This window comes from Aptenodytes patagonicus, chromosome 19 (genome assembly GCF_965638725.1).
Source record: "Aptenodytes patagonicus chromosome 19, bAptPat1.pri.cur, whole genome shotgun sequence".
In the NCBI taxonomy this organism is placed as follows: domain Eukaryota; kingdom Metazoa; phylum Chordata; class Aves; order Sphenisciformes; family Spheniscidae; genus Aptenodytes; species Aptenodytes patagonicus.
The window spans coordinates 7,853,685-8,131,231 of NC_134967.1; the positions used below are offsets into that span (position 1 = coordinate 7,853,685).

At 39.3% G+C, this 277,547-nt stretch overlaps 9 protein-coding genes across 26 annotated transcripts; 4 read left to right on the top strand and 5 right to left on the bottom strand.

The window, feature by feature from the left end:
- Positions 1–1,302: 1,302 nt before the first annotated feature.
- Positions 1,303–56,883, bottom strand: MORN1 (MORN repeat containing 1). Of its 8 annotated transcripts, none has more exons than XR_012996848.1 (13): positions 55,605–55,826; positions 55,075–55,168; positions 54,331–54,441; positions 53,438–53,525; positions 44,966–45,062; positions 42,490–42,597; positions 41,548–41,669; positions 40,374–40,481; positions 20,142–20,250; positions 19,074–19,159; positions 5,204–5,277; positions 2,907–2,990; positions 1,303–1,865 (listed from the first exon to the last, which is right to left on the bottom strand). XR_012996848.1 is itself a non-coding variant. In XM_076356260.1 (13 exons), exons 10-13 carry the CDS (start codon positions 20,193–20,195, stop codon positions 1,681–1,683), a joined length of 399 nt encoding a protein of 132 aa, XP_076212375.1. In that variant the 5' UTR covers positions 20,196–20,250; positions 40,374–40,481; positions 41,548–41,669; positions 42,490–42,597; positions 44,966–45,062; positions 53,438–53,525; positions 54,331–54,441; positions 55,075–55,168; positions 55,605–55,703; positions 56,681–56,883; the 3' UTR covers positions 1,303–1,680. The 8 variants fall into 8 exon arrangements, 6 of the variants coding, with proteins under 6 accessions (XP_076212375.1, XP_076212376.1, XP_076212374.1 ...); XM_076356260.1 differs by lacking the exon at positions 2,907–2,990 and adding an exon at positions 56,681–56,883 and having other exon boundaries at positions 55,605–55,703; XM_076356261.1 differs by lacking the exon at positions 2,907–2,990 and adding an exon at positions 56,610–56,668 and having other exon boundaries at positions 55,605–55,703.
- A 581-nt stretch (positions 56,884–57,464) lies between these two features.
- On the top strand, positions 57,465–65,525 carry RER1 (retention in endoplasmic reticulum sorting receptor 1). 7 transcript variants are annotated; one of them, XM_076356171.1, is made up of 8 exons: positions 57,465–57,520; positions 60,361–60,440; positions 60,758–60,843; positions 61,397–61,501; positions 62,661–62,760; positions 63,241–63,319; positions 63,426–63,561; positions 64,434–65,525. In XM_076356171.1, the coding sequence occupies exons 3-8, from the start codon at positions 60,763–60,765 to the stop codon at positions 64,521–64,523; spliced, it is 591 nt and encodes a 196-aa protein (XP_076212286.1). In that variant the 5' UTR covers positions 57,465–57,520; positions 60,361–60,440; positions 60,758–60,762; the 3' UTR covers positions 64,524–65,525. The 7 variants fall into 7 exon arrangements, with proteins under 7 accessions (XP_076212286.1, XP_076212289.1, XP_076212291.1 ...); XM_076356172.1 differs by lacking the exon at positions 57,465–57,520 and adding an exon at positions 57,819–58,037; XM_076356174.1 differs by lacking the exon at positions 60,361–60,440.
- Positions 65,526–66,738: 1,213 nt separating this feature from the next.
- On the bottom strand, positions 66,739–74,513 carry PEX10 (peroxisomal biogenesis factor 10). Of its 3 annotated transcripts, none has more exons than XM_076356169.1 (6): positions 74,372–74,513; positions 73,973–74,053; positions 73,049–73,344; positions 72,083–72,258; positions 71,642–71,777; positions 66,739–68,155 (listed from the first exon to the last, which is right to left on the bottom strand). In XM_076356169.1, exons 1-6 carry the CDS (start codon positions 74,475–74,477, stop codon positions 68,084–68,086), a joined length of 867 nt encoding a protein of 288 aa, XP_076212284.1. In that variant the 5' UTR covers positions 74,478–74,513; the 3' UTR covers positions 66,739–68,083. The 3 variants fall into 3 exon arrangements, with proteins under 3 accessions (XP_076212284.1, XP_076212283.1, XP_076212282.1); XM_076356168.1 differs by having other exon boundaries at positions 66,739–68,151; positions 73,049–73,455; XM_076356167.1 differs by having other exon boundaries at positions 73,049–73,455.
- Positions 74,514–82,562: 8,049 nt separating this feature from the next.
- On the top strand, positions 82,563–199,415 carry PLCH2 (phospholipase C eta 2). Its single transcript, XM_076355999.1, has 24 exons — positions 82,563–82,617; positions 82,738–82,820; positions 94,577–95,058; positions 155,424–155,570; positions 155,925–156,168; positions 156,718–156,847; positions 160,297–160,467; positions 163,701–163,794; positions 167,489–167,692; positions 168,787–168,907; positions 170,879–171,050; positions 171,310–171,417; positions 174,000–174,158; positions 176,107–176,199; positions 176,672–176,772; positions 177,714–177,811; positions 178,634–178,816; positions 179,546–179,653; positions 179,837–179,961; positions 182,782–182,866; positions 183,396–183,542; positions 184,468–184,547; positions 191,609–192,668; positions 196,281–199,415. Exons 3-24 carry the CDS (start codon positions 94,947–94,949, stop codon positions 198,023–198,025), a joined length of 5,487 nt encoding a protein of 1,828 aa, XP_076212114.1. The 5' UTR covers positions 82,563–82,617; positions 82,738–82,820; positions 94,577–94,946; the 3' UTR covers positions 198,026–199,415.
- Positions 199,416–203,262: 3,847 nt separating this feature from the next.
- On the top strand, positions 203,263–219,828 carry LOC143169131 (putative glutamate receptor). Of its 3 annotated transcripts, none has more exons than XM_076356366.1 (11): positions 203,263–203,378; positions 205,582–205,692; positions 209,406–209,437; positions 211,868–211,927; positions 212,734–212,913; positions 213,798–214,024; positions 214,887–214,984; positions 215,537–215,754; positions 216,324–216,549; positions 217,175–217,422; positions 217,985–219,828. In XM_076356366.1, exons 2-11 carry the CDS (start codon positions 205,620–205,622, stop codon positions 218,084–218,086), a joined length of 1,464 nt encoding a protein of 487 aa, XP_076212481.1. In that variant the 5' UTR covers positions 203,263–203,378; positions 205,582–205,619; the 3' UTR covers positions 218,087–219,828. The 3 variants fall into 3 exon arrangements, with proteins under 3 accessions (XP_076212481.1, XP_076212479.1, XP_076212482.1); XM_076356364.1 differs by having other exon boundaries at positions 205,585–205,692; XM_076356367.1 differs by lacking the exon at positions 203,263–203,378 and adding an exon at positions 203,947–204,143 and having other exon boundaries at positions 205,585–205,692.
- PANK4 (pantothenate kinase 4 (inactive)) lies at positions 217,771–244,970 on the bottom strand. Its single transcript, XM_076356363.1, has 19 exons — positions 244,785–244,970; positions 241,233–241,315; positions 240,166–240,374; positions 237,833–238,016; positions 237,187–237,279; positions 235,519–235,672; positions 234,375–234,556; positions 232,780–232,861; positions 231,521–231,621; positions 229,443–229,598; positions 228,335–228,447; positions 227,642–227,729; positions 225,578–225,729; positions 224,054–224,109; positions 223,415–223,464; positions 221,900–222,007; positions 221,388–221,488; positions 220,814–220,882; positions 217,771–220,231 (listed from the first exon to the last, which is right to left on the bottom strand). The coding sequence occupies exons 1-19, from the start codon at positions 244,942–244,944 to the stop codon at positions 220,018–220,020; spliced, it is 2,355 nt and encodes a 784-aa protein (XP_076212478.1). The 5' UTR covers positions 244,945–244,970; the 3' UTR covers positions 217,771–220,017.
- A 1,942-nt stretch (positions 244,971–246,912) lies between these two features.
- LOC143168951 (transcription factor HES-5-like) lies at positions 246,913–247,637 on the bottom strand. Its single transcript, XM_076355980.1, has 3 exons — positions 247,558–247,637; positions 247,261–247,426; positions 246,913–247,166 (listed from the first exon to the last, which is right to left on the bottom strand). The coding sequence occupies exons 1-3, from the start codon at positions 247,609–247,611 to the stop codon at positions 246,913–246,915; spliced, it is 474 nt and encodes a 157-aa protein (XP_076212095.1). The 5' UTR covers positions 247,612–247,637.
- An 8,353-nt stretch (positions 247,638–255,990) lies between these two features.
- LOC143168949 (transcription factor HES-5-like) lies at positions 255,991–257,210 on the bottom strand. The gene is made up of 3 exons (XM_076355979.1): positions 257,104–257,210; positions 256,609–256,789; positions 255,991–256,376 (listed from the first exon to the last, which is right to left on the bottom strand). The coding sequence occupies exons 1-3, from the start codon at positions 257,167–257,169 to the stop codon at positions 256,111–256,113; spliced, it is 513 nt and encodes a 170-aa protein (XP_076212094.1). The 5' UTR covers positions 257,170–257,210; the 3' UTR covers positions 255,991–256,110.
- A 13,035-nt stretch (positions 257,211–270,245) lies between these two features.
- Positions 270,246–271,055, top strand: LOC143168993 (transcription factor HES-5-like). The gene is made up of 3 exons (XM_076356063.1): positions 270,246–270,323; positions 270,505–270,685; positions 270,813–271,055. Exons 1-3 carry the CDS (start codon positions 270,261–270,263, stop codon positions 271,052–271,054), a joined length of 486 nt encoding a protein of 161 aa, XP_076212178.1. The 5' UTR covers positions 270,246–270,260; the 3' UTR covers position 271,055.
- Positions 271,056–277,547: the final 6,492 nt, after the last annotated feature.

Genomic DNA, 277,547 nt, shown 5'->3' on the forward strand with positions numbered 1-277,547 from the left:
ACCCCTATGATACTAAGGAGCTCATACATTTACAATATTTGCAGCTAAATCACTTTTTTCATAGTGAGAGGTTTTTTCTTATAGTTAAAAAAAGGCATGCAATAATGCTCAATCAATGAAGAGCTCATGAAAATGAGATGTAAAATAACAGAACTATCATTCAGTTGCATTGCAGAGGACTACAAAAGTCAGGATTTCTGGGTTCTACTGCCAAGGTCTGTGATCCCTTGTATTTAACCAAGTTTCTGTTTCTCCATCTGTAGAACTACAAAACCATCCTTACAGGGAGATTAACAACTTCAGAGAGATAAGTTATCATGGGGTTATCAAGACCTTACTGGTTATCACCTCAGCTGATTCACAGTAATCACCCATGTATGCACTAAGCAGGTGGTAAAATGCTAGGTAATTCAACTGATCTCATTTATCCTTCCTTCAGTTCATTAGAGAAAGGCCTGAAAGAGCCACTGTGATAACTGGGTCACGTATAACGCAGCTGCATCAAACCTGGGATTTCATAGTGAACTAGTGGATCTTGGTGTGAAATTTTGGCTGTAACTTCAAGGAATAGAATGTCTGAGATTCTTTAATGAAGACTGAGGAAAAGTGCCAAATGCTGCTGTTATAAACTGCTAATACTATTCAAACAAAATTACTGCATTGTAAGAAAATGTGAAGGAAATAAAGTTCATCTCCAAAGGAGCAAAGAAGATGATGATCTTCAGATCAGACGTATTCTGAAGGTAAAATTCAAGATATTACAAGTTATGGAATGCCACGGGCATGCCTTGAAATGTTACATCTGCATCTCCAAAGCTGATTTCTACCCTAAGAGGCTCTTGAGGGAGTTCAGCTTAAGGTGCTTTATCTGCTTTTACTTTGAATTTTTCTATTCACTTCAACAACGGACATCTAAGATAAGGCCTAGTTATGGATTTTGATTCAGTGATGTGAATTAACTCTAGCCCTACCCTTTACAGATACCATCAACTTCTGATCCACATGCAAAGGCACTGGACTTAAGTTAGGAAGCTTTTAGAGGATTCCTACCTTATTCTTCAAGTGAAAATTTCTTCATGCAGTGAATACATGGACATTAACGTATATGAGCAGATAAGTACATCAGCGTAATTTTCCTAATGAAAATTTCTCTGTTGCTTGCAATCATTAGATAAATTTGCACAAAAAACAGTTAAGATTTTAAGTTGATAAATAATTATTTTGAAAACTGGTTGTTTGAAGCTGGTAGATTCTCTATCACTTTGACAAGAGTTACTTGGCTGTCCTCATGTAACAAAGGTACTTCGTGAACGAGAATTGCATGAAACAATCTCAAGATGTTATTAGAGATATGATTTAAATAATTTACTATATTATTTGGTCAAAATTCTTCAAAACAAACAGACCCCCAAACATACATTAAAAAACAGAACTGTTAAAAATTTTTAATCTGTATCTCAAATCTCTACAGAGAATATGTCTTTTCTTCTTCTAAAATGTTAATAGTAAGATGATGACCACGACATGGATCTCCAAGTCAATTATTTTCTTGGCTATTAGAAGACTATAATTTTCAAAACTGAAGCCCCATTCCTGCATGAAAAACCTTACAAGGGAGACTGGGATGCAAAGACTGAATCCAACCTTCCACTGCATTCAATGGGAAAAATTCCATTGACTTCAGTGCCTTGGATAAGAGCCCTGGCTGTGGGGTTTGATCCTTTTTACTTGCTGGTGACTTTGAAAGAATCTTTGTTCTTGGTTTTGGTTTTCTCTGGAAAAATTCAAGAGTTTGAAGGCAGGTGGGAGAGTCTGGCCCAAGAATAGGGGCATGGTCACTTCACGGACCATAAGCACATACTGGCCTGAAAAAGATAAGGGAAAGTTGGGAATTAAACATTTCAAATGGGGAAAGAATAAAGCAAAACCTCCCCCAAACAAAACAGTTTCAGTACACAAACAGGGAGAAGTGACAGGAAAAAATTTACAATCATAAGAAGTATTTAAAACAAAGTATGAAAAAAATTATACAATTCCAATGCCAAATGCTGTTATGTCTGCTAAATCACAAATAGAAGACAACTGTAATCATTGAGTAGCCAGCATGACAATTTGTGCTACCAATTAGGACTATCCTTTATTATCATATACAATAATCTCCCAAAACAACATACAGTTAAAATAGCAAAGACACCTCAATGGTAATTTAAACAGTGATTTATGATAATATAGGATTTTAATAATGGCTGGTGTATCTGTAGGATACTTTCTATCAAAAGCTCTCAGGTAATAAAATAAACAATAGGCCAAGTCCCATAAGCATGTATAAATGTACTCTCCTTTATGCATACAAACAGCATTAATAGCTCCTATGGGACTATTCATATATTTAAAATTGGATGAGTACCAATATATACACAACTCCCATGAAAAGCTGCCATGACTGTGCAAGACTAACACCAACAGGCCACCAATCCACTACAAGATTTGTAATAATAAGAAAAGTAGTGAATAGAGAAAGTTCAACTGAGGACTCTTATGAAAATGGCCCTAGAATCTGTAGTCTCCTTGCATACCAGATGTATGAGTTCAAAATCTTCTAGAAAATAATGACAGCCTTCAAAACACTGACAAATAGATGAGGAGACAATCATTGTTCTGCCTTAGCAGATGGAAGGCTAAACTCAAATAATAGAAATGCATGGTGGTTGTGTAGTGTAAAGAGCCATAGCTGGAAAGTCTGAAAATCAAAGTAGATATTACACAGTGGAAATAATTTTAAAGGAATACCGCTTTCCCCCACAGAATGAGACTGAAAAACAAGAAATAGTGCAACATGTCTGAAAGAAATATTTTTAAGATACTACATACATTGCACTGACACTAGAAAAAAAATCCTAACTTACAGATCGATCAATCTCTGACCTCTGTAAGTCTCTTCACATGCAAATCTTCAATGAGACTTCAGCTTGCAGCTTTTGGTGCTAGTTCTGAATTATGAACAGAAAAGGCATTTCTTATAGGAACCTATGAATCTGTAGGGTGCCAAATAAACAATCTAACATCTCCTAAAACTCAACATCTCCTGCCTGTATTATGTGTTTCTTTGCTTTACTCTGTGCATGTAAAAAGGATCAAAATATAGGGTATTTACCATGCACCTTATGGAAATATCTGCTAGCTGCTCTATTTCTGGTGTATTACATTATCCAGACAATAGCCTTTTAAAATATCTGTACGCTATGTACAGTATAGATCTTGAACTACCATATATTCTGTATATTCCAGAGAGATAAACAGAAGCGCAGATTGTTTTTTCTCCAGTAATTTTTTTAGAGATAACATAGTCATTTAACTTTTTAACCTGAACTGCTTCTAATTACAGGGTTGTTGGTTTTTTTTGTTTGCTTGTGTATGTGTTTATGGGGTTTTTTAAGAGTGTAAAAGCTCCTATAACTGGTAAGCAGACCAACAAAAAGAAACTAGGATTCTTCAGATTAGACAGAAACGTTTTAAACCCTTAAAGGAGTAAAACTGAGTGGAATTCACGAATTCATGACTATAGCTCCTTAGAGTAATCAATTCCAATCACTATTAATAATATAACTTTCCTTTCAAAGAATTACTTTCACCTTATAAAGTCAAAGCTTGTAACCTCCTTAATCTTTAATAGAGCCTGCAACAATTACTATAAGGCATAGAGGATCTACAAGTTGGAAGCCCTGTGTGATTATCTCTTTTTCCAACAGACTCTTTTGACGATCATAAATAACAGTACAATTACCATAAAAATTAACAGTACTACAGTTAAAGAAAATCATTATGTAAAGGTTTATGAATTTTGCAGCCACTAATAGACATAAGTTAATGAGCCATAGGCTTTCCAGAATATGATATCAGATATTTTTCCACCAATGAAACCTTCAGAGTTCCAAATCCTTCAGAGGTCACCAACTTCAAAAATAGAATAGAAAGTTACTGTTTAATACTAATGTGAGTAAAAATGAAAGCGAAGTGTTATAGCAAGTATCACGCATGGCAATTTGAACAGTCTAATAAAACAAGATAAGGAAATCTACCTTGTCAACAACTTGGAATGAAGAAAGACAAAACTAGAATATTGAAGATGAGCAAGATGCATTTTGAATACTCTGCATATTTTAAATTCACATGTACGCAGATTCATAGCTTTAAGCTAGAAGGGAAAGTTAGGATCAGGGCTTATAGACACCAAGTAATGGAGAGAAATTTATCATGCCCCTTGGAAATATGTTCCCAAAAAGGTTATTGTAAAGAATGTGCATTTTGACAACAGCAAATAAAGCTGATCTTCCATTCCATTACTCTTATGCTGTATGCCTGGGATGCTTCAAGCTCACAGTAACAAAAATATCAAGAAAGCATGGCTCCTACAATAACAATGGCCTTTGTTTTTGTCAGTCATGTTTTTAAAGAAATGGCAAATATCTGAGTTTTTAAAATGACTAATAAAACTCACTACAGCACAAGGAACAAGTATACATCATCCATTTTAAGGAAATAAAAGGGTTTTTTTTTAATCTTTTCCCTCCAGTCAGGAGATAATAATATTTCCCTTTGGACAGCAACAGCCAATTTCTTGACTTAAACAAGTAGGTACAACCTCACTAGCATAATTCAGTGACATCATTTGATGTGAACTGATGATCTGGACCCAGTGGATAGCACGTTGCACTGCTTCTCCTGTTCCTCTGTAGCCTTAAGAACATGCATTTATTCACACTTTCTCATGCTATTGCCACATATTTATTTTCAAAGTAAACTTCAATGAAAGCTTCCTTCCATATGTGACTTTGCTTTTTGGTGTCATAAGAGCAGAAGACTGAAGGCTCCCACAATCTTGTTTATAATCATGCACAAGATAAATATAATGGTTTTAGAGAATATCAGAAACAACAGAATACTAATTAAAAGTAGCACCCAAAATTGTCAAGATACATGACATATTAGACACTTAATCAAGACACTAAAGATAAATGTTTTGAAAGAAAAAGTTCTAGGAACATTTGACTGGTTTTCTTTACTAATCCTAGAAATAATTTAAGAATTGACATAATCTTCATGATCAATACGTTCAGTCCTGAAGTTATACTATAAACCAGCTTCTACAGCTTTTCAGTTGATTAATATGATAATACAGACAGGGGAAAAAAAAAATCTTTACCTTGTAATGTCTTCAAATTCTTTATGAGGTGCTGATCATTTTGTAGCTTGTATTCTTTGGATGTCATGTGAGATCTAAAGATTAGAATAAATATATTGTTACTACCAATAGTGATGCTTACTTACATGTTGATGAGAGCTTGTTGTTATAAGCTCATAAGACAGTTCAAGACTCTTCCTCCTGTAAGATGTTTTGTACTGTTCACTTTAATGTGAAATACTTGGCCCCTTTCAAAACAATATAATAACAAGCTTCAGATCCTTTAGGCTGGATTTTCAAAAGCATTCAGTATCCTGAAGCCATGTTGCCTTCTTTGCCAAAATAAGCTAAATATTACCAATTGATGTAACAGTTTAAAAGGTGTAAACGTATTTGTGAGATAAAAAAAATTATACTTTGAAAATTATAAAGGAAGCGCCTAACAAGTACTACCTGAGTCACAGTCGCAATCACGTTACACTATAGACTACAAAGCCACTTACATTAAAATAGTGTACAGATTATTCACATTTTATAGTATACATGTTGATACTTTAGTGTATGAAACTCCTTGTACATGAGAAAGCTTAAAATATATTGAAAAAAGCTAGTATTTAAATAGTTATCCTTGTATTTCGTAAAAATAAACACTTCTCACTACTGATGAGCAATGAAAATGAAAAAGGTTCTCTCTTCTTCTTCCATCATTTATTCACTTCTTTCCTACTTCAAAGTTATTAGGACATTCATAACAAAGCACACAACAACAAGATTATTAGGAAGATATTTAATTGTGTGCTTATGTCCCATGAAAAATAGACTGATCTAGTGACACTACAATTGTACTTTGTGGGAAGCTGGATTTAAAGGAGATTACGTGCTTTTTATTTTACCAGCACTTCAACATCATCTTTGAAAAACTCTTGGCAATTAAAAGATTTTGATCCGAGAGGAGAAAGCCTCAAGACTGTTCTATAACACGTGATATGAGATAGTATAGGAATGGTATTTTAAAAAAAACATAAATCAATTGGAGATCCACTATTGAATACAGGTGGTGAGTAAGAATCACATACAAGTAAACATAAAAAGGTTTCTACAGCCTAGTTACCTTAGAATTACAATTACAAAAAATCAGATACCGCATCTTAAACATACTTACATATTCAAATTTTACATGTACATTTTTTAAATGGTAAAACACTAAAGACAAAAGATAAAAATGGCTTCACTTTAAAGGGGCCGGGGGGGGGAGATGATACATCCCAAGAGTCAAGTTAAAGATTCAGAAGTCAGGGCTAGGAGGGAAAAGGAAGATAATTAATTTAGCATGAAGCATAACTAAAGCCTGTCAGTCTGCCAACTTTAAGAGAAATAAAAAGGTTTACAAGGATCCTGAGAGTTTTTACAGAACCTCTAGGGTTTTGAAAAAATAAATCCAGAACAAGAAAAGAGTTCTGAAGTACTCTGCATAAACAGATTTTAAAGACACTGATTAGACTGTGAGAATAATGGTATGGAAAGATTCCTCTAGTTCAAAATTAGACTGTTTTCTGGTGTTATGTTTGCCCTCCTTTATCATCACCGACTGCATCATCAGTAGAGCTGTCTTTTTTCACAGGTGCATCGCCCTGTCAGAAGCCGGGGAGGATGTGCTTATGGTCGACCCAAACATATCAGTACCATTTTGAATAATATGGATAAGCCTATGTTTGGCATTAAATGTACAGGCACTGCACAACACATACACAGTTATTCTTCTAAGATGAACCACATGTTCATGCTTAAATACCAATTTTGATTGCCTTTGAACTGAGTAATTTCTGTGTTTTGGAGTGTCAATATTCATGGCTTAATGTAAGACAACTAAGCAAATAAAAATCTTCGTAAGCCTTGGCCACTCTTTTTATGGGAGGGGGGGTAGCGCAGGGGGGAAGAAAGGGGTAGCTTCACATCATTTTCTTCTACTTTAATTTTTTTTCCTCGTATTGTTTTTTTGCAGTAAGAATATATAGCGAGGTCCTTTGAATTGCATAAAAACAGGAGTCAAACTGCAAAACCTGCACCTATGTGAAAAATTTTAATTCCATATCATCATCACTTTTTACTTCAAACTAAGATGTAACCTTGTACTTCATTGCTCAGACAATGTTAACTGTAGGAGAATCACAGAAAGGAACCAAGTTCATTTAAGACATAAAGCAATTTTGAATTGCATTGATTACAGTGATCAGTCTATCACTTTAATGTCATCTCAGCTGACATTTATTAAAAAGACATACATGTGACAACCCATTGATCCTTAACACTGTAGCTGAGATAAAAAGTCTATTTGCAAAGGAAAATTACTTCTTTAATTAGAAATGGAGTATCATTTTCTCTTTTCTTTGTTAGAACTTCAGCAGCCACGGATGAAATATATCATGGGAGGGGTTGTAGAATCTGCCATCTAGTTTGATTTAAAAGTCTTCATAGTTAATCATTCAAAGTTGTACAAATGAGCACTTGAGACGGGAAAGAAAACAGGTATATTCCACCTGTATGAAGGCATTCCAACTCACTACTGCTTAGGAAAGGTCTCAAAAGGGAGTGCTTTACTTCCTGGTGGACTCTGCCATAAGACTGAAGTTCAGGGGACAGGGTCACTACTGCTTAAAGTCCCTCTCTACACATGGAGTAAAGCAGCAAACAAAAATGGTTCCACAGACATTCTGTAAGATTTTCAATGAGTTAACTATGGCTAGGCATATACCTCTCCTAACGACAAACTACTGAATACAAGTATTTGCTGAAAAAGAATCCAGCAAATATTTGCCAAAGAATATACTGTAGAAATGACTGACTCTTGCCAGTCATTTAATGTATATGGAAAAAATAAATCTCTGTCTACCAAAAGATATTCCACAAGCAGATGAAATGATAAATGTGTCCGACACACTGTGAAGGACATGCTGTTCTATAAATTCCAGGAGGATTCCTTGTCGGTGAACAGAATTTTGAAGCCAAGTAATTTAATCTGTGGACCTATAAAATCCTATTTTTAACATTGTTTTCTCTTTGTACAAATCCAAAATTACGTATTTGGAAAACCTTACCTTTCATACACTGTCTCTTTTAGCTCTAGGGATAGCCAGTCTGATTCTCCATTAAGAGGTGAATCTCTCTATCAATTGAATTGCCTTTTTTTTTATAAACTGTATTAATGGTTTCCTATCAATCTCTCTCAGGAATGCAGGGGCATCTCCACACTCTACAGACATGCATTCTACCACTCCTTCTACTGTTCTGTCAGTATCATGACCTTTGGGAAACAAAGACAATGGTAAGTTTGCATGACTCATTACAAACTGCTATTCTGTTTTCAACTTTGGCAGCTATCTTAGTGCTGCACTACTAGTTTTATTTTGTACACTACTTGAAAAGCATGTAACTCAGCAGATACGGGTTTAATTTCTCTGAGTTTTCAGGATGAAAAATCATGAACTAATACTACGGTGGAGTACACAAGTAAATCTACACACTCTTGTGGAAGTAGACTTTTTACATCAAGTGGAATTAATTCTGGATAATTAACTCATATTCCATTTTCCCCATCAATTAAAATCAGAAAAATTCAATGCCCTGCTGATTTTTTAGCTGAATACCGAGTATATATGGTAAAAGATGTCCAGACTGAATGATTATTGACAACAAAGGTCTTCAGGACCTTGAATTATTTAGATTCTTTTGTGCAGTATGTAACATTCAGGATTTATTTAAATTGCTGCCTACCAATAAACTACCAGTAATTCTTCATCTACTCATAAAAACAACTTAATTGGACTGCTATTAGATATTTAATTGCCTTCACAATGTTTGTACAGTATTTGCCTATAAAGCTTTAGATAATATTGCCTTAATTCATCTGAGTAAACTATCAATTCCCTTACAACAATAGACAAAAATCTGCATTCCTGTTTTAACTTTCCCCAGGGCACGAATGAAAACTTTCAGGTGGCAGATCTTTATTTTGCTATAAACTCTCATTATGGCAAGGCAAGTTGTCACAGATGATGACTACTGAAACATTTAAGTGTGTATCTCCAGCCATTACACAGGGAACAGGAGCTGTGCAAAAATTCCCTGTACAAGCTCTGAAAATTTAGCTCTCAAACATCTAGAAATGCAGAATTGATTGGCTGTGATTATTCTTCATAGCAAATAATTTTCATCTTTAACTAGACTCAACTGGTGAAATACTCAGCTGTTATCAACCAGTAAAAGTAATTTCAGTATGACTATGGCTATTTTACAGAAGATACAAATTTGGCCCAAAGTTTGTAGTTCTCTTTGAAATAGCTCTGTATGAACACATACAAGTGTAAATTGATAATTTATCTGTTGCAGGGTAAGGAAAGGAACCAGCACATACAGAATTTGGGGTTTAATCTCTAAAACTGGGCAGGAAGATCTGAATTGGGATACTAGAATCACGATTATTCAGCTGAAGCAGAGAATCTGGGCTCCCAAGGTTAGGTTGAGATTAAGGAGAATTCCTGGTCTTAATATGTGTTACTGTTTAAGTGGTATTTTGACACAGAGCTATGTATTTACAAATATAAATAAAGAGCCTAAATTAGCAAATTCTATGTAAAGATATCACTTTATGTCTAGAACTTGATGAAATGATTCCAAATACTTTAGAAGTATGAAAAAGTTTCTATTCAGGATGGTGGAACGATTTGAGTTGAGTGATTTTTGTATTATTAGTTTACAAAAGGTAAATTATGTATAGGAGACTAGGACCATAGAATATAACAACAGAGACAGAGAGTCTCAGTATCCAGAACTACTGCTCTGAATACAGGATACAGTTGCTGTATAGAAAGAATGACTTATATGAAAAAAAATTAATGGATGGAATTCATATCTGCTCCAATTCCAGAATTTAGTGTAGGATGATGCTAATATCATCTAATAATATCAGGATCAAAGATGAGTGGAATAAAACTTCCAATTTTAGATGCTCTTTATCTGCAGGTGTGAATGTATAATGAATTCTCGCCACTGGCTCCCTATTATAAATCCAATGATTTTGTACTCTATGACAGCAGTTTCTACAATTTTCTTTTGGCACAACCTGCTTGGAATATATGACAAAACAGCAGGGTGCCAAAACGTTTTTCTAAATGATCTACTTTGCAAGACAGCTTCCAAGTGTGACCCTGATGAATCTTATCATTACTCTTGGAATAGAATAAACATGAAAGAAAGAACCCACATATCATTTACTTAAGCGGGCATTTCTTTGTTTCTTTTACATACTACTTCACATCCATGCCAAAGTATTCATTCCAACATACAAAGCATTTTAAACCCAGGTTAAATAAAAAAAACATTATTGGGTAGGATAGAATCGCACTATGCCTATTTTTGAATCCTGTTGTCTCAGACACGTGTAATGGATCATTTGATGTCATTTCAACTACCATGTTAGCTCTAGTCAACTGAATTGCTCTTCCTATCCATTCCTTGTATGGAACTCTCTAAATTAGGCGGCAGAGTTTTTCCAGTGGACAAACCCATCCTCTGGCAGACTACAAGGGTCAGGATTTGACAAGATTCAAGCTACAGGATAAGGCTGGATGACTCTATACTTTAATTGAATATCAGATCATTTTAATGGTACAGAGAAGCATTTCACTGCAATTTGTAGCGATGGTTCAGTATTTACTTTAATTGGGAAGAAGTGTTTATGTGCAAAAGCTACATCAAAAATGGGGAGGGGATCATTATACATCTTGAAAAATATAGCTCTGAATTAAGGTAGATTCCAGTTGCAACCCAAATTTCCAAAGGCTTCTAATTTTTTCATCTTAGCATGACATGCCTTGCTGCAAACACCAAGAAACAGACAATGAGGATTAGTAGAATGCATTAAGGAAGGTTGCTGAGGTATACATATGCAAGGAAGAGTGAGCATAAAGAGAGTTAACTGTAGTTTGTTCCCTCCTCCTTTCTCAGTCTAGGAACCCTTCCATATGCTGTGTTCTATTTATTATTTCTGCATTGCATCAGGAGGGAAATATTCACGCTGAGCCACAGGGATTAAAGACTGAAGCTCTAGAGAAGTCAGATCACATCCGTCATATCCAGCTGTTTTCAATTCCAACACCTCACACCTGCTTTTATTTATTATTCCTGGGCTAGACAAGACAGGGCTCATTTTTCAATCTTTAAAAGCTTTCTTAAGAAAGACACAAATCAATCTATTCCTTTCCCTTTGCCCCTGCAATAGCCCACCAAAACAACATGAAGACAAACTACTGACATGGTGAAGATCTGACCTAATGGGAAGCCACCCAAATCCTGAGGCTGGACAGCTCCCTCATATCTCCCAGCATGGTGACAACATTGCAAAATGGAACAGGAACACCATCAACTACAAAAATTTGCTGTTAGCATAGACTCTTAACCCCATTTACTCCCACAGATTTCAATTGCCTTGTTGTTAATTTACATTGGAAATGGACTCAAGAGGTTTGGGTGGCAATGAATTCACAAACTAATTCATGTACTATATGCAGCGGGATCTCCACTTTTACCTATTTCAAGCTACTGTTCCACAGAGCCTGTTCATTGGCAGTCCAGCTGAATTGCTTTCCCATTCTCTATTAGGAGATCACACTGCCTCAGCATTTGATAGTCCTTTTTTAATCAAGTAATTTTTCCAGACAGGGACTCATAAGTCATTCTTTTTGCAATCTTCTCTCATGTCACAGGCTAGTTTTACATTAGGATCTTCCTAATTAACTGCTCAACAGTAATTATTCAGTCACATTTAAAATGCAAACCAAATCTACCAGACCTCCTTGTACTTACTGCACAAACACTTTCCCATTTGCAGTTGTTCATCTCATATACCCAGCATACCAGGTTATTATTTGATGGAGCAAACTTGTATCTTGTTTGCAATTCATTCAGTTGTTATGGGGGGGACATTCTGCTTCTTCCCTTCTTTGCAACTTGATGATCAGGATATCCACAGTAGCTAGACTATCTGACTCACCAAGCATTATGCTTTAAATAAGCATGAGCTCCAGAAAACACAACGGAACATGGAGACATACAGGTGACAGTGGAAGCCAATGAGAAAACAGCTAGTTGCTTTTGAAAATTTTACCCTTGAATACATCTTGCTTTCTTGATAAGTGAAAATATGGATGGAACATGATGGAGGTGGCAGATGGAGTTGCAATACTGCTTAAACGTAAGCACAGAATACAGACATTTCTGTTCTACACTCCCGAATATAAACAAAACCTACTAAAATGATTTTCTGTATGTTTCCTGTACTACTGAAGATTTTCACTGCTCCCACCCTACCTCCCATAGGTCTGCTAAAGTCATACAAAGCAGTATTTTCAGGATCTAAGCTACTTTGTCTCTACAGCATGCCACCCCTGAAAATCTCACTTTAAGCAGATTTTCTTGCCACTTTGGAGACTGCCTCAGCAATTTGCATGACGCCACAGTGCCTGTCTGCATGAACTATAATGGTCAGTGAGCAGTCAGCCCGAATCCTGCAAAGGAACACTATGAAGATTCAACTGAAAGGAGGAACAAGGCAATTCCTTGTTGAGGACAAGAGTAGATCTATAAAATAAAGGATACTCCATAACAAGAACTACCATCAGTCTGAATTCAAAACCTAATTGATTCATTAAAATTTGGATAGCATGAAATAAAACATACCTATAGTTGCCATAATACTGATGTGCTGTAAATGCTATCCAGTTTTTGGAAGAGTAATGTACACTTACTAGACAGACATCAAGGCAATTGCCCATAATACAACGTTACAAAAAAATAGATTGTATGGTTTGCAGTAGCATCAAGTCTCTATTCAAGTGTAAAAAAATTAATTGACTCCATCTGTATTGGCCTAATGACTGATTAAATGACTAATCACGGAAGTCTTAATTAAAATCATTTTTCTGTACAGAAGAGGATGGAGGGAGGAAGGCAATCATTAATGTGTTATAATGTATGTCAGATTCCATTTGTGCCATTTACTAACAGCCATCAAATGAGTAATTATGCACAAGGTCATTCTGTAAACTTTCTGCATACATCAGACTGATTGGATTAGGGCTTGGTGCTTGGCTAGGTTCTGCATGTGCCTGCTTTTTTCCAATCACAAAACAGGTAATTAATATTGCTCAGAATAAATAATAAAGGAAGCTGACATTTCCTCTTCCATCTTCGTACCAGCCAACCCAGCCAAAGATTCATATACAACTTTCATACGTTGTTGGGTAAAGTCCCATACCTCATACATTAAATCAAGCCCATCCTCCTCAGCTATTCAATATTCTTCATGAATTGACAGGGATCTCCGTCACACAGTGAAATTCTGTAATATGCAAGGAATTTTTCCTGCATGAATAAAATGAGCAGGCAATTAAAAGAATCCTTTTCAAGTAAAGCAAGGTGGCAGTATAAAACTTAAAATAAGTTTTATTTGCCAGCCACCTGACTACCCAGATGCATGCATACCTTTGCTATGGAAAAATAACAAGCTGCTTCTACCTCAACAGCTGAGACTAATCTATTTAAAACAACGTATTAAAATGAGTAATGGAATAAAAAAGTGCATCTTGAGATTAGATAAACCAACTTTCCACTTGCATGTAATTCATATGTAGGACCTACACTTTTTGATGAAACGCATATAAAATGTTAAAGTGCAAAGTATAAATTGTAACACAGAAAATATTTTGTTTGCTGACTGCTGTCCTGAAGTTTCTAGAAAATCTTATTTGCAGCCACAGTAAGTCTGTCATATCACTAGCTGCAACAATCTTGCATATCCCAGATGACAATACACTATCTCATGTATAAAACAAAGTTTTTTATAAAACTAAAATTAAATATGTCTTAACAGGGAAAAAAAAGTTGGCATAGCCCTGTCACTATTATAAACAAACGTCCAATTCTGTAAACATTACTTTCCTTCAAAATCCTGAATTCAAATGTGCAGCACTGATGTGAGTTACAGTTGCAGAATTAGGTGCCAAGTAAGTTCCAGTTCTTCTAAAATAACTGAATCAACTTTTAGTACTGAATAAGTTTCTGCAATTACTGTTGCCTCTTTTTCCTAAACAGAAGTATTCTGACCAACAATCCTGATAAAAAAAGATCTCTGCAGTGACACTGAAAATGGACATCCTCCTGTGAACATACAATGTGTTGCTTTAAAGCATACCCAATTGATTAAAAATAGCACTCAGAATATGGACGGAGAAGCTAAAGGGACAAAAAAAAGATGAAAAGAATCTTAAGTCATGACTATGTAACGTCCAATTACACTTTTGGCATGATTAAGTACTATCCCATCTAAACCATTCAAAGTCATTCAAGTCACAGAAAAATACATGTAAAACTACATCAGCCAGCTTCATCCAGATTTCACGTAAATACAAATTTCAGTTAGTTTGAATTAATTATGACACAAACTTGACCCTACTTACCACATAACTGAAGAAAACAAAAATATGTGACAACAAATCTCTGCTTGCAATGTCAGTGTCACATATGAAAGAAGTTCATTTTACTAATAAAGGAAATTGAATTGACTGATAGATTTAAAATTAAATTCAGCTATTCTATAAATGTAATTCAGAGTTTTAAGATGGCTCTCAAGGCTTAAAACCAGCAACCACTCAAATGTGCCACTCTCTGGGCTTCTAGAGAATTAATGAATCTTAGTTTCATCTTCATTTGAAGACACATACCTTTAAAACAACCACAAAATCTATCACCACCAAACCAGAACACTCCAAAATAAACATACATATGGCACAGTGAAGCTTTCATAACCTGAAGATATTTTTATGGAATAATTCAACACAATCTGCACTATTCTGCTAATGCAAATGAAAACTTGCACAACTACCTAAATTACAGGGTGGTGTGCCACTCTTAATCTTCATAGAAATGTAGGAGTTCCTGTTTCAATCATTTCTATTGTTTGAAATACACCAGATAATAATGGAGTGGCTGCCACTGTAGGCAGAGACTGACTTCTAGGTGAAGCTAATTAATGACTCAATGTATGACTTACTGTAGGTTTGAAGGAATTACTAGACAGTGGTGAAGATCGATGTGCGAGACAGCTGCAAGTACATTAAGTGACCTGTCTGAAACTTCAGCACTGTCTTTCTTCTACATACATTGATTATATAGGTTATTCCTGATCTTTGATTGTATAAAACATTTAAGACAAAGTCAAGCATTTCAAGTACCTCTCAAGTACCTGAAAAGGTAAATCCCCTTCTCAGCACACAAGTACATACCCTTCACATCATAGTATAAAAGTCCAACTAAGCTTGATGGAAAGACAGCCTTCTCCCTCTTTTTTAGTTCAAGTGTTTTTAAAAAAATATTAAGGTATCTTATGCCCAAAGACAGACCACAGAAGAGAGATGGCGTCCTATGTGAAGGCACCTCCAGCTATTCTAGATCCAGAAATCTGGGAATTTGCAACTCTCTAGGCCACATAATAGGATAAAGCAAAATAGGTTCAGACTAAGGGGCTGGAATGCAGCCAAGCAAAGCCATTTAAGGAAAACCACAACAAAACAAAAAAATGCAACAGTCTACACTAAATTCCCTGGTCACACTGCAAAAATGAGGGAGACAGTTGCTGGACGTGGTAAATGAAGCATTTTTGAAAGTACCTGAAATAGTTAGGGATTTCTATTATTAGGCAGTGCACACTGTCCTGTCTATTTCGACATAAACGTGACTTCTCATATTGGTTAAAGATGAAAAAATACCTTGTCTGCTACAGAGAAGCAATTGCAAATCAATGGGACCAACCTGAATAGACACTGGAATCACTATGCCTGCTCCTGCCAGCAAGTCCCATTATAATTATTTTATGCTTTGCTATTAGCTGAACTAGTGAAAAATGTGGAGAATTAGTCACCATGGCAGATTTGCTCAAGTCAGTATTTTAAAAAGCCTGTAACCTATTGTACAGTAAATAAATTAAAGCAAACATGGAAAAGTTACCAATAAGCAGGCTGTAGTAAAAGTCACTTTCATCACAACCCAAATAACGGGAAAGTTAAACAATACCTTTCTCTTAACTGTTGCAACTGTCATCCGTCTCAGAGGATATCTCCATACTCATTTTGTCACTTAAGAAATGCAAATTAGATATCCCCATTCTTCTATTTGTTTTGTACAGTGAGCACAATTTCTGCATGAACGTCCAACTGTATTTCCATCCTCTTTGTGTCACAGAAACCTCATTTACCAGTCATTCTTCTCCATATGAAAAGATCTATAATGAGGAGTCTTTCTGTCATTGCCCTGCTCCTCTGAGTCAGGAATTTTCATTTCCCCCTAATACTTGCTGCTGTAGCTGCAATTTCATTTACTGTCATCTCATACCACAGCCTTAATGCAAGCACATCTGTGGCTGGATCATGGAAAAGATTCAGTATTGCTTTCAGAGTTGCATATCGATTAAATGGTTATGAGAAACCCGAGTTTTTATTTACTATGTTCTCATATGGTACTTATAAAAAGGAAGGTTTATTTACTGTACTTGAAATGACAGTTTATTCTTCCAGATAGTCACCTAGCAAAAATATGAGAATACTGAACATAAAAAGTAGGACTAGGAGGTCTACTTGCATATGCATTCCCTCAGAAAACAACTGAAAAGTCAAAGTTATCGAAAAGCTAAAAAAATATTTTTAATTCACATCTAAACAGTACCATGAAAGAAACCTATTACTTTTTCTTTTTTTGAACAGCATTATTTTCTCAAAACGTTTCTACTGTTCTCTTCTTTTTAACACACATACAAAGCAACTTACACAGGCTGAACCAAATTTAGCTTTGGTGTGACTCCAGAAATCAGTTGTATCAGGATAGATCACCTCAATGTAAGAAAGCAGTAGATGTCATATTCTCTTTGTTGAAAGCTAGGGTTTCTGTAAACCAGTATCCCAACATTTACAAGTTCTCTTGCTTTCCAGGCTATTCAAAGCTACCTTGACTTTTTAAAAAGCCTCTTACCTTTACTTTAGTTGCCTGCCTGCCACACCTTTGCATCAGCAAAATTACAAAACGAGCATCTTCTCTTTTTCCAATTGGAATTAAAGGAATGGGATTTGAAAGTTTGTGACAAATATCTAAAGCAGATAACAGCTAAATGAACCATCATTACTTTTAAGTGTTCTAGTATGATAAAGGAGACCTAACACTTTTCCCAAGTTGGGCTTCTGCAGATGCTTTATTCTTCCCTATAACAGGGTAAGAGGATTTAAAAGTTCACCTATACCTTGACATTGGGCAAGGAAAGCTTACTCCAGTTAAGATTTTACAGACTGCAGTTAAGTTTGAGTTGCAGAGTTGGAAATGGATTTGTAACTTCTATTTGCAGCATTAAAAATCATTAGTTTACACAGAATGTCCCGATTTAAAAAAAAAAAACAAAAAACCAACAACCCACAACCAAAAAAACCACCCAAAACTTTCCTATAGTCAGTGTACAAAGTCAGTACTATTGGGGGGTTGAAATAGGAAGCTACCTGAAAAATGTCACAAAAGTTTTTATGAAACAAATCACAAATGTTTCAACAGCTAATTTGAATTCCGATAGGTAAAAGTAGAACAATATCTAGGCAATCTGCAATTGCACTGATGGAAGTTAGAAATAACTTTTCTCTTTTTAACCGATAAGGATGCAACTTCAGGTAGGATTTTGGATTACATCCTAATTCCTTTTTATGATAATGATAATTCTTCCTGGTTCCTGCATGAAGCAGTTTGCCATTTGTCCATCCACAACTGAAGATACACGTTCAAAGAGAATTTTGGTATTTCCATTTTAATTAAATATTGAGTCTATGAATCTCAACATGGAACATAATACGAAACTATAGAGTGTATGCAAAATAAAATACCTATACCTTCCTGAGCCTGTAATTATGAAACAGTGCAAGATAATTCTTTCCTATCAAGCAGAAAAATGCAATGCCAGTGTCGTTGTTTTCAAACAGTAAAAGCACAGAAAGCATGCCAATCATGCACTGAAAAATCTACAGCTGGCATTTACTTCTGATACATTAACACCACAAAGGGTCATAATATACTACTTTCTTCGCCTAATTCCATTCTAGACTTTCAGTAAACTCAAACTAGTGTCTTTTGTGGTTTTTTTTCCCTAGAGCAGGGATTTTCTGCGCTTAAATAAACTATAATTTTTATGTTGCCACGGTTGTTCAAATCACCCTTGCAAAACTTGAGTAACCTAGTAAGCAGAGGAGAAGTTTTTCTTTTCTATGTAATTCTTTTCTTTTTAACTGTCTATCTACATCATACGTAATGCAATTATGGAGGTTCATTTAAACAAACCAGCAAGGTTAGATATAATTACTCAGTGTAATCACAGCAACACAGAAATCAGAACAGACCGCAAAACTTAGCTGAAAGCCCAGGTAGTAGATCTGATGGCAATTTTAAAGGTGTAGTGAAACCTCTCACACCTACTTCGTTTGAAGGAGGGGAAAAGCGCTCTAATAAAACAAGAAAAGTGGTTAAAAAAAAACCCCAAACACCCAAAAAACCCAACACCAAACACTCTCCAAAATGAAGGACTGAGAAACATTGTTTTTACAAGCACAAGCCTGGGTTATAAGGAAGTAAAAGATATATTGGCATAAAATGTGAAAGGCAGTATTATATTACAGTGGTCAGCTAAAAAAAAAGGCAGGGCCATTTATCCAAGAGAGTAACACCATTTAGAAGTGGTGTATTGCAAAGAGATAAAAACTGCTTTCAGCAGACAGCATTCTCCAGCTGAGCAGTAGGAATACTGATTCACACATACCTGCTGTCTTCCATTTTCTCCTGTGAGACTGTCATCTTCTCAGCTTTCTCAGCAGATATCCTGCCACTTGGCTTTTTGCCTCCTTTCTACAGAAAAAAGAAAAAAAGTATTTCTGTAGTGCTTAAGGAAAGTGCCAAAAATGGTGTAATTTATGATGTGCTAGTGTTTTCCTTTGCATTCATAAGTTAAGAACAAATGCAAAATCATCAGCACTTGAATATGGTGGATTTTGATTTACATCTATTAAGATTCTTTTGTGATTTCCTATGATTTATTTCTGCAAACAAAATTGGATCCTGGTCACTAAATTATTAGCATCCCCTAGAGTAGCTCGAGCCAAACCATGAAAAAGATAAAAGCCAAAATGCACAACAACAGTCAAAAGAATTTGAAACCAGAAGTTGTATCAAATTGTCTGATCTGAAATTCTTACCTGCTCTTCCTTTTTAGAACTGAAATCTTACTGGGAGTGAAGTAAGTAGTTATCTTATCTACACCTGAACTTTAAGAATGGGCACATCTCACTTTCTCAGTTCAAACAATAGTACCTAGGCTTTTCCCTAGAATTTTCTCAACAGTTTCAAGCCTTCAGTTAGTAGATCAAGTTATTTTCTGGACTATTTTGTGGAATTTTTAAATGCCTACACCATTGTTTTCTTCATTTTAGTGTACTGTATCCATGCAAATACAGTATTTTACATTAAGGTTGGCATAGACAGAAGTTTAATAGCTTTTACTTTTCTTCTTTTTCCGAAATATTCTTCAGGATCCCACTGTAAGAAGTACTGCAAAGCCTGAGAAATTATGTTAACAGCATTACACAAAATAAGTTTTTTTTCCTCTTTTCATTCAGGTGTAACAGAACTGATGCCATCTTGTATGGTTGTTGTCACAACCAACATAGCGAACAATTACATAATACTGCAATTACTCATGATAATGTTATACCAGCCCACCCCGAAGGAACTCAAATTTCACAATTAAATAACTTCTGTTCCCTGCAGAAAGGCTGTTTTGGTCACGTTCTTAAATGAGAGGAAACTTGAAGAAGCATTTCATAATACAAACCAGAAGACAGGAGAACCAGAAGACAGGAGAATGCTCTGGTAGGTAATTTCCCATCCTGGCAGGAATATTTTATGTTGGAAAGCTGTTGTTGAATAATTCAGGACAAAACCTAAAAATAGCAGTGTTTGTGTCAAATTCTGTGGGGTGAAGTGTGAAAGAAAGATAATATTCTAACTGTAATACTTTATCCTAGCTAGAATACCTTAAAGTAAGAAATTTCTAGTTGCGAATGCTGCAGTTATCTCCACAGTGCCGTAACTTTATCATTATATGGAAAGATAAAAGTTAAGTCTTTGCCTCTGCAAGGACATTAAATAACATCTTTCTCTCCATTAGCTTTTGCTGTAGTAGCAGTATTTATTCTCTGGGCAATGAATGAGAACCACACTGCTTACAGAATAACTCCAGGTTCTTAATGCACTAACAGTTTCAGAAAGGTTCCTGTGTCACTAAGTTTAACCTTTTTTATTATTATTATTATTAATTGATAGCTCTTGTGCCACACAGGTTCGAAGGAAATGTCTAACACTGAGAAGATACTTTTAGCAGTGCACTAGAGTCATGAGGCTAGTATAACTGTCATCAGGGATGGGAAATCAAGTTCAAAAAAAATAAGGGACCCCACTCAACATTTCTTCTTTAACAGTGCAGAGAAGGAACATCAGTGACCCTTTAGGGAAGAAAGAAGAGATGAACATTTCTAGTGCAAACGTTTTCCTGTTTGACACAAGCCTTCAAGAGGTTTGCCCATAATGTATTTATTCGCACAGTGAATGTCAAGATACTTACAGTAACAAGCAAAGACTACAGTCGCTACAGTCATGTGATCTGAGGAAGCACTAGAAACAAAGAACTCTTGAATTCAGACCCTGGTTCATTGTATGACCTCGAGCAAGTCGCCCTACACTGATGCACAGGGAAGTAACGCTACATACCTGGCTTACTAGGAATGGCAGAATTATTTAATTGTCATTAAGTCTACAGTTGTGAATAGTCTTTAAAAAGAGTGTCATAGGCTGTTAGGCCTACAGAAGACTTACTGCGTCACCTAATCCTTCTCTAATACAGTTGTAAGTATACAAAGCAAATAATTGAATACGCCTTTCATAGGAGACAGTGAACCCAATGCCCACCTTTATTTATAAAGTCTTCCCACCTTTTCCAAGAGAGTCACTTGCAGAATTTTGCTCCCTTGTTTATTTAGGAGCCTCTTAAACATCAGTGGAAGTCCTACATTTAGATAATCCATTTATGAAAAAAATTCTTCATGCCAATCTTTAGCTGAACTAATCTCAAAATAAGAAGCTGTTCAAAGCAAGGTGTTTTAAGATCAATGGTTTCAGGGTGCCTGACAAGATTTCACATTAGTTGTCTCAGAAACCTTACACATCTATAGTCATATTTCTGTTGTCCCACATTACTGGTAATATGGCACAAAGAAGGTTTAGACAGCAAATGAGATAGTATTGTGCTGGGCATTAAAAACATACTACCCAGACAACTACCTAATAAGGTTTATAAATTCCAGTTTCACATGCTTTCAAAGTGAAGCTAAAGCATCCAAATCAGAGAATGACTCCTTAAACACCCCCTTCACGTTAATTTTAATTACAACAACTATTACTATCAGCAAGACAAAGATCACGTGCCACCTTCGAGGGATAAGTGCCAGCAGGATGACTACTTTCATAACAACCATTCAAGACAGGGCAGCTTGACCTCTCTGGGAGTGAAATATCAATTAATTATCTTTTTACAGCCAATTCAATTACAGCACACTAATCACTTGTGTAGGACATCAAGCCAGAAGTTGAGGGCAGGGGGCGGTTGGGGAAAGGAAGGAAAAAATATTGGCAGTGAACAACCCTCAGTAAGGATGACAAGGCAGTAACCCTACAGTTGCAGACGCAATGTTTGTTAACATCATGCAAATAGTTATCTGTTTGTATCATACTAAATGCTGTAATATCATCCTCATTTAACTGAATTATTTTAAAAATAAAGAGTTATTGGTCCTAGGGGTAATAGACATTTCATTTAAAGGTGACCAGACACACTGCATTAGTCTTTAATGTTAAGAGTCAATTCACCAAAGAGCTTTGTTCATTAAGGAAAAAAAAAAAGGAAAGATGATCTATTCAGCAGAAACCAAAATATATTTAACTTCTGTTAAATAAACTAATATTAACTCAAGTCACTGAGGACTATTTCACTACTATACTGATCCCAAGGAAAATTATCAAGGGTGCAGGGGTCCGTATTGGGACCGGTACTGTTTAATATCTTCATCAATGACACAGACAGTGGGATCGAGTGCACCCTCAGCAAGTTTGCAGATGACACCAAGCTGAGTGGTGTGGTCGACACACCAGAGGGACAGGATGCCATCCAGGGGGACCTGGATAAGCTCGAGAAGTGGGCCTGTGTGAACCTCATGAGGTTGAACAAGGCCAAGTGCAAGGTCCTGCACCTGGGTAAGGGCAACCCCCAGTATCAACACAGGCTGGGGGATGAAGGGATGGAGAGCAGCCCTGCCGAGAAGGACTTGGGGGTACTGGGGGATGAAAAGCTGGACATGAGCCAGCAATGTGCGCTCGCAGCCCAGAAGGCCAACCGTATCCTGGGCTGCATCCAAAGCAGCGTGGCCAGCAGGTCGAGGGAGGGGATTCTGCCCCTCTGCTCTGCTCTGGTGAGACCCCACCTGGAGCACTGCGTCCAGCTCTGGAGCCCTCAGCATAAGACAGACACGGACCTGCTGGAGCGGGTCCAGAGGAGGCCATGAAAATTATCAGGGGGATGGAACACCCCTCCTATGAAGAAAGGGTGAGAGAGTTGGTGTTGTTCAGCCTGGAGAAGAGAAGGCTTCGGGGAGACCTTATTGCAGCCTATCAGTACTTAAAGGGGGCTTATAAAAAAAGATGGTGGCAAACTTTTTAGCAGGGCCTGTTGCGACAGGACAAGGGGGAATGGCCTTAAACTAAAAGGGGGGTAGATTTAGACTAGATAGAAGGAAGAAATTTTTTATGCTGAGGGTGGTGAAGCACTGGCCCAGGTTGCCCAGAGAGGTGGTGGATGCCCCATCCCTGGAAACATTCCAGGTCAGGTTGGACGGGGCTCTGAGCAACCTGATCTAGTTGAAGATGTCCCTGCCCACGGCAGGGGGGTTGGACTAGGTGACCTTCAGAGGTCCCTTCCAACCCAAACTATTCTATGATTCTATGATATATCTACAATAATGCACTCAGCAGAATATTAGTATATAGCAGAATATTAGTATATAAGCAAACATTAATTTATGATCACATTACTATTGCTACAGAGGCCAAACTTCAAAAAAGTATGAGTGCATGTATAAACACATTAGTATATGCAAAACGTGTATGCAAACAAAACCAAAATTTGAATCAATTTCATTTATAGCATTCATGAAATAAAACAGCAGAAAGGAGTACGTTAAAGGATCTCTTCTCACGTGAATTTCTGTTAAATGAGTCTTGCACCATTTAGTTCAGCACAGAGAACCTGAAAGAAAAAGTTATCTAGTCCATATCTGAAACAGCAAGGCAAGACTGCTCCTTTCAGCAGTCTTGATGGACAGAGTTTAAAGTATAAAAAAAATATTTTGACAACACAGTTGCAGAAGTTAAGCACTTAACAGTAGTTGTCATGCTAAAACTCTCACAGTATGGCCATAGTATAACTGACAACCTTAGCAAAAAACTTTAGTCTCCCTTGCTAGTATGGTAACAATAGCAGTGAAAAACTTGTGTGTAAGTTGAAAGAATTTAACAAGGAACACTGGCAGTTTATTAGCCTACTCTGATTCATCTTCATTACTACAATTTTTAATACAGCCTGATTAAGGCTAGAACACACACCTATGCTACAGTGACTCCTTCAATTTCTTTGTAGATAGCATACTGAACATCATTAGCACTTACATTCCTAAAAGAGAGCTCTGAAAATTCCATTACGGACTGCAGATTAACTTCTGTAACCAAAAAATACGATATACCATGCATCCAAGGAGCAGAACACAGAGTCTAATCTTTTAGGGGGTTAGGATCTCTTAGGATTTTAGGGCATTCATATTCAGGGTGTTCTGTATCACTCAAGAGTGCAAAGAAAGTTTCAAAGAGGCTAGGAATGCAACTCTTCTGAATCTTCCCAAGTGCTTTGCAAAGAGGAGGCTCATACAAAATAGATGTTAACTCTGCAAATTAAAAAAAAAAAAAAATACTACAGCAAAAAAGAGGAGCCAACGTGGATTTTCCCCCCTCCCTATTCTGTAACACTAACAGTGTGCTGTTTCTAAAGGGCAGGTTTGTCTTTGCTCAGTGTTCTTTAAAAAGTATTCTGAAAGAAAAGCACTGTTTGTTCCACCTGCTGACTCATAAATGCATGAAAGAACATGCTACTGGAATTTCTCTTCTAGTTTTGTCTATTCTATATAGGCTCTTACACCACAATCACTGTTGCAGTACCTAAAAACTCTTCCTTAGTATTCTAAGCAATGTAACTAACATCGGTCAAGTGTCTGTTCTGTGAGTGTCCCTGTTAAGAGACATTCTCCTATTTAAGACTTGTTTTGAGACAGGTTTGTACATTCTGTACTGCACCTCAGCCAGTTACTAGCACTTTCTATTCTAAAAGACTATTCTACACTTAATGTTTTTTTTCTGCTGCCTTAATAGAATACTGATGTTTGTGTCTATTTCTCATAGAGAGTTCTGGTACCAACTGAATTTCCTTGAGAAATGGGTTTTGCTGGCAAACCTCTTGAATCTGGTACACAGTAGGAATCAACATGAGAATAATACAAGTAGTATTATTTTGGAATCTAGTCAGAAGGAATATCTCCATAAACAAGTATCGGTGTCTTTAGCCACCCGAACATTACAAATCCAGGCTGGATTTTATGAAGCTTTAGCACTCTAAGTACTATGATTGCAAATGGAACCAACTGTTGCTATGGAACTAATCGTCGCTACAAAATCAAAGGTTAAAACCAAGAAAGATTATTAAATCGCATTACAGGATTATCAATACCTAAGGAGAACAACCAATTAACGTTGTCTTTTCCATGTGATATGACAAGAAAAGTTGACAGCCACCCTCACTTTCTATTACAGCTAAGGACAACTGAGTTCTCAGCACCTCGTATGACCTACTTTGAACCTTTCAAGGTGAGGCAGGGTAAGATACAGAAACTTCAGTTTAGATTGTCACACACCGCATGAGCATTACACAAAAGCAGGTATAGTCACATCTCTTTCATATGTATACTCTTCTATAAGGTATGTCCTCTGTCGGTCATTGGGAATACATGTATTGCCAGCCATTTTCAAAGAGGTAATTTAGCTCTGCTACCACGTTCCATTTATCAATGCTCAGCAAATGGACAAAACGCAGTAAAACTGAGGAACTATAAAACTGTATTTCCATAGTGAACATCATGACTGTTAGAATTAAGCAAATAATTTATTTTTTCCTCCTTCCAACAGAAGTAAGCATCAACTTGTGATAATATTGGCTTTAGGTCTTCTAATTCAGTTTCAAAACTTCTCTTTCCTCTGGGCTACATTTCAATAGGTCTTATGCTAAAAACTATATAACAACATATGCAGTAACATAATTATGTCATTATTGTTAATTACATAAAAATATGTTCATATTAATATTTTATACAAATTTTCCTTCTTAAACTAATGTTAAACAATGTCTGTGGCTACACCTGGCTGTTAACACACGAGAGGCTGTTGTCATTTGGGTTAAAACTTTTTTTAAAAGAATGCTACATTTTGCCAGTGTTTTGAAGACAAAATCCCAGTCACAGTTCAGCTGAAAATTACCTTTGGGACTGGTAACTGTTTGATACTTGGTGACCAAGTTTGTTAGTGTAACCTTTCAGAAGGACAAGTCTATTTCTAGACAACACTTTACATCAATCTAATATGATGCCACCAGAATAAAATTTACACCTGGCACACCTAGTGGCTACATCCCTGTCCATTTCTGTCATTTGAAAGGGCTCCATCAGGTGTAAATTGCACAGGTAGTATTATAACACAGTATAGTTGGTGAGATTCTATGCCTTGCCTGTTGATACTGCTTAAGTAGTTTTGTTATTTTTCATCATAAATCTGGTCTGGGAAGCTACTAACATTCCAAAACAGGTATTCTATTATATCAAACCCCCCATTTTTTAAACACACACATTGTAAAACAATTACTAGGCGAATTTATCTCTCAGTGCTGCTTTAAAAATACAGCCAATGTTAGAAAATGGTGTTCAAATTACCTATAATAAAAATAAACCACACACAGCTAGACTGCCAGTTTCCATCAGGAAAACACATTGCATGTTTCCAATAGCAAAACCCAAACTTCCCTAATGTAAAACACAGACAACATTTAACAAATAGTTTGCTTTCACTGCTGGTTGAAAAACATGAAACCATGAAGGCACCGAGACTGAAATCAACTGTTAACTGTTAATTCTGTTCCATTAGTATCTTGCAAAGCTAACTTCAATTAACAAAAAACCCCGACAGTATGTCAGAGCACGGGTTTAGGTTAATTTGACAAAACCCAAAGTATTTAAGAGCTAAGGATTCTATATTATTCTTAGTTTATGCTGTTGAGCCTGAGTTGTCTTGCCACAGGGTAAAGATCTTATTCAGCATACTCATGCATTGTAACACTTCAAGAAGGAAGAAAAAGAACTGTTACTAGCACCAGTATAATTGTAGTATAGGTAAACAGAATCCCCAAAATCCTGAACCGGGGAGGCTGAGTCAAAGAGAATTCCAAGTATGTAGCTCCAGTCAGGGTTTACTCCCCAAAACTATCTTCTTAATGGCTGCATTTAAGTTTTCATACACAGACAATGTGCATTAGAAGGGATTTAAAGTACCATATGAGTTAGAATGTACGTTTGTGTGAATAAAAGCTGCAACCATTTATCTCAACAGGCTCATACTATCTTAGTTACATGAGTAAGATAGTAAAGATAATAAACCTATCCACCAGAAGTACAAAAAAAGTCTCTGGTTCAGAAGACCCTCAGACTTTTGTTTAGTTTAATCATTTAAGAACAGATTTATTATATATGTGTTCAACAGGACCTGAAAAGGAGAATTAAATGGACAGTCTTCCAGTAGGAGCAGTAACTCCTAGGCAGAGCAGAAGCTCTCCTCAAATCAGCTATTCACCACAGAAGTTTTTAGCCAATTAAATCTGAATATTCACTAAGAGATGTGAAATATTATACTCTATGTAATTTAACCTCCACAGAATTTTTTCTTGTATTTGCAATATTAATTCATTTTGCTTCAAAATAAGCCAAATTAACTATTTCAGGGTGAAGCTAAAAGAAAAAAAGCGTCCAGATCCCTAGAACTTCAGTAACTAGGTCCAGACAAATAGCTATAAAGGGGAATGAGGAAACAGCAGTGAATCTTGCATTCTGCATCCTAATGCAAACCCACTGGAGTTAATCACTTTATTACCACAACTAGATGCTGCAACCGTTACTAACTACATCTCCACAGCAAAACTTCTACAGCAAGCGACAACAGAGCTAAAACCAGCCAGCCCAGCCTGAATCCTGAAACCTGTTCTGCTGCAAAAGCCACGCTCCCATTCAGGAACTTGGAACTCCAGCTTCCAGCAATGATTTTTCACTACTACTGGTCACTGCCTTTAAACTGTTAGAACACCTTTTTATTTCAATCTTTGGAAATTAATATTGAATTCAAGTGTTTTTAATTGGAAAAAAATAAAACATCCTACAGTGAAGACTACAAAAAGCTTCTATTTTTGACCCTAAATTTACCTTCTTTCTCTGTATAGTAATTTCAGTTAACCAAAGATTTTTCTTGTGAGAATGACTCTCATCCATATTAAAGCATTCTGTGGAAACAAAGACTTCACTCAGAGGGAGGGTTCATCAAACGCACTAAAATTATAATCATTTAATAAAAGTAATGACTACTCTGTATTTAAAATATTTTCCCAGGCAGCACTTTAGCATATTGTGTATTCCAAAACAAAGTGTTATTGCATAATCATTAACCCTGCACTATGTAGATCTTACGAAGAACATAATGAAGATTCTAGTAAAATAAAGAATATTAAGTTTTCTTTTGGACAGAAAACACATACATATATGCCCATTAAGATTACAGGACAGATTTTTGTTGGCTATAATGTACTTCAGATTAGACGCAATGTTTTGAGATGTTTAAAGGAAAAGCAATGCCATTATTTCATACTGAGAAAAGCAAGACTAGAAGGAAGTAATCTGTCCACTATCACTCAGATGATCTGGGCTCAGAAAACAAAACCTCTTTTTTCTTCCCATTCCCATGTCATATTAACTGGATTATGATGTTACACCAAACCACCATATTTTCAGAAACTACTAGACAAAAATTCTTATAAACATCTGTGCTGGTTTTGGCTGGGGTAGAGTTAATTTTCTTCCCAGTAGGTAGTATGGGGCTGTGTTTTGGATTTGTGCTGGAAACAGTGTTGATAACACAGGGATGTTTTCATTATTGCTGAGCAGTGCTGACACAGAGTCAAGGCCTTTTCTGCTCCTCACCCCACCCCACCAGCGAGCACGCTGGGGGGGGCACAAGACGCTGGGAGGGGACACAGCTGACCCCAACTGACCAAAGGGATGTCCCACACCATATGATGTCATGCTCGGCATATAAAGCTGGGGGAGAAGGAAGAAGGAGGGGGACGTTCAGAGTGATGGCGTTTGTCTTCCCAAGTCACCATTACGCATGATGGAGCCCTGCTGTCCTGGAGATGGCTGAACACCTGCCTGCCCATGGGAAGGAGTGAATGAATTCCTTGTTTTGCTTTGCCTGCGTGCACAACTTTTGCTTTGTTTATTAAACTGTCTTTATCTCAACCCATGAGTTTTCTCACTTTTACTCTTCTGATTCTCTCTCCCCACCGGGGGGGAGTAAGCAAGTGGCTGGGTGGTGCTTAGTTGCCAGCTGGAGTTAAACCACGACAACATCCAAAACCAAAGGGACTAACAGACATTTTAAAAACTACACAATAGCTGCTGAATCTTAGAATCTGCCACAGTGAAAACTGTTTTAAAACTGCAAGCATGTAAAACTGTCTTAGAAATGAGAGGAAAAACTTCCAATTTTTTTCGTTATTGTAAATATGATGTAGGGTTATCTTCAAATATGGGATTTTTTTTTTTGTGTTCTCAAATCCAATTTGAAAAGAATTGTTTGCGACATATATGCTGCAGCCAGTCAGACAATAACAGTTCTGCAATTATCAGCACCTGCATTACAATTCAATGGATTTAAATTACCAAGGGACCATGGCAGATACCCTACTGACAACAATTAGCATAAAAATGTTCTACAGTTTAAAGCTGTGGGTGGGAATTACAAAAGGTTAACAGACTAAATATAAAAATCTTTTTGAATATAAAATCAATGCGCTTTGTTACCAAAATCTGGGTACTGTAATTTAACCAAAATAGGGTTTAGAGTATCTGGCAATCTTCCATATGTGTGAGCTTAGCTTTTCTTTTAAGCAAAATGCCGAGCAGCCAATCTGAAAGTTTAAAACAAAACAAAGACCCAAAGAAAGGAAATCTTTTTACATTAATTTTTTTTTTTTAAATTTTCTTAAGTTTAGCACCAAAATGAACACCACTCTTATCAGGGCTCAAAATAATCCTTTTATATGGTTAGATTCAAAATCCCAAATTATTTTGTTGCATGATTTAGAAAGGGAAATATTTTAGTGGTCAAAATAAAGTATGCTAGAAGTTTCTGGACTCAACTGAACTCTAATAACAAACAGTTTTCTCAAAAGCTCATCACTACATCAGAAAACCTATATTTTCAGAAGTGGATTCTACTTCTGTGTAGCTACCAGGGGAAATTAAAAAAATAAAAAAATCTGTTTTTCATAATGCTTGGGACCACAGCTTTGTTTTGTTTAGACTGAAGACACAAGCAGAACAGATGAAAACAAAGAAATTCTGCTCATTAGAAGTACTACATCAAAATGTTGAATTTGATGGGAACATAGAAGTATAATAGACATCAGCAAGGAGCATCTTCAGTAAAAATACAAAGTTGATAAGTCTAAAATTTTACCTAGCTTGTCCTTCATGGTTTTTTTTGGTTTGGGTTTTTTTGTTGGGGGTTTTTTTTGGTGTTTTTTTTGTTTTGTTTTTTTTGTTGTTGTTGACAAGATAAATGGTCATACAGGAACTTTGGATCTAGACAAATCCAAAGTAAGAACTTTGACATGAAAGCTTAATTCCCTTCTACCACCCAATAATTTATATTTTTAAAAAAATAATTAACAAGTCTCAGAATAACGTAATTACCTGGGAAACACATCACAGGCTATAGAAGTAGCAGTAAAGCAAAGCAGATAAGAGACTTGTACAGTTAGATTCTAACTCCAAATTGATGCCTCATTAAATGGAGTTAACGTGGATGTGCTTGACACATGCTGGGACCCCTTTTATCACAATTAGCACAACATCTCCAGCACTCCTTGCAAGTCTAATAGAATCAGCATGTTTAGGACTAGCCCAAGGTTTCTAATTGCAAAATCAGCAAACATGTTAATCATCACTTTGTTGCCCCGTTGTTGTGAAATGAGATTACAGATGTGTATTAGAGATTATAGCGAGGACTCTAGCAAATTGATTTAGCTACTATTTCAACACAGTACTGTAAGATGCTTTTCATAATTCTTTTTAGATATGTTTCTGTAAGGCTACCAGTGTACTAACATTTGTCTAAAAGGTGAGCCAGGTTACCAACTTTTATACACATTCGAGTACAAATGTGTAAAAACAGGACGTCTCTTCCTTTTTTTTCCCCCACAAAGATTTCCTAATATTATAGGATACTTATTTTTAATTAATATTAATGAATATTTTAATTAATATTAAGATTACAAAAACCACAGATGAGAAGCGACCTCCTAACCGCAAAACCCTTAAGGAAAAAAGGGGGTTTTGGGGGAGAAGGTATGAGGGTAGCAGTGAACAACGCAATGGAAAGAAGTGCTAACTCTCTCAGTTCTGGAGCTGTCATTATCCAGACATTACCACCAATGTAAAAATGGTTAGAGATAAAAATAGTTTAGAGGTACTTCACAGTGATCGCTGAGTAGTTTCAGGGGTTACAGGGAAGGTTAACACACACTGAACCTTGAGCTTCCCTGTGTTCATGCAGAATGCCTCCATTCAACTACTGCATGCACTGGTTCTTCAGTGCTGAAAACCAAAAGACTATTAGGCAGGTATGTTTTACATGAGAGAGATTTAAATCCTACTTTCCTGCACAAGAGAAGGGGGATTTCTCTTGAATGAGGGTCAATTGCATTTTTGGTTCTTCTTCAATTTATAAACTGCCTCTGTAACTGCACAATGCAAGATGTTAGTTTTGCATTTTTCTTCAGTCAGCCCTAACTATAAAATCCCATCTGAAGTAACTCTGATGCTTTAGAAGAAACAAGCACTGCATACATATACACACATATGTATGTGTATATATGTTCATACATATGTATAGTGCATTGATTGGTCAATTACAGTACAGACAGAAGAAGGTAGACTCTGGGTATGGATGCACATATCCAGCTAGTCTCATTTGGGGAAAAAAAAAAGGGGGGAGGGGAAGAGAGATCATAATTGTTAATTATTTCGGAAGTTCAGATAAAAGAGAAGAATAAATCATCTACACAGACAGATGTTTACTAAAGGTGTTATTCACTCCAAATACAAGCTTAAGTAATACATTGCAAAAGTCTCAAAATACTTGGAATGAAGTAGCGGAAGATGCAAGATGGGAGTGACTGGAAGGAACACATTTAATTCCATCAATTAAAAGACAGTAACTTTCTGTTTTGTTTTAGATTCTCTGTATATGAAAGGCCTGAAATAATTCACAACCATTTCCATCAATAAAGTAAGCAGAAATATGCAAGTCCTACCCAAGGTCTGCACCATTTTTAGAGGAAGAATCCAAAAACATTGATACAAAAACCCTCAAAGGTATAATCTGCAAAATAATCACTTAACAACCGTTTTCCTTACTATTTTACCTCCAGCTAGGCTGCACCCTCCTCTATAAACGCTTTATAGTCTTCTTCAATATCCTCCCTATAGAAATACAAGGAAGTGAACTCCAGCTTAGCATATCCTTCCTTTTTTTTTTAAACATTCATTGCAATATAAACCTTGAGTAAAATACAATCTTGAGATTATTCATCCTCACAAGCTACCACATGCAGAATGTGTAAAAATATGCTTAAATCTCATTGTCTTTAAAACATCTTCAATGCTTTATGAAAGGCTTTGCTGAACTGAGATTGAGGCCAATACACCTGAGTTTGACTGCAATGGAACGCATTCCTCAAAAAGTACAATCCTTGCATAGAGAACTCTGTTTAATACCAGGAAATGCTGCAGGGGACAGTCCAGCAAAAGTCAGAAAGATGGTCCAGCAAGAAGAAAGGAAAATCTACAACAACATAAACTATCTTACGATACAATTTTGTGACTATGCATCTAACACTCAGTGAAAAAGCTCACCCTGTTGCACTGAAACAGCAACAGAAACGTACCTATCTTCCGGAGGACAATCTTTGAGATCAAATTTTATAAACCCACATTCACATGAATTATTGAAATCTTGAAATCATTTAATTCTGACAAAATTATTGTTCTAAAGTTTCACATGGGTTTAAAAAAATAAGAGTTTAGATGACCATGGCTTTGCTGTTTTGAACTGAATTTTTTCCCAAGGTATTGGTCAACTGAAGTTCCCAGCTTTAGTATTCTTTTTTCCCTTTCATCGTCTGTTAGGTCATTTGTCAACACAGCAGGTCCACTCGGTCTTTTTCCTCCTCAAAGCCAAACAATAATTACAGATAGTGGTGATAATTTTTATTTTATATCTATTCCTACTTTTAGGGACATAAAAAATAATTGTTTTAACATCTGGAAATGACATTTTTCCAGCAGAGGGAGAGGTCCATGAGAAGTGAAAAAAGAGAGCAAATAAAAGCTACAAAACATTCCCACATACATAAAAGGAAAGGATGATATTAGAGACCTGTATGGGGCTCACGAAACTTGGTTCTAGTCTCAGATTACGTACAGTTGTGCACAGCAAAGTCAGTGTACCCCTATACTTGCTCTTGTCAAGCGTGCAAGGTACTGCTCTAACTTTTCCCTTCTAATATTATTTTTTAAAAAATTCGCACACATTTTTGTTATGTAAAGTATCCCTCAAATTTGTGAAGATTATTGTGGATATACAGCAAATAGACTCAAAATAAACACAGTAATTTCTGTAGGTACCTATAACAGTGCTTCTGATGCCAATTTTTTTTTTAAATGTTCACATAAAACCCTGGCAATACAGCAAAGATCTGGGATGAGCATTAGTAATATTTTATTCCAGCTGCTACAGAGGCAGCTGAGGAAACATTCAACATCTTTCTTTTAGGTCCATTAAAATAATCTTTTAATTATTATTATAATATTAATATTAAATATTAATATTTAATTATCCTAAATTTATTTTAATTAATTAGTAGTAGATTTAAAATGCATGTAGATATTTAGAATGCAGATTTCCCCCATTACTTTTAAAATATTAAGACTGGTCAATCTGTGGACTTATAAACCTAAACAGTGTAATTTTAAGCAACATTAAAAGAAACTGCAGTGGAAAAGTCAGATGCTGCTATTCTGTTACCAGCATTACTTCAAAATCTCATGAGATGAACAGTGAAATACTACACAACCACACTTTGTTCCAGCGAGTACAAGAGAGATCTCTTGAGATACTACAGATAACTATGAGATAGTGTGCTTTGGCCATGTAATTATATTGTGTCTCTTATCCTGATGCTTGTCTCAAGGGAGTTAAACGTGTACGTTTAAATTCACAGAACTTATATACACTAAGACTAATTAGTTCTTTCAAGCAACCACCTTGTGGCACTGAGAAATCAATCGGAAGCAGTGATTCTCAGGAAGGGCTGCACATCAGTGAAATGCCTAACTGTGTGCTCTGACAGGTTCTCATTACTATACCCAAATAAGCGTCTTTTCAGACCTTTAAGAGAACTAAAAGAGAAACTGTTAAGAAAATAAAGTTATTGTAGCAGTTTAGATACTAAATTTACATATTGTTGCTAATGAAAAATTATTTCTCCCTAAATGACTAATTTACATGAGTCCAAAACCTAATATTTCTTCTTCCATGTCATATGTGGAGAAATCAGGCTTCTTTACTTTTGAAATATGGTAATTAGTACAGCAATGGGTTCACATAAAATTCCAGATAAAATGATCAGAATTACAATAAATATCTATCGGCTAAAAGAAGTAGAAACTGCTAGCTGAAATGCAGGCCAGATAGTAACAAAACTAAATAATAAAATAGAGGGGAAACCTAATTATAGCTGCAGTTTCCTCTTGCCCCCACCCAGGAGAACATATGAAATGCCAGTTTTAAAATAATCTAATTTCGCAGAAATTCTATATTTATCACTGCCTGCAGGAAAGAGGGGGTAGAGTCAAAACCTTTTTTTCAGCAGAATATTTGTCTGTAGTGGAAGTTACTAACAAGTCTTCAAAGAAGTCATTGATGATCCTCAGGCTACCACTGTTGATGATGTCAAGAGTTTTAGCACTATGGGCTTCAGTGGATAAGTAGGAAACATGGATGAGGAAGTGGGCTTTAAAGTTAGCTCAGAGAAGCTGACACAAAACATAAAATATATCATGTTAAAGCTTGATCATGCAAACACAGATGTCAAAGGTAAAACTACTGACTTCAAACATGAGCAGAATCAGGTCCTCAACAAAGAATCAAAAATATAAATAGATTGTTCTGAGTCTTCAAGATTGAAAAAAAAAATTAGTAAGGCAAAAAAAAAAAAGGGCACCCGATAGCGTTGTTATTCCATTGTTTAATACAGATTCTGTCTGGTCAGCTGTCCAGAGAGAGTATTCCCTAATATGATTAGAAATCAAGTATTCAGGGTTGAGAGTTTTTGTTTTTTTTTTTAAACATACTTAGTTGCTGCTGCTTCCAGTAATGGATATGATCATCTAAGAAGGATAATCTTATTTTTGATATCAAAACCTTACTTGAGTAAGACAAAAATAATTCTTGCCACCTGTGAAAAAACATTTCATGCTTTTTCACTGAAAACACTACTAACATGCATGTGACTGACCTATTACATTTTCTTTTAAGATAGTCTCTCTCTTGGAAATACAAGTGGTGAGTCAGTTGTTATGGTAACTATTTTTCTTTTTTTTTTTTAACTAACATATGACAGTCTGTGTGTCATCTGATGCTGTTCCTGAATTAAGTTACACATTCATTTTTGTCAAATAGTCTAAAAAGGACTTCTTGGATGAAGAAATAGCGGGGAGAAAGCAGGATATTTTTCCCAGGCACCCTGCTTTAGCAGGTATAAAATTGCTCCAAATCCTTACATTATAACATGTCCAACTACATATGAAAAGATGCAGGTTTAGCTTGGCCCTCCTGCATTCTCCAAAGATAAATCATCATATTTACCCCTTTTTTCGGTAAGTTTCAATGTATAAATTCCTGTAAAAGAATCTCTCTCACCATGTAAACTTTCTCACTATTGATGAATCTGAAACTTCAGTTAATCAAACTGAGTACTGCCAATTAAAGGACAACCCCAAAACATTTATGCTTAAGTTGTTTCTGTAACAGATTAATATGTATTATCCTGAATTATCGAGGCCATAAAGAAAACTTTAGCACTATTACAAACAAAACATTTTAAACATGGAGTGGCACAAAATAATTTTTTTCCACTCAGACTATTTAGTTACATGCACCATTTTAATCCATTAAAGCATTTATTATGTGATTAAATTTATGCATACAGTCAACTTTTTGTTAGCACGGAGCTATGACATTACGATGTAAAGAATAGCTCTTTTTTGTTACCTTTTTTGTTAAGCAAACTGCCTACAATTCCATGAGCTCCAATCCTGGAAATCCAATCCAACCTTGTTTGTCTCGTATCCTACTTAGCCAGTAATTTTAATGTAGGTCTATCTGAACTATGATCTTTCTGCTTAAATGAACAACTAAAATTATCAGTTATTACTGCACCTAACTGTGTTTTGTTCCTCATTCAAATCCAATGTTACCAGTTGAATACTCACAATGGTAAAATAAGAAGAGAATCCATTCATCCATAATGAGCCTTCAAAAAAGTATCTGATTTAGCTATACTATTAGTGGAGTCAGTGGGTGAAGGAAGAAAAAGTATCAAATAGTGATAAGCTTGAATTAGATGGCAGAATACTTAAGGCTAAGTACTTGCGACCTAAAAACAGTAGGAGGCAAAACTTGAACATTTTACAGCTCCAATCTTCTAAACAATGAACGATACGTTTGAGCCAGCTTAATACAAAAGCTCCATACATTTGTAGCCCTGGTTTCAACTGAAAGTTTGTTACTCAGTCTTGTAAATTCCCCTAAATTTAAGACATGTAGCACAATAACGTTCCTCAATCCAAAAATATGAAAAATATTCTAGCTGATGCAGCAGAAATGTGATGATATGAAGCAAATGTAAACCAGAGGGAATAAAACAATCTGGACAACTAGCAACATTATGTCACCGATACCAGTGCCTAGAAATGTCTGTCTTTATTACACTGTGATGTCTTTTAATAACATCAAGAATATGGAGGACAACATTCTTCAACATGCATGCATTGCTTCCATTGGTGTAGCAAACTGAAATAACCAAGATAACATCGATACTCTAAGTCCATTTAGTAATATATCTAATCCTACTTTAAGCAGTCATTATTGTCTTTTTAGAAAAGAGCCTTGGAAAATAATTAATACCGAAACAAAAAATGTTGTAAAAATACATCACTAGTAGTAAGAAAAAAAAAACCAAACCCGAAAAACTGCATTGATACTAAACTTACTAGCTTGGCCAACATCATGAAACTACTAGAAATTAATTTGTAAGCGTAAGATATGTTTTATGAGATAGCGACTAAAGAGACTTTCCAGTCAAATTACATCTAATATATCTTTCATGGGTGTGGATCTCATTACCTACTTGAAATATGGAAAAACATCCATATTTAAACAATAGCTACATATACAGTATTACTAAAAACCAAAACCTCTTGGAACTCTTTCACTGACAGTTCATCAATACTGGATAAAAACTGGATGATTCTCCATCATTGCATGATTATATCCATACTATAGGCAGTGATGCATGAAAGCCTCAAGGATCTCATCATTTACCCATCAGCAGAAATTATTCCCAAGGTATTTTGAGAGTTAGCCAACATTTCTCTCCAAAAGCAGAGATGAGAAGAATCAGAAGAAAAATCAGTAGAACAATGGCTAGAGAAAAGAATCTTTCAATAGGTCTTCAAGTGTTCTTCATTCTTCTCTTTCTTCCTTTTCTTTCTTCCCTCCTTCCTTTCTTCTAGTCTCCTAGGCATCTTTTCCCACTCTTTCTACCACCTCTGCCTCACTAACTTGCCTTTCAGTGCCAATTATTCCAATGTCCCTGACCAAACACACAATCCATTCACTGAAATAAATGTTTAGTTAACTCTGAGAAGTCCCACTATTTGTCTGCCATGAACACTCAGAAAGACAACGCTATCTTATGAAGAAATCACTCTGGACATGACTTCAACAGAACACTTAAAAGCTCAATTTAAAAATTTAAAAATAAAAGCCTAATTCTTCAAAACCCCAGCACCATACAAACACTGTACTACTAAATACAACTCAGACAATAGAGTAGTGGGGTCCCCATAGTCTGCTGCAGTTGACATTTTCTAATCACTGAACCCCAAGTACAGAAAACATTTGTGGTTGAGGGATATTTAAGAATAGACTAGAATTCTGTGGTCCAAGAAGTCCTGCTGAAGTAACGGTCACATTAAGGCACCATCACAAACAGGCATGCGTAGAGTAGCTTTGGGCAAACTTGATCCGTGAATAAGGAGAGTCTAAAAATGAAAAATACCATGTCCCAAAGGTCCACATTTACTTCATCTGACCTCACGTGTGATCAAAAGCATCTGAGCTTATAATACTTCTCCCTTCCATGGAAGACTGATTAAACACATAATTTTATGAAAGATTTCAAGTTTAAAAAGACACGGAAATTAATCTGCATTGTCTTAGCAGAGAATACAGAGTAATACTACTACTACTACTGTTCTCACTTAAAGTGCAACAGGAATGAAGCATCTACCTAATCTGGATTAGGATTTTTGTGGAAGGATGACATCTGGAAATACTGTGCCAGAACTCTACCTCCACTCTTTCTGTTTCAGTGTCCCACAAAGGGAAGAACATTATTTTTATGCGTGACCCCAAGATCTGGTAATGAAATGCCCTTGGCATAAGCAAAGAAAAGGAGGATGTATTTAATACTGGTAATTTTGGGGTATCTTTAATACTTCAGGTGTTAAGTGAGTGTTTTTCATTTATTTAGGTGAGTTAAAAAACAACTGAAAAAGGACAAAACAGAACTGCATGAACTAGTAATTTTTTGCAAATTATGCATGCCAGTGTGACAATCAAAATAAGGGCTGGACAGCGGGAGACAGAGGGATGGCTAGGATGAACCTGTGTGTGGCTGTTGCACAGTCACTTTGTTGTTCTGTCTTTTTACAGGACAGAAGAATGTTTCAAAATTATGGAAAACAAAGCAATCATTTGTACATATATTATCCCGTCCTACAGGGCACAGCAAAATGCATCAATTAGCACAAGTACATGTGCACATGCACACAAACGTGCATACCCAAGTAGTGACACTGTAAGACTAGAAAATATGGTTGACTGCCTGTAACAACAGGATGCCTTGAATTCCCAAAACTATCTTTAGCTCAGTGAACTACGTAAAAGAATTACCGGTTTTTGTTTTGAAGTCCTAATATTTAAAGCAAAACACATTTTCTATGTTTTCTCTGCAATGCCATCTTTCCAAAAAACACCGAAATGCCTCCTCTAAAAGCGCTCTTTTTCTGTTGCAACATACGGTATCCCATCCAGAGAGTCACAAGAGATTTTGTTCCTAATTGATTAAATTGCATGAGTCACAGACAGAATTTGCATATGGACTGCAAAAGCAACTGCTTGTTTTTCATGCATTTCACAAAGTAACACATTGCTAGGACAGTTACCTTTGCAGTCCCAGCTACCAAGTGGTCAACAAAAAGCCTCCTCAGAAGCATCAAATTTGAAACTTCAAATCAAAGTCACTGACTCTTGTGATTTTATTACATAGCCAGCAGTATTTTGTGTTTTTATTCTTAAACCTCTTTGTTGCAATTAGGGGATCAAGAGAAAGTGTTATGTCTTCTAGTGTTATGGATACAGAGTTAAGACTTTGTCAATTTCGCTGTTTCAAATCTCACAAACAAACAGAACCCAAATTCACCACCTTTAGAATCTTAATAAGCCAAATCAGGTTGTGGGTGTTTCTGAAGGAAAAGTGGTTTGTTTGATTCTCAACTCCTCACTGCTTGGACTGGCAGTACTAGAACTGGTTAACTGGTTACTCCAGCATCAAAGTTAATTCACAGGTTAAAGCTTGCTGGCTGTTCAATCACCAAGAATTACAAATCAGACATGACAGGAAACAGAAGAATATTAAGTCAGGAAAAAATTTTAAAATTCTGCCTGCAATGTCTGCTTGAATACGTTGTATCAATGTGAAATGGCTTTTGTGTGGACATAAAACTAGAAGTATGTGAAGTACCGGCAGTATTTCTGAACATGGGTGAAGGGTATAAAATCTGGACTCCAGATTCAAATTTTAGGCCCTATTTCATTCTTGGTAAATGAATTAAGACTGTAGAAATTATTACTTGAACTCTTTTTGATCTTACTGCACACCAGTATGTTTTGCCTGATTAAAATAACTGCAAAGAAACCCTAGGAGGGATAGATTTCTCTTATGAAATGGAATCAATGCCATAAAATTGTTTTGTTTCCATTTATTATGAGAAATTCAGCACTCTGCTAAAAAAAAGAAATAAATTAATCACTTAAGAATTACCTGTTTGTATTACTGCTATGCAAACGTACTTTTTCATTTTTCAGTTAACTAAAAAGCTGAGCAGTCAACTAATCCATTATCTTTACTTACCATGCTGGCTGCTCGAAGCATCTCCTGCTCCATATAGGGTGTCAGATCCAGATTCTGGCTCTATCTCCCTTAGGGACTGGTAAATCAGCCAGTGTAAATCCAGAATTGCTAATGACAGAAACAGTAGATTTCAGTTCCCAGATGCAACATATGTCAAAAGATAGCTTCTACACTCAAATCCAGTGAAAGAAAATAGTTTTGACATTTTTGTTTGTTTGCACTGATAGGTTTTAAAATCTTAATTAAGTCCAAATATCAGAATAAATTCACCATGACAGCCATTAGGTACTCAATACATTAAATTTACAGCTGGGTATACCACAGAAAACATACATTAAGCATATATTGAGAACTACCTCTCCAACAACTTAAGTCTATTAGATTTTGTCGGACTGGAGATACAGTTGACAAATGGGGATGTATCATTCATTTAGGTTACTCCTTGTGTTTTCCAAGTTCTGTTGAAGTGCTGCACAAACTTAAAGGAGTGACTTCCCTAATAAACAAAGAATCAAGTTTCACAGCTTCAAAGAAATATTTCACTGCAGATTCTATTTCATCTGGTACTGTACTTCAAATAATTATTGAGTATTTACAATTCTGACATAAGCTATTATCCTTGACAGGGGAAAAAAAGAAAATTGTTGCTATAAAAATATATAGAGAAACCAAATGCTGGGTAAGATTTTTGAAACAAATTTCAGTGAGAATTGAAAGTTCTTGGCTTCTTAGAAGTACCAACACATTCATCAGTTTCCAGGGACTTTAGTGGATTTATCAATACTTCAGAAATAAATTATTAATTTAGGATTGCAAATCAATATTTAGAAGGATGATTTTTATGGTCCTGTTTTTTGAAGACAGAGCTTACTATATTTCCTTGATTAGAGAATCCTTCCTTGAAAAGTCAGAAGCCACCAGTTGCGGGGGAGGACGGTAAACAACTTGCACTCTTTAAAGGCTGAATGTTACATTGCAAAAGTATATTTGACAACCACAAAAACACCTCAGCATATAAAAAAAGGTATTTGCTACTATTTTTTAGGGTATAACACTTGCACATTTGCTGTAAATTATGAAGTTGGCATACTAACTACCCAATTTTAGATTACTGCATACACATATTAATCAAGGGAAAGAGATAATAAATTTGGCTCTTCCCCACACTACGTACACAGGAGTTAACTGTTTTCCTCTCAGTTTCTTCAATTAACTCAAATAAGTTGGTTGCAGAACTTGATGGGATTTGGTGGTTTCTGATGCCAGCCCAGATCTCCAGACCACGACTATCCACAGCTGATCATCAAAAGAACAACAAATAAATAGTTAGTATGTCACAATTATGTATTAACTATCTCTCACTGTTACTGTGTCACAATGTTACAAGTTCAGGTAAAGTTTTTAAGTCAGAGTATAAAACACTTTTACTGTACTTCTTACTCAAAAAGGCAATAGAAGGCTCTATTTTGGCATTCTATTAAATAGGCTGATGACGATGACTAAGGTTAAAATTAAGAGGAATGTTAAAAATTACGACTCAGGTGAAAGAAAATCTCAACCCAATCAGAATCAATTGAATGGAATCATCCATTGCAGCTTTATTTGTTATACCTTTCATAACATTTGTGGTGGGTTGACCTTGGCTGGCTGCCAGATGCCCACCCAACTGTGCTCTCACTTCCTCTCCTCAACAGGACAGTGGGAAGAAAATAAGATGAAAAAGCTCGTGAGTCAAGATAAAGACAGGAAGATTGTTTACCGATTACCACCATGGGCAAAACAGACTCAGGGAAAATTATTTATTGCAAATTAAGATAGGCTTGGACAGTGAGAAACAAAGATAAATTAAAACATCTTCCCCCCATCTCGTGCCCTTTTTTCACAGGCTCAACTTCACTCCTTCATTCCCAACTCCTCTACCTCCCCCCTGAGTGGTGCAGAGGAATGAGGAATGGGGGGTTGCGGTCAGTCCATAACGGTCCCTCTCTGCTGCTCCTCCCTCCTCACATTTTTCCCCTGCTCCAGCACAGGTCCTCCACGAGCCACAGTTCCTGTCAGAAGAACGTGCTCCTGCGTAGGCTTTCCATGTGCTGCAGTTCCTTCAGGAAATACCCACCTGGCATGGAGTCCTCCATGGGCTGCAGTGTGTATATCTGTTCCGCTGTGGTCCTCTTCATGGGCTGCACAGAAACACCTGCTCCACCACGGTTTCTCCCCCTGCAGCCTGTGGAAGTTTTGGAAATACCTGGTTTGACACCTGGAGAACCTTCTCCCCCTTCCTCCTTCTCTCACCTCTGTCTCCACGGGACTGTTTTTCACACTTCCCCCCCCCCTCCCCCCCCCCCACTCCTCACTGTTGTGCAGTGGTTTACCCTTTGCTAAATATGTTTTCACAGAGGTGCCACTAGCTTTGCTGATGGGCACAGCTTTGGCCAGCAGCAGGTCTGTCGCAGAGCCAGCTGGAACCAGCTGTGTCCAGCACAGGGCAGCCCCTGGCCTCTTTGGACAGAGGCCACCCACGCAGCCCCCCCCATTATCAAAACCTTGCCACGTAAACGTAATACAGCATTAAAAGCTACTTCAGCTAAAGTATTATTCAGAGGGAAAAATCCACGAAGAGTAAAATTTTTTGCTCATAATTTTATCTTTATGTTGCTTATTTAAGAATGAACTCAGAACAGCAGGTCCTTGCATTAAGCACCTGTAAAATTTATTCTCTCACTATTGTTGTTTCAGGGAACAGGAGAAAGTGAAGGAAATAATTATGATCTCGACTCTCTCCTGACATAACTAGTGTAAAATTGAAAGCAATCATATGTTCAAGGTAAAGTAATACAAATGCAGCTCAACAACTAAACAGTTCACTTATATAGGTAAAAAAATCACTTGAAGCTTGGTATATAAATTTGTTGCAAAGTTCTAACAGAAAGCTAGCAAACATGTACAGGTAAAATGCTGCCCAAGACATCCAGAGTCTCCGAATCCTTGTGTCTCACAAAGACATTCACAAACAGTATCATCTGTACTTGGCCTGGACAATCAGACACTTGTCTTCCCAGAAGGATGGAATGAAGATGTACAATCATTTCTTTTAATGAAGGCAGTTTCTTCACAAAAGCCAAGCTATCGTTCTGCCTGAAATACTTATCTAGACATTTATTTTAAACTGAAGTCCTGTGAATAACCTTGACTTCCACAAAAATGCATTTAAAAAGATTTAAAAAACAATTAAGTTTTAGCAATAAACAGGAATACAGAATGTAAATGATTGCATTGCTGAGAAAAGGGAAAATTAAGTCTTCTAAATACCCAATGAACAGGAGTGGAACAAATTTTCTCTCTTCAAATATATCCTTATAGTAATCTGAAGAGAATACTTCCATGATTGTGTAGAGATTTCTTCAAGACCTATTCAATTCCTTATTGTTCAGCTTACAGTGCCAGAAAAAAAGGCCTGTTAAAGTTAACATCTGCTAACTAATCATGAAACAGACCATCACAACATTTTATAGGGTTTGAACATAGCTATGAATTTTGATTACTACCAACTTTGACTGGATTAAAGAAGCACTTTACTGTGAGACTTATGAAACCTACAAAAACCTATTCCTTTATAGGAAATGCTTCTAAAAATAAACGTTTTCGTTCTGGGTTCTGAAAATATGATCTAGCATTACAAGTATGTCTAACATTAAAGATATAAACAAGTCAATCAGGTGAATTACATTCTTCTGATTTTTTTATTAAATATCTCATTTTTGGAGTGTTAACATCCTACAGAGATTCTGACATGCAAATATTCTTAAGATGGGCTGCTGCACAGATCTGTTCTTCTGAGTTCCATTCCATATGTTTTGCTGCTTGACACAAAGAACACATGCATAGATGCTGTATTTCAAGTTTTTTGGATCATTTCCTTTGAGGTGATACATTCATATCTGAGTGAGGCAATACAAAGATTTACTTACGAGCATCTCTTGACCAGCTGCACTCAAGTTGGAACTACTATATTGTGTGTAAACAGTCTCCTCGTGCAGAAGTCAATTGGATTAGAAAAGCTTTCTATTAAGCCATTAAGTCTGTATCTTTCCATTATGATGGGATTCATTTCTGCTCCATGCTTAACAAATTATAACCTGCTGAGCAATTCTTTACTATTTCCAATGACATAATTTAAACTAACTGGGGTTACTCACTTACACACATGCATACCGTGCATGCACACACAGAGGTTGTTTCTTTTGCTATCTTTCCAACTTTTTAATTCCAAAATACTTTTACTTTTAAAATTAAAAATCCACATTATTAAAACCATAAAACTCATCGCAAGAATAAAAATCCATTACAAGAACATTCAATACCTCACTGTAATTCTGCATTCAATTTGAATGAACGGCTCCCTCCCTTTGGGAAACACCTCAGTCAAATAGCTATCCTATCCCCTTTGCTCCAGAGAACTATGCATTCTAGGAGAACTGAGTACTCAGAGGATGCTAAACACTATAGTCAGATCATATTAATCAAAAGAGGGACAACCAAAGCATTATGTCAAAGACTTGTTAATAACTGGAGAGCGTAATGAAAGTACGTACCAGCAGGGTAACCATTGATCCACAGTCCATCACAGATGTCACCAGAACAATTAACTATAGCACCCCGTTCATTGAATACGTCATTTCTCCACTGCCCCTTTAAACAGAAATACACAAGGATTTTAAATTTCAACACCACCACAGCTAAATTATAAAGAAGGGATTATTTCAGCCAATTTTCAATAGCAAAGTGGGTGGTCCTCAAGGCTTCTTATAAATACCCTTCCAACATTTGTGTGAAAAGTTGAATAGGAGACCACACAACCACCAAGGATTATGCGGCACTCCTCTAAAGGGGAAAGGAGGGAGAATCAAACATTTCTTGCCTAAGGTTTGTTACTGTGGGATACTATTATGTGAGGTCCTTCAGTTCATATACTACATCGCATTAAATTACATGGCAAGAATGAATAACTGCTTTGTCACATACAGAATCACACATTATTTTGCTTTTTAAAGATTGTGAAAAGTGAAATAGTGTACTAAACTCAATTCCAAATAGCCTTGGTTATTTAAATCTGGACTGCATTTGACCCAAGATATACCCTTTACATAAAATAAAAGTTTAAAGATTCCTAAGGCTGCAAAGCCAAATACCACAGAAGCATTGGTATGAGTCAATTAAAGTTTCCAGCAACGTTAAACTTGCACACGTAATCATGCAATTTAGTATTATGTCATGATGAACATGCAGTTTTTCTAGTGTACCCCTTCCTACTCAATATAGTATAATCTTGAGATGATTAGTTCACAGCCACAATTTTACTAACATTAACTGATAGCAGAATCAACCGATTCCTCTTTGTGGTCCCATATTAGGGAGGATACGAATATCTGTCAGACATTTCACTGCTATTTGCTGACAGGACAGGGAAGGTTACAATCAGGAATACTGGTTTCAGTTTCAGATGTAAAAAGAGAGTATAGTATTGCATATTGTAGTATGCACTTTTATTCCAAGTTACGTGTAAAACATCTTGAAGCGCAGAGCTGGCACTGCTCTATAAAGAAATAATCAGACAATGGTCAAAGTACAGTCAAAAGTCCAGGTATGGGCAGTAAAATAACTCAGTAACAAATGTCACTTGTTTTATGTGGTACTAAATCCCGTTTAGCTATCAGACAACATTCTTTCAATGTTAAAGTACATAAGAAACTAGAGAATAAGAATATTTAAGATCTAAAGTGATCATTCTTCTATTAAGTTGGATATCTGGCTTTTCGTGTGATAACAGCAGAAGTACCAAATAAAGTGCTACCATAATTCTAACGTGTGTGAACCCAGTTGAAACTCCAGATGGATTTAGCAGCTAAAATTCTAGCACTTTGTTTACACCTTTAGCAATTACAGATGTAAGCTAGAAGATAAAAACAAGACAAAGCAGTTCTTTGGAAATATGCTTCTGATACTACTTGCTTAGTCTATTCCTTCCATCACTTTAAAGCACATGATGCTATCTTCAGCAGTTATCCCAATGATAGCAGCACTGTTGGTAACTCTAATGTACCCAAGCTTCAAGCTCCACTGGCATTTTCACAGTCTTCTCTACCTAGTGGAAGATACCTTTAAAACAGTAGTCAGCTAGTTATACTCCTGAATGTACATAACAACTGGAAGAAGGTCTAGAAAAAAAACTCACTGTAACTGGAATTGTATCTGAACTACATACTGAAATCATCGGGGCCTTCATCTTGCATCACTGCATGTAAACATGCAATAGGATTCAGCTGTGTACTGCTTCCTCTAGGGAAGGAAAAAGGACGGGGGTATAAAATATGCAACCTTTCCCAGTGGTTCCTTATCGCTACCTGTAAAGGCATTGTGCTTGCTTTCAATCAATTCTGATGATTGCCTACTATTAATGTCACTCATTCTCTTAAGTAATTAAGCCACCTCTTTCTTAGATTTGCCTTTGTCTCTCTCTGGCACATTTCCTTGTCTAATCCTCTTTTCCAGATGGCATAAGGATGAGAGATAAGTGTTGCTAAAAGTTGCTTAGCAATGCAACACATGCAAGGTTTGGAAATGCTGACGTCCACATAAGCACTATCTATACATCACACATTTATGCAGGGAAACAAAGGCGTGAACAACCAGAGTGACATAGGGGCCTCCAGAAAAAGAGCTACCAGTTAGTACACAAACAAAAGGGAGCAGGAAACGGAGAAAAAGAAAAAGCTACAACCTTCCAGTGATGGGCTGTATTATACTGTGGGGTTTTTTGTTTGTATTTGGTTTTGTTTTTAAACTAGAACAGGAAATTCTGCTTTAAACAAAACAAAAACCTTGAGTTTTAGTAAGGTCCTGTATTTTCTCTGATTCGGAGACATACAATGCAGTAGACACAAAGACATTGCAATCTACTAATAGAGACCAAAACAGAAATAAAGTAGTTCATGAAGAACAGTAACTGATGAAGGCAAAGTTGTTTATCATCAGCTAGGTATCAACAACAGAAATCCTCCTATCCTAAGAATCAGTAATAAGGAATTTATTCTGGTAACTGCACAATGTAATTGTGGATTGTTTCTAAAACTCTAAAGTAAATGTGTTTATATGGAATTTATTTAAACCACAATTAAACGTTATGGGTAATATATAAGAACACTTAGTACACAAACAGTAACAATTTCACAAGGTCACGTTATCATATTAATTCATTTCTGCAACAGCCTACTTAAATAGGTTAGCATGACTCATTTTGTGTTTAAAAAAACTGAGATGTTAGGAATTTATTCATCATGGGTGACAACTTTGAAACAACTAGTTCTAAGAAAACAACTAAACAGTAGTAAATTAACTACAGAAATTGACATGTAGCTTTACTTGGGGTAGTCTCTTACTAAGAAAGATTTTCAAATACTAACTTTGATGGATATAAATTTTGGCAATTTTTATTCAGGAATTAACAACATTTTTAATGATAGTTACTCCCAACATCATGTGGCAGGGCAAGGTGTTCAAAGACATCTGTTTATGAGCATAGAAAAAGATGTTGTAAATGGGTGATAAGAGCTTACCACTTCTTTTTTATTTCAGGAAGCAATTTCCAGTTAATTGATGAGGTTTCCATTTTTCAGTTAGTGGCTATTATACTTTTTATTGCAATTAATTCTGTTTATTTCAGATACAAACTTGCCTGCCTCTACACTCAACTTGCCTGCCTCTAACAGTATATGATTTCCACATGCTCTAATTTGGGCTTTTATCGATCATTTTCATTATTCGTCTTCAAGCATTCATCAAACTTATTTGCATGGGCCTGATCTTAGATATCATGTTAAAATTGCTTAACAGATTTGAGTAATGACTGAACCATGCTTTCCTTTATAAAAAACTTTGGCATTATAGCATACAGCCTCAGCTGACATTAATTTAGACAAACACGTTATATTTAAATACACGGAGTTAGTCCAGTATATCCTGACTACTTATCTGGCTGAATATGTTCAGATAGTTCATGCTATATGGCCTGTTTTTAGAACTTGGGAGAAGCTATGTCTACTCCAAGAACTACAGTCTCAAATGTAAATCAGTTTGTGTCAAGACACACAAGGTTTTATTTCCCCCTCAAACTTCAAAGAGTTTCTGTACAATATTTCAGAAAGTTATTGACATTCGAATAGTTTTAATAAAAGAAAATATACTGGCTTAATATAGATAAAAGATGACAACAACTTTTCAATGCTTTTGATCCTTGAATAAGGAAATAAATATAAAGTATTAATATAATTTTAAATCAAAACATATTAGAGAATAATGTTTTGCTGGCATTTTTTATATAGGAATGTGTGTGATCTGACAGACCACCTTATTCTCAAATCAGCATGTGCTTCAGAGTAAGACCAAAACCTCAAATTCTGCAGGCACTTTAGCACCCATTTTAAACACAAATTTCCTCCCTGATTATAGTTTATTCATGGGTTTATTTCTGGTCTGATAATTCTTATCAAAACCTCACTTTATCCTTCTCTGAAGGCCTTTCACTATCTGTCTTCTAAAATGAAGGTAACAAGCAAAGCCCTGATGATTTCTGTGTTAGGCTGATTCAGGAAAGCATTCAACAATGTTTCTCTTTAGCAAGGCGGACTACCATAATACAAGATTTTCAACAAATCCTCAGTGTAAAGTGCTGTATATTACAGCAAAATCTAGATAAACTACAGAAATAGTAGTTTGGTGGAGTTTTGGTTTTGTTTTGCCTTTTTTTTTTTTTAAAATGCCCATTACTGGTCTTTATTCTAACAGGACAACTGCTAATTACATCTTCCCACTGTCTTCTTGTCACATCTTATTATCAAGCATCAGAACCATGTATCAGCTAAAGATCACTAAAAAACACTCAAAGAGGCAATTAAATATACAGATTATGCATTCAGAAACATGTTTAGCACACTTCCAGGCCACTACCAGGACACAGTAACTTCTAAAAATTACTAGAGCTATGAGTGATGCAGTAGTCAGTGGTCCTATCCACAAGCAATTAAAATAGGAGAGTTCAACATTTACTAGTGGGGAAGACTCATTCATGGTCTTTGTATCAGCAACAGCTTTATTTATATTTTTATATCATATATCATTATGTTGTAATTATAATCATAATCATGATTTGGAAAGATTTATTGTATCTTCAAATTTCATATTATCCACTAGTATGCAGTATAATCCTGAGCAATTGAAATTCCAGTAATTTAAATAATTTGCATCAGAACTGAAACTCTGACTCTTCCAAACAGGTAACTCAAATGGATTCTAGGGGGCGGGGGAACAAAAGCCTGCAGGTGAAAAAGCCCATAAGGCTTGCCACCTGTTTAGTGTGGTTAACAGGTGTATCAAACAGCAGGTCTTCCTCTGGGAAAGAAGACAAACTAAACGCTGCCAAAACACAGAAAGAAGTAGCAACAGGGACAGAATGGAACACAGCATCTGCTTACTGGGACTTACACAGCAGCCAGAAATGAGAAATCACAGAAAGGAAACACTTCCATGAAGAAAATGAGAGTTTACTTCATTAACCTCTGCAAACTTCATTTACATGTCATTGTTTTCTTTCATTCTCAAATGTGTGCACATACAAATGCACTAAAACCAGACACGCCACCACAGGTCACTGGGTTTTGGTTTGGTTTTTTTGGTTTTGTTTTGTTTTTAAATCAGCAGCTTTCAGGGGCTTTGTTTTGTTATATGTTCCCTAGTGTTCAGAGTTGTTTGCTATTACTGGACTCATCTGTTGATATAGTTATAATTATTGCTTGTTTACTGGACATTTAATCGACCTGAATCTCTGAGGGTTCACAGACTACAATATGCTATTAACTGACAGCATCTACTTACTAAAAATTTATCATTTGCAAAAGATTGATCTAAAAATCTAGCCCTGACATTATTATAGTTAAAACTGAAGAGGAAAAACGGGCAAATTCAACATTCATGCCATCATTCAATCTATTCTATACTACATAGAAGTAATGCTAGAAGAATACCCTAGAGCTCGAAATATTTGCCCATGTTCTTTTGGTTCTAGCAGATTACTTCAGTATGTCCAAGGTACTATTTCAGTACAGGAAAAAAAAAATCCAGATTTTTTCAAAATCCCTACAGTTACACACAGTTTACAAGCATAGAACTATTTGTACGAAGTATGGGTACACTAACTGATTAGCAATAAAGTTTGATATTCACCAAGATATCTGACCATACAAAACAAGCTTCAAAAGTCTCGTGTGCAAAAGTTTATGTCAACAAAGCAGGCAGCATTTCCAGATCCTTAACTTGAGTTTCTTAGTAACTTGCCCTTTTCTGGGCACTGAACCAAGTCTTACCATTTGTGTTATGATTGGGTTTGCGTCCCCTGCACTGCCCATACATAATTCCTCTAATTAGTTTTCACATATTTCCTGTTTACTTCCATATTACGTAGGCTCATGTTTTGCTGGAACTGTGCCTCGATTTTTGTTGGACTTCAGTGTATACTGATTACCATATCTGTCGGGAATGTACTGGTATAAACTTAATACATACTGTGCACACAAACCCAATGGTTAACCAAGCACATAGTTTTTGTCAATTTTTCATTGACAACAACAGATCTTTAAAGCAGGAGGTAGATTCTGCTTGTTACTTGTACTGTGTCAAAACTGGCTGCTGAAAAAACAAGCAGTATTGAAAATTTTATATCCATTAAGTTCATTATTATTATTCTCGAAGTATATTATTGTCAGCTTTCTAATCTGAAATGAATATAAATTTTGTCAGAGAATGACAGAGCCACAGAAGACTTAAGATCCGAGACAGTGTTCGGGGCAGAAAGACAGAAAGAAGAATAATACTTATGCTACCATCACTCAGGGGAATGGCTCTACAAGCAGCATGTTGAAAGAGATTAAAATTGCAGAAACACATGGCTAAATCATTCCCCTGTAAGGTGTAGGTCACAGGTATGTCTTAGACCCCTTCCAGAAGGCTGGTTAGCTCTTTCATAATTCTATGGTAACAGGTTAAAAAAAAGAACTTTAACCTATTATTTTACCTGAAAAAAAGTATTTATATGCTTTTATTGTTTTATGTTAAGTTATATAATTTGAAAGCAGTATATGCTGAGTGAACACTTGCATTAAGTGGTTGTCTTTTAGGTTTGTTTTCTGCATAATATAAATACAAAAATCAACCAACAAGATACTGTTGTCAGTACTGTCAGGATATTTTTTTTTTTTTTGGGCCCAAGTATCTTGTCCCTTTTGAGCACATATCCAGTGTAAACTTAAATATAGTACTAAATGCTTACAACCCTACAGAGACAGACCAGTTACCCAACAAGTGTAAGCCTGAAGAATTTACTAATTCGGTCTCAAAACAGATGCTAGAGAGACACCCAGTGGTACAAAACTGTGTGTGCACACATGCGCACACAAATATATATACATAAAATATCCTCTCTTCAGTGTCTCAAGAAGTGAGAAGCTATTGTAACAACACCATTTTTGTTTAATGGTGTTTAGGTTATAATGAAACAAATGCACAACAGCACTTGTACATATTTGTATGTCATCTGTTTCTTTATCTAACAAGTATTTATTATCTTGTCCTACTAATTCCCAACTTTCATATGTTCATGGAATAATACATAAAGATTTTTAAACTGTATTCAATAATTAAGTTTCGATTAACAGATTTAACTACAAACTTTTAATGTACATTTAAAAGAAATCTGGGGGTGTTGACAGGTGCAGAAAAGGAACCAAACCAAAAAACCAAACCCTTAACTGAAAAGCCAAGATATCTGCTTATGCATATACCAATAGCAGACCGAACTGCAAGATACCCAAGTGCTTTATGCTCTATCTTAACTACATCAACAGTATTCAGTAGAATTTTGGTTGTGATTTCACGTCCATACGAAAAAATGTCAGTTGGCTAGAAACATGTAGTAGTTATATTGAATAGCCTTCCCATAATTTTTAGCTTCTCCGAACACGTAGTACTCTGAATTTCCACTAAACCTAGGGAGACCCCTTCTTTTCAACAACAAAGAAAACTGAATGAGGATCAAAGTCAGAAAGAAAAAGAGTCTTAAACGATGAAATCGGTACTGGGTTTCTGAACTTCACTATAACTGGGTAATGAAATAGTTTATGAAGTGTCTGTTCCAAATCTGAATACGTATGAAACAATTAAAAGTTACTGGTTTTGAGTTCTAAAGTTACTACCAAAGTATAAAATGCTACTTCTTCAAAGAATCTCTCTCTCCAAACACTTACCACAGAAATGATGTCAAATTTAAAAAAAAATTCCCAAGACAAGCACAGATTTGATCTCATTTAGTTTCTCAAAATTTCAGTAATAAATTTCAGATTTTTTTTTTTTAAACCCTCAGACACTGTGATTGCAATGAAAGGATGCTATTCTTCATTTGTCATGCAGTAATTCATTTACACGCTACAACCACGTTTGGTCCTTAAGTCCCAGGCCTCAAGGTCATCTCACTGAATTACTAGAAAATAATCCACAGGACATCTTGTCCTGTTGTTTAGTTCACCCTGAAAATATATTCCCTGATCCTTCTACCTTGAAGTAGGTGTCAGCGAGTATGAGTATTCATATGTGCTTATACATACATTTCCTCCCACCCCCAAATCATTATGTTTACTCCTGTTTTAGAAATAAGGAATACTCCAAATAATAATCACAAGAAAACTTCCAAGTAGGCTACGTATCCAAGAAAAGTCAAGCTGAAATTGAATCTGAATTTCAACTATACAAAATACGGTTGGAATGTGTTAAAAAAAAAATCAAATTTGAAATCTTTTCATGCGTTACTCAATTAAAAATGGGGACTGAATTTGTTAAATGAACTAACAGTACTAGTTCTAAACATAGACCTTTTCTGTTTAACTGCCTGAAGCATCCTCTACCATGATCCTTTGAGCTTTTCCAAACAAATCAGTAGTTTCTCATAAGTCTTCTTCATATACCTCATATACTGTTCCAAGAGCACAAGGCAATATTCCATGACCTTGACACTTGTCTAGAATCCAGGCTCCTTCATAATTTTCCTCATTCCTAAAACAGTGAAAAACAAATAGGAAATTCTTAACGGAAAACAGATTTGATGACGCGATACACCAGACTATCAGAGAAAGTGAGCCAATAACAATAAGCAGCAGCAGTCAAATCTAGTCCACACTCTTATGATCCTTCCCCTGAACTTCAAGCAACCAGTGAAATGGCACAGTGAAATTCAGTAAACCAAGCTGTACCATCTCTGAATTTGGCCAAAGTATGAGTCTCCTAGAATTCACCTGTAACCTTTTTCATTTAAGCATATTTAAATATGTATTTAATTCCTAAATATGAAAAAGTGACTAGAAGTAAGAGAGCTGGACATAAAACTTTTCCTGATTAACAATTCATTGTGTTTGAAAACTAATCAATTGTACAGACGCAATTCATTTAAGGCAACAGTTCCATTTCCTGTGCTATGTTACTAAACTAGTTGTATAATTACGACAGTGCCAGTTGTTTTCTGAATCTTAACATCTTATCAGTACAGCCTTTTCCCTTCTAGATTAGAGCCAATAACAGCTTTTTTTCCACCTCTAAATTTTACTAAATATTACTATTTCTAAATACTTACTCAAATATTACTCAGCATTTTATAGCTTTTATTTTTGAAACAAAAAATAATTCTCACAGATTAAGTCAACATAAAGCGAGAACAAGAGCTTAGTTTCCTGGCTTTCAGTAGACCAAAGCCATCTTTGAAAAATGAAATCATTAAAAAATAGTATTTACACAGCATGAACAGGTCTGTTCAGTCTTGACAGAGTAAATTTTAAACAAAGGTTACTCAAAGAATATAACTTACCTTCTCTCATTCCATAGAAGAGCTCTCCTTCATATTTCCCACCATCTTTATATTGCAATACTTTGTGTCCATGGAGCTTTCCAAACACAAACTGACCAAAATAAGTGCTTCCTTGAATCAAATATATGAGAAAGTTAAATACAGAAAGAAACGGGTCTGTCAAACATGGTTTAATTTTTTTTATATATTTAGGGTTCGCCAGTAAGTGATATTTTACTTACAGAGCACAAATAGAAGACATTCTAAAAACCTAGAAGCTTATAATTAATGACTACTTTTTTTACTATTAATGCTGTCTAATGAAGACTATAAACATGCTCATTCAGTCTTTATTTTAAAACTAATGAGTCATAATCCTTCTGGTCTTTAAAACTGACAGTGATATGTTAAAAGGAAAAGATTCATAGTATGTTCTTTTATGGTTAAGGAATGTATAAAAGTAGTACTTGAATTTCATAGTCACCTTAACAGCTTTTTGACGGCATGTGCTCATTCAAATATTGTGTGTCAAAGCCTGAAAAATCATCTGCTTAGCACCAGAAGTACTGTACTGTGAATGTACGTCACATTTGTACGTGATGTATGTGTGATCTTAGAATGACAGATAACTATTTTTCTGTCAAGTATTTACCCAATTTACTTGTATAATACACTATTCCACGTGGTCACTCTTTATTTTCTTTCTGTCAGCCTTACAGATTGTTGACTAAAGGGGTTACGCAGGTGGAGAGGTCACTGACTTACCTGTACAGGAACAAACAAAAACAGGAGAAATTCTTTTCTGGAGCAACTTACTGGGACAGATCTTTAATCAACGAACTTCTTTCCGCTCAGGATGCTAGGAGATGAATTAATTGAAATGTTCCCTTGGTAAATCATGCATGAGATGTCCCTCCGTAAGGGATAGTTCATCCAAGTTCTTTAAATCCTTTAACATCTGTGGCCTGATCTGGTGGAGCACTTCATATGAGGACAAGTCTGCACGTGTGTGCATCTTTGAAGGACCAAGATTTATCAAAGATTGATGATACATGTTTCTGGTTTCTACCATTAACGCATTTGATTAACTTTCTGAGGTGACTGAAAGTTAACCCAGCCTAAATTGAGAGGCCAACAAGAAAACCTGAAAACCACAACTCTTCAATAAACACCATCGAAGACTGACAACTTGGACTAAATCCGTTTGGCTGCTTTTGATACATATTCATTTATCAGAATTTAATGGGATTGGGATTTTTTTTTTTTTAAAGGGTATGTAATGGTTACAGGCTCACCTGTCGATGCCCAGTATTGAAATCCATTCCCCATGATTTCTCCATTGACAAACTTGCCCTCACAGTAACTTCCATCTTCAAAGAACAGCTTGTCCTGACCTAGGAAATAAAACAATACTTCCAACCCCTTTTAACAGACAAATGTCCACCTGTTTTCAACTCAAGTCAAAAGTCGAAACTTTCTCATATTTTTCTCCTTTATATGATTAAATTTATATCTATGTATTGTTACCACCTTCACATGCTTTAGACTTGCTTAAGACTTACTATCTTAGCATCTAAACATTGACCCCCAATTGAAGGGATCTACAAAGCATATACAGGGCAGAAATCCTAAATCCATTAAATCAAATTTTTCCCTATTGGCCCTAATAAAACAGAATGGAATCACAGTTTTTAAACCTCTTGAAGTAAGGGATCTGATTTTCATAGCAGTCTGTAAGCTCTACAACTATGCTAGTTTTACAGGTAATGATCTACTGTATTGTGTAAAAGGGGGATCTGTTTGCCTTCTTATTCTGTCTTATAGCATGCAAAAGATTTAAAGACTACCAACGACCCTATTCTTCAAAAAAAAAAAAAAAGCAAACTAAAGGGATTGTTGCAAGCTCAATTCATTTATGCTCCTCAGGTCAGGGCCCCGAGTTCACCCAATAGGCCCCCAATTCCTCTGACAAGACCCACCCGAGGCCTCTCCACACACCCCTGCCCATCGTGTTAAAAGAGAAGACAACTGAAATTATTTAAACAATACAGAAAGACTAGGTTGAATGTTGAATAACCAGTAACACAAACGTAAACGCCCTAATTTTACTCAGGGATACCTATTTTAAAATTTCAGTATAAACAACATTTATGTGAAGATAAAGATATTACTTTGCTTACTATTTATATTTGCTTTACATTGTAATGGGAAACCCAGGCTCTTAAATATCTAAAGGTCATTGTAAGTGTTACAGACTACACAGAAACAGCCAGCAGCTAAAGCGTTAGCGACTACGCTACCTTTGGATAAAACAAGAACGCTAGCGTAGAAAATAAAGCAAACCCGTAAGAGGAAAAGCGTCTGTATTTACGTCAGCCTAAACGCGGGAGCGCGGGCTTAGCGTCTCTTCGTCTTAACGAGAGACCGGACTTGGCGGTCGTAGGAGACTCGTCCTCGCCCCTCCAGGCGAGGGGCCAGGCTGAGGCGGCACCGCGCGGGAGGCCAGCGCGGCGGGGTCTGCCCCGGGGAAGGCTCACTACCACAGGCACGCCGAGGCGGGGTGGGAAGGGGGGGTGGTAGCGGCCCGGACCCGGGCCTAGGCTCGCCGGGCCGGGCCGGGCCCCGCCCGCCACAACTCTCGCCCTCACCGCCCGCCGCCGTCCCGCCGTCTGTCCCGCGCAGGCCCCGGGCGTCGGCCCACGGCAACAGCCTCCTCGCGTTCATTGGCTGCGCGGGAGTGAGGGGCGGGGCGCGGCGCGGCGGGGCGGGGCGTCTCCTGAGGGCGGCAGAGCGGGCCCGCGCCTGCGCGGCCGCCACCGGGCACGGAACCCGCAGCGGTGTCGCCGCGCAGGGCATCCCCGCCCTCGGTCGCTGCTGGCTGCGTCCCGCCCACAGCGCGGCCTTGAGGGCACGCTTCTTCCGCCGGTAGCGCGGAGGCTGCCTGCAGCCGGGACCACAACGGCAACCGCCCCTCCCGCCCGCCCTGCTTCCCCAGACCGCCCGCGCCGCCACCCACCTCCCTCCGCACCGGTCGGCGCGGCGGCAACGCCCACTTCCCCCCGGGGGCCAATGGCGGGGCAGCACCGAGTCTTCGTCCCGCCCCCTCTTGCCCCGGCACCGGAAGTGGCCTTCTCCCCGCCAGCGACGCCATATTGGGTTTTGTGGGAGTGGGGGGAGGGGGAGCGGAAGGAAGAACCCGGCCCGGGCGTCTGTGAGTAGCCGGTGCCCCGCGTCGGCGCCCGGGGGCCCGGCCGCAGCCCAGGGCGGGAGGGGTGGGAGCTTGCGCCTCCGGGCCGGCGGGCGTGGAGGCGGTGCGGTGGCGGTGACGGCCCCCGGGCGGGAGGGCGCCTGGAGCGAGGGGCCCCTCCGAGAACGCGGGGGCTGCTTCGGGCTCGGCCGCCGCTGCCGCATCCGCGGCCTAGGCGCTGCTGCGGGCCGCGCCGCCGGTCGCTGCCTCTCGGCTGCGGGGGCCGCCGGGCCGCCGCTGGGCGCGCTGGGCCGGCTTCCCGGGGCCTGCCGGAGGGCTCGTTTTCCCTCTCGCCAAGCCGCTGTCTGTCCTAGTGCTGTTCCCGGGCCCTCCGCGCCTCAGCGGGCCCTGCTCCTGCCTCGAGGGCCTCTCCTTCTGGCATCTGTGCCAAAGCAGTGCCAACCTTCGTGCGCTTTGCCTTTTTCCACAGTGCCTTGTATTGCATTTGTCCCGCAGCGTTTGGTCTGAAATCGGGCGCGGGGTACGTGAAGTCCACGGTTCCGGGTAGGGGCAAGGAGCGCGGGTGCCGTGCAGCTCCTGCCGTCGAGACGGTAGCGAGCTGCTGGCGGACCGGCCTGCCGTTGTAATGGACGAAATTAAACGATGTCGTTTTTAGGATAAAAAACCAGTTTGCACAACCAATGGGTTATTTTCCTGTGATTCTCCATTCACCCTGTTATTAGTAAATCACTTTAGTGCGTTGCTCCTCAAAGATGTTTTCTCTATGAGATAAGGAAACTTGCATGAGCAGGAATGTGTTTTTGCTGGTTACATTCTTCATTTGTATTTTAAATTTAAGAAAAATCTATGTTACGATCAGAGAGTTGTCTGAAAATTCTGTAGCTCTCTGTGTGTGACAACGTGAGGTGTAAGTTAAATGTCTTTACTGCCCCAGGTCCTGTCATTTTTAAGAACTCAGCGATGCAGTGGTACTTGTAATGATATTACCATAACAATTGTGGTAAAAAGCATAGTTGTTGAAGGTCATGCATTCGCCTGCTGGGTATTTTTCAGCAGAGAAAAACGTTTTAGTATGGTTTAGTTTTAGTAGCAGTCTGTATTCTCCTAGCAGCAAACTATTTAATTGTTTGTTATATTAATCTTTGCATATCTTTCTGATTATTGGCTTTACTGAAATGGCTGAAAGGTTATCGTAACTCATTATGCTGAATGGTAAAGTCTTATGTTACATTATGAAAGGGAGATTCCTGCGGTTTAGATTGAATTATTCCCTTAAAACAGTGAGATCTGGCTTGTGTTCTTAACTGTAAACTGCCTTCAAAGCAATGCCAAAGATCACTTTTCTTGATAATCGTCTAATTGCAGATGTTCTTTCAGTAAAGTTTTAATGTGATAAGAAGCGTTAACTTAAATTTTAAACTACGTCATGTGATAGACTTCAGTCTATGCTACTTAAACTGAGCCAGCGAGAGGTTTCTTTTCAGTAAAACAGGCAGTATTAGCTAGTTGTATTTCTTGGTCTGCTATAGAAGAACTGTCTGTATGATAAACAATCATACATAATCACATATAATGTAATTTTTTACACCAAGCAAAATGCCTACTCCATTGTAAAGCCATCAGTAGCCTTACATATGTGATTCTTCACTTGATCTGCGTAGGTTACCATATACAAGATTGTAATGTTAGGTCTACTTATAGCCCATATTTGCTACGGATGTGTCTGTAAAATTAATTTGAGAACAGGAGAGTTTTTATGTTCGTGATCTTTGGAGAATTGCTATCTGATCAATAGATTGAATATCTTTTTGTTATGGCTTCATACTTCAGGACGTTAAAAAAAAAAACAAAATAAAGCACAAAATTATGCTCAGCTAGTAATGCTGAGTAACTTCTTTCTTCTGCAGTGCAGTGAATGGGGAGAATAATAATTACCTCCTTTTGCCTGTAATGAAAAAGTCTATAGTATATGAGTTTCTGTTTGATTTTTTTTCTTTTTAGCTATAGCTTGAATTAAAGTGGGCTGCAGCTCCTGAAGCCTCATAATGAATCCCCTTATCTTTTAAACTGTCAACAGGACTACTTTCTTCTACTTACTAATTATTCCATAGGATGTAGTTTTCAGATGTTTACAGAAAAAATATACAACTTTAAGGTTCTGTGCCTCCCCAGATTGTCCTTGGTCTCAAATTATTGTTTGCAGCAGTCACTGTATTGCAGCATCTAAGATAATTTAACTTTTTCTGATTCAGTCATGTTTCATGTATCTTTATTATCATCTGAGGCTCTTGAGATATTAGTATAGGGCTGAAAGTACTCCCGCTATCCCGGAGTTATGTAGTCCCACCCACAAATGAGGGCTCCAGGAAGTAATGTCAGGGATTGCTTTTGGTGATGTGGCAAAAATGTTTCTGTTTAGAATCCATTTTATTTTGTTTGTTTTATATCTTGAAGTGAACTGTAAAACTCAGTTGAGCTTAACTGAAAAGAAAAGTAAAGTTCTTAAATTGGTAGCAGAAGCATGTGCTAAAAAATAATTCCCTTGGTTAATTTTTTGCCTGAGTTCAGAATCCTGGCCCATTTACTATACAATTTTGTTCATGCATAAAACTCTTCTGTGACTGCTAAGCTCTTCCTGTTCAAGAGACAGATAAAGTCATTGAATAATTCCAGCAGTGGGCAGTGTTTTGGTTTAGGTACTTACGGTAGAGGTTTTTTTGTCTGTAACCACTCGTGTACAGTGTCCTGAACTTAAACTTCTTCGCTCTCTAGTTACTCAGTACTTAAAAATCCTAAGCAGCTTTTAAAAAAATACTTATTTTGGTTTTGTTCTTTGCCTTTAGAAACTGAGGTGACAGGAGGGTGGTGCTGCAGTTCATATCTCAATGCTTAGATGTTATAACTCAGCTCCCGCCTTATCAAGGTGAAGATATCTAACAAGGCTCATTCCTGCATTTCTGTATGGACTTGTTTTTTCGCTCCCTAAAATGGCTTGGATCCCGTCTTGCCTTTGTAAAATACCCCGTTCTTTGCTTTCTTGACAATTTCTTGTGGAAATTAATTTCTTTTGGAATAAATGTCCTCTCTTTAAGAATACTTCATTAAAAATAATTTGTTTCAAACAGGGCAATCCAAAAGAGTATCATATGTAAATGCTGGATCAGATAATGTATGTAAAGCTTCACTGAGCTTAGATTTTTGTTTTAAATGTTACCTATGTGTCATGTTTTGTTTCCACAGCAACCATGTCAGAAGGGGACAGTATTGGTGAGTCTGTTCATGGAAAGCCTTCTGTGGTCTATAGATTTTTCTCAAGACTTGGACAGGTTGGTTTTCTGTAGGGTTTTTCCAGCTCCATTAGAAGCAGATCTCAGTGCAGCTTCTTCAACTCATTACTTTTTGGATGGGTTGTTGAACTACTAAAGTCTGTACAAAAGATTTCCTTCAAAGCCTTTTAAAAATAGATAACAAATATTATAACACATAGCTTAGTGGACTATTTGATGTACGTATATGTGACATTGCACAGTGAATATATATGATGTCAAAAATGAGGAGTGACTTCAGACTTCATGTCAGATTCATCTTAAGGAAAGTAAACTTGCATAAAATATTGAAAATTTAAATTGCTTTACGATGCCCCAAGCATTAGGAAATTTTTTTTTTTGCCTTTGTAAAAATACAGAACTCTTCAAATGCTTGTAAGTACGTTTATGGTTAATTAAGTTTATTTGTAATAAAGAATACAAATGTTTCGTGTTACTCTCCTTCCCAAAATACTCTTAACAAATGCTTACTATTTCTAATTCTACCCTGTAATAAACATTATTCATTGTGCATCATGTATTTCACAGATGTACACTTTGTATTTCTTCCTAGATCTACCAATCCTGGTTAGACAAATCTACTCCTTATACTGCAGTGCGATGGATTGTAACTTTGGGTCTGAGTTTTATCTACATGATTAGAGTTTATCTACTGCAGGTAAGAAAACTGGGTTTACTGCTAAAGTAGTTTTAAATATCATTACTGTTCTATTTTTTGTGTTTAGAGAGTTTTTGAAGTATGGTATTACTTTGGAATTACATATGGTATCATTTAGCACACAGTAGAAGGTAAATTAGTCTGAAGAAAGAACACATCTTGTTGGTGTTAAACTTACTGCTTCAGAACGGAGAACGTGCAAATGCTTGAGAATATTAATCTGATGGCAACAGAAAGTGCAAATACTCCATTAGTTCTGATGAAATTACATAATAAGCCTCTGAAAACTCTGTTGCAATTAAGCTTTTACTTTTATTTAAGCTGTGTAAAAGCATGTTGAGGAGCCAGTGGTTACCTTCTGTCATGCAAACCATAAAGAAGTGCTCTTTCAGCATTTTTATCACTGCAGGCCAGCGGCAGACCATTTCTCCTCTAATCAGATGCCTCTAATTCATGCTAATCTGCAGTTCAATTAAGAACTTCATAATTGTTATTCCCAAAAACTGAAGATTACAGATTGACTGTGAAAGCTGTGCAGGTAGTAGTAATACGAAGATTTAAGAGACTGAAGCCCGGAAAGATGATTAAAAAAGTGATGGTTTTATGCTGTTTACTTCTTTTATGCTGCTTTTTATGATGTCTACATCTTGAACATAGAGACCGGATGCCTGAGAAAAGCTTTCATATTAAATCCGTCAATACCTGAGGGATTTGCACTACTCTCATGTTCTAAGGCTTGTTTTGATTAATATATTAGGTTTACAGTAGTATACCTTAGAAAACTTGTAGCTTAAAAAGGCTAATAGATTTTTTTTTTTTTTACCTTGTTTATTTGTATTGCAGTAAGTTTAGTCAGTGTTTAGGTAGCTTTAAATGAAAACTGTTACCTATGTTATCTGTCAGTACACAAACAAAAGAAATAGATCCATAAAGGTGATTTCATCTTTTCATAGAGTCAGAATGTTTATTTTATACAGTAAGACTTTTTAAAATATTTTTTTAGTAAGTCCAGAAAACTTTTCATGTTAATGTGAGGATGTAGAAAAGCACGTCTCAAGGAAGCAAAAAACCAGGTTGTTTAATCTTGTTGAAGAATCAGTATCTGAAAATGGTTTTCAGGAAGACTTTAATCTTAGCTCTTCTTTCCTCCCTGCTTCAGGGTTGGTACATTGTGACATATGCCTTGGGAATCTACCATCTAAATCTCTTCATAGCTTTCTTGTCGCCAAAGGTAGACCCCTCTTTAATGGAAGATTCAGGTATGATGAATAGTTCATTTTGCGATAATTTTGAACTTAGTCAAACTTCCAGCTCTTTTTGTCTGATACAATAGTGTAAAGATGTGCAATTTTAGCATGACATTGTATTTTTAGACTTGCAAAAAATCTATACAACTTAACATCAGGAGTTGCTATAAAATTTGTATTTTTTTTTTTCCCCCAAGACTTGAACATATTCCATATTGTATTAGTTTTCTATGTTTTGAAAGAAGTTTTATGTGACTTAAGTTCTCCCCATAACAGAAATGAGTGCCAGGTCACTTGAGTTATTATCTATTTTCTTTTGGGAAATCGATGTTAAGTTACATTAAAACAGCCACTGTAACTGGAATCTATGTGTAACTGAAAGTTTTTCTTAAAGATAAAAATTAAAAATCTGGAGTCTGAATAGTGTGGAAAATTAGTGTGAGGGGGTTTGTGGTTTTTTTTTTTTTTTGGTTTTTTTTCTGTTTTTTTCAGATGATGGTCCTTCCTTACCTACAAGGCAAAATGAAGAATTTCGGCCTTTCATTAGAAGGCTCCCAGAGTTTAAATTCTGGTGAGTGGATCCATCTGGCCATGCTCTGTTTTTGAAAAATATAAATATCTGCATCAAATTAGTGGTAGCTGGGGTTGAAGGGTTAATTGTTAATATTATTTTTAAGGCACTCTGCCACTAAAGGAATCCTGGTTGCTATGGCATGTACATTCTTCGAGGCTTTCAACGTTCCTGTTTTTTGGCCAATCCTTGTGATGTACTTCATTATGCTATTTTGTATCACTATGAAGAGGCAAATCAAGGTAACTTGCCAAGAATAGATAGTAGCATTTGCGATGTCAGAATTTACAGTATTGTTCCAAACTGTCCATCCAGTTGAGCACTTCAGAGGTATTAAATGTATTGCACACACTTCTTTACTAGAGGAACTTGAACAACTAACATTTGAACAGTAGTTGCAACTTTGAGCAAATATTGACAATGTGAAACAAAAATACTTTGTAAAAGAAGTCTTCATATGCTACATTACAAAATTTTATGCTTGCTTTCAAAAGGCTTTGATCTTAGAATTCAATATCTGTTTTTTATACAGGATGAGTCTTATAATTTCTTATCCACTTCCTTTCTTCAGTTAACTATTGCTATTTTTAATGAAGAGGTCTTGTAGGATCTCTGATGGGTGAAAAGGGAAGTTCTGACAAGTTGATGCAAGAAAGTAGATGGAGAGAAGGGGAATAAGAACATAGGCAAGTCATTCAGACCATTTTTTAACAAATTACTTTTAGTTTGTTGGCATTTTAAAAGGAAAACCAATTTTTTTCCCAGACATGCAGGATTTTAGATAGGTACTGTTATTCAAAGTTGTAAATTAAAGATTAAAGGGTAGTAAAGAATTAATACTTCTATGCTCTCTCCAGTTTCCTGTGATCCCCCAATCGGTAATCTTCACTGTGCTGTATAAGTTGTTGGGTATACCCAAATTTGAGATGTGTAAGATTGGGCTCATACCCCTATTTCGATGTAAACTGGTGTATGATTAGCTATTTCATTACTTTTACAATACTGAAGAACTGTCTTTCTAGAGGACTTTGTCGTTTACAATGTGTATTATAAAACATTTTTGTAAATATTAGGTAAGTTTCTTGCCTCAAAAATTGATCTTTTCTCTTTACAGCACATGATAAAGTACAGATATATACCCTTCACACATGGCAAGAGGAAATACAAAGGGAAAGAAGATGTGGGAAAGACCTTTGCTAGCTAGAAGATGCAATCAACCTGTTGATCAATTCTACTTCTAACTAAAGGAACGATTTTGAGCCATTGTAACAATGCCTTTTTTCTTCATAAAAAATGATTAACAGAGTGGTGACAAAGCAGTTGAATTTTCATTTTAAGAGGATCTTGCTATTTTTATCTGAAATACAGTTTCTTGAAGGAACTGGCATTCTAACCAAATTGCATTGAGTTTATTATCTTTTGTAAGAAGTTGGAGAAACTTTGGATAATCCCATGGATTTGGGATAATGTATTTCTTTCAAGGTCCACTGCACTGGAGAGATTAATGGCTTAGAGTTGGATATTTTTACATAGTTCTCCTGCTCTATATCACCCTGAAGTGCTGTGCACATATGTGGAGGAAAAATATAAGATGGCACACATGATGCTGTTTTCTGCCTCGTGGCCGTGTGCTATTTTCATAGAAAAACACAGTAGACCTAAATAGATGCAGAACTTAAGCCAGTTTCCTAAATGCATGGTATTACTGAGTTATAACCAAACAAATATAGATAGGAATAAGAAATCTACTAAATTATGGGTTTTACAGTAGGGAAAAAATACTCATATAGCTTCTAAAGTAACTCATTTGTGTTGGGTTTTAATGCCAGTTTCACCATTACATCTAGCAGATGCTAAAATCGGGCTCTTTCATGATGACTCAAAACTTTGTTCAAACTCTATCACAATTTCCTTTGAGGACCTGGAATTATAAATATATATATTTTAATTGTTATTAGTTGGAGTTTCTTTCATACTTAAGGGTTTTTTGATTAATTTAAGCTGACTTTATGCAGCCCCTTCAGAATATACCCAAACTGGCCAAAGCAGACAAACGGTGTGGCTTTTAACACAGCTTTTCATTTTCTATGGGGAAAAAAAAAGGAGATAAATGACCTGCATGTAAACTTTTTCATGTGATACAACTGCAGTTTTATTAAGTGACTTTTTAATTCCAAAATTTATTAAAAGACAGTGTCCCCCTTTACTTGTTCTCTATCTTTATATACATATATTGATCTAATAGTATTTATGGCTCCTTTTCAATAGTGGTTACCCTCAATTTATCTTCATGCAATGCCTTTTTCAACTCTTCAGGGAGCATTCACTTGCAGAAAGTAGGAAAAGATTAGCTCTTTGAAGATTCTGAATGGACAATAGTGGCAACTTCAACAGACACCTAATTGGAAAATGTATGTATTTCATCTGATTTTGTCAAATGAAGTCATTATGGAGCTCTGGAATCCAGCCTTCAGTAATCCTGGGAAAATGACAGGTAGTTTTAGTTCACATTGACCTGTTGTGTTTTGTTTGTTTGTGTGTGTTTGTTTTATTAGCAGTGTGGAAACTAGTAATGTCAAAATTTAAAATTATGGAAACAGTATCCAAAAAGGGCCTTATAAAAGTACCAGTTATGGATGCTTGCAGTTAGTTGCCTAAAAGTCTGAAAGCCCTGACTTGGAGAAGCTGTCTTCAGGTTTGCTGGAGTTTCTGAATAATATGGGGAAATCGGGGAGAAAAATATGTTTATTATGTTTATTAATGTTAAAATTAGCAACTGGGATGACTCCTACTAAACAACAGAGTGTTAACGACATCCATTGCAAATTAGACATTTTTACCTCCACTTAATTTCAAACTTTAGTGGCAGCTTTAGATTAATGCCTTCTCATTCTTAGGTAGGCATAGATGTTCTGCATTCAGTGCGATTAACTGTTTTCAAATATGGGTTGTAGATGATGTTGGGGCAATGGTATAGTTCCCTAGCTGACTCAGCATGCAACGGCCAGACAAGTTTGATGGCATTTTGTTAAGCATTGCTCTATTTTTATCACTTACAAGTGCTAAAAATAAATTACCCTTCCAGAATGCATGAAAAACTTGGCTTGACAACTTCACAGGTACTTCCCAGTCATTGATTGCTTCCTATTTGTTTTTATGTGCAACTACATGTTTTTCCTTACTATTTTCTTAATAAGGAGATCAGGCAGTGATTTCCTTAGGTAGTCGTGTTTTGATTCATGATACGGACCATCTTTCTTCCACAGTTGCCTTAACAGTTTTAAATAGGTGAGGGATGCCTGAAAGTTTTCTGGTGTAAGAAAGGGATGGTTTTGCAGCTCTGGAAATCACTTTTGTACAGTACTGATGAAGTGTTCGCAGTTAAGAGCAACTATTTTTAATTCCATTTATAGATATAATGAGAAGTTAAACTAATTTTATTGGAGTTTTTATGATAACACTTGGAGATTTAATTGTTAATTAGCTAACCAGGATCTCTGCAGTACAAATAACCATCTTAAAAGAAGTGCTCTTACTGTAGCATGCCTCCCCCTGCCACTCCCAAGTCCATATTCAGTGCCATTTGTGAAAGATTTATTGAAACTGTAACTCATGATCCACAGAGTGGATCATCTGGCTTTTTTTCCCCATCTGTATTTAAAGAATACAAATAAATTCATCTTGTACATTTTCTATCATGCAAGAATGACAAGATCTGTTAACAACTAACAATCTTTTTCCCTGCTGCTCCGAATACTTGTATAATGGAACTAATAATAACTTGAGGGAATAAACCTTGACGAGGTGATGCTGCTGAATCCCGCCTCCTTTATACTCTAAAATATTGGCTTAGCTGAAATAGCCCCAATTGCCCTAAAGAGGGGAGAGGGTCTCACGGCTGAAGTCAGCTTCTTCGCTATCTGTGTTAGACTGTAGAAAACACCACGCAGACAAAACTTTAGCTGTGTTAGAAAACTAACATTTTATAGTTGAGCTTAGTTTCTATTAGTATACGTACTAGAGCTTTTTTGAAACAACACTTGTTACATTGCTATAGTCTGTCTAGAATACTTGATGAAAAGTCTTGATATCTAATAGTGATAGAAAAGCTTTGAGTTTGGAAGCTGGATGTTAATTGATCAGGGTGCAGAGTAGCCTGCATTACTGTGGGTTTGCATTTGTTGCTTCTGTTGACCTAAGGGAAATTCACAGTTTGCCAAATCAAGGAAACCTGCTTTATTGCTAACCTTGTTACGAAAATGGAGTGGTACATGACATACACTTATCATCAGAACTTGAACTGCAGTTAAAGTAAGGATTTGTGTACAGCTTTTGTCCTTTTCCCCTGAAGTCTACAGCACGGACTCATTATGTTATAGGAGAAAGGGAGTCTTAGAAATTGTAGAATTTTACTAATACCTTAAGCATGCTATGAAAGGTTGGAAGACTCATTATCCACACTTACATTTAGAGAATGAGAATCAGATTTAACTTTTTCATTGCCCAACATGAAGAAAACTATTACATTTGTGTTAAGCACTTTTTAGAGAGACATATTTTTAATATGGTCAAGAACCATGTTAGAAGAAACAGAAGGGTAGAGGCAGAAATAGATTTGTTCTGTAAAACAGGAATGAAGTGCCTTGCACAGGCAGTTACCGGTTTTATAATAAAGTCTTTCTTGGACTAACTCAAGCTGTATGACAACTTTATAAAGGGTATGAGAGCCGAGGCCCTTGTTGTGAAACAGAAGAGATTTTTCCTTTACAGTTGATAGTGACGTAGGTAGATCAGTTTCTGAGGATGAAACTTCTCTCTGCACAGTGGACATTCTGTCTAGAAAAAGAAGAGAAATTAGATAGATGTACTGAATTGCTGTATTTAAAAGTTTAAAAAAAAATCCAAATGCAATTGTTTAGCTACTTCTAGGAAATAATCAGCATCCGTAATTAAACATTTTTTTCAGTCCAGTTTGTGATGCAAGCTTAACCATGTAAAGCATTCTAAGCTAGCCTAATTTAAAGAGCAACTTGAACTGACATGGGTGCATAAAATATGACCTTAAAACCATGGTCACTGTACACAGCATACAACACCTTCACCTGGAAGTAACTTCTTCGTCTTAGGTGCAAGTGACCTCTCAGAGGTCACTTCCTTTGCACCTTCAAGGAAGAAAGCCTGTCTAGCAAAATCGCTCAAATGGTCGCTGATGTTTTATTCAAATATTCTATTACCCTTGAATATTGCTAAGTAATGCTGCCATATACTAATTTCAGAGGTAATTTGTGGTTTATTTTCCTTCTTCATACTAAAAATAATTTCCTTTATTGTTACGTGCAGCTGAACTAGAATAGCAGACTGCTAGTCTCTTTATTGCCATCTTTACCCAAAATACCTAGTATTGCATTATGCATGCTTTTACTCAAGTGTATTACAGGCCAGTTTCATTGCAGAGTTCATTTGTCTTAGGGTTGCGGGCAGTTTTTCTCAGTTGCTTTGTCCTGAGTTTATCGTAAGCAGTTTCCCAACAAGGGCCATGCTTTTACCTGCTATTTAACAAGCATTTCCTGAAGCAGTAAGCCAAAACAAACTGGATGGATTCTTAACGGTTCTTTTGGTGTTTGTTTGATTTTTTTTTTTTAATCTAGGTGGCAATACTACTTCTTCAGTTAATTTTGCTAACAGGTGGAATCAAAAAAATACAGTTAGAGCCAGTATGAGGAAACTTTTGTTCATGTACACTAGAAGTAGTGTTTAAAGATACTGTGTGTTATAAGATACTCTTAGTTCTCTAAATCAGAGCTCTTAAATTTTTGTATCTTCACTTGGTGAATCCAGTAAGAGAGTCAAAGGATTTATTAGGTCAGCACATTCCAAAAGACTAAAAGTTACTAAAATGGTAACAATTGTTGTCAGCGTTAAGAAAAAATAAGCTTAAGTCTCTGTATCTGAAACAAAAAATCTTATGCCATGGATGTTGAACTGCTCTCCGAGTAGTAAATTAGTCACCGAGCATTTAGGGCAAAGAATAAGGTAAAGATGCAATTATGGTGAATGGATGTTTTCAGATCTGAAATATCACTGTGTAATACAATTTTAATACTGTCTACCTACAGATACATGCACCTGGGATAGCTTTAGAGTGGACAACAGTGCAAAAAAATGGCCCAAAATAAATGTCCTCTAACAGATATAGCTCTATTGTCAGCTAGTACTCACATCGCAAACTAACAACTGAAATTGTCTACACTTAGCCTTCTAAGTGTACTTCTGTTGGATTCAAATTTCTAATCCTTCCACATTAGTTGAAGATACTTCAAGCAGGGAGTCAGCAGGGCAATTTGTAATGCTAACTCATTTGAAGTTCTTCCTTAATTTTCCAGTCAGAGGTGTTACGGGAAGTGAGGACTAATCTTCATTCTAGATTACAAATACAACTTTTTTTAATTGATGCCCAACCACATAAGGGACCAAATAAACTTGAATAAGGCCACACTGCAAAAGGATCATTTACCTAACTTATTCTAATCAAACTTTGAAAATGTGTGTGAAAACTTTAGTTCATGATGCTTCAGCTTCCTACTGGAAACTATAAAAGCCCAAATAAAGTTTTGGGAGGTAGATACAAATGCATTTTGCATCTCCTTGCTAATTATCAGCTTTGAGTGATTTATCCCCCCCCACTTGATTTTAAAGTGGACTAAGTTTTTTGCTTTTTAATTTCAGATTGATAAGGCGGCAGTACTTGGGAGTTAATATTGTTGCATTAAGGATATTCAACAATCTTCCTTATGTTTTTCATCAAATATCATATTCTGAACACTGTGACAGGAAATCTGTGTACGGGAACTGTTCCTCTAATAACTCAGTTCTTCTGATAGCTATCTGGTTAAGAAAATGGTCTCGAACACTTTCTGTTACAGTCTAGCAGGATAGTTTCAGTTTAAGGGGCACTCTTTAGGTACCTGCTTCAGTTACACTCATTCCCAGCCTAGCGAGTTGGTTTTCTGAAGGGAGCCCCCACTAGCTTTCAGTTCTGTGTCACAGTAGTGAACTTGCACATCCAGCTGAAACTTGGTAACGTTTGCTGCCTCCCTTACGTTTCTCTTTCAGAAACAAACAGCTGATAAGCTGAAAAATGCGAACTGGAGGGGCGGGTAGTATGGTTTGTGTTAGGCAAACTGTATTTTTTTTTTTTAAAAGGATTAAATTAATCTAACTACCCCATGAGAAAAGCATCTGTTTTCACAACCTTGGAAAACACATCGAGTAATTCAGTAGATTACCACTCCTTCCCTGCAGCTAGATGGAAGTTTCTACCACAGCTTCCAACAGCATTCAGGCAAGACTGATGAACATTGGCTAGGTCTTTACAAGCAAATCTGAAGTGACTCTTGATGTTCCCTGATTTGTGTCAGGGTGGTGTTAGAAAGGCACTAGCTCATTGCATGTTGCATTCTAGTTTGTGTCTTCAAATGGTGTATCTATCGTAGAACTTAACAGCTTGCATAGGTATAACCTTGGTGCATTTAAATATAGGCCTTTGACTTGCTATACTGATTTTAGTGTCAAGATCAATTTTGGATCCTAAGGAAATTCTCTGAGAAGTTGTATTTGCTTGATTCTGTTACACCACAGCCATACTAGTATCGGCGTAGGAAAATTTAAGTAGATCACACCACTCATTTCTAAAACAGCTGCAGTAATACATCAGAGTTATAGCACGGACATAGCCTCTGTGGCAAAGATTTTATTTGTGAGTAACACTTGATGCCTTTTTTCTGGCAAGCAGTTTTCACTCTTTAGAGAAAATAAATGGACAACGTCTTATTCCACGATGTCTATAAAATCCTTAATGGATGAAAATTCTGTTGTATTTCATTAATCCAGAGCAAAATCCAAGTTTAAAATAACATGCATAAGAGCTAGCTCAGTTTGGTTGTAATTTATTTATTCCTTTTTACTGGAAATCAGGTGAAGAAGGCTTCAGAACATTATAACTTTTGGGGTTTTTTTGAAGTCAGAATTATACCCTAGGTCTGTAGATAAAGGGATTATCTTCATGTCTGACTTCCACGGTAGTCCAATTGCATTTCAATGGCTGGGACAGAAAACTGCTCTCCTTATTTACCTCGTCTATGTAATGCATAGTCATTCTATCCTAATAACACATATATAGGTCCTGGTAAACTCTCATGTGGAGATTTTGGGTACCTTAGTGAGAGAAAGGGTATTATTTCAACACCCAGGCTGACAGGTATTTTAAGTAGAAATTTCATCACGTTTACCCCTTCCAGCCTCCATTTGTCCTGCTTTACTTACCCTGGTGTTACACCACTCCGTGATGCATTCCCAGCAGAACAGGTGGCCACAAGGTGTGGCTGTTGTATGTCTCCGTTCTTCCAAACACAAAGTGCAGTGGGAGTGGCGCCCAGTAGTTTTTTCCTTGGTCGTATTTCTAGTTAACATAGTTACATATTACTTAATTTTATTTAGCCTGCTTGTAAGAAATATTTGGTAACACAATCCTAAAGTAAACCCCATCTTCAAGTATTAACCCATTTTGTGAAGATCTCAAAAACATGAAAGGAAAGCATGAGATCTAAGAGATGCTTAAAACAGTGAGGAATGCATCAAGTGTTACATTACATCAGGTTCTAACTTAAGTCAAAGTGTCACTCCAGTGTTCTCCCTGTTCATGAAAGCTATTACATTTCCCACCATTGCTTCCACCTCTTTACTAGTAAGTAAAAATCATCATACCTCTGATGAGCTAGGTTGCGGTGTAGTTTCCATTCCTGCCTTGCTCTCTGCTTCTGTTTGAAGCTGTACATCTGAACTCCAATTGTTAGAAGAAGATGGAAGAGTGAAATTATTCCAAGAAACTTGTAACTTGATCGAATACTCTGATCTTCTCCTTGTAGTCCTCCAAAATGCAGCTACATAATTCACAGAAATAGAGATGTTTTGTTGCTGCGGTTTTATGAAACTATGCCCCCCCGCCCCCATATCAATAAACTCTTGATTTGGGATTGTCATTTCTGTCCAAAAAATTGCCACGTTTCTAGGACTTATCAACCTGCTGTCTCAGGAGGTCTAATGTGTCCTGGATACATCTCATTCAGTCAGGCTATGCTTAACTGTTGTTTGTGCAAGGATCAGTTGTCTTGAGTTGTCTGTCTGTCCATCAAAACTGCTGCTTTAATCGGTTTGGTTTTATTATGTAGCTCTGAACAAATAGTCAAACACATCTTTTCCACATTGACATTGGGAATCATTGAGGAGTCTTCTGTCTATACACATTTCTGGGCCAGTGGCTGATGTTTTTTGGAAAGATACTTATTGAAAAGACCATGTGAAATTGAGCTCTTCATATAGAAAAATGCTATCTAAACATGTACTGATTTTTGTTCAAAACTGTAAGTATTTCCAATGGATTCATTAAGCCACTTCTCACTTTTCGTGTATTTCTAGGAGACAGACTGGACTAGTGTTCTGAAGTTACAACTTCTGACAGTGCATTCACGTTCATTAGCTGTAACCTTTCGACTGCAGGGACTCATAACCCCTCTACACAGTATGAAAGATTTCCCCCTCACCCAGTCTGCGCTGCCCATATTATAATCAGCTACAGCCAAATTCTATATCCCTTTTACACACATGGCATCCCAAAAGAGCCCAAAATACTGCAGTGGACACCATCTTCAAACAAGAAACACATCCACTTACATACGTGATTCCTGTGATTCTTTTAGACAGGTGATAAAAAGCGCCGCTTATGTAGAATACTGCCAGATGTAGTCGATGAAGCAAAGGTATGCATTGTTTAAGAACATACACAATTTGTAAGACTCTTTTCTTCTGCTGTTCTGTAAGCTCCCCAACTTCTTTCTGTATCCAGTTTCGTATTAAGGTCCGACTGGATAGGCCAAGTGCTGGGCTGCTCTGCGAGGTTCTGGACTCATCAGGTTCTATCTGCAACTCATGTTCCAGATGCAGCAATCCCTTTTCTAAGCAGTAGGGTACTACAGTATGAAGAGAAACGAAGATGGCCCGTCGAAGAAAAGAAGGTACCCTTTTCTTGGTTGAGTCAACTTGAACAATGTTAACATACTCTTCACCCAGAGTCTGATAACCTAAATAATGCGTGTAACAGAAAACATTCAGGGTAAGAAGGCAATTGCAGTAACATTCTCTGTGTGGTTGAGCAGTGGTGACAGGCGGCTCAGGTCAGAACACATCAGGTTTCAGAAATAGTTGCATTTTTTGTTGTTGAATGAGGTGAGCGTTATGTTTACATCAGCATCTGCAGCATCAGCATCTGCAATGGGTTTAGGCTTAAAGCAGAGATACTTTTTCATAGTGCCACGCGTCCCTTTTTAATAAAGAACTTTTGGTTTTAAAAGAACATTTATCTGGGTTGATAAACTGCTGCATTTGAACTCAAACTTCTGGCAATTTAGTGGTTTCATATTTAGTAAAAGGCATTTATAGAAAACCAAACCAAACAAACCAACCCCCCCCGTTACAGACAATCACTGTCAAGCAGTCTCCTTCCAGTTGGCGGTCGCCAATAGCAGCGGCCCAGGACAGACTGCTCGTTTTTCACACTGTTAGGAGAAATGCTAAATACGAGGTTACCAGGCACGTTACCTGACAAAGTGCTAAGGACGAAGTAGGCTACATCAGAAAGCAGTTCCATCTCTCTCCTCCATTCCAGCCACTTCTTGGCACCTAAGGGATCGGGATCGTTGCAGTTACTTGACGTGAAATGCATGCGGATCTAAGCCCTTCTCCCGGAATTTCTCCCAGGCGCTCCAACACTGGATTAACGCCCCCGCGATGGATCGGCCCGCCTCCATCACCCGATCCGAGAGCTGCGAGGTAGCACGGAGCCGGGGCGGGGGGGGGGTCCGCTGCTATCGGCGGAGTTCGGAGCACCGACGATGTCACTGCAGTCCCTCCCGCCCGCCCACCACAACGCCGAGCCCGGCGGCCAGGCCCCGCGGCAGGGCTCGGGGTGGAGAGAACCCCCCCCACGGGAGGCGTTACCCGCGAGCCCGTGCAGCGCGGCGCCGGCCCCGCTCCGCAGCCCGCTCCGGTACAGCTCGTCCTTCTGCCCGCAGCGCACCAGCTGCGCCGGCCCCGCCGCCGCCATCGCGCGCGGAGGGAGACGTAACTCTGCGCGGAGGCGGTGCGGTGCGCAGCTCGCGCGCCGGGAGGCGCAGGGATGTTGCGTCACTGCGGACCTCCCGCGAGGAGGGCGGGCGGCTGAGGAGGCGCCTCGTGAGGGGGCGGGAGCCCTTTTCCTCCGCCTCCTCAGCGCTGCGGCTGCTGCCCTGCGCGGCCGTACCGTTGGCGCCGCTCCGGCAGCCGTTGGCTGCGGTGCCCCCTCGCTCCCTGGGGGCGGCCTATCTGGCGGGCTCCCCTCGGGTGCCGCAGGGTGGGTGCCCAGCAGCCCAGCCAGCGCCTGGGCTCGGCTCGGCGCTGCCGCCGCCGAGCAGCGGCAGCTCCGCAGCCCTGGCTGCTTCCCACGGCGCGCTTTTTAATGCGGCCGCAGAGCGGGCTAGCCCGGGCTCGTCGCCTCCGCCCTGAGGGGCGGCTGCGGGGCGGCGGCCCAGAAACCCGGGCCGCGTCTGGCCGAGGTAAATGGTGCGGGCCAGGCGAAGGCGGGAGCCCGGGCTCCCCGGTAGCCGCTCTTGCGGGCCGCCGGGCGTGGCGGGGCTCCGCTCTGCTGGGTGCACGAGCCGCCGGGAAAGCTTGGGAGTTCTGGCGAGCGGTCCGTCAGCCCTCCCCAGCGCCCTCGCTGGAAGGTGCATCTTTGCGTAGGCTGAGGAGATCCAGCCCTTCGGAGCAGTGCGCTGCTTGCCCCTGAACGTCCTGCCACGGCGTGTCAGCCGGATGGTTTCCTTTTGTGGTTGGTTCAGTGGTAAAAGGTGGGATTTGGAGAGAGAAAGATGGATGAACATAAGAGTTAAGACCTTAGTCTACAGTGTTTCTGATAATTGCTCTTGACATTGTGTCTAGTTGCTAGTTTATTTAGGGAATTGAGCATGGATTCTTGTCTGGTGACTCCTGCTGTCGTAAGGCTTACTGGTCTCCTGATGAAGACAGTCAGAATCCCATTACCTACTATGAGGCTGTTGCAGGTGTGACTAGTGTTTAAAAATTAAATAAATTTTTTTTTGTATGCTCCCTACAAACAATGGCCTTTTTAACAAAGGTAGCAGCATTCTGAAAATGTTTACTACCTATATGCATCTTGAAGTCTGATACATTCTTTTTTGTCAAAACACAGTTTGGGGTTTTTTTAGCAGGATTTAATGTCATGTAGTTACAAACTCAGTTTTGCAACATGCTTAAGTGAAGGGGAAGTTAAATAGTTCTACAACACGATTTATTTGATAAAACTACTTTCACTTGGATTAAAATAGATGCTTTACAGAAAAGTTTACAGACTAATATTGCAGTAACTCACCTGAAAGTAATGTGAAAGAGTTAGAGTTTGTACTTGGGGCTTTTTTTTCTTCTCAGTGCTGAGAAGCAGAAAAAAAGGCTACCTACTGACAAACATAAACACAAGTAAACTGGATATTTGTAGTCCTTTAGTTCTCAGTAGTCTGGTATTAGCAACACAGCTTGTGAGATCAAAGTTCTAATTTAACTTACAGCTAAGTAATGTATTCCTGTCCCTTCCCTCCTTGTTCCAGGTGCAAATCAAATTTTTATTTGCTAGTGTGTGGAAGGGTGTATAATATAAATGAAATTGCAGATTGTTCAATCTGTAGCTATAAAATCAATGTGATTAAGGAAAAACATTAGAACATTTTATTTAGTAAAACAGTAGGGGGAGCACCTGCATAAGAAAATATCCCATGAGAAATGGGATATGGAATGTGAAATTTTCACATCTAGTGGGCACTTCCCACTTAAATCTTGACGTATCATGGTGATCTGATATGTCCCAAGTTAGGAAACTTGAAACTGCTACCCTAAATTATAGCTTTTTTTAAAATATGAAACTAAAACCAATTGACCAATCTTTGGATCATTTTGTTCAGAATTCTAATTCACCTTGTACTCCCGTACATTTTGATTTTTGTTTAAAGTGAGAGCTATGATTTCTATGCTATCTCATGTGTCCAACAGCTCAATTGTTTAGAAAAATACCAAACATGGGAAGACTCTGGTTAAAATTGGTAACTTGGTAACTTTCTCACCACAAAAAATACTGGTTGCTATTTCAACATTGCCCAGGCAGTGCAACAACTGTGGCCCTAACCATAGTTTAATCTTTCTACTGACTGTGATAGGTAATATTTCCTTTGTCTTGTGTCCTATGATTTCCTTCAGCAATCAAGAGGTTAATACCTCTTAAATCAGTTGCACCTGGGAAAATTGGAACAGAAGAAATCTAGTGGGAGTTAATAGCATGTGGTGATATTTTGTTAGAGCTACTAACTTCAGGGTGATAGCTGCTTGTTTGTGAACAACTGTTAGAGAAGTTGATTAGAGTGCTAGGTATGAGAAATATGTTTTACTAAGTATGCAGGGTAAACGTTTATTGAAGTGGGTAAACACGGTTTTCTTGTTTTATAGGTCAAGAAACCAAAGAAGAGCTCAAGAGACTTTTTTTGCAAAGCTGAAATGCTGGCTAATGAGCACTTAATTATTAGATTGGAAACCATTTATAAAGCTGAAGATAAGTTTAGGCTTCTGAAGGTCAGATTTTCATTCCTTAAAAATTTGTTATTTTTGGGGGATTGTGTGGTAAATAATACTCTTTCTTTTTAGTAGAGTTAGTTATTGTTAACAGCACAGTCAAAGTGCGTCTGGAAGCTGTAAGAAGGATGAGGTAATAAACTCTTATGGTCTGGTAGAAGTTTGTGTAACTGATTATGGGGTCTATTTCTACTTCTTGTGGTAGAAAACCCAAACTGACCTTAATAATAGCTGAAAATCTAAATTGTAAGCAGTTTTTAGTGCTGTATGGTAACTGCTTCAGTTTTGTGTGCATTGTCTGTTCTTTGCATCAATATTTTATGGAGTCAACTCATTAATTATTTACTGATGTTTTTGAATTCACACACTAACTGTTCCTTATCGCCTAAGGTTCCACGCTGCCAAGACTCCGTTTCCACAAATGTTAAAACACGTGTTTAACTTCTCTGTATGTGACCATTCTTGACAAATTAAATGGATTTTGTTATACTCTAGAAGTTAAGTTGGTTTGTGATATTTTGAAGGGTGGGGGTTTTGTCAAGTATGGCAATAAACATATGTTCTCTCAAAAGGAGGAGAGTTGTTCAAATCTAGAAAATAATTCAAAATATCTTTTTTGTTTTGAACTGAGGAGATGACATCATGCCAAATAACCTCTCCATTTTGGGTTGAGAACTTTCATGTGTATATACCATTGAGGAGAATTGATCTCTGTTTTAGTTAGCTGCTTGCTTGCAATGATAGTTGCAAGTAAGAGACGGATAGAACTTTCTTTCCACCTCTCATGTGTTGTAACTGATTATTGTAGTAATGAAACACATTCTTCATTTCTTGATTTCCAGCATTGTGAATTGTTTAGGCAGCTGCTGTGTTTCACATGAGAAGTTGCATTGGCATGTGTGGATAACAGTAATGATATTTCTAGACTTCTTTTTTTGTCACTAAAATACATAATAAATCAATGTCACTATCTCTTCTTAGAAGATCAGATAAATTGAGAAACAAAGGTGATATGACATCTAGAAACGAATGCGTTGGAAATACTTTTAATTCAGTGTTCTGTCTCCTGGAACAGGTCCATGCAGCATTGGGTTATATTTTTAAGTGCTCTGGAGTTTTTAAGTGTATATGTCAATATCTTGTTTATAAGAAAAACAAAGTACCTAAATATATTTATTTTTAAACATGACAAGCTCCTGAATGCTCTCAGGAAAAAGGAAATCGTTTGTATCCATGTTACAGCTACTCATATATGCTTTTGGACAGTTAGCTGTTACTGCAGGACAAGCCCTCGCTACTGATAAGAAGTTGCTTTTATGAATAGTTCTATAGTGGACAGACCTCTTTTTTCGGTAGTTCTTTATTAAGGCAATGTTTTGTATTCTATGATTTTGCTCTTTGTAAACAAGTAACAGTTCAGAAGTGTGAATATTCAGGGAAAAATACTAAACAGGTAAATTAAAACAACAAAAAAATTAAAAGCATTAGGTAGGACTGTTAGTTGAGAAGTAACACAGTGAAATAATTTAATATTAAACATTTAGTCCTGCAAACTCTTGGGCAATTTCAGGATACTTGGCTAGTGAAAGAGACATCTGTCTTCCACTTTTGCCTTATTTATTCTTCTCTCACTTTTTTTCCTCTTTGTTCTTCCTGTTAGTGCCTTGGCAGTTGTGCTGCCATATGTCATGTGATGAAATTTCTTCTCCTGAATCTAGACTTTGCAAGGGAATAAAAAACACTGCCTGTTGAGGGCCAGTGTTGTGCTGCAGGTGTCAGTCTAAACTCAAATGTGTGTTCATTCTGCATATTTCAGGTAATTTCTCTTCCTCTACGGAGGTTGCAGGAAACCAGTTGTCTTAGTCCAGCTCCACAAAATAAAAATTTATTAACCAACAGGACTATAAAGTGGTCCTTTGCACAGTGATTTGTGACTGCTGATTACAAGTGAGGTTGAAACTCATTGGTAGTGAATTCAAGTTCTGTACATACGCTAAAGATGATACTGTTCAGTGATCATGTGGAAGTGAGGAGCACTGGCCAATACCTCAAAGTGTGAGGGAGGAAACATGAATTGGCTAATGTCTTGCGATGTATGGAGTATTCAGTGAATTACGCCTTACTTCTCCTTCCTTCCATTTTCTCACTTCCATATGATTCTGCATACTTTCTTTTTGGAGAATAATTATTTTGAAAGAGCAGAGTTGTTCTATGAAAATGGATTTGTAAGTAATCCTTTCTTGATAGTCATACAAATGTGACATGAGATGGCTCCTGTTCCAGTGCTGTGCAGCGTTTTTATGTGTTAGTGTAGCTGGAGCTCACCTCTCCCTTGAAGGAAGTTTTATCAGTCTGTATTTGCAAATGTTGTTTTTTCCTTTGGTTTTATCTTTTCTTTTTTTATGTTTCTACTGTGTAGAAAGTTTAGATCTTCTGAATGTAGCCCTCTGTGTTGTTTTACACTGAGATTTTTCCCTGTTTGCTTCACAGAATTTGCTATGCATAGAATTTGGGCTAATGAACACTGCAACATTTATAGGCAATACTATTTTGTACAATGGGGAACATATAATCCGGCAAATAAGAATATGTATTCATTCCTGTGTGGGGACACACAACCCCCAGGCAAAACCTCCCAGCAAAATTACTGCTGGGAATGGGGAGCAGTAGAGGGAAATTCTACAATTAGAATTATTTACCACCACCACCCAAAAAAAAAAAAAAGGAAGGTATTTCATATGGTCTGGGATTATTCCTTGTAGATCCGGGCCAAACCTGCTTCTCCCATAGATTCCATCCTCTGGCAAAACCAAAATCATGAGTTAAAAGTTTTAGAATGAGAGAAGTGGCTGATCTGAATGCAGACTGTACAAGTAGTGTGTTCTTGTAAGGAGAAGAAATATGCAACATATTTACCAAAATAATAAGCCAGCACTTTTTTCCTAACCTAATACTAAGCAGTTAAGTGTATTAAGCTAAAAAACCACGATAGCCGTACCTTAAGGACCTGAGGCTCTAGCACCTTGCAAATGCTGCCTACTAACCTGATGAAAGTCTCTTGAATATACTGTATCATGAGAATTATTATATAGATTATTGGCCCACTATGATCCTTTACCAATGTGATGGTTCAACTGATACTGGAAGTGATGTGGTAAAACACCTGGGATTAACATGGCTAATTGTTCCCTTCATCACATATGGCAAGACCAGGCTAATGTTAGTTGTTGCACAATGATCTGCAAGAAAAATCTGCTTCTTCTACTTTGTAATCTGATTGATATTGGCAACTGCAGAAAACTGCCATATCTCTGAAAATTTAGCTGCTGTGTTTTACCTAAGCTTTTGCAAGACAAATTTCTGTGCAGACTTTATTTCCATTGCATGCTTCTCTACTTTTCTTTATAACAGACCTGATAAGGGAGTGAGTTGCTTCACTGACGTTAACATAAGGAAGTCCAAAATATAAAACAAACTCGGTGCACAGTAATGATTAACTTTTCCTCCCACATGTTGCTTCTCTGTGCAGTATTAAATATGGTTTTACCTCTGCAGACCTGTTAGTATAGAAGAGGTTTGGAGTGCAGCTTTCAAACACGGCAATAGGCAGATGTTTCAGTTTCCAACCTGAAGAACAGGTTCTGCAGATGTAACAGGAACGAAATGTCTGTTCAGGATTGTTACCATCCTCTGATTCCTTTTGCCTCCTCCTACTTTGAACTTGTTACCCTGGAGCTGAACTGTTTGAATAAGGACTGTAAGAGCTGCTTTGTGATCAGTGAGCTGAGAGCCCTTAACATGTAAAATGCAGGGGCGGAGCCTTCACTCTCAGACTTTGCCGTTGCCTCCCCCCTTTTTTTGTCACGCTTATGAAGGTTCCGATGCACCCTGCAAAGAAGCTAGGACAGATTGCCTGCACTGTCCAGAGAGAAGAGACAAAGGTGTGGGGGGGTTTTGTTTGTTTTTGTTTTATTTTAATTTGCTACTTTCAGGAAACATTTTAGTGTACTTTTAACACTTTTGCTTGCTCTTAGAAGTTAGCAACAAATTTTATGATATGCTACCGCAGGAATATATACAGCTTTATGATTGCAGCAGAGTTTGCTACTACTATTGCTTTTGTCTTTTTTAAGGAAGAGAGAGAATGGAAAGAGCATGGTGTCTAATGCTTGTTTTATTTTCGTAGTGCTTTCTCTTGTTCAGTGAAAATGTTCAGGAGCCTTGGAATTCTGTTAGTCCTAAGTTTTTAGATTCTCTGAGTTTGTAGGGATGAAGCAAACCGCATTTGTGATTTAAGTTTAGGCTTTTCTAACTGGACAACTGCTTTCTTCAACACAGGAGACTAGCGCATTCAGTCTGAAATGATAACCTGAGCCTTGAGCTTTCACAGGTATACTAAGCCAAAACTAAAACTGACTTGGATAAGAGAAGTTGAATGTAAAATAAACTTTAGATATTTAAATAAAATACCAGTTAAGTAATATAACCTGGCTGATTTTGTGACTGAACAGTTGCTAAGTCTTAACTTGGAAGGAAAGACACACATGACCCTTCGAAAAGGTATGCATTGTTTGGCTTTTTTTTTTTTGGTCGTCGCTTTGGGCTGTGGAGAAGGAATTTTCAGTTCTTTCCTGGCATAAAAATGTGGATTATGATTGCAGAGGTAATGGCAAATAATAAGGATGGCCAAATTGCTAGTGCTGTGTATGCTTCAAATGCCTCAGGGTCCAGAGTTTAGATGTAGGTCTTAAACATACCCTAAATCCTAAGGGTGATAATTTCTAGGATCATGTTTTGTTTCATGGTAGAGGTAGGTTCAACTGTTAAAAAATAAAATAGAAGTAGAGTAAGATTCACTGCTGACTGTAGTTAAGTTTAAGATAGGAAATTGATGGCATCTTCAGAATCTAGCTCAAAGTTAAGTTGTTTCTTTGTTGTTCAAAAGAAAGTGGTCAAAGCTTTGTCTATTAAGAGAGCTTTTTCTGTTCTTACTGAGGGGAAAAAATCTTCAGCTGGGGAGAATTCTTTCTTGCCTAGTAAGATTAGGTATGAAGGAACTGTTTAGTCCAAATGAAGGACAGAGGTTGTGAGGGAAGGTCAGTGACTACTGATGAAATGTACTAGTTATCTAAACGCGGGCAAGATTGCACGGTGTCATAGTTATTGCATTCTAATGACCTCAGTTCCAGTGTGTGAAGAACAGATGAATAAATGCTAACTTGTCTCTGAGCTCTTCAGTATCTTCAGTAGGTGGACTACTTGTTTTAGATTGTCTGCTTCTGGGCGCTGAGGGTTGACTATATATAGACTAGAGACCACGACCAGATATAGATACATTTGACGTGGCAGACCCAGTTAACAGTGGGATTTTTTATTTAATAAGCAGAATATTTTACCAGATCTACTTCTGTCATACATGCTTGTATAATGTAAGCCTCTATAACTGAATCTTGAAACACTAAGGCGTTGCCGATTCTTATATTTAATGACTATGTTGGGAAGATCAGCTCCTATAATGCATCATATTCTGATCCTTCTCAGCCCGAAGAATCTATCATTCTGATCACCTGCCTAAGGTATGGCTTCCTGTCTAAAGCCAGGAGAACTTTAATCTGAGTATTTTTTGCTAGTTTGTCTAATCCTTACGTTGGTGTTGAAAAGTTTTGTTTTTTTTTTTTCTCTGACTATCCTTGCAGCTCATGGAGATTCTCATCTTAACCCACAAGTCTTCTAGAGCCACAGATACATGGATTGTTTGTTAACTCATGCCTTGTCATTGGTAAGTAAATGAAACTTTTCAGTGGAATGTCTTGCCTGTAAATTTGAGTGAAACCTATTAAATTCATGCCCTAGAGACCACTGCAAAATTTTCAGTCATTCCTTGCTTTTGGTCGGTTTTTGTTCTGGCTTTGCAAAAATGATGATAACTTTCTAGTTTATGGCCAAGTTCCTTTTACATTATCTGAAAAGGCTTTTGTTTTCTTCTTATGTGGCATTCATCATTTCTGTAATTTATGCTGAATTAAAAGCTACTCCATACTTACCCTAAATTGTCTGAGACCATCTAAGTGAATGTTGCTGCAGGAAGTCCTTCCCACTGTGAGAGCTTGTTGATAACATTCACGTATTTTAAAAAGCTGTAGAGGTGCAAGACTGAAATTCTTTTGTAAAAAGAGTCTTTATTCTTGATTAGGAATAAAAGATCTAGAGTGTATGGTTCTTCTAAAGTTCTGTATTCACGGTTTCAGAACACCACAACCTTACTTTGGTTTTAAAATAAAACGTACAGAGCACTCGGTTCCTAAATATAATTCAAAGGGGCCAACTTAGTTGTGAATATCACTGGAATTTGTTCTTGTTCATCCTGTTAATTTGTCCAGAGCTGAGAAAATGAACGTATAAATAAATTTGAGTGGGTAATAGGATGAGGCTGAAGAGATTTTTCAGTAAAGACAGTCTCTCAGTTACTAAGGATCATCTGAATTTACTGCAATACATTTGTCACGCACCAGAATATCTCAGTTCTGCATTAGTTATCTATAAAATGACCCGCTGCTTCCCATGGTAGACTTAAATTAATCTGATCTTACTATTGAAATATATCCTCCAGCGTTATGCCTGAATTTTCTTTCACTTACTTCCACTGTTTGGAGTTAACCTCTGCTCCCATTGATACCGCCAGCCTAGCTAAATGATAGCAAACCTTCCTGTTTATCACTTACTGTGAATAATTCTTAATGGCATACGTGAAATGAGTAGTAGGTATAGACCATGCATTCAGGATCAGATGATAGTGAAGAAAAGGCCTGTATAACATGAGCCAAGTCCTTTTCCAAAGGAACAGCTATTCTCCCTCCCTGGCCCCTGAACTAAGTATAACACAGATGGCCACTTTGTAGAACATCTCAGCCTAGTATTTGCTGCAAGTCATTATTAAGTTCTGGACTTCCACATTACGGCTTAGAGCACAGACTCTAAATCTGTAGGGAATTTCCAAACCTTTTATTCATTGTTTAATCTGCCTCCTTTTTGTGGGGGTGGAGCACTTGCCTTCAGCACAGGTAAGTACACAGTAAAGTCATTGGATAGGTACCTGTAAAACTGCAGGCTGTGACAAATCTTTACACATGCTTAGGCAAAGTTCTGACTTTCCTTCCTGTTGTTTTTCTGTACATTACTATCTGGCAGACTGCACATGAGTCTGCATTATTGATAGAAATTTTGAGTGTGGACATCAAAACAAGCAGGTCTAATGCTTCAGTATTTTGAGAATCTTGGTTTCTGTTGTTCTGCAGGAGGCATAATGGCTAACAAAGGAACAGTGGTAGCTGGAGTTGACACTTGAAAAATTCTTTGATTTTCAAGTAGGAATTGAACCAAAATCCTGAAGTGTTCACTTAAGAGATGAGAAAATGAAGGGGATAGGGTCCTGGATGCGGAGATGGTTTCAGGCAATGTGTCATGAACAACTTCCTCAGGTGCAAAATGGCCACAATAAAATATATTCCTTGAGTCAAGTGCATAGGGCTCTATTGATGAGAAGAGCTATGTAAGAATTTTGTTGCTAAGCCTCTAGCTGCTTGAAGCTAGCCAGCAGGCCTTTGGATCTCATTTGTTAGAGCTCACTGATCCATCTGAGGTTGGATTTCAAGTAAGCATGAGGTAAATGTTAAAATAAGCACTGAAATAATTTTTAGAAGTGCAGTTTCCTCATATCCATGGACCTGAAAGCATTAGCTGAGTGAGGTTTTTGGATCGATTTGAGTCAGGAATATAGCATGCAACTTGAGAGATTGAATTTTTTTTTTTGTATACCTGGTTCTGATCTGGCCCTGCATTTTTTATTGTTTATCACAGCCTCACTTGTCTCCATTTAATTAAGGAATGGCTCCTGGAGAATCTTCTGACATCTTAATAGTTGTCAGGGAGCTCTGGATTGCCTCAGAAATTAAGAGGGAAATCAGGTGGGAAGGTGGAGGAGCTTTACATGTTAACATTACTGGGAGAGATTGAAAGTGTTGCAAAAACTATGCAGTTCCCATCCCCTCCAGGTGTTGTTTGCCAAAGGCTGTTATGCAGAAACTTGCAATACCACTTTTTGTGTTGAACCTGATGTTAAGAGGATGTCTCTTCGTAACTCTCCTTGCAGGACTAGTTACTATAAAATAACTTAAAAGAAGCTCCTCCCTGCCTCTTCTCCCCTTCAACGTGTGTTGTCCCCCCTCCCAGCTTGTTATTGCAGATTTCCTAGTGCCCTTAGATGCTGGAACATATTTTCTGGAAGTTTTCTCTACCTTTAACTGAAAACATGCAATTTGTGTTCTATTTGTTTTAAAAAAAAAAAAAAAAGAGCAAGGGATAGAGCCTGAGGAAACCACAGAAGCATGCAATTGAGGTGCCTAGAAGCAGCTATATAGGCTGCAGAGGAGAAAGTGAAAAACAGAACTTTGGGATGTGTTGTGTGCTAGTATTGTTTAGTGGGACTGCTGCAAGAACCAAGTGAAATATATTCTACTTGATTTGGTGTGTCAAGGATGTGACCACATTGGATTGTACAGAGGTAGCTGGCTGTGAGTGGAGCTGAAGGTAGGTTGTCAGATGGCTGAAATTGCCAGAAAGACTTGCATAAACTCCACTGGCTTTGGAGTGAGTCTTTGGTAAAGATGGGGTTTACCAATTGTTGTAATGCCCACTTAGAGCTGGCCTCTGGTGTGTGGATTTGGGGGTGTGTGGTTTGTTTGCACTTAAAAACCACTTGGTGGATTTGGTGCTGTATGCCTTGGATAGTGAGGTTGCAGTCTACGATTTTGTTTTTGGATCATCCCTTGTTAAATAACTCTAGGGTTTTTTTGTCTCCTACAGTATAAAGTGACCTATCCTACTTCTTTCTTCCCCTCCTGTGAGTTTAGACAGATTCTGAATGAGACGAGGTTATTGAAGTAATGTTATTTATTGACTAACAAAGTACTAAGTCCACGATAAGGTGGTGAACAAAGCAGAGCTGTACTTCGACATTTATTGGATTAGGCCCTAAAGACTAATTGTTAAGTTTAATCTTAAAAAAAAAAAAAGGGCAGCATGTGACCCTAAGGACAATGCAAATAGATTAGATTTGAGATGTTCAAAGGAGCATGTACACTGCTTTAAATTGCAGAGGACGTTGGGCATCTACACTTATTTATAGCTATGGTGTGAAATTTTTGAAGCAATCAAAGTTGTAAGAGAGCTGGAGAGGATCTCTTGTAATGGATTTGAAACCCCACAGTCCTTCCAAAGTCTGTCATTCTCTCATTCATGCTTTGAATTGTTATTCCATGTTTTCTGCTCATCACCTTTCTCCCTGTCACTGAAGGTCATTTCGTTATTTCTGTGTCCTTCTATTACCTCTAGTTTTGAAGCCTGTCATGACTGTCTTCTACTTTGTGTAAACCTTTCAGGAAAGTCAAATGTTAGGAAGTAGTGTAGGTTTGTGGAGTATTTGCACAATGTTACAAAGAGGGAGCTATGGTGTAGTTAAAGATAATAGTCTTGACTTCCATTTGCAGAATTTAAATAAGAGATTGTCCTATTTTTGCAATTTTCATTGAATGGGATTGTATACTCTTCTCCCAAAGCTGCATGTAATTAGCTCAGGTTTTTTAGTGTGTGTCCATGTGCTTGATATTCTCCAGTGGTATGAAGCCTGCTTATTGGCTTTCAGTTGTGTCAAACACAGCCAAAGTTTTATCTTTGCAGTTAGCCAGAGTAGGTTGGAGAAATGAAATACAGATCAAAGATGCTGAAGTACGTACGTACCTTCCCTTGCTGGGAATTTTGGCCGTTTTATATTGGAAAATGTAGTCATCAGTGTTGTTAAACCTGTGCTCTGGATCTGTTCTGTGCATCTGAAAGGATTTCATTTACCTTGATTGGCTTTTCATATTGTTCCAATTTGAGGTTATATATATAAATTTCTGCTATAAACTTTTTGTCTTAGTAATGATACAAGTGGTGGAAAACTACAATAAATACGTGCTGAAAGATGGCTGGAATAAGGCTGGTGAAAAAAACCTTTGCTTTTAATTAATTAGGGTAATATTCTCTTTCACTAGTAATAGTTAAATTGTTAACATGTTACCTCACCATTTAGCTAACAAGATATATTCATTTTATTTCATATTCTCTCTTACTGTCCTTCTTCCTCTGCTTAGGCTTTTGTGTCTGGTCCTATTAGGCATCCTCAGGAGAAGCTGGTCATTTACCACTGACTTGCAAAAAGGAGAACACATGTTGCCACCTCCTTTCTAACCCCTCCAGCATAAGTTATTCCTTAATATCTAAGAGATATATGACCTGGAAACATTCAAGGTCAGGTTGGATGGGGCTCTGAGCAACCTGATCTAGTTGAAGATGTCCCTGCCCATGGCAGGGGGGTTGGACTAGATGACCTTTAAAGGTCCCTTCCAATGCAAACTATTCTATGATTCTATGAGATTGATCAGTATGGCAATTAACTGCTGTGCAGAGCTAAAGCAGCTTGATTGAAGGTCGTAGGCGTTATTCTTAAAAGAAATTCCTGCCTCTTTAGATGAGGTTGAAGAAAAAATTTAAAAAAAAAAAGAAAGTTTAGCTTCTGGAGAGTGACCGAGACTGCTAACATAATTGAGAGTATTAACATTATTAGTATTATAGATCTCTTGATTACAAATGGCATTGGAGCCCATAATCTGCGTCTCCTCTTTAATATGACTCACAAATTCCTATGTGCAGTAAAAGCTTAGTTTTCCAGCAGTAGTCACTTCCTGTCTGTTTCCGAACAAGATCTTCCTCTCCCCATTCCTTCTCTGAGGCTTTTTGTTTTTCGTGGTCTATAGTATGAAACTTGTATTTTCAAAGTACTTTTGAGTCAAGCTATTGGATGAGATTTAGAGCCTTGCTTAATTAGTTCCCTTTGCTCTTCTAATAAAAATTTCCAGTTCTCCCTTCCTAATAAGAAATGCAAATCTTCTTAAGAAGCAAGAGGCTGCTGTGTGCTATGTTTCCATTGTCATTTCAGATAGGTCTGGGAAGTGGCTAGCAACAGATAAGAATTATGAAACTGAGAGGGTTTTTGGCAACTCGGGATAAATAGGGATTACAAACAAGTCTATCCCCTATATATAGAAATTGTTGCAAATTTCAAGTTTTGTTTTGTAAAGTAAATGCTAAAGTCATATGACACAGTCAATATAAGCCTGAAATAAATTACTTGGATTTAATAATAAGTCTCCTTACTTGCATAAGGAACATTCAGTTACATCATGCAGCAAAAATGCAGGGCTCTCCTGCATGTGCAGCTCTAGTTCAAGCTGTAAGAGGTGGGTGAGGAAAAGCTGACAAATGCTAAGTGTTCCTTTTAAGTGGAATGACTGTGTTCTGGGTGTAAGGTGAATGCATCAGGCTGCCGGAAAGATATTCTGATGTCCTCTTTTCTTGACTGCCTTTTCTCTGCTTCCCCCTTATATTTTTCAACTGAATTGTTTGCCAGAGGACTCTGTATCACATGCTAGTTTGTTCTGCGTGTGCTCTGTCCCTTGGGAAAAAGAATGTTGTATCACACCCTAAGGTGTGGGCTTACCCCCTTGTTCCATAGTACTGAAACAGAGTTCTTTCATTTTGCAGTTGCTTTGGATGTGAAGTAACATGCCTGGGCGTGCAAGTTATCTCAAATGGAATTGCCCAGTGAATGGAGTTGCATTCTTTAAAATGAACAGCATGTCATAGTGAACCGCAGTAGAGTTTAGAAGCAAATCCCAAGTCTCAGATTCGAATGCTTCAAAGTATTTTTTTTTCTCCCATTTGGTAACGCTTTGATCTTTTATCCTATTGATCTGCTTCCTGATCGAACTATTCAGGTTTAAGTGATGACTTAGGTTTTTGTATGTTTCATCCACAGTGTTAGTGTATCTGTTCTGGAAGGATATCAGAGTTTGTCTGAGTTCTGGTGGATGCCACATGATACCTCCCTGAACACAAAAGCAGGTCTTTTGGGGTTAAATACTACAGTAATATAAAAATGGCTAAAAGATTGTTAATGGTGTACACAGCTTTTTTTTTTTTTTTTGTCTGTAACTGATATCCATCCTGCCTCTAGGGTTTTAAGTCCTGTTTTCTGAGGGAATACGGAACCTCACACAATAATACTTAGGTAGGGCTCTTAACCTGAGCAGTCAGTTTAAATCTTGTTCATGTGGTCTGAACAGATACAGTTGCTCTCTTTTGGCTATTTTGTGACTTTTGTCAATGAGCAGTGCTGTTCTCAGAGGCCAGAGTGTTTCCTAGTATAACAGAGGTGAAATATTTTCAGAGAATGTAACTGGTATTTTTCATCATACGATCTTCACAAGAAGTTTTCCAGGAAAGCCAACCGAGCTTCTTTCATTTACTTTAATAGGAAGTCTGGCCTCTGAATCTTGTTCTGAGATAGCAATTTGAATCCTGCTGTATTTTTAAGGATTAATTGTGTGCTTTTCTGTTGGCTGCCTAGGATTCATGGTGACATTCAGCTTGCTGTTTTGGGGAGAGGGGCTGGGCTTTTTTTTTTTAACAATAGAGGTATGCTGAAGAGAAGGAGAGGGGAAGAGTGGGAAGCCTGAGGACCTGTACAGAAGCTCTAGAAGGTGGGACTGAGTGAAGAAAGAACATCTTTTGCATGAAAACAGAAGACATTTAGAGATCAGCTGAGTCACAATAGCTTCACTTTCAGATCAGAAAAAAGGGTAAAGAACATAAATTTGACATGACTCAAGACAATAAAATATTCAGTGAGCCACATCCTCATACAATGTAAAGTATTGCAGTTCATCTGCTTTCACTGAAACGATGCCAGTATGTACCAGCATGAACATCTGTGCCCATTAAGTCTTCCTCACGCTCATGGATATGTTCTTTGGTGTATAATGAGTCACGGTGATTGAACTTCCTACAAAGGAAATGACCTCTCAAAAAAACCCTAAAGCAAAGAGGTGAGAGAGTCTGGCAAAATAACTACCAATCAGTTCAACTTTCTGAAAAGGAAATGGATAGATCTTGTCTCAATGTTAAAACGTTTTCATCTGTCCTATGAGCTGTGGCTTCCTGGATTAATCTCAGGGTTAAACATTTAATGTGCATGTACCAGAAATGGCGCTTTGGCTGGTGGCTATAAAATTGTGGTTAGGAGAAGTTGCCCAGATGACCAAAGCAGACAGATAACTCGCCTGCTGTGAGGCAGTGCCTGTCATCTGTAGAAGTACTTGCTCAGAACAATGGAGTAGCTCCAGAAATGCAGTTGAGTGCAGTTTTGGCTTTTTCAGTGGACACAGTTGATTTAACTCCTGAGATGCCTTCTAACATCTTGTTTTGGTTCTGTCCTAAAGTCCTAAAAAAACCTTCTTGAGTCTTTTCTCATTCACTGTAAATCAGGGGTAGGTGCAGTGAAAGCAAATATACTGAACAAGTGTGCATCTGTCTATCTCACTACAGCTACTTCACTTCTTTCTTGTATTCAGTTTACCTTTCTTGACATAATATATTTTGTCATGCCCAGGAAATTTTGAAGATGCTTATTGAGTAGGATGGGAAAGTTAGACAAGGAAGATCTGTTACCTAACTTTGGTTTTGGAAGGTATAGGGAGAGGCTACAGGGGAGAATGAATAAGGCAGGATCCTATCTTAAGACTTTTCCTCAGCTACGCTCTCTCTCAGCATATTTTCTGTCTTCTGCAAAAGTTTACATAAATGCAAAGTATAAATAATGTATGGGAGTAGCAGCCACAACAAATGTGATAACAGAAAAGTTTAGTCTTAAGCAAATGTCGCTCACTTCATCTGAGAACAACAGCTTTACTTGTTACAGCATTTGCGTGCTTTAATGACATCACTACTGGATAAGGTGATGCTGTTAAAGGAGTCTGATAGCTCTTTGTTAGCTTTGGGATCTTTGATAATTCTACAGAAACCATTAACAAAAAAATATTTCTCTTGTATTTTAATCCACGTAAGGACCTGGTGGGTTATAGGGTCATTAATTCTCCTGATGAGTATCATACAATTTCTACTTCAAGTAACAAATTCATTTCAGTTCCTAGAATAATTCAAGTCTGAGGGGACCTCAGAAGGTAGGTTGTTTGGTACAACCTTCTGCTCAAAGCAGGATCAACACTGAACGCAGCCCAGGCTTTCCCTTCAGGTGAGGAGTCTGATTCTTGGTAAATTGTTTGCACAGTTGAATACTGAGTTTCAGCTACTATATTTGCAGATATCTTCTAGTCACTGACACAGAAATTTGAGTAGTGTGTGCAATGACTGTTTTCTGGCTGTGTAGGTTTTTTCTTTGGTTTAACCTGGCTGCAATGCTGTTGCTCTGTGTGTAAAAACTAAGATAATGCCTTTGCTGAAGTTCTTTCCATTTTTTTAACATGTTACTATTCTTTCAGTTGCACAAACCCTTTCAGGGAGACCTGTACTAGGTGCTGTGTATTGAGATAACAAGACTGTCTTATTTTTGAGAGACTTATGTTTAAGCTATAGGATTTTATAGGTAGTGGGTAGATACAAGCAGAAAGGGAGAACTCTCAATTCCTTTAAAAAAATAAAGGGAACGGGGTATCCATGGTACATGCTTATTTGAAGAACATGTACTGACTAGAAACAAAAGCTGCTTACAATTTTCTCCCATTTTTAAATGTATATATGTGTTCACTCACAGTTGAAACTTAAATTTCAGAAGCTACTTTACCCCACGGCTTTCGCACTGAAAGACAGACAGAAAAGAGGCTTGCTTGTTTGTTTCTTTTGTTTTCTTTGACTAACTCTTCAGTATCTGTTTTGGATTTTAGAGTCCTCCAAAAATTCCATGTTTGAGAGTTGGGTGGGAGGAGAGAGGAGAGGGCAACACACCATGACTAGGTGGTGATATTTTCTGTTGTCTGTGGTGTAAGATGTGTGTAGGGATTGGATTGGATACAGGTAAAAAGTTGCAGGGTTTCTTTTGTCCTTGATTTTTAAAACAGCCAGTAAAACCATAGTAATATCTAGAAAGGGTTATAGACTTGATACACTCAGAGTTTTTGCACTGTTAACCTTCTATTAGTGCAGCATTTAGCAGACAGCTTGTGAGACAGAAGTTGACCGGTAGCTGTAGGATGAGTTTCTCATATTGTCACCTTATATGGAATAGAGAAATTAACCCAGGGTGTGGGATTCAGTTTGCAAACTCCATAATGCTGATAAGACAGCTGTTAGTGGTAACCAGGAGACAAGCGCTGTCATATAGACAGCTACATGTGAAAATACGAGTGAGATCAATAGATCTATCAACATGCTTTTACAGGGTGGTCGTGATAGCATACTACAGCCATGAATTAGTACTCTGTTTTATTAGATGCTTGTTACACGTACAGTGAGTTGCAGCAAAAAGTTGGTATCTGCCCCCAGATTCTATTGGTAGATAACTCAGGCTTGCTGCTGAGTTGAGTCCAGCATCTACTGTGTTTGACCCCTACTTGAAGCAAGTACATTGTTCCTACTCCTCCTCGACATGCATAGTATTAGTTCAGCTGAACACACACTGCTATGCCATTCATATTATAGTCATAGTAGAACATTGAAGACGTAGTAGCAGTAGTAACTTCTTTTTACCAGATCAGTAAGAGTGGAGAGAAACAGTTCTAGTTTCATCAGAACATTCCCAAATGAACTGCAGCAAGAGGTGCACCTCCAGTGTTAAAATGGTGTGTCTTGCCAAGAAAGAGTTATGAATGCTTACCTTTTTTTCTGGTGTCATAGAAGCCACAGCTTATGTGTAGAAGCAAGTAATCCTATAAGCCGAAGAGTTGCGGCTGGACTTCAAAAAGTGTTAGAATCACAAATGTGCCTTCATAAAGGGTCTAGTGAAAAGTATATACAGGATAGAAAAGCTTAGAATGAGCCTTGGCAAGTCAGCTCTGTGTTTGTAATGTAAATATATTTTTGGTATTAATTTGATGATTAACTTAAAGGAAAAAAACATTTATTTTGGGATGCACAAAATAAATACATGGAAATGTATGAATTGGTTTTGTTCAGTCTAAAGCAGAATGTTTGCCCTGTATTCTTATAACAAATTATGTATATGTATATATCAGACGATGATGAAGGGATACAAATACAGAGACAGATGACAGCATGTACAAGGATGTATATGTGGGGGGACGGGGAGTATCTTTGGTAACCTATTACCTCCCTCCCCTTTCAATCCAGTCAGTTTGTGAAATCTGTCATAAGTGTATAATTTTGGTTTTGGTGACTCTAGCTGTGCTTTGTAATAAACATATTCTTTGCCAAATGAATTTCACCCACTGATATACCCAAAATTATTTCAGAGCCACAGGATACCCTTTGATATATTTCCCATCTAAATATGGAAACAAGTGATTTTAATGATGCTGAATTTCCATAGAATTAATATTGCTAAGCACTGCTGTCCCATATATGAAGTTGCTATGCATTTGGCTCCGCGTATGGGTATTACTTCATTGACTGCCATGCTCCCTCTCAACAGAGGAGATTTTGACAAGATAAAGAATGGAGAAGGTGGGGCTTGGTAAAAAGATAGTCATAGAGAGGAAATGACTTCCCAAAGAAGCTGAATGAGGGACCAAAGGCAAGAAGAGAGGTACAACTTCAACCTGTCAGATGCTGTAACAGGGACACCTCTTAGTCATGTTTTGCTACAAATGTCTCAACCCCCTGCTCTATTTCTACTCACTGTAAATTAATAGTGATGCCTCATTGCCCTCTCTCTTTTAAAATAATGTCAAACTGGATCTGTGCTTTCACAACAAAACATGTTAGGGCAATGTTTCAGAGCTCAACTTGTAATTACAAACTGAAGGAGACTCCCATAGATTCAAACAGTTACCAGCACAAGGTAGGATCCCAGGTTTCTGTCTTGTGTGATTGCTGTTTTGGAGTGAGCCTTTGACCTTCTTTCTCTGAGGAAGGTATCCGTCTGAAGGTTTTGGAAAGGTGAGTCTTCTGTAGCCAGTGGGTAGGAGATAGGTAAGAAAAGGGAAGGAGAATGCCAGATAATGATAAAGAGATACAGCATGGAGACAGTTGACAGCAGGTAAGAGGAGAAAAGAGCTTTAAAGGGTAAGAGACAGAACTGAATGAACAAGCCAGCATCACAGCAGATAGTTCTCAAAGCTGTCCTTTGGGAATATAGCTGATACATTCACTTATGTAGAATGATTGAGTTAAGTGTATGTGTATATACTATATGTATGTGTATATATACAAAAAATTAAACCCAGCATGAGTAGTTTGGTTTCTGGAGAAGTTGCTGCTGGCAAAAGCATAGATTTCTGTGATTATAGAAAATACTGGGGTGAGGGAAAGAAGAGTCGGTGGCTTCTGTTATGTGAGGAGCTACCTGGGTATAAGCAACTGCTGAGGCCTGTCCATTGTATGTCATCTAGCTATGTTCCTGCAGTAAATATTGTATAATAAACAGTTAAAGCAACTTCCATTATTTAAAAAAATTGTCTTCTCCAGGTTTGCAACGTGCAAGAGACCCTGGGAAGATACACTGAATACTTGTAACTACTTTGCTCCTGGGAAGGGCCATCGCATCCATTCCATCAAGACTGAGCTCAGTGGTAGTTCTTTCTCCACACTGTTACTATCAATTTTATTCTTCAATGCATGGAACATGTGTCAGCAGGATTAAACCAGGACAGTCTCCTGAATGTGGAATTCCAGAGAAGGTGCTGGCTGTGACTTCCAAAGTAAGCCAACAACATCCTGAAATTCTTGACTTTTCTCAGATACTTTTATTACTTGGCTGAATCTTTCTGCAGATATCTGTTCTGAAATACTTTGATGTGGAGCAAGCACTGTTGCTAGGCTGCTCTGAAAGCTTGAGATGGCTCTGACTTCTCCAAAATCTGTAGCAGAGGATTTGACACCAAGAGAAGAACTCATGCTCCATGATGGAAACTGTTTCCACTTCCTCTCCGCAAACATCATCACAATAGGTAAGTGAAAGGTTACCGTCCTTTCATCTAATAGTTTGATATTGAAAATACTTTCTTTTACTCCCAATTTACTTTTATTGTATTGAGATTTCATATGGGATTTCTAGATTTCCTTAAACTTGTTTGAGGGAATTGGGCTTGTATATTCCTCAGTCCCTTTTTTTCTGTGTAGTTGGTATGATGACTACAGTATGGGTGAAGTGTAGTTAAAAAAAAACAAAACAAAAAACCCCCAACAACCAAAACAAATAACACTCCAAACACTGCCGCCCCCCCAAACCCCAAAAAAACCAAAACCAAAAAAACCCCCAAAACCAGCAAACAGTGTCACTACTCTGGCCTGATTTTGACCTGTTCCAGTAGTATCCAGGAGTTGGTGGCATATATGAGACTGTAAATAGCTGATACAGGCTGGGAATTAAACGAGATGGTATTGGAAGGCAAAAATTGTAGCAAGTTTAAATAAAATATGTAATACTGCCTTAGACAATAAGGATATCTTTGAATCCAACTTTCTTATGGCCTTGCGTGTACACACAGTCTCCGACGTTTGAGTCATGGGAAGGGACCTTCATGTGTAGAATTGCTGAAATTTTCTCATCACATATTCTTAGACTGGAGGTTTTGCATGATCAACTTTACATTTGCAGTCTTAGGAATGTTCAAACTGCGTTTATTTGTTTGTCAGCACAGTGTTGTGTTCACCTACTAGTAGCAAACCCCCTAACATGCAGGAAGATATGATTAAAACCGAGCCTTTTTTTGGCTCACTGTTTTAAACTGACAGCTAGACCAACCCACGACCCCTAAACTCTTTTCTCCATTAAAAACAGTTAATTCCTTGGCGATTTTAATGGAGGGTGAAATTTATGTGTTATAAACTATTTTGCATGAAGGAAGTATTTGGTTTTTCAGTGTTCATTAAGTACAGTATGAATTGTTATGAAACCTTTTGCTGCATGATAACATAAGATTATGACTATAATGTTACCAGTGTTTCCCCAGACATGCTAGACAGCATAGTATCTTCATGTAACTGGTGACATTTATACTTGAATAAAGGATTGGAGTGTTTTTGAGATGCGCTTAAATAGATGGGAAACTGACTTCTACCCTCAAGTTAGAGAAAAATACAAATAGTACCCTCACCTAATGTGCTGATTAGAATCTTGATGTATTGTCTTCTGTAGCTGTAAATAATAATGGTATGGCAAAAAAATGGGGACATGGCAAAAATCACAGGTAGATTGGAAGGACAATATAAGAGTACTCTTATTTACCAGACCTTCAAACAGCACAAGTTTGCGTCAGTAACAAACTGGCTCTGAATCATTGTCTGACTTGTGGCTTAAGTGGGGTATGCACATTTCCCATAAAATGCCTGTGATCCCTTCTGATCTTCAACTGAATCTTTCATGGCAGGGAATGTTTCAATTGTTGGTTTGCTAAATATTTGAAGTTTAAAATGTCTTCAAAGATCAGTAAGCATATTTGGAGATACATGCTTATCTGCTTTTGAAACCACGGATAATGTGCATATCATCCATGATTTGTTAATAAAGAATCATAACATTGGTGCCTTTACAGAAACCAACAGATGCATCCGTGTTCCTGGCTGTGTGCCTTTCATTGTATCTGTAAGAATGTAAGGTCTATGTGTTTGAAAAGTGACATATTTCCAACATAAGTAGGTTTCCAAGTATAAAACCAAGCAGCTGTACACAGAAACTGCGCTCCTGCTTTTAGATTTTCATGTCCAAATGCAGTGGGAACCCAGTATTAGACTGTTTGCTTATTCTTATCCCTTGTTGTCCCCAACAGATAATGGGTATCTGGTTTAGTTTGAAGATGTGTCTAATAAAAGTTAACACTCTTCTGAAAGAATGCAAACCTGCCTGTGTTAAATTTGACCGTTGCATTTTTAGCCGCCTCCCAACGCTGGTTAGCAGAGATGTTTTCCTGAGAGATGAATTAATTAGCTGGAACATCCTCAGTGAGTAGCAGTTTGGTGGCTTGTAGCTCCTTTTGGCAATTAATGTAGATTGGAAACCATACATGTAAAAATGAAACTGACAAGACGCATAAACACAGATGAGAGAGAAAAGGAATAGAAGTCTTAAAGTCTTGGTGGTTTAAGAGATAAGCACTGGAATTTAAAAGGAATGTCTATCACTTTTCTTTGCAAGACAGGTAGACAGATGATGGCCAACAAGAACTGGCTTTTGAATGTAGGTAGAAATGAGATCTGCCATTTATTAAATGGTATCAATCATATCCCAATTAAACCTCAGTTTTAGGGTTTAATCCAGCAACTAGCAGAGATCAGGATTATATCTAGCAGGAGGAAAGAGATACATATTTTCATATCTGGCATTGAAAGTTCTATTTCCATAGATCTCTGAAGCACCTCGTGCTGGTCATTGATCCTAAAATAGGCAAGTCTTTAGATTGAAATCATGTTCTTAAGGACAGTGGATTTCAGAGGGAGGCGGATTGTAGGAGAAAAGACAATTTAGAAGAATTACAGAATTTGGTCTATGCAGCTTTGCTAGAGGAAATGTTTGTGTCTGCTGAATTCCTCTTAAGAAGGCGGTGATGTATGCTGAATCTTTTTGTGAGACAAAAAATTATTTTTCTTGTCAAAGCAATTCATACTAATAAGAAAGAAACAGTGGTAGCCCTGTAACTTAGCATTATCCTTTTTGTGGGTGATTCTAGCGCAGTTGCCTATCAACTATTTTTTGGCTTTCAACCAGGCTCCTTTATTCAGCAGCACCAAGCGATCCTAAGTATTTTATTCTTTAATCTTTACCAGATATATTCCCGAGGGAACGCTAAAGGCTGGGAACCGGGAGGAATCATTGCAATAGAATGCAGCTACGAAGGCCATAAGAGCAGCAAGGAAAACCCAACCCCTTTCTCAAAGCAAAACATTTTGGGCCACATGTTTAAAAAATGTAAATTAGTATCATAGGATGAGACTGTCAAAACCAATTGCAACTTTTTTCCTGGATTCTTTCAAGTGCTTCTGGAAAATCTTTCTTGAAGTTGATGAGAGTGGGATTTATACTGCCTCAGGTTGTGGCTCTGTGCCATGAAGTTGTCTGAATTGAGCTGAGAGAGAGAGAGCTCAAAGAAGAACTGTTGTTAGCTGTTGCTCTTTTTTGAGTGTTGACAGCTTGTGCAGAGGAAAATGAGCTCTTCTCTTGGGAAGCTCTGGAGATTACAGATGTGATTTTGCACATCAGGTGTTTCTGGAGATTGGGTAGGAGGAAGGGAATTGTGTAACTGATGTCTGTGGCAGATGAATTTGTGCCACAGGAGAGATCTGAAGGAGGAGGAGCTGGTTTGTTGCATTTAAAATAAAAAAAGTTGGTTTGCCCAAGATTTTAATTGGAATTTCATGTATTCAACACAGGACTCATTTGCTTGAAATACATTCTCATTTACTGCCTACGGTCATGAAGTAGACAACACTAAAAGTTTTGGCTGGGCTCTCACAGGAGCTAATGTCATCACTTTGGCCAAATTTTCAGCAATTGTGAGATCAATTTAGCTTTCTGCTGGCTTACAATTTGGGCTGATACATATATTTTTTACTAGCATTAATGGGGCTGAATATATTTGTATTGTAGTTGTATTAAAAATACCTTGTCAGTGAAAATATAATCCATAATTAACTGTCATTACACTAGTTCTTATCTTTATCTTATCATATATTTAGTGATACTAGTTTTTTCTAGTAGAGGTAGCTATCATGTTTGATCATCATCTAAATGTGCTTCTTGGGTTCGCTGTATGCAGTAAATACTTAAATAGTGTATATTTATTCTTGAATTTATGCAGGTAAGTGGAGCATCTGTTCACAAATAAATTATTCCAATGACTGCTTTTTTACTTTTTAAAAATAACCATGAAGCATATTCTTAATTGAAAGGTAATCTAAAGGAAATGGACAAATTTTTAACTTCCTGCAAACAGTAACTACGGTTTAGCTATTATGCCTGTGTTAAATGCATATGCATTTTTTCAGCAGTGTTGTAGGATTTTTTTTTATTCTTTCAGAAGTCTGTTGAGCCTCTGTTAGTGTCCTGTTTGCCTTGTTGCAGCTTAGGCAAATGCCCAGGCAGTTGGCTAAAAGAAGCTTGCATTGAGCGTCATGATCACTAGCAATGGAATGAAGCATGTGCTGAAGTACTTTGCTAATACCTAAGAGGTATTATTCTTAGCTGACGAATCTCTTGAATACTGAAGGCCTGTAGCTGGATCTTTAGCATTCCACTGTCCTCTCTTGCCTTTGCACAATTCTTGAGCTCTCCTGAACTCTGCAAGCTGTTCAATTCATATCTTGTGGTTCCTCAGCATGTGAAGATATGCTTGCTCATATGCTCTGGGGAAGGTTGCCCCAATACTACTATTATAGCGTGTCAATAGAAGAGGAGAAATATTTACAAAAATTATTTCCTGCCTCTCACCTGCAGATGAAACCAATAATGATAATTTTTTTTTCCTAGCTGTTTTGCATAAATTGGTTTGCAAGGGGTTTGAAAAAGAAAAGTGCAGAAATTTAGAGGTGAAATAGGTATATTACATCATCTGTGTGTTTTCTGGCACTACAGAAGTAAGATGGTATGTTCCAGTTATTGCAATATTATATAAACTGACTTTTAGGGAACTGCTTGTTATTTGTAGGATGAATTGTAATTTGTTGCCTCCTGAACAAGAATTGTCCATTACATACTTCTGTACATAAAGCTCTATCAGTGTGCACGTAGGACAAAGTGCAAAGAAATGGCAGAAATAGCTGGAGGGAGAGAAAGTCTTCATTGTGCCTGTGCAGCACTTCCAGCATTCCAAAGCAAGTGGGTCTGAACCTAAACAAAAGCTGGTCTGCAGCTCAGGAATCCCTTTGCAGACTTGCTCAGAACACCCACTTGAGTTTGTTCTTACCTCCCTAATTAACTCTTTATATGACTCGGTTGAAATGCTGTGTAGTGCAGTGACAGCTTTTGTCTTAATTTGCCTTTGTATTGTAATAAATGCTAAGTAATCTACACGGAAGTGATCAAAATACTGTTGAGCTGTTGTCTTGAGTAACCTATGCTTTCAAATATGACATTTCAGCTTTATCAAGCCTATGCTGTCAAATGTAACACTTCAGCTTTCTTGTTTGGGTGAATATATCTGCAAGAAAATTTAGGAAAAGATGGAGCTAGAGAGTTAAATCACTAGTTGGAATAAATCCATGCAGTTAAATAAATGTTCCTCAATTGATCGTTTGGTCCCATAGTATCATAGCTACCTACAATCTACTTATGTACCATACTTATTAATCTTAGACAGCTTGCAACTCTTAGCATTCTTCTGCAGCTTTCTGATTTGTTTCATCAGTTGAGACAAACAGTTTTCAAAACTTGTTGCCTTTTTTGGAATAAAAACTCTGCTTTTTTGTGTAGGCTGTATATGGGTGAGGAATAAGATTGCTATGTAAAAAGGAAATCTGAGTGGAATGCAATTAACTTTTACATAATTTTGCTGTATAATGTGATTCAACATTGGGAAAGTCCAAAATCAAGGAGGTATATGGCAAATTCAGTAATCCTCTATTTTTCAAATATGTTCTGGCGTGTCTAGACTCACTTTTCCCTTGTAATCTGATGAAAGTGGGTTGTGCACAGACATGCAAAATCCTGCTTGCTTAGATACATAGTACATCAGATTAGCCTCAAGAAGTACTTAAGATGGCCTTCAGCATGTGGCTCTAACATGCTGCCTGTCTACAAGAGCAGTGCTTCTGTCATGGCAGGGGGGTTGGACTAGATGATCTTTAAAGGTCCCTTCTAACCCAAACCATTCTATGATACAAGTTTAGCTGAAGAACAGACATGCAAGTGATATTATGTGAATTAGCCACAGCTGTCTGAAAGTAACTTGAATTCAAGCTAGATTTCTGTGAAACTGCCCATCAGTTAAAAATAAAATGTGAACTGATACTGTAGTTCTACAAGTTCTGCATGTATTAGTGAGTGACTGAAGAATGGATACTGGTTTGGGTTTGGTTTTTCTTGAATCAAATCTGAAAAGACACACTGTTTATCCCATGTGTTTAAACTTAAACATGTCATTTTCTTTGATTTGGTACTACATAGTGGATACTACAAAATTTTGCCACCAAATCCTGAAGTTTTTTATGTAGTCTCAACATAAAGAATTATGTTTTCAACACCTTTTTTCCTTCCTGGATGTAGAGTAAGGCTATAGTGTAATGAACATTGCAAACTGCTGTTTGTCCTCCTTTTTGCTGCAGAGGCAGAAATGAACGTGAGGCTTGCAGAATGCACTATTGTTTCCTCTGTTGGCAATGTCAGCTTATACTAATTTAAAGTGTTCATGAGTCCGTGGACTGTTGTAATAAAGACATGAATCTAAGGATATAATACTGGACTGCTCAGCAGACCCAGATTCTAGCTCTGATTCTGTTAGTGACTTCTTGTTTCACTGTTTTTGTAACTTCACTTTGTCCTTCTGTTGTCTCTTATTTTGATTATAAATGGGAACTGCTGTTCCTGCACAACAGACACTTCCCAGTCATGTTTGAGTCTTTTATTACAGGTGCTGAAATACAAATAATAATAATGTTCAACCTAAACAATTCAGAAATGAAATAAGCATGGTAAGATCTTCTAGACAGTGACACTTGGGGGTACTGATATCAGCTGCTTGGGAAGCGTCCTGCAAAATACAATCTGTAGACCCCCAAAAGGTCTGAACCCTGGGAGTTTTGTGTAGCTAGAAATACTGAGTTATGTGAGAATAAGTTTGGTATGTTAGTTATTCTCTTTCCTGCCAAAAAAACAACCAACCAAAAAAAAAAGCCTAAGCTGCCCCATCTAGACATACAGAATTTTTTAAAATTAGATTTAGATGTTTTTGTATTTAAAAAAAAAAAAAGCTATGTCTTTTATGATGAAGGGCTGTTTAAGTAAAGCATCTGTTGTATAAGGCAAATGTTCTTTTGGCACTCATTATGTATTCTAGGTACCAGTTGGTTCCATTTAGGGATGCCTGATCTAAATCTACAAGGGACTGACATGCTAAGAATGGGAGGGAAAAGGTGCTATTACTTTCAGGTTAACATTTCAAAATATTGGAGAAAGACCTAGAGTAGGGCTATGAGAAATGTTGACAGAGCTGTGTGTCTGTGAATTGCAGTGTGAACTGTACACAAGGATGGCAGTCAGCAGTTTCCAAATTCTGCTGCTTGCTTTTTGCAGTTATCCTGGATGAGCTGAATCCTTGCTCTGTGCCTCACAAGATTAAAATGGAGGACAATAACAGACTATCTGTGTAGTAGTCAGCTATGTATGCCTGCTCCAGTTGATACACACTTCCTAGTCTGGGTAGAGATTTCCCCTGCAGTCCCTCTCAGATTAACATTTCACCTATATGCGAGATTTCTATAACGTAAATTCTGTGCCTTGGATGTAAGACAATGATTTCTTTGGAAGTAAGCTTGTGTGTATCTGAGGGGCAGAATTTGTCCTAGAATACATAAATTTAAAAAAAAAAAAGGGGTGTAAATAGGGGGCTCAAAAGTGTTTCTGCGTCTGCTGTACTGGATGAATTTCTATTGAGGCTTCTGGGTGAGTAACATTAACAGTATTAACTTCATTTGCGGAAGAGGTGTGAACATTTAGACATTCATAAGTGTTAGACCTGTGCTGCAACTGATACACATATCTGCAACTCTGAGGTTTAGCACTGTCTGAACCTCGGTACCCGAGAGCTGGAACAGTACAGCTAAATAGTTTGAGATGTATTTCTACATTATTTCTTGAGCCCATTTCAGCTCAGAATTTCTCTAAGCTTAGGCTTTTAGTACTTCCTAATGCAGATTCAGAATGTGACTGGCAATTTCTAGCCAGACTTTTAAAAAACTGAAACAAAATTTGTTCTATTTGCAGGCATATATGTGCAAATAAGCAGCCAAGCATTTAGGTGGGTGTTTTGCCAGAGACATCACAAACTGATGTATTTTCATCTCCGGTGGTGGTGGTCTGGGGCAGATCTGAGGACTGAAGAAACAGTGAAACTGAATGAATTTTCAGTTTGTGAAAAAGGCTGTTTTCTGTTGTCCATGCTCATGTAGCATTCTTTAATACTGTTAAAGTCTTAGAAGAAAAATTGTTTGAAAGAATTCGGTCTTTGAGCAGTTTTATCTCCCACTAAGAGATGACAAGATTGTAAGAAATTGTGCCATTTATGTAATGCAGCGTGTGTTGTAAATGAGAAAGTATCTTGAATTACTTGATGACAAGAGCAACTTCCGGTCCTCAGGTCATGTTGCAATACAGAAGGTAATATTTGACTGTAACTTAACACTAGAGGGCAGCGGTGCTCTTAATTTTATCCATACATTCATTACACTATATACATGCATGTTCCATACATACATTACATACGTCTGATGTAGGGCAGAGATTTGCGAATCACATGTGATGGAAGGTACCAGGAAGACATTTGGCTCAGTATGCAGTCCCTGCTTCCCTCCCGCCTCTCCACCAGAAAACGGCTGAGCAGAAGGCTCAGTCTTAAGAGTCCAGACTGAACCACTTGAGTCCAGGTTACAGGGCCTCCAGGTATTTGTTTCCAGCTGCAAAAGAAATGTGAACAATCATTTTTGTGATGGCTTGTTAGAGTTTCTCTTGCAGATTATTTCAGCAATCTTCACTTTAAAAAAAAAGTGAGAAAAGTCACTAGAACTAATATTTGCTTAAGTGTACCTCCCAAACATCAAGATTTATAAAATCATTTGAAGTTTGAGATGACAGATGATGACATATAAAGACAATGCTTAGTTACATTTTGTCACTTGTTTGCAACAAGTGATTCCATGTAAGCATCCCTGATTCGGTTGTATTTCCATGTAATCACTGGATTAAAAAAAAAAAATCTTATAGCAATGCACACAATTCTTATCTTGCAGCTGATTGAGGAGTATTAATCTGAGAATTTACAACAAAAATTTTGAAAGTACTTGGCGTGGTTTTACACATAAGTTACTGACTTTTATACTCATTGTATTAACCATTGTCATTATTAAAGGACCTGAATTGATGCTGAAGTGCACATGAGAAGGGTAGCTTAAGATGCATGAACAAAACATAACTGAGCAGTCAAATCACTAGGAAACCAGTATAAGAAAACAGACTGTGGGGAAGTAATAGTTGGAATTAATAAAAGCATTAGGAAAATTTAACTAAATGGAAAGTCTGGATTGATTGTAATACACTTGGGTTATTTCTTGTTTGTTTGTTTTGAGATATTCAAAGATATGTAAAACAGCTAATTTATATTTCAGATAATTTGTGCAAAAATTAATTTTGCTGTATCTGAAGCATTTAAAATGCAAAAGGGTCCAATAGGGTTCAAAAGTACTCTGATATACTGCACTGAATGAAAATCTTTCTTGAGGCTGCTAATGTTCATGATGAACCAGTTAAAACTCACCTGATTAAGCATTTCAAGATTGCTGTAGAATAAATCCGGAATATTTCAGTCCAGTTTAATGGTCTTGATCTGTGCTCTCATGATTCAAAAGCAACATAAATCTCAAAACCTTCTAGCTTGTGTTTAGACTAATGTAAGCACTCCACAACCTGGATTCTTTCTCAGCTGTTATCTTCCTTTATCTATTTACAGAGTGGCCTTACAATACTACTATTCTGGTTTATATCTATTTCTGATCCTTCTGTAGGATAAATAATGATACAAGGCATAGCTCAATAGTAAATCTGGACCAAACTCTGTGAGGATCTTGCATTTCATTTTGACTGTGCTGAACACTGGTATCTTGTCTTTCAGCTGATGTGATTCATATATTCCTTTTTCCTGTCTTTGAGGAATGTACATTTGTTTTCTTAAGGATATTAGTTTGGATCAAATGAGCTTTTTAAGCCTTGCCATTTAGCCCAAATAGGTTCAACAGGCAATGAAAAACTGTCAAGCTTTCTAGATTAATTTCTTTCTTGGGTTTGTTTGTTTGGCGTTTGTGTTTGCCTGTTTTTTAGTAAAGTGTATAGTAATGTAGTTCTTGGAGGCTCTGCGCCAAGATGCCTAAAGGTGTTTAGTCTCCTAACTCCTATTTAGGCACAGACATTCCCACTGAAATGTCTTGGAAGTTAGGAGCCTAAATACTATTGAATTTGACACCTGCAATGGTGCAGAGAGGTCTCCAGTTTGTTGTCTCCAATTCACACATCCTTTGACCTTGGACAGTGATGTTGTTTTAGAATCATGAAATAGTAGTAACTGCCTGTCTTTGTGGAATTTGTTAGGATAAATGTGTGGAAGGTTGTGAAACTGTTAGAAATAGCAATGGCAACCATAAAGGTACTTAAAAAACAGAGGTCTGATTTCTTGGTCATTCTCCATTGTCAATAGGAATATTGCAGTTTGGCCTCACCTTTCTTTGCTGTGTGCTATTGAAGTTATGCGACTATAATGAAAAAGGGAGAGTTACTTGGATAGTCAATTTATATGCTATGTTTCTTCCATAGACGTTAACTAGTGAAGACAAGATAAAAGGTACTGACTGAACTGTGTTGCAGAATCAGTGTTTTTACTGTACTAGGAAAAAAAAGCAGCGTACTACACATGTAGATATAGCCATACGGTAGCTTTATAGTAGAAATCTGCATCTCAGATTTTCATTTCTGTAACAAAATCATCAGGCCTTCACTTCGAAGTTTGAAAAGGAAAGTAGCAAATGGCAGGTTTGATGGGTTAAATCTTTCTAATGAGCAGAAATTCAACTCAGACTGCCTTTTTTGAGGTGCTAAAGACTATTATATTACTCCAAGACAATTTAAAGCTCTCTAGAGAGTCTGTGAGCCAGTTATATTGCCCTTACAGAAATAACCAGTCTTAGCGAGGAGACTGACCAAGCCCCTCTTTACTTTAGGCTTTAGATGGCAACAACTGAGGAATATGCTATCAATATAGTTGTCTGATCCAAGCTACCGCTGTGATGTTAATGGATCTGGTTTTGTGTCACTTGTGGAAGAAGTGGAATTATTTTGTTAAGGTAAAGCCTGAGGCGTATTAAATTTTTGGTGTGCTGGTGTTAAGAGCTTTTATGGTTGAATGTGGATTAGAAACTAGATCACCTGAATGTTACCCTTTGTTTCTTCTTCCACCTCCACCAAAATCTCCCCCCTCAAGTTTTCTTGCTCTTTCTCTTGTATATCTGTTGCTGCCTGTAAAGATTTTAGAAGTTTGTAGTGGGAAATGGGACACTTCAAGCAGAATAAATAGTACTGTTTGCACACACGTTCCAGCGTCTAGGATAAGAATATTGCTAATACAATGGTCTGTCTGTATCGTTATTGCCATCTACTGGATGAATGCACAAATGCTAAGCTGGCATCATGAGCACAAACCTAACTAAAAAGGAGAGAGAGGAGACTTTGGAACAAGAAGTTACATATTTTTAATATATAAATATATTTATCTTCCATGGTTATTAAACAGTTCTTGTGAACAGTATACTGACAAAAACATGATGCATAAATATGGCTCTTCTACCATATAGGACCAGTACTATGCAGGCTTCCCGCGAAAGAGAAATCACAGAAGACTGCACTGCATGTGTGCTCATATTTACATAGTCTCCAAACATTCACTTCGTCTTCTGAAATGCAGGTTTGGAAGGTTTCATGCTGCCTTGGAACCAGTTCTCTCAGAGTACTGTTATTCCTAGAGCTTTTGTACCTGGCATCACTTGATGGTTATTACCTAGGGCAACTACTACTGTGTTCCCTCAAAAATGCTGCTAGTTGCAAGGCAGAATAAAAGTTCTTGATAGGTGTGAGTATCTGGTAGCAGGGAAGCTACATTTCTTTATAGTTTGATTCTTAAAACCAGTGAAATAAGTAAAAATAATGCTCAGTCAGATGGTTAGAATAAGCGCAGTATGTTTAAAGGTAGTAAACTAAGTTCTGGATTGACCAAACCAGTGCTGGAACAATCAAAAATGAAGTCTTTATAACGCTGCAAGGGAAAAAATATGTTCCTTTCATTCATTTGGATGGGCGCTTAGCCTGTGTGTTTGTCAAAGATGGGAGGCAGGGAAAATCCAGTATTCTTTAACAAAGTTTAACTATATTGGCATTATCTGTGGGAAGTTCTTCAGATACAGCCATTAGCTGTGAATAAGTCTGTCACTCAAATCAGCTCAGAAGGATGCTGTTCTTGTAAGCGCTGTAAACGAAAGCTGAGTCTCTCTCTCATACATTTTGTCACAAGTAAATTATTTCTATCTGCTGATAGTTCTGGTAAACTTAATCCCCCTGAAAGTCACTGCATGCAGATATAGCCAAGTGACTCTTAGCCATTGTGTCTTACAGCATGGACTATTGTCTGGCTTTGATTTGCATTTGGAGTTTGGCAAATGGCTTTTTAAAATCCAAGCATCCCTGACTCTGTGATTCTGTGAAACCTGCCTGGCTTTAGATATTGCTTGCCTCCCAAAACATTTAAATGCCCTTCATCTACAAGCAGTTTTCTTTTTATCTTTGTTCACATCAGAATCTCATCTGCAAGTTCGATCTGAGGTTAAATACCTCATCAGAGAGAGGAATGCTTTGTTTCTTGAGAGAACAAATAACTTTGGTTGTCTTCTGAAGCAAATCGTAGTGGTTTTCTACAGTTAATTAACTATGAGGAACTGCTTTATGGTGGCACTGCTATTTTCTAGGCAAATCCAGGATTCTTCAGCTGCATCACTGGCTATATAGTAAAAAAAAAAAAAAATGAGAAGACTCTACTTCTGAACTCATGATCTGAGAGATACAAACCATGAGATAAACCTGTGTAGACAATGTGAAGGGAAGCTGTTCTATTATGGATCTTTTATGCTGAAAATGCTCTGCACGAAGTAGAAGAGCTGTGAATGGTTTATAGAGAAGAGTGAACGAGATTATTTTGGGCAATATTTTAATTTTTTGTTAATTTTTTCCTCGGTGTTGGACAGACTCGTTAGCTAGTGATCAGAATGAGTCTCAAGGATCATGCTTGCAATGATGGGGAACCATATTGTTTCTTTGAATGCTTGAGATTCAGTAGTATTAAGTCAAAAATATCTTAAATGGTTAAAGAGATCTTTCTGAGAAAGATATCCTTCTGAGTTGGTGTAGATGCTGTTGCTGAGAGAAACTAACGTTACCTCTAATGATGAGAAAAGTTCAACTAGCAAATGTGTGTTCTTTTTTTCTTTTTTTTTTTTTCCCCCCTCCTCTGTAATTCCGGGAAGACCGCCTGAATAGTGTTCTCTTACCTGAAAAAGAACAGTGCCATGCAACAGTATGGTAAGAGCTTTTGCAGATAGTGGACCTAAGCAGCCCTATAAAGGAATTTACATAATGTGCATAGTTGGTAATTACAGAGCTGGAGCTTACCTCAACAAGCGCTTGGCTTTTCTAGTGATGTCTCAAATGTTTGTGGTGGGGTTTTGGGGGGTTTGTTTTGTTTTGTTTTTTTTACATGGCCCTTATCTCAAGTAACAAATAAGGCTTCCTTTACCCTACTATGAGTGGTCCTTGGCATGTATTTTAAATACAGAAATGTTAACAAGTTCAGTCCTTTATTTCGTTTTACTATAACAAGTTCCTCTCTTCCTTCGATATTGGGTGAAGTTTGGGAGATGCTTCTCTGGGAGTAAAGAAAGAGACAAGGTTCAGGCAATAAGCTCACCACGGATCTGAATATATTAGAATGTGTTTTGGCATTTTACTGTATTTTATATGATGTCATCATGTCGATCTGCCTGTGTACCTTTTCCTTGTATTTAAAACTTTTTTAATTTCATGCTTTTAAATATTTGAGTGTTGTTGATTAAGTACTGTATTGCACTGTGCTATATAATTGTGAAACAATAAGATAGATAGATATAAATCAGGTTTTTAATATTTCATTTTGGCCATTTCCATAATGATTTCATTAGAACAGTTCTCTGAATAATACTCAATTAACCATGTCCAGGGCTAATATTCTAAAATTTAATGGAGAATTGAGACCAACTGTTTAAACCACTCAGAAGGCATAGTTTGATTTTTTTTTTGATAGTCATAGGACATGGAACTATAGTCAGTGGCTTAAATAATTTAATCCAATACTCTATTACTTGCCAGAACCACTGCTATTTCCCTGAAGTAATAATCCTTTTCCCTCCCTGAAATGCTGAAGTTCCAGACAATTGGCTCAGTAAAGACGACAAGATTTTGCACCTGTTTAGAGACCATCCTAATCCCCTTAGCTCTGGTGTATCTCTTACTGAACTGGAAGGGGGTGTGTTGGTTCCTAGTAGGCTAGCAGGATTTGTGATTGGATCTAAGGAAGAAAAAACTTCAGGTTTGTGTCGCAGTGAATGAACTTTGTGCTTACCTATGCAGATACTTAGAATGTGCAAGACCATTAGTGAAAGTCAGAGGAAAATCGTTCCAAGAAAGTGTGCTCCAGCACAAGACAAATCTTTATAATAGTGGCAGATGTAGGAGCTGGGTTGCTGTCAAGATCAAGTTTAAAAGTCAAGAAATAGAGCTTAATGAAAGTTCAAAATGGTCATTTGTTAGAAGCACTGGCATTCAGATCCGTGATTGCAGAACAGGTTTTGTTCTTATTTACTAGCAGAAATAAGGAATAGATGGACACAAAGTACTGTTTGAAGGAGGGGTTAAAAAAGGTTGGTTTGTGCTTAATCCAGCATGCTGACCTTCAGAGAAAAATGGTTACTTAGGAAAATCTAGTTCTTTTGACGTTTTTCTCATGCAGCTCTAGCTAAAAATTTGCATCAGAGAAGTTTTACTGTGGGCAGGGACTAAAAAGTTAAAACTCTCTTAAGAGATGCAAATATCTACAGAGCATATAGTACTCCCAGGAAAACACTAAACTTGTGAAAACTTTTGCAGTCCTCGTTGATCATACTGAACTGGCTATGGGGTGGTGTTACTAAGCTGTGTTTCTTTATTAGAACAGGTGATTGAGAGAAGTGGAGCAAGATTGTCCTTTCTTACATGACTGTAAATTGACAGCAAAGGAACAAACCTGATTCTGTTCTGCTACCTTGAAAACTTAAGTGTTTGGGGATGAAGGTGATGTATACTGGTGCATCCACATTTTATTTTTCTAGAGGCAGTGAATTTGTTTTCTTTGCAAATAATTTTGTTCTGTTATTTTGGATGTTCAGGGTTAGAGATTTTAAATACTCTATCTGAAGAAAAAGCAAGCATTAGTTGGTGGAGAATAAATCTCTATTAGAGATCTCTAGAAGTTTTAGAAGCTGTTAGTGGCTGGGGATCTGTTAGTGACTGGGGATCACAGTAAACTTAAAGTTCATAGGATTTGTGATCCTTAATCACTCTGGCATAATTGAAAAGCGACACCTCATCTGGTTGTAAGAAATCGTGGCTGTGGCAGCGTCTGACTGTAGTTCCTTATTAAGCAGTGGAAGAGAAAAGCGGAGGAAATCTTAAAAGAAGGAACATAAGCATTAAACAGCTGTCATAAAGAATTCCTTGTTGCCTTAGAGCAACAGACATTTCCGTGTCAACTAAAACGAGACATACCAGGAAGGAGATGTCAGTCAGTGAAGAGTTAATTGTTCCAGCAAAAAGTAATGTAGATAAAATCCTACCTCTTTTCTCTCCCCCACTTCCTCGGGTGTTGTGTACAGTAAAGGAGCTTGTACCATTGGAAAACTGACAGTGATTCCTCAGTGACTGAGCTAATAAACGGGATGAAATTTAAACTGCCTTCTCACACGTACAGAAAGAGGGACTTGCAGAAGAGGGAGCAAGACAGAGGGGAAAATGCTGAGTATTTTTACATTCTAACATAGGCGATTGAAAAAAATACTTTTATTTCTACAAGACAATGGATTTAGGAAGCCCACCGCAGAAGCACAGTAGGTGGATTTATTCTTTTTACTGTATACACTAGAATTTTAGCTAGAGGGTAAATTGTACTCATGCTTATGGGCACAGTTGTTTTTTAGTAGTACTTTGATAACATCACATTACTCTTCCTTTTTTTCCTCACTTGTTCAGAGATATTTATTTAGCTGTTTGACCCTGTTTGTTTAGAGGATAATATTTTTTAGACTGTATCAGCACACTGTCATTCCAAAAGCTCTTTTATCTTTCTAAGCAGGCATGTTTTATTAATTATGGCCATAGTATCTAGATGAATAAAAAGACTAAGTAAATGAAAATCCATTCCACTCACTGTAAGTGAAATATGTACTGCTTCAGGGAAATGGTAATGCTAAAGATAGAGCAGTTCATAATTCTCTGACAAATTTGTTTACTTCAGAGCAGTTTCATTAGCTATAGACATTACGTTTAAGTGTACCTTGCAAACCTTACTGATGGAGGAAATGAAGGTTGGCTTTTAAATAAGAGGGACTACACCACAATGCAGTGTGCTAAACTCTATGCATCATTTCTTAATGTCATTTGCTATCTGGAATAAAATCATTTATGCTAACTGCCACACAGTTCTGATGTACGTGCATTCTCTCAGTGATTATATGTAGTTTTGCTCTTGCAGGTTATGCTGATCAGTTTTAATTGTGCAGTCACTCTTATCTTTGGCTGTGGTACATAGTTCATTTAAGCTATTAATATGTTTAGATCTCAGATTTATTCTCTAGTGTTGTGTGTTTTTTGTGGTTCTGTATATGCATATGTCAATTGCATGTTTTATGACAAAGCATATTTGTATGTTTCGGATGATGTTACTTGTGTCTTTGTTCTGTTTGAGGATAAAGCTATCACATCTTTAATGATGGTTGTAACACTTCAGGTATCCTGTGTGATGAGCCATTTTGAGTAGATAATTAGTCAAGTAAATGACTGACAAGTAAATTACACCGAACACATAAAGTGCATCTAACTGTTAAAAGCACCTGCAGGCATTCAGGTGCTGTGCAAGCCAGGTCCTCAGAAAATGTTAAATGGGGAGATTGGAGTTTATTCTAAGCTCTATTGAACAACCACTTAACTGTCTTGCAGGGTGTAGTGCTACCTTCTTGTTTTTTCTGTGTCCACAGAAACAGTGACCTTAAGGATATTCTTCCAGCGGACAGTTCTATTCTTGTGTTTTTCTTCTCTGTGGGATTTATGTAACCTTCCTCACTCTTCTAGCATGCATTTGCCACAGTACTATTGAGATGCTTATGATTAATCCTCCACTGGAAGAGCTTTTTTTAATAGTGCAAGTACCAGATGTTAGAGTCAAGCTTCTTACAGACAGGTAGGATAGGGATAAAGTCTGTATTCTCTGCATTGTGTATCATGGCCATGATGTCCCGTAAATACAGTTTCGGTATCAGAGTGACTTTGCCAATAACTATCACCAGAGAGTCTGTGCTGGGTTCTTTACTGTCTGATTTAGAACCTGATTGTCTTTCCTACTGTGAATTCAGGTGACTTGACTGATTGTGCTGGGTGCGGTTTGCTGTTTTCTTCTCAGTAAGAGTTGCTAACTGACTTCAAGTAACATCCAAGGTATGCAGATTTCCCCCTTTGATCAGAACAAAGTTTGAGGCGATAATAAAAGTTAGAAGTGTGAGGGAGTTGTGAAGGTCCCATGCTACTTTTGTTGTGAAACATGCAGCATAACTGGATAATTTAGGAACAAGAGACAATGCAGTGACAGATTGTTCCATTCATTTTTATAATGGAGAAATAAATACCCTATCTGTCCTCAGCACCTGAACAGGTGATGCTTATGCTCTCAATGGATGAGGCGCACTAAAAAAGTAAGGAGGCTTTGACAATTACCTGGAAGACACTAGACTGCATTGGCACAGTGTTTTAGGTCTAAGATTTGTAGTTCATGCAGTGGATTGTGCACTGAATTCTCGTGACCTTCTACACAGTGAAATAATTAAAGGTATACTTCCAGTTTCTGTGAAGACTGAACAGTCTGTAGATGTGCCATTCTCTGTTTCTGTTCCTGCCCTTGACAGTGGTTGCGCTTTTCGGGGCTAATTCAAAGCCTGCTGAATTTGGAGGGAGAGCTTTTCTTTCCGTGGTGTGAAGTTAAGCGTGTGTCAGCAGCGCGTCCCCGTGGCAATGAGGGCTAACAGCACTTGTGCAGGCGGTCGCAGGATGTCCGGTGGTCGCGGGAGGCGGTTATTCTCTCCTGCACATCACTTCTGAGACTCCACCGAATACGGCTTCCAGTTTTGGTTCCTCAACGTGTGGGTGATGTTTCCAACTTGAGACTCCAGCTGCGCTCGATCAGATGTTATGGGTCTGGAGCATATGATGTGCAAGGAAAGAGGGTGAGGGAACTGGACTTGACTAGCTTGGAGAAGAGAAACCAAGGAGGAGATGTAATCACATTTTCCGTTGCTAATAGGTACTTATAGAGAAGGTGGATGGATCCTGACTCTCCTCGGAGGTACATGGTAAAAAGGCAAGAAGCAAAGGTCGCAAGTTGCAACAAGGGAGGCTTGAACATGGTGGTGGGGGCGACGACGGGTAGACACTGATCTCAATGGCAGCTATTAAAACCTGTTAAGTACTACATCAAGTTGCCTGAAGAGGCTGTGGAATCTCCATTTTGGAAGCTTTTCAAAAGTCAACAGAACAAGTACAGAGCAATCTGACCTAAATCTGAAGTTTTAGCCCTGCTTTGAGCAGATGGCTACACTAGATAATCTCCAGCAGTCCCTTCCAACCTAAACTCATTTCAGCATTTCTGAAGAACAATATTGTAATGTGATGCTTTTAACTTTTACCCCAAAGTTAACATTACAGTAGAAATTATAATTAGAGTAAGATCTGGAATCTGAAATCCTATTTTCTAATTTTTATATTATATTTCTGCTATACAATGATCCAGGAAACCTGTAAGTTTCATGAATGCCATGCTAATTTCTCTGTAGAAGGTTTGACAATGTAACTCTTGGATGTTACAGCTCTTGTGAAGTTTAACTAAACTGAATTTGTATCCTACAGCTACTTTCATGTTTAGCCTGCCACTATGCCTGTATTTTGTGACTACTTGTTTTAAAATTAAATTAGGAATAGTGGCCGTTAAACAGATTGTGTCTGCTACTTCTCTAGTAAGCGATGTGATTTTTATCAACAGAGGCAACCTATAGTGTCTTAAGTTTCCTTACTCTGCCATGTATTGTCTGGGAAAAAGCAGCTCCCGGATTTAGCTCAGGAAATTGCATTATGAAGTTTGTGGATAATTGGTATGTTGCTGAGGAGCTGGGGCATCAAGAATACATGTCATTGATTTAATTGTAACAACAAAACACAAGCGAGACTTTTTTTTATCAGGCTACAAACATTTCAGATAAGCTGGTCATCATGTCAGTGCCATTGTTCAGAAGCCACCTGCAGCTTTGGCTTCTGTCAGTTATGTGATAATAGTATAAAGCAATTTTTTCCTTCTTCTTGAGAATTGGAGAGAAAGTAAGTCTTGCTTTATTAATCTACAAATATTTGTGTACAGTGGCTAAATAAGGTACACAGGCAAGTTTAACACGATTTGGTATTTTTGCGCCGTTGCAAGGTCCTATCTTCCAAACTGGGCAGGCCCAGCAGTAGGATGGAAACTTTCATCGTTACCTTGTTTTCTTCTGGAACTGATGCTCGAGATGCATGGTTTATAAGCCTTTTTGTCTGCTAATAAATCCTCTCCCTGAAGGTGTAATGTAACGTGATCTTTTTTTGTTTTTGCTTTTGTCTGAAAAAATGCTTACAGGTGGTTGGCACTTTCCCTTCAATGCATTCCCATGTCTGTCTTGGAGGGAAACCGATTCCTTCAGTATGAATCTTTCATTTGCTGTGGACTGTAAGGCTTGATAAGTTAGCTTTTCTAAAGATTCTTAGAAGAAGGTATTTTACAAGGGCAAAACATGAACACTAACATTGAGGGAGACGTGAAGTTGTTATATAATGATTTCTAATAATATAGAGGCATGGGAGTGCTGAAAATGTATAGAAGAATTAACATACACATGGAAAATGTTACAGTGGAAGTATCCTTAAATAATTATTCTGTTGCATCATGTTTTAAGAAGAAAGACTGGTCAAAAAGTTGAAATAACTCTCAGATAGAATAGTCAAATGTGGATTTTTATAGCAATGGCCCTCATGGAACTTTTGTCAATGAAGACTTCTGAGAGGCAGAAAGCTACCATTTAAATGCATTCTTTCTGCTCCAGGGCCATCTGCATCCGTTAGGAATTTTGAATTTTGGTGCACTGGTTTTGTTGTCACAAACTTTTAAAAGGTAACAGTTCAACTTGCTTGGTGTAAATCAGGAGATTGTCTGCATATCAAGAGAAGGGCAGAATATTAAGATAATTAGTACACTAAATGGACTTAAAGACTGACTTGCTGGATCTGTAAATGTAATGAAGCTTTTATGCATCCATGGGATGAAACTAAACGTAGTGCTGCTAAGCTCAACCAACTTACGTGGATGAAGAAAGAAAAATTGCTTATCTGTATAATGTTGGTAGGGAATTCAACATGCCAGCTGATGATCAGATATCTTTAGTAAGATATTTAGAGATTGTCTAAAACAAGTACTTCCAGATAATAGTGGATACTTTGACTCCTTGGGTACAAAGGGTAATCAGATAAGGCATCCAAGGATGAAACTAATTCCCCTTTCCTTCTCTTCATGACGCTAGGACACTTCCTTCATCCTTTGATCTGTTAGGCAAATTTTGGTTCATTTCAAATTCATTCAAACTTTGGTCTAATGAGCTTTAATTGGATATTCCAGGAGTATACCTCGGTTGTCTTATGTGGAGATACAGCCTAATGCAGTATGGTAATTCCCTTTTTCCCCTTTCCAAAGGTATTGTTTTGAAATACAGTTTTGCAGATGTATTTTAATGCAGATTCTTTTTGCCTGAAGCAGCAGTAAGATCTCTGCATAGCAGAAACTATGAATTATTTGCACATGTGTTTATAAATTTGCCTCATAATGAGCTACTATGAATAATGAAGTTTATGATCTTACTAGGTGTAGCTGTGTGGCTGTGGTTTGATTAGGTGAATATTGTCAAGGACTGTCGCTTGTCTTTATTCTAATTTTCTATTATTCTAAGCTTATTATAAGCTTAGAAACTTCCTTGAGTAGCCTTTCTTCACCTTTTGTTCGGCTTTGTATTTTCAAATTGCATCAGTTCTCTCTCTCAGAACACTATCTTTGTTAGCGGGAATTAACTGCCAATGTATTTCTGGTGAAAATTATCAATTCACTTGCCATCTTCTGTCCCAGTTCAGACTGGTACAAGATAGTGAAGACCTTTGATACCCATGTGCTTCTAGCAAGTTTCTTCATTTGGGGTTTCATTCTTTCTGTGCATTTCTGGGCAAGCTTTCATGCCATGCCCCTGCTATTTAGCCATTCATGTTCATAAGAGGTTAGTTCTAACCCTTTTAAAAAATAACACCCAGCTGGGGTCAAACCTGATAGTAAAGCTTTGATGCTTGCTGCTGTAGCACATGATTCAAAGTTTGGTCCCCCACAGTTCTCTCCCCTCAGAGGAGTCTCTTAATTTATTCATACATTATTTAGCTGGTGATTTGAGTAACAGACGTGTATGGGGGGGCATTCATAATTTATTACCAAGAATGAACAAACCGTGGCCTGTAGACAGTGAGGACAGACTAAATTCACTGGGTTGTTGGGGGCAGGGGTTTCCCTTAAATAGGAAATTGAGTTTTTTATATTATTTATTTATATTTATATTTTATATTTAAATTCTTCTATATAAGAGTTTTTTCATGCATCAGGGCCATTGGTCCCTTTTAGGTAAGCTCAGTTTTCAGTAACAAAGGCTGATCCTGGGAATTTCTAAGGGCTGTGCCTGAGAGGTCAGAGCAGACATAAAGTGGATACAGGCTATCACTAAGAACAGTGAAGCTGTTGCATGCAGGCTGGTTTTTTTTTTTTTTTTTTTGCTCAGACTGCCTAATAAAATAAATGGAACTTTGCTTTAGTTTAATTAGTAGGAAATAGCTAAAAGGGGTGACAGTAGTTTTAATTTATCAGTGATATATTATATGTATTATATATACTTAGTGATATATATTACTATCTCATGTTCTTTTTAAGTCAGTAACTATTTTGATCATGGAATCATAGAATGGTTTGGGTTGGAAGGGACCTCCAAAGATCACCTAGTCCAACCCCCCTGCAATGAGCAGGGACATCTTCAGCTAGATCAGGTTGCTCAGAGCCCCATCCAGCCTGACCTTGAATGTTACCAGGTAAATACTGATCCTGGATGCACAGCCACAGCATGTGGAGCCTCTCGTGTCTGAGCACACTTAACCAGCTAGTGCACTAGTTTGGCAGGCCCCTGGGTTATTCAGGCTCATTTTGATCCAAAATACATGTATTGTTTTGGGCACTTTCCTTTGTGGAAATCATGAAAACCTTCCCAATTCTTTTCACAATTGTCGGCTGCAATGCTGTCCACTGATGTTTCTGATATCTGAAAGAAGTGGTGCGAGATGATCTAAGCAAATATAGTTGTTACAGGACATGAACTGAGAATTCTAACAGGAATAGAATAAATATAATTGTTAAAAAAAGAAAAGGGAATGTTGGAACAAAAATTTCCAGTCTCATGTTTTAAATCTGTCTGTGCTAGCCTGCATTTGTTTCATGGCTGAGTCTTTGGTTCCTTTCAAGAGGTAAACCAAAGTAAGACTTTGGCACACTTATTGATTCTTGGAAAGGAATTTGAGTTTCATTCCTGAGTCTTTTCTATTTCTAACTTAAAGCCCATCTGTGAAAGACCAACATTCTGAGTTACGATTTTGCAACACAGATCTATTTCTGCTTCTGATATTTTTATACAGAGCAAATGGTACTGGTAGCATGAGTGTGACTGACAGGAACTGAGGCACAATCAATTCTTTTAGTGCTGGGTTTTATTAATAAGTAATAAAGATCAAAATATTGTCACTTTTAATTGTATTTTCATGACAGTATGTGTGTTTAAAAACAACATGTCACTGTGTAATTCTACTCTGGAATTAGAATTAGTACAGTGATGGTTATATCTACACATGCATATGTGATGCAGCAGTTAACTGCAGCATTCTATTATGAATGTTTGCCTCTTAAAGACTGAAGAAGGACACAACATATTATCTGAGCAGGGCATTACCTGCTACCTGAGGACCAAAAAAATACAGCTGAGGGGAGAAAAATACGCTGAACAGGGAATTGCAGTCCTCACAATGCCTTTCTGACTGCACAGTGGGAATGACCTGTAAAAGGGAATGAGTCTGTAACTTTATAGGCAAGCTCATGTGGAAGATGTCATGGAGCTGCTTATGGATGACAGGGCAAATGAATGCAATTACTTTATATAATAAAATGGACTTGGTATTTTGTGGTAATAGTCTCTGACTGACAGCTGGGAGCAGGGGGGAAAAAAGGGAAGGTGAACTAGCTTTCTGGTATGAAACAGAGCTTAAGACTTTAGCTGTGTAACACACTTTAAAGTCCACATCTCTCTGCATCTTGCAGAGAAACCTAATTTTTTAAATCTCCACAGGCTTCTCAGAGACAGAAGATGCTAATTTTAGAAATGTGGCAGCTCGTCTTCTTCCCCACCCCCTTCCATTTGCTGCCAGAATGCTTAACAATCCAGTAAACAAGCTGTAGAAAAAAGGGGAATAACCTCAAGAGCTGAGGATGTTGGCCTCTTCTCAATGGCATTTTTGGGGAAGGGCTTGCCCCCCTGCCCCATGGATCTTCGAGTTTGAAGCCAATTTAAAAATAGAAGAGTAACAGTTGAACTGACAGTAAAAAGAAGTATTTAAAGGTGTAGTGATCGGGGCTAGCAGTCTCCTTTCACTGACCTGATTAATTCTGTGCCAGTACTCAGGATAGTCTAAATTAAAGCATTGCATAAGAAGAGCACTTGGAAGTAAAGAAACAAGCCTTAAATTTTCAAGTAGGACTTGGATATCTCATTTTGGGTGTTTATCTATACACTGAAAATCTGACACTGGAAATTGCACCCTTCTCCCCATGGTATCTGCTTATGGGGTTTATTATATATTACAAAATGTGAAGTACACTGGAATAACTTCTGTTTTGAAATGCCTTTTTACTGTACAAAAAGGTGTGTTACTTCATCTTAATAAGTGTGCAGAGTCTAAATTAGTGCAGTTAGTGAACCATAATTTCTACACTACTGATTTCCTTGTGTAGCTGCATCTTTATCCTCTGCTTCAATCTCATGTGTGAAAACAAAGTTTGGAAAATGTTTATCCAAAATAAAGTGTATTAGAGCTGCAACTATCTAAATATGAGGCCTTATAGTGCAAATTGTTTTGTTCTCATATTGGTAGTAGGTAGAGTGACCTGAGTGTGTTAGCTAGAATTTTCCCGTTTAAAGTATTTTCATGATGAAACTTATTTAAGAACTTCGAGTGCAAAGTACCCAAAGTTCCCTTTGGCTTAGAAATGCCCAACACTTCTGGAAGTCTGTTTTATTGTAACTGCTCTTGTGGGCACTTGAAGTTGTGTGTGTATAAATAAAAAAAGCTATAGGGAAACATTTAAAATTAGTAATTCATTGTTGCTTCAGAGTATCTATATGGCTAAGGGTTTTCTATTAGACCTACACAAGATACACGTGTTTTCTGTTTAGAAAACTTGCTATTTTTTAAGTAGGAAATGTGAGGCAGTGAAGTGTTCATTACATTCAGAACACGTGGATAATAAATCTGCTTAAATTCAACATGCATCATAATTTCAAACACCCTCGAGTGTCTGGGAAGTTTAACAAAGCATGAATGCTTCATCTCCTTAGTGCTTATACAGAGCAATGCATTTATCTTTTTCAATTTATTTGGAACAATGGAGCAGAGTGCAACACAGCTGCTTTTTATATATGCAAACATATGTTGTCTTCTATTGCTAATTAGTAATTGAGACCACCTCACTATGCATTTTTCAGCCCTTCATGGCTCAACTGTCTGAAAACTCCATCTCTGTTCAGAAATCCGGGTCATAGTTGTGACAATGAATTACAAGTTTTGATGTTGGGGAGAGAATTAGCTCAGGACAGGTTTCACTTCCAAATGCTACTTACTACGCGTTTTGTCATATGTCATATGTAATGTCTATCCTCTTCTGAAAAATGAAAATATTCTCTTGTTTCTTTGCTCCATTCCTGTCTTTGGGTATCTTGTCCCCAGCATGCCACAAAGATGCAATTTATCATGAAGCATGTTATTACTTGTTTATAAGGACAATTAATGTAGTTCTGGCAGCCATGATTCTCTTCTGATTGTGGTTGTTTTGTGGCTAATAGCGCTGACACTAGCTTCTTAGAGGAAACTGAGCTTTGCAGACAGTAGGCTGTAGGGTAAAAGTATGTCAAAAGCAGTAACGTGAACAAGCACAGAGAAGGGAGCTGTGGGCATGCTCCCTTCCACTGCCAATAGAAGAAAAATGGAATAAAGGAATTGTGTTGGGCTGCATTCAAGCAAGAGTTTTAATGCATTTCTATTTTTAAGGGGAGAAAAAAGATTATGTGGAGAAACAAAGGGATCTGAGGTAATAGTGTTAGTCTCTGTGAGCTGTGTCTCTGTTGCTTGGATGCATCTATAATAACAAGGCCCGTGCTGTAGTAGCTGAGATTTAGCTCCTCACTTGAGGAGTTTACAAAACTAAGTAGAAAAGACAGGGAAAATACTGGGAGGTAGGAACAGTAGAGTCACCAAGAAGGGAAGTGATCCTCAGGTTAGTAGCTGAATGAGGAATTAAGCCTGATGACCTGTTCAGTGCTGTATATACTCAAACACGCACCCTCTCACAGCAGAGTAGAACGTGTGGAAAATCAGTCCTTTCAGATATGCATACATTCCCCTAAACTATTTCTCAGCCTGCAGTTTGTACTTGATATTGAATATAGTCCTGTCGTGCTAACAAAGGTCAACGATAAGTACCTCACAACTGGTAAGGGATGCCATGTACTCTGGTCTTCCCCTTTAAGATTGTACTTCAAAGGTGTGACTATGGAAGAAGATGAGGTTTCTTCTGAAAAAGCAGTATATTTTTTTTTTATACTACTTACACTGCTCCTGGCTGTTTGGATTTAAAGAGTAGCCTATAAGCCAAGGGGGAGACAGTCAAACAATTCAAAGTTAGTGAGTATCAATTTTACAATCTGAAGTGGCTAATACAGCTGTTACAGTAAAGTTTGACTTGGTTTTGGTTAATGTGAATTTGAAATTCCGTTAATGCAGCTTTCAGAAAAGTATGCAAGTGGACTTTATTCACTTGATAACCGAATGCTTTGCAATTTGCCTAAAGGCAGAAGCTTAAAAAAAATCTCTGTTTTAATGTTGGATGGATTTTTAAATTATTTGCATTCCCAGATATGTGTAGGCAGCTAATGCAATCTTCAAAAGTTCTAGACGACTGAGTCGTCTTCAAGTAAATAGGAAGTAGATGCCTCTTTGGTTCTGAAAATTAGGTGCTCATGTACATGTCTACTGGCATAAACATCTTTTAAAATCTGGCAGAGGGTAATTAAGTGGCTTATGGTGTTCCTTAGGAAGGCTGTGACAGAATGAGGATTTGACCGCCCATGTCTCCTAAGTCTGTGGTTGAAGCTGAATGATTGGCGTATGCATCTTGTCACTGAGAAATGTCCTTCCCCTCATTCCTCCCACTGGCAAAAAGGCTCTTCAAAGAGGGGCGGTAAGACTCCAAATTATGAGACTGACCTCTAGAAAGGCTTAGTAGCTTCTGATCTTAAATAGCAGAGGCATCAAAATTTCACTGGTTGATGCGTTCTAATAAAATACTTCTTGGTGTCAGGAGGACACTAGTGATTCTTCACAAGTATTAACAGTGGGAGTGTTCCTGCCTGTATACTTCAGCTTTACTGTATAACTTCTGGTAGGGACTTCCTCTTTGTGGGTGAATAAAAATATTTTGCTTCCCTTTTTTCCCCATAAAATAAGACATTAGGAATACCACAGTGCAGGGTTGTACTTCAGACACAACTCCTTCCTAGTATACCTTTATGATCTGTCTTCCCTCAGCTGTCTGATTCCTGAAGGCAGATAGATGTTTGCCTGAGAACTCTGTACAGACTTAATACATTTTGGAAACAGCTATGGCTGGAGGCAAGGCATCTGCATAGCCACATAGTCACTCTTAAAGGTTGTTTTTTACTGTTGAATATGGGTTGGTTGTAGTTTGTTAGATATTTAATGATATTACCGTGAAAGCAATTGTACAGCAAGATATAACACAGCATTTGACTTTTCAATTATAAAACCTGAAGGGACAAAGAGGAGCAGCAAGCCAAGGGATTTTTATATTTTGCTTTTAATTATCTTACAATAAGTAGCATGCATTCCAGCAGCAAACAGCCTAAGCCTTGTATCTGTCTGTCTGCAGCTGTCGCTGGAGCAGCTGTAGGTGTTATCTTCTGCAGACAATATAAACTACTTACCAAAGTGTTTTTGTTTAAGCAAGATGGCCCAGATGATAGTCTTTCTTTCATTTCCAGATTTTTAGTCAGAAGTTTGAAAACATGTTGGAAACTTGTTTATAAGACACCACAGGAAATAGAAATGCAGCATAAAGGCTTATGGCATATGTGTTGCTGAAGTTGTAGCACTGTGGAGTACTCTTCTCATCGAAGTGGTTGAGAACTCATCAGTACTAGTTCAGTATGGTTCTAAGACCCCAAGATCTATTTGAAACTGTCTTTCCTTTCTTTCTTTATTGCCTCACAATAAAGAAAGCACAAGCATCTTCCATCCTTGCTTAACACAGATTTTCTTGGAAGAATGTGGGTTCTCTGAAAACCTTGAATGGCCAACATGATTTATGGGTCTTTTGAAGAAAATATGCCAACAAAGTATTTAAGTTCTTCCAGTCTCTGAATTAGAAAAGGAGCTAAGACTGAAATAATAAAGGTTGTGCATGTCATTTATTCAGATGTGCTGTGGGGAAAAAATCAGGTTACAGTTAAAACAACTTTCTTGGTGTTCTCTTGCCTTCTCATCTTCAACAGAAATTTTACTTGTTGGACTTTGAAATACAGAAATATAATACATTTTAAAGAGCAGTAAGCCCACCATAGCTACCGTTGAAAGGAGTGAGCTTTGTTGTCAGTACCAATTACGGAAGGATTGTGCATTCGGTTAGTAATTCATTTTCTTGCCTGGAAACAACAGCTATTTGCTAACCCACAGAATATTGCATCAGTAAACCGTATTCCTACCTAAACTCCAGTGTTGTGGATGGTTACAATATAATGTCAATTATTAGTATGATGCTAAGCTAGAGGATATTTTTTTTCTCTATTTTGAAAACCTCCTTTATTCATAGGGTTCCTACGCTACTAGCTCCTCACATTTATAATATTTTCCCCTTCCCTGTCTCAGCACCTGATCTCTCCCTGCTGATGCTGTCTTTTATTCCCTTTGTGTGTTTCATATTCCTTATCCGGTTGCCATTGCCAGCCCAGCAGTGGGGGTTCTGAGAAGCTGCTGGAGACCGAATGCTTACTGTAACAGCATCATTTTGCTAGTTAAACTGGTCGATAATCCAGGATTTTACTAGTGACCTAAAGTTAAATTTAAAAGCTGCTTTGTGGCTTGCAGTAAACAACATGGGTTTTAGAAAGATTAGTTTTGACATCAGCTAGCATAATGGAGAACATACACTTGCAGCAGGAATTGTTAAGAATTGCTTTTTATTCAGTCTTAATTGACAGAGGGGCAAACTGTGTTCTGAGATCAGCAGAACAAGGAGCTGATAAAGGTTTTCTTAAAAGCCCATCTCATTATGAGTCTAGAACATTAGAACCCCTTCAGTAATAAAGATATCGGAGTTCCAGAGGAAACCCCAAACAGCTTCAAGTGGATGCTTGCACCTTAAACAGATGAAAAAGAACGATGAGGAGCTTGCAAAATACCAAATGTTGACATAAAGCCACTGCAGCCATTATGGTGGTGTAAAGTATTGTTGCTTCACCTGCAAAGCCGGTGGTACAAATCAAAGTCAGTCAATCTACTTTGTGTCTAGGCTGGTGGCATTCGAGAACAGACTTTGCCCTGTTGTGCATAGCGGAGGCTGAGTAGGCACAGTTCACTTAGGCCACTATAAATTGGAAGCTGTAACTGCAAAAGAGAAAGATGGTTTTGTTTACTGTGATGAAATGGGACTGAAGAGATCCATATTCAATTTCCCGCTAACTCAGTTCTAAAAGACTCATTTAGAACTTGTAGCAGAGCCCATTCTCAGAAAATCCTGTTGGCTTCTGAGATCTCTGGACAAGAGGTATAGTCTTTGTGGGCCTCTGTTATTCCATTTATAAAATCAGAATTGTGATATGTTCCTAACACTTTGAAGTTTTCAGTGATGTTTGATGAAACTTTTACATGTCACATTAGATCTGGGTGTAGTGGAGTACTACAGAGAGGGTGCTAAGGTGGAACACCTGAGAAAAATGTGCAGGACAGCATAGTTCCAGCTTCCCAAGCTACTAAAGGCTGCAGTTAAGGCTGGAGTGCTTCTCAGAATGTTGTCTAATTCATTGGATAATGAAAGTAGCCTGGAACTTGAACACTTTTTTTTATTTCTCATCTGTAGAAAGTGTCTGCAGAAAAGATATAGCAGGGACTGAACATAATCAAAGTAAAATTAATTTTCAAGTTAAATCTAAGGTTCACGGAGTTTTCCCTTCGGCTTTCCTACTGTTTCAAGAAGCTAATTATAATAACACTATTATTTCAACATTTGGAGTTTAAAAAAGAAATCTATTTTCTGAAGTTTCAATGCATGTTAAACATGCAATTAACATAATCTATCAAGGGACAAAAAGGAAGAATCCTGACAGTGGCCTGTCAGTGACTGAGCTGCTGTGGTGAGCAGAGGCTTAAAATCCCTTTTAGGTGTATTTGGAGCAGGAGAGAAGGATCTCAAAAGCCAAAGGAACAGTCGTTATCTCCATGTTATAAAAGGGCTGGTGGGCCCCAGAGAAATGAACCGGTTAGGCTTGCAGAGGATTTCTATAGCAGATACAAAAATTTAACTGTTAATCTCTAATTCCTGTCCTGCTGTCATACACATGTGACAGTAAGTGAGCTTGTAGGCACTGGGCATGTGAATGACATTAGCTTTGTTCATCTAACTTAAAAAAAGCAAAAGGTAGTGGACAGCACACAGTACCACAACATATTATTTTATTATACAAAAAGTCACAAAACATATTAATGCAAAGCATCATGTTATTTTTAGCAACGTTCAATGCCAGAAAAATGTCAGTGCATTTTACCCTCTATGTTAGTTGAAAATGGAAAAGGTATTACCTTGCAAGCTGTGATAGTTTTGATAGGAACCTTCAAGTAAATTGTTGTTTTGGTTGAACAGACTGTTGGTGTCTGTTTTTCCTGTTTTTATCCCACAAAGATAATTTTATTGCGAGAAATCTGTCTTGTACACGGTGTGCTGGGCTTCTTTACCTTTTCTCTGCAGAAAGTACATGTAAAGGTATCAAATGGACCTGGGGAGTATTTCAAATTACAAAAAAAAGGAAACTATTTCTGCACTAGATCGTGCAACCCCATGGCATCATCAGATGCAAGGCTGGAAATTTATCATTTTACTGGATGTTGTTGAATTTACTGTCAACTGAGTAATAAACGTATGGAAGGATCTTACAGTTTGCTGATCTGATTGTGTTAGTCTTGGTAACTGTCTGTAAACATTTGGCAATAAAACCTTAATTTGAAACTTCCCAACTCTTTGTATGTTAAAAGAACGGTGATTTTGTTCTATGTCTAGCCACCTGCTGTTTTCTCCTGTGGTAAAGTACATTGGTAACTATGGGAACAAAAACTTAAAAACAGACGCCCACATGTGTTGAAGTTGATTTATAGAAGGTCTTGAAGTGATGCCATGAAGTGTGAGATACGGAACTATCTGGTATGGAGTTTGATGGCTTTCAATGAGAGCTAAATATTCTACTTTAATAAGTTATCTAGAATGGCCTTGGCACTGTGGATGTTACATTCTCCGTTTTGTCTTAACTGCAGTATAAGGTTGTTGTGCTGCATTTCCCAGTTGGCCTTATTTTGTCCCTAGGTAACACTCTTCCCCTGGATTGGGCAATAAGGTCTGTTATTTCTATCAGGAAATAGGGCTCAGAATGTGATAATGTGACAGCTGTACCTCTGGAGCCTCAGGATGAAGGATGAATGTGCAGGTGAATATATAGTCAAATTATAATGTAACCTTATTGGGACATGGTAACCACTTAGGGACATGGTTTAGTGGGTGGTGGTGTTGGGTCGATGGTTGGACTCGATGATCTTAGAGGTCTTTTCCAACCTCAATGATTCTATGATTCTATAGTAACTAGCGATAAGATGAGAGGAAATGGCCTCAAGTTGTGCCAGGGGAGGTTTAGATTGGATGTGAGGAAAAATTTCTTTACTGAAAGAGTGGTGAAACATTGGAACAGGCTGCCCAGGGAAGTGGTTGAGTCCCCATCCCTGGAGGTATTTAAAAGACGTGTAGATGAGGCACTTAGGGACATGGTTTAGTGGGTGGTGGTGTTGGGTCGATGGTTGGACTCGATGATCTTAGAGGTCTTTTCCAACCTCAATGATTCTATGATTCTTATATATAGTGTGTAGCACTGCCCAAGACAAAGCCTTGGTTATTAGTTGAGGCTTAGGTAGTTCATGCTGTTGCTCTAGAAGTGCTTGGTTCCTTTCCTAGCTGGCTAGCCAGGATGGTGGCCAGAGCTGAAGTGCTGTGGTTGTGTAGTAGAGATCTGTGATAGACTTGTATCCTATATGGATTGGGGATCTATAGTTGCCAATGAGTCACAACCATGCGAAGAAGTTGCATCCAAATGAATGTTAAAGACACTAATAAAGGTTGCTGTATTTTACAGATGAGAGAGTAGTGCATCAGATACAGCACTGTGCTTTTCAGCCTTAGCTGAACAGAAGCAAGATCAGATCTTTGTCACATAATGGCTTAGCTGTTTTAACTGGAGGTGTTAGCTGGTCAGTAGCATTATATTGTGCTTTCTCTGCATAGTTGGGAAAGCAGGAATTGAGAGAATTCTTGTCCCCTTTTAGTCCCTTCTTAGGACTTAAATCTTTGTGACATCATAGTGCCACACCACAAGTCACTCTTGTGCTCTGGTTAGTAGAACTAGATAGCTGAGAATGGAGAATGAAGGAATTAGGGCATGCTATGCTTTGTATAATATGGAACTGACAGTGGCATAGATTTGTTCCATGCTAGCATTGTGCTTTCCAAATTGGAGTGCCAGTGACCTTTCCCTGTCACATGTGCACTTCTGGGTGTGATTCAGAGTCCATGAAAGCCAGATAAAAACTTGTCATTGATTTCAAGAGTCAGTGGATTGGCTTTTCATATAGAAATCTCCTGTGTTTTAGACTATGTGTTACTCAGAGTGAGAGCGTCTTTTAGTTGTAAAATGCTTTGGTCTCTATAATAGCACAATCTGTGTTTTCTTTACTCCAAAAAATTTGCATGTATTGTGAATGCGTTCAAATGTTTCTCTGATGCTTGTTCTGTGACCCTGTTTTAACTGCATAGCAAAAAACTCCCAGAGAAATAAAACATTTTATTTTATGAAATTGGTATGATACAGTAACTAAATACTGATTCTGAATCTATTATAGTCTCATATGCGAGTAGTTAACATTTCTTATTTAAAAAAAAAAGTAAACCCTGGAAAAGCAACAAGCTTTGATCAATTTGATCAATCTTAACTGTTATCTTTTAATTTGCTCTGTGTCTTGATAAAGTTGTGAAGAACAGATGGTGTTGAACGGGAGACTTGTCTCTAGGCTATGTATTGAGCCTAGCCTGTAGTGTGAAAGCTTCCTGTCCCTGTATTTCCCAGAGATGTTGTCTTAGAGATTTTTCTGGGCCTCGGCACTTCCCTGCTTCTCCCTTATGATGCAAGACAGTGATTTGTTGGTAACCTGTACTTGCCTACAGGAAGTAAGAACAGTGGCACAGAAATGCTAGTCACTTTTAGGATAAACCTAGAACGTTCTACTTAATGCATTGCATGATGTAGTTGTCACTGTTAAGAGAAGGGGCTTGTTGGTCCTGTGAGTCCAAGAAACCTGATTTATTTCAGAATAGACAGAAAAGCAATCTGGAAAGTCATTTTATAAACAGACTTTCTTGATAACAGTAGTCTAGATGCAAGGGTAGGAGGTCCCTTTCATTGTTATTGTCTCTGTTTCTAATTACTTCTCTTTCTGAAGTTCTGGGGCAACATATGAATAGTTTTACACAGGTAGGATTCAATACAGAGGAAGAAAGAGAAAAAGATAAATTAATAATTAAGAAAAAAAGGCAAGATAATTTACCACACTTACATGGATTATTTTTCCGCACACCAACAAATTAGATAAAAATTTCATCATGTTTGTGCTCTTATCAATGGATTTTGATTCATTTTCATCATTAGTTTTGGAACTGCCTTTCTTGTGGACTTTAAAAATAATCGTCACATCAAAATCTGTTAGCTTTGAAAGGTGAAATGTTAACCTCCCAGAATGCTTATTTTCTTAGCATTTTGTTTTAAATAATAACACTTCCATTATTGAAAACCAGCTTCCTGCATGGGCACAGGACGATGCTATGTCCTTCATAAATGCGTGTTACCTGTTAGCTTAGATTATTTAAATTAGATATGCAAGTCTAAATTGCATGGGAAATACTAAAGGAATACCGGATCCTGTGAGGATTTGCTGTGTGCATTCAGAATATATACAGCTGCTGCATATATGTTGCCTTTAAAATATTCTAAATTAGTTCGTGACTTGCTTTTGGTGAGGACTGGAGTCTTTTAATAGCAATTAATTTACTAGTACATGAAATCTATATTGCTTTCTGTGTAGAGAATTGTCCCTGATTATCCTTGAGTAAGTGGTGTATGAAATTATCATCTCTTTCAAAAGCTTGGAGGATGATGACTGCCAGACCTCAACCTATTATGCAGCTTATGGTTTCTTTATATGTAAAAAAAATCATCATGATGTATGCAGTATCTTTGTGCCTTCTGCCGTTGCCACTGGCAGGTATATTATGTCAGCTTGAGCTTGCACAGTGCAGTACAGCAGCAAAGGTCCTCAGTATTTCCCCTGATAAGCATGTATTAAAAATGCAGTGGATGCAATAGGAATAGCACAAATGTAATGTGGTGTAAATACATGATGCCCCAGGAGGCTCCTGGAATAAGTGCTCCTCAAGTGCTCCTGAACTGGGTTGCTCAGGAGATAATATCTCAGGGGGACATAGCTAGTGTTGAAAATGAGTAAGCAAATAGGATAATGTTTTTCTGGAAATATACTTGAGCCAAATTCTGAAATAATTTCTTAGATGGTAAGGACAGTGGGATTCATGCCTAAATGAAAATTGTAAGGGTTTTATGTCAGATCTTGCAAAGATCTTGATCTGTCTGGAATGCTGACTGATGCCTAAAATGCAAAGATGATACAGAATAAAAACAGCAGGACAATCTAGCTGTAACAACTGGAAACTATGAATGAGACTCAACATTTCTTGTTTGGAAAGACTAAATGGGGTGGGAGAAAGATAACTGTAAGCATTACACAGCACCTCACATACATACTTAAGTAGGTCGAGATTGAAATGAGGTGTTATAAGGCAACAGAGCAATGTCAAACAGACTTCACTTTACTGCGGCTGGGGTGGGGAGAGGATCAAGAACAACAATACCTGCTAAATCTGTGTGGGGTGAATGCTTGCAGGGTTCTATAGCAGATATGCCATGTATTTTGAGTAGGATACTGTTAACCTTGTTACCCTGCCCCCATGCATCAGTTTTCCTTTTCTAAAGGAGAGAATGTTTTTTTTCCATTCATTTATCAATCCTGTTTGTTTAGATTTCAAGTTCTCAAAGGCATAAATTGTCTTATCCTGTGTGTTTCAGTGGCAGTAGGACAGGCGGGAACTATTCCTGGTTGGAACTTTTAGGCAGCACCGTCATATAAAGATGCTGAAATACTTCTCTAGAATTTAGGCAGACCTCAAAAGTCTGCATCTGCTTTCTTGTGTGTTGTGTTTTGGGACACAGCATACAATAATGCACATTGTTTGCTAGCTATTTTCCATTCATTCTGCATTAATATTTCTTTGCAAGTTAAAAAGGAGAGAAATATATGGTCTTCGCCAAGAAAAGAAATCAGACAGAAATCCAAAGAGAACAGCTTGCCTATTTTTATCAGTAACAGTAGACTTGCTTTCTCAACTTAAGCAAGTATGGGAGAATACCTTAACAATATGTAGAATGCTCTACGGACACAGGGGAGGCATTAAAATTAAAAAGAATCTTTTTTCCTTCTTAAATGAAGTAGCACCCCACTGATGTTTCTTGCCTACTGAATGAAATACATCCCAGAGGAATTAAAAGTGAGTTACCTTTTGTACTTATTTCCTAACATCCACAAGTATTTCCTTCAGTTCTTTTTCAAAGGAGTGAAGCAAAATACATCCATATATCCTATCTGAGAGTGGGGAAACAAAGAGTTAATAAACTATTATCCCAGGTGGCTGAACACTTGAGTTGCAGTGAAAGGCTGGTAACGTTCATTGAGCTCCTGTGCTGGTTTCTACCTGTCAGCAGCTCCTGATACACTACTATACAGGGAATAAAAGATGAGCTTGCTCAGACCAGAAACAGCAAGCATCCTTAGGAACCTTCTGATGTTACATTAAAGACCAACGTGCAATGTTATTTTTCTCATTATTTAAAAGACTCTCTTGAAATATCAGTGATGTACCTATGGTCTTTGCTGCTTCCTCTGGTGTTTTGTTCACTTGATTCTCTCACTGGAATATGGATGATGCAAGCACCATTAAATGCCTCAGCCCAGATAAAGGTAAGGGGAAATGTTATTTTAATGACCTTTTTGAGGGAAATTAGTTTCACTATAGAGAAAAGTAGAGTTTACAGAGCTTTCTTGGACGCTTGTTTTCTGTTATTCAAACTTAAATGCTTAAAACAAATATATAGGAGCTTCTTAAGGCAGCCTTTGCTGTACTATACCTTTGCCTCCTGTTACCATCAAACCTTAAATAACACATGCATCTCCAATGGCTGCTTCTTCCTGCGTGAAGAGTGCAAAGGAGTGCACCAGGTATATTCATGTCCCTTTTCTGCTTGCTTAAGTAGCTAGCTGTCACCATAAAGAAAGGCTTTCTATTTTTAACTGTAGACCTTGCTGCTGCCCACATTAGAAGAGAGAAAAGAGACTCCAGTACTATTGTGAATCAGCTATATTGTTTTAATTTTTTGAAATATGTGATTTGTTTCTAATTAGATACAGTTTCTTTATACCCATCAAAAAAGAAGAGTGCATAGAATCAGCTTGGGTTGAACTTGTCCCTGGTGGAGTTATACCAGGGATTAATTCAGTCTTCTCTGTGAACTGCCTCAAGCTGTTAAAACTATGGTGCAGTTTTCTGCAATTTGAACTTGGAGGTCATACCTCCTGCACTGATGGCTTCTTAAAAAATAATATTAATTCAAGACCAATTCTCAAAAGCCCTGTTTTTATTTTTTAAAAGCTCTATATTCTCGTTGATTTATTTGGTAAAAGCCCAGAGAGAGAAACCCTTACCTGTGATATATTTTAATTGAGTCAAATGCCTAGTTGCTTGTCTCTACGCATTTCGTATTTTATGCATTTTGTATTTTATGCCTGCTAGGCATGTGGTTTTACAACAGTTATGCAACAAGTAAAGAAGTATGACTTCTGTGTGTTCAGAAAAGCTGCTCTGTGTGCACTGGATACTATTCTAGCACCTTCATGTCTTTGGGAAGGCAGATGAGTAGCCCTGACTCCCTGTATTTTCAACTAATAGAATAATTAGTCACACATTCATGAGTGTCTTGCCATATCTGTTGAAGGACGCATTCATTAAAGTTCGCTTTTCTTTTGTAACATTGGCTGAAAAAATCATATCTAGATTAAAACTTTACCAAAGTGGAAAAATGCTTGGATCGAACTTGATGTTTGCGTGTTGGAACCAAGCCTGGTAGCCATTAACTCTGGTTTTGACTCCTCCGTGTCTTTATTATTAGCATACCAAAAATAAGCTAAAGCAATGCTATTCATTCAGAAAGTGAGAAAAGGTAATGCAGACAGATATGGCTATACCTGTGTAGTCACTCATCACTGCAGCAAATACTGTTCCAGTAACTGAAGAAGGATGTGAATGTGAAAATAAAAGCAAATTGATTTGGAAGAGTCTCATTATAGAGCAGAATTGTAGTTTAAGAAAAGATGATGTCCATAGAACATCACATAGAACAATCTTCTATTGTAAATAGAAATGGCCATTGTTTTTTCTGTATTTTATGACCATTTTGGTAATGATATTCTTTATTAATAAAAATAATATCAAATCCAAGAATACTTCTAGTCTGTGACAGATTTAGTGATTGTGAGAACTGTGCGAATAATTCAGGTAAATAATGAGTCTCAGTCTTTATCAGAAGAATAGAAAAACATTAACCAATATTTTCCTCTGAGATTTGTTAAGAATGAAGCAGAGATGATGAGATGCATTTAGTCATTGTCAATATTTATTTAAATAGCAAAAAACTTGAAGTATATTTTAAAATTTGGCATAAGGGTTTATTTACCTGTGCCATATTGCTGGCATAGAGTCTAGAGATTTGGAAGCATGCAAGCTTTAATTTAACAAGATGCTAAATAGAATGGTGAGAAACTATTTCCTATGCGCAAGAATTTTTCTTGTTCCTACGAAAGAAGGTGATTTTCTTAAATCTTCATAAGCTGTAAATCCCCAAGTTTTGGATTGAGTTGATTGAAATGGTACAGTTTGATTGAAACCTTTTCATTTAACATACTTTTATTGATTGCATTTTCTAACAGAAGTGTTTCAGGACTGAAAACCAAAGTATTTTGGTTTTGAAAATGTCATGATGGGACAGCCCGAGTATCCCTTGTCTAATTATTTTTCTCTGAAACCTGGTGTACCACTGTGGATTCATTTGTACTTTAAACAGATAAGGTCCTCAAGGAAGGTATGATGGAGCAGGAATTTTGTCACCCGAAGTCCTTTTGAATTCTTACTGCTAGGTTCAGCTTCCAACTTCTGAAAACAGGTATGAGAGAGAGGGGCTCTCACTTGAGGATCTACCTGGAGAATCATCCATCTAGCAGTTATTCAGGTTCATTCCTTGTTTGCAGTTAGAAAATGCTGAGACTGAGATTTAAGGATGTTCACCAGCTCAGTGTTTCTGCCAGATGGTGTCATTCTAAGCTAGCTAGTGGAAGCACCTTGAAAACAAATGGGGTAACTTAAAAGAGCAGAGGTTCCATTAGCTGAAGCTGCAGGCAAGGCGGTTAAATGAAGTTTCTTATTAAAGGGTGGCCACCTTCTTGCTGTCATCTGCAGTATTAAGCGGAAATGTGATTCTCCTCTCACTTAGGTATAAAACAGTGGTGATGCAACTGAAACCAGTAATTCCATAGTATATGAATGCCTCTAGAAGTCTTCATATGATGTCCTATTAAAACATTTATAATGAGAGGTACTAACATGCTGGCTCTCAAGACTTCAGTTTTCTAGTGACTTGCCACTCTCTCTTATTTTTTAAGAGGTTCTGGCTGCCTAGAAGCTAATGAGTTATAGATGATCATCTAAAAAATTACTTGCTCCCAGTAATTCTGAAATGTTCAGCTATTGCTAAAGAAACAATTCGTACTGTCAGTACCATTGGGAGAAGAATGGGCCACATACTGAGTAAAGCATCTTGTCTGGGAAAGTCATTTAAGAATGTGACAGTTGGCAACTGTCTTCCAGTGTAACACCTCACGAAGCTCTGGAAGACCTAAGGCTCGTGTTTTCTCTTGCTCCGCTCTATTTGTTGAGATTGAAATTTGTAATTTTTCAACGTTTTTCTCTCTGCCCACTTTGTTACCTGTTGTAGCCATATGCTGTGTGTCAGCTGTTTGCCCACTTCACAGAGGTCAGGAAAACATTTTCTCAAAAAAAAGTCATCTTGATGAAGGCTTTGTCATCTTTATATCATTATTAAAACTGTATTAGAGTAGTTGTTTTCTACCTTTGCTGCAGCTAAGGATCCAGTGTAATACATATTGCTGAAAACCCAAAGTCAGCAGTACTTTCTGGCTTCAGACTGATAGTCCTTCTGCTCTGGGGAGAGGTTGGAAAACTGGGATTCTAGGAGATGGTTCTTTCATCCTTTTGCCAAGCCAGTTAGGAACTGGCTTGAGCGTGACTTACCTGCTTACTCTGTGTATGGTTGAACATATCTCTATACTCTCAATATTTATGATAAATGCATATATTTTATTGTCAAATAAAAATGTGTATTGCTTACTCTCATTTTCTCTGTTACTATGATTTAGCATGATTGCTTTACTTGGGATGGAGGTTGTTTCCACCTCCCATGTCCGAGGCTTGTGGTGAATTGGACTTTGGTTACAAAATGTATCATTCCATTGACTCAGTTGGATTTGGAGTTGAGATCCAACATCCCTAACCTGGAAAGCACAAGTATTCTGCTTTCAGATTATCTATTGTAAATCAGGGTAACCTTTCTAAAATTACAGGTTCTACATCATTTTAAAGATTTACACCATCTTAATGGAAAGCAGAATCAGATCCACACTTCATAGTGACAAGCTGGTAATTGAATATGAGCAGAGTGTGTCTGTAGTATCTTTTATTGACGTCGTAGTTACCCAATTACTTGAATGCCTCTTTAGTGCTTCCTGTCATTCATTTCACTGTACTTGATCCTGGCTGCTCATTTAGCTAGTGCTAGGTGAAAAATGCCCTTTGTGATGTTTCATATCCTTTTCTGTTAGTCTGCTTTACCTTTTGTACTGAGATTGAACACCATTCCACGATCACTTTCTGATTAATACTTAGTCCTTCTCAAAAGCAACATACTCCTGCTTCTAGAATATACAAAAATACAGTAATACAATCTGATTACTATTTGTATGAACTGAGGAGGGTTAAAAAGCTGGAGCTCCAGATGCAAATCTGAAGATCCAGACTTGACTGAACCAAAGGCTTTTGATTTGATGAAGATAAGGACTTCGAGCGGACTTCTCTCACCTGGGAATGAGTCTTATCTTGACTGAGAAGTGAACTCCTTGTCTTGGATCATCAGTAAAAAACACAGAAACCTCAGGTCAAGAAATGGAATCTCAAATAGCCCCAGTGATTTCAGACAGACCTTTAATAGAAGAAAATTATTTTAAATGTATAAATACTCCTTCCATGGGTAAAATTTTCTTTTCCGATGGATCTGTAATTGCATGCCCTCAGTGCCTTCCTAAGTTTGGAAGCCCATTTATCCTGGTGTGAAGGTAGATGTGACAATTATCTTTCACCAGTAAATATATAAAAAAGGAGTGATCTTTTAGAGAAAGTACTGCTATCATTCCTAGAAGAACTGAACTCAGTTCCTTTCTCTATTACTTCATATATGTGTGACTTTGGAAAAATCATTTAATACAGTCCAAGTTCAGATCCTTATCCTAAAATGGGGATATTGCTTTCAAATGATAGAGGAGAAAAGAAGTCCATTTATTAAGGTTGTGCTTAATTGCTATGGGCTTCAAGTTAATATACTGTGGACTCGCTTTAAAATTAGCCTAAGTGCTGGAGGGTTACTGTATTATACCATCCTGGAAAGGTCTTGGTGAAATTATTTTCTGGTAGTGTTCCTGTTTGTGAGAGGGAGGAACAGCTTTTCTTTCACTGATTTAGCAGGAGCTCTAGATTAGTTATAGTTAGGTTTGGAGAACAAAAACATGACCAGAACTCAGTTGAAGAAGCTAATATATCCAGACGTCTTTGCTCTACTTGCGTGAGTGCAGTGGAGTGAGAGGAACAATGAGCACCATGCATCTATTATGCAAAAGAAGGATCAGTGGGGAAAAAAAAGGCTTATTTTTGTCTTCAGAAAACACTTCAGGCTTCATTTCTTACTGACTTGCACCCTGTGCAGTCAACTGTACTTGTAAAAAGCAATTGAAAAATGTTTCTGAAGCTCAGTTCTCACCTCGCATCAGTGGAAGTACTCATCAAATCCACTTTTCACAGACAGAAATGATGACATAAAGTGCCTCCATGCTTTGGAATAGAGATCTGAAATTTGCTGGAATGCACCTTCTGCTTTCCTTCTGCAATTCTACCTGTTTGTTACCAAAAAAGTAGGGTATAAAGTAACTAACATGAGTCTAAGGCTATTAAACATTGGGAAGAAGAAAGCATAGTTTACTACTGAAAGTATAGTGATTTGATGTATTTCTCAACTAGTGAAGTCCCGAGGCAGCACACAAGGAATCATTCTCAGGCTTTTGTCCCTTTATGTGCCTCTGGAATAGATATTACATACACTTCTTTCCCTTTTTTAAACACTTTATTAATGTATTTATTGCTCTAATAAAGACCAGTGCTATTCTTTAAAAAAATGCATATGTGAAACTAAGTGAAAATCAAAATGTGAAAGTTTACAAATTCAGTATACTGGAGAAAATTGGGCTACCACGCATCATCTTTTCCTGTCAGAAATTTTTGTTCTGATCCAAAGAAAGAACTTTGGCTATTTTCCTGATGTATTCAGACACTGGGAAGAGCAGTGATTCTGAACAGGCTATCCGATTTGTAGTTTTAATGCATTTCTTCCTGTGGTGTCATCTTCTTTGATATGAGTAAATTAGATACTATTTATAATACAGAGTAAAAGATAAGAAGTCCAGTAGAAATCAGATACAATGAAATGCTGCTCATTCAGAATCATTATCCTTTTATAGTAGAATGATTTTTTTTTTTTAAGGTGATTGAAACTCTAGTCTGTCATTCAGCATCCCATTAGTAGAACTGAGGAAGGAGCCTGCAAAAAATAATGCCTCTGAAAATAGCTTCTCTATTTCTTAGCACAAACTAATGTTCTCAGCTGTATTTCTCAGTTGAATTTATCAAGCAAATATCTTTTCAGATTTTGTTCCATAGCAATTCTAGAAACTTTGAACAGATAAATAAATTACATTTTTATTTCTGAATAGCTGAAAACCCAAGAACTTTCAGTATAAGTAATTTAATTGGAAAGTTCTGCATAGGGTTTCATGAATGTAGGATTAAATTTTCCTCTTCATTAACATTTATCTATATGTGGGAGAAACAAGTGCACAATGGAAATGAACACTGTGCAACAAATCAATTTTAAAGAAATATTTTCTTTATTCTCTTGTCATTGACCAGAATTATCTCTTGTGGGACTGCTGCTGAATGCATATATTTATGTTGTAGGAATTTGTTCATTTCACAAGAGCTGATTAGGAGAAAAAAAAGCATAAAATATTCTGTGTATAACTATCTTTTTCTTGCTGTAGTTGATTTTTTTTTTTAATCCAACTAGTTAGAGGCCTTCATCATATGAAAGGAAATTATTAATATCTAGCTCCTTAGAGGAAGAACATAACACTTCCTTAAAGGTACGCTTAGCTTGTTGTGAATCCTTGTCTAATTTTAGGAGTGTAAATCAGGATTTCTCATTTGAGAAATTGTATTGTCCTTAGTATAAATAAAAAAGCAGTTTTTATCTTCAGTAAGATGTAAGAGAAGTCCTTGTTATTGCGCGATGATGAAAGATGAGGTGCTTGGCAAGCACAGGTTTGGAACCTAAAGCATAATGTGGTTTTTGTTTCTTGATGTACTATAGTTAATTTTTATATCTGGCAGTTGTGACATCTTGCAAGTTCTTCTCAGGTCAAACTTCATGGTGAAGAACATAAAACATAAATTAATATGGATCCTTTTTGACGGTCGTAGAAACCTTAGCAAAACAAATTCACCGAAACAGCTATTTTCATGTTCCCCAACATCATGACATGTCCTTTTTTTTTTTTTTTTTTAAACACTTCTGTATTGTCCCATAGCAATAGCTGCTCCAAACCCCACTGCAAGATGATGGTGGGAAACAATGAGGTAGGGGAAGTGCAGAATTTCTAAGGTGAAGATCATAAGCACCAGTGATGACATCATTCTCAATTTTATCAAAGTTGTTGGTTTGCCATTGTGTTATGCTAGTTTGACATGGGTGTGATATAAGAAGTGAGGGAGAAGAGATGATGCATTTGATGCTGATTTTTATATACAGCAACTGGTAGTTGACATTTTCTTCAAATGTGCCCGCGTGGTTCTTTCTGTCTGAGTTCCAAAAGGATTTTAATTTTTAAGTAATTGCTATTCTTCGGCCTGATTATCAGCTTGTTATAGGTTCTTATTATGAAGCCTGTTGATTTGTTGAATGATTATGGTTTTGCTTTTCAGTTATATTTTTAGAGATTTTCTAGCAAAAGTATTTTATTTTTCCTGTTGTCACAGTTAATTTTATGATGAATTGAAAAAAGCAGAAAAAAGGAACCAGAATTTGCTTTTATGGTCCTGATACATGGCTTATAATTAAACTGACTTACACAGGTATGATCCACCTTCTTAGATATTATTTCTGCTTCACCATTTACAAAGGTTCTTTAAAAGTCTTCTGGTGAGGAGTTGATATAATCAAGGTGATTATTCTTGGAATGTAGGTCACTAAAGAAAAATCAATACACAGGTGTTCTCTATTTCTCCAGCATCATATCTACTGGTTTTGCTTTGTTACTAAAGATGTACACACTTTTTTGCTGTTCTGACCTCAATTATAGGTGGTTTACAGATGCCTCATCTTCAATTTGATTTTAAAAAAAGTAGAGAAACATTGCAAAGAACATTTAATGTTAATGCTAAGCAGACAACTTGAAAAACTGATACCTTACATGCAGAGTCTTGTGATTAATATCCCTTCTATCCCTAGGTAGAATCGTTTGTATGGTGAATGTGAATTTAGTTCAGCTAAAAGGGAAAGCTTTACCATTTTAGGGAATTGCAGAAGGAGGGATAATCAGCATTGGCCTCTGCAGGTCTAAAGGTGTTATGTGGCAGAGAGCAACTAAATTTTATGGCATGACGTGGCCTGATACAGAGTGAATGTGGACCAGCCCAGTACTGAACAAAGTCCAGAAACACTGTTAAATGTGGATCTCTGTAAAATATTTTCTGGAGAGCCCATTTTCACAGTTCAGCCAGCAAGCTGACTCTTTCCTCAGCCTTTAGATGCCTGCTTATCTTCTGGTTCTAAACCCTGGGGGGAAATGAATCTGTCAGACTGCTTTGTTTCAAACTGAGGTGGATATTGGAGACCATAGCAAAAGATAGAAATACTTTTTCTGTAAGAGCCCAGAAGCAATTACTTTACTTCCTGTATGTTTACCTGAACTATACTGAATCCAAGACTAAAAAAAAATTGGGCAGTAAGCTGTATTGGCTTGCAGTTATTGAGCTTGTTGTGGATTTCAACTCGGCAGCCTGCACTCACTGTGCAACTATGCTGCTTACTGTTTGTAATCTTTCCCCTTTGGGAATTACAGCAGGTGGTTCCTGCCTGAAGAAAACCACAATTATGGTCGTCTTTCAAGCTTACAAAAAGACCTGCAGTTGGTTTCTAAGATTTACAGATGCTGGGTTCTGTAGAGTGATCTATTTTTGAAAGGAAAATAAGAAGTTGATAAGTGACTGTGCTTTCTCAAGAATTCTGTCACAAATATTAAAACCTTCAACTTCTCTGGAGTGGAACTTGAGGCAGTGATCTCCCATGAAAGTGCAGTTGCCTTATTTTAGCCTATGGAAGATTCAGCTCCATTTTAACCTACACCTTGCACAGTCTATGTAGTCAAGCACGACGGTTACAGGCACTATTGGAAATTTCAGTGCTCTCCATCATTTTAAGATCACGTTTCTGTCTTCACTGCTCAGTGCTTCATGCTCTCTTTTGTTCAGTATACACACTGATTGCATATTGTAAACTGTGGCATAGGTTCAGATTACAAAATTATTGCTTTACCTATTCATTTCAGTTTCATGAACAGTCGCCCATTAAAACGTTAACAAGGGATGTGAACATGAGCTTCATGTTTTCTTATAAGGTAGAAACAAGAAAAAACGATTTATTTTCTGAAACAGCTAATAATTAATGAAAAGTATATTGTCACCTCCCCACCCCTTCTCGTGCCAGTCCAAAGAAAATGTCCAAGATCAGGTAAGTCCCTATGAAAGTGTGTCCTTGTTAACAAAGTTCAAAGCCAAAATATGGTTCTGAGCCAAATCTCATTTTCTTCAAGTTATTGTGATATTTGAAATTTAGATAAATAATTCTTCTTTGTCATGCCTATCAGTAGAGGCTGGAACTTTGTAATGTCCTTTGTGATGGGGAAGGAGCGCACCTGATTATTGTAATTCATAGGAAGAAGTCACAAGGACGGGAGGTGGATACATTTCTTTACTGAAGTTCCTGGGCACAGGACTTTCTGGCTCCCAGATTGTTTAAATACAAGCCATCTGCTTTGCCTCACTGCAGACAGATTTCTAATTTTTTGTATGAATGATTCTGACATTTTGTTTTCAGCAAAAGATGGACTAAACTAGTGGCTCTAGAGGAAGCTCTCCACTCTAACCTGTCAGCTACGTCTTCCCAGAGTAACCCTTGGAACTGAGCAAGCACCTTGCAATTTCTTCTTTGTGCATCTGCAGCTGCTGTGTAACCTGCCTGTATTTCTAGGAGAGAGCATGATGACCTTCATTGTGGATTTAAGCTTGGTGGCTTAATCCCACTGTTTTATCTCGATTTACAGTATACCCTCATAAGGCTGTCTCTTGGATGACACAGAAGCTGAGGAGAGCATTGAATGAAGACAGAGACCGAGTTATTCCTAGAGACAATGCAGCTCCATTTTTTCCATGTTTCATGAAACTGGTATATATTTGAGAAATAAGGAGTCTGTCGCATTTTTTAAAATGTACATGGCACAAAAGGAAGGTCTAGAAGAGTTCTGAATCTTATACAGGTAGAATATATTAAAATTCACCCCAAATACAGAAGCAAAGTTTGTGAGTTAAAATCAATTTGTGGTGATGCATTTCAGTAGCAGATGTCTTTTCTGAATGTCTTTCAATCTGTCTTGTTTTCCTGTACCAATTTTGCCTTGGATTCTTGAATTCTTAGAGGTGTTTTCATAGAAGGCGTTCAATAATATTGATGGATTTCTTCCCTTCCAACCTGCCTTAATCTCCCTTTCAGTGTTTATGACCCATGTCACTGAACAGATGGTAAAGTGCTGAAAGATCTTTAAATGTAAAGAGTTTAAGATCTTACTTCAATTAAGTGTGTAGGGACATTTTCTTACACAAGTCAGAGGCTGGAAACAAAGTGACCTTAGAGCAACATTTATAGTCTTAAAAATCTTTATTTTATGCTGACATTTTTCTACAATCAGCAAAATTTCATTATTACACCTTTGCAAGAAAAAACGTTCAAATAGCTTTTAAATCCTTTTTACTAAAGATATCTTGGAAATTGATTTTTCCTTTGCCAAAACCAGCATCAGAATTCTTAGTAGAGTTCGTTAGTAGACTATTTGTTGTTATATTTTAATCATTGAAGGCAAAAACTATAGAAATATCTCAAAGATGGTGCATGTTTTAAGTGGAAAAGAGTTAATAACGTTTCTACAGTTTCATTGATAAAACATGACACAAAAATCTTAATACATTTATTAAAGAAACAGTCTTCCTTAACGCAAAACCTACTCAAAGGCTCAAAACACAAAGCCTTTTCTCACTTAATGAAAATAATTGCATTTTTTTTTTTCAGATGAGCTCAAGAGAACTAAACATCAGGGAAGGAGGCAGACTAATTGTTGTCATTATGTTAGTGCTGTTCTTGCTAATGGGTCCCAGTTCCACAAATATTCCTTCATGTGAATAAAGTAATACAAGGGATTTCAGGATCAGTTCATTTTAATAATGTGACTTTCTAAACAGTTTTGGAAAGCCCTGGAAATACTCATATTTGTGGTTGCTTAGCTAAGGCAGCGCTCTCAGGGCTTTACCCATTGTGAATTCCAATACTGAAAGGATGCACCAGGACATGCAATGTTACAGCCGTTGCTGTTTCTCCCAGTGGAATTAGTGGCCTTGTAAATTGATGCATGCTGAAGACAGATGTACTTCAGTCAAACTGAATAACTTGAGAATATTCTGAGCCAGTGCAAAAATATTAAGCTTTGGAGCATGGTGGGTGAGAAACGCAAGCTAGTAAATAACCTGGCTTCCACTTGCACAGGCTAGATGTGTGGCTTTAATCTTGACTGTGGATTACTGCACTTAGAGTTGCTGTCCAGATGGTCTAGCAGTCTGTAGTAGACTATAGCTCTGTCTGTGTCCATGTCAAAGGTCAGTAGAGTGGCGTTATGTTAGAATTAAGGAAAAGGCAGCTTGTATACAGTTGGGATAATGTTGTGGTCCAGCCCGTGCTCTGGCCTTTCTGAGCCTGTGAATGGGCGATTGAATGAGTGCAGGAAATTTGGTTATAACCTCCATGTATCTGAATTTTTGCCTTCCTTGGAAGTTAACAAAACCATCCAAAAGTGATTGTTTTAGTGAATTCTTAATATAACTAATGCAGAAGTTTTTAGTTGTCAGACAGAAATAGAAAATATAACAGATGTTGTCTATGCTCCATCAGCACATACTCTCCATATCCTTCTTGGGAAGAGGTCATACCAGAAACATAGGCAGCTGTTGCATACAGACACATAGCAGTGAGAGAACATAGAGCGCCGTGGAAACCCAAAGGCAAATGGCTCCAGCAGAGGAGAAACTGAAACTGAGTTGACTGGTCTTGCTGTCTAGATCATGCTGCTTTAGATTTAGGAAGCAGCATTTCTGGGGGAAAGGGAAGAAACATAAATCACATGTTTAGAAGCAGTGAATGAGCATCATGACTTCGGTTCATCAAGCGCTCTGTGCTCCTGCTGTTCATATTTGTGCTTATGTATGTTGGGTTTTGAACCTTTACCGTAATTCAGATGTGTTTCTAAACTGTATTTAGTGATGTGCATTTCAATGAGATTTCTTTGCTTTTGTTATTTCCCTTAGAAACATCTTGGTATTTAGTACTTCAGAAGACAGTAGCAGACATAGTAACTCGTATGAAGATCTTAGGCTGGGGTCTCTAAGGTGTAGCTGTAAATAATTTCTGCAGTTTTTCCAAGGCTTTTTGACTGGTGTTTACAGCTGAAAGTGCAATGGGGAGGATAAAAGTGAGAGAGAGGGTGTACAGATAAATGGCAGTGTGCGAGATGACGTTAAAAACTTTTGTTTCCTCCTTTTATTTTATGACTTGTGTTGTGGGTTGGCAATCGTTTTCTTTTTATTCTGCTGCCATTAGGAGTAAGATTTCCCTGGATGGGAAGTGGGAAATGGTGATACCTGTATTAACTTTAATACGTGTATCACTAATTGCTGCTAATGTATTTTAGAATCAGCCTCTTGTGATAAGGTTAGTTTGTTAATCTGGTAAACTGGGTCTGTAGTGTGTTCATGCAAGGATAAATGGAGTGCATACCTGTGAAGTTACAAGTCTAATCTGTGTGGATTTACAGGTCAATTACAGTACCAGGTCTGTAATATTTAATGTTTGTGGGGATCAATATATTGAACTTTGAAAATCAGTTTATTAAGTACACCTGAAGTATTTGCTGTGACATCTTCAACTGGTAGCCAGCTGAAGCATAGAAATTGTGTCTGCATGCTGTTACCTGATACGCTCAAGCTTCTTGCTACACTGTGAGCCTAATTTACCTCTTGTGTTGCTTCTTTATTTTGTCTTCTGCTTGAATCCTGATGTACAGAAGACAAAAGAGAGATCAGAGTCTGGCCTATGTATCAAAATTTCCTGCATTAAAATTTTTAGTTTTGTCTTTCCTAGTTTAAGGGCTACAGCTGTTTCCCTGTGTATTAAATAATTTTTAACACTTTTTCCTTCCCTCAGCAGTAAAGCATGCATGTTGGAAAGGAATCCATCCATCCTGATGGATTGCATTAATGATAAATCAGTTTGTCTCGGGAGGATCTCCACTTTGCTCACTTTTCTCCATCTTCCAAACCACATGTATGTTGTGCTCCTATATCTTCTGCAAGATGCTCTTTCTCTGTATGATGGAGTCTGGCTTTTCTGCCATTCCTGAAGCGAGTATCTTCCTTTACAAGACTTTTGACATTCTAGCATTGTTCATCAAGTGTTCTGAGTTCCACTTTTAGCTAAGCCTCAGGCCAGCCTGCAGACGCAAACATTGTTTGTCTTCAAACCTTTTTGTGGCATGAAAAGCCTTTATTACACGCGGAGAATAAGTTTCTAAAGTGCCATGGAAAGAAATCTTTAATCTGCATGTTGTGTCAGGTGAGCAAGATTTTTCTGAGGATGTCAAGTGAGGCAGGAATAGAAACCCATTTCAATAGGCTTATATCCTAAGTGCTAAGCTCACTATGCTTAGGAGTTGGGAGAGGGATTATGTCACGTTTAACCCTTTGTTATTTCCTGTTGCTTTCTCACACTGTTACCTAGTATTCAGCATAATCAGTAAATAGAGGGGCTGTTTGAAAGATTTTTATTTTTCTCTGTTTATGTGATCATCATCTTACGACGCCTGAAGGATGGATTGATAATGCCAACTAAAAGGATTTAAATAAAGGTGGGCTTTGGATTACAAATCTAACTTTAACTTGAACATTGAAATAGTTCTTCTTTTCTGGTGCTATAAATCACTGGCATTTCTCTGTACTCAAATAAAAACAAATCCACATTCAAAGTCCTGCTTGTGCGGAATTCTAGTTCTGAACCGTGAAACTAATACCTTGGGCAGTGCTGCAATAGGAGTTATGTTTCACTCTTTTTCTCCCTTCCCTTTGTCCCCAGGTTGATAACACATAAATGGTTAATGCAGAATCTAGGATGACCTTGCAGAATTAATTTTTGAATTTTAAAAGAGTACCTTTTGCTGCCTAGCACACAAGAGTGCCAACTCCTGAGATTGTTGCATGTACAACCTGGAAGACTGCAAGGAATCCTTCTGATTAGTGCTGCAAGAGAAAAAAAAGGAGCTAAACAACCCCAATACTTTCAGTTTATTGCAAAAGTTTACCTTAACTCTGTCTTCTTATAATTGAGAGCCTTAAAGTTTAGTTGTATCTCCTCCCTTGTGAGGTACAACAATGTAATTCTCCCCATTTAAGATCTTATTTCTATAGCTTGGAAATTGCCCACAAAGCTGTTTACTGATTTATTTAAGAATAAGAGAAGCATGGGGTAGAGCAGCTAATTAAGCTCACATTTCTCAGGTCTCGTTCTGGTCCATGCTAGATCTTGCTTCCTCTGAAAAAAGGATTAGGATCTTTAGAACAATACTTCATGGGTTCTTGCCTTCTGTGTAGCAGTTTTCTGTCGTATGGATATACGCTTCTTAGCATTTTACAGAAGAAATTCTTCCGCCTCTGGTGACAATTAGTTTGCAGTCGTCTCGCTAAATTACTCTTGAAAGATGCCTTAGGAGAAAGGAAGGCTATTGCTGAAGTGTTTGAATAAACAGCAGAACGTGACAAGAGTGTATGTAGCATTATTGCCACCGTTGACCCTTAGCGCAGACCCAGTTTGTTTTTTCTTTGGAATTAATCTATGGTTAAACTCTGAGTCCAGCCTAATAGAAGAACTCTGGGCATAGGTGGTGAAATAAACAACTTCTAATTGAGAGTGAATCATCTCTAGAATTAACTACACTAAAGCTTTTTCAAACTGTGAAAGGAGGAGTAGGAAGCACTTAATGAATGTTTTTAAATGGGCAATTTGTGTTTAGCTCATCAAGCTAGAAGCGTATTAGGCTCCTTGTACAGATCACAGATGGCAAGAGCAATTGTATGTTGTACTTAAAACTTAATGTAGATTAAGAGGTTGTGATAACATAAATGACAGATATCTGTATTTGGAGTTTAGTGGATGAATTTCAAATGGAATGAGGTAGTGACAGTGCATTTTAAAAATTAATCCTTACCTGCTTTTATCTCTGTCAGTTTTCAAGCACCCTCACTGTTCCTGGTTTCTGTGTACAGCATTTGTTCTGTACAGTGTAGCTGCCTGGCTTGTGTCCTAAGCAAACATCTTCTTTGAAGTTGTGTTGGTTTGCAAAGACATTCCTAAATGGGTTTTGAGATGGAAAGATGCTGCTAACATAGGCAAAGAAGAAGAAGAAAGCACTTTTTTTTTTAACCTCCTTTTTTTTTTCCTATGGCCGTAATGTGTCACCTAAATCCCTTGACTGGATAGGGCAGAGCCACGGCTTTAGGATTAGTGCGTATGATGGATTTAGGATTTCAAGCAAACATGTGTTGCTGTGTTTTCATTGTATCTAGTTTTTACTGCCTAGAGAGAAATGTTCTTTCTTTTATCAGGCATGTCCATTAAAATACTGAGGAGAACCTTCTGAGAAAAGATGAAGACTGTTACAATGATATTTTGAAGAGCTGTACGAGAAGAAAATGTGATTGTTCGTTTTTTGTTTTTTGGTTTTTTTTACCTGGAAAGAGCCTGAAGAGCTTAAGCAACTGGACAGATTCACAGTAAAAGGCAAGGGTGGCTCAGGAGGGCAGAGAAGGGGAATGGATTGTACTATTAACTTTGTGCTTATTTACTGCAATGGATATTGTTGGTTGGTTTTGAAGAGCAAGTAGAGTCCTCAGCAAGAGTGGGACTTGCAGATCTGTTAGTAATCAAGCATATAAAAGAGGTACCTCTATGTAGGAATTGCTGTCAGAAGGAGGAAGTGGCATGGAGAAGCCAACAACTGTAAATTGGTATAATGTCTTGGTGGATGCCTAGCAGCTGGTAGGAAAAAGAATATCATCGGGAGGCCTTTCTGTCCAGAAATGGATTCATCTGCATGCTGTCTTGCCTCACGGCCCTGTTTGTGTCCATCATGTCTTTAAAATGTTGAACTGAAACCCACCCAATCCTCAAAAATAGATACAGGTACATCACATAGAATAAAAAGGATTTTGTTGGGATTTTAATATTCTAAATCTGGACAGGGGAGGAGGCCTAAATTTACCGTGAAACTGCTCTGTAACAACCTGAAAAATACCACTGGATTTTGGAAATCACCGATTATCTTCTTTTTTCCTGATAATATTTTTATGCTATTACATTGAAAATGTGTACTACAGAATCATGATCTCTACTAAGGCCTGCAGTGCTTGTATTCAATTCTGAAGCTGCCCTTTGTCTCAGGTATGGATGCCTCAAAAACTCCCTTGCTTCAAAATAAATTCTCAGTGGCCCATCTGGCTGAAGAGTTTTTCTGGGTTGGTGGCAGCATCGTAGCTTCTCCGAGATGGAAAATCGGCCATATTGGTAAGATGCAGGCTGAATACCTGCCACTTAATTGAACAAGATGGTATCATCTTGAAAGCTTTCATGTTTAAATTTTATTTAGTGACAACTTTGTCTAGCAGTAGCGTGGGGGAGTGGAAACGAAGGAAGAACTTGAGACACAGCCCTAGTCCTATGTTATTTTGCATGGTTGCTAGCGCAGTTCTTTTGGTCTTCAAGAACCTCTCCGTTAAAATTTCATTATTGATTTCTTTACATTCTTCTGGAAAGGCAAATGCAAAGTTGTACATTTTGACATGTGCGGACCTTTCGAAATTTTCTATTGCATAGATAGATTCTATCTCCCTTTCCATACCCACAGTAAGATAGGTTTGCTATCTGCCAGAATTTGTACACCTCTTAACTCTTTTTTTCATGCAATATTTGTAGTTTTCAGTCTTTGAAATGAGCATTTAGAAGTATCTCTGTTGTTTTCTTCCATAATAGGTACTGCACTCTTGAAAGGTTCTTTTCTGAATACTGATATACAATGGCAAAATCCTTAAGCTTCACTACCTGAGAAGGGCCCCTTTTTGCTTCATAGCAGCCTTTCTTTTAAATAGGTAATAAAAACAGCAAACCTAGTTGGCTAGAGAAATGAGATGTTTCCTGTTCTAGTAAATGCATTTTAATAGCAGTCTTCCTGAGCCACTCATGTCCAGTAAAGAAATCTGCAGTGACCTTGACCAGAACCACCTGTTGCCTTGGAAGCACTTTTTTGTCCTACTCGTCTGTCAGCTTCACCAATCAAAGATATTTTTTAACAAGAAAATTGGAGGTATAGATAGCTTAGTAACTAATGGGAATTTTTGCAGAGGTTCAGAAATGCCATCCTACTCTGCTTCTGCATTTCCCTGGATCCAGATGGCTGATGGAGTCTCGGCCGAGAGATGGAGAGCTGACAGACTGACCTCGAATAAAGCACCTAATTTCCACAGGATTAAGAGCATCTCTTCTCACATTAACATCTCATTTATTAGGCGTTGTGCGCTTTAAGGATGGGTGCAGTCTTGCATTCTCTCTTGTATGCAGCAAACACTGTCCCAACCATTGCTGGCAGAATTATACAGAAATTTTCTTTTTCAAAGGTACTTTGAGATTTTTTTTTTCCCAATGAAAAGAATAGTAGAGAGTCCTGAAATTTAGCGAGGCTTGAGTCAGTGAGAGCAAATAAGTGGGAGAAAGTTCTTGCACTAGTAATAAGATGGTTGGTTTAAAAGGTTGTAGGCTGTAGGTATGCAAAATGAAACAAATGAAGATTAATGAAGTTGGATGTGGTCTGTTTTTTAATTGAATCCTGGCATAATGATGCGAATCAGCCTGCTGTACCTGATCTATGAACACTAGACAGAAAATACCTTAGATTAACTTTTGATCATGCCACTCACTGCATGAATGTCTCCTTTTCTGTTTTTTGGGGTTTTTTTGTTCTGGGTTTTTTTTGGGTGGTGGTTTTGGTTTCTTTGGATGGTTGGGGTTTTTAATTTGGTTTGGGGGTTTTCTGTGTGTGTGAAGTAAAATTTACCCAGTAAGAACAGTCCAGTTTTTATGTAATAGAAAACTGAACCAGTATCTCCCTCAATGAGTTCATGTTGTAAGGAAAAGACTGTACTTTAAATATGTAATAATAAAGAATAAATAAATATAAAATAACTAAATAAGTAAAGTTTAAAGACAAAAATAAATAAAGATGGTTTGCTCCATTATGAACCACAGGATGCTAAATACCCTATGTAACAGAAGTTGTTTTTAATTGCAATTCATTAGATTCATAAGGCAATGTATCAAGTAGGAATTAGTACTAATGTATTCCATTAGTGTAGGTGCCTGTATAAGGAACAAAACCAGGTTGCTGTAGCCAACAGTTAATGTTAAAGCTTCTATGATAAGACCATTACTTGAGTGAATGTCTTCAGGGTCAGAAGTGACATTCTGGGAGCTTTTATTGTGAGGGTGGTATGATTGAACTGTCATGGAGATTCCTCAAGCTCACAGAAATCAATTGTACAGTTCATATGCAGAATTTTCAAAATATCTTCTAATTCCAAGACTTTTCAGCTGAACAGAATTCCCACCACACTGTACTGGATATATTATATATATATTATCTATTTTATATGTTTTTATGTTATTATATTTATATATTGATTTTTAAAAATAGTTGATGCCTCCTGTCTAAACTGAAACTGGTATTCCTGGCAGGAATAGTTGGAACCAGTCAGTTCTTTGGTTTACCTATTGATGAACCAGTTATAGCTGTGAAACCATTTCCAGTGAGACTCTTAAAAAACATAGCAATTATTCTCTCTTCAATGGATTTGCAGTACTAAATGTGTGACAAGTGTGGGAGTCCTCTGTTTGTATGTGGGAAAGCTGTTTTGGTTTGATAATACTTCAAGGGAACAGCTTGCCCTTATAGTGCACATGTACTGGAGGGGTTTCTCTAGGATCACAAACATGTTGCATCTTCTGGAGGCCCCAAAGAGAAATAAGCCTCTGAAATCTATTTCCCTCTCCTTATAGTATTTAGAAGAGCAGTTGTTTTAAGCATACAATCAGGATGCATCTTGTCAGAATCTGTTAACAGGGCAGAACTCTGCTGAGTAGTGTGAGGCCTTCTGACAGAAGAGACTGGTTAGGGCCAAAGCTGTGTGACATCACCTGGAGCCGTATTGAACTTTGGACGTGAATCTTTTGACAAAGCTGGTCCGTGTATAAAAATACTCAATGACTCAATCCTTCTAATTTCTTTTCATCCTCACATGCTAAAATACTCCCACTCCTTCACACATTTACATCAAACCCAGAAACTCGTAAAAGACAATAATGCTACTGAACCATGAATAATTAATTAGCAGACATTAGAACATCTTTCTAACAATAAGCATGAAATTGGACTCTTTTTTCTTGTATCAGGACAAATTGTAGGGATTTATTATTTGGGTAGTTTTGTTATTTATTGTTACTTTAAAACTTTTTATAAACATATAAATGTTACTATGAACTATGAAAAATCACTTTAAGCCTTTTTGCTGTGTCAGTCTAGTGTCACTTTGTAAGAACACAAGAATGGAACTGTGGTCTACGTTTGTTTCCTGCTCTGCTATGACATTGCTTTTTGTTGTAGTACAGAGATCCATCTTCTCTCTATGTATTTTGTCCAGATGCAAATTGAGGCAACTGATTAGATCAAAAGAGAGCTGAACCTCAGCTGAATTCTGCAAAAAGGTACTACTGAAGTGCAAAGTATTATTTAACCAAGAAGAAAACTTGGTTTATTATTAATTAATTATTATTAATTAAAGCCTTAATTGAAAATAGTTAAGAGCCATTTCTTCCAAAAAATGTTTCATTGCAAGACTGAGGGATTTTTATTTGAAGTATAGAAATGAATCCTTAAAGAAGGTATCTGAACAATGGTAAGGAGAAGCAGTTATACTTGTCTTCTCATCAGTGTGCTATTCTCATTTACATGCTGTGAAAGACTTCAGAAAAAAAGACTTTATTTTTTGTTTTATATAAGTACCACTATATGGATTTTTTTTTTCCTGCCAGTCTCTCTAGTGCTCTAAACTATCAGTCATGCAGGCAGGTAAGGGTGTATGTTTCAGTGCACATATGTATGTAGAGATGTGGAGGTGCACTGTTTCCCCTCTCCGTCTCAATCTCCCGGTCTTTGTCTAGCTACCTCTAGCCAATGCCTCTGCATTACCTTGAAGGTTTTCCTTCCCGTCATGTTGGTAGGATCCAGAAAAGCTGTTGTTCTCCTGACACAAGAAGGAAGACTTTTCTTGTGCTTTCCTTTCCTTGTGTCACCAAAATCAAAAAGGTAATAACAGGTACTTAAAACAAGTATTCAGTATGGTCTGACCATTCAATTGCCAGGTACGCTGAATAGAACTGAACTCAGGTTTGTGTCCGGAAACTTTAATTGCAATTGTGCATTGAATCACCAAAGAACAGTCCAGTGTCCAGATCAACTGGAACTGGCAGCAGAGCAGCTGCTGAGGTGCTGTACGCTCTGGGTAGGTTTCAGTGAGCAATCCTGCAACAGAAATGAACAGCTGCATTAAAAAAGCTATCCAAGGGTGCTTGTTAAAATTTTAACAGCCAGGAAGTATATTCTAACTTCACATAAAAGCAAAGTAAATGTGTGTTGCATAAAGCGTACTTTTATTTTGGTGCTTCTTTATTCTGCTTTGTAACAAGTGCGATCTTTGATACTTCTCTCATTTCTGCTCTTCTCATTTCCTCATATAAAATTATTTACTGCAATAACTTCCAAAGAGGAAGTTGGAAACATAATGTGGTTTGAAGTCTGTGTGATTAGTGCTAATAGAAATTTTTTTATTAGCTATTTTGACCAAAGAATTTTTTTCCAAAAACCTATAAACGTTGTGAAATTAAAATAAGTTCAAGCTTTCCATAATTATTATCTCAAGTAAATTTGAGAAGTGCTTATCTTCTGAATTGGAATGAAAGCAGATATTCAAAAGATTGCCGTGTCGGGGAAATGATTGCGCCGAGTTTGAATCCACTTTGGATCTGATCTTGTAGTGAATTCCAGTAATGCTTCTGAGCTGTAGCATGGCATTTGCTTTTATGACTAATACCTGCTGGCCACATTGATTTCATCTGAGGACATCTGTGATTGAAGCCAAGGGATCAGCTTTAAGAAATAAAATGTTACATGAGGGATTATCTTGTTCTTAATTTAACACCTTCTCTCTGTAAATATTTTATTAATGTAAACAATGGACTCTACAGAATTGTGGATTTAAATTTAAATTTTCTTTTATTATTTGTGATGTGCTTTCAAGTTGATCTATTTAGTTGAACCTTCTTTTCCTGAGTAAATTAGTTGAATTTGTCTGAATATGAGCTCTAAAGCACAGGAACGTCAATGATTTTTTCCATTTCTTTTTACTTTACCTTGCTTCTCTTGAGTGTTTTTGCTTTTGCCTGAGAGGCAGACTTGAATCACCCCAAAGAATTGTGTGGGTTTTGATGCATTTTGGAATACATGGAATGAATGTTTTGGTTTGGACACTGTTTCATCTATAATCTGTATGTACAGATTGATAAGAGGAGCCTGACCTCAGAATTTCCTTGTATTTCTTTATCAACCTGTACTCACTAGAATATGTATTATATGTATTGGTTTTCATTCTTCCATTCAGAATCTGAGTAGTAATTTACACTTCTCATCTCTAAGTCTGAAAAAAATACATCGGACGTGGTAATAGTTTTAATTTTACTTAAACAGACCAGGCAGAAAAGCCATAGGAAAATTAAGTCACGGGCTATGCTCTGTCGTTATGGGAAATAGATTGGTGACCTGGCAGAAAATATGAGTCTGCATCCATTCCTGGGACATAGCCAGTCGCTAACAGTTTGCATTAATGTTGTCAATCTTAGTTCCTTGCAACAGCTGAATTTCAAAAGACTGTCCTATTTGGGCAGGCACGGCCCCAGCCTTGCTCCCAGGGGCTTCAAATGCAAGAGCCTCAGTTTAACAGCAGTTCCCAAGGAAAGGGGAGGAGCCCTGCTGAGACAGAGCAGAGCTTTTGGAGGGAGCTTCTTCTAAGACTTGTTTCTTTGAAGGCCACTGGCTGCACTGTCTGTAATGCTGCCTGATCCCCGGGAGGGGAACATGTTTTAAGGGCCCAGAGACAAAGTACAATATAGGTGAAAGGCTTCCTTCTAGGAGAATGTGGTTTTAAGTGATTTGGAAGAAGAAAAATCTGTTAGGTTCTTGCTACATCATCTAGAAGCAAATTTGTAGGATCAGTGACTTAATCCATTGAAGCAATGGGAGGAAAAGCTGATACTCCATCTCAACTTTCTAAAATTACTGTTTCTAGAATTTACTGTTTTCTTTGGCCTGGATGGCAAGTAAAAGTGTGATGTAAACAGCGGACATGCAATGCCTTTGTGATGGCTCTGTATGTAATGAAAACGGGCATTCTTGCTTCTGGAGAGAAGTAAATGTTTGGGCTATAAAGCTTTTTTTGTGGTTTGCAGAAGTTCTAGTGTTCTGTCGCTCTGAAAACGTATTTTTACTAAAGTAGCTTCAAAATAATGTTGCTGATAAATTCAGCTTAGCTTTGCCTCAGACTCTCTTGTGAAAGATCAAAAATTTTCTTTACAAATCTGGTTTCCTTTTTGCAGACATATTGTGATACCTTGGTGTTAACAAGCAAGTTAGGAACGTTGTCTGAATTTCCTTGTGCTTATTCTAGAAACTGATACTTGATAGTAGTTTGATTTAGAGTGTGATCAGAAGGATATTATTAGTTCAGCTAAATCCCCCAAAATAAGTGTGCTGCTAGTATTTCTATTATACTCTGCTTATTAGTGTGTTTTTAATCTGGTTTATGTTTCATCAGTCATGGGCATTAGCAAATGGTGGCTAAATGTTTATGAATTAGGAATGAATGCTAAAATATAATTACATAGATCCACTAGGCATTTTAGGTCCTAATCTTGTAACTGCTTTAAGAGGGAGAGATGTTTTTCTGAGTTTGCTTATTAGGTTTGTTCGCATGCTGGGAGCATCTTATCTGGGTAAGTATTTGTAGAATTCAGCTTCTGAACTTAAGGTGCTTATGAGAACATTACAGGTCTTTTATGGCACCAGGTTATGGGCTACAAATTCAACATTAGCATTCAATGTTATTTCTAACTCAGTCATAAAGAACTATATTTAACTGATATTTCAGATCCACTTTAATGCAAATGTGGGGATTTACTCATAGTATATGTTACAGGACAGAAAAAAAAATACTCATAGTTTTTTATTCATACTTATCCTTGTAGTATCCGAGTGCCTTACACAAAACATTGATCAGTGCAAATAATATCTGCTCAGTATTGTTCTTTCAGCTTCTTCCCAAGAAGAAAATTTTGGAATCTTTTTAAGCACAGCAAAATACTATTTACATTAGAGAAGGTAAATCAAAATAATGCCCCCTTCTACTTGTTAGGATTTTTTGTTTGGCTATACATATCCCTGACTGGTGTAGGATAAAATTATTCTGTTGTTGACCCTAACTGTAGACCTCTCTATAAGAATGTAGCCTTTGAAGCTGGCTTCATCTTTGCAGTCACACACTGGATTCTAATCACCTTCTTGCTGTTAATTTTTAAGGCAGTGAAAATGGTTTAACTCTTAAGTTGTTTGTACATAAAAGCCTTTGAATATTTTTAGGGTTCCCAGAATACTTTTGATGACCAAGGTGGGTAATTAATTTTTTTTTTAATTGGATTCTGGGTAGACAGAATGCAGTCTAAACTGCTTCATAAGAAGCCATGGTACTTCTAAATGGTGATACTGCTGACAGGAACTCCAGAATTTACAAAGAGGAATGTAAAAAAAAAAACCAAACCAACTTGTTGAAGTTATGCCACAAAGTTACTGGATGTTTAAGAGGCAAAAATGTGAAGCATAATGAAAACAACTCTCCTGACGTGGATGGAACTGTGCTAGTTTTTGCTGGCCAAGGATCCGAGCTTCCAGGTGAAATTTCATACTGTGTCCAGCACAAGTTTTACATGTTGTAGGAGCTCAAATTAAGCATTTGGGATGGTCTTAAGAAGGGTATGTACCTTGCGCCAATTCCAACATATGTATGTTTCATACCTATTAATATGGAAATGAAATCTTTCACATTTACAGATAAGTCCACAGTTGCCAAGAATCTTTCTGACCTTTTGATTTTATGACCTCTTACATTAGACAGTACAGGAAATCTTACCCTTTGACTTGAACTGTTAGTTGGGCAGCTGCTTGATATGTTTTCTTCCTGTAAAGGCAATTTTAAAGGGAGCAAAGTCTGACTTACTGATGTCACTTTATTTCTCTCTTCAGTGGAAAGATGTATGAGTTCCATGCAAGCTGGTACCCAAATGATCAAACTCCGTGGCAGTTCCAAAGGGTTGGTCCGCTTCTATTACTTGGATGAGCACAAATCATGTATTCGCTGGAGACCCTCTCGAAAGAATGAGAAAGCCAAAAGTGAGTGTCAACCACAGAACCTTTCTTCTGATTCCTCCTAGGGTCTTGTCATCTTATAAACAGCTAAGCATGAAGGATTTGGTTCATTCACAGGTGATCAAGAAGAATGTTGTACTTGAATTTAAAGGGCAGTAAATGATTTTATGATTAATAGTTTATGAAGATTAAGTTGCTGTTGTTAGCTATGCAGGTTGCAATAGTTGTAGTATGTTGTAAATGAGTTGCAGACGAAACCTGTGTGAATTGGGGACCTTGCAATGTGAGGTTTGGGCCATTTCTTTACAGGATAAAGGCATTCTGTCTGACATAGGGCATGTACACAGTCATTAATGAACTGTGCTTTTGTCATTCCAGTTTCTATCGACTCTATTCAGGAGATTTGCGAGGGGAAGCAATCGGAGATCTTTCAGCGCTATGCCGATGGCAGTTTTGATCCCAACTGCTGCTTCAGCATCTACTATGGAGACCATATGGAATCTCTTGACCTGGTATCTTCCAGCGGAGAGGAAGCACGCACCTGGATCACAGGGCTTAAATATCTGATGGCAGGGATCAGTGATGAAGACAGCCTCTCAAAACGCCAAAGGACCAGAGACCAATATCCTTCTTATACTATCTGAGAGTATTACCCAGTGGTGGAGAGCTATCAATAGCATAGGGATTCCTTTAAGTATTTGTTTTGCTAAAAGTAAGCACTAGGCTCAAAGCTTCAAAGTGGTTCCCATTGCATTCCCTGTTTCCAGAGACAGAGAGGAGTCCTTGAAGAGGATTGTTCTGGGCAAGATTTGGAGATGAATGACTGGAGTGGACTGAAAAACATACAGGTATATTCTTTCATCTGTTACTCCCTGTGTAAAGCTGTCCATTTCATTTGGTTATACAGGACAATGTGTGATGCAACATTGCAGTTTGCTCAGAAGTTAGTTCTTCTGTGCTGTAGTATGGGTAAATAGCATGTGTTGCATGTTGAGCATAGCAAGTCTAGAAACTGTTACTGAAATAACAGGAATAGAGTTATATATTACCTTGAACTTTCTTTCATCCCCAGCCTCATATACAGTCTTTCCTGACATGAAAAAAATCATATATACGTAAAGTTCAGTAATATCCTGTGATATTCCATGCTGTTCCTTAACTCCTGTTCAATGTGGTTGAAGCAGACGTTTGATGAGGCAGATAAAAATGGTGATGGCAGTCTGAGTATTAGTGAAGTGCTCCAGCTAATGCACAAACTGAATGTGAACCTACCCCGACAAAAAGTCAAGCAAATGTTTAAGGTAAGAAACGAAAATGTATTTTTTTTTCTAAAAGAACAAGGGTTGAGCTGCTGGAGAATTAACATGAAACCTAATGGGAGAGATTGTAAATACTTTGGCAGCTGGTTTGTTTCCACTCTATTGAGAGATACTACACAGTCCATTTGGTAAATTGAAGAGAGCTCCAGAAACACGTCGTAGATGGTTATTCATAGAAAAAGGCATTACACCAGGTACCTTCTGGTGTTACATAACGTAAAGACACACAGTACGAAGATTGCTTTTTTGCTATACTTGTTGATCTGAAGCTCAGTCATGCTTCCTCCTGTGATTACGTCCTCTCTAATAAATATTACCTAGTAAAGCATCCTGGTAACTGGTACTAATAAAATATCCAGTATGCAAACTTCCATATCTGTCATGTTTTTTGCACTGCTAAGAGCTATTTGTTTGACAGTGTGTTCTACTGACCTCGACTCAATTTACTGGGCAGCTGAACTATGGAGATGTGTATGCTTTCATAATCAAAAAATCTGTTGTGTGAAGGACCTAAGCAGAAGTTGAACCAATAGTTTTCAGCATAGTGAACTACCGTGACTTCTGCACTACACTAAGTCAGGGACATCTCAGCGTAATTTTCCAGCAGCTCTGGTATTTTAAAGAATGTTCTCTTGGAGAGGCTGTGAGAGACTGTTTTAGAGAAAACTAAATACTGGAATTTCAGTAGCACTGAAAGGGATCAAGTACCTATCTACGAATGGCTTTCTAGACAGTCTAAATCTGTCCAAGGCATTGTGTGTAGCTGAATACGTAAGTTTTGCCTAACTTAAGGTAGAGAAATGTTATAAGCCAAATTTCACAAAACTGAAGCGGGAATAAGTGAATTGCCTAAGGTCACACAAAGATCTGTGGCAAGGCAAAGGTAATTCTGTTGTTGGTGCTTGAGGACTGACCCATCTTTTATTCTAAGCATTTACTGAGGTTGTACAACTCCTGGTCAGTTTGCAATCAATTTAAGACTGATTAAAGATTTCTTAAAGTTCACGTCTTCATTTGTCCAAAGCTTTTCTTCTTGTTTTGAGCGATTTTTCCTGGTTTGATAAAGTACTTATGGAATGAAACTGCCTGGACACATATTTTTTCCTGTTGCTGTGTGGCTAGAAGACCATTTTGAAACAAGTAGTCCTTTTGGTATTGCCAAAGTGTAAAAATTAATTTTTTATTTTTAATCTTACTTTTAATGCACTAGGACAAGAACATTAGAAGCCTTTAGTCCTATGAAACAGAAACCTGAAATCATATCAGTCTGTTTGGAATCATTTTACTGATTCATGCTAGTAAACGATTGCTCTCATTTTGACATGATCTCTGCTCAGATGTAAAAATTAGGCTCTGTTTATCATTTAGGAGGGCTCTGTGCCATTCTTCTGCATTTAGTATTCCCTAGAGAATTACCTACCTGTAAGCGAAATTGATCCATATAGAGAGAGATGGCAAGAAGTGTAAATCCTAAGCTTCAAGGATTAGATGGTGTTAAGAACCTTGAATGAAAAGCACTTTTGCTGGCAACAGCCACTAATTATAGAATTGTTCCATTGCTAAAGAATAGTAAAGAATAAAAAGAAACTGTCAACTGTGGCTTTATGATACAGTTTATAAATCTTGTGCAAATAAATTTTAGTATGTCAGCACTTGTTCCTTAATAAACTGCCATAATGTTGCACAGCTCGGTGAGTCCTATGTGCAGGCCTCATGGAAACATGGTTTCCTGCACAGCACAGGTAGCTTTGTGTGGGATCAAGGAGAAGTTAAGAATAGTGGCAGTCAGCATGACTTTTGATAAGTCAAGTATTTTAACATGAAACTGAACAACAATTGGATATGTACAATTGGATGGGTGATTTTGTATTCAGTTTGGACATGAAGCTGTCATTCTTGTATTGTAACTTATTCCTGAGAAAAGAAAGGGAGGCAAAATTATCTCTTGGTTAGAAACCAATGTAGCCACTGCATTTTGCCATGGACAGTCTTTATAGACCCACTTTATGGCCTCTGATTATGGCTTCTTAACTATAGCAGAAGAGTGTTAGAGAATAATTTGGGGAAGGAGTGTAACTTGGAAATCTTCTGACTAGTTTGACTGGGGAAAAAATGGGCCTTGAAACCTTCATTCTCTTCCATGGCTGTATGTATTTATTCTAATGCCTCTGGGTTGAAAATATTTTTAACTTACATCTCTCTCTGCTCTTTCTTTCATCCTGCTGACAGCTGGTGCTGAAGCCTGCCTGGTTGCATTTTATGTGCAATGTAAATTCCTTTGTGGGTCCGCAGTGGTAAAATATGCTCAAATGGAGCATGGAAAACAGGATAACTCTGCAAACCACAGCAACTCAAGATTATGGGGAGGGAAGGAAACGCTCTTGGACAGTTTCCAGTAATCAGCTGATACAGGTTATCCTAGTGTATGCATCAGGCTAATATTTTACCCATCATTTGGGTGCGTTGTTCCTTAGGAGCGGAAAATCCTACCAAAAAAAAGTTTGCAGCTAGGGGGGAAATTTAAACAGAAGTTTAGAAATAGAGTTAAAATACTTGAGCGTTTTTTCTTTATGTTACTGAATAAAAGAGAAATAAAAGGTTTATAGCACACAGATGCCCCAGGAAGCTGGGTGCTCATTTCTCTCAGGCTGCTCTTACTATGCCAGCCCTCATTTTGATTACCATTTTCTGTTTCTGTTGCATAAAATTTATGTGGACCAGAATGAATTTTGAAAGTAGATTTGTCCATGCTGTTGCACACTATTGCATTATAACACCACAGACATTTCCAAATAGAAAAAGAAATTTTTAAATGGAATGAAATGCCTAGTCACCAGGAACTTGCAAATACCCTGTCCTTTGCCTTTGCTTTTGTTTGGGAAAGGAAGAATGTCAGTTTGTGTCTTTCACTTCTGCAGGTGATAAATTGTCTGATTGATGGATTAAGACCTGTATGGTTATGACCCTAAACAATTTTACATGAGGCTATTGCATTAAACAGCAGTTTGTGCAAAACAGATGTCTTCTGCCAACTGAAAGGTCTTTAAATACCTGGGAGACGTATTCATGTTGTGTTCTATGTTGCAGGGTGTGCTGTCTTATTTCATTGCCATAGATAGAATAAATCCTTCAAGCAGGGTTCCCTGTGGAACAATAAAGACCTTAAAAGTTGTTTCTTGGCTCATGCACTAATGCATACATTTAAGAGGTTCAAAGGGGAAAGCAGTGCAAAGCATTCACATGACAAGCATCAGCCTGATAAATCAATCTGTTCTAGCAGGTCATACAGTGAGTAGCCATGCCAGGCAGCATCAACCTGCATTTAATTCCAGTGTTGCTTTTTTCTCGTGCAGGAGCTCGTTTATTTAAAGTTTGTTCAAGCTATTGCTGGGCAATTGGGTATCTCATTGCCTTATTGCTGTGTAATACAGGAGGCTGATACGGATGATAACCAGGGCACGCTAGGCTTTGATGAGTTCTGCGCCTTCTATAAGATGATGTCAACACGACGTGATTTGTACCTGCTAATGCTCACCTACAGCAACCACAAGGACTACCTAGATACAGATGACCTGAGACGCTTTCTGGAGATTGAACAGAAGGTAGGCCCAAGCCAGGAAAAGACTTCCCATCTGCATGCCTTTCTGTTTGCTGTTGGGGATGCATTGCCTTTTAAAAGGGGTGGGAACTTTGTTGTCATATGTGTGAAAAATAGCAGTTAGATGCCTCTTGATTTTCATCTTATAGGCTGGCATGACTATTTCTTGAATCTTCTTGCTCTCACTACCTCTTTTTTCTGTAGGCTCTTTTGTTGTGCCCCTAAATATAGTCTCTACAGTTTCTTTCTTTTTCATGGGTTCTCTTAGGACAATTCCATCAATATCTGTCTTTTCCCAGTATTCAGTACCCTCATGCAAAGATGCTGTTTCTGTCTCTGCTTTTGGCTTAGTGCACACTCCATGATGCGAAACTGAATTACTTTGTCACACTATCTCAGTTTGTGAAGTGGAAGATTATGTTTCTGAAGAACTGTTGAGAGGATTATTCACGTCTGGGAAAGTTTTTTGAGGATAGATAGTAGTACATATTAAGTTGTCTCTTAGTGCTTTATCTCCATTGCTGGAGTGGGTCTTAAAGAATCTTTTCCCATTTCGCTGATTTGAAACAGGTAAGTATTTTTGTCTGACAAACCAGGTCATGTGTATATGCCCTGTATAATAATATGGGGCAGGGGTGGTGGTGGCAGCAGCCAGTAGGTAATGATAAGCATGATATTTAATGTTGCTTGTGAATCTGAGACATTTTACAGCTCTTCAGAGATGTTAAGTTATAGCTTCATAAGCTTCGCTATTCAGGTATTGAAGTGCACCTATACGTTGTACTTATAGTTGTTTGTGCACATTCAGCAAAATACCAGCAAACTATGTGCTGTATTGCAGTAAATGCTATCCAGTTGTGTTACTGTATTTAACAAGGGGGCTAGCCTACATCAGTCACGTTAGAAATCTTGTCCATCGGTCACTTGTGCGCATTGAAGTTACAGAAGTTCATTTTCTGACAGTTCATATATGTTTTCATGAAAAAAGGAAACTGGTGTTGATATATTCTTATTTTCTAATGGTAAAAGATAAAAGTTTCTTATCTCTGTGTCTATGGTGCACCACATACATGCCCACTGATCTGCTTCCTCCATCGCTGTCTTGAACCTTTATGGCATTAGGAATCTTTGTAACCAAGCTACCTGGAAGCCTAACACTTTTACTCCTAGCCCAAATACCCCTTGGTCAGAAAAAGTTTGGGTCTTTCTGGTATGTGGTAATTTGGCAGACCAGAAAATGGCAAGGCATCTAATATCTGTACCCTGAGGACATTCATCCATTGGAACAGGTTGCCTGGAGAGGTTCTGCAGCCTCCATCCTTGGAGGTTTTGAGGACCAGACCAGGTAACGCCCTAAGCTAACTGATGTGACCTTGTAGTTGACCCTGCTTTGAGCAGGATTTTGGGCTGGATGTCTTCTTGAGGTCCCTGAATAATCCTATGATCTTTCATCTAGAGACTTGTGGAAAATTCTGAAGTGAGGAAAAATAATTGGACAGCAAGATGCAGTCAATGCAGGAACAAATGCATTGACTCGTCTTTGCCTTTTTCCTGTCATGATCTCTTTTGAAGCTGCATGCCTGTAAGTCATAAATCTCCATTGGTTTCAAAAGTTGTCTAAGGAATGAATGAATAAGACAGACATCTCTCTGGCAGTTATCTTTTTAGATAAGTGGGGTATGTTTCCATTTCATTGGTCAATTGATCCTCCAGATGGTGAGAGGAAGATGAACGCTAGCCACAGGACACAAATCAGCTCAGCTGATCACTGACGTAGAGAACTCATGCCTGTGGGGCCTCTCTCCCTTGCCTAGTGCTACCCTTTCTCATACAATATGTACAGGGAAAGCAAGCGTTCATTCTGTGTGTTTGAAGCCGTACCAGAAAAACCTATTTCACAAGAACTTTTTGTTTTGAACCCAGCAAACCTATAATATATGGGCAAATAAAGGGTTACGTTTATTTTCTTCCTTTTCTTTTACATTTATTTATTAGGTTTTAAATTACCCTCAGAAAAGGCATTGATCTGGTAGCAGATATGCTGGTCATTTCATTTCCCCCTAAGCAAAGATTCTATGTTGCCAAAACAGTCATCAACTTGGTCACTTCATTGGCAGTCCCCTCTGGTGACAAGGGCTGTGTTTTCATGTGTCAGTTACAGCATCTGATGGAAAGGATTTGCTGGACCACTCAGGACAGGAATATTAAATAATAGCAGGGATAATAATTAGAGGATAAATCAACAGTAAAGGGCAGGAATATTCATAGAATCATAGAATCATAGAATCATTGAGGTTGGAAAAGACCTCTAAGATCATCGAGTCCAACCGTCAACCCAACACTACCATGCCCACTAAACCATGTCCCTAAAATATTAAATAATATTAAATAATAGTGTTAAAATTGAATTATGAAAACATTCCAAGGTAAATAAAACTACAGCTTATCATAAATGGCCCTTTTTTTTATAAATGCTAACATTCACAAACATATATTTCCCTTTGTACTCTTTCCTTTTTCAGTTGAGAATGCAAAGCAACCTTGAAGTTAGCAGATTTCCTCATGGAGCTTTCTGAGATCATTATGTCCTCATTCTTTGTTACCCTGCTAGTAACTGATTTTTCTGTCTGCTGCATAAAGATGAGCCATTTTCTTGTTTTATTTTAAAGTAAAAACCCTTTGATAATGCAAACTAATCCTTTAATCCTACAAGAGAAGAAATCCCATTGGTTTGTGACAAAGCTTGTTCTGTTTCGATGCTCTGTGTGCCTAATAACACCCTAACCAGATTTGACCTACAAAGCAGAACTCTGTCTTTATTGACTGTCATCAGGCAGCTGCCAATAGGACAGAAACTTTTCACGAAGCAGTCTAGTTCTTATCTGGCCTGACACTGATTGACAGGAGTGAGAATCTCACTGGGTAACTGGAAATCCTTAGTACCACTATGGATGAGTGGGTGGTGAGGCACTGGCACAGGTTGCCCAGAGAAGTTGTGGATGCCCCATCCCTGGAAGTGTTCAAGACCAGGTTGGACGGGGCTTTGAGCCACCTGGTTTAGTGGAAGGTGTCCCTGCCCACGGCAGGGCGGTTGGAACTAGATGATCTGTAAGGTCCCTTCCAACCCAAACCATTATATGATTCTGTGATCTGGCCAGTTGTTAAACTGTACACAAAGAAAAGAGCTAGGAGAAGCTGTGATTACTAGTTAACACTTCATTTTTGCTACTTTTACAGATGATGAACGTGACTAAAGAACACTGCCTGGAAATCATCAGCAATTTTGAACCATGCCTGGAGAACAAGAAGGAGGGAGCTCTGGGGATTGATGGTAAGCTGGCTGGTGTAGCTTTTGTAGGAAAGAGGCAACTGTTTAAATACTTATGAGAATATTGCATTGGTTTGCATAATATATAGTAATAGAATTTTGTCATGTTGTATAGAGTATGCTTTTCAGTAGGGTGGTTTTTTTAGTATCTATTATTTGCTGAGGAACCTAAAGGGAAATTGGTACTCTTTGGAAGATTTTTAAAGGTACATCATGATGAAGCAGCAGGCATTGAAGGTCAGCTGGAGCTGCATGTGTCTTTATTTGTGCTTTTGGAAAATACAGTAGAATTTAGTTGCATCATTCCTGCAGGCATTTTTGGAAATCCTTCAAGTTTTAATAAGAGGGGTGGTGTGATCCAGAGTAAACATGTGAAGTGGGATGATAAATGAAATTTGTCTAGAAGCATGCTTTCGTGACCTCTGGTGCTAAAGCCTTCGCTCTGAATATAATGATGCTGTACCATCATGATGGTAGCTGTTATTTTGAGGACTGATTCTAAACCGTTTCCCCCAAATAGTAGATCTTCTGCCACATCTTATTGACTCCAAGGACAGAGTACATTCCTCAGGAATTAGATTCTGTGCAGAAGTTCTAGGACCTTTTGAAAATCAGCCTTGTCCATTTCTGTGGGTGTGTTGTCATAGTGAAAAGTGGCAAAATATAAGTTCAGTTTTGTTTACTGCATGAAGAAGTGGCTAGTTTCTGGTATATTGTGTAAGGTTTTTGTTTTGTTGTTTTTTTTTTCCAAGAAATGATGGTTGCTTAGGATAGATTCAGGTCTCTTCTACTTTCAGACTAAATTTTCAATTTATTTTAAAGCTTATACTAATGCCAAGGGAGTGTAACGGTTGACATATTCATTTATTTATTTTCTGGTGCTTTACAGTCAGTGGCAGTCACATAAATAATAAATAATCAGGTTCATTATCTTGCCTTCCTCATAGCTAGAAAAGTCAGACTAGGCTTTTCAAACAATTGTAGTTTTTCATACCAGAAAGAAAAACTTTTAAAAAACTAGCCTGACCTATAAAATTGCTTTGCCTAAGAATGGATGATAAAACAGTTGATAGTTTATGGGTTAGAATTAGAGAGCAGTCCAACATGGGTGACGTTCTGCTGGGTGTCTGCTACAGATCTCCTGATCAGGAGGAAGTAGAAGATGAGGTTGTTTTGAGACAACTGGGAAAAGCTTCACGTTAGCAGGCTCTGCTCCTTATGGGAGACTTTAACCACTCCAGTATCTTGCTGGAAGTGCAACAGAACGGAACATACCTAGTCTAGAGCTTAACTAATGCAGGAGATTTCTGGAGTGCATTGATGATAACATCTGAACAGAGGTGACTGAGGAGCTGTCAAGGGGCACACTGCTGGATTGGGTACTGACAAAGAAGAAAGAACTGCTTAAAAAACATATCTCTCTCTCTCTCTCTCTCTCTCTCTCTCTGCATGCATATACATGTATACACATGTGTGCGTGTGTGTACACGCACGCAGAGAAGTTATTCTTTTCTTGTCTTTGTGTGTAGTTGAGACTTTAGATCCCTCTTGTCTTCCAGAAAACAAATTGAGTGTTGCCTAGAGAGACTGAAATGCAACAGCTATGGAAACTGAAGCTGTATGTTTATTCCTCAAATTGGTACAGCCCAGACAAGAGCATCCTGCCCACACTTAAAGGCACTTCAGTAGTACTAAAATAATAGTACAGTGTTCTTTGCCTATTCATATTAATTCATGTGTCTGTATTGCCTTGCGTCATCAGCTGTGATGGCTTGTGTCATGAAGCACCTTGGACTGGCCTGTGACAATTAGCTCATTCAGTATAGTCTTGCAAAAAAACTCTTACCTTCCTCCGTTGATCAAAATAAAACACTGTGTCAGTACGCATTTCCTGAGTGTGTAAATACTGGAGGTCTATGGTACACGCTGCCGACAGTATCTTGATTCATTCATATTTCTTCATCCTAAGGCTGATAGATCCAGTTAGTGTGAATTCATTATAACAATTTTGATATTATATTTTAACAAGGGCTTAAAGCAAACAACAGTGTTGTTTAAGAGGCTGCCTTAACAGTGGTGTGTGGAATTAATCTTGTAGCAGCTGATTAGTTTGTAGTAAGAAGAAATGATTAATTTGCCAAGAATCATTAGCTGTATGTTTGCTGACATACACTATGCCCTATCAACTTTTCATGCTATCTGCTCTGACTTGGTTAGTCTTTTGTTTTTACTCTAGCTGTATTACTGGTTTGCTGGTTGATCATGATATGTGCTTCAAGAGACTCAGATATTAGGCTAGACTGAGGTTTCCTAGCACTGTTTCCTAGTGTATTGTTCAAAAAGTTTTGGCTGCTGTTTGTATTTATCAGCTCTTTTCCTTTAATAAAACTTTCATCAACACAAAATATAAAGCCTATAAGAACCATCGTAAAGGTGACATTTTATCTTAAATTCTGTTCAAGCTCAATTTCTCTGTGTTTTGTAGACCGGTATTCTGAGACTGATTTTGAGGACTGGACTTATTTTACCTTGTGTAGCTTTAGTGAAACAAAGCACCAGTCTGTCACAGTCAGAGAAAGTGTGTTAAAACTTTTAGAAGTTTGGCAGGATTTTTATATGGGGGCTGTTTTATTTATGGAATAATGAGTGAAATGTGAGGAGAATTAGAAGTCTTGAAGCAGAGACCTTTTGAATAAAGGCATCATCATTGTCAGCAGCTGTTAAGCCAAGATGTGAATGGAAATCTTAGTCTTTCATTGGTGGTGAATGAAAAGAATTTTGGGGAGGCTTGAAATGGAAGTTACAGTTTTTAATGTTAGTCTGTCTTGTGAAAGTGTCTGTGTATATGTGCACAAAAGTATACCGGTGATCTGAGAGCAGCAATTTCATACAAAGATAAAAAACATAACTTGCTAAAACTTTGCTTCTGAACAAGACTGGTGATGCAATACAGAAATTGTCCAGGTGATGTAGTCTGCATGATTTGCAAGCATCCCACTACTTTGGAAAATAAATTCTTCTGGTAGCATCACTGAAAGTGCTACAGATAATCGATGTTTTGGTGTCGTCTGGAGTATTACAGTGAACTTCAGTCTCATAAAGTGACAGTGATGCAATACTGCAGATCTCCCATCCATAACCATGTTTGTGCATGCGGTGTCATATCAAAATTAGAGACTGTTGCTTGTACAAGCCAATGTGTGTTGACATTCTTCTGGTATTTTCAGGAGAAATAGAGGAGGGGAGAGTATCTCCCTTGCTTCAAACTGTGTTGGGCCACTGGAAACTATCTCTAGGCAGTACAATACCATGTACCTTTCAACTCATTTCACTGAGGAGCAATGCCAGGATATGACCACAGATCTCTGGAGGCTTTTATTTGCGAAGCGGCTTAATGTCCCAGCAGAGTCTTTTGACAAAAATTACAAGCCTAGAATGTCAGGTTGGGTTAAATAGATGTATTTTTTTCAGGAAAGGCAGAGCAGGGAAATGTACAAAGCAACTAGAAATTTCTTGAAAGCAATAATCACGATTGGTCATTGGGACAGTTGGGATGTAGTGGTGTTATTTATTTATCTTTCTTACATGTTCATGAATATGTTGGTGAATGTAGGGATGCGTTTTTAGGCTCGTTTTAGGAAGGCTACAGCAACAAAAAGGACAAAACTGTATTATTTATAGTATTGTTTGTTTACAGGTTTCACCAATTACATGCGGAGTCCATCAGGGGACATATTCAACCCAGAACACTACCAAGTGAATCAGGACATGAGTTATCCTTTGAGTCACTATTTCATTACCTCTTCACATAATACCTACCTCATGGGAGATCAACTGATGTCCCAGTCTAGGGTGGACATGTATGCATGGGTGCTACAATCTGGCTGTCGTTGCGTAGAAGGTAAAGATCAAAAAGGAATCATCAGTAGGCTCTGTAGTTTTGTTTCTCCTCTGTAAAGGAAGACTCATGACTTCTGCAGAAGACATGGTAATTGGGTAGAGGAAAAAGCCTGGTAAAATGGTGTCTTCCCTTCATAAAGAACAACAAAATGATGTTGCCATATAATGGGTAAATTTCTTGAGCATGGAAATAAGGCAGACGTTCAAAGAGTAGTGTCACTGGTACTGAGGAAAAAAAAATTGTAAAAATATTTTTGTAGAGAGGATACTAACATTCAGTAGAATGTATTGGTGTATATGCTTTCTAGCCAAGTGTATGGCAACCAAACTGGCAAATATGGCAGAGTTCCTGCTACACGTAAGAGGAAAGCTGATATTTCTGATAAGGGAAGTAGGGTTCTATTATGTGAAATGTTGACAGTCTCTGCAGTGACTAGGAAGCCTTTATGTGAAATCCCTTCTGATGTTTGTAGTGCCTTTCTGAGACAGTACCTGTTTTGTAATCATCTTTAATATCCTGACCATCAAAGTGTTTTCACAATTTTTCATAAGGCCAATATTATGGTTTGCTCAGGTCAGATTGTGGACATGCCAACGGGTGCTTCAGAGGAGTAAAATATTTATGGAAATATGATTGTAAACAAGTATAAGGTTAGGCAAAATCCAAGGAGGGCTAGAGATGCCTAAGTCTTGGCTTTGCCTGTGGTGCGAGAAGCTTGGCTGAGATTCTCTGCTTTCCTTTTCAGGTTTAGCAGTAGTATAACGAAAGTAATGCTATGCTATGTCATTTCTCTTCCTGTCATAATACTCCTCAGCCCTTGTTAAAGGAGATCTTTTTTGCTTGGGGCTTTCTCAAACAACGGGAAGAGTCATCTGTACACGGTAGAATGTCAAGGCCAGGAAGTTTCGTCAGAGGAAGGACGTTCAGCACAGTGAGGAGGGAGATACAGATGAAGGGTGGGAATGAATCTATACCCTGCTTTGTTGGGTACATGTTTGGCTGGGTTGCTGAAGGTTGCAGGGTCTCGTAGTCTTCCACAGATGGTGGCCCCAGATGTTACTTGTCTGATGGGTGTCATTGTTTCTGTTCTACAGTTGACTGCTGGGATGGGCCGGACGGTGAACCAATTGTCCACCATGGATACACTTTGACTTCCAAAATTCTCTTCAAAGATGTGATTGAAACTATCAACAAATATGCCTTTATCAAAAATGAGTATGTATACAGTTTGCCAACTTTTGAGTCTCAGGGCTGTAAACTGGAGTGTTCCCAGGCATCCTTGTAAAGGCAGTCAGTGAAAATCTAACCTGTTTCTGCATGTGCCAGACAGAATTCTGAGTTGTTTTCTGTGGGGAGAAAGCCTTCAGAAAGAAATAACAAGGCAAAACTGACTGAGTAGGGGCATTCTATACATAGTTGTGGGGCTGTCTTTATCCCGTTCGTAGAAGACAAGAGGATCAACATGTTCTGACAGTGAATGTTTTTAGTGAATAGCTGACAGTTTAACCACGTATCTCTGGATGTGTACTCCAGTGATGCCAAGGTTACACTTGGTTGCTCCAGGGATAGGAAGCAAGTCAGGCAGCAAAGGAATACAAAGAGACAGTAGCCCAATTGTGGAGAAAGCAGACTGTGCGAGAGAAATAGGTTATTTTCCCTACCTGTTCATTGCTCAGGAAATCAGAGAATTATACAATCGGAAGTTTCATATACCTTGGCAGTACTGTCTTCCTCCTGAGAGTCAAAATGTGTGTGTCAACCTATCTGTTTTTTTTTTAAGATAAATTAATTTATCTCTGTAAAAATTTTCCAGTAGCTTCTCCAAAGCAGTCCATCTGCCTTCATTAATAGAGCTAAACTTGCACTGAAATTTCAGCCCAGGTAAACTTATTGTGAGCCTGAAATTTTTGGAGTTTGCCTGAAGACATGGTAAATAAATCAAAGGAAAGCTGGCTAGCAGAATATATGGCAAAGCTTCTGAAATTGTTGCAGCTCTTAAAAGCTTTACAGAAGGGTTACCTGGGACCGTGTTACAACTTATTATTTGTGGTGGTTTATTTTCTTGATAGGTATTGATGCTCAGTCAGAGTTTGGTACTGAACAAAACATATTTTAGACTTGCAGGTGTTTTCTTTCCCAGGATAGGCTGGAGGCATAGCTGTTGGTAGGCTGCAAATTCAGCTAAGGAGCTAGCTTCAGGCAAAGCTGGGAATTTAACTATAGTCTTCAATTGGGAAAGTTTTGTCCTGCAGGCATTGTCTGGCTGAAAGCCTCATTTTTCCTGATGAGGAGCTAATAAGGGCCGGATGTCAGGATAGACATCTTTTTATTCATAATTAGGTTTTAATTAATGAATCCCTCATAATTCAGCCCTAAAAACCTGCACTGTATACTGGCTTTTGTGCTCATCCTAAAAATGTATCATATCTAAACAGAAATCCATCTTCAGTGTGCTTTTATATGGCACCAACCACACTGGAATCAGTGTTCACAAATCTTATTTTGATGCCTTTCAAACAACAAGGCATTGTTATTTCTTGGCCTCAGCCTGGAGAATCAACAATAAATGACAACAATAAAACTAAATCTAGAAATAATACTTACTGTCTTTGTAGAAGAGGCTTTACCTGCAGGCTTGTTTGTATGACACTCCTCTGTTGCTAGCTAGAAAAGATTTCATGGAAGAACTAACACAACAGGTTTATCACTTGGTTGTTGGAAGTGGGAAGGTAAAGACAAAGCCCCTTTGGGGATCTTTTCAGTTCTTGGAACCTTTATTTAGTTTTACCTGTGACGGTACAAAAGGGCTGAAGCAGCGAGTGGAGAGGAGAGTTGAAGGCACTGGCTATTTAGTTTTTCCTTATGCATGTCTTGCTAGAATCTCTTTGATAGGAAATGAAGGTCAGGACTGGGTAGTGCAGGAAGGTGAAAAGTGTGCTCTGGAAAAAAATGCATCAAATCAGATTGCAGAAGTTTAATTATCCTGTGGCTGTCAAAAATGGACCATTGAATTTGGAGTGAGTAGTGGGTTAGCAGTCCTGTGCCCACACTGATTTATCTAACCCCTGTGGATTTCATTGGTGGTGATGCTATTACAGGAATGGCTCAGACAGTAATAACCCTTATCCTCTTAATGCTATAAAAGCTAAATTTGCAGTTGATGATACTTGGTTATGTCTTTGCCAGGTACCCTGTTATCTTGTCAATTGAGAACCATTGCAGTGTCATTCAGCAGAAGAAGATGGCTCAGTATCTTATAGAAATTCTGGGAGACAAACTGGATCTGTCTTCTGTGCACAATGATGATTCTACCAAGCTCCCTTCACCAGCAAGTCTTAAAGGAAAGATACTGGTTAAGGTAAAAACCTGCTTTGTTTGTTCCATCCCTCTTTTTGTTTGTGATGATTATGATTTCTGCCTGGTTATCGCTTATACCCTAACTTAAATCATTTTACAAAAAGCAGTCTTTAAGAACCTGGTACTTAAGGTTCTGAACAAATGTCTTCTCAATCAATAAGAACCTGGTTGCATGCTTTGAATAATTTTTTTTTTTTTTTCAAATGTGTGATAGCAAGAGCTGCATGCTACCCTGCCTGTGTCATCATTTTATCTTCTAGGGGAAGAAACTTCCAGCCAACATCAGTGATGATGCAGAGGAAGGTGAAGTTTCTGATGAGGACAGTGCTGATGAGATTGATGATGACTGTAAACTAATGAATGGAGATGTAAGTTAAGTGACCATTTGAATGTAAAAGTATGTAAAGTTTTCCCACTCCAGTGAGAAGAAACCTTGTATGAGTTCTGTGGAATGTGGATGTGGTCTAATCTTTGGGATTCATCACAAGCCTTTTAGGTTCTAAACCTTCATGGGGACAGAGTTGACAAAAGTGCATAGTAGGCAGCACCAGTTCTAGTGGTTATGTTTCAAGTTTGGAATTTTTTGTCTTAATATTTTAAATAGTAATATCTCATGATTCTTTATTGCATCATAGTGTTCTTCCCCTCAAATGCAAAAAAGAAAAGAAAAAAATTCTACTTATGTCAAATTGTCGTCATTGTAACAGAGCATCCCTTTGGTTTGCTGAATGCTGGGTTTAGTTGATTTTTATTGTAAGGAGGTGTTAAAAAGGGAGAAAATTTTAATCTCTGCTTGCTTCAATCTGAAAATCCCTTATTTCTTCATCCTTTTTAAAAGTTAATTTTTTTGGTCACTTTAATCTTCTGGCAAGTGACATTGCATCTTACAGAAATAATATAAAATACACAGCAAAGCCATTTAATAACATAAACTAGATTGCCTTGGAGAGAGATTGCATTTTCAGTCCTCTCTCCCTCAGGCTGTTTCCTCGCTTTGTATTATGGATTTGATTCTTTTCATCTAAAACTAAAAGAGAAACTTCTTTATGAATAAGTCTACCAAAGGGGGAAAAAGAATTTGTTTGGGGTTTTTTAATTATTATGTTTTAGCATACCACTTTTCAATATTTTAAAGCTGTGATCTGTGGTGTTTTAATGCTTCATGTTTTTTGACACTTTCTTGTTACATGATGCATCTTTTCAAAGTGGAAGGTATTGTACAGCCAGTGGTGGTGCAGTTTAGTCCAGCAGGCTTTCACCCGTATAAGATCAGGCCTGCTATCAAGGCATGGCCATTTTGAACAGGGAGAAAATGAGTTGAAAGCCAAACCAAAAGCTTTTACAACCTACTTAGGGGCTACCTATGTAGTTGACTGTACAGGGAAACCAGAACTACACAAACTGAATAAAATAGAATTGGACATTTCTTGACTTTGAAACTTCACTGTGATCAACAAAGTTCACTCAGGTTGTTTTCCTGTGTTTTCTAGTTCTGTTGTCTGTATCCCAGGCATGACAGACTGTTTCCATATCCAAAGGAAACAAGGCAGATGATTTGACAACCCTGAGGCATGACAGACTGTTTCCATATCCAAAGGAAACAAGGCAGATGATTTGACAACCCTGCTGAAATCATGGGCACTGTGGTACTTAAGATCCTGATTTTGCAAGTTTTCCAGATAATTTCTAGACTTGTTTCAACAGGATTCTAATCCACATACTTGAACAAGCAGAAATGTTAGCAGATCTCTCATTGCTAGAAATTAATTTTGTCATGATTCTTTTCAATTTCTCCCACACATATGCTATTTATAAAGAGATGTCAAATAATGTTTATTTTTCTTCCATTAAATGGATAGAGAAATGAATGCCAGTAAGAAAAGTGTCATCTTTCATAATAAAATTTGGTAGTAACATATTATGGCTGGGTGTATTATTCTCACTAAAGGCTCATTAGGTATTGCTTTGACCTCATTGTCTTTGTTACTAACAGTTCACTTTGTTGTGAGGTTTACTGATGCTTTAAATCTGAGACTTGCTACATCTGGTTTGCTTTCGAAGCCAAATTTTGAAGAGTTCAGAAAATCATAGCTTGTTTCATGACAAATTTAACTAGGAATTCTTAAGGCCTACTGAGAAAACACAATCTGTCACCTCTTAAAAGACCTGGGATTGTGAGTTTATGCTTCGTGGATGAAAAAGAGAACACTGGCTTTCTATTTTTGTTTCCCCCACTTCCTCACATGGGCTATGATGTACACAGAAGGTGGGAACAAGAGTTCTCTTATATTTTGCCCTTGAACTGCTGAAATCAAGATTTTAAAGCTTCTCCCATTCCATCCAGTAGAATCTTGCATCTGTTGTAGCTGCAGAGTCAACCTTGACATAGCATATGAATGCTGTCCATCAACCCCAATGTGTGAGAGAAATACTATATACTCGGAGTTTCCACACGTATCCATTACTATTAAATTTCTGTGAAGAATGGCTTATTGGACAGCACAATGGAATAGATCAGATTTTTTTACTAAAAATGTACTGCAAAACATAGCATATGTTAATCCAGTTCAGTATGGGGAGTCATCTCAGTAATAACTATTTCTATGTTAGCACATCCTTGGTTTGTAACAGACATTACATCTGAATAGGTCTGCTAATGGTCAGTCTTGGTTTAATTAGAACTGTTTTAATTAGTTTTACTCTCTCATCACTTCAGACAATCTGTTTACACTTTAGATCTAACGTCTACTTCAGGGCCTCATGCTTCCATACCTTACATTAAGTCTGATACCGAGCTGCAGGTAACTGCTTCACATTATGCAAATGAAGAACCTCTTTTTTTTTTTTTTTTTTCCCTTGCACATAACATTTTAATTTACATTAATCCTGGCTTGAATTACTAAGACTTTTTTCATCACTACCTAGTTTAATGATTCTGTTTTGTTTGTAGGCATCTACTAATAGGAAAAGAGTGGAGAATATAGCAAAGAAAAAACTTGACTCACTGATAAAAGAATCCAAAATCCGTGACTGTGAAGATCCAAACAATTTTACAGTTACCACTCTACCGTCATCAGGAAAGGCTGGTCTAAAATCAGATAGTAAGAAGGTGAAAATGTTTTATTGTACTTCACTTACCCCTAGACCTGGTTGTTGTTTTGTTTGTCTCTGTGGCTACATAGTACTATTATTTCATAAAAATAATGGTTGTTCTTTCAAAGGTGGATGTCTAAAGTTGAGCTTTTAAATCTGTTTTGAGACTCCCCAGTAGAGACGGCTCAGTTTACCTGAGGTGTCTGCAGCTATCATAGTACTAATGAAACTAAAGAATGCCCAGCATTGCCCTTAAAACAAGATAGTGTGAGTCACACGATGAATTTTGCGGAGTCTCTTTGCTATTAGGTCCCTGTATCCTGTCTAGGTTAACTAGGATAATACAACTCAAGAATAACCAGATAGCCAAAACGTTCACCTGGGGTGTGGGAGATCCAGGTTCATGTGCCCAGTCAGACTTAGGTGGAACTGGGATTTTGAAGCTGTATTTTCCATTCTTGGATGACTGCTCTGACCACCACATATTTGGCTATTTCAATACATAAGAAAACACGTTCCCTTCTTCTGTAATATTTTCTGTAATATTTTGTCATGACATCGTATTAATACCTCATGTTGCTTATATAAAAGCTATAAGGAAGAATACTTTTCGCATTTATGTCCGTTTAGTAGAAGCTCCTTTTTAATTTGCTGATAGTGAGATTTTAATTTTAGCTGTTTTCACAATTCACACTTGACGCAGAGGGATAGTCTGTTATTGCAGTTGAATAATGAAATATGGCAGTCCTTCAAAATATAAACTGAAATGCTAACCACCTCTTTCTCCAAAGTCAACTTTCAGTGACTTCAGAGAAAGAGGTGTTTAGCATTTCCGTTTGTTGTGTTTTATTAGCTTACTAAATAAATCATATATTATTGACTTCAGATTCATAGCTGAATTCATTCGGTTAATGATGATGACAGGTGAATATCACTGTCAGATACGCAAAGCTTTTTTTCTTGCTCACACAGCAATTGGAGCATGAAATGTACACATGAAATGACTTTTCAACAGAAATAATTTTATTTTCCATTATAAAAAGTGCATATGAAAGTTGGGCTTTTTTTCCTTGGTTCTCTATGTTCTATGCATTTACACTTGTATTTTAATTTTTTACTAATGCTTATTTATAAAAAAGTACTCAGCCCACAGACTACACTTCATGAACTTGACGCATTGTCATTTTAGAACTTGTAATAAGCCACAAAAAGCTTAGGAACATTGTTGCATGCAAATGAAAAACATTGGAGATCTGCCAATAATAAGCAGGTGTACTAACTAGGGATTAAAACTAGATGAGAACTAAAAATCAGCTTCCCAAAACTTTCTATGGCATGAGTTTTGTATGTACTTTTAAGCCTAATGATTTACATAATGTATCAGACAGTTATTCTTGTAAGATCCACTACAAGGCCAAGACTTCAAGAATCCTTTTGCATAGGTGTTAACCAGAATAGTCTGTATTTTATTAGTCTAGGAAACAATGAAACTGCAAGGTCGTATTAAAAACCAGTGGCACCAATGAAGTATATACATTTTTAGGGATATGAGTGTTTTGTTTCTTTCTTACCATGAAGTATCCTAGTAAAACTGTGTAATTGGCAGAAATAAGTCCTGTTAAACTATGCTTTTCAAATACTAAGCTACAAACCAGTCTGGTGTCAATGAATGTATGTGGTATGGGGGCATTCAAACTTTGCCTGGATGAAAATAAAATTGGGGTTAGGCATTTGTGTGATTTCAAGATCCCATGGACAAAAATGATGGCAATTATTGCCAGGATACAAGGTCTTGTACTCAGCTTGTTTTTTTAAAAAAAAAAAAAGTCTGCACTGGTCTGGTCCAGTTCTGTTGACACTTTAGGGAGGATTGCTTCCCAAACTACTTCTGATGATGTTCAAATATGCTGTCTGTAGCACTCTATTTGGTCTGCTACATTATTCTTTCTGTTTGGTTGCTTTAGAATAAACTTGAAGATGATGTGGAATCTGGGGAAGAGTTCAGTACCAGTAAAAGGCACAGCCGGTCATTGATGGGCAGTTTTTCTAAACGCAAGGTGAGCCGCTTGGTAGATTAGGTCTACGCTAAATATTGTATTCTTGGATAGGTTTTTTCTTGGCACACAGTGGTGGAGAGGAATATCATAATTGCATTGTCTGGCAGAGGCTTGCTATCAGGCTGTTCATTGAATAGATAGGCTGGATAACTGGTTATAATTGTGCATAACAGGTAGTTTCAATTTACATCAGGGTCTAAAAGTATCCAAGATCTAATCTGAAAAACAGAAAAATTCATTTGCACCTTTCATCTGAGGTTTTGTAATTCCTTTATAAAAAAGCTCTGACCTTGGGCTGAATCTCCCCCATGTGCATGCATATTGTTCTGCAATACTGAGTATTACAAAAGCTGTCATTTCCCATTTTCTGTAAGTAACATACTCATTGGCATAACAAAGCGGAATTGTATCCAGCTGCTCAAATGTTGATCAGACGGTTATGATATTACGGTTTTATTTCCTTGTGGCACAGAAAAAAGGAAGCAAATTGAAAAAGGCAACAAGTCTGGAAGAGGGTGAAGATGATTCGGATTCTCAAGGAAATTTAGCCAGGAGCTCTGTACATTACAGCAGGTTTGTTAACAAGTGATTTGGCAATTTTGTTTCTAAAAAAGATACCTACACAAACGTACCCACTAAATAGATACGCTTCAGGTCTAGAAGCCAATTTGTTGAAGGCTGCGGGCATGTGACAGGAATCTGGTATAACGGTAGATCCGATGTCTGCCACAAGATCATCAGAACGATCTCTTGGCGCCATTCAGACTAATTAGCAAAGTACAGTGGACCTTGTATGTGTGTTAAGCTCTTACCATCTCATCCAGCTGACATATATGCCATTTGACTGGTGGATTTGCAGTGTATCAGGTCCCCAGCTGATTTTTTTTTTTTCTTGTTTTATAATTTGCCAAATGAAGTTGCATCAACATTCAGGTGATTATTTTGATTTTTCTTTTGAAATTGCCTCTTCAAAAATCCTGACATGAAGGATCCTTTGCAGAATGGTTGCTTAAGCTTCAGGCTTCAAAAGTAGGAAATCAGATCAAGCAGTTCTCTAGGATACTTTGGAGCTTTCTTTGGGAGGTTAGTAGATATGCTGTTAGTGATAACCTGAAGCAAATGAGGAGGATCAGAGCATTACCTTCTTACTATTTCTTTGGCATTTAAAAAGTTTTTTTGTTAGCACTTGACTTGAGAAGTAAATATATATGTGAATAGATATTCTACCCTTTGGTCAAAGCAATTTAGAGTCCTCCCCACCAGATCTTAGTAGGTGAATACTTATGTCTGCCATTAACACGTAAGAACAGGACTGACTTGTTCTGTATACTTTCATGCTGTTGGTTCCACAACTTCTGTGCTTTGATAATGAAGTTCTGTGTGGTACAAAACTATTAAGTACCTCCTTGGTGGAAGAAAACCTTCTTACATTTCTTTATCCTGATTTATTTTTAAGTATGAAAGATAAAAGTTACCCCTTAATTAATGGGTAATTAATTTGTTTTACTTTCTAGGATAAACCGACAGAAGAAAACAATGAAGCTGTCCAGAGCACTCTCTGACCTGGTGAAATACACAAAGTCTGTTGGCATCCATGATGTTGAAACTGAAAGTAGGTTGAACTAAAAGTCTGCTGAAAATAATTGCTATACAAAGAAATTCGAAGGTTTATGTTCTTACATATTTTCTTATTAAAAGCTGATTTTCTGTTTGTTTCTCCCCCACCCTGAAAAGATTTTAATGGAAGAGCTGCACACAATAAAGCTATACTATTTTGAAGTAGCTGACCACTTGCCATTCAGAATCCACAAAGTGAGTCTAGAGTTGTGTGACAGCTTCCATAAAGGAGAAAAAGTTACTATAGGTAGTAAGTAATAGACATGTAGTCTTTGCTAGCTTGTATAAAAGCTGCTACACAACACTTTCATCCTGGGAAATAACAGAAGACTTAGTTATGCTCTTGGGCAGAATGCTCTGAAGAGCATTTCAAGCCTAAAGTTTAGATTTTTAAGTCAAATCTGATGAAATATCAGCATTAAATTTCTAGAATATTTCAGTTCTCTTTGTAAGTTTTCTGCATCTTATTTTGACAGGAATCAAGCTTTAGTTAAAAGTGTCAGAAAGAGAGAATTGCTTGCCAGAAAACATACTTTCCTTGAGCAAATTCAAAAAAATCTTAGAGAATTTTTTTAAAACTTCGTAATGAAGATTCAGGTCATTCATTATATTCAGCTTCACTTTCCCAACCATAACTCCTCCAATAAGCACAATGATTTTGCTGTAATATAAGAAAAGCATAGTTCCCTCTGAGTGCAATGTATTCAAATGATGCTTGATAGTTATAAGGAACTAGTGCTATGTAGTTTTGAATGCTTTATCTAGATAATAACTAACTAAGGAGATTACCTCTAATCTCCTCCTCTCTTCCTTGTAGTCTCTTCCAGCTGGCAGGTTTCATCTTTCAGTGAAACAAAAGCCCACCAGATACTGCAGCAAAAGCCAGCACAGTATCTACGTTTCAACCAGCAACAGTTGTCCCGCATCTACCCATCTTCTTATCGTGTGGACTCTAGCAACTACAATCCCCAGCCATTCTGGAATGCTGGCTGTCAACTTGGTGAGCAGAAAGAAAACTCATTTGTTTTTATAGAATCATAGAATCGTTTAGGTTGGAAAAGACCTTTAAGATCAAGTGCAGCCGTTAACCTAACACTGCCAAGTTCACCACTAAACCATGTCCCTAAGCACCACATCTACACATCTTTTCAATACCTCCAGGGATGGTGACTCAACCACTTCCCTGGGCAGCCTGTTCCAATGCTTGACAACCCTTTCGGTGAAGACGTTTTTCCTAATATCCAATCTAAACCTCCCTTGGCACAACTTGAGGCCTTTTTTTTTTTTTTTTTTTAATTTTTGTTTTATTTTGGGAGGGATGTTTTAATAGGAGCTCCAGAATCGCTCCTTAAAGTACTCTTGAGTTCTCTGCTAATCCAACTTTACTGACAACTGAGTCCTCCTTGTTACTGTATTTTGTTACCTAGATAGATTACCTCAAATATGTCTTACATGCAAGCAGTTGTCTGATAAATGGAAATAAATGAACTTCTCAAATGCAAGAGGACTTCAGAGTTCAGACTCTTTTGGAGAGCTTCTCTCCCTGAAGCTGTGATGTATGTTATATAAGAAAATTCTTTTTCATAAAACATTTGAGTCTCTGCATCCAAGAAGTCAAATGTGAAAATATATTTAGGTGTCCTTCCTTTAACTTGGTTCTACAAACAAGAATGTTGTTGACTTAGTAAGTAATATCACCTTTTTTTTTTTTTTTTTTTGGTTAAAATAGTTGCACTAAACTACCAGTCAGAGGGGAGAATGCTGCAACTGAACCGGGCCAAATTTAGTGCCAATGGGAACTGTGGCTATGTCCTCAAACCAAACTGCATGTGTCAAGGTAAGAAAAACGAGCAAAAAGAAGTCGATCACTTATTGCATGAGAAGAGTGGGTGTGAATCCTTATAGTTTGTTTAACAATGCATTTCTGATGCTAGAAGCAAATATGCCAGAAGGTATCTATAACTAAAGTCATCCCCAAAATTGCACTTCTTTCACATTATATGACTTCTCATTCTTACAGGTGTCTTTAATCCAAATTCTGAAGACCCACTGCCTGGTCAATTGAAGAAACAGCTGGTTCTAAGAATTATCAGTGGTCAACAACTCCCAAAACCACGTGATTCCATGTTGGGAGACAGAGGAGAGGTATGGGACAATCGGTGATTGTTCTTGTGTGTTGGAGAAGGTTTATTTCCATATTGGCTGGGCTAAGGATGAGGATTTAACTTCCTGCAGTTATTTGTCAGGAGGCACGGAGCATGAATAAATTAGGTCATTAGCATCCTGGATCTTGAGGTGGTTTTCTTCACTTCTAAGCATCACAGCAATGGTTTGATGTTTTTCGTCCGATTTGTCAATACAGTGCCTCCAGGAGAAGCGAAAAAGGGCCAATAAGCTCATCATGACAAGTTTCTACTCACCATAGTACTCTAAGTGTCTTCCTTCCTCCAAAACACCTTTACAAATAGAGCCAAGTCAGTCTGTCTCTTAAAAAAAAAAAAAAAGGTGTAGAAAACTGCAGAGCTTGTCAGGCAAGGCAAGCAGAGTTACTTGGGAGTCCTTCCCTCTGCTTGCATGAATCTGCTCCTGGTCCTCCATTTAGCACAGTATTATTACATGTTTTCTTTCTCTCCTTCATTTTGGCTTCTGTTGTGTGACTTGGGTTTTTTTTTTTGGTGCTCCCTTACTTGTTTTATAAAACCCTTGGCCACTTCACTTAATGAAATATCAGACTAAAAGGAGCCAGATTTGCAACTCTCGGCAACTTTTTAAAGTTGCCAAAAACTTCGTTTCTTGTGCTGTTTGTTGCAATGTCATCCACATGACTTTATTAAATATTAGTCTTTAATGAATGGTAGGATGAAGTTTTGTCAGAATTAAAATTTCCTTTTAGCCTTTTGCAATTAGAATCAAACCTCTCAAACGAGTTCTTACATGCTTGAATTTTATATGAATGTTGCAGTCAGCTTCTAAATACTCTTTCTCCACAGAGCTCTCTAGGTGATTCCATCAAACCAGGTAAACTTCCCTAAAAAACAAATGCAGTAGAGTCATACTGAGGGTTTAGTGAACCTATCTATGTTTTAATTCATTTATTTCCATTTCTGTTTTTATTAATACCACGTATGCAACAGCATGGAATTTGTCCTAATTCAGATTGCACTCATATTTCAGAAGATGAAGAATAATCTGTTGAAATTCCATTTTATCCTGAACAGTAGGGGAAACTAGCTCATGCGGAACATAATCTTGGAAGAAAGCTATGTGAGCCCATGAATCCAGTTCCCTACAATTGCAAACAGTCATGCTTTAAGTGATTACTCTAGAAGTGCCTGCAAAACAGACGAACTTACTCCCCATGTCAGGAGCCAACAGTATATAGGAAAATTAACACTGTTAAGATAAAATGCCTAAATAATCTTAAGAAACAGTCTGTCCAGATACCAAACTTGCAGTTAGTTTAACCCTGAGCAAGGGCTAGATTAACCTCTGGCCAAGCACTTGTAGGCTGGCTCATCCTACCCAATTTCCTGTGCTCCCTGGTTTGATTGCCGTCAGTATCTGAGCTAAGTCAGGTATCTACACTACATAAGCCTACCCTCAGAAATAAAAGCCCTGTTGAAAGCTACAGTAAGTTAGGTGGTATTTAAAATTCCATGTTTCATTTTATATGTTTCCTTTGCATATAATTATACCAGAGAAAAATCAGACCTTTATTGTGCTGACCACTCTGTTATGAAAAAGATTTTGTAGAATAGAGCTAGGCAAACAAGATAAGATGTTTGATAAATACACTGTGTAGTCTTTCCTACTGAGAATGAGGTGTCTTTCAAAGAGTAACAAAAAGCAGATGTAACACATCTGATTTTTCTTCAGTGGTAAAGTATTCTATAGGGACATGGGCACAAGGAACATTTGTGTTCTCCTAAGCATCAGAAAGATTCTTCATTCTTGCTGAGATCACATTGTCTGTTTACATTCTTGGTATCTGAAAGCAGCAACAAGCTTTCTGAAAATCTGATAGTTGATTATAGGTACTCTTGTCTTCAGTGTTACTTACTGGGAGATGGATGGTGGATTTGAGTATCAGGTTGCTGTTTCAAATGACATATAATTGAATGCATCCAGTGTAGGTTTTTAGATGAGCCACATCACAGGCTGGAACACTGATTAATCTTTTAAAGCTACCTGCCTTTTCCCACTCCTTGTGAATAGGGATAGAGGTGTCACCCTGAGACTCAACTCTGTCAAAACTTGTCATCCTTTCAGAGAAGACAAGAGATGCTTATACACTCATTAAAAACTGTAGAGGTTCAGGCCAATTATAGGAATATCTCTGTGGCTACCTAGTAGAATGTAAAGTCTCTGTGCCAGGATGGTCCTCCTCTATGATGCCCAGAACGTCCTTCCCACTGTTGCCTTCAGGGAACTTGTAATTCAGTTGAGGTTCACATTTAATGAAGAGAGGTCTCAACAGAGTCATTAGGTAATTACAGCAACCTTCTACAAGACATGCTCCAGTTTTTCAAGCTTACATTCTAAGCAGACTTTCTTCCAGAAATGGAAGGTAGTAATAGGAGATGTTTGCCAATTGGCCAGAGGTAGAACTCATATCTCCCATTTGTTTTGACCATTGCCTTGTCCATTGTGTCATGATGACACTGAGACTTTTAACAGATGATTCTTGTTGGGATTTTTTTGATGTTGCTGCTTTAGAACATATTTATCATAATGTCTGTTTTGAATATATTTTAAAGCTTTTACTCAAATGTCCACTAAATTAGAAAACATTCATATGCAAACCAGTGTTTAAAGTTCATTTTAGAACAGGGAAATAGAATAGAACAGAGAAATGATCACAAATGCATGCAACATGATTATTCTAAATTATGCTTTTAGATGCTTTAGCCAAAGATCTCTCATTTCACTCTTTCTTTTCAATATTTGTTACTTTCTGTTTTCCAGATCATAGATCCGTTTGTTGAAGTAGAAGTTATAGGCTTACCTGTTGATTGCTTCAAAGAACAAACTAGAGTAGTTGATGATAATGGTAAGATTATGTGGTTTTTACATTTTTTTTATGGCTGAAACATCCTCTTTCAGGCAAGTTTTGTTCATAAAGATACGAATAGATGAAATTTGGTGCCTATTATGGCAAAGCATTGAAAAATTGATTTAAGCATTCCTGATGTTAATCAGACTTGTGTCTTGAATTGTTCGACTGAGTTGGTATAATGTTGTGAAGGTCTTGGTGTAAAACAAGTAATTTGTCTGACTTCTCATTGTGTATGAGAGCAGGGTATTTTGAGCTTGCTGTGGTCAAAGAAAGTCAGGTTGTCCAAACACCTGCCGAAAGCAGGGCCAAATTTAAGTAAGATCCAACTCTGTTTCTTGCAAATTCTTGTGCTGTTGTGTCTCCTGCTGAAGTGAGTGGGAGTACTGGATTTTCCAAGAAGAATGATCAAACCATTAGGAAAATTAGAATGACATTGCAGTTTAGACATTCCTTATGTAGGCAGTCTTCTTTTTTCTTGCATCTTGTGAATGAAATATCTAAAAGCTGATTCCTTCATTCTGAGGTTTTAACCCGATGTGGGAGGAAACGTTGGTGTTCACGGTACACATGCCAGAGATTGCACTGATTCGGTTCCTTGTGTGGGATCATGATCCCATTGGGCGTGATTTTATTGGACAGAGAACAATAGCTTTCAGCAGCATGATGCCAGGTAAGACAGAAATGGTGAAATCCCAAATGAGTTGGCGAGGACTTTATGTGGTAACTGAAGCTGCAAATGCTGGATTAATGTGTATGCATGTGTCTGCTGCAGAAATTTCTAGTTAGAACAAGAGACTGGGAGTTTGGACACTGAGTTCTCTACCTTCGTCCACTACTGACTTAGATGACAACGAAGACTAAATCAATTTACTCTATGGGAATAGGTTTTCAAAAAATGGGCAAGATTGTTAAGCAGGATGGCTAAATATTGTGGGTTTGGAAGACTACCATACAGAATCTTTACTCCTGTTATACTGCTTTTTCCTCCATTTTTCTTCATTTTTTGAAAGACACTAGAGTTTTGATTGGTCTTATTACTATCAGTAATAGTTTAATATAGAACAGGTATTCACCTATTCTAATGATGGGATCCAGGTAATGCCATTTTCTGTCAGTTTCCTATTTCTGTTTTCAATTCAGTCTTCTTTCACATTAAAGCTTCTTCTGCATATATTTTTCTTTTCTTTCAAAGTAAAGAAAAATGTTTGTGTTTAAGATTGAAAACAAACATCCAGTCTCAATAAAATGAACTTGGTTGAAATGTTTGCAGTATTAATAATGGACTGTAAGTCCCCAAGAGAGAATGTAGTCACGTTTAAGTCACGGATTGACAGCAGCAACAATGGACACTGGAAAAAAACAGGACACAGATTTTTATAAAATAAAAGGGACAAGAAGAAATGGCAGTTAAGTTTAAGTGGTGTGACTCTTAGATAACTGAGTGTGGCTAGGTGATGCACAAGCCTGGATGCTTACTGCGGGGAGGAGCTAGGAAAAAAATGATTAATTTATTTTGCTGTTTACAAAAGGAAAGTCTCTAGATGCTCTTCCTACCATCTGTTTCAACTCCTTGTCAGCTTTGTTCACTGTTTCAGGTTACCGACATGTGTACCTGGAAGGTATAGAAGAGGCATCCATCTTTGTTCATGTGGCTATTAATGACATCTGTGGTAAGGTGAGTGCCTTCAGTGTAATAAAATACAGCTTGCATACGTAAATTAACTGACAGGATTTTGTATCACACTAGGGAAGCCCAGTGGGTGAACGTCCAAGCTAACATATTTGTTCAACAGAGTAAACTTCATCTCTGTGGTTGTCATGGTAGCCTGAGATCTTTCTGAACATACATGGAGATAAAGGTAAATCATAGGGAAAGTTATAAAAAGAGATTCTTGCAGTGCCTTTTTGAGGGAGCCATAGGGGAAGGTTATTTTGTTGCCGCATGCACACATTTATATAAATAAGTATGGTTGTGTCCAATACAGTAAGTGCACCTTGCTGAACAAAAGGTTATACACCTGAACTGTGAGTGCTTGTTGCCTGCAAAGCTTATTCTATAAGGAGTCTGTCTGCCTGATGCCTTCGCATTTTAAATTTAAATTCTTAAGAGTTATTTACTTTGGGTTTTTTCCATAATAACACTTAAAATGCAGAGGAAAGATGATCCCTGTAATAGTTGTTGGACTTATTTTCACTGCTTATCTGTTATTAAGAGCGTGTTTGCTTCACATGCAGGAAAAATACAACTGTCTGGGTGCTATATCTAAATTCCCATGAGTAACTCCAAGCTGAAAGTAAAGCCCTAACTTCCAACTTTTCCTAGGTCAGCTGGAAACGAGATAGCGTCTTTCCTCACAGTGCACTGGATTTAGTTACTTCTATGGTATTGATTTCAATGGAATTCAGGTAGCTAAGTATCTTACAGTGCCTTGAGAGTCAAAACCAGTTTATATCCACTCGCAATGACAGGCTGTTTTCTGTAGTAGCAAGCTGTAATATCAGCATCGTGACAGCAGGAGGCGGCATTGAATAGGCTGGGAATTCTGAGTTCCTTTTCTTGTGGTGCTGTTCATGTAAGAGGAATTAAAACAATTCTTAAAAAGGAAAACAGCTTTTTAAATTGCTAGATTTTAATCCAAACTTGTGTGATGAAACAGAGATAAATCCCAGGAAAGCTTCATTTTGTATTTATAGGAAGAAGGGCTGTTTCTGTAAGAATGTCACTTTAGACATTTTAGCTCAGTTCCTGCTTTTTTTTATTTGATGTCTAATGCAAAACCCTTAGGCAGGTATAGCTTCATCCTGACAGGACTAGGAGTCTTGTCTGAAACTTCCTGTGATGACATTATGAATCTGTTTGAATTTAGCTCTATTGAGCAAGAGACTTTAGAAGATTTAGGTGAAAGAGAGGTGGTTGATGTTGGTCTGAGCAGGACAGAGCAGATGAGCAGTGTTTAATTTTGGACTGTAGGAGCTGTCACAGATAAAAGGCTAGCACCCAGGTCATGGTAAAAAAGGTCATTTAGTCCCAGGCTTCAGGGAAAACTGATGGCAGGCTGAACATTTCAATGCTAAGATCTTTCCTGACTATATTTTTGGGTTCAAGAAAACTGTATAGGATGTAAGTCATGCCTGTTTTGACTGTGGGTAGGGATGCAATTGTCTCAGTAACTTTACAGACACTTGCTGGATGCATGCAAACAGCTTTAAATTTTGTCATGAACTTCTTTGGAGTTCCTGTGTTCAGACCTGTTGCTCTTTCTTGAATATTTCTATCAAGAAAGTCAGATAGCTCAGCCTTGGGCATGAGGCCAGTGGGAATTGAATTGATCTGATTAGTGACTGTGTCCCTCACCTATGTCCTTTAATGAAAGCAGGCATCTATTTGCCGTATGCATCCAGCAGAGAAGATGACTGCCTGGGCCACCCCTACTCATCCTTTTTGTAAATTCTTCTTTTGTTCTGTTCTTAGTCAAAATGATGGAGAATAGGCAGATTCTCCCTCTTCCCAGTGTTGTGTGCATTCATGATGCTCCAGTTGTTTGCTACTTTCAGGTGATGTCCTCTGCACTGCTTTCTCAGTACTATTGTAAGGATAGCAAATATTTCAGTATCCTTCATTGGAAGTCAAAGTCTGTAGCTTAGTATCCACTGGCAAATGGGATTTTTAAATAAAAGACAAACTGGGTCTGCCTGCCTTAATCACTGATTAGTTGCCTTAATCACTGATTAGTTACCTTCATCAGCTTCCAAGTCACTGCTCTTGATAGCAGTGTTTCATGAAAAAGACAATGTTCATAGTCTTTGTGAATGTTTTAAGAGTTTTCACCTCAAATCTTCTTTGGCAATATCGCAAGGCATTATCTCTCTTTTAATCCTTACTTCACCTATCCTTTCATAATTATTTGCTCTTACTGGCTTCTTCATGAGTAACTGGCTGGTGACAGTTATAATTTGCAGTAGGGCAACATGCCCATTTAAGCTTTGACAGCTATTTTGAGGACATTAGATTTTCTTGGTAAGTGTTTTAAACAACTGAAAGACCCTTGTGTATCACAGCATCTTCTCCCTGTCCTTATCCACTACCTTCCAATCTACTGCACTGGTTTTTTTTTTTTGATTGCTTTATTCCCTTTTCGTGTTCTAAGTCTATTAGACATACCTTATTGCTTCTCATTATCATTGCAGTCTCTTTGGGTTTGCTGGTGTTAAGATGCTGGTGCTGTGCACTGACGTGATTAAAATACAAGGATTTGGAAGGAAAGCTTGTATGTGGTGTGCTTTTTTTTAATTTATAATTTTTAGTAAAAACTACTGAAAACATGGAACAAATATTGCACAGCCCTTTCTGTTTTGGTCTCTCTGAATCATGTTCTGCTTTGATTTTTCAGTTAACAGAGTTCTGTTAAAACTAGAATTATTTCTCTGTTTCCCCTCTCTTAATTATGGGCAGAAAAATCACCACAGTTATCAGCCTGGTTTTACCCATCCTTTATTAATCCAGATATTCTAATGCAAGCATTAGAATTAATTAGCATTAATTAACCTTTTGGGGCTTTTTTCTAAATGTAGATATTCCACCCATTCAGTAGCTTGATATTACTAAAGCAGAGTCTTAGATTTTTTTTCACTTTAACTTGTGTTTAACTGAAATCTCTTAGATTGCACTATTTCCTGGAGACATTTTTCTTTGTCTCTGTCTCTTCATGTCTATGCATGTATTGCAGAATTTCTTGTGGTTTTCTAGATGTGCATATCTCTGAGATCCTCCCTCACTGTTATTTTGCCTTTACTCTGTCTGTTTGTGATTTCAGTGGGCTTCTCTATGTCAAAAAAGTCTACTTTTAGAAGCAGAGCATTTTTAGACGCCTTGAAGGTACCCCCTCCTGTCTCAGGGAGGTGTAGTGACCACCACCACACACCTGCATGCCTCTAACTAGTTGCTTCATTAGCATCAATGTTTCCTTATTAGCATTTTGAAGTTCTTCAACTCATGTAACATGAATTGCGACATTTGACTTGGTCAGTTCTGTTGGCTCATTGATCAGACAGAGAGCCCTCCATGTATGAAGCAGATCCAGGATAAAAGTCCTTCTATATACCCTCCCTTTCTCTCTTCTTTGAGTCTCTACCTCTACTGCCTTTTCACTGGTGGGCTGTAATTCAAACCACTTCTTTCACGTGGAAAAGAACATTAACAGTGAATTGTTTGCTAAATTATGGGAAAGCATCTTGTGCTGTTTTTCAAGTCTGCTTTACAGGATGAAATAGCCCTGTAAAAGCTGGACTAGAAGGTGAAAGCACATGTTCTGGATCTCCGTCAAAACGGTGCTCTCTTTTTTTTTTTTTTTTTTTCCTTTTTTTTAAACTTTTTTTTTCCTAAGTTAACCAAATTTGTCTTTGGGTTCTTGAATCACTCCATTGATTCAAGAGATAGCAGCTAGCTTAACAAAGATGCACCGAATAAGCTAGAATGATACCTGGGGCCCTGCACTGCGTGTCACCCATTCCATCAGTGCTTTTCTTTTATTTTTGTGGGTATTATTTGTGTGTGTGTATGTATGACAATTTTTTCTGGGTTTTGCAAATATTTATATTGTCTGATTTTTATAGCGATAAATTAATGTACTTGCCAACTTGTCTCCATTGGAGCAGAACGCTTTTTTCCCTTCGCTCCTTAACAAATGCATAATCCCGTTTTGAAGCTTTCTGGTGAAAGTGAATCCACAATGATCCAAGCAGACTGTTCAATAGTCTGGCTCTCACAGATGGTTTATTAATATTTAAATTACATTTTCTTTGCCTTGTATGGGAAAAATCAATCCCTACCTTCTTTATCTTATCCTGGATATACTTTTAAAGGCCATTTAAATCTCTTTTTAATCATCTCCTCCTCACATTGGATCTTGGTATGGGGTAACTAAACTTCAGTCGATTATAAAAATAATATTCTGAATGCTTGCACTGGGCTTCCTGTCAGACAAATAAACCTTGAATCCCATATGCCAGATTGCGCAGGACACTTATGAATAAAAGCAGCTTTTAACACAGGCTTACTGTACAGTGCAGCTAATATATATCTATTAAGTCCTACAAAGCAAAATTTGAAATGCGTGAGCATGCACTTGAATATTTTGGGGTGAAAGATAGACCATTGTAATTTAAATGAGACATTTCTGTGCCATTGTTTGGCACTGCAGAAATGTGACCTCACATGACATCACAGGGTAAAAATTGAACTGACAGCAAGTGCCAACAAGCATGGATGCCGATCAAATTTTATCATGGGTTTCTTACAATGCATTTCAATCATAGGCTTATATACTCTATTTTTATTCATTCTTTATGCTACAGCTACTGAAGAGAGTCTGATCTAACTGGGAAATAAAGGGAACAAAGTAGGAGAAGTAGATTAGAAGGAAAATACCTCTTTCTCTGCTTTAAGTGATTTATGTGTATGAGCAAAACCAATGTACTCTTTATCAGGCATCAGCCTGTTGCTTTAAAAGTTGGCAAGTACACCTGGAATGTTTACAGGAATGCTGAAACCCTCCGTTTCACTGAAATGTAAATCAGTTGTATGATGGTGGGAGATTTGTGATGGTGAATATATATATATTTAATGCTTCAATAAGTACTGAAGTATATGAAGTACTGTATTATCACCCTGACTAACTTCGCTTGTTTATAGTGTGTTTCTTCAGAGATGAAAACATACATGAGTGTCTTTGGATAAGTGTTGTATGGTAGGAAATTATCAAAATGTAATCACACAGGTAGAAAGAAAATATTTGATGATCATTTGTCATGCATATAGTTCAACTGCTATTCATGACAGTGCTCAATTCAACTGAAGTGTAGATCTCCTTTATACTGAAAAAATGATATTTTTATGTCCACTGTTTATTTCCCAACAGTTCCTAAAGAATGTAAATCTCCATTTGAACATCCAATTTATTATTATCTGTTTTAAGTCAAGAATATTCTTTAGCTTAAGAGGTCGCTATCAGCTAAATTCTGTAACTACCTCATGTTGCATGACAAGTAAAATTAAAATGATTTTAAAGTAACTTTTTAAAATTACCACCATTTCTATAGCTTGTTTTGTGTTTTGTTTGGTTTGTTTGTTTGTTTGTTTTTCCTCTCCAGTTTCTTCTTCTCACTCACTCAGAGCATTCAGTTTTGTTCCAGAGCTGGGACATGCCACAAGTTTCTTGTCTAAAGTATGAGTGCTAGTCACTATCTCCAGTTTGAGACGGGAAAAATTAGTTTTGACAGCATCTGACGTCCAGTTCTGCCCAAGTATAATGTTCTGCACAAGGTGGATAATTCAGCTCTGTGTTTCCAATTTAATTGAAATCACCAGCAATTCTAATTAGCCCAGTCCTAACGTGTTTAAGTCTACAAAATTGTAGGTGATTTATTTTACTGAAAAACATGTTTAAATTTTTCTTTTAACTGCTGCATTTTCCAGCTGGACTTAACTTGGGCAAGGCCCCAGAGCTAGTACTGACACTTTAAGATAACCTAAGCTTGCAGCATTTGTTACTTTATTTTTATTATGGTGTGATGCAGAAGCCTTGTTCAGGATTTCCTAGTAGAGCACAGTTTGCTAGAATGTGAATTCACAGTGCAGAAGCTAGGTTGTACTAATTCCTCTGTGGCCATTCAGAGGAAGCATTTGCACCGCATACTTTAAATACGTATGCTTTGGGTGCCCAGATCAGAAAGCTGGTCTCTGTACTCTCCCTCTATAATCAGTGGTGGTCCTTTCAGAGGTGGTTCAGAGCCAGAACCTATTTTAACTGTTCCATGTTGCCCTTGGAGAAGTAGTGCTATTCTAGTTGATGACTTTGGGAATCTAGGAGTCTTGCATCTTAACTTAAGGAGGGGCTGGGGGTTGATTTACTTTTTGTATAATTATCACATAAATGCTCAGGAGTAGATTTATGTTCATTTCCAAGTAGCATACATTCTTTAAAGAAAAGACTTAAGTTTGCAACAAATCTGCAAGTCTCCAGTTATCCTTGGATTCCTGTAGTGAATTGATTTCCTATGCCTCCTCCAGGTTCTGCAGTATATCCATGTCATTAAACTGTTGGGACAGAATTGTTTTAAATGTGCATATTGTGTTGGAAAACTGATCCATACCTCACAGAGCTTTGTGTTTAAAAAAAAAAAAAACAAAACAAAACAAAAAAACCCCAAACAACAAAACCCCAGAAAGCTATATTGCTGAAAAAGAAGCACTCTGACTTTAGTCTTAAAGAGTCTGACATGTGTGGCATTATGAATATGTCAAGCTTTGTGGCTTTTAACACACACTGAGAAACTCTTCAGCTTTCAGAATTAGATCCTTGTAGACTGAAGTATTTCCTTTTTTTTTTACTTTTTCTTTTCACTATCTAATGTTTATGTTGTAAGTAGCTACATGCTAGTAAGAAAGCTATGACAAATACAGAGATAAGCCTGGTTGGAAAATTTTATCTAAAAACATAGTTGAGCAAAAGACGTGAAATTTTTCAAAGCTGCTGTTACTGATTTTTTTCATTTTTAATCTCTGTCCTATTTCTGGTTTAGTTCTCATGCTTGTGATAGGAATGTGGCAGGAGACTCTGTATGTGCATGCATATGTGAACCGATCGTTTGTACATGAGTTCCTGTGCCCAAAGGAAGAGACTTGCATTTTCTATTAAGGACTTTTTTTTTTTTTTTTTTTTTTTTTTAATTTTCCAGGCCAAACAAGCTCTAGGTCTAAAAGGCCTGTTTCTCAGAAATCCAAAGCAGGCCTCTCTGGACAGTCATGCTGCTGGTCAGCTCCATCGCAAACATTCCTTTAGCAGCCACATCTTGAGACGGACAGCCAGTGCACCCACCAAAAGCCAGAAGAAGAACAAGAAGGGCTTTCCTGAAATTGCTTTTGACCCAAAAGACAACAGCTCTGAAGGAGCCGGTGAAGACCGCGAAGTGGAAGCTGCCTCACAACCTTGCTTTGAGCAAGAGCGAGAAAGTGCTTCTCTGTCACCAGCTCCCAGAGATGGTGCCAGTGGGGAGGTACATGGCAAGGGGTTGAAAGGTAAGGCCCATAGTTCTCGTAAAATCAAAAGCCAAAGTTGTGCTCAAGGGGGTGCTGCTTTCAGTGAACCCATACAGAGGTCTAACAGGGTCCGGCTTCAGGAGCACCAGAGCGAGAAGCAAAGCGTCTTTGCACGCTGTGCCATCAACAGCTCTGGTAGGATTGGAGTGGCCACCAATTGCATGAAATGCATGATTGGTTCCAAAGAAAGCCCAGATCTAGAATGCAAGTGGAATGACCATCCTACCAGGCCTATTGCTAAAGATATACTTCACCATGATCAGTATAGCAGTATAACTGGAGAAGAGAGGTTAGAGCTGAAAAGCTGGGGTGTTAAAGGCCAGCCCAGGCGGCAATCAAATTTGCAGTCTTGCAGCAGCCCTGGAACTGCCAATGATCTGACAAGGAGCACCCAGTCTTTTGTGATGCCAGGGAGGAAAAACGTTGAATCTAAATGTCACGGAATAAAGGCTCATTCCCGGCAGCGGTGGCAGTGCCAATCAGGTGGCAAGTATGGAAGCACTGTCAACTTGGTTGCAGCCAGCAATGGCTCTATATCCTCCAACTCCAGCAGTCTAGAAAGCCTCGGAAGCCCAGAATTCCCCAAGTGCTGGTCTGAAACTTCTCGAAGGCAAGTGGGCACCCTACAGAGGGAAATGAACGCCCTGTTCGTTCAAAAATTGGAGGAAATTCGAAGTAAATCCCCTATATTCTTTACTGGTAAGACCAGATTTTCTTCACCCTTCTCCGCCTTAGATCACATCATTGTCTCAGCTTCTCCATAGCATCTTTACTTAGAAGCTTCTGTATGTTGTTTTGCTATCAAGAGCTCTTTTTCTTTATTTTTGGCAATGACAGAAAAAAAAGTCTGCATAAATATTTTTATTTTCTTTTTTTCCTAGACATGTCTGGTTTAGATTAGTCCTTTCCATGCCTAGCTAACCATCTGCAGTAGTAAAACTGTCAATAGTCCATGAATGTTTGGATTGTTTGTTCAGGGTTTTTTGTTTCCTTGGTGTTTTTTTTAGTGAATGTGGTATGATACTAAGTAAATTTTAAGATCCAAACCAGAGCATTAAGTAGAGATTGAATATGGGAAAACCATATTAACAAAAAATATTTCCATTATCAGTATTTGTGTTTCACTGAGGGATAACCACATCAGAAATTATATCTAATGTGCACTCTGCTAACAATAAAACCAGTTCCTTCCTCAAAGAACTTGCAAAATTACTGCCATCAGGTCAGGGATTACTGGATGGAATTCACTGGTCTGGGTTATTCAGGAGATCACACTTTATGAACATAGCAGACCATCTAGTCCTAAATGTATGAATCCCCAGTATACAAACATTTATAGATGTGCTTAATGTTATGTATATGATTTGACTGTGACCTGAGGGCACAGTTGTATAACATAAAGAAGCAAGGTGTGTAACCTGATGTTACCTGACATCAGCCGAGCTAGGTGGACTGTTAGCATTTCCCAATTGCAAAGTAAAATGTGTCCGTTTAAAGGAAGGCTTCTTAAGCTACAGCATTTTATAGCTGTTTCAAGCCAGGAATATGCATGTGGTCACTGGGATCACGTGACTCTGTCTTTACTCACGAACTGTATGTTTGTAAAGATGAAATACAGGAACAGAGGCAATCAAGTTATATATTTTAATAAGGAAACTGGCTTTTTTTTCTCCTGATGGCAGGGAGGGAAGGGAAGGGAAGAGATTTTGACAAGATTTTCTCTGTTTCATAGAATTGTGAAGAGGAAGTAAAGAAATACAGCTTTTGTCTATGACTACAAGAGCTTCTCTTCAAATCCCTCCCCCTTCCCCTTAATTGTCCAGGGAATTTGGACATTGATGGTTACATTTTCAGGAACAGTTAAGTGACTTTGGTGCTTCTTAAGATGTAATCCCTTTTTTACTAATAGATTCTGACTGCCCACCTATAGTGGGCTTCTTTGAAAGCCTCATACAGAAATTTAAAATATTCTATTTGATCAATTTTAAACTGGTTGGGTGTCTAAAATTTTTCTTTATTTCTCTTTTTTTATTCTTTTTTTTTTTTACATCTTTTTTCCCCATATCTGCTTTGAGCTTTTAGGAAAATACCAGGACAATGGGAGGGGGAGGGAAGAAGTTTGCTGGTTCCCGTGACTTGAAATTAATCCAAAGCAGCAGAACTCTTTCTATGCCTAAATTATTAGCATTAGGCTTTTCATAAGCTCTGAGTAGTGTGACATATGAAACCATTTCCCATTATCAGTGCCAGCTCCCCCACCAGCCCCCCAAGCCACTAAATAAATATTGTGATATGCTTGAAATTTGATTAAATCCATCTGACTTCTCAAGCATGGAATCAGCAAACCTTTAAAATGGTGAAATAGTCACTTGGACTGGATGCTGATGATCCAGTGACAAACACTATGTTTGCACAAACAGCATGCTTTCCCTATCCGCCTGCTATTTTAGTGCCTTGGGCCAAGAAACCAAGGAAACCAATAACATTAGCCTAATATGGCTGCATTTTATAATTAACATTCTGTTGATGGAAAGTGCCACAAGGATGAGACAGGAAACTATAGTCTCTAGTTGTCCCCTTTATGGCAACAACATCACGGTTTCCAGTATTTTGCCTTGTAAGTGTGCCTTAATCTATGCTGATGGCCTAGCCTGGATGGGGAGAAGGAGAGCTCATTAGTCTGATCGGCTCTGGACTCCGCCCAATACTCCTCCAGATACTGAAAAGTTTCCTGGGTTGTGAATGGTGGATTTTGCTTATGGGCACATGGGCCTTCTTCCCCTACTAATGCAATATAGGGAAGAACGTAACGCTCCCGGCTAATGTAATATAGGCCATTGAACAGCTGTCTCCATTGTTAAGCTTCTTGTCCCTATGCTGGATTGGAAACACTGGTGCTGAAAGGAAAGGCCAAATATTTCCTTGCCATTTTTTGGTAATGTAGATGATTTTTTTCCATAGTCTTAGGAAAGGGCTTTGGAGAAGAAGAGGCTAGCTTCCATTCCCCAGTCCAGTGGAGTGCATTTCTTGAACAATAGCAAAAAATTGCCTTTTATTCTTCTATGACAAAATAGTGGACTTAATACCCATCCATTTATGGATTCCATTGAGTGCTCTGGTTGGTCGGAAATTCTTAGGATCCTACAAAAATGTGTGAATATTTCTGTTTCCCTTCCCTCCCTCAGCACTAATTTATCCTGTAATCTGCACCTGCCTTCCCTACATTAACTGGATTTTTCCTCTGTTCTGTCCTATTATTCTACATGCACACTCTCTCTCTCTAGTTAAGAACTGAAAGGACAAGCAAGTCAAAGGTAACTGTCTACTGAGTGTCACTGATTCAAGCACCTTGTTGCCTGTAGTCCCGGTTTTTGTTTGTTTCCTGCCTTAGAACTCTCTGCTCACATATTCTTAAGGCTGTTGTTTGGCTCAGTGGTGCTTTGCTAGTTCTCGAATGCATGTTTGCATTGTGGTTTGGAAATGTGGGAAATAGTCTTTTTGGCATGATTGCATTGGCTCTTAGGTACAGGTTATAAACATTGCAGATGGACGGAGCATTTTCTTCAGGTAATTGGTGGCTGTAGTGATTCTTCAGGATTGTACTGTCAACCTGGTGTTCATGAAGCATGTGTCTGTATAGTATTTTGAAAAAGAAATTACAAACTTTTTTAGGAAAACAAAGTTAGAAAGTTTTTGTTTTGTTTTTAAAAGGCACATTGACTACATTCCATTTTATGCATACAGATCGCTTTATTTGTAATCTGCTCTGGAAGTCCTATGCTGCTTCTCTTCTGAGTAATTGATCGTTGGGATCATATCTGTTGGTTGGGCAGTGGTGTTCTGATTATTATACGTGTTCTGATTATGATTTGATATACTGACATCTTTTGAGTGCTGGAAGGAAGCAAATGAGCAATTCAAGTGGTGCTGGATGGTGGAGGAAGAAAAGTTAGTTTATGAGAGGGGACACAAAGGACACAAAGACATTGACGGGTACAGTTGTTGTTTGAATAAGATAATCAGAAAAGTAATATGGTGCTACTGTGCATGGACTGAGATTTTTTGAAAGCAACAGAGCTTTTGGGCAGCTAAAACTGAATGAGCAGAAATTTTTGCTGCCTTTAGCCAGGCATTTGAAATCATGTTATTTTAAAAATCATGATTAATATATGCAACTACTGCCTTAAAAACAAAATGATAACACATAAAGAATAAATCTTCAGCTAAACTGCAATTTGTAATAGCTAATTAACCCTGTATCTGTTTTTCTTGTTTCTTTCTTTTTCCTATCTTTTCATGTCTCCCAAGTAGATGTCTGCCATTTCTCAATACAGAGGTCAGTCACTTCTTTATGCAGCCTAGAAACTATCACTGAAGAGCCTGTTATTGCCAATGAAAACCATCGTGCCAGCCTTTTCTTCCCTCTACCCATTACTCCTTACAGTGATTCTGAAGAAGGGTCTGTGTCTGATCATTCCACTGAATCTCGATCAGAAGTAAGCAGCACATCCAACCAGCCTCAAGAATCTCTACTCACTAGAGAACAAAGAACAAATCTGGCTGCAGAAGACCAAGTGCAGGTAGTCACAAGAGCAGCTGACACAAGTTTAGTAGTTCAAGAAGATGTGAGGACAAGCATGGCAGGATGTCTCAAAGAAGAAAATGGTTGGACACAGGCATGCAGTAAAGCTGAAGATCAGTATGGATTGGCAGTGCATCCTCAAAAAGCCTGGCTGGTAGTGGCAGCAGGTAAGACTGCTGGCCAACCTGTTGAAAACTGCCAGAAGAAAAATGACCAACCAGGTCAGGTATTAACAGACATGAAAAGCACTGTTGAATCCAAAGGGCAAAAACTTGGTGCAGCGGATGTTCTGCTGCAGCAAAACAACGTGATTAACAGCACACAGACAACTTTGCCTCCAGATACTTTCCAGAAAGCCCAGCCTGCACAGGCTCTACCTGTTTCTGTTTCTCAGATGAGCTCTTACATGTTAGTAAGAAGGTCAAAGAGTGAAGGACTGAAGATGTCAGACTCCTCAGCCTTAAAAATTCCAAGTAGCCTGTCTCCAGCAGCAGAAGTATACTTCGATGCCACTGTTAATGACCGGATCTGGAGCAAGCTAGATTGCAGCAATCATCGTGACAGCATGTCTTCGTCTTCCAGCATGTCCTCCAATGACACTGTGATAGATCTCTCTCTACCCAATCTAGCTCGCAAAAGCCTCCCAGATCTTGGCATCCGTCATGAAAATTTCGAGCCCCTTGCCATAAGAAAGGGTATCCGCCCACGATCTGCTACAACATCTGGAAACGAGATGCCAATGGTGAGCAAGAGCAAATCCAATCCTAACCTGAGGTCTGGCCAGCTGCCTGCAGATGAATTGTGCCCCCGTCCTCTTGCCAGGAGCCCTCAAGATGCATTCTCATCCATTCCTAGAAGGCATACTTGGAGCAGGCTGTACATAGAAAGTCTCAGACAGTCATCTAACAAATCCAAAGCACACGATATGGTTGGGAATAACCAGGCAAAATCCAAAAGTCTTGGAGACCTTACCTCTGATGATATCGTGTGCACTTTTGAAAGCAAATACCGTAGCATCAGCAGGAGTTTTGTCACTCGATCAATGCGGGAGCAGCGCCGCTCTTCAGGCCTGAGATCCTCAGTCAAATCCCAGGATGAACTGACTGAGCAGCTAAAGAAGCTGACAGCCTTTCAGCAGGAAAATGATATCACTTCCCCTATCAGTGTTGATCCAACTGAATCTGAAGAGGAAGGGGAGAGCTTGGGACTCCTTCGCAGGTCTTCATCTCGCAGTCAGAGTAGGGTACGGTACATTGCCAACAGGGCTAAGCAAGCTCAGGAGAGACAGCGGCTGCAAAGCCTAGGCCAGCTCAGTGGGAGTCCCATTGAGGAGAGAGGAAATCCAGAGGGAGCCTGCAGCATTGCAAAAGCAGTTTGTATGGATATAGCTTCTCCTACCATGTTTACATCCCAGCCTAAGAACCAAACTGATTATAGCACTGACACAGAAGTCTTCTTTATGCTGAAACTGTAATTCTGGGGAGCACTGAATAAGGCAATGTTTACATTCCTGTCAAAACAAAACATAGTGACCTGAGAGGCACAAAATATCCTCATGTGGCTTAGTGCTTCCTGGCCTTCCCTTGATTGTAAGGGTACTTAATATCATGACTCCAAAAGAATAGACGAGTGTTCAGTTTGTCAGTCATTTGTGGAAATAGAACAATCGAGTGAAATCAGAGACTTAAATTTTTATAGTCCTAATGATCTGACCTCCTTTTTTTGTTTCAGTTACACTTTTCCCAGCCTCAAATTTTTGTGTGACCACTTCTTTGCATTTGCAGTTTGCTCTGTGCAAATCTCATGTTCTTTACTAATTTCAGTAATTGCTTCTTATAATGATTTTAACGACAGCTAAGGTAAATTTTGCTCTTACAAATTGTGGAGCCATGAAAAGAGGCTGGATTTAAAATCATGCTCCCTGTTCTGTTTTATTTTTTTGAAGAGTTTGAGGCCTCTGAGGGTGTCTTCTCTGGGAAATATTCAAAATTGCAGTGTAATTGTTTCATGAATTAATAATGTAGTCGATAAAGTCCATCTTCCATTGTGGACCTGTTTATTTCAGTGAAAATCCATATTGTCTCACTTTTTGAAGAGGAGCTCTCACTATGTTCCAAAGCAATGCTTTTTTAAACCAAGCTTGTTTATATATATATAAATATAGATGTACACATCTGTGTGTATGCAAATATGTCTGCACATATATGTACACATGCACACACTTAAACTGAACTGTGACTGTTCCTTGTCTCAAAACATAATCTGTGGGAATGAGACAGGAGAGAGAAGGGAATTACTAAAAATAGACAGGAAATATCTTCTGACTTTAATTCAGAAATGGCTAAAAAGCATGCTAGTCTTTTCTTGAAAACAGCACCATCCCTTCTTTGTGGTATTTTAACAATGCTGCTGTACATAGCACTTTTTGGATGAATTTTACTATTTCTGTATTGCACTGCCATGCAAAATTTTCAATGATATGTTTTAAAAAAAAAGATATTTAATTTTTTTAGATGGACATATTTAGAATTAAATACCAACCTAAACAGAATAATAATTTTTCCTCCCCTTTTTTTTTTACTTTTTATTTTTAGGGATGTTGTCGTTGTCGTCATCCCCTCCCCCCCAATTATTATGTCATTCATTATAGATGTACATTTTATCAGTGATGGAGAAGAATGTTTACTGAGATGCATTTTAAAGAGAAACAGAGGTTTAATTTTATTTCAGGCTGCATAGAGTCCCTATTATTGGGATGATATTTTGCTTTTGTTTGTAATGATTCTTTTGTGTATATTGCAAAATCTAAAAATTTGTTTGTAAAACCACCTTACACTACTAAAATAAACATATTTAACCTTCCAGCTGTTGACTCTTTAGCTGTAACATAACACTTTTTCTAGGACACTGTCTAAAAGTTTGTGGTATAGAATTAACCATGTTTGTATCTGCCTTGTTTTAAAAATTCCTTCATGGATAACATTTAATTTTACTCTTTTTCAGAGTGGTAGCCATTTTGGATCCAGCTCAAATTTTCTCAGGTCCACCAAAACGCATGCAAGTATTGGTGGAGACGGGCATTCTGTTGTTGTGTGATACACAGCACATGGATTGTTTCGAAGCAATGTCTTTGGCAGCCAGTGATGGCTGTGTAGATGAAAATTCTAGGGGAACTCATGTAATTAGTAGCCAAACAGACACAATCCAAGGACCTAATCTATTCTGTTACAGCTCTCCAAGTAAGATAGATAGATTCAAAAATATCTTATCTTCTCTTCCTGTCCCAACAAAGTGCACAGTGAAAGTGCATGTTACTTAGTTCATACTCTCTTCTGGAAGGGTCGTCAGCCTACTTGTGGATTGCGGGGCTAGAAAGGAGTTCTTGGTTTCTAATTTTAGTATCATTTGGCCACAAGCACTAAAACTCCGAGATATCAAAATGTAAGGCTAACTGTAGCTAATGATATCATCATGACATGGAGATAGGCGCTGGGAGGGGTTAAATTCTCTGATTAAATCTTTTCAAACGGTCTTCAGTATGTTTTGTCTAAAAATGTTCTCTCAGTTTTCTATCCTGGCTCAGATCTTCAGTTGCTTGTCTTCATAATTTGGATGAGAGGCCCTTGAGGTTTGTGCAACAAAGGTTTGGAACATGCACTGAAGTAACCCTACAATATCATTGCAGTCTCTGAAGGAAAAAAAGGTAAATCGGCAGCAGAATGTGTGATCTGCCAAGATTAGTCTCACATTGTGTCTTAACACAAAGCAAATTTCATTAACATTCTCTAGACGGAAAGTCACTCTCTAATACTTTAGTGTGGGGCTGAAAAGCTGCAGGGAGTTGCTGCTTTTTTTATCTTTAAAGCAAGAAAGTACATGAAACTTGACAGCTTTAGAAAGTTAATGTTTAAAAGGCCTATTTGTGTCTTTTCAAAGACCAAGTTTCACCATCAGATTATTTTTATCTTTAATTGATTAAGCAATGCTTATTAAATTAATGCACCTTACAGAAGGCAGCATCATGTAGCACTTTAAAACATTTATCTTTGTTCAAATTTTTAAAAAACAGTGTCTGGATTTAACTTACTAGGCTACATGTGAATTTTGCCCTCCTGCTTCCAAATTAATAGTAACTACCTTTACAGCTTGTTTTGTTATGCTGCATAAGACCATTAATGATGTGTCCATTTATTCCTATGAATGGAATTTATTTCATGGTACCTACATGGTTGAGTAGCACAAGCTTACTAACCAGTTTTGCTCTTCATTCATCCGGTCTTCATCGAGGAGGAGGAAAATCGCTTATTCAGATCTCCTCTGCAGGCAGGGTGCTATCTAAAATGGTAAGGAAAGTGATAAAGATTCGGTAACAGTGGAGGGAGTCAGGAGTTGAGGTTCCAAGCAGCACTGATTTTCATTTTATGAATGCTTCACTGCTCTTAATCTCTTGATGATCTTCTCTACCGTTCATATGATAATCAAGATGAAAAAGCAGATTCTTCCTCCTCCATGTGAAATTGCGGGCAGATACAATGTAGACATAGGGTGAGCATGAAACCACAGTGGTGAGTGCGTGCCATCTGCTAAGGTAGTAACATTCACTTTGTGGTAATCATTGCTTGCCATATAGTAGCTGCAAATTTTTGCTAGAATCACACACCTGTAGTACAACAGACTTAGGAATCCATAGGAGGCATCTAAATCTAAGCCAGAGGCACTTGCTAATACAGCACAATGATTGTTTATGTGCTACATTCAGGATGTCATGCAATGGAACAAAAGCCTGGCTGCAGGTGTGAAGGAATTCAGAAAGGCAGTTGAAATCATTATTCTTCAAGAAGGTCAGTGACTGATTGAAAAGCTACTGAGATAGGTCTGATAGTCTGACAATTAAACTGCTGAATGAGGATAGAGAGAGAAAGGCAGCATGGGTAGGGGGGTTCTACTAACGTGTGAGAACACCTCCTTGGCTATACCTCATCCATCAATCAAATCGATAATGCTGCCTAGAGAAAGCCCATTTTGTATCTATTCCTGCTGGCTTGTACAGAGACAGCAAGTATATTCCCTTGTCCAGAGATCTTCCTGTGAGGCCTCAGACTTGTCGTATGTGTTTTTCAGTTCATTAAACTGTAAGACAAGAAGTCCGAAGTTTCCAAATTACAAGCAGTGTATCATACATGGCTGGACTTGGGATTTATGGTCTGTATTCCTCCAACTTAGTGTTTAAGAACACTGATGATGAACATTTGATTGTCTTTAAAATCTGATTTTGTCTGTGCTGACATGCTTTCAGCTGCTTGTAGTTGAGCTTATCAGCCCTCATTAGCTGCCAGCTGTGAGAAATCACATACCATAATGTGCATCTTTTTAAAGCCTAGAAAATATTCCTGAAAAGCAGCTGGAAACCTCAGCCTATCTGGTTTTTGCTAAATTCCCCCTACCTGCAGCCCTTTGCCAAAATCTCTAGGACATAGCTATCAGGTAAGAATGTGAAGAACAAATCACATTCAAACTACCAAAGATAGCAGCTGGAAATGAACCTGTAAACAGGTCAAAGTCTTCGAGAGAAATTCAAGGTGAATAGATCTTTCTGGATTCTTTTTCTCTTTTGTCCTATAGAGAGGATGTAATTATTATTTATAACATGTCTTAGCATCTTGCCATAATTTATATTGCAAGAATGATTTACACCATCTGGGGTCTGCAGTGCATTAAAAGTGATCTAAGGACTCCCCTTAATTGCGGTGAGCTATGAGTCAAGCCCTTGAACTCTGTTAGGGCAAGCTTCACCAAATGCAGTCTTCTAAGCATTTTTAATTGAAATGTAAGCAATTTTTGACTCTGCAGAAGGCAAGCTGTGTTGATGTTTCATAATTGATTTACTCAGTGGCATTATAGAAAAAGCTTAGGGAAGAAGGCCAAGATGTGCAAGCTGCTGGAGAGTTTTCCATCTTGAACAGTGCTTAAAATTAAGTAGGGTGTAAATTTTTGTTTCTTACTTAAGTGTGGACAAGTTCCAACTCCCCTGCAGGATGAGTTGTAATAGTTTACTCTGCTGAATTCCTGTGAAGGCACTTCTTTGTTATTACAGTGCCGTGATGCGTGTATCAATAAATTACCTGGCCCAACAGAATCAGCCATTTGGCAGCACTGTACTTAGCTCACTTTTGAAGTGAAACTAGTAAATGGAAGGATGAAGGGGACAGGAATTTCACTTCTGTGCCTGTGTATTAAACAGAACTGTGCTGCCCAGAGAGGAATTTAATGGTTTACCTTGAAGCTCAGGCCTTCCTTCAGCTGTCTAGTCATTGCGAGGAAATACTAGATGTATGTAACAGTTTGGGGTTTTTTTGGTGCTATACATGAGTCCCCCAGCTGATCTCCTGAGACAGTTGCAGAGTGGAGAAAGTCTTGAGCAGCTTACGGTATCAATAAACAGGAGAAATGGGCACAGTTTGATAGAACACTATTCTAAAGAGAGAGGGCTTTTACAGGACCACGCAGCAGGCCAGTAATAGTGTTTTCTGAGTCTCGATGTAGTATTCAGCTGCTGGACCAAACTGCTTCCAAACATTGTCTTTTTGCTGGGTGTAGTCTCCTCCTCTCTTTCCCAAAACCCAAGGTGCCCCTAGAGTCTGCAGTACGAGCTGGCATGTTCTGCAGAAGCCCCTCAGCCTGGCTCCTCCCTCTCTTTTATCTTTATAATAGCGTTGAATGCCTGTGAGCATTCAGTGTTCCAGCAGTTGCATTGTGCCTGTTCATCGAGTTGCTTCTGCTAGTACCCAGTCAGACAAACGGAACTAGGAAAGACTAAAGGAATTGCTGTAAGTGAGATACTGCCTTCAATCACTGCTGTTCTTGTTCTAGATGACGAGGATCAAAGCCTGTGTGCAACAGGCTGTCACCTTCCTAGCTGATGGTTGTTCATCTTTTCCACTGCTGTCTTAATACTGATGCCTTCCTTCAGCACTGCGTACAGAAGACTGGTTGAGGAGTAATGTTGTCTTTTTTTATTTACATTTTGAAAGACTGAAAACCTTCTGAGGAATGAGAGCTGGTTCTAGCAAAGTAACTTTTTTAATCCTTAGTTTGTTTTGCTGTAAAGCCAGCATGAGAAAACTTTGTAGTACCTCCTCAGGTAGATGGTGAATGGATATTGCAATGGTTAATTTAAGCGGTATCTAAGGAATTCTTACACACTGGGAGGCACTAAACCCCTCTGCCCTCCCATTATTCTCTCTCTAACTGATTTCGTTTGTCCTTAAATTACTCTAGTACTAAATTAGAGCTAGGAAAGTGTATTAGCCTTTGCAAAAATTCTTTTTTGCACGTATTTACACTCTATTTGTTCTTTTAGACAGTCAGCAGCCAGTGTGTTAACAACTCTTTCTTTTCAAGGTGATGCAAGCAATGTATTACCAGCTCTGATTAGCTTTGAAGAAGGCCACTTGAAATAAAGATCATTTTGTAGTATGTACCGAATTGTAAGGAAAAAGTAGCAGTAATCTACAGGTTAAATCTACCAAGAAAAACGCGGTTCCTCACTGGCTCAACCTGAAGACTAATGCTGCTTTTCCATTATGTGCCTGGTGGGTGATTTAGCTGTTCAGTTCATGTGCTGCTCTGGCAACAGCTAACAGTAGCTACCACTTTGTCTATATTCTATAATTACTTTTTAGAAAATGTAGGCTGATCCATAACTCAAATGTCAGTCCTCTCCTTTGATCCTTTCACAAGGATCAAAACATTCCAATTTTGAAGTATTTTTTACAACAATAACAAAAAAGACAGCATTTAAATTTAACCCAGAAATAATCTTCCGTGTAAATTTCATTCACCTCTCTAGTTAGGTGAAAAATGTGGAGAAAATGAGTGAGGGAAACTACTGAGCTGTAATGTCAAGAGTTTTCAGAGGAGTACAGGTTTGGGGAAAACTTCATAAAAGTTGATGAGGTAAGATTAACTGAAACCAGTGTTTTCTGAGCATCAGTCAGAAGCAAGTAATACCATATGTAGGATTTTTTTTGCCTACATAGTCTCCTAAATGGTAAGTTTTCTTGGACATTTTTAATACCATTTTTATGGTTTCTGGTGTAATGGTGTCCTGAACCTTGTTTGACACTATGACGACAAATGCAATCAAAAATACTGCAGCAGCTTGAGACTTAATATAACCTGGCATTGATTGTTTTTCATAGTTCTGTTGCTCTTTTACAATGCAAATGTACAATTATTTCAAGCCATGCAGAAATTTTGTTGCAGAGTTTGAAATGAAAAAGTTAATAAAATATGCTGGTTTTCACCCTCCTCCCCCCTACCCCTTTTTCCTTACTCAGTTAAGAGTAGGAGATTGAGACAAAAGAGGGCTTCAGAAACAATTTCTCATGTCTCTTGATGCAGGGTGAAACAGCTTTGTTTCAGATCATTTTGGTGCAAATGAAATAAACACCTTGGTTTTCTGCAGCCCAAATGGAAAGTGACATTAAGGTTTTGCTTTTAAGCCCCCCAGATGAGAACCTCCTGGAGGAGGCTGTTCTATTAGTGCCTCAACTGGCTACTAAAATTTCTTTAATAGCACCTTCCCATTTCTCAGAGCGTAAGGGCCTAGTACTCAGGAGCAGTCCACTTCAGTTGCTTCCTTTCCTTTCCCTGCGAACCCATGGGTGTGTGTCTCTTCCAGCCCCTTGTTACTGCACACACCTACAGCTGCCTCTCTCCACAGCCTGCACACTGATTGTGGCATGCCTCTCCTTTGTGGAGAGCTGACTGGAAGAGGAACAGTGCAACAACCAGGGGATAAATCCACTTTATAAGTTTGTCACATCCTTTTTGGTGCAGTGAAGTGTTCACCAGAATCTTTTCTCTAGTATTTGTTATGGCTGGTCTCAGAAGTGACTGTGTTTTCACCTGGAGACCTTTGTTTGAATTGGGACTCTTCAGAATGAGGTACAGAAAATCCAGGACTGATTTTAATCCAGCAATGAGGAACTGTAAAATCAGCTTTAACTACTTGCCTTTCATCTCTAGCAGGAAGTTTCCTTTAGACAGTAGATATTTCTGCTCCAATGGACAAAGGTCTTCACTTCATGTTCTGTGTGATTACAACCATGCTGCTCCTGAGAGAATCAAGCCAGACAGGTGAGAAAAATGATCCAAAAATGCTGGCTGCATCCAAATCTGGTTTTTGTTCTTTACAGTGTGTTAATTCTTTCAGTCTTTAACTGCTAGTGCTTGCAGGATTTTGTCTTAATCTAAGAATTTGCTTTTGAATTGGTTATTAAGACATCACCAGGGCCTACCTTGTTGTTACAGCTTGTGATTGTGACTTTATCATGTTATGAGTGCTGCTGCTAAGTGTCTTTGCTGCTATGGCTGCAAATCAGATGATTTCCCAGAGATCAGGGAAGATGAAAAAGCCTAGAACAAGGGTGGTTAGTTATCCTTGAACACCATTATTGTGGTTAAAGCTGCACTTCTTTGAGTCTATGGTCCCTTGAATTGCAGCAAGATACGCTGATTAACTTGTTCTTCTGTGAGTAATGTTTTGCATGTTACTTGTTTAGCCCCTCTGCTCATGGCATGTTTTGGGAAGAAGAGGGGATTTAGTGCATTGAAGTTGTCAGCTCTGTGAGTCCCCATACTTCTTGTAGGCAAAGGGTAATGCTACGTTCCCCCTGAAGTTCCTAAGGGACCGTAGTAGGAGCCTGCCAGGGACTTCTTCACAGTGCTCAGCCAGTTGGATCACGCTTTGCTTTCAGTGTGAGGAGCTGGGAAGCTTGCTTTTGCAACTAAACAACAATGCTATTGTTTCAATCTTATTGTGGCTTTTTGGTGTTCTATGCCTGGAGTCCAGACTCAGGCTAAGGAGTATCTTGGCCTTGCAAAATTACTGGGAGATAAAAATTGGTTCTCTGTTTAGAGGGTTGGGAGAGCAACTTCACTTCCTCTGCTGTCTCTCCTGTCCATCTCGCACACCCATCTCCTATCTACCCAGAGCTGGTAATTGCATAGCTATGGTAGCAGCAGTTCACCTCAGGTTACAGATACTTCAGGCATTTGCTTCTGTGACGATGGTCAAATTCTCTCATACTGAGAATTCTCTCATCCTGTATGTCCCAGTGTACTCCAAAACTGTAATCCACCTGACCCATCGCCTCCTCTTTTAGTTCAGCTATCTCTCCTGGTCACAAGCTGCAAAAGGGGAAATGCTGGCAAAGGATGCAAAGGCAAGAGTACTAGCCTAGAGAGGGAGGATGAGGTAGAAAATTGGGGTGAGGTGGCCAGTTCTTAACAGTGCTACAAGCTTTTTCAACATGACCTGGCAACGTGCGCTTGCAGCCCAGAAAGTCAACTGTATCCTGGGCTGCATCAGAAGAAGCATGACCAGCAGGTCGGGGGAGATGATTATCCCCCTCTACTCTGCTCTCGTGAGACCCCACCCGGAGTACTGCGTTCAGCTCTGGGGCCCCCAGCATAAGAAGGACAGGGACCTGTTGGAGCGAGTCCAGAGGAGGGCCACGAAGACGATCAGAGGGCTGGAGCCCCTCTCCTCTGAAGACAGGCTGAGAGAGTTGGGGTTGTTCAGCCTGGAGAAGAGAAGGCTCCGAGGAAACTTTAGAGCAGCCTTCCAGTACCTGAAGGGGGCCTACAAGAAAGCTGGAGAGGGGCTTTTTACAAGGGCATGTAGTGATAGGACAAGGGGTAATGGCTTTAAACTGAAAGAGGGTAGATTTATACTAGATACAAGGAAGAAATTCTTCACTATGAGGGTGGTGAGGCACTGGCACAGGTTGCCCAGAGAGGTTGTGGATGCCCCATCCCTGGAAGTGTTCAAGGCCAGGTTTGACGGGGCTTTGAGCCACCTGGTTTAGTGGAAGGTGTCCCTGCCCATGGCAGAGGGCTTGGAACTAGATGATCTGTAAGGTCCCTTCCAACCCAAACCATTCTATGATTGAAGTTAAGCAGGGATTCATCTCCCATTAGACGGCTGGGCATGCTCAGAACAGAAGGGGTAAGGACAAGGCTGATTTTTGCAACCAGTCATTTCCTGCAGCCACCAGCCTTTGGGGAACAAGAGTGGAGGGATGAGCGTCTTTTCTTTGTCTTATGTTTTTGTAGACTCTCACAAAGGATTCTTACAATGAGGACTTGGCTTCTGAGAAGTGTCACTGCAATGAACTTTGAGTTAGTGCTGCAACTCGATTACTTATGGTCCTTTCAGGAGTTCTTACAATGGGGCTTTAAACAGCTGCATCCAGTGCCACTGTGGGGGAGCTGAAGCTCTCAGTACAGGCTGTTTTCTTCCAAGAAACCCTAGCAGGTCTTCAAAAAGGAGGCTCAAAAAGCTTTTACTGGCTTTAATGAGTTTCTAAAGGGAGACAAGAGAACTCCTTTGTGAAGATTTCCAGCTCCCATGGAGAACTGTAGTGGAGAGGGAAAAAGCAGGTTTTGTTTTACAATAATGTAGAGTTCAGCACAAGGCCAGAAAATGCAAAACCAAAGAATGAATAATACATAATGAATGAATATGTTGTTATATTTAATGAAAAACTCACAGCTTTTGCTTGAAAGAGTGAAAACACCCTAAATTTTTTGTTTTATCTTGAGGGATTTTTGGCTCTTGCACTGTGAATTCTTTGATTCCAAGGAGCAACGCTGTGCACATTCTAGAAAAAACATCCTGGGCAATTAATGAGTCATATATTGACACAATTATGGGTTTAATTCAGCATCTCAATCATTGTAGTTTAGCTGTCTTGCAGCTGGGGTGGGATTGAGGTATTCTCCTGAGTATTATGAAAAGGGAAGTTGTGGATCAAATAATTTAACAGGACTTGTAGAACCCAGAAGCATGATTAACCACAATAATAGTACTTTTACGGGTGGATCTTGGTGTTTTTAGCAAAGAAGGGAGTATTGTTACCTTTGTTTTATAAATGGGAAACTGAGGCATAGGAAGGAGAAGTAATACAGAAAAGGTCAATAGCGGATTTGACGATTTGACGTCAAATGCATTGGTGTTCACTCCAATGCAGTCTACAGGGTTGCACTGGCTCTCGATCTCAGTACTGTCAATTTTATGTACTTCCCTTACTCTCTATTCCTTGATGGGATACAGAGAACCGGCAACACAAGACAGGTTTCCTGGTCCCTCTTTCTTTAGCGCTGTTGCTGTTGGTTCCTGGTTTTGGTCATGGCCCTTTTGGAGGTTTTAATTTTCACAGGAATGAAAAGTCAGGGTGCTTATAATTTGAGGGGGGAACAGAGTAGGACGTGGTGGAGAAGGGTTTCTACCCCAGTGGTTGCAACCCCTTTGGCTGCTTTGACAGTAGGAACCTATAATTAAGAGGGGAAGGGAAGAATAAGAAAACCTAGTGTCTTGGAACTTAATGGCGATGAACTTTTGGTTGTTTACAGGGCTTTTCCTTAGGGGTATAGACAAGGTTTTGCAGGATTTATGGGGAAATCTTAGTTGTGCGAAGTAGCGGGAGAGCTGGCTTTTCACCTTGTCAGGGAGGGCAATAAGGAAATAAGGCAATGGATTCTGCAGAATCCATTCCTCAGTGTGTGAGTGACAGTCGTAATCATTAAGTTACAATTAGAACCTTCTACAGCCTGAATCTGGCTGTGTCTGTTTCTGCTTCTGTTTGTTTCACAGTAATACTGTGCTGTGAATGAGGAAACAAACTTGACAAAACTGCTGCAAGTCAACTGCACTGTGAGCTTGTGAGTCAAGGACAATCATTCTGTTTATTTAAGTGCAATATGAAATGAGGGTATGAAACTTCATTTTTAAGGAGCTGTAAATATAAGCCCTGCAAGAAGTTGATTTTGTTGTTGGTTTTTTTCAGGAACTACAAGGAATGATGATGCTGTGGGAAAGGTATGTTTGAGTTCATTGGTGCAGAGCTACCTATAAAGGCATATGTGCAAAAGGTCTTACATTTTAAATCCAGAAATAGATGTGGTCATAGTGTGCAATGCTTTTAATCTGTGAGGAGTTATTATTTTAAATATACCTTTCATGGCTAGGGATGGTCATTTCTAAGTCTGTCTGTGTGTCTATGCTTTTTTTTACTCAATCTTTTGTCCAGAATTCAAAATTCAGTCATGCCCCAGGGAAGAACCTGCCTATAGTCCTGTCTTCATGGCTTATAGAATTTAAACGTCAGAATCATTGCATCACTTATGATCTTTATATACTTCTTAACATCGAACAAAATTCAGACACATATGAACATGCAGATACACCTTTATTAGTTCTTGTGTGTTTTATTTCCAGAAGTTTCCACTTAATGTAAAAAGGGTCTGCGTGGGATGTAATTCCTCAGGCTTTAGCAGAAAGATGGCAAATGTCACTTAAAATCTAACCTGCTAGAACGTGTATATACTCACATAGTGCAGGACAGTATTTGTTCTAAAGACTTTCCACTCAAAAATGGTGGGAGAGTTGGTTATGGTAGCATTAGGAAATGAAATTAATTGTCCAAATGGCATAGGTAGAGACAGAATTTGTGTCACCTGAATCTCGGCTCGTTTCTCAATCTCAAAGCGTGCTGGATGCCTGTCACGTGCCTAAAAGAGAGTTTTTGGGAAACTTGTCAAATTTAAATGTTTCAATTAGCATAAACCTCCAATTGTTGATTCTAGCATTGAGAAATAAACACAAACAAAAAAATCAAATCCCAAAGAAACACATCTCAACTGCCCTCTTGTCCTCCCCTCTCCCTGGTCTCCAGTCCCCTCACTGCACGCATTTTATACTCAGTCCCTCTGGTGAGGCAGCAAAGCAGCACAGGAGAATTGGGGTCAGTGTTTTGTGGTTCCTACTCAATTGCTTCTGTGCAGGTTCCTCCACTGACTGCAGCCCCATTACAGTTGTACCTCCTCCTGCATCTCCTCCCTGTCCCTTCTTGGGGCGGCTCTTCTTCTTTGGCCTTTCTCCCACTCTGCTGTCCCTTCTGCTCTGGTAGCTTTCTTACTTCTCCTTTCCCCCTGCTTGGGCAACTCTCCTGACCTGACATTGTCTTTTGTGTCTCTTCCTGCTCTAGCCTTGTCTCTCATCCAGTGGTTACCGCCCTTTCTTAAAGAAGTTTTTGCATAGGCACCATAAACTTGTACGATTCATTCAGTTTTGGTGCACTGTGGGTCTGTTTTGTCCATTTCTAAGCCAGCTTGAAACAGCTGTGTCCAGCACTGGGCAGTTCGTGCCCTCCTGCAGAGGCCACCCCTACCCACCCTCCTGCTACCGAAACCCTGCAACTTTTGCCCAATAAAATACTTTTCTGGTATATTTACAAAAGTTGTAGTATGTTGTAGAGATTTTTTAAAGAACCACTTTGAAACCTTCAATAACTAATGGGTGAAGCCAAGTGAGAGGCATAGGCCAGGATTTTTTGGTCTTTTGTTTTATTCACCTTTTTGTTCAGTAGACATAAATATTTTAAACAGACCTGAAAAGAAATGTGACTTTTTTGCTTTTATCTAAGAGCAAATTGTGGCTTATCTGGCAATAAAAACTTTGCTGCCAGAACACTCTGCGTTAGGTAACTTCTGATCACAGTTTCAAAGACAAAGCTCATCCCTCAAATCCTTGCATTGCAAAGAGAGAATTGAAACAAGATCATTCAGCTTCTGGAAGAACTGGAGCTTCTTTTGCCGATCTTGTGCTGCACGCACACACACACACACGCTCTCTCACTCTGTCTAGCAACATTACTGTGTAATTTTAGAATAAAGGGATACACTTAAGACCACCAAATCTTACAGAATTAGACTGCTTTACTGGTAAAAGCTTGAATTGTTCCGAAGTAGTACTGATCAGAAATCATCGTGAGTTGTGTGACTCTGTAAGGTTGGAAGATGTACTCTTGAATTCAGCGTTCTGTGCAGAAGTGAATCCACGTTTCCTCTCCTCCTCCTCTCAGGTGTCCTACTGTTCTGTGTCTCCTGGAATTGCTCTCTAATGAGACCTTAATTGGCTGCTGTTTTGTCAGCAACATGAATTGATCTCTTTGGCAGACTGTATGCACTGGGTATCTGAAGAATTGTAACAACATTTAAAGTGATTTTTATTTGGACAAAGTGTGCTGACAACATGCAATAAAGTGAAATGCTTGTGATTTATTAATTACTGTTAGGGAACGGTGGTGGTGAGATTGCTGCAGCGTACAGGGGCAGATTTATAGCTGGTTTAACACATGCACACCCACCCCCAACACCCACCCCAAGACATAATGTAAGCCCTAGTGAAGTGGGGCCATGTCTGGGACTTTGAAATCCAATTATTTCTTCTTCATTTTTTGATTTGCAGGGCACTGACTCAAGGGGACGAGAAGAGGGTCTTCCAACTTTGATTGTCACAACAATCCTGGTAAGGCAGTGACACAACACTGATAGTGCCTGGGAGATAGCTGGAATTATACTTTGCCTTTTTTTCCCACCCATGTATTTGCAGGCACTTTTTTGGGCTCTCTTTGACACTGATATTCCTGTTCATCACAGATAGTGTTTTTGGAGCACTGGCTCAGTGGTGTAGAGGTGCAAGCTGTCTGTAGCTTGCAATGGGAGGATTCGAGGGGTATCAAAGCCCACAAAATGGACTGGGCATACACTTCTATAAATGACTGCTCTGGGAGGACAGCCAGGCCTCTTCACTCTGTTTAGCTACACCTAAGGATTGTCATGTTACCTATAAGTTGTTTCTGTCCCGCAGTGGAAACATGTGAAGATCACACATGTGCAGGCATTAAAAACAGGCTAGGAAAAAAAAAGAAAATGCATTACCACATGCAGCAGACAAGGAGGACTACTCAGAAGAAGCTGCAGCAGTAGATTTTCTGATTCTGATGTCAGGTCCTGCACCGCTGTGTGACCCTCATCTGATGCTCTGATGGGCCAGATGAAATGTATTTGGGCTTTTAGGCCGAGAAGAGATTATCACTTACTTCTGTGGTAGATGTGGCTTGCAGAATGCAGCTGTCCTGCTGGAGCTGTAGTCTATGACTAGTGGTGGCACGTGACTACAGTGAATATCTCTCAAGTTTGGAAATGTTGTCCCCCCAATAATGTGGATAGAGGTATTTGGGGAGGGTTTGCCCAAAAAATGGTTTAATTCACAATCAGTTGCACTGCAGACTATGGGAGCATGTAATTGTGTATTTTTCCCTCAATATGCAGGAAGATCCTTATGTCATGTTGAGAAGTGCAGAACTGGAGGGATACTGCATTGATTTGCTGAAAGCACTGGCTGCAATGCTTCACTTCAGCTACAAGGTGAAGGTGGTAGGAGATGGGCAGTACGGTGCCGTCTCTCCCAATGGGAACTGGACAGGGATGATTGGCGAGATTTTGAGACAGGTAATTTTCAATTTATATTTTTGACAAACTGCAGCTCTAGAAGGAAAGAACAGTGCTGGCAGCTCTTGGACTTCATTAGAATGTGCTCAGGGACTGAGCTACTTAGAGTCATTCTGCCTGTTGTGTACAACGGATGAATAGCAAGACTTGTAGTTGGTTTTGTCCTGCAAATATGGAAACTAAGGAACAAGGAGACAATGACCACAGCAGGAAATCATTGTTACAACAAGGTGCTCTTGGTGCAGTGCTTGTCTTGTCTCAGAGGCTACCCAGTGTTTCTTTGTAGTCTGAGAGACTGTACAGACATCTTAGCTCACTAATGAAACAAAGATAACGGCTTTAAGGAAAACTTACCTTGAACTTAACCACTAGGTGAAACTTGTCTCTTTCAGAATGGTAATCCCTTAGACTCTTTAAGGAGATACCTGAATGCACATCTTACCCCATTGTGTGCCATTCCCTATGGCTAACGTTCTGTCATCTGTTGGTAACATTTGAATTAAACCTTCTTTGCTCCTCTGAACTCAGTACTGTGTCCAGCTGTCAGTAGATGCTGCAGCCAGAAAAAGAAAGGAACATGCCTTCTGGTTTTGGTAAACAAAACCAACGTGGTTCATGGTGCACAGCCTCAGCTTGTGTGTGCGATGCTGTAGTAGGAAACCAGAAGCCCCGGATACCAACCAGCACCCCGCTATGAACAATGCAAAATGGAAAACTATCCTATTTCTTGGAGCATACAGTCTAAGATGGTAGCTGTCTGTTGACACAGAGAAGTGATTTGCCATGTAGATATCTGCCCACTCAGCTTGGGAAGCATCTTATCTGAGTGTCAGAAATCTTCAGGTAGGTTGGATGGTTGATTACTTTTTGTCTCCATCTTATAGGAAGCAGACATTGCAGTGGCTCCGTTGACAGTCACATCAGCAAGGGAAGAGGTGGTCTCCTTCACCACACCATTCCTGCAGACTGGGATTGGAATCTTGCTTCGAAAAGACACTGTCTCTCAGGAGATGTCTTTCTTCCACTTCTTGGCTCCTTTCAGTAAGGAGACCTGGACTGGCCTTTTATTTGCTTATGTGCTGACGTGCTTCTGCCTCTTTCTTGTTGCCAGGTATAAATGAATTTGTTTCACGGATTTTGTTCAAGTCAACTGCTTTCTCAGCTATGAAGAGATCTCAGTTTTAAAGAAAGTACCAGGGTGCGTTTTGCTTTGAGGAACCTTCTGTACAGGTCCAGAACCAGGGCTAATAAAGCTTAAGTCATGTCAGATTAAGACAGCATTAAGAGTAGGATCTCCCCACGAAGAGCACAATATCTCTTGATGTGGATTACTTAGGGTTGCTAAAAGGACTCTGTGTTTGTACTTCAGCTCTTCTTTTTCATTTTTATCAGTTTGTTTTGAACTACGACCACGTTCCTATGTGCAGGTCTCTCTCCTGGTGTATTTTTATGCACTGTCCCCTGCACTGACTTGTGGAAGAGATTCTCTCTGCCACCACTCCACCCCCTTCCCAGGAGATTCAGCTTTCTCCCCCTTTCTTGATTAGGCTGCACTAAGGCTCTCTGCAGCTGCAGTCTTGAACAGAAGCTCCACTGCTGCTTTTCTAGTTTTATGCACAATCTTTATAGGTAAAGATTTGCTCCAAGGAGCAGCCTTCAGTCTGATATTACAGAACAGAGCCAATATTGCCACTCAGGTGTGCCAGGGAGACTGGATTATGCCATGGCTCGGGAAGAAAGTGTCTGGCAAACCCGTGTCAGGACCCCCTGAGCCATCACTGTTGCAAACTACTTGAGGCATTGAGCAGGAGTACTTTCCTCTGCACTGGTTAAACTGGAACTCAGGTGAAGGAGGAGCTACCGTGGAAGGAAAGGGCATTTCCAGGCTATCTGCACTGCTGCAGTCACACTGCAGGATTATTTAAATTTTTTTCCTCCTGAATGTCTGGTTTTATCCTGTCATTTTCCCACAGACTGAGCCCCTGTGAATGGAATGAGCCAAAGAATGAAGAGAACCACTTTACCTTCTTAAATAGCCTCTGGTTTGGAGCAGGAGCGCTTGCCCTGCAAGGTGAGCTGGGAGGACTGCAACAAAGGAGCTCTGGGAGCAGTGTAGTTTTTTAAGCTGATTGTGTATCCAGCTCCCATCTGTCTGTAACTCTGGTGTGCTATCCTGTTGAGGGGAAAAGATGTTCCGGTAGGGACACTTGGCAACACTAAAACTCCCGTTTTGGGGAGTTTTGATTACAGACTTGTCAGAATTGTACAGGTGGCTGGCTTCAGTTGGGGAATGCGTATTTTTTGCTGTAACAACTGCCCTAGGGAATATCAACCATTGCACTGGTGCTTTGTAGAGTGGAGTGTTTTGTTGTTGGTTGTGGCCACTGATGTCGTGTCAACTCTGTGCTGCATGCAGTACTGATGCAGTTCAAAGCAGCCGTAGCAGGTCTTTTCAGGCTTGTGCATTAAATAGCTGCAGGGCAAGTTTTGCAGTTTGGCAAAGCTGTTACTGCAGTTATTTAAAAGGAAGTCTTTAACTCGGGCTCATGGATGTAAAGTTCTTCGGCTCTCTCTCACCGTATGTCACCTCCCATACGTTTTATCGGCTCCTCTGGTCGTGCAGGTGTAACCCCCCGGCCCAAAGCGCTCTCTGTGCGGGTCATCGCTGCCGTCTGGTGGCTGTTCACCATCGCCTTGCTGGCTGCCTACATCGCCAACTTCACCGCGCTGCTGAGCTCTGGCAGTGAGCAGCTCCCAATCCAGACTTTTGAAGATCTTGTGAAGCAAAGAAAGCTTGAGTTTGGGACGCTGGATGGCTCCTCTACTTTCTACTTCTTCAAGGTGCAGAGAATCTACTTGTGCACATACACAGGTGCCGCAGAACTGCTAAGCTGGGGCCAAGGTGTCTAGCTCATGCCTAATGGTCCTTACACCGCCCTCATCACTGTAGACGCCATCAGTTTTCCTGTAATACTTCAAATAATGTGATTGGTATCTGTTTTGTTCATCTCTTCTACCTTTTCTCAGAGAGAAAAGCATGCAGAGGACTATATTTTTATAGTGTATTCTCTTTTGAGAAAGCGGTGCTAGTCTTCAGGGGTTATCCTTGTGTACCTTGAACACGAGGACTGATGTAGGTAATGTCTGGATGCATTAACTGGATGCCTGCAAAGGTGGTTTTTGGGGGGGTGTGGGTTTGAAATACTTAATACTTGTATCCCTGTAACACTGTGCATTAGAGAGGAAATCCGTGTTAGCTATATGCTAGTTTTCAGTACAGAGGGCTCAAAGGGCAATGGTTTAAGCACTCCTATTCTCCAAATTGTTTTGCAGCCATTGCACATAGATGCAGTTTTTTTTTGGATGATTGTTTTACACTTCAGTTTGACACTTGGGTTTTTGGGCTGCAGAACTCCAAGAATCCGATCCATCAGATGATCTATGAATATATGGACAAGAGACGAGACCACGTTTTAGTCAAAACTTACCAGGAAGCAGTTCAACGTGTGATGGAATCAAACTATGCCTTCATTGGTGAATCAATCTCTCAAGACCTTGCAGCTGCCAGGCACTGCAATTTGATCAGGGCCCCTGAAGTTATTGGAGCCAGAGGATTTGGCATTGCTACTACCCAAGGTTAGTCATCGTGCACCACTTCTGTCCCACTTTTCCCCTTGGATTTCATGGGTCTGAAGTAGCAGATTGACAGAGGAAAAAGCCCGGCATAGCCAAGTCCTGAAACTTGTACACATTTTCTGCATTAACGCTAGTAATCTAGTATGCACAAATTGGTAACCCTGCTATGCAACGTTTTCATTCTGTAGGTGAATTATCACTAGCACTCGCTGACTCTTACTCTGAACTGTAACGAGCAGAAAATTCCAACTCTCAGGGGTGTCATTGGTTCCTGTGGGTTTTTTTGGTTTTGCTTCGGTCCCAGTAATGCAGAGCTCCTAACGCAGTTAGCAGGGTGGACAGTTTGTTCTCTCGTGGAGCATGACTGCTTGTATTTCTCAAAGTACCTTCACTCGGTCATTATTCTGCAAGTATTATCGTACCTCTATGGATAGGATAGGAATGGTTGTTATCTAAGAAAAGCACTTGGCTTAGTCTGTTGCATTCTGTTTGCAGAATGACCAGCTGACAGCTGGGAAGCAGCACCCAGCTAACCCCGCTTGGTAGTATAGCACCGGATTGCTTAAAAATTACAGTGGCTGTGATCTCTCCCATACTCTTCTTTTTTTGTTTCTACTGCTGCCAGCATCCCTGTGGACTAAGAAGCTCTCCATTGCTGTCCTCAAGCTGCGTGAATCAGGTGATCTTGACTACTTGCGAAACAAGTGGTGGGAGACCAGTTGCCTTCACAAGAGCAGAGACAGATGGAGTCCTCTGCAGCCCCAGGCTCTGGGTGGGCTCTTCCTTACTCTTGCAATTGGCCTTGCACTGGGAGTGATTGCAGCTGTGGTGGAGCTGTCAAATAAGAGCAGACATGCTGCTGGACATGTAAAGGTAGGTGATGGGTGTTATCTCCTGTCCTGCCTCCCTGTATCCCTTCTGCTTAGCATGGACAAGCGAGGCACCAGTGCTCCGCTGTGTACAATGCTGGATTCCTGTAGTGATCGTGCTTTTTCAAAGGAAAGCAGTGTGGTGTGGTGAGGGGGGAAGACATGCTATGTATTTACTCTTTAAATCTCTGAAATGTCATAGCTTGGGCTGTGTGATAGTTTTGTAGCCTGCACAAGGTAATGATAATAAAATACGCACCCCGCACCTAAATATTAAGTAGAAACATATACTGTAATTCCTAGGCAGCCAAACTGCATTGCAATGTGCTGAGTGTGTACAGAGGACAGTAAATCATCAATAACAAGTTTATTCCCAAGTATGGCTATTCTTAAGTCATTTGACAAGCAGGAAAACACATGTAAATGAAACTGCACTAGTATCTGAATGTGCACCTTGGTGTTCCTGTTCTCCATCCATCCCAATGGATGGGTTGTGCACGCTTAAAAGGTGGATTCTATGACACAGAACAACTCACCCCCTTGTTTCCTCCCCTTTTGTTTTTCAGAAATCTTGTTGCTCCGTTTTCACAGAAGAAATGTGCACTCGTCTACGTATAAAGGAAAACACAAGACAAAGCCAGGAGACTTCAGGGAGGGCTAATGCTTAAGAATTTTTTGCTTAAGGAATGGGCATGTATTAGGTTTATACCATATCTATGTCATAGGAATTACATCACCGTAGACAGATGTTTTTCTGCAAGTCTAGCGTGTTAGTTTTCTAATTACAAACACACACAGAGAGCACTTCTGGATTGGTGGTGGAGCTGGGTACAGAAGAAAATTAAGTGGCTTGGAAGAATTTAAATTGATAAGGGATAGAGTGTAACTGTTAAAAATAAGGGAGGTTAACAACTTGGTAAAATAAAGTTGAGGTGGCTAAGATGGTGGATCCGTATTTAGTTTAGAAGTTTACTATGTAAGTACGTGAACGCCTGCAGGAGTAAGTGACTTGGGATCGGTTAATATGAAGCCTCTGCTTCCTAATTACAGTATGAGGTACGATCTTGAAAATTAAAGCTCTCATCCAACTGTTCTCATCAAGAACAACTGCTTCTTAAACATTTCAGTTATCAATAGACTGTACTCTTCCCCTCTCCTAAGCAGAAGATGCTGGTCACTGTGAAGGTCATTTCTGAATCAGAAACGACAGTACCGTTGCATAAACCCCAAAAATGCAGGACTTCACTGCATTCTCTGCAGTGGCCTAAAACCCGAGAAAGGGAGACCATGCAATTAAGGAACTACTGGACTTAAGAAATGCAAGACACGGACTTGTCCTTTGCCAGCTTCCCGTCATAGGACAAGTTTCCCTGTTTAGCTGTCTTAGTTAACCTGATCAAGAATTATTTAGGAAGAAGATTGATAGTTGAAATCCAACAGTACTAGAGCATGAAGCTTGGTAATCAGTCAATTAAAATGAAGTACAAGTTCACCAGGCAAAGGTTGAGGCAGTGAGCAATGGGTATTTTGCATCATTCTCTTGCTCTCAAAGAATCTTTGAAATTCATGGGGAACAGTTCTCAGCTGCATATTAAGTAGTTTTCTAATTAAGCTGTTTTCATTTCAGAGCGGGAATGACTGATGCATGAACATGCTGGTTTGCAAATTCATGGTTAAATCACTCCATTTATGTACTGCGTATCTGACAGAGGAAAAAAAAAAGCAAATTCAGTTACTTGGAAATGGCTTTAACTGCACGGCATGAACAAAGACTAATTCGCATCAGTCCCAGCATTAAATAACTGAAGGCAACAGAAACTAACGTGCCTGTGGCAGGAAAATAGCTGGGTGCTCCTGAATAAAGCACTACACGTTCGCTTTGAGGGTAACTTAGTGAGACTCAACTTCCAACTACTGCTAAGTAATTTAGTACAGGTGCAGAATTCCCCTCCCACCCAACTGTTAGCAAGAACAAAGAGTGAAAGCAATAGGAGTTACAAGTTCTTCCAACTGCTGGTAAACTAGTGCTGTTCAGTTATCTGCTACGTGCTCTCAGGTCATGACAGTTCTATTTTAAATACAGCTTAAGCAATGCTTGCTAGGTTAGAAGGTGGATCAGTCCTTCAATCAAATTAACCGCAAAGAGCATGAAACATTTTAGGTAAGTTTAAAAGCTGACATGGAAAACGCAATGTCAGATTCCCTCAGCACTTTAAAAACTATTTGGTATGTATGTGCCATGTCATTGCTGGCAGAGTAGGCGGATATGTATAAAAAAAGGTTTCATTGACATTTAAATATATTTCTATATGAATGTCTCACAGAACAAAAAAATAAAGTCTTTTCATCACAAATACTGCAGCATTAAAATAAACACTTACCAAAATAAACAATGAGTGATATACATATATATATTTGAGTGTGTATACTATAGAGTGGATCATATTGTTGCTTTTTAAGTCACAAAAGCACAATATAAATACGGAATTTCCTGTGAACTCTTTTCCCTGTTGTAATAAAAATACATTCTTTACAGTTAAAGTAAAACTAGTGCAAGTCCATTCTGCTGCTCCTGTTCACGCAGTTGACCAGATCCACATCATTTACATGGCACTTCATACTTAAAAATGACACTGAAAATTTTCCCTCCGAGACGATCAGCAAGCCAGGAGTTTTTGATAACAGCAAGCTTGAGGCTCTCGCACTTCAAAGCCGCGTAGTAATTCGTGTGGATGGCACGGCCCATGCCTTCAATGATAACCAAGTCTGTCTTCCGCTCTCTGACCAGCACAGCCAAACCTTTATCCAGGCGGCTGAAACGAGAGGTCTGCTTTAGAAACAGTCATCCTTACACACGCTGCAGATGAAAGCCAGGCTGTTCTAAGGGCTTTATCATTTACATAAAACGTGGTGGGATATGGCATTTCAGGTGGAATTACTGATGCCAATAAACAGGAACACTTTAAAGCAAAGAAAATGAGGTTGAAACATAGTTTTAAAAGCTTCATTAAATGCATGCAGAATTGGGATTTCCCAGAAAACATAGGTAAGTTCTGTCTCCAGTAGAGAAACTCATAAAAAATAAATAGGTTAACAACATGAAATGCTTCTTATAGTCAAGTGGATTTCTTGGTCACAGGCAGGATTTGACATCATAACTAAGCTGCTCATGAAACCGACAATGTGTCATTGCTGAACACAGACGTGATAAGATGTCCAACAACTACTGAGGCTTGATCAATATTACAAGTCTGTAAATCCAGATTAAGCACCTCTTAACGGTTCTGCGGAAGTGATTCGTATCAGGAAAGGTGGCTGAGCTACTCCAGAGCTAAGGCCCTGAACATCCTGCAGCTGATGGAGACAAATAACAAATTGGTACTTTGCCAATATACCTTAGATCTAGACACGGAGAACTCGAACCTGTCTGAACCAACAGCAGCTTCTCTTCCCTCAGTGCAGATCTTTATTTAAAAAAAAAAAAAAAGACAAAAATGTTAAACAGCCACCTCAGCAGGGTCATGCAAGTCTGGTAATAAGCCAGACGCCAATGAATATCTAAGTCTTCTTTGCAAAGGCTTCTTTTCCTGCTAGGACTTCACCAAGAAACATAATGTTTCCTTGAGCAAAAGCATTACTTAGCTCTGTATCCTCTACCAGGGCTACTCTATATGTGAAATATATGTATTTTCCTCTATTCTTTTTAACATAGAAAATTTATGTTTTAGTAGCTCACGTGCTTATCAGGGAAGACACAGACAAGAAATATAATTATGGATGTTCAAGAGAGATCTGATCTCTGCATTTTTCACCTTAATGAAAGTAAATGATCTGCCTTAGCTTACTTCCAGGTTGCAGATTTCAGACACTAATAAACATGGTTAAACATGAACTAAGTATGTAACAAGGAACTTGCTTTGTCCTTCTATGTACTGTACGATACATAATGAAGACTGGTTATATGCTTACTGAATAACCGGGTCCATGGCTGCTATCCGTTCAGTAACAATCAGGGATTCGCTGTAAGTGACATCATTTAGGGCAGGGCCAGAGTTACAAGCCAATATAACCTGAGGTAAAGATGTTGAGAGAGTTCACCAATTAATGCAGTCACGTATGGTGTTGGAGCTGCTTGTTTGTTTAAAAAAATCACCATTGCCTGACGTTTTACAAAAGAGGAGGTGCGAAGAGAAAGGCTGGAGGCCCAGTCCTCATTTTCCCTCAGTTAACCGGCTATTTCAGGTCATCTGACATTATAGACCCCCATTCAGCAAACTTAGGTCTGGCAGAGGCTCGCTCTGCTTTGCTACCTTTCACAGTCTACTTAAAGTTAGACTTTGGAGTTCCAGGGATTTGGATTATTCCTGATTTAGCTGTTAGGAGCCAGTCTGGTAAAGGGTACTGCTGGTAGGTAGTTAACAAACCTTTCACCAATTACCAAAGCTCCATTACATAGCAAATTCGCAATGAAAACCACTTACCTCTGTCCCTCTAGAAAGGAGCTCTCTGACAAAAGGAAAGACTCCTAAAATTATGTCTATTCCACTGTTATCTGCGAAAATTAAGGCACATTTATGAGGGGGACCCTCCTGTAAGACAAAACCAATGTATTCAGGATTGAGTTCACAATTCACTTCAGTGAATAGTTTCTGTTATTTAGAACTACTCACTTTAAGACTCCACATCTTATACCCTTAAGTGACTGGCAGTTTTGGTTATCTAGCAGCAGCATAACTCATCAGAACATCCCCTACCCTCAATCTTGGGAGAAATCGGTTTCCCTAACATTGTCTTTGCACAGTTATTTAAAACAGCCTTTAATTACTTTACTTTGTTTGAGAGAGGTCGTTCAAACTCCAGTAGTAAAACCTACACCTGCCAATTACAGACCTGCCTAACTCCAGCAGCTCTGAACAGGACCGTACTTCAGAGGCTTCGGAACAGTGGGTAGTCAGGCCTGTAACCCTACTGTTTGGGGGCTAGGTTATGGCTAGCGTTTTGTTATGCCATGCAGCTGGAGAATACCATTCTCTAAAATAGAAGCAGCAGCATGGGCAGCTGCCTACGTGAACGCGTTGGTTATCAGGGTAAACCTACCTTTGTGGCTGTTTTAAGCTAGCATGCTGTAGGGTGAACAGGATTCCCTTCTGCCAGGAAAGGGCAGGATGGACTGCTGGGGGCAGTGACATCCTAAAATGGAAAGATATTTCCTATTCTCCATTAACCTTTTAATTTGTTCTAAAGCTGACGTTAGGAAACTTAGTTCACGCCAGTTCGTACCAGCAGAAAAATTTTTATAGTGAACAATGCTTAATTCCTAATAAAAAATTCAGGACAGTGGTTGAAGTTCCTTAATTATCACTGTTACACAAGATTAGCTGATACTTTTGTTTTAAGATGTAATATGCAATGATTTGTAATAGTCTAATACCAAACCTTTTGGCTATCATTTCCAACGTAGGGATTTACACAAAGAAACAAAAGCTTTTCAATTAACCTTAATTAAATAGTAATAGAGATCACATGGGGCAAAAAAGCTTTGCTAATTGATAGGTTAATTACTTTCAGCAAGTTCCTAAATTGTCAGTTTTAGATTGGCTACTCAGATGGGAGGAACAATCCAAGCATTACATTTGGACCCAAGTTTTCTAAATTACAGGTCTAGTTGTATAGAAATGAGTGCCCTGATAAAGAAGGGACACAATATGGTCACAATATGGTCACTTTGGAACAGCTTTGAAAGCAGCTGGGTTCCAAATACTGCAGTTTCTGAAGGAATTCAGCAAAGCAGCTTGGTAAGTAATGATGTGTCAGACTAATTCCTTTTATTCCTTTATGGTAAGGCTGCTGAATTACTGGTACTGTGGTATCAGAGTTTATTTTGAGTTGTCTGAACGAGGTTCTGTTAAATCCATTAAAAAAACGAGATTAATAAGGTGATTTTATGATTAATGTATTTAACTGCTCAATGGTTAGTAACAATCGTGGAGTCGTACCTTCAGTCGCTCTAGCCACTGACTGTAGGAATCTTCTAACCAGGGACGTTCTGTACCACACACAAAATCATGTTAGCATTTCTTTTAGGCGAACAGCGATTCTGTACATTATGAAAAGCAGGAGGTGTCTCTTTACAGATGCTTCAGGACTAAAGCATTTGAGCTCAGGTTTTGAATGTTAAACGTGTCGATTCAAAGAGTTCCTGAGCCCTTAATTATGGGAATAGCTCAATTACAGCAGTCTTGAAATGGAATTTTCATAATAAAGCAATGGAATCATGCAAGTTGGCTACCGTAACGACTCATCCTAGGATGGATGGTGTTGTACGTCCCGGGACACTATCTCCTTGGCAGGATTAGAACAGTTATGAAAAACAGCATAGGCAAGATACTCTGAATATCTGTGCAGCTAAGACTTGTGTTCAAGGAGAGAGGTTTTTAGATTTCGATTCCTTTGGAACACGAACAGGAATATTCCACCGAAACTCTGTAGCCTGTATTTCAGCTAACCCTAGCAATTACCAATGATTTCTTGTCATCTGGGCAGCAGAGCTGCCACAACAAACATGTTCACACTCTTCTCCACTCTCATATTAACACAATATCCAGTTCCAACCACCACCACAGATCTCCCTGTACCTTGTAGCTTTGACTTGGCTTCTTCAAATCCAAATTGTGGCTCAGATTCCAGAACACTGTATCAGAAGAGAAATAAAGGGTACACAGTTAAGCAACTTCATCTCACATAAATATAATTCAAACATTTCTTTAGCAGGTGGTCAGCAATTTTATTGCATCGGTTATAATGGGGAGCATGGACAGGTCCAATGACTGAGAAACAGATACTCAGTGCTTATGTTACAAACAAAAGGCTCAGATGTGCATTAAATTAGCGTTCTTATGCTAAAAGAAAAAGGCTTCAGCAATATACAAATGTTTGCAGGCACTAGACTACAGGCAAAAAAGACATCCTTTGGTCTGCAGACCACCATAAAACAGCCATGTTCTAAAATATCTGCATGGTAAAACAGTGCTTTACAAAGTCTAATTTGAAGACTGGTCTACAAAGTTTTTTAAAGTTGTACCTGCGTGGGAAAAAAAGGAATTAAAACCTACTGCTATTGGCTATACGTATAGTAAAGCAGCCCCAAACACTCAGGTGGTGATGAGGATTTATGTAATGAGATGGCTGGATTCTAAGCTGTCGGTTAAAATATGACACCACGTGGGGAACACTTGCCAGTCAAGTCTCCTAAAGCTCCTTAAGTCTAGTACTAAGTGACATTTAACTCGGTCTGTGTCTCTTAGTTCCCTCCTTAAAGAGGATGAGAACGAGAGCTACGCTAACACGAGTGGCAAGTAGACGAACTGCTCTAACTGGTGTCAGTTCAAGTTTCTGGTTGTGGGCAACGTCAGAAGTAACACAAGACTAAGAACGCCCACGTAGCCTTGAATCACCTTGTTTTTAATGGACTTTTCTTGGTTTAATCAGAGGGAAAACTCCTCAAAGATGCAGGAAGGGAAAGGAAGTGCTGAATGTCAGCTGTAAAACACTGTCCCTCTCCCATGCTCTTGGATCTATATTATCAGCCCCACAAAAAGAAAGTTCTAGAATTGAAAAATCAAAAATATTTCAAGACTGTTGACATTAATATCCTCGAATGAATTCACGGCTGCTGACAGGATATAAGGAAAAAAGCTCTCCAAATAGTAATAGAAATGTATGTTGATCGAAAATAATTAGTATTTAGTCATCAAAAGAGACCACCCAACCTAACTTACAGCCCACGGAATATATCCCGTGATATCAGGACAACTGGAGGTTGCAGAAGAATAGCTTATTTTCTATTCTAGGAGCATGGTACAACAGGTACCCAAAAGCAGTGCTAATAACAATGCTACAAGCAAAGCAGCCAGACTGGAGTATTAAATGCTCTGTCACTTAATCCAAACATTCACAGCAACACGTCTGCCAGATTTAAAGGGTGGAAATGTAAACTTTCCCGCACCACAACAATGCTTGTAAATAAAGAACCAACATTTGATCAAGGCGAAATACAAACCACAATTAAAGTTAGATGGGTACACTTTATTTTCTTTAAAAAAAGAACAATTGGATATTCTGTATCTTAAAAGGGTGCTTTTAAAATATTTAACACCTACTCTGAGACTGCTTTTGCTCCCCAGTCAAAGACATTCCCCGCAAGAAGTCCTTTCACCAGAGCAAACTGCCTCTCCTCCCAGCCTAATGAATCCAAAGATTCGATTACGCTTTGAAAACATTTTAAGGCTATGCCATTTTCTTTCTGCTTTACCTGTAAGAAAAACATGAAACATTGGATTTATAGACAAAAATTTCTTACCCATCATTGGTTGTCTCAGTCCCAAGACCACGTTCAAGCATTCTCCTCTACGTTCATGGCCTCTAATGGACCAACAAGTTACTGTTATCAGCATGCTTAGTATCAACAAGAAAAAAGTTTCCTGGGATTCTAATAAAAAGCTTCTTTAGTGCTAGGACATGATCTGTAGCCCAAGAATTACTTTTCTTAACAGGTGAGAGGTGCAATAGATCTTGAGCAGATTGGGGAATGGGAGAGTGGACACACAGAAAAAATTTTAGTAGTAACACGATCCATCAAACCCAGGTAATTACCATGCGAAGGCTTACCACTAGCAGTTTTACAAAAACTGGAGAAGACTTTGATTTTTGCATCAAGAGTTTCATCATCCCAGATGCTTAGAAGCTCTTGAATTTTTACTCTGCTTCTATCTCCAGTGAGATCAGTGTTACATAGCTAGTTATCTTAAAAAATCTAAAAGTGATACTGGGTTCCATCTTTACATCAGGATCTTTTCTTGGCAATATCTTGTCTGAATTGCCAAAAAGCAAACATAAGTAAAAGCCACCTCACGTATTTTTTACCTCTTTCTTAGAGTGAATGTAACTTCTGACAATACAGCTAGGGAGAACCTTCTATGTATTTTGCAGAAATATAGCAACAGTCAGAAAAAAGTCTCTAACCAGACACTGGCACTGTTATTATTTGTATGTCCGCACAGACAAGTTGTGAGGATCAGACCTACAGAAAGTTATTTTTGGGAAATACTGACTTCACACGTCCTCTCCCCCAACCATATTATGTTACAGAATAAAACACAAAGAGTAAACAGCTGCACAACAGCAACAAATATTTTTAAGAGCTAGAGGTTACTCATTTGTATACACTCCAACCCAACTCTGCTGAGTATCTCAAAAATTACAAAAGTAATCAAGAATCCTTTACAATCCGAATTGTAGGAAAGCAGCACAGTTTGGTTTAAGGACAGATTGCCTCAGCAAGTAAGGAAATGTGTGAAGGTCTTTGTTTTTTTTTCCCCAGGCATTTTTTGGACATGACGTGGTGGGGGAGGATGACTATCTACTTATGAACACCCCCCCCCTCCTTTTCTTTCCTTTGCGGGGGGGGTGGCGAGGAAAGAAAAGATAACACGCTTGAAGGTAGCTAAAGGAACACAGAAATGTGAGTTCATAGCACTGGTGACTTTTGCATGGAGCTGCTGAGATTGCTAACTGCTCTACAAGATAACAATGCCAAGTGTCTTTTACAACTGTCTGCAATTTATGTATTTATTGGAAAGTACTTACATAGCTACACATAGCTTTAGTTTTGAAAATCGTTTCCACACCATGAAGAGAATTATGAGAATGAGGAGAAAAAAGGAAAAATTCCTGAAGTCTGCCAGACTGCAGTAGTAGCCTCAGTATAAAGGGAAATAAACTGACTGTCCTCAAAACTGAAATTCTCAGGTCGCTTGTGAGGTACTCCATCATCAGGAGCGCAGGCTTCCTCAGTTCTGAACTGGAGGAAACACCTCCTCACTGAAGGAGCAAGTTACAATAGTCTCTGATGACAGACACCATGCACTCATCAGGAATGGGACTGACGCCATCAATTTGCTTCTCAGATGTATCAGACAACTGAAGCTGGTAGTATTTTTGGTTAGCATTATCCTCACCATGAGCACGTTAGAGGTCAAAGGCTTTATATCCCATTACCCATTGCTGTTTCTCCTCAGTGACAACCACCAACTGGTTAAAACTGCTGCAAGGTAGCCAGTTACTAACCTCTCCCCTATAAGCCACTACTTATACAAAGTTTCAGAGTACGGAAGAAGTGTCTTGAACTTACATGTTGTCCACCCTGTAAAGAAAGAACAACTTACCTTTGAATAGGGATCCGGAAAATTGAACTCGTTTAAACAGTGTTCCCTTGTATCCAAAAGACTTCTAACTGTTAAGGTACCATATGCACTTTAAAAAGGGAGAAGGGGGGGAAAAAAGAGATAGAATCATAGAATCGTTTAGGTTGGAAGAGACCTTTAAGATCATCAAGTCCAACCGTTAACCTAGCACTGCCAAGTCCACTACAAGATCAACTACTTCAAACAGAAAAAAGTTATTTTCTCCTCTGTTTCCTCCATAAGTCATAGCACGTCACACAAGCACTTAAGCTAAAAGTCTTTACATGCCACGTGCTAAATGCTGTCTCTAAGTGGTAAATCTACTATACAGTTTCTTTAAATACAGAGAGGGAAAATGTTCAGAGCAAAGCTAGATACTTGAATTAACATGCTACCATTTTTAATAACCATGTAACAATTTTTAATAATAAACTTTCTGCCGAGAAAATTTTTTCCGTTAAATTCCAATATATGAGATCCAAAAGTTCTGTGCAGAGGACCTGACGTTTGGCACATCGACTTGCTATAGCCTTCAGCCTACTTAGCTTTCGGTTTGCTCTGCTTCATAACCTAATTAGCTTTTATTTAGCTTTTAGTTAGTTTTTAGTTAGCTTTTAATTTGCTCTGCTCAACAGAAGCAGCAAGTGATGAGAAAGGGAAAATAAAGACACTTACAAAGGCTGCTGCCTGAGTGTCTGGAGCTTATTCCAGTATTTCTGTCGGAACTTTTCAGCTCTCTCCAGTGCATCAATAGAGTCTGGCTGACTGGCTGCAGCACGCTTTGCCACCTGGTAGAGAAATGAGGCAAGACTGAAGTTACCAAATGAATCCTTCCTCCATGTAACTGATCTGAAGTTCAGTCTGAAAAATAACCCCTCCATCTGCTATACTTGTTCCGTGCCTGCATACTATCTAGTCCCTTCCACACAGTATCCTCCAGCTTTCCTTTACTCCAACCACCAAAGAATAATTTTAAATACCTCCTTTCTTCCTGAAAGTTTTAAAGTTTATTTTCAAGACTGTACTTTCAGAAGTTAAACACAAGTTCTAACTACTTATAGGAGGGGAAAAAATAACAAATGTGCGCGCGCGCACACACACACAAAAGGAGAAACAGGCAGAAATTTAACAGTCTACATCAACCCCTTGTGTTCTTTTTCTCTTTACCACAGTAAGGTCACGTCAATGTGTGGCCCCCGTGTTTTTCCCAGCCCTTTTCCTCCTGACACACACTCATGAAGTTTCTGATTCAGATTTGTTTACTAAGTATACATAGCTCTTAAGTACTAGCACGCACTGACTGAATCAGTTTCACAGTGCAGAAAAAATAACTTGTGTCTGATTAAATCATGCTCTTCGAATGCAGAAGTGGCTGTAAGTCAGTGGGATTGCTCCCAAGAGTAAGAACAATGCAAGTATCTTTGGCCTTCGCCTTTTTGGCCTTTGATTGTATAACCATCCTGCTTGCCAGCTCTGTGTAAAGAGGAGGTAAGTGCCATTTAAGAGAGAAGATGCTTTGAAAACACCTTAAAAACAAAACCAAAAAAAAGAAACAAAACACCATAGGAGAAGAACACTTCTGCCTTCGAAGGTATCAAACGCTTCCTCAGGAGACTGGGACAAAGTCAAATCCCTCTGTTAGCAGGGGAAAGAGGAACTGTACTTACACACAATAGGTTTGACACAGCAGATATATTTTGCAGGGTAAACACGTTGGTCCATAGACGACTTATTTGCTAAATATTTGCATCATTCATACATATGACTGTTTTGTGACATTTACCCCATCCAGTGCCTCCTCAAAGCAGGTGAGCCAGTATTTTCTGGCCATGGCATCATCTGTGAGGTCAACAGTGTCTGGAATATAGGTTGATGGGTCTTTCAGCAGTGGCAGGTTAACAAGCGGTCTCTCCAACCTATCCATTTCAAGCATGTCAAACTAGGTGAAAAATGAAAGAGGTTTATTAGAACTTACTCAGAAATTGATTCATAACAAATTAAACTAGTACAAGGGCTACAGAAGTCCATCCACAGTTAAGACTGACAAATCTGCAGACAACTCTATTAGAGTACATGCCATCATAAATAATCCACTCTCCTGCATGGATTATTTATCCATGCCCACCCTATAGATAGAGATTATCAAGTTTCATGTTGAAAACTTACTATAGGCCCTCTATTTTATTATTTTCCTTCCCTTCCTCCCCAGTACCGTCAAGTCTGCTGGGCTATCAGGTTCAAAGACAAGAGCACAAAGAGCTGAGCACAGGCTTATTTGTAAAGGAAGGTTGCTATGCTGCTTTACAACTTCCTTTTACAATCCTGATCGAGTCTCCAAAACTTTTCCTTGCACCTTGTGAAAACAACGCTTGGGACCAAATTTCTAAGGATAGAGATTAAATTCATGTGAAATATGTATAGTTACGCAGCTCTGTACATAAAGCGTGCCTTATTTCTTGCATCTAAAAAAACCTGTGCACATTCATCTTTATTTTATACAACTATCTAATCGCATTGCATCTGCGAACACTGCATGGCCTAGAAATGTTCAGACTAAGTGAAGATTAAGCCCACAATGTAATAAGACTTTGTGTACATAAACCAAAGTGGTTGCTAGATAAAGATTGTCTTCAGTATTAAGTTCACTGCTGAAAAGTGGACATTTCTGAACTATGATTGCTGCAAAGAGATTTCACTTTATGTGAACAAAGTGAGTGCCAAGCAGTAGAAGAATTCAAAATGGAGAAACTGTGGACAGTACATCACAGCTGGTTTGAGACTCCTGTACCATTGCCAGCATGAAAAAAAAATAATCTTTTCACAGATTAAAGGGTTGACAAACAACAGGCGATCATTACATCTGCATAAATACTTTTTAAAATCTGTCATATATTTTATGGTTAAGAAGGATCATGTTGTTATTTTTTTTGGTCATACTTGTAATCCACAATTTCATTACAATAATTTCATGGCAGAGCTTAAAATAAGATATATTTTTTATATATAGGCACAACCCACAAATCCATCATCTGCAGCTCATAGTGGACTTATATTAAGGCTTGGTCTGGGAAACCAGTCTAGTAAGAGTTCTGCACCTCATCTTCAGGCCTAAAAAGGTCTAGCAACCAACAGAAAACAACTAACCAAAGCCAACACCTGCTCCTCCCCCCCCCGCACCCTATAGCAAGTAAGGAAACTAATTCCTGAAAACTGGGAGGAGATAAATCAATGATGGAGGAAATTTAAAAAAACTAGACATTGAAAACACTGACATGCGAACCAGTAAAAGACAGCAAAACACAATGAGCTCCACTATTCTAGCTTCTTTTCAAAAGCACTTCAGTAGATGCAGTATTAGAATATTTTAAGAACCTTAATGTATTTTCTGATTGCTTACTGTATGCCAGTTTCACTGTGAAATCGGAATTACTGTATTGTCAGTGTATTTAAAAGATGACTGGGCTCATGCTCTTCTGTCCAATTATATATTTCTCTTCTCATAGGAAGTAAATAAACGCTGCTTAAAGACAGTGGAACATCAGATTCAAAATTCTGAAGCACAGTATTTCAACTGTAGCAAAATCCAGCTACTTCAGAGAAAGGGTAAGAGATGAATGTTCCCCCCACTTTGAAGGAGAATAAGACAAAGTAGCAGCCACAATCTGTTTTTATGAGACATTACACCAAACCGTCACGCATGACAAGACACCATCACACACGACACAAGACACCATATTAGTCACTTCTTTTGATAAGCAGGAGTCCCAGGGGCAAGAAGCAACTTGCTTGAGAATAATTATCTATTTTCAGATCACCTTTACTAAGAGAAGGTACTTAGTTCTAGAAAAGACAACCACATACTGTACCACTCCTTGTTCTCTGCATAGGGTAAACATCAGGTGATGTGCTCATAAGACCAGAACTCCCAGCATAATTCTCTCCCCAGCTATACTGATTTGGATCTAGAAGAGAGAAAGACAGAGACACACATAATCTGAAAATAAAACTGAAAATACTCCCATGAGCGAGACTAGAGTTAGCATCCCTTCAGAGAAGCTGCTTCACTACAAAAGCCATCTTCCCTCATCTTTATAAGTAAACATAATTTTTCCCTCTAACCCCCAAAAGAAATGTTTCAGCCACTCAGTGAATTACCTAGCTCTAAAGAGCTTCAACCTGAATGAGACATAAGACAATTAAAGTTCTAAAATAATTCTTTTTTTTAACCCCCTTTCCTTGTCATTAAGGGCTATAACCAGCATGCCATCAAAGCACTATCACTGATCATAGAGATAATTGATATCTAAATCTAGATCCATTATTAACAAAATATGATTACAAAACTCTCAGAGCACAATGTAAGTTTCATATAAACACTAAAGTTACTTCTAGAAATTTTTTTTTGTTTGAGAAAAAGTTTAATCAAGTTCAGATGTACAGTACATGCTGCAGAAGCAACATCTTTAATTCCTCAGTAGCTGGTTCCTTGCCCGTATCTATAAAATGGGTATGAAAAGAATTCCACATCCATTATTCTGAGGTATACTTGATATTTACTAAAACTAAGTACCATTAACAACCTTACTATCTGTTCCACTATAACTAATATACCAAATGGCTTGCTAGTACATCAACAAGAAAAAAAGAAGATAAAAATGGCAGAATTCAGCCAAAGCACCCTATACCCAAAGAATGCTGGACAGAAGTGTCTCATCCTCCATAAATGTCTGTGAGGCTTTTCACTGTCAAATGAACAGTTTTGAGATGCTGGTTGTCTTCAGTACATTAACTGAATTTCAGAAGCTGGCCTCTTAAAGAGGGGGAAAGTTCTCAGAAACCACATTTCCCTAATTTGATTTAGTTATAACTGCTCTTTGCAGAAATGCAGAAACAAGAAGAGCCAAATCCTGCTGGCTTCTAAAAGATGAGCAGGAAAAACAGTGAGAAATTAAGATGTCCCTGCCAGAATATATAAAACCAAAGCCCAGCATCTGTGTTTATTAGTGCCAAATGTATTTAATTTAGGCAACGACTTACATGCAGCCTCTTAAGAGAAACTTGGACATTACACTGACATTTCAGAACACAGCATATACAGAACATAGCAGTGCTGTACTTACTGTCTTGTTCAGCTCCTTTTAAAAATGCCCCAATGGCTCCCAGGTAGCCTTCATGTCTCAGGAACAATGCCTGAACCTCTCCCTGCCACAATATGAAACATTGCAATTGGATGGTCCCTGATGGCTAATATGTACTTCTTTGTCACTAGTTTTACACTTAAATTTAATAGAAACAACTAGAAGATGGTAATATTCATTTGTGTTACATTCTAACACATTCAGTAACTTTAAGGTGCTTCTGAAACACAGCTTCAGGAGGAACTGCTTACATATATCATTCCACAATCATTAAACAGCCAGGGAAAAAAAATACATGCAGAAGTGGTGCGTATTCTAAGCCTGCACAACCACAGAAGCAGAGGGAAGCCAGTGCCTTCACTAGAAAAGACCACTGCATCATTGCATGAATATTCAACTCCTCTTGCTTGAACAGGCAGAAATGTAAGGTCACCTGATTCCTAGGTCATCAATGTAAGTGTGTGCCACTGTGCATCCAACCCATTCAAGACATTGCTCATCATTTCATTACACTGCTATTTACCATTCAACAACATACAGACACTGTATATTCTCCATAGGCAAGCATTTCCCCCATCAAATGAATTAGTTTAATTGTTAATATAATACACGAATGCTAGGGAGAATAAGAACACCCTCCATCCAAGCAGCAGGGTCCCTTAGCTTTCCTAGGCAAGGAAAGCCTTCTCTAAAGGAACATCAGCTATGTCTGCAGCAGTGACTGTAAGAAAAGTTAACACTGAGGTAAGCTATAGTAAAAGATCAGCTACAATTCACAGCGAGATTTGAATTTGAATCACTCATAAAGCTATTCTTACAAGAATCTAAAGCTGTAGTTTTGCAATAGTTTTCTTGAAACCCAACAAAGTTTTACAGAAAGGGACTGCAATGGTGAAATAAAGGGGAAAAAAAAGCAGCATACAGGAGTCTCTTGCCTGAAGCACTGAGATGAGAAAAAAACCCCATTGTGTCATTTATTCTATAAAATTGCAAAAGTGCAGGAACTAATCTACCTGCAACAACCATTAAGTGAGCTTTTGGACTTGACTGTTTTTCTAGTGAAAAATCTTCAGTATTTTCCACAGCTTCAAAACCTGCAAAGAACTACAGCTTGGTTGGTTTTTTGGGTGTTTTTTGTTTTTTTTTTTAACAAACAAACAACAAAAAACCCCACTGATACTAACTGCTAACTATCTCAGCAGAACAATCCCACATTGCATAGCCTAGGGGATGAAAAGAAATAGATGCAAGTCAGCAAGAGGAATTGAATAACAATGGTAGCTTTCTAAGAAAATAGTGAAAACTCATTACTTGGCAGCTACAAGACAGACTGTCAATCAAAAAATAGTAATAAAGAGAGGGAGGGAGGGAGAAAGAGAGGCCAGACAGAACTCCCAGGCAATTCACATTTATGTTACCCCTCCCACAACAGATCTTTATAGCCCTGCCTTACCTACCTACACAGCAGCCCTCTAAGCTTACTTCATGTGCCAATTCATTTATTAAAGTCTCCCAACAACCTAGAAAGATAACTAAACACGTGACTTTGCTATTAGGAAAATCTCTGTTTTCATTACCTTGGAGAAGAAGTTGATACTGTAGGTTATTGTGCGCATGGTAACAGGGTGACCCCGAATAAAGAATCCTCCAAAATATATTTTATCTAAGTTATGGAGTTTGGCATAGAGGCAGGCGAGTTGACCAATGTCATTGCTGATCATATGTAGTAAACTTTTTGCCATATCTTCTTTGGAAAATTCTTAAAGGAAAGAAATAGTAAACCAAGTTAAACACAGCTGAAGAATGCTCAAATGGACTGTACTTTTCTAACAGATAGCCTACAGCTGGAGAAAAAAGAAAAAAAAGGAGTTTGACCAGTCTCTTTATGTGTGTGGAAGAAAGGTGTTCCCCCCCACCAAAAATATTTTATTAAAGAAGTACTTCAAACAACAAGGAGTGTGTATTTGACTGAAAAAACCACTAAGCCTCTGTGAAATATTGCTTGAAAGAAACCTGCTTGAAAGACCAACAGCAAATGGCAAGAACTCCATTTCTCCTCTCTAGGAACCACGGATGATGGTTCATCCATCCATCTTGACCTGAGATGCACTGCAAGCATTTTATTGTAATACTGCAAATAAAATTGCAAATTATAGTAAATCACTGCCATAGTTCCTTTTCTGGACCAAGCAAGCCACATATATTTCCCACATGAATGAATTAACGTTGGGCTAACTAGACAGCTATTTTTGTCGTTTGCCTAGGCTTATGCAATTCCAAACTGAAAATTCAAATGCCTGCTTGTAAGGCAGTACTATATAATATTTTTAATCAATAAAATATTGTGCAGGCAAAACACATGTAGGCAAGATCATGAAAAGGACTGGTGCTTATTTTCCAGCTCTACTTGTTAGATCATTATAAACATCAGATTCCCAAGGGCCAGAGGAGATGGCTGCACTTCTTCTCATTAGTTTCAAACAACAACTCCACGTAACTGGAGCAACTCAAGCAGTGCTCCATGTCCCCTCTCAGCTCAGCATGCATAACATAGGGAAACGGATAAGACAAGATACGTTTGTGCTGATGAAGCTGGCAACTATTCTTCCATCCATTTAAGTGTTCACAGGAAGCTGGCACAAGCAGCAAATCCGTGCTGACAGGCAATATAAAGTATTAACTGTATAGCAAATCTTGGGTAGATCTTTTATATGCCAATACCTTTATCTGCTGTAGTAGATTTCCCGAAGCTGCTAGCTATCAGATTTCCACTTAGCCCCAGGGTCTGGTAGGCGCCTCCATACACATCTTTCACCAGCATGTCTACATTTGTGTGCTGTCCCTTTGAAGCGAGTTGCAGCAATTCATCAAACTTCTGAGGATGAGAAGCAGAGTTACTCTAGCTTGCCTGCACAGCCAGAGAACCTTGCCCATAAACCCGGAGTTCTGCAGCATCTTTACTGACCAAAACCGGGGGTTTGGCTTGTGTTAGAATCAACCCTGCCAGCAAAAGATACATTATTTCTAATTACAAGGACTTATCCAGAGTCCATATCTTATCAGACAGACTGATCTTAAGTGGAGCTCCTTTAATGATGAAAAGCGTAACCGTCCTCCAGTTATCTGCAGTTACCTGCAAATAATTTGCTGAATTTCCCCTGAAAACTAGAGATGGATCAGCACATATAAAATAGTCAGAAGCCTCATAGCATCTCTTATCTTGGAATGAAGTCAGAAACACAGTAACTAAGAGCAAAGAGAATTATGTCTTCTTGAGGCATAAGAAAAAAAAATATTTAAAAACCAAAAGACTAAGTCTGCCTTTACTGTTGCAGAAATGCATTAATGTCCCTGAAATTAAACTTGCACGCAATCTGCATTATACCAATACTTAATTTATAAGTGTGTTAATCCTAATTTCTTCTTCTACAAAATCAGAGAGAATTAAAAGCAGACTTTGTCATGTTCTAAGATTTCTTTTTTAAAAGCATCAAACAAAATATTGCAAGTATGGGTCTTCCCTTTGACATTTTCTTATTTGGTGCATATGTAACTCTAGCTTTTTCTACACCACTGACATTTAGGGACACCTATTTAAGCCACATGGATCTTTGAGACAGGAAAAAACAGCATGATTTAAGAGCTGAGTTAGGCAGAGCAGTACTAAATCAGGCCTTATTCTGGCAGATTACCAACCTGAGATTTAAGTGACGAACCCCTGAAACCGTAATGTGTAACAAAGAGAGATAGAATTCCTCCTCTCTACTCCCAGACATTTTGCAGTAATTGGGTGCTCTCTGCTTTGCTTCTGCAGATAATATTGCAGGAACTAGGCAGGCATTTCATGTTGACAAAGAGAACAGAAAATTAACAGGCCACATTGAGGAGGCTATTCTCTGCATTATAGACATTATTTGTCCTTGTTGACAAACTCCTTGAGTCCCAAGTACAATTACTATTTTGCCACTGATGAGCATCTTATAATTTTTGTCCTTATATTCTACCAGTATCTTTTTGCATTTAAAGCTTCATTTAATGCATCAGAAGCGTCGAAAATATGAACATAAATCAAGGACTCAGCCTTGTTATCTAACAGTCTAGGACCACAAGCACCTAACGGAGAGTATTAAAATTGTCCTGAGCATTGCAGAACTGCCTGTTCTGTTTCTGCACAAGGTCAGCAATTCTTTGAATAAAAGGTAAACCGCCCCAAGAGACAGACATGATTTTTCATCTTCTAGTACACTAATGCTGGACTTGTGTTTCCCCTACGAACATTACTTAAAACAATTATTTCTCCCCATTCAAAGAGTTTGGCATTCCAACATTTCAAGCTTCCTCTTAGCATCTCATTTAATCTCACACCCCTTAAAACTGACACTTCAATACCTTTGTTTTTGTGAGCAGTGCTCCAAGACCCCAGAAGGTTCCGCCTCCAATTGAGCTCCCTCCAATCCACTCAAATTTGTCTTCTGTTTCTACCTGTCAATAAAGCAAGGCAGATTTGTCTAGAAAGTCCTACTGTAACTATAAACACAGTTAGATATGAGAGTGTGTGGGTTTTTTTGAACAGTGGAATTAGTGTAGGCGGAACTATTTAATTGTGTAAATATCAGGTGAGAAGTTCTCCAGAGCTACATGTTCCACATACTTACACTACAAGCAGCTTCTGAAATCTTTGTATTTAATTCTTGGCCAATAATCCTAAATACAGACATTGAATTTGGTCCCCTTGACAGTGTACCCAAACAAACAAACAAAATATTAAAAATCACTCTGATCTGACAGCCTATGTCCTCGTCAGTTAATATAACAACTAAACACCAAATTAAATGTGATTAAAAAGAAACTATGGTAGTGAATGGAAAAGCATTCGTAACTCCGTAAGAAATGGAAATTAAAAAAAAAAAAAAATCACAATTTTCTTTCTAAACTTTGTATTACCCAAGAAGAAACAACTACAGGTCTAAACCAGTAAGATGTTTCAGATCACCTTTATCAAATTCTACAGTAAAACATTTTAGCAACCACTCACCTTCACTATCGAAACCCCAGAGCCAATATTCACCAGTAAATACGGGAAAATATTTGGGTGGTTCGTCTGAAATCGGAATTCTGTATCTGAATCCTTCTGGTATGCAAACACTTCATGGGGTATGTTCCTTAGCACGAAGTTGCATCCTTTAATTAGGCAGGTCATTACATCTTCTTTATCTACTCTGAGGGGAAGGGGGAGAAAAAAAACCCTTACATAAATTTCATAGTCCTATTGATAAGCAAGTATGTTTTTAGAACAGTAGTTTTACAAACAGGGGATAGTAAGATGCTCATCTTCCATGCCAGAACACACCGTCTGAAGTTAGACTGTATTTACACAGTAACTTCAATTTTACATTAATCGTGCTGTCATTAAAAATAATTCTGCTCCCCCGTTTGCTTGTTTATACTGCCTCTTTAGTGCCCTAGTGCTTGCACAAGTATATGTGCACTTGTGCAATAAAGTAGGTCAGGAAACTTATCTGGAAATCAGCCTAACAAAACAATTTCCTAACAGGGAATAATTTTCTATTGCTCTTCCCCTTCCTTCCCAATCAAGGAAAAAAGGTCCCCCCTCAACATTTCAGCACTTGTTTATGACAGATTAAAGTGACTGCAAGGAGCCTACTACTGGGATTACCAAACACAGGAGAAAAAGACTTCTCACAAGAATAATAGGATTCACAACAGTATATATCCTGAGTATGGAGTCTAGGAACATGATACATAATTTAGGTAAGATGAATGATGTAGTTAAGTCAGCTAACGCTTACTGACTTCTGTAAACTTCTGTATCTTATGTATTGTTACTGATTTATGGTAAATTTCTTAAATGAAATATGCTAAATTTCTTACATGAAATATAGTAAGCCCTGCTGAAAACACATAAACAAAGCACAAATATACATCTCATTAATACAGAATGCTTTATGTTTGTCAGGATGGAGAAGGTGCTGCTTTCTGGGCCTGTGGACCAATTAAGTATGTCATTACCAAATAAAAACCAAAGAAACAAAAACCAGGTGCACCACATGAGACAAGGGGGGAATTGCCTCCTTGTCTTAATTAATTGATACTTAGTAACAGCCAATAGGGTACTGATGTAGGCTGGTTTGAAAAAGTTAAAAGAATCCTACCTATCAGAAGAAGAAAGTTATTTGAAAAAGTAGTATAAAAGAAAATGAACACAGTACCTCAGAAACTGAAGCATGTGTTACATGGAGTTACAGTGTGAGGGGTGCCTTGAAGTTCTCCCCAGTAACATCAGGTAATGTTTTACACTGGTGTAAATTAATGATATTTTTATCTATACTTACAGCAGCTTTTTAGCATATGGTATTTGATAAAGATGTTTTAGCGGTAAATTTATGAGGGTGTAAATTCATGAGACTGTCCTTTAGTCTCCTGCAAGCCTTTGCTTCTGCATGAAGTTTAGAATGTAGTAGTGAATGGAAATTCAATTGTGAACTGGCAATTCAATTTAGCTAAGAGCTATGCAGTAAGTCACTGTATCATATTAATTACTCATTTCTGAGCACGCACAGAAAAATGTTAGAAGCTTTTAGAACCCTAACTTGAGAATCTAGGCAACTATAGAGATTAGATACATCCAGGAAAAAAGTGTTTGCCAACAATATTTTGGCTTTTAATAATAAAAGTTGTCTTGTGGATTTCATCCTTAGACTTTAAGTAGAAAGACTGACACACTTAAACATACCTCGTCACAGTAACTGATCAAAGGTTCTCAATTAAGATTCTTGTTAGTAATGAATTTACTAACTACTTACTACTTTATTTCAAATATTACTTCATTTTATATACTGCTGTAGGTTTTGTGTATTTGGATCTCTACTCCAGTAGAGTTCAACAGTATATCAGTAGCAAAGCATGCTACTGATAGCTAGGATACCATCACTGAAATGCTGCTAGCTGTGAGGTGAAAAGTAAAAACCATTACCATAATCCTGATAGAGACTAACAAATTAAAAATAGAGTAGGTGCAAGTTAGATCCTTTATAGAAAAAAGCTGTTATAATACCCTGCTTTCCTCTTTTTACTGTGTCTCTCCTGAATCCTGTGTTCCTGTCTGTTGGCTCTATTCTGGCACCTCTGCTGTGTCAGTTAATGATACAGTTATCTCCTTGCAGCTTATGTTCACTAACAAGTCCATTCAGCCTGGTCTGAGCAAGTTGCAGCCACACATTCTACTGCTTCACTCCTGTGGTGTAGATGGCTTTTGAGGGGAGATGGGCAAAGTGGAAAGTTAGCCCACTAAAATCTCATCAAAGAAGCAATACACTCCTACAACTAAGTTTAAACGGTTCCACTTACTTCAACCCCAATTTCTTCTCAATAAGATCTTTGAATTTATAGGCACCACCACCTGTAGCTTTGATGACTTTTGTCTCTGTATTGACAAGATGGTCTTTGATGAAATCTAGGCAGGTTTCAATATAAGTGTTTTCAAATTTAATGAAGTGAAGTCGAGCTGTAATCTCTTCCTGAACCGATATTTCATACAAAGGTTCATTTTCTATGTCCTTTAAAAGAGAAAAGAATTTCTTACAGGTCATTCAAAATCCTTCCTTGAGAAACAAGGTTATACACTAAACTACTGAACATCAATATCTGTGCTTCCTTTGCCTTGAAACTGTGTTAATGCTATTAAAAACATAACATCCTAAGCTACTTTCAAAGAAGAATATAGTTTCAACAGATCTTAATACTCCTTAAGCTGAGAATATAATCAGTTCTCCCATGCATTAGATACACGTGAAATATCTCTGTATGAGAAAAGTTATGTTTACATGGGAGCATGCGTTTTTACAAAAGCAACATACTTATCTGTCTAGAAAATAACTATTTCAAACACTAACAGGCGACTCAAGCACTTTCAAGAAGGCAAGGAATGCAACTGAGTTTGCCTTTGTATGGGCTGCACAACTCTGAAGCCCTGCAATCAGTCTTTCAGTAAAGAGAACGTGTATGATGTATCATCATGTGAATTTAGATCTATAGCTATGCTAAGCTTGCAAAGCAAAAGTAATTGCCAAACCCATGCTAACAGCCGATTTACCCTGGAATATAGCAAAGGGTTATTAACGGGAGCCACACGCTCATCTGAGCTGCAGGACAAATGCTTAGGGATGGCTGTAAGTGTCAGTACATACTAGAACCTGTGTTTAAAATAAATGTTTCAGCTGTGACAACTTGCCTCAGAGTAACAGACATTACAGAAGGTCATACTTAAACTATAAGAGAGTTCTAGATAAAGTTTTGTATAAAACAAGTTACTAGATGGGTTTCAGATGAAATTTCTATTCTACTATGAGAAGCCAGTCCAGTACTTCACTCTTACAAGTCAATTGCATGCAACTGATTAATGATACAATTCTTACCTTTCCAGAATGATCAAAGGATCTCACTCTTGCCACTTTGTGCTGCACAGTTGAATAATAAGCCAACTTGGTTAATGAACCACCTGTTAATAAAAAGATGACAAGTATGATTAATGCCTCACTTTAGAGCAAACAATATAACTTATGTTTATGTATGCTTTACCTGTGAGTTCTTGGTTTTTAAGATCTCCTCAGCTAAAGCCAGATACAATTAAGCTACATGCATAATGCAATGAGCCAAAGAACCCTCATCTGGAAACAGATTTGGCATGGTTAACTCCGAATGCACTACTCATGGGAGAAGCTCCACAAGTTGAGATTTTCCCCTATGCCCAACTGATGTGGGGCTGACTGAAGATGAGCAGGAATATGTGGAAGTTCTTAATTGGCTAGGCTAGCACATACATCACTGTTACCTTGTTTGAAAACTCTTTATAGAAACCCCCAAATCTGTTGCTTCCAAGAGGATTTTATAAGCAGGTTTGCCATAATTGAGCAATGCATGAGGATTTTATAAGCAGGTTTGCCACAATTGAGCAATGCATGAAACAAAATGTTTCTTCAGGAACACTTAAGTAAATATTCTTAACCTGCTTCCAAGGACAAGCTACAAATTCATAGGTGGTTAGAAGATGACTCCATGTACTGAATAACTATTTTGCATGATTATGCTTGGCTTTGGGGTAAAGGACACTTAGAATGATGTTCCTCGAGCGTACTAGTTAGCAATATTACCAACATGCAAGTCCAAGCAGACCAGCCCCATCACCCTCTTCTCTTCAGGCCTTGAGTCTGCTTACATCAAGACAATAAAACTTCCACCCCTCATCTTGAAACAGAACTTAACCACTTGCCCTATCTGTGCTGTCTTTGCATCTGACCTCCAAAAGTGAATTAATGAAGTTAGACTGAGTAACTTCACTAACTGATTTTCCTTAGGACAAAAGAGTACCTGCTGGTGCTTCTGATACCTCTGGTATCTTAATCAAGTAGGTATTTGAGCCTGAAAGTGGGAGGCTGTGAAAGCCTGCTTATTTTTGCTAAAATAGACTTTTAATTTCTTTTCCCTTCAGAAAGAAAAATGTCTCTTCAACTACTCCTGAGTATCAGGATCTAATTAAGGTATCAGTTTGCTTCATAAACCTCTAAGCTGCTTTGGCTGTTGGAGAAAAACCCTTAACTTTAACTTGGCATAAAAAGTACCCTGGGCTGCAGACCATAAGCACCCTTATCCGTACAGAAAGTCACTTCTAACTGCATCCATGCTCTCAGAACAGCAGCACAAGGCAGTCAGGTGGTCTGTATCTCTCAGTGCTACAGGCCTAACATGTAGTTGAGTTTAAGTTTGCATGCATTACTTGCCTCTTGCCAACATGCCAATCTGGCATGTTACCCCTTTCAGCAAGTTTACCATACACCTCATAGAACATGCTGTCTACAAGACAGGAAGTAATTATGACCAACTACTGGGTTTAATATTAAAGTCCCAACAGTAAATAAAAATCTAGAGATGTTAGATAGTAACATAATGGCTAAATTCAGTGGCCCTACACTCTGCTGCCTTCTAATCAAGAAATGCAGCATGGGCAAGTGAAAAATAATCAGCTAGTGCTTATAGCTTTGCCTTTATAACAGTATTCTCATCTCTTCCACAGTGCTCAAATAAACAAGAAAATTTTTGCAACCTATTTTTAGGAGAAAAATAGGTAGCTTTCTCCAGCAAAATTCAAGTGAGGTCAACTTAGAATGATCACTGACAGACGTGTATAGTAACAAAAGCAATAAAGCTTTCCTGACCTCAGATCTTATTTCAGTGTACTAGCCAATGCTTTAAAGTTTCTGCTAAACAAAATCCAAACTCTGTTCTGTTAGCTCACTGCTTAAAGGTGAGGTTTTTCTTAGCTTTAGGTTTGTTTTTTTTAAAAAACTAAATTCAGTAGCTCTGCACTATGAAGAAAAGCTTCCTTCCAAACCCTTAAGTAGAGGAATCATGAAGCTTGTGTTGAATGTCATACTGTTTGTACAACACTGATAGGGACACAGGCGCTTCAGCAATTAATTTATCACCAGATAAATGGTATGTAAAGCTATGCTTTATATGTTCTCCCCTTCCACTCCCAGTTTTTAAAGACTTAAATCTATTCAGAACACCAGCTGAGACATGTAACTAGGCTTTATAACTAATCCCACAACTCTAATTCCACTCTGACCCACAGAAAGGACCAATTCCAGCTGTTATTTTAACAGGCATGAAACAAGTAGCTTCTGAAGGAGTTAAGTAGACTTGTGATATGACAAGATCATATACTATGGTGTGTATATTCTTCCCACTACACAGTAAGTCTATACTGCCCAGGGCAGCGTTAACCAGAAGACTAATGGAGGCTGGCACCAGTACAGTGGTACTGGTGAACTGAAGAACACTTTCTTCTGGCTTCCCTACTAAATAGCTCCACTGACCCAGTAACTGCAAAACAGAAGCAATCTATGTGAACTAGCATTTTTGGTTTTGCAGATCTCCATGGAATGAATGCTAATCCCTGCACAGGTGGAACTACTGTTAACAGGCTTAGCTCAGCTGTGATCCAGCATGGCCCCCCACACCAGCACGACTCCCTGTGGGGGAGCTGTGATGCTCAGGTGTCACTTTGATGTGTGTTACTCCATCTGTCCCTTGGTGCAGGCTGTTGTACACCCTGGAATGTTATCTCCTCAGGCTTATGCATAGGGTGTGGGGTGTTTCTGGGGGTGACTGAGGAAAAAGTGCAGCCGGCTACTGTTACAGGCCCCCAACCCACGCCAAACCCGCTCATCTCTGCAGCCACCCTGCTTTGCCAGGGCAGGCGGAACAGCGGCTTTCCCCAGCCCTCTTTCTTCTTCAAGGTCCGCTTCAGGAGCACGGAGGAGCGCACGCAGCGCCCCGCTCGCCGCGGCCAGGCACGAAGGGCGGTCGCGGGGAGCCGCAGCGCGGCTCCCCAGTCGGGCCTAGGGCAGCCGGTGCATCGTCCTCTCGCCCGAGGTCGCTGCGCAGCTCCGTGGAGGCGCGGCCGCCGCCCCCAGGCCCCGCCGCGGAGGACGCAGCCTCGGTTCGCGGGCCCCGTTCCCCTTCGGGCAGGACAGCCCGCTGTCCCCTCCGGGCGGCCGCCTCAGCCGGCTGGGGTTGCCTCTTCCCCTCTCCCCCCTTCCCCGCCAAGGACAGCCCCAGGCTGTCCCTAACCCGGTTCCCTCCGCGGCCCGTTAGCAGCCGCGGACGGCACGCTGGGGCTTGTAGTGCCGTTCCCCGTCTCCGCCTCGCCACCGCCGGCCGGTGGGACTCCCAGTCCCGTCGCGCCCCGCGCCGCCCCCCGGCCGCGGCGCCTGCCGGTAGCTGTAGTGCGCCTCCGGCACCCCGCGCCGGCCTGGGCGCCTCAGGGGACTGCGTTTCCCAGCGTGCCCCGCGCCCGGCAGGCTGCCCGGTTCCGGCGAGTCCCCTCAGCGGGCGAAAGCCGCCGCCCGTTCCTCGACCATCTCCCCCCCCCGGCCCCCTCCTCCCCGCGGCTCCCGCCCGGTTACCGATGTCGATGGCGAAGCGCTTGGCGTTCTCCAGGTTGCGAAAGATTTCGTCGGGCGGGAGGGTGATGCTCTTGTCCAAACTGCCGTGGCCGCCGCTACCTCGCCCGCCCCGCTCCGCCATTTTGAACGCGACCCACTCCTCGCCCGGCCTCATCGGCATGCAAATGTATGCGCATACATCTACATACTAACAAGGCCGGCGCATAGATTATGCGAATGAGGCGGGAGCTGGCGGCGGCTGCCGCCGGGCCGGTGCGGGAGCGCGCTGGCGGGCGCGAGCGGAGGCCGGCGCCCCGCCCGCTCGCACGCGCGGGGCCCGCCCACCGGCGGGGGGGGGGGGCGCGTGTCGCCGCGAAGGCGGGCGGGGTGGGGGGGGGGGGGGGGATGGTGCCGGGGCCGCGCGACCCCCGGGCCGGGGCGGTGGGAGCCGGGGGGCGGCCGGAGGCGGCCGGGGTTGCTCGGGAGCCGATGGAGCCGGCAGAGAAGGGGTTTCCAGTTCCGCGCTCTAGGGCTTGGCCGGCATCGTGCCCCGGCAGAGCCTCCGAAGCCGGTGATCCCCGGCGGTCTCGGTCCCGTTCGCGCAGCGAGCGAGGGCAGCGCTGCCTTCGGCGTCCGCTGCGTTGACTCGTGCCTCGTATGTGTATGTGCGTGTGCGTACGTTACGCGTGCACGCACGTATTGAGCAGCTGCACGTCTCCCCCTTGGAGAAAAAGTTGGATTCCCGGCGTTTCGGGGCGCTTTGTGGCTCGGGTGCGTGCCGCAAGACCGCGAAACGGAGCGTGGAGTGCACTGACAAACTTTATTAATCGAAAGTATTTTCTGTGTTCCGGAGTCAGGCATAAATTTTCCTGACTTCACCCTTTCTGTGACCTTTCTTGACGAGTCTCTTGGGCCTGAATTTCCAAAGAATTTGTTGGTTAGGCACGTCTCTATTTTTGTCTCTCGGCGAGAGCGCTGGGGTTTGGTATTTTGCGGCTACGTATTCTCTGCTGTGGAAAACGGCATTGCTGGGGTTCCAAGTGGACACAAAACTGGTGAGGCAATTAAATACCAATTCTGAGTATCTTTGCTTTTACTGAAATCTGTCTCGTGTCCTTTAACCCCAGGGACCACGGGGAAATCAGCTGTGCGAACTACTCAAGAAAGAATAACTTGCTGGATTGATTAACTAGTTTTATTTATTTATGTACTGTTAGAAGTTTTTGCAACTTCTGAAGTTCAAGATCGTTTCTGGCACGGGTTATACAATTGGTGCAGCTCACACATAACATGTCGTAGCGTCCTCTAAGGACAGTAATGAATTCATTCTCCCCTGGTGGTAGGGTACCAAAGAGTAAATGTAATTTGTACACCTGCCTTTCATGAAAGACTTTGATAAATAATTCTTGTAAAATCAACAACACAGCTGTAACTTTCTTTCCTATAAGGATATAAAAATGAGCTTTTGCCTTTATAAAAGGCACACATATCCTGAACCTCACAAACAGTACTCTGATTTTGTGAGCAAGACATCCTGAGGAATTTCCTCTACATAGTCTGAGTCATGGTTTAACCATTTTCAGAGCGTGCTCAGTACAGTCTACAAATATTATAGAACCCATTATGGCACCCACAGGAAAGCTAGGTTTTCAAATGTGTCCAGTTAGACTAGCAGCTCTGCTTGAGACACCTTGGCCCGTACAGCTGCAGCTGGGCAGTGCAGCTGTGGACAGCTTGGGTCACTTAGGAGTCTCAAGTAGGGCAGGTCAGAGGAAAGGGCTCCTCCTGAACGGACACTTTTGAAAATGCTAGCCTGAACATCTTAGAAGTTACTGCTTTCTCAACAGATGTACGCGTACAACCTCACTAAGGTTAAGAACAGTCGGTGTTCCTCTCTGAACAGCTCCTCTCAGTCATCCTAGCAGGAGGATTACATCTCACATTCTTTTAGAATAACTTTCTCTCCACGTGGTGGGATTGTTTCAGTCCTTCTGGAAGAAGGGAAGCAGACATCCAAGCATAGTAATGCTCTGCAAAGGGAAAACATTCTTCCCTACTCACGAGAGGAGCACTGGGACTTGTATAGCAAGTCACGATCTCCTCTGGAATACGAGCAGATGTCCAGGAAACACATAAGTGTATTCTTGGCCTACCAAGGCCTCCAGAGGCTGCAGGAGGGTTTCAGTGGTGCTTGTTTTGCAGGGGGCTGGTGGGTGGAAGCGGGTGCAGAAGAAGAACCAGAGTCCTTAGGCACTGCTTGTGACCTCTGGAAGTGGCAGATCAGCTTCATCCGGGTTTCTGTGTTTGCTGAATGGAGAGACAGGAATTGCAGAGCTTCTTTGAGGCACCAGGCATACCCCTCACAATAATCCTGCTGTAGGCTTTTGGCAGACGCTGCAAAAGCTGCAAGGGCAGAAGAGAAGCGTTACACAGGGAGACTCAGGCCGGACTTGTGCCTAAAAGTAAGGGCAGCAAGCATGATCAGGGATGTACTCACCTCGGCTGTATTTCAGGTAGCTGACGGTCATCTCCAGGATGTCGGCTTTCTCCAGCTTGGAGTTGGGCTGGTGTCTCTGAAACTCCTTCTCCAGGAGCAGCTTCAGCTGCTCGATGCTGCTGTTAATCCGGTCACGGCGCAGTTTCTCTACAATGGGTTTCCTGAGCTGTAATGGAGAATGGGAGAGGGCAGTTAGCAGTGAGACTTTCCCCTTCCCATCTATATAACCTGCCGCTAAAGGGGTTCGGCCCTTCTCAGCTCTCTGCCCTCGCGGTCGCAGAGGCAGCAGATACTTACTCTGTTCTTCTCTTTGGGTGTTAGGATTTCCAGGGAGAGAGCACCGGGTGCCATTATCCCAAGTGCTGGTTTCGGCTCAGAGCTTGCTGGTTAGCGGGTGGAGAAGGGAGCTGGGAGTTCCTCTATTTATACGCAGTGGCTGCATACAAATGTATGGGTCCTAGGCGAGTTTGAGTTTCCCACAGTCAATAGCCAATCCATGCGTGCCCTGGGACAATAGAGAAAGCATCTATTACAGCATGGCAAATTGACTGTGAATTGCCTGGGGATAATACCCTGTTCCCAAAGGAGCAGGTGGACTGGGGAGTGTGTGACACAATAGGGCTTGGCATTACGGCGCTGGGGTAAGAACGTGGGAAAGCGTTTGCCGTCATTATAATCAAACTTCTGCCTGATGTTGGGAATGTCAACATCTCAATGTGCTGCCTTTTCCCAGGCCGTGGCAAAATTAAGCGCAGAAGACTGATCCCAGGAAGAGATAATGCTCTGTCCCCACGACCAAAAGAGAGGTTGAAAAGGAAAAGATGCAGAATTAGAGGGTCTAAACCCTTTCATTGACATTAAACCATGCTTAGATGAATACAGTACCAGATAATTTTGGGGCAACTAAAGACTAAAATTGAGGGAAGAACCTTTAAAACAATTTCCACTAAGCAGTTAGCTTGAAATATTTTCCTCTCCATTGTTTGAATACTTAAAGTCCCTCTATAAGTTATATTCAGAGCTCTTCCTTGCTTTTGTTTGGGTAATCTGGGCTTTCCTATGGTAGCCCGTGACATGTAATGATTATGATGCCTTTCCCAAACATGTCCTATTTAATTTCATGCCACTTTGCAAATGCCTCACTGTTCCCTTGGCCCTGAGTCTCCATGTAAAGCACCTAAATATTTTTCCCTTTACAGACAACTGAGATACAGTGAAAAGTCAATTCTTGTCTATTACTTTGCTTGTATTACCCCACTTGCAGAATGTAAATACAGGTGCTAGGATACCCTGTGACTCTGTTCAATCTTGGGCTTTATCATCGAATAGTTTGGGTTGGAAGGGACCTCTAAAGGTCACCTAGTCCAACCCCCTGCCGTGGGCAGGGACATCTTCAACTAGATCAGGTTGCTCAGAGCTCCGTCCAACCTGACCTGGAATGTTTCCAGGGATGGGGCATCCACCACCTCTCTGGGCAACCTGTGCCAGTGCTTCACCACCCTCAGCGTAAAACATTTCTTCCTTATATCTAGAAGTATATGTGCCACGTGTATTGCAATGAACACAGATAACGAAGTGGAAAGAACCAGGCAGAATCCAGGATTAAAGCTGCCTTTTTGAGATTCTTTTTTTTCCCCCCAGGCTATTCTAGGTTGCCTACTCAGGTCTACTGCTGCCCCAAGCACAATCCAATACAAAGCTAGTCACGTTTAAGATCTGTCAGTCAGGCATGTGAGGCCTCGTATTGACAAATTCCCAGTTATGCTTTATGGTACATCTGTTTCAGCTGTAGTATGTGGAGCTCTACGGGTTTAAGGGGAGTCGTGCATGGGCATAATTTTCTTTTTTTTCCTTAATGAATGTTCCTCCATGGTCAGAGGCTAGAACAGGGAGTAAACCTAGATTGTCACTAATAGGCTAGCAGGTTGGGGATGTTAGGTTTTGAATAGCTGTTTCTCACTACAACAATATTCGTGAAAACCCTACCCGTTTCCTGTGTCTGCCTTTCAAAAGCAGAAAGGAAACCTTTCATTTCACTGTCAGCTGCAGTCAGCCTGTTTCACCAGCCCGCAGCATCCCTCTCAATAAGCCAGGGCCAAAACCTGTGCCTGTGGGCACATAGATAGCAGCGTGTTCCAGCACGTGTAGGGTTGTTGCATAAAAGGATATGATCCGGCAAAGGATGATCCTGTAACTAGTTATTAATCTGAAGCTTATAAAGCCCTTTTTAATTTCCTGCCTTCTCATGGCAGTGATTTTCATAGGTCAGCTGCTCTCCCCTCCTCCCTTTCCCGCCCAAAGACATTTTACATTTAGATCGATCACTTAGGGTGTAACAATTTTAATTGGCGGTGGTTGTCAAAAACCTATAATTGAACAGGGAGTGCGAGTCCTATTCAGAATCAGTTCCCTGAATTATTTTGTCAGCTTGCAGTCAGCAGTGTTACTTGCAGCCAGGGCAATCCCTGGCTGCATGTACTTGTGCCCTTATTGGAGCTTGAAGTCAAGCACAGGGCTTTGTGCATCTCTCTCAGGGGTCACATGAGATGGAATGGACAGCCGGTCCTGCCACGCACCGTATGGGAAGGAATATGTTTGCAGCAGCGTGCACGGTGAGATGGGAGGGAAGCTTTGACCCAATTTTCACTTCTGGAAATATGAAATGAGTGGTTTTAAATAATGCCATCCTATCCCCAGCACAATGCCCCCGGACTCCAAAGGGCTAAACCAGCTCCCACTGATTAAAGCATTATCCCTTCCTTTAAGTGCTGGGCAGATGGTGCAGCAGGCGTTAGCTTTCTTCTCAGGACCCACGGAGGCACACTTCTTTTGTTGACAGTTTAACACTGTGAATGGGCCAATGTGGGAAATCCTCGGCACTGTGGACTCACCATCTGATGTGAATGGTGAACCAGGCATTGCTGCCTTGCAGCGAGCACACAAAACAACAGCCCTCTGGGCTCACAAACTCCCGGCTTCTCTCCCCCTCTCTCTGTCAGTTGAAAAGATAGCATATCTTCTGTTCCCCCCTTGCCTGCTTCACCTACCCTCTGTATACTGTTGATGGATAAAAGAGAAACAAATATCTTCCCCCCCTGGCTATGGTTTGATTATTAAGGTCTGAAAACTTAATGGCAACAATATTTCCCAACTGATGCTTCGGAATAAAAAGTTGTCTAGACTAAGGCTGTCCCTAGAATATATTCACTATGGAACTGGGTGCAGTATGCACTTTCTGCAAGGATTTCAGTAAGGAAAAAAAGAATCCTGTGCTGTAGGCAGTCCAGCTGCTCTTTGTTAAAAGTCTGTAACTAGTTTGCTCAGTTTGGGCTCTTTTAAAATTCAGCTGTTAGCGCAATAGTCTGTCCCACTGAAACACGTTTGTGATCCAAATCCTTGTCGCTGTCCTTCATATCTGTGGGAGGAGTTTGTGCCTCTCTCCGATTGTCACTGCGGAGCCGGAATGAAAGGTTGATTGTCTGACGCTCAGAAGCAGGGGTTTCCCTGTTTTGGGAATGAAGGACTAAAAGAAACAAATCCCCAAAACTGCCAAACGTGGAGTTGACCCAATAATGTGACATAATAATTCCCTTCTTTGGAGGATGGTGTGGAATCTGGACCTGCTCTTGGGAGATGACAGCTATGCTGTGGACAAAGAGGCTTGCTTTCTTAGTGGCCTTGTTCCTCTGTAAGTCACATCACAGTCATGAGTTGCATCATGAAGATGCAGTCTTCAAAATCACACGTGAAAACAGGGAGGTGTCTCCACTCTCACTTGGTATAGATATTGAAGAGCGTAAGGGGAAACAGAAATCTGCAAACAATTGTCAACGTCTGTACTTGCAGACCTTGCATGTCAGGCAGGAGTCCTAGCTTTTCCTAAGGCAAGAACCACCATGTTAATTGTCTCCAACTGCTCACCATTTGACCCTGAGCTACGGCGTGCAGTCGGTGCGCCATAGATCGCTTTGAGTTGCGGAACAACCACAGAGGATCCAGGAAAGGTAACTAACCAACCCCAAGACTATCATCAGTAGGCTTGTGTTCATTATAGTCCATAAATGAAAACAGCCAGGGGACCGCTAGCCTGGGAAATTGGTACTGGGCCATGGAGCTTTCTGCTTCTGGTTTGTAGGGGGTGATTTCAGCCCAGGTGCAGACTTACTACACATGCGGTTTTCACAAAAGCTGCTTACTATTTGCAATACCAGTTGGCAGCTTTCTTAGCCCATCTGATACTTCGCTTTCCGTGGAGGGGAACCCAGCGTATTGCAATGTAGCAACGGGTCTGGAGGAAGGTGGACTATCGGAGAAGAGTACAGAAAACCAGAATTTCATTGTCTGTGTTATTTCATTGTCTGTGTTAACGCAGATCTAAAAAGCAGTGCTCCTGTACGTCTGAGGCTGTACTTATAGCACACAATGTGATGGATTAAAGCTTTCCTTTCTATATCACTTTTAGAGCATTTTTATTTTAGACCATTTCCTACGTTCATGTCAGCCTGTCTCACAAATGCTATTGATGGTGTTTTTAAAGAAATAATTACAATTTTTATTTTTTATGTGCCTTCCTTAAATGGTTTAAAATCTTTGTGACAACCCCTCTCGAGACACCTATTTAGTGTCAAAGAGCATAACGTTCCCAAGTTTTAAAAGGGCTCTCACATAATACTGATCGATCAATGTGCTCCTTGGGAAAATAGCTCTCCAGATGGTCTATCGGGACAGGAATTGCTGGTCATCACAATGCAGAGCCAAAAAGCGTCACTAATGTGGGCTGTTGTGAGGCACGCTTCCTTTGTGGTCCCTTTGAATGTCATAAATAGGGAAGAAAGTGTGGGAAACTCTGAGAAACTCAGGCCCACACTCTGAGGTTAATAAGGGCTTTGTCAGGAGAGTATTCCTGGGCTGTGGGATCAGCATAATAAACAACATCTTCCCTAAGGGTGGGAATGTGTTGGAGCAGGGGAGAGTCACCCCAGGGGATAGAGGAGCAATAAGAAGCTTTGCGTTCAATTATTATAAGTGATAATAATTAATAAATTGTAAACATAACCTTTGCTGCGCTAAGACTGGTGAAACCGGAGGTCTGGCTTTTAACTCTCAAGTAATTGGTAAACTAAAGCCCAGAGGGGCAAGTCTTTGGCTGGCAAAAAACAGAAGCGGTGCACTTGCACCAGCCATGGATCTGACTCCCTTGAGCAAATGGAGGCTTTCTGGTGGGGCTTGGTTTCTTCCCCCTGCCCAGAAAGGAGGCGCTTACTGTTTCTGTCCCTTAGAGCACTCTGCAAACAGTAGGTCTGAATCTCATGTACACTAACAGCTAAGCGTGATCGACTCCCCCACTATAGCCAGAATAATGTAATACGGCCTCAGTGTAAATGAGAATCAGACCTTGTGGTTTGAATGACAGTAGCCGTGTCTCTCCAGATTTATGCCAATATGGGTGGCAGGAGTTCTGGGCTGAGAAGTCGGACTGTGACCTCACGTGAGTTTTGCACAGTTGTCATTTCTATGGCCTGTTCCTGTGTTAGCCTAGAACTAGAGGGACTGGGTTCAAATCCAACAGTCTTCAGTTTGTGCAGGTCGTCTTTGGTTTCCTTTTCTCTTTTCCGTTTATGCTGTCAGTTTTAAGCAAACTGCAGTGATGCTGCCAACTGTGACATTCACAGCGTGGTTTACTTGGGTGGTAACACATTAGCTGCAGAAGATACCAGTCCACGTAATAGCAGCAGGCTTCCCCGTGCCATTACCAGTCCCTGTGGTGCACAGTCAGGTTGCAGCGTGCTTTGGGGTACATTGCATTTTGACTGAATCTGAACTCCCCCAAACTTCCTATCCGCAAACTGCCTTAATTACGCTTGATTTTAAAAATGCACAGGCATGGATGAACAGCTTGAATTTTGCTGGGATTCAGAAGCTTGTATTAATTGACAAAGACAAGTTGAGCGCAGCAAGGTGAAGTGACTTTTTCAAGATTGCTAAGCAACCACAAAATCTAGAAATATCTCTTCTGAATTATTTAGTAGTTCATTAGGAAGAACAAATCTATCTGCAGCATTGGCATCAGCCCCTGATGAATTGCAGAACTGTACCAAAAACCCACCTTGTATTGCATTGGCAGACAGATGAAGACCACTCAACCAGCTCGTGCATTCAGGGTAAAATAATAACCAAAATGATCCATGCAACTGTAATGAGGTAGAGCAATATGTTCTTGACCTGGCTAGCAGGCTTTTTGGGCCTTTCCATACGTGTAACAAAGGGTTTTTATCAAAAATGAAGTGAGGACTGGCCAGGTACAGCTAGCAGTGTTTGAATGCAGTTTGATCTTGTCAGCTTAGCAGATCTGAGTTTGCTTCGTGCTTATCTAAGCAGCCATTTGACAAGCTCAGATATTCTAGGTTTCCTTTTATTTAAGGAAAAAAGCATATGCTAGAAGCGAAGTTTTTCAAGGGCATCTCTCCCAAGGAATCTGAGGAGAGTTGAAATTGTTGACCAATGGTGTTTCATGCTGTTACTGTATCTCTGGAAGAATGAGAGGGTTCCCTGTCGTATATCCAAATCAATGTGTTACTGTGGTTAGATAATAGTTTTGTGAACTGATTATTTGTGCAGATTTATTTTACTTTGAAGAGAAGGGCAAATAAAAGGTGAATAGTCCCCACTGAGCAATGAACGGGAACTCTCTTAAGGAAGAGCGAGTGAATGTTATTGGGGAAGTTGCTGTGTTTCGGAGAGATTGTTAGTATTTAAGGTGCTCAAGGGTGGCTTTAGGATCCCCTTCTCGTGCTTTTCTTCCTGCTTCCCCAAATACCTTCTGAATCCCTTTTTGCTTGTTCACCTCATCCATTCCCTCTTTGTGTAGCTGTGTGGGAGAAGGTCAAGCACATGCTTTACAACAGGTGCTAATCTTCCTCACATCACCAGAGCGCAGCTGACTTAATCCTCAGGAGACGGGAATCACGTGGCCTGTACATAGGGAGTTGCAGAAGAGTCTGCCAGGGCTCGAGCTGAGGCCGCGCACGGATGCTGCAGTGCCTCTCCCTGCAACTCACGGGAAGCCCAGGCGGCTTACTTCGGGTCACCCAGCTGGTGCAAGCCAGGTAGGCAGGCTGTTGTAAATCTCCGTGTAAGAGGATATGCTGGATTTGTTTTTCTGAATTGAGGCGGGGTGAAAAAAATCAAGGGAGGATCATCTAAAAGATACTTGGCAGAGGGACCGTCTCTACAACAGGCTGGATAGAAAAAAACCTCGAAAGCCTGGTGGAGCGTGGCGGTTTCTCAGCTCCGAGGCACAGGCCCTATTCATGGCACATTTTGGACCCTTAGGTGGATGTCAGAGAAAGAGAATAAAATGTTTGAAGAAAAGAAGAGTATGGGGAAATAATTTAGGAGAGGAAATGCTTTTTCAGTCTCTGTTTGCTATCAAATTAGGCATACTTTTAGCCATATACAGGCAGATTTCACTTCAGTAAAGAAAGCAATTCTGTTACTGCCTAACAGAATTCGTGTTTAGGTAACAGAAGGTGCTAAAATCAAAAACTAGTTCACGCCATTGCGGGTAGTTTCAAAGAGGGGAGGGTAAGATCCCCAAGCAGAGTCAGGTGCCGAACTCTTTGGGAGTTATTAGGGGTTTTGCATGTTGCTACCTCCTAAATGGACAGAAAGTGTAAGACTGAACTCAGGTTGGTGGCTAATTAATGGGCAATGGGGGGAAATAAAGTGGCTGTGAAATTAGTGATTTGCTGAAGTCTGAGTAGGCTGCTGTTAGGTAACTGGGTCTACACCTCTCAGTATCTCACTTCGATTTCACCTCTGTTTTAATTTTTGGTAACTTTTCCAGAGGTTGCTTCTTTGCAGGATCTGAAATCCTGTTCTGCCAAATGAATTTCACAAATATAAGCTAGGTACTGGAATGAAGGGCTCAGAAATATGACATCTCCTGATAGCTTCCCCACTGCAGGAGGAGTCTACATGCAACACTTAGTCCAGGAGTATTAGCCACTTTAATAATTTCAAACCAAAGGATTAATGACTAAAACCATTTTTATTGTATTGTACAGTGAAGACACCAAAGTTGAACATCACACAGGATGAATACATCACAACTTTATAAAAGCTTTTTAAGCTCTTTAGCATGTTCAGTGAATGATTATAAAGTACTTATTGCCTCCCTTCCTCTCCCTTTTCCTTAAGGTATATCACAGGCATTTCCTTTACAAAAGGCATCAATTATCCCTCAACTGAGAGTAGCACATACTGACATTAAGAGAATTTTCCCTAGAGCTATCTGTTATCATCATAACTTTCTGTAAGAAGGTATACTAAAAATAGCATAGGAACTTCAGAAGAATCAGCATTTCTTAATAACAACTTTCACTCAAAAGATAAAGGCTCAATACTCTCTTTATGATACAAAATACATTCTTCAAAGCGCTCCTTCTTTAGGAAGGTCAATACATTATCTAGAGACAATGGAGCACTTGAACCAGTGACCCAGGGAGTTAGTAGAAAGATTTCCACTGACAGCCACAAGCTCAACAGCCTTGCCAAGCAAAAGTTGATGGAAACTGAACGGCATTTGGCTCTCTAAATCACCGCAGAACTTGGTCCTCTCTTTGGCTAGGAGCCACCAGTAAAAGCAGCAAATTTGCTGCAAGATACAAACATGTTCCTTCACTATGAAGGGAAACTACTCAGCAACCCTCATTTCTTGTGACAGAAAAACAGTAACTGCCCCCCTCCCACCTTTGGAAAGCAATGTTTCCTACTTTAAAGAGGAACTGTTAAATCACAGGTCCCTCTAGTTTTTGTAGCAAAACAGGAATAAAGCAAACTTCAGCAGGTCTACCAGGGTCTCCAGATGGTAGGAGCAGCAGCCACAGTCTTCTGGGCAGGTTGCTTTCTGGCAAACAGACAGGGTGACAGAGGTGGACCACGCAGCGCAGGAGAGTACGTGACATCTGCACCCATCTGAGCTTTGCAGAAATGCTTGATTAGCTGCACCTGAGTTTCCTTCTTGGGTTCATAGTAGGACAGAAAATGCATAGCTTCCTTCAGGCACCGCAGGTACCCGCTGTTGAAGTCCTGCTCTAGATTCTTGTGAATGAATGCTAGAAAAGAAAGAAAGAAGCAAATGCAGTGGGTTAAGATCACAACCAAAACACGGGACAGTGGTGATTCATGCATTAAGTTTCGTTCAAGAGCCTGAGTCCATGAGCCTTGCTCATGTGACTAGACCTGGTGCGTTATAGCCCCCGCATGCTGCAGGGGCCAGGGCTACACGGGAGGGCAAAGGCCTGTGGGAGCAGACTTTGTGGTGTGCAATACATGCTCTGCACTCACTTTGGTCCTGCAGCTGGCTCTGCTGCTTCAGGTAGCTGACAGCCACTTCCAGGATGTCGGCTTTCTCCAGCTTGGAGTTGGGCTGGTGTCTCTGAAACTCCTTCTCCAGGAGCAGCTTCAGCTGCTCGATGCTGCTGTTAATCCGGTCACGGCGCATTTTCTCCACCACCGGCTTCCTCAGCTGTAAGAGAGGTAGAGCAGATCCTTAAGGATTTTCTGAGACCTGACCTAATTTCCCCTTCTGATGCCCTGATACACATGTTCAAAGACGCTTTCTTTTGGTAGGAGAGCTTTGCGGTGCCGCCTACCTGTTCCCCACTTCATTTTTAAAAATGTATATAGTCTCCTTTCTCTCTCTTTAACCTATTTGCCTTCCCCCAGACCACTTTCTCCCTCCTTATCTCATCTTTTCCCATGTAGTATTTGTTTGATAGAGGCAGCCCGTTGCATAGAGTGCAGACCAGCCTTTCCAACCCTGTCAAGGGCTCTACTTACTTTATTCTTTTCTTTTGGCAGCAGTTTCTCCTCCATGTGGATCATGAGAGTGTTATTGGGAGCCATTCTTAGCGCTCTCAGTCCTGGGCACGGACCCCCACGTCGGGCTGCTGTGCCGAGCATAAGACTATGCTTTGGCAGTTACCGACTGCCTCTATTTATACGTCAGGGAGCTTCAGCAGATACGTGAGTCTGGGGATTGCTGGTGTTTCCCACAGCCGTTCAGCCAATCCAGGCACACAGCTGAACAATGGAGGAAGCATCTATTAGTGCATGGTACATTGATTGCAAATGCCCTGGAGAGAATAACCTTCTGCCCACGCTGACTGGTGGAGTGTGCAGCGTGGCTCTTCAGGGCTGCCCAGGGATCTGGGAAAACACTGACCCTCCAGCTGGTAGTCTGGGATCAATTGCATTCCTGAGTCCCTGCATGTGCCAGTCACATTTGTGGCGTGGAGGAGGCACGCTTTTGGGGGAAGGCGGGAAAAGAAGAAGAAGGGGAGCACTGTTAGGGTCAAAATCCACAGCACCAAGGACATCTCTCTAGTCTTTCTAGAGAGGGCACTTTACAGCCAGCCTCCCAGGTGCCATTTGCCAGAGTACGGGTGCATTTGCGCTTGTCCATACAGTCATTACACTTCTGATGGGTGAGCCAAAGTGTTACCGGTGTGAAACGACAGGTTTGTTTGCATGACATTTCTAAATGCTGTGGAGAATCTACAGTCAGGATGGTGGGATGTTGGACGGACAGGGTGAATAAATGGGGAATGGGAAGCAAATGAAAATGGTAAACTCTGTTTTTCTCTTCACACACCGAGGTCTGTGAGCCCGTTGCACCAGTGTTCCCATTGCCTTCATTAAGGACAGCCACACACCTCCTAGCAGAACTGGGCCTATGCCTAGTCACCCCTGTAGCTCTTTCTTTTCCCGTATCTACTCTCATTCAGACATTTACAAGAATGCTGGTTAAGATGGGCTAAGGAATAGCATCAGATTCAACCCAGAAGCCCTAGGCCTTGGGAAGTCAGAGGCAGGTCGTGAATGGGATTTAGTAGCTGAGGCCCATCTTCGGACCGCAGCAAGGAGGTCAGTTCTGCTTCTTGCTGGGATTTCTGGTGTGCTCTGTCCCATCTGACCAAGGAGCATCGTACTGCCCTACTGCAGACTGGACCTGCCGCAGTTTGCAGAACATGAGATCTCAGAGACCATGTAGTTGCCTCCCTGTGTAACCTTCAGCATGCCATCCCCACTCCATTTTCTTATCTGGAAAATGGGGATAGTGCTGCTTGCTTGTATTTGCATGAAAATTTCAATAAAATTAAACAAACATTATTTCTTTTGTGGTAAAGGCATGAAGAAGAATGAAGTTATGTGGACACTTTAGGTCAGTTCTGATTTTTGCCTTATGAGAAAAATCTCTGCCTGGATACAGCCCTTGAGGCAGCACTGAAAATAACCCAGAACCTACCCAAGAAAAGCTGTGCTGCATCCTGCCATCTGAGGGTCTAGCCTGTAGTGCCCGAGGCAGAGGTGTGCTTGTCTTCTCCCAGTGCACTGCTTGTGCACAGGAGTGTGACTGAGAATCTGGAAATGGAAATGGTGGAGGGAAGTGTGCAGTGAGGTAAGAAAGCCAAAGACAATTTCTTACTTGGAAATCCTGAAGTGAAGCCTGAGTTTAATGGGCAGTCGACAGGAAGGAGGGAGGTGTCGCTGAAATAGCCAGCTTCGTGGTTTTCATTGTGTGGGCCTGAATGGGCTTAGCTCTTTGTGAAGGGCAGATGTTGTCCTTGGAGCCCTTTATCCCCTGTGTTGTGGGAAAGCCAGGAGACAAGACATCTCATGAACACTTTGAAGCAGTCAAAGGATTATGATACAAAATAAGATGCAGCTCAGAGACCATGCCCTAGCTTTTGCCAGCCATAATAAGGTGTTGCCCTTTTTCCTGTATTCTTTGGCTGGCCTTCCTCCGAAAGCTGGTGTCCTGTGTTATCCCTTTCCTAGCAAGGGAGCAATGGTGGCAGGCCTTGAAGCTAGGAGCTGACAGGTAGGCATGTACCAAGCTGGTTGAAGAGACTCTTCAGTGTCAAAAAACATCTTTTTCCCAACTCCTGAGAAGCAGCCCTGACCTTTATTGCTGTATTATAACTGATAGCCAGATGGTCTTTTGGGAGTTGGATTCTTTCCCTTTAAATCATTCAGGCTCAAGCACCGTCACTAATGTCGTGAGTAGTTGCAAGGCACACTTCTATTGTCCCAACAAGAAATGTTATCAATAGGGGAAAAGTATGGGAAACGCAGAGAAATTCAAACCCACACAGCCTGGTGCTAATAACTCCTTTGTGGAGCCTGCACTTCTGTCAAGGCACGATGAACTCACATGGCTTTTTCACCGAGTAAGGCTGAAAAGCACATGTTTCACCATGCAGGCAGGAGCTTCTCGGAGATCTGTGTTTACCAGGAGAAAGGGGCAACCTGGGGCCAGGGGGCAGAGACACTGGTTCACACACAGGGGTGGCCAGCAGGAATACTGAGCTCAGCCGCAGCACTGGCTGTCCCGAGGGCTGCTGGTTTGCTTCACCACGCCTCAGTTTGCTCTTCTGAGAAATGGGAGTGGTGCTGCTAAACTCTTTCACAGAGCCCTCTTGGAAGCAGGAACTGAGCCCGTGTCTGTGGTGGGAGATAGGGACAGGGCTGAAGTGGCCCTCGTGCTTTTCTGGCACCACTTGGGGATACTGCTGAACACCTGCGAGAACAAAGTGGAGAAGGAGCATCTCTGGGGACAGTGCTCCTCTGCAGTGGAAGTGCTAAGGGTGGCCTCTTCTCGCTATCTTGCAAAGGAATTTCTTTTCTCCCCATCTGTTGGGAGCCTGGCAGAGATACTTCTTCCCTGGGACACCCCTTTGTCATCACGACTGCCTGGAGAGCAGAGCCTTGCAGGATCTGTCCTCTGTGCAGTCTGATCTCCAGTGGGCTTTTGTCCCTTCCTCAGGCCAGCCCATGGTTAGCATTGCTGGAAAGGCTTATTTACACAGGTAAAATGGAAGGCTTTTTAGGACAAAGCTAGCTCTGATCTCACTTTCACAGGTAATGTGCTAGTGGCAGTATCACCAAGGAAGACAGTAGCAATGAGAACGCCTACCAGCGTCCCAAGTAGACCTGTGATGCCACATCTGCGTGGAAATTATTATCTTTGAATGCGTGATGAAACTATCGGGTCTGCATGTTGTGCCACACTCACACCTTACTATTTCTGGGTGGACGTGTCCTAATGTTTAAGATTCCTGGATTTTAGCACCACAAATCCCTGCAATATTACCACATCCCTTCATCATCCTCATATTCTTATGACTCGCTGTGTGGAGGTTTCTTGGATAAGGTTTGAAAAGACAGGGTGCTGCCTATTTGAGGTGAACCCTAACGATCCTTTGACAGTTTTTAACTTACGAGCCACTGCTTACTTTGGTGTCACGGATGAAGATCCTTTCTGCCAGCCCCCCAGGTGCACCTAAACCTGCCTACCGTGTTCTGCTCAGGGTGTTTCAGTGATACTACCTTCTACACAGTAAAGAGTTTAAAAAATGGTTTGGCATGGGAGGCAATATATAAAGAAATTTTCCTGCCAAACTTGCTAGTCAGGATTGGCTGCTTCTGCTCTCACAAGCCAAGCATAATTCTGCTGTCTGAACCAACGGAGTGGAAGTGTAGTGAAATCTGCCTCTTTCAGGGGAAAAGGTTATGTTGTATGTCTAGTAAGATCTATTGTATAAAATATTCCATTAAATGTCATTAAAATGGCGTTATCTTGCCTCCTTTAGACATTAGAACCCTGGCAAAAAGGGATCTTTTATTACCGTAAGGTACGTTCTTCACAGGTTTAACCTTCTTTAATTAGTTTTTCTTTAGATCCAGAATGCTTAATATACTGCCATTCCCAGGTGGATAAGTGAAGGAAAGTGGACTTTGATCATTAAGAAACATATGAGACAATTTGATATGCATTTTCAGGGTTGTTAGAGGCAAAAGCAATTTCTATAGCTGCTTGTGTGGGTGACCCTGAAATAGTCATGCACCAATGACATAGTCTTTCTACAGTGAGTATTCCAAATAATTAAAAATTAAGGAGAATTTATTATTTTTCTGCCCAGCTGAAATTCCCACAAGTCACCTTTCAGCATATTCAAGAGTGCACAAGAGGGATTTATTATTTCCTGGTATATTGACTCTGAAAGGTCTGGGGATTACAGCTGCTTTGCACATGAATAGCTGGAGTGTGTTGTACAAAAGGCATGGTCTGTGGGATAATGGGGTTGGATGTGGGAAAGCGCTGACCCTGGGGGAGAGCAGGCTGGTGCCTGATGGCAGGAATCAATTATGTCTCAAAGGAACACATTGCCCTGGGAGCAGGCTTTGCGGGAGCCACCATGTTATGTGTTTACCACCCTCCTCCTTCAAAAACCCACATAAAACAACCACGGAATACGTCCTATCCTTCTGCTTTTACCAGAGGACTCAGCTACACCTTGCTTCATAGTTTCACCAGTCGGTGCTAAGTTAGTTGTGATCTCAGTAACGTAACTGTTCCCCATCTCAGCAACAGGGCTGAGACCCAGCACTTATCTCACACATGCTACCAGGCGGTTTTGAGTTTTGCTCTAAAGCACCCCAGATACTGCTGACTTCAGTGGGAGCACACGCTCCCCAAGAGTCCTCTGAAATACGCGGACTCCCATCAGTCAGTCACCTACTCAGCTCTGGCCAAGGGAGAACAGCCTGTCACTAACAATGGAGTGGAGGGAGCAAACACAGAAGCTGCTGAGTTCATGCACTTCCTTCATTGTTTTGGGTGGCTTTTTTTGGAAGACGGTGGTATTCAGTTCTTATAATGGGCTCAGCATCTCTGAGGATCTGGCATTACTGCCAGCCTTTCAAATGTCAAAATTTGGGCTTCAAGAAACCAAGAAATGGACTGAAAGTCATAGAGATTTAAGAAAAACATGTCAATGTTTCTAATAAAAATAAAAGTATTTTGATGGATTTTTTTTTTACTGACCTTTTGATTATAGAGCATTTGGACTTTGTTTGGATTGATATCATTAATTTTCTCTCTTTATAGAATCATGAGGCTTGGACATGAAGTCTTACTGAAGGCCATAAGTATTATAAGTCTCATGATAAAAATCACAAGACTTGCCAAAATGCTTGGCAGCACTATTTGTAAGGAGAAGGTATCCTGCAGAGAGAATATTTCAGGGGAGCAGGTTGAGAATTGGGAGCGTGGTTTGTGAGGTCTGGCCCCAACAACCACTTGCTGTCATTGACAAGATGGGAATGGTGTGTTCGTGCCAGATAGGAGGGCAGTCACCTCTCCCCTTGTAAGAGCAGCAGTTAATCCTATCTGCATGTGTCAGATATTTAATCACTCAGCTCTAGCTAGGGCAGCGGTGGAGAGGGGCGATAATAGTCGCAGACTTCCCTGGCGTCCCCTGAGCCTCACTTGATTGTTCCCTACCTTGGGAAAAGTTTGTAACCTGCAGCTGATTCTCCCGTATGCCCCAGTGAATTTCTCCTCTTCCCTCGAGCTCAGCCTGAGTTTTGGCATGTAAGCTCCTACCGGAATCCACTTTCTCATGCTTGGTGGCTGTCAGTCACCGCACTGCGGAGCACAATGGACGTGTGTCTGACGAAAGTGTCTTGGGGCTCAGTGTACGGTCCTGCCCTGCCAGGCAGATGGATTTTGAAGGACTGAGGAACATCTTTGCCATGTTCAGCTGGCAGTAGAATGAAGAGATCATGTCTGATAAAAGCAGGCACCTGCCTTGCAGGCAAGAACGGTTTTTCAAAAGCTAGGTAACCTAGTTCTGAGCCAGGCAAAGGACTAGCAGAGGGGCACATGCAAGAAGTGACAGACCTTGGTCCTCACGAGGCATAAAAGGCAGAGTTGGATGCCATCATCACCATGCCACAGGGCAAGGCACGTTGTCGGCTGTCAGGATCAGGGGAATCTAGTGCAGTAAACAGAGCCAGACTCTAAAGAAAACAGTCTAGAGAGGGTTAAGAATAGGACCGGGACCCCCAGAACATCTCCAGTGTAGCTGGTAGCATAAACCGTGCCCTACAATCATCTGCAGCACTAGGTACCGGGAATCTGACATGAAGTCCCCAGGAGCTGCCACCGGGAGACTGTGCAGACACCTTTTGCATACGACCAGTGATCAGCACACGACACTGTAGCTGCAGATAGCACTGGACTTGTTAACTAAAGCAGTATGGCTCCTTTCTCATTCCTAAGTCACTGGTTTTATCCAGGCCAAGTTTCTAGGGCCTGAATTCCCTTATAAACTCAGAGAGTTCATGTAATTCAGGGCACACTGCATCCTCTCCTCCAAGGAGCCCCAAGCCCAGAATAACCGTAACTGCTGGGAGGCAGCTGATCAAAATTAGATGGCGCTGACAGACAGACCTGCACAAGGACTAAGGACAGCTGCAGCTTAAGGCTGAGGTTTTGGTAGGTCTTCAGGAGCATGAATAAACAAATTAAAACTTAGTTTACTTTCTAGAGAGATCAAGTTCATTTCTGTTGAATAGATCATTAAGTATTTCCTGATCAAGGATTTGAGTGCATCTTCCTTTTCAGCCATTTCACGGGCTGGAACAAATTGTACTAAATAACGTTTTCAAAAACCACTACTGAACTTGAGTACAAAGGACAACTTTTGCATCTGCTTATCTAGGTGGTGCATGACTGTGAGTGTGGTCCAGGCCGGTAATCCAAATTCTCCCACAAGCTAGGGAATTGGCTCCTTTTCAGAGATGCCAAAGCTAATTAAAACAAAAGAAGGTGCTGAGCATCTTTGCAAACCAGATGTCTCAAATAGCTACTTGGCAATAGAAGCTCTGCAACCAGTAGGCTATTTGAAATACTGAAATTTTGGTTTTCTCCTGTCTGCCTCATTTTTCTTCCTTTGTAAAACATTGCTGATAATACATCCTTATCTCACAGAGGAGGTTGCTGAGAATTCATTAGCTGGATTTGTAAAGCACTTTGAAAATGCAAAGCCAGTGCATTATTCCTAGTCTTCTGGATGCTTTCCATGTTATTAAAATCAGGATTTCAGAAAGGCTTATCGGGGATCAAACCAGCATCCCAAACTTGAAAGGAAGCAAGATTGTTAAACCATCAACTGTCGCCTCCCCCTCCAGCCAGATGTTAAGCCCTAAAGAGCTGAAGTGGCACAAGGAATTACTTTCCCAAGTTCCCCCAGCTGGGCTGACAGGCCTTGATCAATGGTTTTCTCCACAGTGAGTGCTATGCAGATGGTCTACCCAGAGCAAGGTTTCTGTGAAGTACAAAGGGAAGTCAAACACCATTTCTAATTCAGCTTGTAGCATGGCACACTTCCTTTATCCTCTGCCTGAATGCAGTGAATAGGAGAGCAGTGTGGGAAACTGGAAGGAACTCCAAACTCACACAGTCTGCGGGTCTGTAAGACACTCCTGTCCTCAAACCACATCTGCCTGTGACAGACAGAGGGAAAGAGAGTGACAGAACGAAAAATCAGATTATAAAAACTTCATGAAGGGAAAATAAACCCTGAGTAAAAGGAAAAAAGTGAAGGAAGCTATGCAGACAAACAGAAATTGTGCCAGACTCAAACAGGGGAGTGAGGAAGGGCTAGGAGGAAACAACAGGGAAAGGAGCTGCAGGAGCAGAATCTTGCTCACCCACCAGTAAGGCCAAAGAAAATTGTCCCACTGAAGGTGGCAGAGGCCGTTTTGGCCCACACTAAGACTTCTGAGCCACGTATTCTGTTTGCCTCTTTAATTCCCCAGATTTGTTTAATATGTTCCGGGAAACACAGACCCTTGATATTAGTCAGGCTGCCCGTAGGCTTATGCAAACTGTTGCAAACAGATACAGAAGCTCCTCCAATCCTTAATTGCCCTGGCACGTTAATCTGAGTTGCTGTTTGCTGTAATTTAAATATGGGGTTTAAATACAGGACCGATTTCCTCCTGCCAGCTTGGAGATCCTCTGCTGTAGGTGAGGCACTGCCTCAGTTCAGCTTTGCCCAGAAGAATAATGTGTTTTTTTGCTAGGACTGTCCACAGTCACTGACAGATACCAAGGGACTCTGCTACCAGGTATCGCTTGACAGTCAGACTGCCCGTACCCCAGGTTGCTCGGTACCTCTGTCTTGCTATTCTTTTTATCAAAGGCTGGCCTGCCCAAATACGATGGCAACCACTGCAGCACATCACCCCTAATGGGACAGCAGGGCTTCGATTCCCTGGCTCCACGTGTCAGTTGGTGTGCTTTCCTTGAGCAAACTTGGAAATACCAAGCCTTGAAACACAGCCAGCGCAGGTCCCGTTCAGGCAGCCATCACTGCAGTTTTGCAATGGGATTTTTGTGCCTCTTTGCTGCACAGTGCTGAGGGAAAAAGATGACTCCTAGGGACCACGAGGATATCATGATACTTTTGTATGACCCATATAAAGCTACAGGAGCTGGGCTTGGCTTTTAAGAAAATTAAATCAGATTTTATACCAGTAATACTATGGGGAAGATTTTCTCTTCTTTAATACTTCTAAACTATTCTGTGTTGCTTGGATGAAAGAAATGGGAAATAGACCAGATTCTGGTATTGGTATTTGGCAGGTGAAAATTCAGGCTCAAATTTTGCCGATTAGGATTTTGATAAATTCCACTGTAGGTGTAGAGGTAATTTGTACTTACACCAGTTTACCGGAGATCAGGAAATAGCTCTGGAGGTACAAAAGCTGCAGGCCAAATCTAGCAGTCCGCTTCACCCTTCATGGAGTCCAAAGTTTCTGTTGACTTCAGTGAGGATCCAAGTAGGGCCCTTAGGATTGGACCCATTTTATTTTTCACCTCAGGATGGTCTGTAGGACTCGGCACTAATTGAGTCTCCTACATTTTGCTGTCTTTCCCGTTCTCTATTCCGAAGTATTGCTCTGTCCCTGCTCCTGTTTTAGCTTTCTAAATGACTTACCACCATAAGGCTATGGAAGTTTGCGTACCTCTGAGTTTCCCACACCATTTCTTAACTATATTCATTCCTGTCACAAAGGAAGTGTGCCTGACTACAAACCACATTAGCAACGGCGCTTGCCTCTGCATTGTGTTCAGTGGGAAACCCTGCTCCCAAAAGGCCATCTGGGCAGCACGTATCGGGAGAGAAGCAATGGGAGCAATGAGCATCTCTCAAGACTTGGGAAAGCAGCAGCATCTTTAAGTCTTCCTAAAGAGCTAACATCTGGCAGAGATTCTGGGGAAAGGCTATTGCTAATGCCGTATTTCAAACACATTATCCGGATCCAGTATCTTGGGACCCTAGTAAGTTTTCTATGCGATATTGTGTATGTTTGGAACCCTAGTAGAAGGTGCGTAATTCAGAATTCATTATCCTTAGTGTAAAGTCCACTGACTCTGCTAACTTTATAATAGGGAGGAATTTTTGTTACCGCTTTTCTTTAGGATTTCCAACCAAAGCAGAAGCAGAGCATCTATTTTGGGTAACCGAGCATCTAATTTGAGTAATTCTTCCAAGATGGTCAGTAGTTGGCTATTTTTTCCCCTCACAGACTGTGAAACCAAAGAGAAAATAAAAAGCTATTTTAAATAAATGTTTTGATTTTAGGTGCTTTAAAGTTCATGTGTGACACAGAGTGAGGAAGTAGGAACCTCAGTGGATTTACCATCTGGGGGAGATTTTGCTACATTGACCTCACAATAATACATTGAATATTGTAATTTTTATTACCAGACACGTTCTAAATATGTGGGGCCTCCAGCCTCTATAGTTAAGTGAAATTCTCAAGGCCACGGAAGACTATTCAGCATTCAGCCTGCTCAGCAGCAGGCTTTAGGTCAGTTTGGATCCTAACGGAGAAGAAATTTTGAGCACTGACCCCTTGATTGTGCCAAGTGCACAACCACTGCCGCGGTGCAACCAGGCAAAGTGTTGGCACAACTGTCTGCTTTCCATTTGGCTTTGGACTGGCCGAACGTGGGGCAGGGGAGCTGTTCTGGAATCCCTGCTAGGAAAGCTGATACTGCCTTTGCTGGACTGTGGGTTTTTTTGCAAGGGACGTGAGCTCACATTGCTCTGAGACTGAGTCAGTGGCAGAGTTAAAGGCAGGAGGTCTGAAGGCTTGGGTTACAGCGACAGTGCCTAACTGTGTAATTACTAAACAGCAGGAGAAAAAAAGGCCCATCACATCTCAAGCGCACGCAGTAAACAGACATGGAACAGGATTTGATGCTTGGGATCCTGGAAAAAATCAAGTAGGAATTTTTATCCCATACAGTTAATTCCTTCAAGAAGGTACATGCAAGTTACTTTCTTGGAGTAAGAAAGCAGATAGAGGTTTTCATTCTCTTAACTTGAGCTAAATGTTGCAATAGTGAATTAAGCAAAATTTCTACCAAGACCAAGGAGAGTAAGGCGGTTCAGGCTAGCATGACTGTTCCCATGGAGTTAACTTCGTAATCCCCTGGGTGCTAAGTGGAGAAATAAGAGGTTCGTGTGTAAAATCCTGCTGTAGAGATCCCAGGTGGAATCAGCAGTGGCAGACGTGGGTGGCAATGCATTCGGCCTGGTCTGGATCGGCTGAGGGGCTGCAGCCAGCTGCCCCAGCGCAGGCAGCAACAGCCACTCTGGGCTCTTAGGTCTCTCCCTCACGTCTTCAGCACCACTGGGCAAATCCCAGAAACAGCCAGAGCCCGCGAATGTGACAGAAGAAAGCCAAAGGCAGACCAAGTCACTCGAGCCACACATCTGCTCTACTACAGTTTTATCATGGAAAGTTAATTTGTCCTCCCCCAAAATAAAAGTCCTGTGATGCAGGGATGCAATAATGCACAGATTCCTGAGAAGAAGGCTTAGTTTGCTGTTGTGTACTGCGGGTAATTGCTGGGAAGGCATCTGACACTTTAAACAGCTTTGTTGGACTAAAACTGGAGCGCCCGTCTCTGTGACTTGTGCTGGAAGGGGAAATTATTGCTGTTCTTATAGCTGCTTGTTAGTGAGTTAATCTGGAAAACAGAAACTGTGTCTAGCAAAACTGCTAGTGGACCCTGCTGATCACGGGATTGGCACATTTCTTCTTCATGCACTTGATTAATGAGCTCAAGAAATGAGTTACTACTCAGGAGTGTCTGTTTCAGAGACTCTCCCCAAGAGGGATGCACGGAGCGAAAGATTGGTTTCAGAGGTGGCATTACATGGGCTCAAAGCTAATCCACAAGCTTTGAGGAGAACATGTGAAATGGTGTCACAAAAGCTTTCCCACAACTTGACATAAAAGACTCGGAGCTCAACAGCTGCTGCTCTGTACGAAAAGAAGGGAGCCTATTCAAGAGCAGTACAATAGGGATGGAAAGGCAGATCCTGGAAGAGGTCATTTAAGCCTTACCTGGTCTTCCGAATAATGAGTTGCGGAGTGAGAGAGAAATGGGTCCGTGTGTATGTGTATTCACTTTAAAAGACATGCATGACCACACACATATATATTAATATATACATGAACACACATACACCTATATTAATGTAAACACAAACAGTATTTACTTACTACCCTTTCTTTTTCACTAAGAGATCCCCAAACATAAGCCCTAACATTACTTGACAGTAATTTATCTGATTATTATTACTCCTGTATTGAATCTTATAGAGGGAGATACTGATGCCCACAGAGCAGTGTGTTGATTAGGTCACATAGCACATTTGGAGTAAATCTGGGACGGGAACACATGGTTCTAGACGTGTGGCTAATGCTGCCGCCTGCCCGCTTCGCCCTTCTTGTGGTGTAACAGGGCAACATTGCTGCCAGCCTTGCCCCACACAGGCCAGGGTGCCGGTCCAGAGGATGCCGAAAACACTCTGCTGCCATTTCCTTCTTCAGCTGTTCGTGTGAGGTTAGAGCTCATACAAGAAAGCAGTACTTGCAGGATAAATGCAGGCAGATCTGGTTCAAGTTTCCCAACGTGAATCTCTGGCTGTGTGTTTATAGGATACAAATAGCAAGGCCGTTAACTCTTCCAGCTGCAGGCACCTATTGGGCAAAGGCTGCGCATCTCAATGTAGAAACTGCCCCAGTGGAGAATGAGGAATCAGGAGTTCGATTTCTAATAATTTTATGGGCTACGTGAATTTCTTCTTCACTTGATTTTCCTTTGTGCGTAGATTAAGTGAAAAAAATTAGCATAAAACACGTTTTGGAGAAGAAGTGAGAAGGCAGTGTGTGAGACTGAACTGATCCCAAAACACTCCGAGATCCTTCTCCTTGCGGATTTATCTTGCAGGTATTTGAAAACAGAAACATAACGTGCTTGTGACATGGCTTGAGAGTGTTCTAAAGAGGTGCATAAGACATTAAGGGAAGAGAACGAAGATCAAAACAGAAAACGTTTTCAATAACTGTGTGTACTTACAGTTAAATGTGTTTATTTGCAGTAAGCCAAACTGGAAAAGCTGTTTTCTGTTTCACATGGGCAAGACTGGTGCCACGCTCACCTGAGGGAGAGCAACTGGCCCTGGCTTACTGAGAAAACAAGGTGAGTGGATTTAAAGAAATTCTGCTCTTTATCTCAGAAAGCCAGAAAATGCTCGTGTGTGCATGTGCATTTGTGCATGCTTAAGCGTGTGCCTCCGTGCGTCCCCAGAGAGGAATGCAGCCCCACGCAGCAGTCTGCCCGCAGTAGTTTATTTCCCGCCATGGGCAGCTGACCTCCTCCTTCCTCAACGCTTGTGAACCCAAGGCTGCGTCTGGAATGCTGTTGATCTGCGGCATTAGTCAGCAGCCTTCTCCCATTGAAGGCCAGCTCTTTCCCAGCTTCTGACACGTAATTCTGATCCCAGCCTTTCACGTACCACACACTCCCCACCTGCTCATCTGGGAGAAGGTCATTATCCCCAGGCTATTCACTGGCAATGGAGCGTGCAAGAATAGATGCTTCTCCTATTGTGCTGCCTATCTCCCGATTGGCTGTAGAGTGTGGGAAACTCCACCAAGCCGGAGACCCACAGACTCTCAGTGAGGTTGCACAGTATAAATATCAGGCAGAGGCAGCTTCCAGCAACACGCTTCTCCTGGACTTCCACTCCGAGACCTGCCTTCCTTTCTCAGGACAGATGGCTCCCAGCACTGTTTTCATGGAGCCCGACAACCTCCTGACACCGAAGGAGAAAAACAAAGTAAGTCCAGGCAGAGCAAGGCAGCTTCGAGCCACGCTCTCAGCTGTTCGCGTAGCAGTTTGCACCAGCCGAGAAACTGGTCCACATTGTTTAGGAACAGTGACGGGCAACAAACAGTCCTGTGAAATGGCAGAGAGAAGATCCTTCTAACAATAGGTCTCTTTTCCTTTGCTTTTTACAGCTGAGGAAGCCGGTGGTGGAGAAAATGCGCCGTGACCGGATTAACAGCAGCATCGAGCAGCTGAAGCTGCTCCTGGAGAAGGAGTTTCAGAGACACCAGCCCAACTCCAAGCTGGAGAAAGCCGACATCCTGGAGATGACCGTCAGCTACCTGAAACAGCAGAGCCAGCTGCAGATGAAGAGTGAGTACTGAATTTTGTTTCAGTCTCTAGCTTACTGCAAATCTGTGACAGTTTTATGAATCTCTAGCCATGAACAATTGCTCTAAACCGTTCTTTCTTCCCCTCCCTCTTCTCTTCCCTTCTCTAGCAGCAGGATCCTTCCATAAAAGCTCTCAGTTTGACTTCAGAGAGGGCTATTCTAGGTGTTTGCAAGAAGCTTTCCATTTCCTCTCTCTTCATAAAGTCCGAACTGAAACACAGACCAAACTATTAAGCCACTTCCAGAAGAGCCAGTCAGCTGCTACGGAGGTCACCTTTCCCCCTGGGAACCCCAGCACCCTGAAGCAAGCGTCTCCGAAAGATGCCAGTACTCTCTGGAGGCCCTGGTAGTCAGGGGCGTCCTTACTTCGCGGACCTTTGCCTTCTACAGTCCAGAGGAAGGATCTGACTGCATCTGATAGTCCAGCTCCGATCCTCTCTTCTGTAGGGAATTTTATTTCCCCCCGTATTTTATTTATGTGTGAAAAGAATGGCATACTTTTGACTTTTATGGGATCCTTTGGCAAAAGTTCAGGCATTCTGTCAAGTGGTATTGAAGCTGTGTAGACGCTGGTGATAAGAGCACACAGCACGCTGCCCAGTCAGGGGGCGAATGTCTTCAAAATGAAGGAGGGTATTTTTGTAAATGTTACAGTTGTGACGGACAAGAATTGCTGTAGGAGAGATTTCTCTAATATTGCTTGTAAGAGCCATCAGCTTTGCTCTGGCTTGACTAGCGACGCTTGTTTGCTCAGTCACTCCAGAGGATAAATTTACTACCCCTTGGTTCATGCACACTTGATTAAAATCAATTTCCCCCTGTTTGCTTATAACTTGTATAGCATCAAAGATGGGTTTTGTTTTGTTTTGGATTTCTCCCCAGCGACCCTTTCATAGTCCTAGTATATAAAGTGTGACAGATGAACAGAAGCTAGGAAACTATGTGGAATATTTCTACTATTTCGCTGCTTTTTTCAATTTAGAAAAAGAGTGTGTTACTGCTTTATGTTAAAGAAAAGGTAGTAGGTAAAGGCTTAATTGGTCAATGTTATACATTTCGGATGTAAGCTATGCTTTTTCTAGCATTTTCATTATAATAATGATTTTTGTCTGTATTGAGTGGTTTAATTCATGGTGGATAGTGTTTCTCCCACTACTGGGACAGCCCTACGGCTTACGTGCATACTGTGTATGCGTCTCTGTGTTTGTAGAGAGCAATAAAATGCATTTGTGTGCAACTTCTGCCTGGGTCCTCTCCCTCTGAGGGATATGCAGCCACTTGCGCCCCTGAAAAAGACTAGTATGTTGGTCTTCCAAAGAAGTGGGATTTTTTTGTAAAGCAAAAGGATCCCACGTTGTCACCTACTCTATATATTCTCAAGACTCCCATCGAGTACCTTACACCCTTAACTCCAAGAAGTAAGCAAGTGCTACTGTCACATGGATCCTCTCAGCTGAATCATATTGAGCACTTCCTTAGTCACTGCCCCTCCTATCCACACAAAACCTTCTCACCTGAGTAACAAAGCCTTAAACCTGGCCATCTGGCCTCCCTGCAGGCAGCAGCTGGAATGTGCGTTCTCCTTTCACGTGATTTTTTCACCTGATGCCAAGAGGAAACAGCCTCAATTGCTGCAGTGCTGTGTATCCTCTAATGCCTCCCCACAATTTCTTCTCTGGGAGCTCAGAGGGGCAAATAAACTGTCCCGCAAAGCCTTGGGAAAGAGCTGTACTGCGGCACGGAGCAGGGGTAGAGCCACGGAGGTCCTGCAGACGCGGATGGGTGAGTGCTACCCTGGTAGGGACACACAAACCTGGGTAAGGCCTTCTGTTGCTGTCGCACCTACCTGAATTAGGACTCCTCGAGCATCCCTCATCGGAGTTTGTGGGAGGTGTGCCTGAGCCAGCAGTAAGTTACATCCCTCGGATGTGTCCCCAGAGCAGGGAAATTGCCTACAGCTCAGTGCAAATTCCCTTCCTGTGACAATCATGATAATAAACGAAGTTTGCGCAAGCACAAACTTAGGTGAAAACCATTATCTTTTGATAAAAGAAATGTGATAGTTCTGCAATTTACATATGAAGTGACGAAATGTTTTGGCTAGAAACACATGATCCAGTTATGTCAGCCAGAAATCACACGTTGCTTGCTTATGCAGGTTTTCATTTGTCTTTTGTTATGACAAGCAATGACTTGTTCTGCCACGTTTTATCACTGATTTGTCACATATATGCTTTTTATTGCAACAGGGAATTTGGGGTCTGTGGTGGGAGATACCACTAAGTGACAGAGTCCCTATGCACTCTTTCCCTCTGGAGTTCGTGGCAGTAACTTTGTAAAGCGATAGGCATTTGGGGATTTGAGATGTTACTATAATGTCAATAGTAACAGTAATAATGACATGATGTTATTGTCATCCAGCAAGTGAATTGGCTTGCGATACAGAGAACTTGCTATATAAACTTCTGTAATTATGCAAAATGAGTATTTAGAACACTAGAAAGTTCTTACTGCAAAACATTCTTTACATATATACAATTTTTTAAATACTGCACTATGAATACAATTTTATGAAGCTAAAGCCCTTGCGAAGTTTACAAATATTTTAACTTTTTTTTTATTTTTAGCCACCAGGGGTCACAGTTCCTGTGAAAACAACTTCCCCTTGGATGAATAAAGTCAGTTCAAGCAGAGTTTTAGGGGTTTTCAAGTGTATGCTCCATGTGATTTTGTTTGCTTCATTTTAATGATCAGATGTCAGTCAGTGCTGGAGACTTTATAAAATCTTTTCCACCTCTCAGTTTCTGTGTATGACATTGTAATTGTTTGTATGTGGGCAGATGAATGGGGTAACTTGATGAAGCTTAAAAGTGATGCAGAGAGTTTATTTTTTCCAGCAGTACTGGAGTAGAATTCTTTTAAAATGTAGTTGTCTAATCTGATCCATAAGCTACTTTCTCTCACGTCTCTCGCTAGTATTTGAACTGTATCTGTAAAGGATAATTTAAGCAATTCCTCGATGCTGTAAAACTCAGGACTCTGCAGGTCTGTTGCTTCCATTTACACTTCGGTTCAGACAGGTGCAGATGGAACGGTGGCTCTGGCCCCCGTCAGCTTGGTGACCAAGCGAGAACAATAGGAGATGCATAAACGGATCTTCATAAACAGACTTCCTGCGACTTAGTCTTGAACTAATCCCTCTTATCCCCTGCCCAAGATCTAGGGTTACTTTTTCCCCCTCTTCCTTCTCTCCTAACAATGAAGGCTCAGATTCTAGCCTTGACTGGGGCTCTGCCTTCCACACCTCCCAATGCCCTTGCTACGTGGAAGCTCCGGGGCAAGGGCACGTAGGTAGATCTTCCCAAACCTGACGCTGGAATCTCTAGTTACAGGACTGCTGTTGCCTTGCCTCATAAATCCAACGCTCCTGTCGCAGGATCTACTGACTAACAGTGTCATGTGAACGGCATAGCGTGGTTCAAATAAAAAAATCGCTCAGTATTTTGGTCAATTGTATGAGGAAACAGCACGTGTGTTGGCCAGTAGGAATTGATGTCAGCATGAATTAAGTAGGCTTGTAGTACCCTTCCTAGAGGAAGTGGAGAACTGCAGTAACAACTTCCAAGAGTTGGTGATTCGGACGCTTACTGAAAAAAAAAAACAAACCCACAAGAGCAGGAAAACCGTAACCAATTTGGAACTAATTGTCTGGTCGCTCCAGGACGCCACAGACCTCATTTGTCTCTGGTGTGTCTAACAGAGATATCTTCTACGTCTCAGCCTCGCGTTGCCTGCTTGGGGAAATTGAAGTGCACAATGCTATGCTGGTGCTGCTATCAAAACAGGAGCAAAAAAACCCACTGAGACTGACTGGCAGTTTCAACCAAACCTAAAAGACAGTTGGAGGTCTCAGGAATATTATGTTGATGTGAGTTTGGGGAAAATAGGCAACGAGGTAGAGAGGGAGATTCAAATTTGCTAGTCCCTTAAGGGAAAGACAGCAACAGGAACTCGCCTTTATTGCTGTATACGGAAGAATTCAGAGACGAGAGAAATGTTATGAGTCTTTCCACCACAAGACAAGCTTTGATCAGAGCTTGTACCCTATCAGGCACAAAATATTTTGAGCGTGAGACATAAAGCTACAGCAAACTTGTCCTTGTAAATTCCGCTGCTCACAAGCATATTTGATCACAATAGGAAATGCATTAAGTCTATATATTTTTTTTTTTTTTCCCCCCAGGAGAGCACAGCTGTTATATTTCAGTCCAAAAAAGCAAACAGACTGATAGAATTCTAAGTGGTTAAACTAACGTGAAAACATGAAACGTCTGCTGTTATCTTAACTTCCAGGCTCCCTATGTCTTCTACCAACGACAACAAAACTAAGGAATCAAACTGGTGGTTTTTAACCTTCCAAGAAGTGATCGAGGGCACACAGCTCTGGGATACCTTTGAATATTATCTGTATAAACGGCACCTGCAAAGGTGAATCCTGGAGTAAGGATGCTGGTGTGTGCGCACGTGTGAAGGAATGGATTAGCGGTGTGAAGGAGGGGGAGAAGGTCTTTGCCCTCCTCATAGTCCTAAAAGGCTTCTCTTGGGACCTATTTTTTCTTACATCCTGTAAAGCAGCATTAAATCAGTTGAAGACAATAGCTACTGTCCTTCAGCTGTCCAGAGCAGCGTTTCTGTACCTTAACACCCAGGAAAGTCCTCTGGTTGTGCCTGGTTCTTCACAAGCAAATCTGTGGTTGTTGGAGTCTGATGGAAGCTGGTATGAATCTACACCAGGCTCACGTTTCTTGTATTCTGAAATGGTGATGGGGACATGGAAAAAAAAACTTGGTCCGCAGTTAGGGAGATAAGTCAGGAATGACCTGATCACAGGAATAATGCTGAGCTAAATACGTACTTCCCACCCAGCCATGAACTGCACTTGAAGTAGGACGGCCCTTCGGTTTTCCCAGCTGCTGTTAGATCCCGGTGGTAGACAGCACTACTGATTTCTCACCTAAAGAGTTACTGCTATATTATCGCTGAATGCTGGCCACAGCCCGAGAGGTTTCTAACAGCGAAAATCCTGTTACAAATGTGATAATAGCAATTAATTTTGACTTGTCAAACCCATTCCAGGGCAAGGCGAGGCAAGCTCAGACCTTCCTGTCGCATGAGCAGCCGCTGTCCTCTGTCAGAGAAGCGTGATCTGCCATGGGAAGTGAAACCTGAAGCAGCGGAAAAGAAGCGGTGATGTGTAGGAAACCGAGGCAGCTGCTGTATGGTAAAATCAGTTCATGTCAAGAGACCACCTGTGATCACTTTACAGTGGAGAAAAGTAAGTAACTCTGTCCCCCAGCCACCAAATCTAGAAATCCCCAAACTCCGTCATTATGAAAAAAGGAAGCTTGACATTCATATTTCATAATTGTACTTCCCTACTTTTCATGTCTAAAGGAGTTTTCACTTTCTTGCAGCTTAACTTGTCCATCCCAAACAGCTCTGGAAGTTAGCATAATCACCTGAAAAATCAGAGGAAAAGTTGAACAAACTGCATGCACGGTGCACCATCAACACAAGTTAGAGACAGGGCTGATAACAAGGCCACAGTGTCGCTGGGCTTGCGCTTCATGTCCCAGACCGTTGGTCACATACGCTCTGTGTGCCGAGCGCGTGCCAGAGCCGGCCATCCCCGGCATCTCCAAAGTCAGCGCTGGCATTGCCTCTGTCTGACTCCCTGCCATCCCACCTCGCGATCGCCACAAGCCAGCATACACACGCTGACGCAGGAAAGCAGTATCGCTACCACCCCCCAACACCTCCCTGTTACTGCAGCTGCCGTAACTGTTTTGCGGCCACATAGTGAAAGAGGCTGGGGAACGCAGGATTGAAACTAATGCTATAGATGACCCTTCCACCTGCTCGTCAGAGTTAATTCTAGCCTCAGCCACTTCCCGATTGCCACTTGCTTCATGTGCACTTGTAGTGTGGTGGGACTGGTGGAATGGGACCGAAAGGAGACGGACCTCCTCTTCCAGCAGCACTGCTGCTTGGTGCCAGTTAAACTGACTGGGGACTCCTGGTGTGCTTGCCCTGAAAAGTTTAGGTGTCAGCAGAATTATGAAACGCTAATAACAGAGTTCGACGCCTCTTAAGCTAGCTGTCTTTGCTACGCAGGCAGGTAACCGACTTTCAACAGATGTGGACTGAAAATACGATCCCCGACACATTCTAGTTGAGCTGTTTTTAGCTGGTGAACATCCTGGCAGAGGAGCAGATGTACAGCTCCCTTGTCTCGCAAGTCCGCTTGCCTGCTCCGTGAGAGATTCACTGCAGCTCTGAACTCATCAAAGGCCTTGACAAAAAGCTCATCTCTTCGCACTCTTCTCGTGCTGCATCCTGCTGCAAGCAATGCTGCCTACTAATTTCAGAAATGAGTAAAGGATTACCACTTTTTTTTTTTTTTCCTTCAAAAAGAGAGGGGGGGAAAGCTGCATTTACATAAACTGCTTCCCCATAGTATTCGAGGAACAGTGACCCATTTCAACAACGTTTTTAATGTTCATGACAGCAGCTGGCTTTAATTACTGCTCACGCCTTTGGTAATCCAAACATCTGCTGGGAGGTTGAAGCTGACTAAAAGCCAGAACCTCAACTGGTTTAGTAATCCAGCTCGCCAACGCTGAAAAACAGGCAAGAGCTGCAGAAGGAACTTGAACCAATTCTAACGGCAGACTTGGGCGTTTTGCTTTTAGGTCAAATAATTTATCAGTCAGGCGCCTGCAACGTCTCTTGCCAACGGCCGATTCTTTTCTGGTGAGCCTTGCGCGCGTCCGTGGACGCGTT

Bases quoted from the DNA above. Each gene is read 5' to 3' on its own strand.
- RER1 (XM_076356170.1), top strand. From the start codon at position 60,505: ATGGCTTGGATCCCGTCTTGCCTTT. The intron at 60,844-61,396 runs GTTGGTTTTCTG...ATTTCTTCCTAG, and splicing joins TTTTCTCAAGACTTGGACAG to ATCTACCAATCCTGGTTAGA. The intron at 63,562-64,433 runs GTAACTTGCCAA...TTCTCTTTACAG, and splicing joins CTATGAAGAGGCAAATCAAG to CACATGATAAAGTACAGATA.
- PEX10 (XM_076356167.1), bottom strand. From the start codon at position 74,477: ATGGCGGCGGCGGGGCCGGCGCAGCTGGTGCGCTGCGGGCAGAAGGAC. The intron at 71,778-72,082 runs GTATGATGATTT...TATGTTAACTAG, and splicing joins CGCAACCTAGCTCATCAGAG to AAATACGACCAAGGAAAAAA. The intron at 68,156-71,641 runs GTAAGTAAAGCA...TTCTTTTTCTAG, and splicing joins CGGAGTGGTGTAACACCAGG to ACAGAATGTCCACTGTGCAG.
- LOC143168951 (XM_076355980.1), bottom strand. From the start codon at position 247,611: ATGGCACCCGGTGCTCTCTCCCTGGAAATCCTAACACCCAAAGAGAAG. The intron at 247,427-247,557 runs GTAAGTATCTGC...TCTCCATTACAG, and splicing joins CACCCAAAGAGAAGAACAGA to CTCAGGAAACCCATTGTAGA. The intron at 247,167-247,260 runs GTGAGTACATCC...CTGCCCTTGCAG, and splicing joins CTACCTGAAATACAGCCGAG to CTTTTGCAGCGTCTGCCAAA.
- PLCH2 (XM_076355999.1), top strand. From the start codon at position 94,947: ATGGCTCTGACTTCTCCAAAATCTGTAGCAGAGGATTTGACACCAAGA. The intron at 168,908-170,878 runs GTATGTATACAG...TGTCTTTGCCAG, and splicing joins TATGCCTTTATCAAAAATGA to GTACCCTGTTATCTTGTCAA. The intron at 184,548-191,608 runs GTGAGTGCCTTC...TTAATTTTCCAG, and splicing joins TTAATGACATCTGTGGTAAG to GCCAAACAAGCTCTAGGTCT.
- MORN1 (XM_076356260.1), bottom strand. From the start codon at position 20,195: ATGGGAAATTACCTACCAGAGCATTCTCCTGTCTTCTGGTTCTCCTGT. The intron at 5,278-19,073 runs GTATGTGTGAAT...TCTAATCTTTAG, and splicing joins GAGAAAATGGAAGACAGCAG to ATCTCACATGACATCCAAAG. The intron at 1,866-5,203 runs GTAAAGATTTTT...TATCTTTTTCAG, and splicing joins GAATTTGAAGACATTACAAG to GCCAGTATGTGCTTATGGTC.
- LOC143168993 (XM_076356063.1), top strand. From the start codon at position 270,261: ATGGCTCCCAGCACTGTTTTCATGGAGCCCGACAACCTCCTGACACCG. The intron at 270,324-270,504 runs GTAAGTCCAGGC...TGCTTTTTACAG, and splicing joins CACCGAAGGAGAAAAACAAA to CTGAGGAAGCCGGTGGTGGA. The intron at 270,686-270,812 runs GTGAGTACTGAA...TCCCTTCTCTAG, and splicing joins GAGCCAGCTGCAGATGAAGA to CAGCAGGATCCTTCCATAAA.
- LOC143169131 (XM_076356366.1), top strand. From the start codon at position 205,620: ATGGACAAAGGTCTTCACTTCATGTTCTGTGTGATTACAACCATGCTG. The intron at 205,693-209,405 runs GTGAGAAAAATG...GGTTTTTTTCAG, and splicing joins GAGAGAATCAAGCCAGACAG to GAACTACAAGGAATGATGAT. The intron at 209,438-211,867 runs GTATGTTTGAGT...TTTGATTTGCAG, and splicing joins ATGATGATGCTGTGGGAAAG to GGCACTGACTCAAGGGGACG.
- PANK4 (XM_076356363.1), bottom strand. From the start codon at position 244,944: ATGCCGATGAGGCCGGGCGAGGAGTGGGTCGCGTTCAAAATGGCGGAG. The intron at 240,375-241,232 runs GTAAGAATTGTA...TCTCTTTTAAAG, and splicing joins CCTTTGATCATTCTGGAAAG to GACATAGAAAATGAACCTTT. The intron at 225,730-227,641 runs GTAAGTTGTTCT...TTTTTCTTACAG, and splicing joins TTCCGGATCCCTATTCAAAG to GTAAAGCAGAAAGAAAATGG.
- LOC143168949 (XM_076355979.1), bottom strand. From the start codon at position 257,169: ATGGCTCCCAATAACACTCTCATGATCCACATGGAGGAGAAACTGCTG. The intron at 256,790-257,103 runs GTAAGTAGAGCC...CCTCTCTTACAG, and splicing joins TGCCAAAAGAAAAGAATAAA to CTGAGGAAGCCGGTGGTGGA. The intron at 256,377-256,608 runs GTGAGTGCAGAG...TTTCTTTTCTAG, and splicing joins GAGCCAGCTGCAGGACCAAA to CATTCATTCACAAGAATCTA.